This window comes from Larimichthys crocea, chromosome XIII (genome assembly GCF_000972845.2).
Source record: "Larimichthys crocea isolate SSNF chromosome XIII, L_crocea_2.0, whole genome shotgun sequence".
NCBI classification, from domain to species: Eukaryota; Metazoa; Chordata; class Actinopteri; family Sciaenidae; genus Larimichthys; species Larimichthys crocea.
Genome location: NC_040023.1, coordinates 43,434,110 through 43,722,467, shown reverse-complemented (window position 1 = coordinate 43,722,467; position 288,358 = coordinate 43,434,110). Strand labels below are relative to the sequence as shown.

General features: G+C 41.8%; 5 protein-coding genes across 9 annotated transcripts in view; all 5 read right to left on the bottom strand.

The window, feature by feature from the left end:
• The window catches only part of ext1b (exostosin glycosyltransferase 1b), a 117,489-nt gene extending 59,931 nt beyond the window's left edge, over positions 1-57,558 (bottom strand). The window contains exon 1 of the mRNA XM_019269624.2: positions 55,592-57,558. Coding sequence (XP_019125169.1) covers positions 55,592-56,535 — 944 coding nt within the window. The 5' untranslated portion in view covers positions 56,536-57,558. The remainder of the gene's footprint in view (positions 1-55,591) is intronic.
• A 40,671-nt stretch (positions 57,559-98,229) lies between these two features.
• Positions 98,230-200,840, bottom strand: samd12 (sterile alpha motif domain containing 12). Of its 3 annotated transcripts, none has more exons than XM_027287339.1 (5): positions 199,644-200,360; positions 179,999-180,207; positions 170,777-170,906; positions 156,100-156,240; positions 98,230-99,358 (listed from the first exon to the last, which is right to left on the bottom strand). In XM_027287339.1, exons 1-5 carry the CDS (start codon positions 199,702-199,704, stop codon positions 99,327-99,329), a joined length of 573 nt encoding a protein of 190 aa, XP_027143140.1. In that variant the 5' UTR covers positions 199,705-200,360; the 3' UTR covers positions 98,230-99,326. The 3 variants fall into 3 exon arrangements, with proteins under 3 accessions (XP_027143140.1, XP_027143138.1, XP_027143139.1); XM_027287337.1 differs by lacking the exon at positions 98,230-99,358 and adding an exon at positions 153,900-154,082 and having other exon boundaries at positions 199,644-200,365; XM_027287338.1 differs by lacking the exons at positions 98,230-99,358; positions 199,644-200,360 and adding exons at positions 153,943-154,082; positions 200,409-200,840.
• A 3,597-nt stretch (positions 200,841-204,437) lies between these two features.
• LOC104935128 (zymogen granule membrane protein 16) lies at positions 204,438-211,089 on the bottom strand. 3 transcript variants are annotated; one of them, XM_027287159.1, is made up of 5 exons: positions 210,830-211,089; positions 210,670-210,707; positions 210,487-210,539; positions 208,775-208,889; positions 204,438-205,159 (listed from the first exon to the last, which is right to left on the bottom strand). In XM_027287159.1, the coding sequence occupies exons 3-5, from the start codon at positions 210,536-210,538 to the stop codon at positions 204,835-204,837; spliced, it is 492 nt and encodes a 163-aa protein (XP_027142960.1). In that variant the 5' UTR covers position 210,539; positions 210,670-210,707; positions 210,830-211,089; the 3' UTR covers positions 204,438-204,834. The 3 variants fall into 3 exon arrangements, with proteins under 3 accessions (XP_027142960.1, XP_027142959.1, XP_027142958.1); XM_027287158.1 differs by lacking the exon at positions 208,775-208,889 and adding an exon at positions 205,256-205,370 and having other exon boundaries at positions 210,830-211,086; XM_027287157.1 differs by lacking the exon at positions 204,438-205,159 and adding an exon at positions 207,947-208,679.
• A 1,712-nt stretch (positions 211,090-212,801) lies between these two features.
• On the bottom strand, positions 212,802-219,391 carry abrab (actin binding Rho activating protein b). The gene is made up of 2 exons (XM_019269616.1): positions 218,460-219,391; positions 212,802-216,136 (listed from the first exon to the last, which is right to left on the bottom strand). Exons 1-2 carry the CDS (start codon positions 219,242-219,244, stop codon positions 215,653-215,655), a joined length of 1,269 nt encoding a protein of 422 aa, XP_019125161.1. The 5' UTR covers positions 219,245-219,391; the 3' UTR covers positions 212,802-215,652.
• Positions 219,392-228,529: 9,138 nt separating this feature from the next.
• angpt1 (angiopoietin 1) lies at positions 228,530-288,158 on the bottom strand. Its single transcript, XM_027286782.1, has 9 exons — positions 287,145-288,158; positions 263,252-263,407; positions 262,510-262,631; positions 261,036-261,268; positions 254,761-254,888; positions 250,852-250,953; positions 247,450-247,616; positions 234,616-234,746; positions 228,530-230,522 (listed from the first exon to the last, which is right to left on the bottom strand). Exons 1-9 carry the CDS (start codon positions 287,559-287,561, stop codon positions 230,359-230,361), a joined length of 1,620 nt encoding a protein of 539 aa, XP_027142583.1. The 5' UTR covers positions 287,562-288,158; the 3' UTR covers positions 228,530-230,358.
• Between the last annotated feature and the right edge of the window lie 200 nt (positions 288,159-288,358).

Below are 288,358 nucleotides of genomic sequence, written 5' to 3'. Positions count from 1 at the left end.
TTATTACAATGCACCGTGGCATAAAGAAATGTGAAATGAGATGCTTTTTTACAGACAGCCTGGAGTCTTCACGGAATATGATGAATAACAAACAGCTTTAAAAAATGCAGCAATAGCATAATGTAGTCTTATATTATTGGTTTTTAATAAAGTGCATCTACTGCCATTTAACGGAGGGAAGTAAGCAGCTAACATAGTGTAGCTGACATGAGGTAACAAAGTGACAGGGGACAGCATTATTGCATATTCCAGCGTAAAGAGATTACGTGGTAATTCTATTTGGAAATTAATTAACACACTAATCAACTTAAATTCAGCTTAAATGTAATGAGAAGACATCGGCAAACGCTGGGGGTTAAAAACTACAGCGATGGCGAAAGATCAACATTTTTATATTGCAGTTTATTCTGCAGAGTAAGAACACGAGCATGGAGCTCATTTATCAGTGTGTCCCTTTATCTCAAAGGTTTACAGCCACCTAATTCACCTACACTTTCCTTGGTTTTACAATTAGCTCATTTCTTATATTTCATTGAATGTATCAAACCAAGGTCGGCCTGGAATCACATCATAAAACTGCTGTGTGTGCACGTGTGTGTGTGTGTGTGTGTGTGTGTGTGTGTGTGTGTGTGCATTCACGTCCCATAACAAAGCTCCCAGTCAGCTTGTCCAGACTTCCTTTCAACATGACACGGCAGGTGTCGCATAACCTCGTGATTCACCGTGTTATAACAACAACACCGACTCACCGGGATGAACAATGACTTTGTGTGGACTTGGCAGATATCTGGAAAAAAAAACCTCAGGTTCTCCCTCAAACAGTACACACAGGATGAGATCATCTTTGAAGGAGGGTTTTTTTTTTCTTAAAGTGAGTAATGCCAGCCTCCTCAGCCCACGCTCATTACAGCCGAATTAGGCCCGTATCGCGGCGGTAAGCTCCAGTAATCAGACTACCTCGGCAGCCAGGCTTAATTGGCTCATCACTCTGCTGACGCTCACTCGACGCACATTAAAACAGAAGGCGCTCCTGTCATTCCTCTGGTGCTTGAAACAGCAAAAAGCAGCAGGGAAAGAGGTGTCGTTTCCTCGAGGTGGCTTTCATGATTTTTGACGAGGCAGTACAGTAAATCTGAGTCAAATGAAGCCAGAACAGAATAAGGATATTATAGTCATCAAAGAGATGTTACTATACTATATTGCTCATGTTTTAACCACAGCTCCAGCATGCTAAAGCCTCCCAAGTGAAAAATATTCCCCTCTGCTGTATTCAAGAAAAAACCTAACACACTCTAGAGTTCAAATAACCTTCAACTGTTTATGTGAAATGCAGTGAGCAGGCATTGCTCACGACAATTGAAATGAAAAACTCATTATTGAAAAGGGTGCTTTAATTCATTCTCCTCCTCTAACGCAACCTTGTAACCCACAACCTTCTGCAGCATCGCTCACACCGCCCGCGAGTGATGTGTGTAAAAGCGACGCCTGCACTCTCACAGAAATACGCAGGTTAAATCAGCGCCCTGTGTGGGAACAACAAGCCACGAGAAAGACCAAACAGGAAACAGATGAGCGAGAGCGATGGAATGAAACCGACTGAGAGCGGAAATGAATGAATAAGAGTGGGAGAGAGCGATAGAGGCCGGCAGTTTTTGTTGGCCGACTCGGGCCTCTCTGTGCCAGCCTCTCTGAGAAGCTCAGATATCCATCAGCTCTGCCTCTCTCTGTGTTTGACAGCAGGTCTACAGAGGGTCCTTTTCAAATCAGGCCTCTCCTACCGCTGGCACAGCTCCAGATAAAGGCCCACTCTGAAGGGGATTCCTCGGCACACAAACCTCCGCTGGGAAACGGCTGAGACGGACCAATGAACGCTTTTGTGGAGAGGAAGAGCAGGGCATGGCGGTCAAGGAGACAGACAGAGAGTGAGGAACTAAACAAGGAATAAAAAGAGGGGAAAGATGCATTAACGCACACACACATACGCACACAGTCTCAGGCGGCGAGACACAAGCTCAATAGGGGGTCCTGTGGGGACTTATTCGACATTTGTTCAATGCATCCTATAGACATTTGTGCCACGTATCTCAATGCAGTCCCTTTTCCTCCAGAGGGGCGGCAGGACTCACACTGGGAGCTGTGATGTGATTAAGAGCTGCAGCTATGCATTTGGTATTTGGTTAAAAAAAAAAAAAACACCTCAGGATCTGTGAGCTGCTTACGAATGAAGAAGAATGCAATCACCTGCAAACTGTATCCTGACGGTAAGGTCACTTTCACTCGGTCCCAAAGTGAGGAAAAGAAAACAACGCAGAGATGCTTTACTTTGTTTCCAAGTCTGAGACTCATTTATTGGACGACTCTGGTGACTCATCAATGCATGGACCAATTAAAACAGTTAATGCAGTGACTGACTGCACCTCACTGAGCTATATGCATTAAGTTTAAATAGGTGGTTGTTAACTGTGGATGCATCAATCCAATCGGCTGGATCAGCTCTGATATGTGACGTGACCCACTCACAAGAAATTCACTTTCTCTGTCGACATTGTTTGTTCTGCTACAAATGACAAAAATCCTGGATGACTGGCAGGTGACTCACTCTTCAGCACAGCGTCCCTGATGAATGATATTTCCATTTTATTCCGTGAAGTTTCACACAGAGAGGTATGCAGCTGTTTTAGCAGAGAGTACAATTTGTTCCCTTCTGTACTCTCTAGAAGCAAAAACCCAGTTTATTGCAAATGTAAGATGTCAGTACAGAATAACTGGACATTTGTTATTAATATTTTAACCAATTAAATATCTTGTATCATAATAATAACTGTCATGTGACTGCCATGAGGACATTGCATGTACCTGTTTGAACTCTCCTTTGGAGTTCAGGAGGTAAAGCAGGTCGTCCACTGATCAGATGATCGGTGGTTCGATCCCTGCCCCTGAAGGCTGTGCCATCTGTGTGTGAATGTGTGTGAGTGGTTAGCTCCTAAAACCGATGAGCAGTTGGCACCTTACATAACAGTGTATGAATGTGTGTGAAAGGCCCTATAAAAGTCAATTTACCACCAGAGGAAACACACACACACACACACACACACACACACACACACACACACACACACACACACACACACACACACTGTCTTAATTAGCAAATGATCTTGCATAATCAGTAGATCACCTATAGATCACTGAGGCGCTCCCTTCCTCCGCAGATCACTTCATGCATCGTGTACCTTTAATCATACTTTAGCTTTTGAAATCAGGTGTTCACAAATGTACCACAGTTTGCTTGGATGTGAACCAAAATGCGCCTTTGTCTTTGTGTGCTGGTTCAGCCTGAACAACAGACTTCACACCAGCATGAAGAAAACAAAGCAAACGGGCAAATACACCAGAGGTTCTTTGAACAGAAGCGAGCAGATTAGGTGTGAAAGCACAGCGTGACGCCGGACTCCAAACAGGAGACAGGCGCAGAATGAAAGTCAATGTGTTTTTTCTTATTTTGTGAACTTTGGTGATAAAACAGACATGCCACGCTTGGATTTCAGATTTTTTAAAAAAAGGCCCCCGATCAGAAGTGTGGCTGTCCATCACACGAAGCATGACGGGATTACAGCTATAACTCTGATTTGTGGAGTCATTCTGAGAGAAAACTAGCCCTCCGCTCAGATGAATGACACCTGTAAGACTGCTGTCAACAGCCGCTCTCTCCCGGCGCTGTACTTATCAAGCTTTTTGGAAGCAGCAGTGGAAAGCCAATCTGGCATCGCTCACCACCCTTCTCCCACTATCTCACTCACTGTGACTTGTCAGGCAGCCCTGATTCTTCGATGAGCCCTCCTAAGGGATGACAAACGGCACTTGTGTTGACTGAAGCACAACAAGCCTTCAGCTGTGCCGCACTTCCTAAACAGGATGCCCCTAATATCCATTCGCCACACTCAGCTATTTAACAGTCACCGCTCCAGGCTCCGGGATTGGTTCGGTTATCTGTTTACGTTGACCAGCTGACAGCCGGTTATGCCGGCGTTAACTTTGCAACACAATGGAGGGAATTATTTAGCGGCGTTCTCTCCATAAGCCCCCGGAGAGTGTTTACTTATCAGCGGGCACACACCCCTATCAACAGCCGTGCTCCAACGCACCGCGAGCTGAGGAGTGTCAGAGGAGAGAAAAGACAGGGAGGGAGAAGGAGGATGAGGCAGGAAGAGAGGCTCTCTGGAAGGCTTTGATATGTGCTCAAGAACATACATGGCTACTCCACCGGCAAATGCTGCACTCCTTGAACACATCTGTGTGTGGGACGGGGGGGAGAAAAGGAGGGGGGGGGGGGGGGCGCTTATGAGCATCGGGGAGTAAATTCCTCACTCTCTGCCGTCCCTTGAGACCCATTCTGCTGCCTGTAGATAAGTGTGGAATTCAGGCTTGGTGGCAGGCGTGCCGAGGTGAAACGGATGCCGTGGCTTCGGCTCAGGCGGACCTGCAGTGTTATAACCGGGCCAAGAGTGCCAAGAGTGAGGCCTGCCAGCCTGCGCAGACCGTAGAAGCTTCTAAAAAAACAATATTATAACATGCTTATGACAGAACAGGCAGAAAATCAGCCACCTATTGTGAAATACATGGGCCAAAAAGATATACACAGGCTCTAACAATGTAAGGATGATCCAGTAAGCCGTGTGGGCTTCATTACTTGAGTCGGCGCGGGTGGAGATATCCCCCAGCTACTGAACACAATGCACCGAGCGCTGCAGACTGCTGTCTCCTCTCTATACATCTCAAACCAAAGCACAGTCACTTCTAATTTAATTAATATAACAAGACAGGGTAGCTTGACAGTACAGTGTGTGTGTGTGTGTGTGGTACAGTGGGAAGGAGGAGAGATCAACACACAACTGAAAGGACCTGACAGGCCTTGTCCCACAGCGACAGAGTCCACTGAGGAAGTTCAGACACGCTGAGAAGAGGAAAAAAGGGGGACAGCCTTCCTTCCTATACAACAACAAGCCAGAAAAAGAAGCGCCACAAACTCTTCCTCACTTTCTATAACAGTCCCCCGCTGCAGGAAGCGGCGATGACGGTTTACATTACATCCCGGGGAAGTATTATTCCAGAAGCGGCAACAATTTAAGCATCGTTTGCTTATTTACACGGAGATACACAACATAAGCACGGAGGGGAACGCTGTGAATGTGAAGAAAAAGAAGCAAAACAAACACTGAAGGTGTTTTACAAAAAGCTGAATATGAAAAAAGGAACAAAGAAAAAAAAGGAGATGAGGAGAATAAAGGAGGCGAATGCAGAAGGAAAATGTCATGGAGGGAACACGAGCCCCGTCATATTCTCTAATTCATTTATGTTTCTCTGACAGCGTCAAGAAAAACTGAATAATTGAAGCCTGAAAAAAATATTGCAGGCGTTTTTCATTCAACATGCAGGTAATTCTGCTTTTGTGTCCACTCGTTCGCCATCGTCCTCTATTCATGGTCCTGCACATTATTCAGCAGGCTGCACGTGATAAAAAAAAGCACTGTAATTTAGTTTTATTAGTGGTCTTTTGGTCTATAAAATGCCCCTAACAGTGTCCAAGATCAGTCAACAGTCCAAAACCCAAAACGACTGACGTTACAATGACCGAGAACAGAGCCGAGCAGCACATGCTCACATTCGAGAAGCTGAAACTAGGCAATGTCTGGCTTTTTGCCTAAAAAATGACCTAAAAACACTTCATTAAAATGCTTTAAATCCTGCTGGAGTCTGCTTCTCTTGTGCCAAACAGTACTACGTCAATAAATGAAATGTCAAAATGTCTCCTGTACGTTTGTTACACTGTGCAGGACAACTGAAGTGACTCTGATTCGCGGAGTAAACGTGATCTTCCACGGCGGGGCAGACGGTGCTTCACGTCCAGCCTCCAGTCAAATCGGGAGAGGGGGGGAAAAAAACAAAAGCGAGAACGCCGCCGCCTAATGCTGATGAAAAACAAGGTGGTGTGGGAGAGCGAGCAGCCACTGGAGCAGGGTTAACATGGGCGAGAGCAGGGGAGGCGTGTAGGAGGAGAGTGTGTGGCAGTAAAGGCCCGCGAATGTCGCTGCTACCAACTCGACCACTTTGTCTGACTGATGAGTTCAAACAGGACATGGTAATAGCCTGTCTCCAACATTCTCCTAACCATAAATCTCTTGGCAAGAAAAATGGGAAAGCAATCAGGTGGGAAGAAGGTTTGGTCTGTGTGTGTGTGTGTGAGAGAGAGAGAGAAAAAGAAGTGAAGGCAGACAATAAGAGAGCATGTAAAACACAGCAGGAGAAGGAAAAGGAGCGCTTGTGTTTCTGTGTGAAATTACAGACGACACTCAGCCGGGGACGAGCATCTACTCTACGAGAGGACGCGAGAAGATGAGTGGGCACTCGAGCACTTGAGATATGAAGCTTGTTTTAGTGCGCATCAAAAAATGAAGCTGTCGTTCTTGCCCAGCACTTAATATGATTAAAGAGCGAGAGACAACAGAGAGCCTTGCCCTTTTCTTTAAGGTAGTTAAACCATTAAACGGGGCAAGAAGAGTTATTCTGTAGAGACTTTTGGCAGGCACAGCGGGTGGAGAGCGGCCAAAGATTTAAGGCTTTACAGTGAGAGCGGCGGAGAGTGAGAGGGGGGAGATGGAGATGGAGATGGAGAGAGATCCGCCTTGGCCAGTAAGGGATGTATTTCAGCGTAGCGGCAGACTATCGATCAGACCCTGACCCTTCCTGTTTATCATTCAACACATTATCACAACGGACATTAATAAAAATCTCCACGTCGCTGTGTCAGTCCCTGAAAGCCAAATGTGACTGCTAAGGTGCCGGAGTGTGCACAATACGGTGTGTTTGCATATGTGTGTGTGTCCACGCTGTGGGCACACGGGCATGCCCTCGCCATCAGCTACACACACACACACACACACACACAGTCGCACAACGCAGCTCTCGAGTGACTAAGATGTAGGGCCTCATCAAAAAGCACAATGCAGCCAGTGTGCTCGGTGCGCTGCATTCAACCGTCGGCGCTGTGCGACGGGGGCCGTCAGGTCTGCCAAACAGCCTGCTGCAACACTGTGGCAAATGAAGTCGGAGTTTATTGAACGGGGGGAGGGAGGAAAAGGGAGGGAAGGCAGGGAGGGAGAAAGAGTGTGAGGGGGAGATAAAGAATGAGGGGAAAGTTCATTATTCACTGTGATGAAAGAGCGAGGAGAAGGAGGTGGAGGAGGAGGAAGAAGTGGGGGAGCAGGTGAGGAAGGGGAGGCTGGACGTGCTTTCCTTCCTCTGTAAGTAAACGACCAGAATTAGCCCACTGAGGCATTTGGCCGTCTGTTGGTCATGTGACCCTCACCCTGCAGTTCACAGCAGCTCGTCTAGAGTCTCGCCGAGGTCAAATAAAAATGGTAATGACATTGGAATGATCCTTTGCAGCTTAAACAAACCAGAGAGAAAACACACACACACACACACACACACACACACACACACAGGGACGGGGTGAGGACGCCCTGCTCCAGTCAAAACAGCGGACGCCGTGACCACATCGTTTCCAGCAAAGCCGCGTGGGAGAGAAAGAGAGAGACAGAGAGAGAGTGAGGCGGCCTTCAAAGCTCTGTTTGTCTTTAAACAGTCCGCTGAGAGCAGACCAAACTGCATCCCCACCGGCTGCTACAAACAACCAACAGACCCCGTGCAGGAGACAGAGGGGAGAGAGAAGGGGGGAGAGAGGGGAGAGTGCAGGTAGCGTTTGGAGGACGGACATGATGGTGGATGAAAGGAGGGACGGGGAGAGTGTTTTGATCTTTTGGCCGGCTCTGCTGAAATATTTACTCCGGGCAGATTTAGTTTCTATGTAAATTTCATGTCTGAGTTGCTGCTCGCAAACAAGTGGGAGTGAGTATAATGTGAAATAACAGCGTATATTTTATTACCATTGTGTGGGCATGTAAGCAAATATGTATGTTAATTGAAGACCCTGTCATTCCCTCCGTGTGCTCCGAAGGTTGTTGATTTGCATGCAGCGTACAGTGCAGCATACAAATACACACAACGGCATCACCTACGTCCAGACACACACTCATCTGGTTTTCTCCAGAATTCACTCTGATTTGGGATTTCCTGGTAAATTTCAGGAGCATCGCTGCTCGTGTTTTCAGAAGCTATTAATTTGAAGCTCACAATAAAGAGCTCCAAAGAAAGAAAATAGCTTTAATATCACCTTGAATTATTAATTCACCACAGCACTAAAAAAAAAAAAAATGACCCAGTGAACCAGCAGCTGGCTCAGGCAGTCGGCTGTCAGCCACAGCGCGGTGAGGAGAATGACAGACGGACACCTGACTCACAGGAGAGAGGACAGGCTCTGTGTGAGGAGGCGTGATGACAGTTATGAGTTTGGGCAGGTTATACTGAAGATGCAACTGTGATATAATATATCTGTCACCTTTTCTGATTGAGCTGTGAGTCTGAAGGAAGAGAAGGAAGACAGCTGCAGTTATGACGTGCGGACATTTAAGTAGAACTTTTTGAAGACATCGCCACATTCTTGGTGTTTGTCTTTGCTCGTTAGGTCAAAATTGTAATTCCCAAAACACTTCCATCGCCGCGCAGGCTGTTAACAAGCTGGGCGCAGTAAATTGATAGCCGCTACTTCTTCTTTTTTGCCATTAGTCCCATCTGTGATTTGAGCCCGTACATAACTGCATGTCGTGAACAGAATCACAGAGTGACGTACTGAGGTCACACGACTGCTGTGAGCTTTCACAGTCTGCTCACGTAGGCTACAGTCACCACAACTGGACCCGTGAAGGAGTAGTAGTAGACAACACTGAATGTGTGGGAACCGTCAGTGATTAGCAGGTGTCATATTAACTAAAGTAATGTCTAGTGGGAACCAGTGATAGCTACTGTAGTGAGCTTGGGGGCGGCAGTAGCTCAGTCCATAGAGACTTGGCTTGGGAACAGGAGAGTGGCCGACTCAAGTCCAGCATGGACCGAAATTCTGGAAGGTGGACTGGTAGCTGGAGAGGTGCCAGTTCACCTCCTGGGCACTGCTGAGGTGCCCCTGAGCAAGGCACCGATCCCCCCAACTGCTCGAGGGCGCCGCTCTGGCTGGCTGCCCATCACTCCACCATCTCTCTCCACATCTGCATGTCTATGAGCCTTGTACTTGTACTGTGTGTGTGTTGGGGCATGTCAATACAGAAAGTAGAAGTTAGCACACCAGGCTAACTAGCTTTCACGCTTAAATTTTTGGGAAGGCCCCATTGTGCTGTCAGAGGGAACTTCTACTTCTACTTTCCTAACCTATCTAAACTTCCTAAACTAGCTTGGACTTTTTGAGTCAGCACAACTTTTACCCTACCCTGCTAGCTTCCTTTTTCTAAGTGTAATGAAAACTTAATATCACAGCAGTTCCTCCCAAGAGCTGTAAAGTAGGCGCTAGTTAAACTAGCTCCATAGCTTCAACTTGTAACACATACTTAACACCACAAGCCAGTTGTGTGTGGAAAACAAACTAGACAGAGCAGTGGGTCCTAAACGTTCTATGAATGTTGTAAAAGGTTTGTGTGAGTCTTAAATCACTTGCAGTAAATGATAACAGAAGGGGGGAAACCGTCTGTATCAGTGATTAGCTTTGACATGCTCCAGTCCATGGGACAGCTCTGAAATGTCAGTAAAACAAAAATTCACAAACATGTCTAAAAACTTTTTTTTTGAACATTTTAAAATATGCACAACAGCTGCAGTATAATTTCAGATTTGATTTCCATCCACAGTGCACTACTCAAATTCCCCTTAAAAGACACAATTTGCCTTCCATTCAGTCTCCCTTTGTCTCTAACAGTCCTCCTTCTCTGTTCACTCCGTTTTTACATTTCAGCAGATAATCTCTTTTTGGCAGAGGGTCTCTTTCTTCAGTCGGCTGAAAGAGGTCCATGAGAGGCAGAACGGTGGCCCTTTGACAGGAACTCTGCCTCTTATTTACACGTGTGTGCTGTATGTTTGGACGCTGCGTTCGGGCATCATTTATATGCCGAGCATGTTTCCCTCTGCTGCCCTTGCCAGTTCTCACGCCCCACCCAACCCTCCCACGCACATTTACGCACCACACTCTCACACGCAAGCTCACAATAAGAAGAAGAAAAAGGTTTCTTACCTAGATGGTGTTGATCAGTGTGGATGACGGGTGGTGCAGGGAGCCGGAGAGAAGGGCACAGAGAGGGAGAGAAAAACACAAGAAGAAAGCTTGATTAGTGTGTGAGTTCAGCACTTGTAACCTCTCCTACGGCGAGTTAAGCTGCTCTCTCTTGTTCGGCTCAAACAGGTTGATGCCAGGAGTATGCCTTAACAAATCCACCATGCACTCCTCTGGGTAAAATACCCTCTCCTTCACTTCCCCTCCTCTGCTCTTTCTCACTCAGAGAAGAGGCCAGCTCTTCCCTTTCGGTTCCTTCAACACTGCGCTTATCATTTTGTCATTCTCCCCTCTTCTTTCTTTCGCTCTTACCTTCTATTCCCCCTGCAGCCCATTTCATCCACTCATTCTCTCCTCTAATCTCCAACTGGACTTCTCCACTTTTAACCCCTCTTTCGCCTCATGCTCGCCAGCTGCCTATTTTTTGCTCCCTCACCACTTGTACCTAGACAGACAGAAGCCCTAACCCTGTGGGAAGCCAGGAGCTGGTAAAAAAACAACAAAAATCAGCAGGTGGGCCTTCATGCAACCGCTCCACATGACAGAGGTGACCCCCTGCATCTTGCATTTTTTTATTCCCTACCTTTCCTGTCTACAGCCTTTTCAAAGGTGCACATTTACTCCTCCTCTCACTGCTCCTTAGAGGGATATACATCAAAAACTTAGAGGCATGGGTCAATTACAAGGGTGGATTGGGAATGAGCGGGACGGGACGCTGAGCATGGGGCTGAACAGATAAGTTAAACTCCTGAGATGGTAACCACAGGAAATAAAACATGCTAAGTTTAGTCGTTTCTTTTAAAATTAAATCCACATTCCCCATAAAGCATAAAGTTCCTTCCTGTTGCAAAGCGGAACGTTGATACTTGCCCCAAGCATCACTCAATGCAGTTATATGCACTATAGCAATCTCATTATTCCCCAGCTTTCAGCAGTAACCCGATTTCGGGAACATGTAAGTAATGGAAGCCTGGTTTCCTTTTACAGGTTAAGGGATTAAGAAAATCCTTGTCAACACGGATAGATTTCCACCGGAGGAGCCTGATTACTCGGACACACGCTGTACACCTTAATCTACTTTCTTTAATGAAAAAAAAAAAACAGGAAAAGTCGTTTCTGTGGAAAAATAAGTGTTTGTATTGATCTGTGTGAATCCCTGAATTTAGGATTATATATTGTATATACATGAAAAAATGGCTTTGTGCTTGTAACATTTACGGTCACTCTGAGTGATTGTGTGACCGGCTCTTGTTCTCATCGTGAATGCAAAATGGATGTGACATTGAGTAATACGTGACACCACAGATGGAGAATAGTGGATAAAGGTGAGGCTGTCTGCTGCCTGCAACTGAATCACCTCAGTCACATGTTGGTCTGTAATGCATTTTATGATGAGTCTATGAGGGCTGACTTCAAATTAATCAAAACTCATTTCTTGTACGTTTTCATTCATTCAATCCGTTTTTGATAAAGCGCACAGGTGCGGCGATGCCTTCGACTGAATGTTAACATCAGCATGCTAACATGCTCACAGTGACAATACTAACGTGCTGATTCTCTGCAAGTAATATTTAACTGGGTCAGCACACTAACGTTTGCTAATTAGAACACAAGGTACAGCTGAGGCTGAGGCGTCCTCTGAGGCCGTCGAATAACAGCAACCTTCACAGCAATCCATTAAAAAGTTGTCAAGATATTTCAGTATCAACGACCACCAAAGTCATAAGTGAACCGACTGTTTTTGAGATGTTTCCATCTGTGGTGCACCAACTCATCCACGGAGTCATGTTGCTAGAGTTCAACCCGAAATCCTTCAACTAAACAAAATTGTGTAAAAAGAAAATTTGAAGTATTTGAAAAACCTCAGACAACACAAAAATATCTGTGGTTTGGTTGCAGCCAAACACTGATATGACTGATACTATTACTTACAACATTTTATTGAAAAATAACAAAATATGATAATAAGCGGTCTGAGAACAGAACACATGTCAGGGAAACAATCTGATTACTAACCGGCTTAATGTAAACTGTGGTTTCAGAGCAATCAGGCTCAATGAGCACAGGCCGATTATGAGATAAGAGATTATGACAGCTTTGATAACAGTGAACATACTTTATAACAATGTAAACAGAGAGGTGGATGGTGTAATACTTGAGTGTTACATACATCTAACACTGTAAAACTCTAATGCAATCTCACAGATTTCCTGTGAAACAGAATCTGATGACCGTCTCCTTTACAGCAATTATATATATATTAATAATAATTACAGTAATATTTTATACATTTGAAACACACAGCACCTTTAACACCAAAACCTGTTCAAGGACATATTAGGGCTCTGGCTCTTATTGTCTCTCACACACACACTCTCCCAAACTCCCAACAGTCTTTTTGGGCACCAATTGCTCCTTACTGTAAATATTCCTAAATGTCTTTTTGGGAGATGGCGTTGGCAGCGACAGCTTTTTCTGAAGAGCCCTAAGCCTACCAATTACTGTAAGTTGGGGACAGTTAGCAGCAGCCTAAGGTCTGAAAGTCCCTTTTAAGTCAGCCAGGCAGCCGTTCAGTCAGACATCCAGTCAGCCGTACAGAGAGCCTGCGGCGACGGGAAAATTTCCTGCGGTTAAAACAGGAAGACAGAAAGAGAGTCAGCTCGCCAAGGAGGCTAACGTGGCCTCATGTGGCTTACAGCGAACCCTTCAGATGACAGGGAACAGGCATGTCGAGAAGACGCAGCATTTTTGGTTTCTGTTACATGGCGGAAGTGTGTGTTTAGGCTGTGTGTGTGTGTGTGTTTGTGTGTGTGTGTGTGTGTGTGTGTGTGTGTGTGTTTGTGTGTGTGGGTCTGTATGTAAGAGCTGTGGGTGCTGTGTTGTGGTGAGGAGACAAACAGCACATCGAATGCTGCTGTCGCATTTTCATTTGCAGAGAGAAGAAACTGGGATTTGTCTGAAAGCTTGAAGAGAAACTGGGGCAACCACAGGAGATGCTGAGTGCTGCTGAAATGATTAGTCTCTTAACAGTTTGAATAATCAATGATTTAGTTTATCTCATTCATCAAGTAGAAATGTACTGATTTTCTCTGTTTAAAATAATAAATAAAGACAGTTTACTGACATTGCAAAGACTAAAAGGATTATTGACAGCTTAGTTCTGTGGCTTGTGATTATTATTTTTATTTTTTTCATTATATTGTTGGTGGTTTCATTTCTCACACTGCAGCAGTGATGTAAAAGTGTACTGTAGGGTGTGCCTGTACATTGTGACATCACTGGTAGGTGTGGTTTAAAACAGTACTGCGATTCATTTTTCTTTTCTTTTTTTAATTAATGAATCAAAAACGTGAATCTGCAGATTAATTTACAGTGTCAAGCTGAAACTAAATTATTTGTGTTTTATTATTATCTGACAGTCAGCAAATATGTTATTATATATAATATATTTAAATGGATGGACAAACAACTAAAAGGAGAAACTCTTTTAAGAAGCTGTAACCAGAAAAATTTTGTCCTGAAAAATCTCCTGTACATCATCAAAATGGTTGCCAATTCATTTTCTGTCACATAGCTAGTTGCCTAACTTTCAGTTCTACTATAATAAAAACTTATTTATTACCACCTTAATAATCATTCAAATAGTTAATTTCCGATTTATTTTTATCTTGTCATTTTTTGGACCAAACAAAGGATGCTGTCTGATAACAATAACTCATTTCCACTGGAACAGGAATCAGACAGAACAGTAGCAGCATCCTGGATCGGGCCTCACATTAATCTGCAGCAGCGAGCGTTTGAACGATGAGCAGCGCTCTCTCCTTCTCCCTGTAAGGCTTTGTTAAATGCCACGCCGCTGAGTCCAGAGCGCATTGTAGAAAATTCATGACCACTAAATATCAAGCTAGGTTCTGTCAATTAACATGCAGGGAATATATTAGACAGAACAAAGCCTAAAGGAGCCTTAACAGGAACCTTAATAGTCTTGCTCTTTTGAAATATGCGCACATCCTGTTTATTAGGCTCTTTGGTGGTAAGTAGTGCCGGATGGTGGCAAAGAGTCACACTATTCACCAGCCATCCACACAAAGTGTCACGAGTATGAACGTGTCCTGCCGAAATTCATGTTGGTGTAAAGCAAAACAGAAAAGAATATGATTGGAAAACAAATAAAGGGCAAAGTGCTTACTGAAAAGGTTACACAGTTATCACTGAGATTTCCAACCAGTTTTTGTCAGAGCGTGTGAGGCAGAGAAAGGTTGATAGTTGTCAGGTCCAGGCACAGCCCTTACCCCCCTCAGGTATTTTGACATTTTAAGTGAATTTAAGCGCGGCGGTCTTCTGCAGCAACCCCTACACCACAGCAGTCTCCATGCCGACAGCAGCAGCACCAGCAGTTGTCTCCCGGAACCAGCCCTGACATTTTGTCTTCTTCTCGGCATGAAGCGAGTGTGTGTGTGTGTGTGCCTGTTCGGGAGCTGATGCGCTGCACTGCTTCCTTCCACCCACCACTTTCTTTAGCTAATGTAACACATGAAACCTGCACAGGCTCAGGTGTCAACCTGCACAGGGAAGTCTGCGTGGGCTACGAAATGAGAACAAAAAAACTAGAGGAGAGATAGAGAGAGAAATCATCCTCAACCCACCAGCTATGTATTCCTGTAAATCTCAGACCAAAGAGCCGTGGCCTCTTAACCCGGGACAACAAACAAGAGGAGATGCTGGATTCTGCAGGGCAGGAATACACACCGTGTGTGTTTTCAATTAATTGCTGCACTAAAACACACAGCGCTATCAGATCAAACTAACATTCCCCTTTTGTTACTGAGATTCTACATAATTAGATTAGATTCAGATTAACTGGATTATTTTCAACTGGAGCAGCAGCAGCACATAGTGAAAGGATCATAACCACAGAATTTGAATGAACCAAAACCTGAAACCTGAAACCTGAAACCTGAAAGTGATGATTCAGTTTACCCATCGAGTCATCCTTTGACCCACATTGTGTCTGTTTGTTCACGTGTGGTGAAGCAGCTCTGTGCCCTGTCACCAGCAGGTTACTTTGCAGGTTTTTTACAGGTTTCCAATCAGACCAGACATTTAACAAACTTTCAGTAATTGACAGATTTTTCCTACAGACGCACCGAGGTGTGACAGTCAGCGCTGCAGAGCATCAAACATCTTTTTATGTTGCAGTGGAGAAAAACAACTGAAAATGTTACATCTTTCATCTAAGTAGGTCATTTCAACAGCGCTACAAAGCTAAATGTAATACAGCGTATAAATACAAGGACAGATGTAAGGACATAACCTAGTTAAGTCTGCAGGCTGGCTGTTATGATTGATGCAGCAACTGACCATGAAACATATTTGATGTCACTTACATACAGAAATATCAGTTCTGTGTACGGCGGTCAGACTCGATGCTGCTGACGCCTCAAATTTCCGTCTCCAAGCCATCAAAGAAATGTCACATAATGTGCATCCATTATTGCTTCCATTGCATTCTGGCCTTAAGGTTTCTACGAGCATCGGAGCGGCTTTCTGACGCTGCTGCCAGACAACAAATGATAATAGCCTGCTGTGGGGCGCAGATCAACATTTAGGGCGGTAATGTGGGGAGTTCAAGTTACTCTCTCCGGCTCCTGTTCTGAAACTATGATGCTTCACAACTTAAATGGTTTGTTAATGAGGCGCAGCCTTGTGTTTTGAGCTTTGTTGATTGTGTTGTTTGCTCGTACAAAGGCTCTGTGATATCTACAGAGATCTGCACCAGCGTGGATAACAAGGGTGCCAATTAACTAGACTTCCACTTCACCTCCCTGTTAGCGCTAAAGATTTTGGAGGAAGATTTACTTCCTATTATGTCCCATTACGGTGAGGTTAGGGTGAAATTACAGCATTGGAGGTTCAGCTGCTTTCCCCTGGTACTCTTATCTTGAAAAGCAGGCTCGTACACCAAAACACTTAATTGGTTCCAGAGATGTTGTACCACACGTCCAGCTCCTAGCCACCCGTGACCTGTGGCTTTTTTTTTTTACCGCATGTGATCTTTAAAACCATCAAAACACACCACGAGTCTGACTGTTCAGAGTTTGAAGAAACATAAGTTATCAGCTCTGACACCTGAATGCCACACGGCAAGCAAGCAGAGAAGTTGCAGCAGTTAGCTCGAAGTAAATGACGGTTAAAATTGCTCTAATAGGCTATGGTCGTACAACAGGCGAGGGAACATTTAGCACAGGGGATGGCGATGTGTGAGGGCCTGCATTTGTTGGCTTTCTCGCTCTGTGCTCCTTCTCCTCAATCAGCCTCTCCTCCAAACCAAAGCAAGCTTCTTGGTATCACTTTTTTGCAACTGGTGGCGTATCCTAGTCTGTGATGTTGGCCTGGATAGCACCCAGTTTCAGTGACATTTCAGGCTGACTGTGTTTGACTGCATCTTTCAAATGAATGGGAAGACTGGCTGCTTCTTCTTGTTGCATCTGACTTGATCTTAAGTACAACTACAGCACGCCACAGAAACAGATACAGTGCTTCACAGTTTACAAAAGATAAATGATAAAATCATTTGAATCGATCGAATCAATCCAAATGTTTAACAAGACCAAACCAGGTCAACAAAGCATCAATAAATAAATAATTAAATTAATAAATGGCCGTCTTCACTCCGAATGTAGTAGTACAATGCAAACTTAACCAAACCCAGAAACCCAAACAAATTAACTGTATGAAAAAGACATCGTAACCTTTATTTTTATACCACTAATAGTTAAATACCAGGCAGGGACCCCCCTGCCCCTCACTATTGATTGGCCCTCTGTGTGTTGACTCGTGTGTCTATCTATCTGTGCTGTGACGCCTTCAGGCATGGACGGCTGCTGGCCCTGAGAAAACCCTGACAAACTGAACTGAATCTTCAGTCCACGGAACAAAGAGCTGCTCCGATGGTCAATTAGCATCAGAAAAGAACACTGGCTGGAAGGAAAGAAAGCCGGCATCTAAAGTCTGCTTAAAATTTCAAATTGTGCCGAGGGCCTTTTGAATGCAGTATCAAGTCTGACACTTAATTATTGTGTACTTTACATCTATTTATTTGTGAGCAGGAGCTTGGCAGCGAGAGGCCGATCTTCATCTTGCCAGGTCTGGTACGTGGTGTGTGTAAGTGTTTGTGCTGCATGCGTACACGTCCCCAGCAGGCCTACAACACGGGAAGTTAAGCAGAGCACTTCCTGTGGTTTATCCAATCAGGCACTTCCTTTTCCTTTTCACTTTGTTGTGTGTGTTTGTTTGTGCCCCTGTGTGTGTGTGTGTGTGTGTGTGTGTGTGTGTGTGTGTGTGGCATCCTGAGGGGGTCACTTAGTGAGTTCCACAGGGAGAGTTGCTATAAAAACATCAAACAGCAGCGGCAGAGAAACAGTCGGCGACTTGGGAGAGAAGAACGCTTTCACTCTGACTAGACGAGAATCAGAGGAAATCAAAAGGTAGCCGGCTTCAGCAACACACTGCTGCTACCACCAGGAACACCTGACTGTGTGTGTGTGTGAATGTGATTGTGTGTGTGTGTTCACTGCTTAACTGTCAGTCTTCAGACGTGCAGAGAGGGAGAGGTTGTGTGATGTTTTCAAAGATGTGTGTGTTAAGCTGCTGGAGATGACCTGACCTGGATAAAGGCAGCGGCTGAATAAATAAGCCAACGAGACGCTCAGAGCCCTCACACCTCACTGTGTGTGTGTGTGTGTGTGTGTGTGTGTGTGTGTGTGTGTGTGTGTGTGTGTGTGTGTGCGCGCGCGCAAGATGATTATCAATGCAGACATTTTCTATGCATGAATGAGTGGGAGTACGCTTGTGAGGTCAAGATCGATGTGCATGTTAGGTACACAGCAGAGTGGTGTGAGGGTGTGAGTGTTCCCTTTTATTGTGTTGTAATGTTTCAGATAATGTGTCTATATGACTGTAGACTTCATGTTGTTGTCGGTGTGTGTGTGTGTGTGTGTGTGTGTGTGTGTGTGTGTGTGTAGTCCAGCTCCTTAAGGGGCTTCAAGGCTGATATTAATGAAGCATTTCTCTCTGTGGAGCTCCGTCAGTACAACAAGCCCCTGACGTGATTAATAACTGCCTCGCTTCCCGTGTGTGTGTGTGTGTGTGTATTTCTCAGTATATGTGCAGTATATGATGCAAGTGTGTGTGTGTGTCTGCGTGTTTTATGAAGCTTTATTAGACCTCGACCAATACTTCGGCTGTATTGATATAACAAGTCAATTTCACTGTACACACCAAACTATGTTTATTATTATACACTGTATATATTATTATATTTTATCAGACAGCTTTATGCCATGCATTTTATATATCAGTTTTATATATTCTTCTTTAGGGATGCACTGATCAGATCAGATCCTGACCTTTGTAATTTAAGATAAATTAAAATCTAGGGATGCTCTGATGGTATCGGTATCTGTCCCCATATTGAAGAAAATTCTAGATCGGGTATCTGTGACAATGGGCTGATCCATATCATCTATTCAGTCTAATTCTATGCTGTGCGCTGAGAGTGACGTTGCCCACGTTGTTTTAAAAATGGAGTGAGTGAAAGGATCGACTGTCTGGAACTTTTTCACACTACCTCAGCCAACAAATTCGACGGCTACTTGCAATACCTGCGTTTACCTGCGGTGGTAAAACTTCAAGTTATAACACAACCAACTTAATCAAACACCTACAGAAATGTCACGCCAGAAAGCACGCAGACATCCACATCAAAAACATGTATATACGCCAAGTGAAAAACTAAAAAATGATTTAGTCCATCATGACGACCCAAAGTGCTTAACTCCTATAGAGAAACTGCCACTTTAAAGAGTGCTAGAGATTGAATGGAGTTCATTGTAAATTGTATACGTTCTATATTAAACCTGTTGAAGGATTTTGATTTTGCTTACATGCATTTCAGCTTAGCAGTTTTCTGCAATACATCATTGATGATATGAATCAGAGCTACAGCCTTGACTAAAGGCGTCTTTACTTTGGACTGGAATATCGATTAATATTTTCAAAGAGTTTCTTCACCTGAATTCAAAGAACTTAAAAAAAAACTGTTCTATTCATCATTTACTGTGACTTTTTATAGGTCAGGTTTTTGTTGTGTGTGGAGTTTTCTGGGTCACTGGACACTGAAGATGAAGAGCTACACATGAATCCCAAAAACAGGGATTAAAATATTTAACATAACCAACACTCAAAAAATAAAATGTTGACTTTAATTTAATTTATTTTGTCAACAGGTTCCACATAATTGTGTTATTAAGTTATCTGAAAATAAATGTTAGGTTAGGGGTTCAATTACATAACATTTTAAGCTGAAATAACTTAATACTATTAATTATGTGGAACCTGTTGACAAAATAAATTTAATTACAGTTAACATTTCATTTTTTTTGTTAGGTCTTCCACCTGCTACATTCTATGTATGTATATATGAAGAACTTCACCTGTGTGTCTGTGTGATGGTGTTCATGTACACTGGCCTCCTAACCAAGCCTACTATTTTCTGATATTTATGGTTTAATTCATCTCACTTGTTGCATGTGCGCTAAAATCTACAATATATGATGTGGTATGATGATGGTAAAGCCTGAGTAAATGTTGATGAGAGGAGTGCATTACCTCTTCCTGTTTATGGCTCTGTACTTCATAAAGCACTCTGCTGCTGCCGCCTGTCTAATAAGCTTCATACCGGTGTTGTCTTTCTCTACAGGACGCCATGCGGCTCGAAGCTGCCGGATGTAATGAGCCAAATGGTTTAATGCAACCACGAAACAATGACACAAAGCCAAACACTGAAATCTATTTCACATGACAAGCGAGATAAAGCAGCGTGAGCTTTTGTAAAACGCGTCCGCGCCTCTCATAATGCGTGTAGACTAAAGAGGTGGCTCTAAACGTTGATGCTGGTGTGTATGTGTGTGTGCTCATATTATCTCCTAAGCTTCTCGCAGCCCTGCTTAGCAAGGTGCTCATCATCCATCTTCATTTCCCAAGGTGCCAAGCGCTCGCCTATGTGTGTGTTTGTGTGTGTTGAGGGAGAGATTGAGCGAGGAGGAGGAGGAGGAGGAGGAGGAGGTGGAGGTGCAATTGTTTGTGACTGTTCAAGGGGTCCATTACAGCCTGCGTGGTCTCACCTGAGAGGATGACCTTCACTCATTCTGTCTCAAAGTGCCTCTTTTCCCCTCCTCCTCTTCCTCCCGCTTTGAAAGTAGACGTTCTACACGCCTGGTTTGCAAGACGTTGTCCATCGCAATTTAATTCGCACCCCCACACCCCGTATTGCCTGTACATTAACTCCCCGCGACGTGAAACGCCTCACTTGGCCTGCAACAAATCAACCTCACAGACCACATGACGGTGATTCAGGCTCAGTGTTGGCCCAAATTCTGCACTGCCAACACGCTCCATCCACATAAAAATGAGAGAGAGAAAAACACAAGCTAATGCCTGCCAGCAGAAACAAAATCAAATGGACAGGAACCAAAGCAGAAACCAGAGATTTCTCTTTCTACTCTCTTCCAATGTCTGACTACGAATCGTCACTTCTCATCTGGATTCTCCGCTCTCATCAAACAGCATCCGTCTCATCAGCTGCCCGAGGCTGCAGAATTAATTGTCTCTAATCATGACGAGTTTCCACAATGTCTAACTGTTGAAAAGTGAAATATCAAGTTTCCTGCTGTAGGTCAAAATAATCATCCTCATATCTGATGCAAACGCGGAGTCATTCTTTTGAACTTAGATGAATTATTCTGATTGTTAATATTAATGCTGAGAAAATCTTCAATACAGAATGCTTTAGGAAACAATCCACAAATAAACACAAGCTGATGCTGATTCTTTGTTTTTTCATTAAGATATATACTTCTCTAGTGGGAACTGACGGAGAAGTGGAACTTCTTCAGGTACCAGAGAACTTTTTACTTTTATCTACTCAAATGTCTGTTATGTTTACAGGTTACAAAACAGACTCGAGGGAGAATCACGCTGTACTTTTTCCTTTGTCTACATTTCAATGCCTGTACTTTTTCACTTCCATCTCTTGAATTGACACACAGTGTCAGGAAATGTTTGCTAATAACCGTCAGTGTCACGCTGTATTAATCCACAGTACAATCCATCCACAGGAATTCCAAGGCTGCAGGACGAACATGACAAACCCAACCAACCATGTTTTGGCTGACTTCTCCATCAGCATTCATGTTAAAACCAGAAGATATTCTGTTTGCTCACATAAACAAACAAAATAAACCAAAAGCAACCAAAACTTGATAAACAGGAGTTGAAGAATGTTTGATATAACCCCATCTTGAAAAATAGTCGATGATTAATTTTCTGACAACTAACCAACTGATTAAAATAATACCTTACCTTGAGGAACATAAACAACATGTATTGGACACACATTGGTCTGGAGTTTTCAATCCAAGCTAAATTATGATAGAAATCTGTAACATCAACGTTCGGTACGACCAAATGTTGTCAGTAATAGGGACACGTTTCAGTTCAGAGCAAAGAAGTGACCACTGACAGCAGCACTGGAATCTTTTGGACGCGTGCTAAACATCGGATACAGAAACATTGTTTCTGTCGTTGAAGTCAGCAAGTCGACTGAAAGCTGATACAGAGGCCGAGATCGCTTTCATGTTACTTACATCTCTACAAGAGCTGATAGGAGCTGGACACTGGATATCACCCCCATGTCTGCATTTCATGATGATACACATTTTGTTTGCTGATCCTGCGTCAGCAAAAAAAAAAAAAGAGAAATTACGAGATCAAACAGTCTGAAGCCTCTGCGTGAGCCTTGAGGACCAGGCGACATTCTCCCGCACTGATGCAGCGCTGCGTTACCCCGGGCACAGCAAACCATCAATCTTTATAAATCATTCACTTCTCCTGCTCTGCCCTCCACATAAACACCAGAGGACACTCCAAAAGAACACACACCATGGTCCTTTTCTCCCACGGTGCTCCGGGATCGCTGGAGTTTTTACATGACTGTGCACACGAGAGAACGACTCAGCTGAAACGAAATCTAAAGTGTCTTTTTGTAGATGTGGAGCCTGAAATAACCTGTCCTGTGGAGTCTGCACAGCCAACATGACAGTCAGGAGATGAAAGAAGAGGAGCGACAGATGTTTAAAAGAAGTGATCCGTACACGTCTCTACATTTATTTGATAAAGAAGAGATCTCATCACAATAACTAGATCAACCTGCACCTGCTTTGTTAAAGCTGTTATGCTCTGCGTGACCATTGAATCTTGTAGAAGGAAGAAAAAGAAAAAGGCTTTGGTGCACATGAAGCGGTGCATTAAAGTTTCAGCAGCAGCTGCATTTTAAAAGCAGATGACAGAGAACAGAGGCAGCAGCAGGAACTTCCTCAGGTTAAAACTGAATCAGAGCACCACAATAACAATGACCACAAACGAGGAACCTGAACTGTAGCACGGCTGAACATGTGACACCTCAGATCAGTGCTGTCACTTACAGTGTGAATTACAAGCCTATGAGCTCCATGAAATCAGCGTTTCTACTGTCCCAGCTGGCTTTTTCCTTCCTGTACATCTTCAGTAATGTTTCTGAAACACAGCCACATGTGCAGCATGTGCTCTCTTTGCTGTATTACCGCCAGTCACACCTCAATTTTCTCATTCAACAAGGGTTTCCAGGGCACTAAACAAGACTCCAACAATGACGCAGGGTTAAAGGTTAACTCTGCTGTTAGTCTCCACAAAAGATACAAGAGAGTACGACTGCCTTTTTTTGGGGGGCTGATCGGGACTGTATGGGGAGACGAGCAGATCACAGTGAATAATTCATAAGCTCCCTTTTAAAGCTCAGCTGGGACTGATGGAAATTTAAAATATTCTGTGGGGCGAAAATTTCAAATCTCAGTATTTTGTGAGGACGTAAATCATTTAAGAACTCGTCAAGTCAAAGCCGAGAGCTGAGAGAGACTTCATGATGAGGCATGTCATCTGGGGCGAGATAAAGAAGAGGCTTTTTTTGTCTTCTGTCAGCAGCGCGGCTGTTGTGACACCCCCTCCTCCTCCTCCCGTGGTCACCTTGTATTTAAATAACATTGCGGCTCATTGATCTCCGGGGAGAGGCCATGTTGGCTCCGATTTAGACTGCAGAGGAATTCTGGAATGTCTCTGGCTCTGAGCCAGCAGCCTTTTCCTGGCCCGACCTTTAACCTCTGCCACTGCTAAAGGGGGGGCCGTATGCAGGACGGGGGGGCGGGGGGGAGCTGTACGAGGCCAAAGTAGGCGGCGACCACCTGCTCTCCCTCTGATCTAATGACCTCGCCTCACAGTCGCACACACAGACACACCTACCAACACAAAGTCGTTCCCTTTGAGCTCCTGCGTCCAACTCTGGGCCACAGACGCATGCGTGGCAGCCTGCAGACGAGTCATGCTCTGTGGTCGTGGGTAAACACACAAAGCTAAGGGCTGACTGCACATGTCAACACACACTGATCTGTTCCACACACACACACACACACACACACACATACTGGAGATGAAGAGCACCTGACCGACTCAAAGTGCATTCAGGGATAAAAGCACCATAAAGACAAGCACCATACCATACGTATACGAGTGCGTTACTCATGCGGCAGACATTTACGGCCTTCATCTGGTAGCTATACATAACATCATTACCCCATCGGCCAGCGTTAATGTGAAACTTGGAAGCGTGTCGGTGGCCTCTGCGCCGCGTTTCACCCGGTTTAGCCTGTTTCCATGTGACTGACTCGTGAGGCAGGAACGATGGAAAAATCAGCGTCATTACATCACTGGGGCCTGCACTAACCTCAGCCGACTGGTATGGGCGAGCACGGGAAGGGAACTTGGAAGCTTTCTTAAAAATAAACGTGGAGCAGTAAAACACTGAGTGACTAATCGGCATGGAGGGTGAAGCTAAGGAGGTGGAGGAGAAGGAGAAAGGAGGGGGAGGGGGGTGAAGAAATCAGACTGAAGAGGGCCTTTATGCCTGGTGTGCCAACTCTGTGGAGATATATATGCACAGAGGGATGACTGAAGGGAGGAATATGGGGTACGTACAGGAAAAGCAAAGAGGAAGGCCGCAAATATACGGGGGAAGGGAGGAAGGAAGGTAGGACAAATGAAAATAAGAAAGCGTACAAGGAAAGGATGCAGAGCACAGAGGGAGCTGAGGGGTAATTTGAGATGATGACAGTGCTTCCTTTCCTGACTCCAGTTCTGGCGTTTCCATTCGAGACGCGCAGATAGTGTAACGTTATACTCTGTAAGTATAGGAAACATTCGGAGTGAATGTGCGGCTGTATATGGCTGCATGTGTGGTGAGGCAGTGGAGTGAGGAGCCTTCACTCGTGAAGTCATGACAAACGTCCTGAAAAAGAAAGCAGAAAGTAAAAAGCATGGATTCAGCTCTCGAGGGGAAATACACACACACACACACACACACACACACACAAACAAACATAAATACAGCAGCACCATCTTTGTGAAAGCAGGGGATAAACACAGGGTATTCCCTCATCGCCCCTGGCTCCTGTTTCTGTCGACGGCATGGAAACAGAGAGGAAGTCTCAAAAAAGAGTGTGAGAGGGAGAAAATTATAGATCTCTCTGTCACTGTCTGCTTATGTCATGAAAACCGGCCGACCACATGGCATTAGCCGAGGTGGTTCAGCGCACTCAGACATTGAGACATGGCATTAGCAGCATGTGAAAGCATTCTGTGCAGCTATGTCACCGGACAGAAAAAGGGGGGAAAAAAACAAAAAAAACGGAAACAAACAAACCCCAAAAGGAGAAGGAAAAAAAGAGAAAGCTTGTTTTTACTACCCGGTGAATGAAAGCATGCAAGGATCGTCGGAAAGAGAGAAAACTAAAAACGAAGGAGGAGGAGGTGGAGGAGCGGGGGAAGACTTCCCAAAGATGACGGTGTGGTCTTTGAGTGTCTTAACCGTGCAGTCGCTCCCACCGCAGATCAAAGGCAGAGAAGTGGCTTGGCTCTCAGCGGCATTAAGTCACGTTAAGCCTAGACGGAGGCCATACACATGCTCCCACAAATAAAGCCGGCTGGGATTAGACTGACAATGGCCCACAGTGAGTCACAGGCTTTCAAACAAGGTCAGACCACAGTCGCACACAAGCAGAGGAACGCACGGGAAATAAAAGATGTACTCGAAAATGGGCTGAGCTGCTTTAAGGTGCGCTGGATTTCATTTACTCGTGTAATGAAAACCTTCCAGCCGTTCAGCTTCGTTTCAGACAAAATGTTTAACACCCAGGGGCCAACGCTCAGAGCCGACACAGGAAGCGGTACACCCCAGAGAGGAACGGCACCATCAAGATGGTGGATAGGAATGCGATCTGCATTAAATGTCCACATATCTATTTTTCCCAAGTGTTTCAGATGTCTAACACTTAAAGGTGTGGAGTGTAAAATTTGGGGCCTTTATTTTCAGAGTAAGGCGACATCGTAACTATGTTTTCATGCGCGTATAATCACCTCAAAATAAGGATATTTTTATTTTTGTTACTTAAAAATTCTCTTTTTATATCTACAGTGGGAGCAGGTCCTCTTTCATGGAGGCCGCCATGTTGAAACACCGTGTTTCTACAGTAGCCCAGAACAGACAAACTAAATACTGACTGTAGACAGGGACCTTAAAGTGTTGTTTCTCCTTTACACTAGGAATGTGAGAGTGATGTGAGGAGATTGCAATGCAGCGATTAGACCACTAGATGCACCTAAATTCTACACACCTTTAACATACTTTAAAGTACACCATTTTGCAACACAGTCTACAGTCTGACGCCTCTTCATCTATCAGCTCACTGTGGCTTCTTGTTCATTCATTTCTTGCAAAGATTAAGAGGTGATTCACTGACAGAACATAAATTTAATAGTTGAATTTTTTGATCAATGATAGAGAAAAATTAAATGTAAAATTAAAGTCACACCGTGTTATGCCATTAATGTGAACTCGTAGCAGTGAGAACAGTGTCAGGTTTGCATTAGCTATTCTATACAGTTACTGTCCATTAGGGCTGTCAAAATTGCTCTAAAATGACGTCTGAATATTCGCTCTAACAAACACACAGGTTCGAACCATTTGAATATCTAGATTTGCGCATTATGTCAATAACAGGAGGACAAACTAATACGTATTTGTATAGGTATTTTTGTTTTAGTTTTAACATGTCTTTGAAAAAATACCTACACATTACAAAATAAGTAAATGAACTAATGGCCTATACCGTAAAACTTTTAAGACCGTAGAACTCTCTCTCTCTCTTGCTCGCCCCACCCCCCCATGCGCAGTCAAGGCTTCGTATTTTTGCCGTCTACTGACCAAAGTCTGAAGTATTTCCAAACAGGGCTTTTTAGGTTGCTTGAAGTCCAAACCACTCTCTCTGCTGCCGAGTTGGGCTCTGAACTTTGTGCCATTTTGTTTTTCTCTCTGTCATCTGCATCTGCCACAGTTTTTGTCGCGGCGTGCGAGTGCAGCTCCTGTGACCTGTCCCTGACCCGTCTTGCAGTGCAGCCACTCACAAAGCAGCCGCTGATGTGTTTTTTTCCACAGTCGAATATTAATTTTCACAATCGAATCTCCGTTTTTTTAAAATATTCGAATATATATTCGAATTCGGAATATTCGTTGACAGCCCTACTGTCAATCACTCGTGCCAGAGAGATCTGAATCCAGTGAGGGAACGGCGGACTCCGCCACTGACAATGAAAACTATATAGGGAGGCAATTACTGAATGCAAATACACTGAATGGAAATTGTTGACTACAGTACACAATCCAGCCCATAAATCATATCAAAACCAGGGTCTGATTTCATGAAAATTAAATCAGAACTTTAAACCATAGCAACCGTTCAATTCATTTACAATTCCAAAGTTTGCAAAGATTGCATTTGAAAAAAAAAAAACAAAACCCCCAAAAATATTGTCCATAAAGGTGATATTTTATAAAATGTCAAATATCAACTTTTCATGTGGTGGTATGGCTGCACAAGACATCACGGCTGCGTCTGCATTCTGATTCTGTACACTGAGTTTATATTGAGTCTCTAAAAAGGTCTTCAGAGACGTGGCAGGTGAAATAAAAAGCAACAATCCACTTTAAGAGCACTTTATGAATGGCTGTGAAGGCAGACTGCGGGTCACAGAGGCACAGAACAAGAGAAAAAGCAAAAACAAAACACACACACACACACACAAAATGGTTCAAACTGAGTTTAAGTTAATAAAAAATCTTCAGAAAGAGTTGCCCGCGCACACACACACACACACACACACACACACACACACACACACACACACACACACACACACAAAAAGGTGCCCCGAGTGTCACTGGGCTGTCAGCCTCCGCATTAGACACCCGAGCATGGCAACACATTTGGACTTGCCAACACTACCTGTCAGCACCAATGTAGGCCTTAGCTCACACAGACACACACACACACACACAGACAATAATGCACACGCTGTTGTGCGCACACACCCTAACTTTATAAAAGCAGAGCGACAGCCAGCGGAGGGGAGCACGAACGCTGGCTTTAAATATCGATGTGATGAAAGGGCGAGGCTCCACGGATTCAAGGGAAAGAAAAGATGGAGGCAGACAGAAAGGGAGCGAGTTCAGAGGGGGAACACGGGGAGATCAAAGAGGTGTTTCAGAGTCAATCCCTTGTTGGACTGTTTGAGAGCTGGTGGCTGTCAACAGGCATGAGAACAAACACCGACAAATGTGACGCAGGGACTGGTTTACATGCAGAGCTTTGCCACTGTACACACACACACACACACACACACACACACACACACACACACACACACACACACACACACACACTCCTGAGCGTACACACAGAGAGGCAGACGTGGAAACACATCATTATCGCAGATGAAAATACAAAAATAAATGTAATCAACATGCTGGCTTCTGAGGAAATCTCTTGTTTTCTCTCTCATTTACATCCATCCATCTCCTGTAACTCTTCTACCTTTATTCCACATTACTGCTCACGGAGTCCCAAAAACCAAATTTAGGATGTGTTTTTTTCCAACGTGTCTGACAGTAACAGCACACTTTTCTCGTCTGGGTGGCCCCAGTGGGAATCACATACCCGCCTGTGGCAGCATTAGCACATTGTTTCTAAGTTACACTAAGGTTATACAGGGTGTGAGTGCTGGGTCACCTGCGTATGTCCTATTTTACTGTGGAAGTGTTTGAAATCTCATTTTGTGTGGACAGGGGACGTGAACACATGATAAAAATGAGTGGTTGTGAGCTTATTATTGTCAGATTTCCCACTGATAGACACATTATGATTATTTGAATAACATTCAAGGTGTCAGATAGCACCTGTCTCCCAAAAAACATGTTGAAATATAGATTTTGCATTAGCATTAGCATTCTGTGCAGCTACCTGAACTAGCAACCAATGAGCTACTTATACAGAATGGATTCAATGCTTCCTGCTAGCATCTTTCTTTTACTGGTAACTAGAGTATTATTAAATCTGTATTGATCGAGTGCAGAAGAATAAACTGTAAACACAACATTGACAGACTTATGAATGTTAGCGTTAGCATACAGTTGCACGTTTCCACATGCAGCAAACACGGAGCAACATTTGCTATCTGGGGTTGTTTCTGCTCAGCTAGCTAATGTTAGCCAAACGTTTCATGTCATTCTAACTCTGTGTCTCTCTTTCTAATAAATCCTGAGTGAAATATCAGTCAGTTATATCAGTCAGTCAGTTTTTATTTGTCAATTTCTTCACATGTACTTGACATACAAAGGAATCTAAATTACGTTTCTCACTTTCCTATGCGTTTACATAGACAACAACAACAGCAGTAAAGTGCAAGTGCACAGGACAAGACAAGACCTAAGCCAAGTTACTGTAAATAAATAAGTAAAGTGCAGTGGCTTAAGGCTACTGTTACCTAGTGTTGCTAAAACTAAACCAGGTATGACAAGACAAGATGACAAGACGAGATAAGACAAGACAACACTGAATGTGTGCATTTCAATGTGTGCATTTAAAGGTAGTTGTTGTAAAAGTGTTGGCTAGTGCAATAAAAAATTATAATATACAGCACATGTGAGTGCATTTTTTCATATGCAGAGTTCTCAGTTTAGGTAAGGTGGGGGTGGGGGTGGGGGTGTTGGGGGGGTGAGAGTCCAGTTTAGGTAGGTGGGGGGGGGGTGAAGAGTCCAATGTCCCTAGACTTCCATAGACTTCTGGCTGGGGCTGAGGGTGAGGGTCTCAGTTTAGGTAAAAGGGGGGGGAATGAGAGCCCAATGTCCCTACCTAGACTTCTCCTGCCAGCCTGGTGTTCCTTCTGGTGGGGCTGAGGGTGAGGGTGCGGAGGGGGGGGAGTTTCAAGCAGTCTCACGGGTGGGGAGGGGAGAGAGTTAAGCAGTCTCACGGCCTGGTGGACGAAGCTGTTCGTGAGTCTGGTGGTGCGGGAGCGGAGACTCCTGTACCTCTTCCTGGAGGGCAGGAGGCTGAACAGACTGTGTGCAGGGTGAATATCTGGCTCTGGTACAGGGAAGGCCGTGTACATTAGTTTTTTCTGAGTTCTTTTGCTGAAAATCTGGAAACCAAAGTGATAAAGATGGTGAGACTAAACTACAATGATGCAGCTGTGGCGGTAAAACAAAACAATATGCTGAAAGACGCTAAAACGCTCCAAAAACTTAGAGAAGCTGCAGAACTGAGGTGAAAATTCTCTGTGTGATCGAGCCCTTTCACGTCACATATATTCTTTGGATGTCTTGTTAATACTAAAGTACTGATCAGAGCAGCAGGCAGCTGAAAGCCTTCAGGTAAGGTTCAGGAAAGATATCGAAACAGTCAATACTGACTTAAAGACGATGTGGCAAATCATATTCATACAGAACAGATTGTGTAGGAGCCAGCACTGCAAAGTGCTGCTCGTATGAACAAAATTGTGTTTATTAATGTACGACTGGGTTTTTGAAAGAGGTCAATGTCACTGCGAAGAGGAATTGTTTTCATTCTTTAATTATTAAAGTGAAGTAAAAGCATCAAAATCACTCAGAGTCAAACAGAACGGACGTCTTTCTGTAACAAAAAAATACACTGTTGTTCTGCCCTGCATCCTCGCCTTCTCCTTTCTTTAACGCCCACACAGATAATCAATCTGAAACCTGACATTTCCAACCTCTCCTATAGGAAAACGGTTGCAGATTGAACCAAGTAATCCAACAAAGCACTTTGCCAGGTCCAGGAGAGCGGCTATCACCTGTTTTCATTCCTGCTTCTTTTAGCGCTCCCGTCTTTCCTCCTGGCAAAAACATCACCTATTGTTTTGGCGTGATTGTCTGTCTCACACCTTCCATTCACGTCTGCGTGAAAGGGTCTATTCAGCTGTGCTGTGCACAGAGAGGCCTGTTTTATTCTCATACTGTGCCAGTTTCATGTCTGCTGGACAAATTAGTGATCGTCCAGGTCGTTTATCTTACATACTCACAAATACAGTACGGAGGTGGGGGTTGAACAGCTGAACCAAGTGAACCATGACATTTTTCTTCCGATGAACGACCTACGTGAGTCTCTGCTTTCCTTTTCATTACCAGCCTGCAGAGAAAGAAATCCAGTACAGAGGAGAAGAGAGCAGGATGTGTCCTTCCAGGATACTGACCACATGTTTCCCCCCACTGTGCTTCGCTGGCCACTTTTCCTCTGGAGGATTAGTCCGTGTATACATGTGCATGTGTGTGTGTGTGTGTGTGTGTGTGTGTGAAGACGCTGGCATTGGTTGATAGGCTGCAAGGAAAAGGAGCTTCCACCCCCTCCACTGTGTAGAAGTGTGGTTGGTTTCTCTCTCTCACACACATAAAACAACTGTTTTCAGTCCACCGGGCCTTTAAAACCGACATATACAACCACACACACACACACAGCCAGCCAGATCTAAAGCAGTATAAAACACAGCACACATATAATGCATCTGGGGGCCTCTTGCTGTTCAGGTCTGGGAGAAATAGCAAACAGCAGCAGCAGTGGTGAAGCGGTGAATATTTCATAACATTCAAAGTGAAGGTTTCTCTGCTCAAACACACGATCACACACGTCCGCCTCCATACACAAAAGTCAAAGTGGATACTAAAGAATGCATACTGAGGACTCTGGATCTACTCAGAGCAGAATTACTATGAATTACCCCCAAATTCTAGCACATCGAGCACAAAAACAGCATAGAGAATCCTATGAATTTTCAAAATTAAATACCCCGTGCAAACTGCCGGTCATAAAAACAGACTAAAGAGAAACAAATTGAATATGTAACATATTGACACATGTAGAAGCATATTTAGAAGCTCACAAACCAGGAAAATGGCCAAATCTGAGCAAGTAAACAAAGTCTGGTAGGCTAAACGCTTCTGAAACACTCCTGGTGGGTTTGAAGTCGCGTGCAGGACGGACCAAAACAGGGGTAAAGAAAAAGCCTGAACATTAAACACGCTGAGAATATATTAGAACTTGTGTGTGTACTGCAACAATGCTAACAAAATCCCTCTATTTTTAATACTGTGTATAGACCAACACAATGTCTGTCTATATTTGTGCATTCACAAGTGGAATTTGGGCACTGCACAACCCTCAAAACTCTCCACAACGAACAAAGTCCATCACAGCTTTGCATTTTATATGTGCAAAATGTCCCTGTGATGAGTTTCTCAAACCTTTTTATACCGTGTACTACCTCAGAATATATCTGGCTCGCCACATACCAGCAGACATTAAAATACTCTATTCAGCAAGGTTTATTCTGAATAGGAATTATTTTTCTTAATTGACTATTGTTGAATCATGAAAAGAAACCAGTTCAAGAGCCAGAGCTACTCGAGTAGAAAAGATGTACTCCTGATCCGCACGTCTCTTTCTCATAGTTCCTGTTTGGAGTCATGGTTGCATGGTTCTCCTTTGAGCTTCGCAGACGAGGTTTAAAATGAACATTGGGGTGTCACATTGCCGTGACAGCAGATCTGAGTTGAGGAAGTCAGTTCATTAAAGATCCCCACAGAAGAGGACTTCCTGTTTGGTTATGTTATGTCATGTTTCCCTGAAATATGATGTGGGTCAAATCAAGCTTTACTTCCTGTTGGGAGATGTGTTTACAGCACCTACAGGGTGAACTCCATCCATCTCATGCAGTCCTTTTCACGTCCACGCAGGTGTTAACCAATTAAATTACAAATATGAAAAGCTGTGACCACTTCTACCTCCTCAAATGACTGAGACATCAGAGGATGAATCAGATGGCCCAGCTAAACCTGCATTTACTCAAAGAGAGCGTTGACCTTCCTCCTGACACGTGTGAGCTTGGAGAGCCTGAGGTCTGGTTACGCCAAATTAGCTGGAACTGAACCACCAACTGCAGCGACCAAAGAGCCCGGCTCTCTCTAATTATAACACCGAACCCGAAAAACATAATATCCACATAAACCGCATCGACCCCGGCATGATTTCTGCGCTAATCAACACCCAACTATGTGTGTCAGCAAACAGCAAGGGCCCTCACAAGGCACCACCATCTTCCTAACTACCTATCATTACCACCTCTCTCTCTCTCTCTCTCTCTCTCTCTCTCTCTCTCTCTCTCACCAGTAAGGCATCCACGAGTCCCCTGCATTTGATCTCTTCTTCCTGTTAAAGGAGTGCTGGCCTGCCGCTTGTAAGACACTGGGAGATGTAGCGGTGAACACAGGCATCAGGGAATATCCCACAGTGCCGAGACAAAGCCATCAAATCAAACAGTGTCAAAACAAAAGAAGGGGAGTGAGAAATATGAGGCGGGGAGAGGATGGAGAACGCTCATGGTTGACCAGGAAAAAAAAAAAAAAAAAAAAACATGGAAAGGAGGTAAAAGCCGGCAATTAATGGGGCGGGAGTGGAGTTAAAATGTAAGAAATGTAAAGTGGCAAAGGCCCAGCGGTGTGCTTTTACCATATTCCTCCTGTTACCCTCTCCTCCCTCTTGGCCAACAAAACCCAAACGCTCTTCAATGCAGCAGAAAGTAGCAGCGGATGCTCATCATTTGATTATCCCCAGAGATCCATTTTCCTCTGTCTCTGTTCTCTCACTGGCAGATACCTATACATCCTGTTCTAGCCCTCCTCCTCCTCCTCTACCATCACCACCTGCCTTCGTCGCCTCTTCCTCGCACCTCCTCCTCACTGCCAGAGTCCCTAATGAGGCTCCGTGGGAATGCTCTCTGGCTCCCTCCCTGAAGATAGACCTGCTCGCTTTTCTGTTGTTTCTAAAGGAGCTGCTGGAACGGATTGCCTGCCACACATACCATATGGCCCCGACGCCCCAGCACTCATGGAACACACACACACACACACACACACACACACACACACACACACCCTTGCATTTCTGACTCAGGTTCTTCAAGCTCGTATGGACACACATGCACACACACAATCTTTATGCATTAATTTACAAAGGATTAACATATGTGGGCACACAGTGACACACACACACACACACACACACACATTTTCATACGTATTTAAATAATGCTTCAGAGAATGGTCATATACACGAGGATCCACCAGTAAGGCTCAGTCTGTCACAGAAAAGTTTCTTCTTTGGAAATTTTCCGCAGAAATCAGCCGATTCAAGTCATGAAAGTGCTGAGTCGTATTTGTGAATAAAGGGCTGGCCTTCATTAACACAATCATCAGAAACTTTTAGCTACTGGTTGAAAAGCGGAAGACAAAAAATACAACATGGACCTGAATACTGCAGTGAAGCAGCTGTTACACACTGTCTGTGTGTTCTGCAGCCAAAATCCATTTTTTTAAATCATCGACACTTCCTGTTGGTTACTAACGTGGCCCTGCTCCTTACAAAAACGGATGCAAATCAAGTCGTTATCAGTGGATCCGTTTATTGAGGGGAACAGCTGTCATGATAAACTTTGGCCGACACACACACAAACTGTGTCGTTGGCTCTGATCTTTAAAAGGAACTGAGAGGACCGGAGAGTCCACAATGGAAGACACTACTAATATTACCTGTATCATTCAGTGTTTAAATAAATGAAACGCAGCTCTGCCAAATGAGACACAACAACAACAAAGCTCTTCATATCCATTCTGCTATAAACGTGTCACTACAGCCCGGAACTTCCAGCACCAGAGATTCTGTAAGAAGGTGCAAATGAATTCTCAGCGTGAGATTTTTTATTTGCGTATGTGCAGTCGTGATCACATTTCAGTGAAAAACAAAACACAGATGCTTCTTTTATTTAAATTAAGACGAGCGAGGCTGATTTGATCCACCAAGTAAAGCTGTTGCCACGACGCTTCATGACATCATCGGGCAGGGCGCTGCATCAAATACACGAAAACACACATTCCTGATGTATTTTGAGAAGACAACTGCGGTAAAATCCTGTCTCGTGGTGTTACAAAGCATCGCGCAGTGTTCAAACTCACGGCTCTGTTTCTTCAAATGGACTTCCTGGATTATATTTCGTCCCACCTACGCGTGCAGGCCCTACGCGTTCTTTTCTGTCTGAGCGTTTACTATTCTGGCTCTAAATCTGACACCTCAAGAATTTCGGAAAAAGGACATAAGGGATCAGTGAAATGTATGCTGACACCCGGCTGACTGCAGCATGATGTACGGTATCATCCACCACACTAGAATTCTAAAAGGTAAACCCAATGCGAGTTTGTGCATTCAGAAGAGAATCTGGCAGAGGACCACACACACCAACCCTGCAATGAGTCGCTGCTGCTGGCGAAGAGCTTAATGAGAAAATATTGGCTCAGCTGTTTCTGAATTGAACGGCAAAGATGTTTAGCTCTCTCTCTCTCTCTCTCTCTCCTCAACAATATGCCAGTAATTGGATAATAAAGTCCGCGTTGATGGAGAGTTGAGAATATTGAGGTTTTGCTTTTTTTAACGCAGTAAAGGTCTGAGTGTGATGGGCTTAACAGGCGCTCGTCTGGGATATCGAGTGCATCGTGATGGGTCAGATTGGTTCTGTTATTGCTCGCCATTCTCTTCCCTCCTCTCACGTTCCTCCTGCCATCTCCCTACATCCTTCCTGTCCATCCTCCTCCCTCTCTCCTGCCTCCCTTCAGTCTTCTCTTTTCCCTCTCTGAGTCATGCAGTTAGTGAGCAGACTGTTTTGTCCAGGTCTATTTCTGGATGTCATGCTGTGGAAGAGAAAAATAAGATTAAAAACAGAGAGAGAGAAAGAGAGATATTTCCCCACGGCTTAAGGATCTAGGAAACTTAAACCGTTTTTATTCAACAAAAAAAATGATACTCAGCAGAAAAGACAGTCTGTCACCAAGGCAGTAAACGCACACACACACATTAAAAAGAACTAAAATACCATAACCATCTCTCATCTTCTACGCCGGGCGTCAGGAAGCCACTGACTGCATTACAGTGAGCCCACAGCTGCTTGCAGTCGGATCAATAACTGAACCTGATAACCATTTAACAAATTGATTTTTTTAAATGGAGCTTTAAATGGATAAAGGCTGCAGCGTTGACGAGAGACCCTGAGAGTTTTATTTCTATGTTTCATACTCGTTGCAATTCAGCCGAGCTGTTTCTCTCCTTTTCTAATCACTTCTCTCTCTCTCTCCCTCTCTGATAATCCAAAACTTTTTAGGTACCCGTCCAATTATTACCGCTTTGTGATGCATGACGCTGAAAAGTTTTCTCAGTTACAAACACGAGAGAACCAGCGCCTGGAATGAGGGATGTGGAAGTATGTTCTGCGTCAGGGAGGTAAATTTATTCCTTTTATCCAGCCTGATGGAAATGCGCCTGATTTTCTTTTTTTTCTTTTTTTTTTTTGGTGCCATTTAAAAGTTTGCTGGAAAAACTGTTTTTTCCAGTTTGATAGAAACTCGGTGAGTCATCAGGGGAAGAAAAGGGAACAAAAAGTGCTGCAAATTTAGGCAATTTAGAAATAATCTTGTTCAAAGTTCATCGGTCAGAGTTTAAACAAAAATTCCCTGGAGCCTCGAAAACTGCTGAAGGCAGCTGAACACCTCAGCAGGATTCATCAGCGAGGCGGTAATATTGCAAAAAGCAGATGAGAGAAATCGTTGGATCTCTCACTTTCAACATGAATTCTACGTTTCTTCTCGTTCTTTGTTCCCGTTTCTAGTCTTTAACCTTGGAAACCCGGCTCGTGCTGTCCTCCCTTTGATAAATGTCATCTGCTTTGGACTTAACAGAGACCTTGGAACAAGAAAAGAGGAGTCATCCTCTCCCTCATGGATCATAACAAACGCTCTATATTCATCATTCCTCCCATTAGATCACTCCTGACCGAGATATTCCGCTTGTCTTTTTTTCCCCCTTTCTATAGCGCTTCATTTTACAGGCCACCAAATTCCCCTTCCTCTGTTGCCAAAAAGGTCAAGGTAAGTTCAGCTCATGCCTACCCTCCTCATGTGCGATCCTCCGGGGAGTAATCCCTCACTGGACTGACACACAAACAGTGCTCGCTGCATTTGCTTGAGAAACCACCGAGGTGTGTCCGCATGAGTCATGATATAGGGTGGAAACTTGAAGGGGGGAGTTAAAGGGGGAGGAAAAAAAAAGGCAAAGTGTAAGATGTGTTTCCTTCTGGACAAACAGCAGCAACAGCAGCATTTCTCTGCAGCTGTGTGGTGAAGGCAGGTCCCCCGTGGATCAGCCCAAAGCTCGAGAATGTGACTTCTCATACGACGGCCGGGCTGAGGTTTGAGCTTTGATCCCTCACTGAAGAGAAAGTCGGATTTTCCGGCACAGTGAGTGACAGGCCCAGCGAAAAGGGCTGGGAAGTGGCAAAAGCCGGGCCGTTACTAAGGCGAAAGGGATTGTGTGTGTGTGTGTGTGTGTGTGTGTGTGTGTGTGTGTGTGTGTGTGTGTGTGTGTGTGCAGGAGGTAGAAGGAGAACCTCACCCCCACCCTCCTCCACCCCTAAGTCATTTCTTTCTTGGCAACTGCCGGCTAAAAAGATTTTCTCAATGAGAGACAGAGGGGATGCGAAGGGCTAAGACTTGTCTGTAGTCTCTCCGGGGGCTTTTGCAGGAAGCACTGTACCAGAGAAGGAGGGAGATGGATTCCCGGACAAGCCGGGAACAATGGCGGTGACATGGCATAACTAATCGATATGAGAAAGCTCTGACTTGGGGACGGGGGTCAGGTCTCTTGATGAGGCAGGATCCGTCTTTCCTACGACTGTTTCACTCTTGCTCTCCAGTCTCGCCATCCCTCCACACACACACCCTTCATTTCCTTTCTCAGCGGACATCCTTTGAAATGCTAAACAATCAGGGCAAAGTCCTCACCTCGGCTTTCCCCTCGAGACACAGCTAATTTTTTCCCTGGCACCACTCGGTTCACCCAGACCCACCAAGCTCTTCCCTCCCCGAGCTGGTGTTGATGGAGGATAGGAGCTTGGAAAGCAGCAGATTAGGGCTGTGAAAAACTAAACGAGGACTTTGTTGTCCGTCTTTATTAAAAGCAGAAGAACAGCAGCTTGGCATAACTGAAACATTTGCTTTTATTTACCGAGGACTCATATATCTTCACCACCGTTAGATGATGGAATATGTTTGCATCTTGTGTCTGAATAAAAATTAGTTTTTCCCCTGAAGATGTTCTGTAATATCAAACTATTGACAGTCTAATCAGAGCCAAATGAAGTCTGTCTCCATGTTGCACCTTTTTGTTAAATGTTAATGTGTTTTATGCTGTGTTATCATGATGTCATGTGGACTTTCATGCACGTTTTCACTTAAAAACTTCACGTGACTGTTATATGTCATGAAGTTAGCTAAAGGAAGTTCTGGCTGTCACTGTGCAGACGGAAACGTGGTATTGATGTTTAATGTTGATATTTAGATGGCAGATATGCAACCGACTTCCTGACTAGCCTGCGAGAAGTGCGATAAAAGGAGGAAGAGTGGGTGAGATAAACAAAACTGAAACGTGATGTTATTTGCTAATTGCGTCGATGTGGTTCCATCCAAAAAAAAAAAGAAAGAAAGAAGGAAATCAAGCAGACAGAACAGTGTGAGAATCACAGAGAGGCAGACGTCTTGTCTCTATGACATTTTCAAACTCTCTTTCCACCTCTGCATGTCTGCTTCTTCAACACTGATTCAATTAAGGAGCTGGTCGTCTCCTGAAATGCAGAAGTAGGGAGTAATGAGTTTTTTAAAAATGCCATCGGGATCATCTCTGAAGTTCTCGAGATGCAGCTGAAATGTGTGAAGGTTCCTGAAAATATTTGGACCAAAAGATTCAATAATACATCTTGATGACTGATGATGATGCAGAGTTATCGTCCTAACAATCAGAGCCTACAGTTCTTGATCTGCTTCTGAAGGCAGCAGTGCTGTTCTTCATTACCTCACAATGCCGCTCATATATCACAGCCTTTACATCAACAGCACTCTTCTGAGAAATCCTTAATTAATACAGGCAGAGCAGAGGTGTCTGCTTCAAGTCAGAAAAACACCCCAGAGACTAAAAAACGGATGTTAAACAAGGTCTGGAGCGAGCAGAGGTTAGTGCTGACCGCGCTGGCTAGAGCAGCTGTTTGCCTGTGCTATGTTGTGGTTTTAAACAAACACGGTCACACACGTGTACATATACATACATATTTATCCCCCCACACACACACACACACACACACACACACACACACACACACAGAGAACCTCCCTGTTTCTGTGTTATGGTCAGGAGCAGACCGAGCCTCTGTGGTCTGTAGGGTTCACTAACACACATGCTCTCTGTTTATGTTGTGCTCAGAGGCCTCCTGTGGTCTGGCCTGACACAATCTGCCATTCCAGCACAGCACAGCACAGCACGGCACAGCAATGCTCTCCATCACCTACTTTTTTCCTCCGCTGTCTTTTTCCCCAATCACATTACTCCAAATACTTATTTAGCCGTCTCTCTTCCACTCACTCCATTCTCTCCGAGCTTCAATATATTGATTCTACTCAGAAAAATATGTTGTGTTTATGTTTGGCTTGCAGACACAGAGATAACCATGCCAGGTCAGTGGTTCATGGTGTGTGTGTGTGTGTGTGTGTGTGTGTGTGTGTGTGTGTGTGTGTGTGTGTGTGTGCGTGTGTGTGTGTGTGCAGTTCCGTCTTTCTTGCATCAATTTATTCTTTTTTTCTTGCCCCAACTCACTTTCTCACCACGTTAATCTTCCTCCTCTCCACAGTCTCGTCTCTCCCTCTCCCTCTGCCTCCAAACTCTGTCTGGTGCGTCTCATTTTGCAGTCTATTGTTGGGGCTCAGTGAGTTTACGGGGAGGTGGGGTCGGCCTGAAAACACAAGCGGGGGTCGGTGTGGTCGCAGCCGAGCATGACGGATACAATAACCCCTGTAGCGGAAGCACCCATGTGCTAAATTACTGCCACAAATGTTCTTCCATCAGGCCGCGGCAGGACCATAAGAGCCACTCAGCTATCGTAAGTCCTGACGTGCCTCTCTTTTCCTCGTTACATAATTGCACCCCTACCGACCGTCCAGCAGCAGGCCGAGCGATGCTTAAAGGTGGGACGAGGTTGATAGGAGGAGGATAGAGGAAGATTAAGGCCGGTGTTGTCCTCGCCAAGAAAACAAACGTGCTGTGTTTTGTAACTACGGGGCTGCAAGCAAATAATAGTAAAAGCACGATGCCCAGAGGCAAAAGGGAACAAGACATCCTGGACAAGTCGGCAGCTCATCAACAGGTGAATTAACCCAGTGTGGGATTAATAAAGTCTATCTCGTCTTGGTTTAAACGTACAAAATGTTCAACTGGTCAGCACGATTTCTCTGAACGCATGTAAAGAAACATGCCAAATTCCACCAGGCACTGATACGACTTGTTCCCTGTGTGCCCCGAGCTGGCAGGAAGTCAGACACAGAGAAACGGCATAGAGAATCTAGTCGATTTTCAAAATAAAACACTGACTTCCGATTGTAAAACAGTAGCTCAGTCCATAGGGACTTTGCTTTGGAAGCAGAGGGTGGCCGGTTCAAGTCCGGTATGGAAAGATAAAGACACATGACAGACTCTATGACCACTTGAACGGTTTATTTCCTCACGCAGCATTTGCGTGACAAAGTGCTCCAAACAGTGTCCAGAAGGAAAGAGAGTCAGCTCCTCTTTTTGGAGTTTCCACCTGCAATGGTGATTTAAACTCATTCACCTTCCTGCCAGCAGCCACAACACCTATTGTTTTGCAAGGGCAAGCCACTTCACACCTCCCATTCACATTTCTGCAAAGCCATCCTTTCAGCTGTGTGTGTGTGTGTGTGTGTGTGTGTGTGTGTGTGTGTGGGTGTGTGTGGAGGAACTTGAACCGCGCCCATATCACAGTGGCTGGAAAAGACACACGGCTTGCCAGCGTCACATATCTTGTGGACTCACACAAATTCAAATGATACGGTTTGTTCGGAAGCTGGCGTCTATTTTTAGACAGAATATTTGTGGTTTGAAACAAAGTGTAGCACGGAGAAGGTAAAATGTAACACCGCCATCAAAGCATGAAGAAACTGTGTCCGTGCTTTAAGTTTCAAAATGAAAAAGTTACAGCGTCCTTCCACAGCGTTATTAAGCTCCATCACACGCCAGAGGCTGTGTGTCTAATGAGTGAGGTGATTGTTTAAACAGTTATCAGGTGTCTATGCTGACAATGAGATGAGGTACGTCAGGATGTTTGATTCCATGCAGCAGGTAATTGTTGTATCACAATTCGCTCCGGAGAAATTCATCAGAGCAGCTGGTCACAACGTCAGGATGGGAAAAAGTTTATCATGAAAGTGTTTCCGAAACTCGCAAAGAGGAATGGCTCATTTATAAACTTCTATCATATCAGACAGGCTGATAAATGGCATCTAATAACATCTTACAAATGTTTTAAAGATATATTTTTTTATTGGATAATAGCAGCTGAAGAATGACAGGAAAGTGAAGAGAGAGATAAAGGGAGGGGTGACATGCAGCAAAGGGCCACAGATGGGATTTGAACCCTCAATGTTCAGTTCAAGAAAGGCAGGAGAGCTTCACACTGGAAAAGAAACCAGAGAGAGTTTGGAAAATGTACTTTTAATCCATTATCAAAGTCACTCCCAATATATTTTCAGTCTTTTGACTCACGAGTGAATCAACTCACGGTTTCAGCTCTAAAAGCAGAAGGAAGATGATTTTTTAACAGATTCGACAACTTCGTTGGGAAACAAGTCTCAGCAGCTCGGTGAGCATTAACACAGATCATTGCCCTCTCATGCTCTTAGTGACCACTGATGTACTTATTGCCATATTGATTCATAAATGGCCGATGTGCTCCTGCCTTCAATTGCCTATTAAATGATCCATTAACATAATGTATTCAGATCCCATTTTACTCTGCAGTGCTAACTTATGTGCCGGGATGAAACTTTGAATGCAGACAAACAAGAGAAGAGCGAGAACGGTGAAGACACAAAGTCCGGCATACAGTTAAGAGGATCGTTCACATGAACACGGTTCCGCAAGCGAGTGAACACAAACTCACAGATCCCTCCTGCACTTTGTAAAGAAAGACCTGCGTGGTAAACAATAGCACGAATTAGCATGTAGTAATGAGAAATGTCACTGCGACTGAAGAGGATGGACGATTCAGCCACTGAGGAGCTTTTAACACAACATGACACCTTGTAGCCCGTGTTACACAGCAAAAGCAGAATCCGACTGGGCTCGGAACAACGGACAGGCTCATTCACTTGCGGCCCAAATTTCCAGCCTCTCTCACTCTGTTTATTTTGTGTGTATGCACACGTGCATTCATGCGTGTAGTAACACACTGATAAGGAGTGACAGCCCAACACATATGGCCTTGATGAGGTTACGTCGGCTAATGTTATCTGACAATCAACACGCGACGTTTACTGCACAAGTCTGACCCGACGAGGACAACACACTTCAGGATGTGCACATATAGGCCATTTCTAAAAGAGGTCTATCTAACTGAAAGTGCAGCGTATAAAATATGCATCGCAATAAAAGTAATGCAGTGTACTGAGTGCACCTTGGGTTAACACTGCATAAGTCACTGAGGATGACAAGGTGATGTGGGTAGCTTTGAAGTGATTAGCCGATAATTGGACTGGCGGATGCTAATCTCGACTTTGCTTGGAAAGTGAAGATAATGCTAACTTAAATCTAAAATCTAAACGCTCTAATCTTCCTAAAATAGTATATGTTCTATCTGTAATGAAATTACAGGATGACAGTGATAAGGCCACATTTAAGCAATATTATACTCGAGGATGTGCTTTAACTGCATTATTCATACCAATGACACACCCTTGGGTGTAATATCGCAATTATATAACAATTACCAACTTAAAGAAAATATATAATTATAATATATTCATGTTTTAGGGCAATTTGCCATCAAAATAAACGTTTCTTTGCTTGCTGTTTCTGAGATGGCGGAGTAATATTTTTAGTGATGAGTCAGCACATTCTAAAACGTCTAGTTGACCAATCAGATTTCTCGGTTGGACCTACTTGTTGTATAATTAGGAATAAACAAGAGTAGCTAGTTAGCCACATAAATCTAATAGCAACTCTAAACTTTAATTGTGCTTTAATTGGTGCTAAGCTAACGTCTTGGTGTAGATATTAACTCTCTGCGCCAGTTATGTTCTTCACAATAAAAACAACAATGGGATACCTTTACTTAGCGAGTGTGCTAACGAAATTGGCTATGTGGCTAACGTAATGTGATTTTCATTGCAGTGTTAAAGACAGATAGCAGACAAAAGAAAGGACAGATGTTAGAACAAAAAGACGTTTCTATCCAAACACCATGGAGAGCGTTGTTTTAGTTTGCGAGTCAGAAGAAGCTGAAGACACAGTCACATGCTGGTGATGTGGTTTAATGAGAAGGTGCAGGAGCTTTTTACTGTGTGGGCGAGCCTCAAGCTTTGCAACATGCAATGAAGATGATTGCGGCCTTCTCTCTGTAACCGTTCTATGGACTTTCGGAAGGCAGCGTGCCCAGACCGTGGACTCTGATCACAGCAGCTCAGAGCTGTTTGTAAAGGTATCCGTACATAACACCAGTAATCCTACATGAAGAACCAGGAGTGTTACATGACATCAGTCAGCTGTGTCTGCCCTCAGGTCAGACAAACATGTACATGAAGCTCAGCAGAATGTGTTTGACACAGAGTGACTTTCACTTTTGACAGTCTACCTCAGTGAAATGAATCAGCAGTAGGAGCAGCTGATGCGGATGGATTCATCTTTATCACCAGCATCACCAAGAGGAAAGCTGATCAAACCTCTGAGAAATTCGAGATACTGTTGCAGATCAAGTTCATACAATAGACGTGATGAGAACAGATTATTCTGAAGAAGTTTCTGCTGCTGAAGATTTCCTTTAAGGTTTGTTTAACAGGGATTTAAAATGGGAAATGAGCAGCAGATCCGGCGCCAATGATGAAGCTACAGCAAACTTAGTAATGACAGAGCTCTTAGATCTACTTGCCTCGGCCATCCCCATAGATATGGCAGCTGGGAAATGCAAAGCAACACATCTATTTTTTGGAGATGTAGTCTGTCTGTTCCCGCTCCCCCCCAAAAAAAACTTCCCCTGTGTCGTCCTCACCAAAGCTTATCGGCATCCAGAGATGCCGCCGGCTTTGAGGCTCATTTGGTCTCGCTTCATACTTCACATTAAATGCAATTTATTGAATAATGAATCTCCTCTGCTCCTCAGACCGTGTGAACTCAGTAAATTCACTAAGCATTCCCCCCCCCCCAAAAGAAGAAGAAGAAAAAAACAGGCCTTTAAGGTCACTCTCTGATCCTGGATGAAATTCAAATGAAATGTTCTCCAACGTCAAAGAGAAGAGGACAGGAAGTCAGACGCCTCCGTGCTGCTCGCTGAACATACTGGTGAAATCCAGGGACGAGTCTGTATCCTTGCAAGGAGGATGAGGAGGCTGTGCTGTGCTGTGCGGCTGCACGGGTATGTGTGGACATGCTACTTAATATGAAGAGCTAAATAATAAAAAAAATGAAGAAAAACTCCTTTCGCTGATACATTATTCATATTTTGTAGCTTCTGGGGGTTCCACATGAGTGCCCACAGTTAGAGTCAGCGCCGGGTTTCGGCCAAACAAGATGCTGCTGAATATGCGTTAGGGAGGAGGGTGTGTGTGTGTGTGTGTGTTTGTGTGTGTGTGTGTGTGTGTGCGTGTTTGTGGACATAGAGGAAGAGGGTTGCCTGCAGGCTTTAAAAAAAAAAAAAAGAATATTCACTGAGGAAAGCAGGAAAAATGGAAGGACACACTACTGAATCAGCAGTACTTTACTGAAGGGAACACACGCAGGGCTGGCAGCTAGACAGCCATGCACATATGCATATAGGTGCACAATTACACACACTCTCACACACACACAGACACACTCACAGAGAGAGAGAGAGAGCTCAGACTGCAGTGTAAACGTAACACATACTTGTCTGGATTTCTGTCTGTCCCCTCGTCGGCTACAGAGCAAACACTTTGCAGATACCCAGACAGAGAAGCAATCCTCCACTGTCCAGCCCAAAGACAAAACACACATGCACGACTTAAACAGCCCGGCAAAGATTCAATAGCAAAGTATATTCAGACACATTCGCTCATGCTTTCCGTAAGCTCCTGAAAAAGTCAGCGATCCCCGTAGAATATATAAGTGTGCGTTTATAGATAGTAAGCTATGTAGCTGCGAGCAAATACTCTCCAGTCACCAGATACCCACAAACTCCAGACTGGGCCCTCTAGCAAATAGAAACGCTTCCTTTCACACACGCACACACACGCACACACACACTGTGTCTGGGGGGAACCTCAGAAGAATTTGACCTATCGCCTCAATATAGAAGCAATGCTACTGGAAACACTGAGAATATGGCACGGCCGCTCATTAAACGTGCACAAAAAAATTGTGACACCTACTGCAGATATCACACATGTAAGAGGGGTGTTTGAAATTCACACATGCACACACACACACACACATGCACAGACATGCAGATACATAATGAGGAAAACAGGCCTTTTGGACTCAAAGGAGATTTCAAATTAACTGAGCCGTCTTTTGTCTGATTTAAATTAGCATTTAGAAAGTGGCAGGGAGGAGACTGATAGTACGGCGCACACCCTGACAATCAATCCGAGCACTGGAAACTCTGTGTACATACATGTTAAAACACACTATATATATCCAGGACACTTGTCCACCTCTGAAAACTTCCAAGTGTCCAAGTAGTGAAACGCTTCAATAAACACGACGATTGTGTCTTCACAGCTTCACCATCTCTTCTTCTTGCAGCCTACAGATCTGACAGTGTACCTCAGCTCGATCTGATATGTGATGAATGAATATTGTTCATAAAATCAAGATTTAACTGCTCTGTGTTTCCAAAGAGCCGGCCCGATCATCAGTGTGTGTTTAGTGATGGACGTGACACATCCTCGCACAGGTATCCATTAAGGCGCTTCTCTCTCTATCTGCTCCACATCCTGCAAACGGCGGAGCGTCTCCACCTCGCTCCCCGCTCCGCTCACCTGTCTTCAGACTTCAGACAGCCGAGGAACGTCGTGTTCCAGCGAGCGAGCTGCAACACGACGCAGACGCTTTGAAAACAAAGTGCCGTCTTGTCACAACTTTCCTGGGAAATAAACACTTCAATTCACCCTCAGAGAAAAATAGACCCTGTCGAGCTGCTAAACAAAGCAGGCAGCTTTTCTGTCTTCTTTCTCCTCTGCTCCTCACTGCTTTAACAGGATCACTGGCTTTTCCCACTTGAGCTCTTTCTCCCCTGTGTTTTTTTTTTTTTTTTGCTGTTGTTTGCTTTGATGGCTGGGATGCGGCCGGATGGATAGACACCGCCAGCCAAGGATGCAGCAGGGTAAAAATGAAGCCACTGAAACAGGAAAAGAGTCGCACGGTGCCACAGACAGAAGCTAAATATCAGCTTACAAGAATATATATGTGACACGGGCTGGATGTGAGCCCAGAACCTGTGGAAAAATACCTTCAGACCACTAATTCTCTGTGGAAATGACTCATGCAACGAGAAGCGTCTTACTCCTCGAGTGTTTCCAGCGGTGATGTAATGAGACCATAAAGGAGACAGGCGAGCTTCTCACATGTACGCAGAATTGAACAGTTTGTGTACGCGGGGCTCCTGTGAAACTGAAGAAATGACGGCGTGAAAGAGGCGAGGAGGAATGGTAGAGAAGGAGAGTGGGTGTTCATTTTAAATACCCAGCATTACCACCAGCAGCTGCACTTTGTCCTACATCGCCTCCCCAAAAAAACAAGCATGCACTCCTTCTACTTTATCATGAAAAGGAGGCCCTGTGAAGCTCATGAATAAACACCGCACAACAGCACCACCAAACAAGCTGCCAGGGAGGCTGGGAAAAACAGCCAATAACCAAAATGTTTCTTTCCTTCCTCTCTCTGGTCAATCATACACCCACGCTCTGGGCACACTGAGACTCTCCTCGGTGAGACCAGATGCCTCCTTCCCTTGAAACCGTCTCCTCCTCCTCCTCGTCTTCCTCCACCTCCCCTCCCCTCCCCTCCCCAAGTTAGTTTTGGCTTCGCCACTGATCCGTGAAGTGTTGTGGAATCTGCCAAACCAGGGCATGGTTGTCCATGGCTGTAGCTGTGAGAGCGCCCATTGTTACCAGTTGTCGCCCTGGCTTCAGGAAGGAAAAAGACGAGGAGGAGAGGAGGCAGCAGTAGCAGTAGAGTCGGGGGTTGATGGAGAAGGGGTGAAACACGAGGGGAGTTAAAGGGGAGCATATGGAGAGGCTGCGGTGTCAACAAGGCACAAGCGTCCTCTCTGGAACAGAGAGCAAACTTTAGCACAATAGGACCCCTTTGGAGCGCCTGGGGGCAGCCCCAAACTTTTACATCCCGAGAGTGGGAGTCAAACTGAGGCATAAAGCATGATGAACCAGACAGGAAAAAGAGCCCTTCCATCAGCCTGCCAGGCAGCCAGATCTGCTCCAACAAAACCCTCATTCTCCCCTCCGAGCCTTGGCCTCTTAAACACTGAGCCATGAACGCATTCTTCAGTGACATAATGCTTTTTTAAGCTATTGCCCTCTTCAACCCCCCCGCCTCCACTCCACTCCACCACCTCCTCTCTGCCCTTACTCACATTTCCCCCATTTGCCAATTACTATTTGAATATGAATACCAGCAGAGGGGCTGAGTGTTTGTTTTCGCTCCTGCCGTGGTGAGAAGTGAAGGAGGGGAGGTCAGCATGCGAGCTGACGTCAACGATCCGCCGGCCCATTGATGTGCCGTCAGTAGGTGTTTGCTGAACGGCCTCACGGGGCCATAAAAAGCTGCCATAAAAACTAGCTACTACCCCCACCTTTCCCCCCACCTTTTCTCCCCCCCAGAGTGGAGCTGCTGCAACGCCCTGAGGGAGTCACAGAGCTCACACAGTAGGCAAGGTCTGCAACCACTGCTGACACAGCCGGGCGGTGCTCTGATCGCTTTGTGTTTTCTTATTTGGACAGAGATGATGGTGTTTTCCGCAGCAGATACAGGCTGCAGTTTCAGCCCACTGCCCCTCATTGATGAGATAACTCTGGTCAGGTGCTCCGCAGCCCGGGAGTCATTCAGGAAGAGGGACAAATCCCTGGGAGTGCTGGGACCGGCGGCAAACCCCCCCTCATCGCTGCCCCTTTATACACACACACACACACACACACACACACATTGACCTCTCGTGCACTAACACGCTCTACCCTCTGCAGTTTAACAGCGAAAAGATAACAGGCATATAACTACAGCCTAATTCAGTCACAGTGAAACCAGTTTCCACTTGACTAGTCACATGAGATGATGAAAGGGAGGACTGATGTGTTGTTAAATCACAAATTAGAGCCTCGCATGGAGTTGAAGGATTGATTCATTTCATTCGCGTCGTTTACCTCAAAGTTGACATTTCTCGGAAAAAACTGGGAACCTCCTCAACAGAAGCGACATTATTTTATGTGATTTGGTTCATGTAGTAACAACTGAGATAAAGTCTGAACCGGTGTGGACTCCATACTGGTCTGGACTTTACAGGATCTTAAACCTGCAATAACGTTCTTGCTTTTCGTCTAGCGCTCTGCTCTGCACACAGCGGGTCTATGTTTGACAGAACATAAAACACCCTGCAGACTCCAGAGCAGAAAAACAGACAAAAGGGAAACAGTTTAGCTACTTACTCATGGCAGAAGCACATCAACCAAGAAAAAATGACCAGATCTCAGCAAGTTAACAAAGTCTGGCACTCACATTTTATTGTAACGCTGGTTACTCTTACTCAAGTGAACACGTGAATACTTTAATGTCCACTTCAACTCTAGGACAATTTAACACTGACTAACAATATGACACATCCTATCAAGGTTTCACTTCATATCACACCACCAATATAAAAACAACCACTTATATCACAGGCAAGGTGTACCATGAAAATATAGTTCCTGTTCTGATATATTTATTAATATTTAAAATTAATTAAATGTTGCTAATTCTCTCATTAAACCTGAGCAAAAGAAGATAATCTATCAAACAAATCTTCACAAAAATAAATCTCATTTTACATGAGATGGGGAGAATGATTTTACATAAAGTAGCTTATTTATTAATTATTCATTTCTGGAGTCGTGTTTTTGGCAACTTTATGATGATGAAGTCCAGTATTACCCAACCTGCTCTGTAAGCTCTGTATCAGTATTGGGTAAATATGGGAGCTGGGCTGATTTATCTGGGTTTATCTGAGCGTTCACTGAAAGCTGCAGGCAGTAAAACACTTCATAGAGCTGAGAATAAAAAAACAATCATCTCTGGTTAATAATACTGATTAGAGCAGCTGAAAAAGGGTAACAACCTAACAACTACACGTTTCCTCAATAAGTTCAGTGTTAGCTTAGCATCAAACACCATTACAACACAAGTGCTTGCTGTTGAAGTTTGTGGATTTTGAACAGAAGACAAACAAGTGTCGGTTCTCAGACTCACTCGGCTCATTTTGGACAAAATCCAACAAAAAACAGGGAGCTGATGGCAAAACAGTGCAGCAGCTGAACGCGGGAATGTTGGAATGATGGAATGATGGAGTTGGGAATGTGTGCTCAGAGCAGTGTTGCCCCCTGTCTCAGCATGCCCCGTGCCACACAGAGACAGCAGAGATGTGAGAGATTTTGTTAAATACTTCGTCTCTCTGCCAACAAGACGAAGAAAAAAAAAACGGGACAGATGTCAGAACTCAGTGGGCTCGCCAAACCTGCAGACAGCAGCCATATCCCCCCTTCATCCCCCCTAGGCAGAGAATTTAATGAGAAGCCAATCACGCCTCCGTCCTGATCATCGCTTTTTGCCTCAGCCAGTCACATACCTGTCTGTTTTAATTGAGTTCACAAGGACCCAATGAGCTTCTCGCTCTCGTTCTTTCTGTTCTGTCGGAGGCTTCCACAGACCGAGCAGCCACTCACTTACCTGCTTTTTACATCACTGTATCAGCACTAGTTAAGGACGAGAGAGAGAGACAGAGAAGAGGAGGTTTACAACTTTGTGCCCGTGTCTCTTATTAATGAATTCCTCTGAAACATTTCCTGACAGCCCTGGAAGAGGAAGCATTTTGATGCCTTGTTATTCTTCGCTCTTTCAATTACCGTTACTGTGAGCACAACAAGCCTGTTTTTTTTTCCTCCAGAGTGGAAGTGAGCCGCTTTTAATAAAGGAAATGATTCCAGGGCCGGCCCTCTGCTGTGCTAATACCCTCATCGATTTTCATTTTGGGGGAACCCTCCCAGCTGATCAATCTCCTGCCACCAACTAGCCGGCAGCTGGCCTGCGAGGGGGCAGCAGGTCTGATCCGGTGTGTGTGTGTGTGTGTGTATGTGTGTGTGTGTGAGCAGAGTTCATGTCCACCCTTCTCTTGCCTCCGCTCCCTCCCTTGCACCACCACCGCCACCGCCACCACCTCAGAGGCCAGGGGCGGGCTTGGCTGGGCTGGTAATCCTTCAATGAATGTGGGTCAGTGAGCGGGGCTTTGCCTTCGTCACTCAGCAAGGGAACAGACAGCGGGGTCATGACCCCCAGCCCAACCACACACACACACACACACACACACACAAAAAGACATGGATGGATGAGCAGCCACACAAAACTCAGACAAAAACAAGCCACAACACACACTCACACACACACACACACACACACACACACACACACACACACTCAAATCCGGTTAGTCCAGCTGAACTGATTTGTAGAACCAAGATCAACTTGAACAGTTCTGATCAGTTAATCAAACGAGGTGTCTTCTGCTTTTCTTTTTCTTTGATTGAATATTTTTATGTTTTTTAAGACAACACATGACGTTTGAAGACGCCTCCTGATGGGCACCTTTCACTCTGCAAACACTTTATAGATTAAACGATTCATCGGGAAATGAATCAATATGATATATTGAAATATTTCTTATTCAAAAACATGGTCAACTGATAAACAGCTGAGATGAGCCTGTGACCTCAGACAGAAGATCTCCAGCTCAGAGCAGAAGACAGAAAACAGGAGAGATCTAACATGATTAGAAAGATCTAATAAATATGAAATATTAAAAGCTTCTTAAATGTGAGGATCTGCTGTTTTATTTCTGTGACTTGATTCAGCCTCGGCATCTGGGAACTTGATGTTTGACATTTTTTATTAGAAGGAATGAAGCTAAAGATGTTAAACAAAGACAGGACTTCTAATAACTTAACAATGGCATGAGGCCGAGTTGACTCCTCTCGTGTAACGGGACACAGTGACTCGCCCCAGATTACACCGACAAGGCTGAAGCAACACTGACGAGACGGAGAGAGTGAATGTCAGAGGGGGGCGAGAGACGGATCAACGGATCCACAGCCTGATAAGATAAAATAACAAACAAGAGGTTTAATCTAGTTAAAGGCTTACACACACACACACACACACACACACACACACACACACACAGCAAAGACATACCAAACATATTAAAGAGTCCTAATTAAGCTACACTGCATTCAAACTTATTATCCTCCTCATCATTAACATTCTCCATCACAAGCTTGGTACTTTATCTAAGAGAGAGCAGGCAATCATGAAATATTCATGATTTATTAATCTGACTACAGAAAAACAAACAATGCCAACCCGGGGAGTGTGACACCCTCTCCTGCCAAACAGCGAGGCAGCAACACGGCCGTGTTCAAACCTCCAAGAGGAGTCCATTATCAGTCAGCGCCGCCGCCGCCACGCCGGCATTCAGGTGTCTGCCCGGGTATTCCTACTCATCATAGTGTTTTAGCGAGATAAGAAGGGGAAAGTGTCGCCGGGTTTCTTTACTTGGCCCGGATCAGCTTCTGCTGCCTCTCGTTCCGTGGCGTTGTGTCAACAAAATGTCATCCGCCGCGTCGTCATTAAGAATAAAAAGAGAAGGGGAAATGGAAATGTGGCATGGAGCCACATCTCAAGCCAAATCACATCAGTCCATGTTGTTCTGATAGACGGGGGGTGAGAGGAAGGGAGGGAGGGGAGACAAACAGAGGAAAGACAAGAGGACAAGTGGCCGGCCCTCGTTCTCCCGCACGGCCGCCTCACGCCTTTCTGACAGAATTTTCTCGAGTGGGGGAAAAAATGATGACATGGTCGCGAAATGAAAACGCCGCAGCGCTCCGTTGATGTTTCTGTCATTGACTCCTAATGGGGAAAAAAAAAATTCATCCCAACTCACGCAGCACACTCCCACATCCACCGCACTATTATCACTCAATCTCACACCCACTTGCTCTTCTTCTTCCTCCACCAAACACTTTCAGGCAAACACACACACACACACAAGGTTTCTGGATCTCCTCTTGTCTTTCATTCTCTAAATCGCTCTCTCTCGCTCTCTCTCTCTCTCTCTGAGTTTTCTAGTCCCTCGGAGTGACCTTGAGCGGCAGCTGCCAGTGAAGTGGCTAAAGTGCAAAGTCAATACGAGCCAACAAAGCTGGTTAAGTATTAAATGGGGGATGATGACGCTGCGGTTAGTCAGAGAAAGGCTTAACAAAGAGAAAATGAAAGGAATATGTGAGCTCGGACTTTAATGGAACACTCGATAGTTGTAATGATTTACTCGGAGCGATCGACTCATGATATTAGAAGCCGTACTGGTGATTTTAGCAGGATAATCTGCCGGCAGCTGGGAACGGGAGCACTTATACTACTTACGTGCTAAGTTTAATGCCGGGCTACAGAATGTGCAAGCGTAGGGCAAATCTGTGACTTTTTTGGTCCTCTGTTGGAGAGAAAATACAACGGAATATCAACGCCCGAGGTGATTCACGACAGAAACAGGAAGTTAACGAGCAACAAACTTCCTATTTGAGAGAAATGAGAAGTCTGATTTCCAAATGGAAAGACAGAAAACAGAACAGATGTCGTAGGAGTGTGCGTGTGGAGGATGTTTAGTCACCATGAGGCAAAATCCCACCTAACGTGAAACTGTTCAATTGTCAAGGCTGTAATAGTCTTTCTCTGTCCTCTCCGAGGATCATTGTCAGGAAGCCCTGAAAACTCAGTGGATAACGTAGCACTGAATGGCCCCTTTCATCAGCGTTTGGCCATGAAAGTGGACCAGAGTGACTTCAATTGACAGCTGTTGCAGCTAAGGAAATCAATTGAATAAATGTGTGGAGCGTGCATGCTGTGTGGGAGCTGGTACCTATGTGCTGCCTCTCAGTCTGCCCTCCTGCCGCTGCATTCCTTTGTACAGAAGCATTCCACTGCATGGCAGGGGAGGGGAGGTCAAAGGTCAGAGACGAGGCCGGACATCTCTGCAGCACTCAGTGTGTGTGTTAATATGTGGGTGGGTGTGTTTGTGGCCTGTGGGTGGATGGATATTGATTGCAAACAACCGAGGAGTAACATAAGGCCATGGCTTAACGCATCCAGAGGTATGCGCCGGGCTCCATTCAGAGAGAGAGAGCATCCAGGTACATACAATACTGTGCTGCCCGTCGGCCTGCCTTGACAGCGCTCCCTCCTGAACCACTAACAGCTGCTCTGACACGTGTGTGCATTCCTGAGTCTGCATCACAGCATCCCCGCAAGGCACCGCCTGTCCGCCCTCAACCTATGGGAATGCAGCCGGCTGCATATAGATCCGTTTACCTGAGAGAGCTACGTCAGGGATTTTTTTTTTTTTTTTTTTGCAGAGCACAGGCCGACACCCAAAGGGGCTTAAATTAGATTAAAATGAAAAGGTATGGGTTTGATTCAATTTAAACAGGCTGATAAATCATAACAGCAGAAAAATGCTTCACATTTATTAACTTCACTGTGTCCCAAAGTAAGCCATTAATCTAAACACGGTAATAATAGCCAGATAAATGAAGAAAAGTCAACTCAAATGGTTCATGAAGATCACAGAGCAATGCACGCTCAGCGCTCAGTGCTGGATTTAGTGACTTTCAGCAGGGACACAAATCAAACGTAGTATCGATGCTGGAAATGAGATGACTAACAGGCGTGTGCGGCACTGATCAAATAAATCAAGCGTGAAACACGCAACGGTGCAAAGAGCGGCTTCCCTGAGCTCACCACAGCCGATTGTGCCACAGAGACTTTCCCCTGAGACAGAGGCACATCTGGGAGGCTGGGTGAGAGGCCACCAGAGGCCGCGTCCGCTGAGGGAAAAAAAAAGAGGTGGGCCATCCAGAGACGACTGGAATGTCAGGTAATGGATGACACATCTCTCTCCAGGTGACACACAGCCTGAGGCATCCGGGAAGACAGCGAGGGAGAGTGTGTGTGTGTGTGTGTGTGTTAGGATGACGAATGGATAGACAAGTGCATGCTTGTGAGGTTTTCTTAGAGCTCCCCTTTTCTGCATTATCAGTTTGTCTTCATGAGGAGCTGGTGGTTCACTTCAAGTTCAAGGAGAGTCACTTCCACCCTCAACCCGGCGCGTGTTTGGTTAACAGTCTTTCTTATCTCCCCCCACAGCTCCTCTCTCTGTCTCTCTGACTAATCGGATGGAAATATGTGTAGGTTAACTTTCCATATGTTCACCACCTGTGCCTGCCCTTAACCTTGACATGCACTCACACACACACACACTGGCAACAATGTCGACAAGTGCTGTTACCACACGCCCGAGTTTATCCAGGCTTTACAGAGGCATGGGTTGATGATGTTGATCAAACCGGTGTCACTCACAGAGGAGTGAACCTGTCAGCCGAGTTCAAGACATAATCGAGCTATGTAAACATGAAACACGCCTCCTGGATTAAAACAAACCAAGTGTGTGTGTGTGTGTGTGGGGGGGGGGTTGGGCATTAATTACCAACTTGACAAAACTGAGACCTCCAAAATTAGAGGTAATCAACTACCCCTGGGGGCTAAGTGGAAAAGATGGCACTAACGCCTGCAAATGAAGGTGATAATTAACCCATTATGACTGATTTATTCACAGTAAATCGCCTCATAATTCAACACAACTTGTTACACACCGCAGCAGACGTAAACTAAGGAAGCAGAGCTTTGTCATGACAAGGTCACCGAAACACCCAACACTAATTTCAGAGGAGAAAAAAAAAAAACTCCCACCATAGACTTTCACTTAATTCACACTAAGTGCAGGGTGCAGATCAAACGTGTCCGTGCGGATCCTGGTAAAAGGTTGCAGTGCTCCTATGGAAGAGGGGCTGGAAGGTGGTGGAGGAGAGGAGAGGAGGAGGGGGGGAATTCCTTCATAGGAAAAGGAAAGAAGGAGGGAAGGAGAGGGAGAGAGGGTGTCCGGGGAGCTGATAGACTGGCTGGAGATCTTTAACTTCATGCTTGAAAGGGAGCAAAGAGGTGGAGTGGAGGGTAGAGGGCAGCCATGTAGAGGGGACATAGGGCTGGTTAACTATGACCGGACTGAGGACACACTCAGAGTTCAGCTCTGACTTTAAAAGAGGAAGCTCATGTCAGTTCCAACACTCACTTAAGACGCACATAGGAAGTGATCTGCGCTCACATCGTGCGCCAAAGTGTGAGAAACACTGAAAGACGCACGCCTGCGCTGGTATGTGTGTGTATGTGTGTGTGTGTGTGTGTGTGTGTGTGTGTGTGTGTGTGTGTGTGTGTGTGTGGTGATAGCTCCATGCGTAAAAGTCCAACAGCATCAAAAAGGAACAACTTTTATCTCCCTCAGTGGCTGGGAACTTACTTGTCATACTCCGCGTTGTCCTTGTCACAGCGTGCGTCCTTGTGCTTCTGCCAGTCTTTGCCGTGCTTGCAGGTGGTGAGCAGCACCACGTCCTCCGCGTTGTGGACGTGGTGTAAGGCATTCCTGGTGTCCGAGCCGATACCTGTCAGGTAGCGCTTCCCTTTGAACACCAGCATGTACTTTCTAAAAGGCGGGATGGAGTTGTACTTGAGGTACCCCCTCTCTCCGCCGGTCCTCGGGTGCTCCTTGGAGAAGAGGGGGATGGACACGTCGAAGTTGGGCCTGAAGTTCTCGGTGCTGATGCTGGCTTTGGCCAACATGGCCTGACCGATGTCAAAGCCCAGGTCTTCCGTATAGTCCGGCCACGTCCCCGAGTACAAGTTAAATATGAGGTGGTTCCTGCCGTCGTTCCACAGAGGCAGGTTCTGGACCTTGGTCTTCAGGTTGTGGACATATTGCGGGGACAGCTGGTCCCGGTCCAGAGTGTCCAAACTCAGGACGAACAGACACGCCTGTCCGGGGTCTGATGTGTAAAACCTGGACCCCTCGATGGTGGATAAAATATTCTGGTAACTCTCTGAGATCTTCTCGCCCTTCTGCTGCGGGTAAACATAAACTTTGAATCCGTTCTTGTGGCACAGGGAGAAATCAAAGCAGGAGTCCATGCGGCACCGCTTGCCTTTGTAAACACTCGTGTTGATGTCCCTCTTCTGCCGCGGAGAAATGTGCAGGTTGTACTCCTCGGTATCGGTCTGATCCCACGGCAGAAAGAGGTGTAACGGGTCCGAGAAGTGAGGCCAGGGCTGGTCGGACCGGTACCCATTTCTGCTGCGGTCATGCCGGCTCCTGCTCGCCGCTGGAAGTTGAACTCCTCCGAGGTAGAAGAGAAGCACTAGACATGCACCGGCGGAGAGCAGGATCAGGTAGCGTTTTTTGGCCTGCATGTGTCCTGGGAACAGGGGCGAGTTGTTTAGGAATAAGAAATGTAAAGTGGCCCGAAGTGAGGCTCTCACCAACCCCGGCTACACCGCTCCATCCTCCGGCTACCTCCAAGGATCCCCAACCCCCCTTCTGAGTATTCGGTTCCCAAATCCAGCAATTGATCCAGTGCATGTGGGCGATTTTAAAAGTGTTGTCCCGTTCTCCCTCTTCTGTAGAGTTCCAGCATATCTCACAGCGCCTTCAGTGGGGGGCACCGAACACAGAGCCGAGCTGTACCGGACCGTGTCGGACACAAATCACACGCGGAGACTCTCTTCCCCTGCGCGCCTCCTCTCCCTCATTCAGCCTGATCCGTGTGGAGCTCCTCAGGCGGTCAAAGTGTCCGACAGCCGTCTGGGAACTCTCTCTCCCCCCGGCTGAACAGCGAGCAGGGGTCCCCGAGGCTCTCCCAGACGGAAAGGTATACCCCGGTGTGGATGTTAAACTCGGTAACTGACCAGGGAGTGTAAAAAAAAAAAAAAAGAAAGAAAGAAACGTCGGTGTGGCCGCCGCGTTCGGATCCAAATAGCTCGGGGTGAACTGGTCCCGTGTTGTATCACTCCATGGTCCCGTGTGAAGAGAAGCGGAAAAAAACCCGGAGGAGCGTCGCAGCGCAGGAGCAGCTCAGCGGTGCAACTGTAACCTGACGAATCCCTGCATTTCTCTGCTTATTTCTCACAGCCTCCCCTCATTCCCTCAGACGCGCCGATCTAGAATAAAAACCCGGTCGGCGGGGAGCCACGCAGCGGGCGAACTTCTCCGATCCACGCGAGGCCGGGCAGACGGCGGAGTAAATATGAGAGAAAGGGTTCAAAAAAGACGGGATTCCGCGAGCCTAGTGTCCAATTACCGAGTGCTCAGTTGTTCCGATTGTTAGACGGTAACATTCCAATCCCGACACGACGGCAGCTGACGCGACGTCCCATCGATGCGCACCGGCGCCTCTGATTGGTCCGTCTGTGTGAGCGGAAGAGGCGGGACTTCGGGGCATGCACCCATTCATAACCGGAGTCCTCCGCATGTGCAAATTATCTAATTGTGAACCTGTGGAAGTTCTTTAGAGAGAGAGAGAGAGAGAGTGACACAGAGTGCACACACCTCAGGCTCAGCTTGGACTGTCTCTGTCTTCATTCATCTACAAGTCAGTGACTTTGAATTGTTATGGTGCACACCTCATTGTGGAAAGTCAGAGTTCTAATAAAAGCCAACTTCAACACATATCTGTGTTTGTTGTCGGTCCAGTCTGTGGCTCTGTACTCTCATATCATAACAAAAGTTATGTCATGACACTTTTCATACAGAGCATACTAGACCGTACTTTATAATATTATCTACAGAGACCAACAGTTCCACCATGAGCACGCAGTTGGAGACGGTGGCGAGGAAAAACTTCCTTTCCATCCAAACAGTCCTCTGACAGTACAACATGAACTCAAACACAAGAGTGTATCTTCATACAGCGCTTCAGTTATTATGTAATGACTATGTATGTAATGTAATCTTTCTTTCGTTCGTTCGTTCTTTCTTTCTTTCTTTTACACATTAATGACACGGTATAATGATTCTTTTCTTTTCACATTCAGCTCACATCTAACACAGCAGCATGCAGTATTATATATTTCTTTATTTGTCTGAAATCTGATCTTTCTTTCTTTCTTTGACATGTCTCTGCTGTGATTTCTGCTGATTTCACAGAACGGACGTCGCATGCGTGGCGTCACCCTGCATTTTGAAGCTCAGAATCTGTGGCTCCGGCCTCCGCCATGTTGGCTGCCCTGCCTCTTCTGCCTCCCGGCTAACCTAAAAATCAGCAAATGCATGGATTATTGGCGGAGCTTAGGAGCCCGACACCTGGGTGCATCTGCAACAACACCCACCTGTCAATCCAAGTGTCCACGCTCTCATTTCTGCATAACTTTAAGCCTTAATATAATCTGAACAGGTGAGTTGTATATAAATTCACCCTTAGTACAGTTGTCATGAACGGGGAAATTAAACAGTTTTTTGTACCAGGCTGTAAACATGTTTATTTCTGCTGTTTAATTTTAACATGGAGTTTGAAACGTTGGTCACTCGAGGAATTACAGAATTTGACACTTCCGCATTGGCTTCATTTCACAGCCACAGAGCTTTGTTTTCACAGCTTTATTGTGTCACTAATAAACTAAGTATTTTTTTTCTTTTGGACAGCTGTGGAGACAGACAGGAAATGAGACACACAGAGAGAGGCACAGGTCCACAGCTGGAATCAAACCACAGACGCTGCAGTCCCACAGTAATTTACATTTTATCGGACAGTTTTTCTTTGGAAATCCAGATTCTCTCACACTCCCAGCAGCTCTAACACAACCTAAAGCCACAAAGCAAGATAAGCCATGTGCCACTCGTCTGTAACATGTTGTAACACTGACATCGCCTGCAGCGCATAGCAACGGCTCAAATTAATGATCTCATTGTTAATTTTGTACCCGAAGCAAACACAGTAAAACAGTAAAAGATATGGAGGGATTTAATGAGAATAAGTTGTTGGAAGTCAACCACGGACTAAAGTTTTCTCCGATGCACTAACAAACCAAAGTGACACAGCAGAGGCCACCAGCTTGACAAGGAAATTAATAGCAGAGGAGTGGTTCTCGCTGAGTGTCACCATGCCTCATAAGCCCGCATAATCCTCCCCACTGCCATTTGGTGGCACAACACTCGGGCTGGGTGAAGAGGCCATCCTCATTTTTTATCGGCCAATTAGCTCAGAAGAGAGGGACTAATTAGCAGGGCTGGCTGGGAGACAGGCCAGGATCCTGCGGTTGGCCAGCGCTCATCGTCAGAATATGCTGGTGATGAAGAGTTCCAGAGGGATGCTCCTGTCTGCGTGTTTATCATGCCTAATACACAGCTAAGCAGTGCATATAGCTCACATTCTGTTGACTCCAAGGGAAATGTGAATCCCAGATTTTTCTGTACCCCCCTCACAGGTTCTAGTAGCCTTATATTCTGTCCTTCTTCCTGCATGAATCCTAACTCTGCACTCTGATGGAAAAGTCGCACAATTGGCAATCTCACCGCCGCTGCATCTCTTTGGAGGATCTTGCTTTTGTTTATGCCTGGGGGACTTTGCTCTTAATTGCTTGCAACTCTAATGGGAATAATGTCTGGTTGCTAAATGACACTTGAAACCATGATTGTGTTAAGCAGAGAAGATGATGTAATTTGAACACGGCTGTTCTCTTGAAAAGTGCCTTTTTAGTGTCTTTTTAATGCATTGCAAAGGTTGTTCGCATCATTAAGCATTTGCCTTGATTGCAGGTGAGACACAGTCGAGCTTGAACAGACTGTTAGCTGCTGCATCATCAAAGGCGCCGTGTACCCAGAGTTTATCCCCTCGTATCCCGGCTGTTTTGGAACATTCTGGAGCTGTGTGGTCTTTGCATGACAGCGGTGAAGACTGGGAGTCTTTCCAGTGAGCTTCGCCTCACTCCACTCCTTCATCCTTCCTTGTGTACACTTCTGATATTTCCACCCTAGAAAAAAACTAAATTCCCCCTCTTCAATCACACTTTGGTCCTGCTCTTTCACAGGACTGTAGCAGGTCTGAGATGTGAGTGGATGAGAAATCCCGGCCAGCTGTATAAAAGCTGGACTCAAGCAAGATTGTTATGTAAAACAGCCCCCTCTTTAATCTGCCAGAATCAAACAGTTGGTTTGAGCTGCTGTCGATTCTCCCTTTCTGCACAAATGAAATCCTGGTGTCGGCGTGGGCATGAACAGGAAACTGTCCCACTTGTGGAGGGAGAAAAATACAGGAAGTGACTAATTTTCACATACTGGGAAAAAAGTACACATTCTGTCCAAACACAGAAACACACACTGCTGTTATAACATTCATTTTATTAGATATTATTAGTGATTACACACTAATAAATGTCTCAGTGTAACGTGTAAACTTCAGAGTAAAAATGAAACAAAGAACTTGTAGGTAACTTGAATGGATCTCTTTCTTTGGTACTGGCCCAGTTTGACTCACATAACTGAGCAGTGGAATTTCTGCAAAATAAATAGGTCTACTCAACAAGCCAGAAGGTCCTCTAACAATACTTACAACTGCAGTTGTAAGTATTGTTAGAGGACCTTCTGAGGACCATCTGAAGAGTCTTCAAAAACATGTTTTTGAAGACTCTTCAGACTAATAGGATGAAAAATATTAATAATGTTAAGCATTTTATTCTGTATAATGAAAATGTTTCCTGTGTTGGTTTTCTCTTCTGAAATAAAAAAAAGTCTATCATTATAGTTTTTTTTTCAGCCTTATAAGTTTTCATACAAAATAACAAGCTGATATTTTGCTTGTGTTTTATACAAAAACAGCACGTACTGGCGGCACGGTGGTGCAGTGGTTAGCACTGTTGCCTCACTAGGTTCAAACCTTGGCTGGGGTCTTTCTGTGTGGAGTCTGCATGTTCTCCCCATGTCTGTGTGGGTTCTCTCCGGGTACTCCGGCTTCCTCCCGACCTTAACAGGTTAATTGTTGACTCTAAATTGTCCGTAGCTGTGAATGTGAGTGTGAGTGGTTGTTTGTCTCTATGTGCCCTGTGATGAACTGGTGACTTGTCCAGGGCGTACCCCACCTCTCGCCCTGTGTCAGCTGGAATAAGCAGTTATGGAGTATGAATGAGTGATAATTCATTTCCAGCTTCCTAGATTAAGAAATAAAATTGTAACATGAGAAACGAGTAAATATTTTTTATCCAGATGGTCAGAGGATCTCTGGATTGAGCCTCAGAACAGGTATTTATTATTTGTAAAATCACAATTCTCCACTCTGTGACTAAAATGTAATGGTGATAAATGACACAGAGTCTTGCAGCAGTAGTAGGTTCTCTAGTATCATCATATTTGGAACACTAGTCTAAGGTTTTTAATTAGTTTCTATGAAGCAGAAAATCTAGTTTCTGACCCTCATGTGAACTCATGTGGGACAAACACATTCCCCCTTTTTCACAGTTTGGATCCTAATTTTCAGTGAAGACCTGGCCTGGTTTTATCTATCGTTATTATTGATAAGGTGCTTTCTGCAGATTGAGTCATCCACAGGTAAAACAGCTCTCAAAGATACTGCTGTGAGGCTGCTTTCTCCTAAATACATATAATAAAATGTCTATATGTTGACCGTGACACATATTTTCCACTTCAATTAAAAGATAAGGTCATAATCAGTGTCAGATAATGTAATATTTGTAATAGTTCTGTCCTGTGTGTGAGTGTGCAAACAAAATAGTTGGTCAAAGTAAAGACCTGGATTATCTGTGGACTTACTTTAGTTCTCCTGGCACTGATAAACTAAAGGACTTCCACTCAGTGACGGCAGGCAGCCATGATACAGACTTGCAAATTCAGTCCGTGGTAAACAAATACCCATGGCTGGAAGGTAATCTGTGGGTTCAGGGAGTTTCAGGCAAGAGCAAGACAAAACAGCCTTTGAGAGTCTTCAGGCTGCTGCTGATCAGTCTCTGATAAACTTCCCTCTGGATGATGTAACAAGCTGGGCTCCTGCAACGACAAAGGGCATGTGTGTGTGTGTGTGAAGGCACAAAAATACTGTACCTCAGGGATGCGGTGTGTGTTTGGGCCCATGCACCTGGCTTATAAGCACTCGAGACTATATTTTTTGGTGTGTGTGTGTGGATGTGAATACAGGTCACAAATCCAATTGAGTTTACTTTTTATAGGCTTGTGAAGTTCTTCCTAAAACCTGAGAATAGACTTTCACTGATGTAGTGTGTAATCTTGTCTGCATTGTCTCACAGGTTCCAATGCAACAGCACTGCTTTTATTTGGAAATGCAGAAAACAAGACAGACGTTTTCAAATATTCAGGTCCAGTTTTTTTCTCTTGTCGCCTGCGTTGCTGTTTCCTCGTGCTAATTCCTGCAAACTCTGAGAGGTTAGGAGTTGAGAGAGATAGAAATATGAACATATTGTAATGAAATGCTGGTAAAAACACTGGCCAGACTTCAACCTGAGGCGATGAATTAATACCACGTAGTTGTCTCTTCTCATAGCCGACAACAGCAAACAGTGCAGTGACAAACAGGCCAGAAGTTTAGCTAAAAGAGCAATGTGACTGATGTAGCCATGGCAAGTGAGTGGGAGTCAATCTGGACTTGGATTTTCTGTTCTCAGACTGCCAGCCTCATGGATTGCTTCAGGCTACTGAATGCTAAATGGTGTAGCCTTGGCTATCCTTTCAAAGTGCTGTTCACTCCGTGTGTGGGATGCCCAGTGATCTCCCCATTCTTTATTTATTTAATGTGACCTTTCCACTCCCGAGCCGAGATTGCTTTGGGCAAACTGAGCTGGGTTTAAATGTTCGGGGGTGTGGGAGGGAGGCCGTCGTTTGTTGCCAGGGCCCTGAGCGAACCGAGCTGAAACTCTACAATTTTAACCCCATGGAATTCTACTGGGAAGTGCCAACTGGCAGCCAGCAGCAAATGAACCGTTTCAGGTTAGATGTGGTGATAGGTTTTTGTCCTCATTAAAAAGAAATCCCTGCCACTGCCTCCTCGTTTGTAATCCACCGCAATTGGGATTTTGATTTGAGGGATTTGGATGGTGTAAGGCCACTGAAGCCAGCAGGAAAAAGGAATGCATCTTGTAGTTTCATCTTACGCAAAGCCTTGAAAGAGCGACTTTACATACACTTTATCCTCGCTTACTTTCCAACTTTGTGATTAAAGACAAAACCTCTGTCTTGGCTGAACAGAATACACCGATTCCTGCTTATGAAAGGGGGTACAGTGTAACCCATGAAACACCTATTGTTGAGCACACTTCTGGCTGAATGTGCCAATCACTTGAAGCATCGGCCCCACTTCAGGGAGCAGAAACATAATGAGTGTCAGTATCATTAAATCTACCGTGGTGATATTAAATCAGTATCATTCAAAGGAGCTCGTGCTGATATCATTGCTTGAGAAAGTGCTGATGCTGCTGTGGGACCTGCTGGATACACTACGATAGGATTTTGCATCCATTCAGAGATCCTCTAATTCCCTCAGGGACTATACCGCACAGTAATCCACTTAATTTACAATTACCCATGCAAGCCGCACTCATATGGAATGATAAATGGACTCATGTAATCCCACTGATAGAGCTGGTGAGTGTGGATATCAGAACATATACAATATATATGGTCTGATCTCTATCCTTCTACCATTTGTCTCCATATATACAGCATGCTGTCGTACATGAACTGAAGCACAAGCATGCACACACATTTCTAAATATATGCTGCATGTATCTCCCCTTCTGCATACTATATGAACCTCCTCCCTGGCTTTGAGGAGATGCAGGGGTAAAGCCTGGCTTGGCTGTGCGGGGTGAATGTTAATGTTTTAACTCCCCTGCCAAAGATCAGAGCAGTGCCCGCTCTCCTCAGCCCTTTGAACTCTAACCCACTTTTCACTGTATCAACCTCTGTCCTCACCATGTCTGTGCTGCTGCTGCCGCTGGCTGCTGGGTGTTTGGTATCGAGGGAGGGATTTCTTGGCATGAGGATTGTGAGATAGTCAGACACAAGCCATTCTGTTCTTGTACCTGTGGCTAGAATGTGTCTACAGGCATGCTTGTGGCTCTGTGAGGCTGCATTGGGGCAGCTTTTTCTGGCAAGAAAGAAATCCTCGTTTAAAATTCCATTGAAACTTCTAACAGTGCTGATGACTAAAATAACAGCAGAGCAGAGAGGAGCGAAGGCGGCGTCAGGTTTTTAGACAGCAGAGAATAAACAGAGAGCTGAACAACTGTAAAAATGATCAAGTCACCATGGTGCAAGTACCCGTGAAACTTATGGGAGGTGTAGTTTTTTGTGCTCATTAAGTTCCAAAGAGTTCCAAAGAGTTCCAAAGAGTTACAGAGGAACAGAGGCCTGCCCTGATTTGTGTCTCTGCTATCATGCTGATGTTTAGCAGGTATACAGTTTTACCATAGTTTAGGCTGTTAGCGTGCTATCATTTGCTTACGAGCGCTAAACACAGTACAGCTGAGGCTGATGAGAATGTCTTCAGTTAAAGGAGATGACGGCATGAGATGAAAAGTCAATCCATCCAACCATGCATGTTGCTGTTTTTATGGGCCGAATCAGGTTTGAAAGATGTGGTGTTATGAACAATGTGGATTTGATTCAGTTCATCTGATCCTACTTCAGCCCAAATGAATTACATTACATCAAAGTCTGATTATATGAAAACTGCTTCAATGTGTTAACTATGTCTAAATGCAGGGCTAATGTCTTATATATGTAAATACATGTAAGCACTATATGTAATAATAGTGCTTGCAACTATAGTAATAATATATAAAGTTATATAAATACACGAGACTCAGGGATTATCAACAATTTATCACGGGGAGACATTTCACTCAAAACCACTTATGTGGATTACCTGATGGTGGCGCTAGAGGAAAATTCCAGCAGTCACCAAAGTCAGAGGGCTTCATCCTCTGTGGACCATGACTCTTTGCACAGAAGTACCCGGCAGTCCATGAAACAGCTATTTCAGTTTGGACCATAGTGGTGAACAGACCGACCGACTGACAGACAGGGCTCGCTCCGTTAGTGTGGCTAAAAGCAGTTTTAATTTCATCCTTTTTTTCTCAACTCTTCTTTTCTTGTTTTTCCATATTGCAGTATTCCATATTGTTCTTCATTTTTCCGTTGAAATCAATCTTTAAATCACATCTCATCTCATTCTCTCCATCATTCTATGTGTCTCTGGATCTATATGGCTCCTGTGTCTTTTGCTCTGGCACTTCTCTCACTTTACTCTGTCTCACACATTTGATTGGCCTCTTTTTTTTCAGTTTCCACTCAGAGATAGGCAAATCAATCTGTCTCTTTCACTTTTTAATCACTGTCTCATGCCCCTTTTCTTGTTCCTCTTTTCTCTCTGACTTAGCCTCTTTGACCCTTTGACTCAGTCAATTGCACTCCCCGTTGATTCGCACATTTTAATTGCCTGTTTCCCTCATCTCCGGAATTCATGAAATCTGCATTCATACAAAGATTTATTAAGATTTAGAGAGACGAGGGAGGAATGCAGAGAAGCAGAAAAGGAAACAACATACTTTGTTTTCTGCTGAGAACAACAGATGTTGATAGCAATGATTACCCTGTGGGCAAATAGCTCAATCACTCCTTACTAACAGGGAATAAATCACAGAAATCACTCTCAACAAAAGCAAATGAGAAACACATTTTTCTTCCTCTGTTCTCAGTATCATTTGCTGTCCAAAGCCTTTGAGAGAGAGAGACGCTGTGAAGGAACCACAGCAGATCAAAGCCTTTCCCTCGCCCTCTCTCACAGCAGTCCTTATGCAGGAAATGACAGATCTGGGTGATGAGTTGATGGCGGAGAAAACGATGCAGGGAAAAAGGTTAGAATGACATGTGAGGACATGTTATGACTCAACACTAAGTCGCAGCGACGACGACTGAGGCTCAGCTGCCTTCTGGCTATGTGTGTTAGGTCCTCTTATGTTTTATTGCTGCTGGAGGTTGCATTGGAGTGGTTGGAGCTCCACTTAAGATTTAAAACGAGCTTTCAGAACATGAGAAGTTACAACTGCTTCAGCCGATGTTTTATGGCTGGCCCATTTTAACCCTGGGTTATTAGTAAAATACATCCTCTGAGGGCTGTGGAGCCGATGTGGCGAGCAGACTGAGGAGCAGAGGAACCAGAGTCTGACAGAGAAACAGCAAAATCCTTTCTTTGCTAGTTATATGACAGACATCTTCTCATGGTATTTTCTTTTCGAGGGTAAGACGAGAAGATCAGCATCAACATAATGTTAGCATCTTCATCCCTAGCTTAGCATGAAGACTGGAATTGACTCTAAACACCTTAAACTATCTTGTTTGTTGAGTGTGAGACTAAGCAGAAGTATGACAACAGTTTGTCATTTTTCAGGCAGTTATTTGTTATAAGGCAGTTATAAGTTATTTCTTGACAAACAACAGTTCATTTCTCTACCCAACACTTCAGTTCAGCATCTCTGGCAAGCACATGGGCTGTCAAACATGGTTAATGAACACAGGTTTTTGTTTCAGGCACAACAGTACCAAACCTGGGAACATTGCTGTAAAGATAAGCACAAAACCCATCTGAACATCGTTAACAGTTTTTTCTTTTTTCTTTTTTTTTACGTCAATTCATGTGCAGATAAAACAGTTAAGCCCACCAGACTTTGTTTACTTGCTCAGATTTGGTCATTTTCCTGGTTTATGTGCTTATAAATATGCTTCTACATGTGTAAATATGATTCTACATGTGTAAATATGCAACGTGGTCAATTTGTTTTGCTTTTGTCTGTTTTTACAACCAGCAGTTTGCACAGGGTGTTTTATTCTGAAAATCCACTGGCTCTGTGTCTGGCTTCCTGTCAGCTTGAGGTGTTCTGTGTAAACTGACATGTGCTGCTCATGGCGTCTGTCAAAAATAGAACAGCTGCGTATTTCACCTGGAGATGAGCGGAGGCCCGCTTCTGGGACGCTTCTGAACCGGACCACAGCAGAGCTGGTGGGGTTGGATACATTGACTAGAATGGCTGCGTACCGCTGCTGCAACCGTGGCGCACACACAATGTGGCGGGTCTGCGCCCGGCGGAATTTGGGGGTTACAGTTTTCATAGATGTATTTTTGAACTTGAGGATAGTAGTTTCCCTGCACTTAAGATAGGCTAACATCTTTCCTCTGTAGAGACCAAATCAAAACTTGTTCTCATTGATTGTATCTATGGACATGCCCTATAACCAGAGCTGCAGCACAGACTTGGTGGGCAGGCTCATCAAGAAATTGCTCCAACAGATAACTCCCTCTAAAATCACAAAGTGTTGCTTTGACAGTTTGGCTTTGTCACTACGGGTTAATCAGACAAGATGCATGTTCAGCTTTAGATATATTTCATGTCCTTTAAATTTTTGACAGTACCAGGCTCGTTCCAGTCTTACATAATAGGACTTTGTTCATAGTGTTGTTATCTTGCATGCATCAGCTGCCTGCCTATAAACTAAATTCTTGAGAAAATAACAGGGGGAATCAGAAAAGACATTAATATTGGACATTGGACTCATGAGTTCAGGGATCAGGATCAATGAGAAGCCTTTTGATATTTTCTCTCCCTTTTTTTAATCCACTCCCTGCTGTGGTAACCTTTGTGAGGCAGATAGATTCACCAGATCACAAAAGAATCCATCCTGCCGGGCTTCAAACTATGGGCTCATGTCTGAACCACAGTGGTTTGGTCCAAAAAATATCCCATAAGGGAAATACTGGAAGCTACAGGTTTGGTTGAATGCCAGGTGTAACTCAAAAAGAAGTGACAATGGCAGCAACTAAAGAGGTTAGTGTAGATGATCGGGTGTCCATAATCAGAACTAGAGAAAGCAAAGAATGGCACTGAAGTCTTTTCTCGAAAGAAAAAATATTTTCACTCTTCTACTACATCACGTGACTTGTTGAAGTTAGCATGTGATAGATGGTGATAGACAGATGGTTCATCCAATCACCTGCCAAGTATTTTTTTAAAGAGCCTCCAAGGATGACCTCCTAGATGGTTCTGTATCCAAAAACCAGTCTGGTGGTTACCGCTTTGTTTATGTGTGTATGTATGCATACTATATTGTGTGTGAAGTCAACCCATATGAGATTTTAAAACTTGGTCAAAGAAAAAGTAATTTCCGTTGTGTCCTTTATCTCATTCCACTCTGCTTTTCATTTCACTGCTACATGTTCAATCAATCAAGGATGCCAAGCTGACATTGCTGGCACACAAGCTGAGTTGCATTGATTTTTTTTGAAGGATGTCAGGCCTGTGTGGCTGGTAAATGTGCCTCTGAAGGATCTGTTGTGTTCTCACATCATTGTTGAAGCACTCGCAGATTCATACACATTTGATTGCCCAGATGCCATAATTAGCTTGGTCAGGCAAACAAGCACTCTGAAATGGTTCTGCCTGAGTGTATCTATTTAAGTGAGCCTGTTTTTTCAGGGAGGTATAGATTGGAATAAAGTGATGTCAGCATGAAACAAAAGGCCTGAAACATTTAGTCGATTTACTGTCCTGACCTGGCAAAGAGAAAGTTGCTCAAGCCAGAAAAGTACTGGATTTGTCTCCATTGCCTTGAGTCTGGGAAGTAATTTGCCTGCTGTGTCTATGTTTGGGGATATGGGGGGTAGTTTTTGCTTTGTCATGGGGAATGCGATGATTCATGCTAAAAGAAGCCTAACATCTGGCCTCATTAATCATTTCTTTTCATGTCTGAGTTTTCGGGGGGAATACTTTTCATCACATTCTCTCTCTCTCTCTCTCTCTCTCTCTCTCTCTCTCTCTCTCTTTCTCCTTCCTTTCCTCTCCCTCCCTCCCCCTCTCCCCCCATCTGTATTGCTTGTCATCTGTTGACATTCTGGCATGCCTCATCATCCATATCACTCCTCCCTCCTCATTTGCTCCGTAATTTGTTTAGATGGCAGAAGAAAGAAAGGGATGGGAATTAAAGCGAATAAGGTGTGGCAGAGGGGGAGAAGAAGGGAAGGAGAGTGTGGGAAGAGAAGAGAGAGTGAGAGAAAAAAAAAAGAAGAGTTGTAAATCAAGTCTGATGAAATCCGTTTGCATGCCGTTTAACAGTTAGGGAGTTCCTCATTAGTCACTGAGCTGTGAGTGAATGCAGTGACACATCCACATTAATGCCACATGCTGCATTGCCTGCGGCACACCAACACAGCGATAAGAACTACATTTTCCATTCGCTGTGATGACAAAGCCCCCACACGCCACCCGTCAAACATTTACAGGGTTAGGAAATTGCTGCTTTCTTACAAAGTTCCCATGACCGCTGCTGTGTCAACTGACATGTTTATTAGTCTTTATTACATTTTATGGCTCAACAGGCAATCCTAAGGGATGCGCTTGTTCATAATGTTGACAGAAAGAGATTTACTGTGTATAACATTAGCATTATTAAAAGACAAAACTGTGGATCGTGTTCAAGAAATAAAGCAAGATGAAAAACAGATCATATCTGCACATTTTGATCAACTCAAACTATGAAAAACTTCTAAACACATGACAAAGCATTTTTAACTCATGTGAAAGTTCATTCTTGACCTCAGAAACAGCAACTTCAGGAAAAATCTTTAAAGTGCCCTGTGATGAACTGGCATCTTGTCCAGGGTGTACAGTCAGCTGGGATGGGCCCACCCTGACCCTGATGAGGATAAGCGGTTACAGGTAATGGATGTCTTCATCGAGGGATGGAGTTTGCTCAGTTGTCTTGTCACAGAGATACAGTAGAGCTACGTCCACAGCAACTGAGCAAACTCCATCAACTAAGTGAGACCATAAGCTGTGGTTGAAAGCTAGAAAGCAGACCTTCAGTTACAGAAATTTGAGTCTTTAGGTTGAATGTGAATTAATATAAAAAAAAGAAAGTCTGCCTTTCATAGTTTTATTATGTGAGTAGCCAGTCACCATGAAGCAAATAAACCAGTTCCAAAGAGGCACAGTGCCAAAGAAAGAAAAAGTTTTTCAGTGTGGTATTATTTGGCAATTTTCTCTGGCAGAGAAGAACAGCAGCTGCAAGTAAAAGCTCACCGACACTTATGAAGACACATATGCTAAAGTGGAGACTTGCAGTGCCAGCAGAATATCATCATGATGCAGCCTGAGCACAGAGAAATGTACAAATCTGGTAATTATAACCGAGCTGTCGTTCCAAACACCAGTTCATAAAGATACCCAAAGGCACATCAAAGCTGTACATGTAAACAAGTGATAAAGTCATAAATTCTGATAAGATAGTTTCAACACTCCTTCCTGCAGCCAGATTATGGCTGGAAAAAGCCAAATGGTGCTCTCAAACCACAGTCTTCTTCCAGATGTTTGCCAGATGGTAGCATGGTGGAGCATCCATCTACAGGGAGTCATAGATCTGAAGATGACTTTGTGTTCTTGTACAAGAGCCAGAGAATATGCATGAGGATATTACAGAGAACCAGAAGATGCACCTCATGGTGCAAATAATACAATGTTTGTCCTTTGTGTTCAAGCCAACGTCCTTCTAATAATAATATGTCCACCCATGGTGCATCCATATGTTAATCATCTCTATAAAGGTGCTTCCTGTCCATTCAGGAGCTGTTGTGGAGTTTTCGATCACTTTACATGATTTTCATCTCCAGACTGAGTTGCTGTGGAATATTTTCCAAGCCCACTGTCCAACAAGGATGGTTTGTCTTAAAGCTCAGGTTCAAAGTTCATTCTTGACATTTCAAACATTTGATGAACTCCAGCACAGTCACTGTAATGAATGGACATGGCAGCGAGGTCAAGAATGATCTTTGCACCTCTACTTGGCAAAGCTTTTATTGAACGCCGCCTCAATCACCAGCTCTCAGATCTAATATCAATAAATCCATCTCTATGGAAAGCTCAGCAGTCAAAGATGAAAATCTTACGTAATCTTCAAAGAGATGGACAATTTCCTTTTTGAAGAACTGTCTATTATCCACTGGACACAGCTGAATACTTTAATAACAGCAATTCACAGTGGACTGCAAATGTTCCCAGGGGAAAACACAGCTGATTGGACACTTTATATCCAGATATTGTAAAATATTACCATCGTTTGTTTCCACATATGACTGAACCGAGTCTTTCACAGAAGCTGCCTGGAAGCTAAAGAAGAACAGTGCTCAGGTTATTTTCAGACATATTGTGAAGATGATACAGTCTGTCTGCCTTGTGATGTGGGGCAAACTGTTTCTGTTTTCAACCCTATGACAAAGTCAGACATATTCGTTTTCTTTTGGTTACACAAGTTTGAAACCTTCAGAGACGGTTCGAAACTCTCAATACCATGAGCATTGAACTGGATATTTGTTTTATATATTAGACATGAGCATAATATTAATAATGGACTCTGTGTCTGTGCAGTCCATTACACTGAGATGAAATGAAACCAAAGCAGAGAGGCAGCCGCAAATATGCGAACACTTACACACATGCGAGGACAACGAGTCATCCAATTAAGTGTATTTAATGCAGTGTGCTGAACAATAGCCTGCATCATAGACAGAGGGCACACACTGAAGCCATTAGCACTTACATAACTGTGGTGTGTGTGCCAAGTTAAAACAAACCCCAGTTTGATGCTGCACTGCAGTGCATCAACCTCTGCACTTTAGTTGATAAATTACGGGTTTGCACACTTAGATCTGTAGATTGCATCATTGATCAAAACAGCAATTCAAAATAGATTTACAGCCATATTAAAGTTATGGTGGGCTGAGTTTGGCAGTGACTGAAGATTAGGCCTTGACATGTCACAGTGTGTTGAAAGACAGTCAAAATGTTTGTTTTTAGTTTACTGTAAATGGTTCATTAGCAGCTTAGAATATGAACTGACCATGTGCTAACTCAGCCATCAACAAATCACAACTTAGCAACCGTAACTAAGCACATCTATCAGTCCACATGTTGTAACTGTTGGCATGTGGCTGTGAGTAAGAGATACTTACTCCCACAGGAATAATCTCTATAAACATTTATATGCATTCATCAGAATCTATAGACAAAGGACTGATAGTTTGGCACTGGATACTTTCTGGTCTCTGTTTCTAGTCACAGTAGTATTGAGTCACTTTGAAGCTAGCTTTAGTTGCAACACTCCACATAAAAAACAAAAGAATTGGCAAAGATATGTCTGACGACCATTTAGCTTTTTAATAGCTTTTAAAAATGTATCACAGGCAGAGCGGGTCGTCCACTAATCAGATGATCAGCGGTTCGATCCCCCGGCTCCCCGGTCTGCATGCCGAAGTGTCCTTGGGCAAGATACTGAACCCTAAGTTGCTCCCGAAGGCTGTGCCATCGGTGTATGAATGCGTATGAATGCTTAAATCCTTAAACTGATGAGCAGTTGGCACCTTGCACGGTAGCCAATGCCATCAGTGTATGAATGTGTGTGAATGGGGTGAATGAGATATGTAGTGTAGAGCGCTTTGAGTGGTCGGAAGACTAGAAAGGCGCTATATAAGTACAGTCCATTTACCATTTACCATATACAGATATCTGTTTATAGAGATCAGCAGAAATGTGTCTTTCTTGTCATATGTGTGTCTTTCAAGTTGCTAAACGGATTGCAGAGAAAAACTTGGTATCAGCGTCTCACAATGGGGTACGCTCTTCTGTGGCGTAGTCCCTCAGAAGCCTAATGACATTACGCCAGCCCAATTGGCTGGCAGTCGTGATGACTGTATTGTGAGGAGGGACATCCTCCCCCCTACAAAAGGGGGTGATGCAGCGTCACTAGCTCATTCAAACACCTCTTCTCGCTTCACTCAGAAAGCTACTCATTTCTCGCCACGACTGCTAACAGGACAATTAGCTTAACTGTCCACAGATTGAGCTAACAACTCGATTGCTGGGCGCAAATTTTCCGAGTCTCTTCATGAAGACCGGAAACTCCATCCAAAGGTGATCAGTCAGATTTGGGCACGCTACGGTCACCCCAGTGTGGATCTGGACACCTCAAGGGAGAACGTTCAGTGTCCCATGTTCTTTTCCCTGAGGGACCAGGATGCAGCGATGGGGAACAGACACGCTGGTGCACGAGTGGCCACAGGATCACTCATCTTGATAGCCCCTCATTGGCTGGGCAAGCATTGATTGGCGGATGTCATCCAGCTCCTTTACGGCCAACCATGGCCTTTCCTCTTATGCGGAGACCTGCTATCGCAGGCGCAGGAGGAGATATTTCACCCTCACCCAAAGCGGCTAGTGCTCTGGGCTTGGCCCGTGAAAGGCTAAACCTGAATGCAATTGGATTTCCACAGAATGTCATTACAACTATTCAGAATGCTAGAGCCTCATCCACTAGGTCGCTATATGATTGTAAATGTGCGTGTTTGAGGACTGGTGTTCAAGGTTACAGGAAGTGTCTTTCCAGTGTTCGGTGCCTGTAATTCTCAGCTTTCTGCAAGATTTGCTGGACAAGGGCAAAGCCTTCTCCACCGTCAAGGTATACTTGGCTGCTATTGCAGCATGCCATGTAGGTTTGATAGTAAGGCTGTTGGGCAACATCCCCTTGTTAGCAGTTTTATGAAAGGGGTGTGTCATCTGCGACCGGTGTCGAAACAGCTTGCTCCATCATGGGATTTGTCAGCTATTTTGGATCCACTGCCTCACCCACCGTTTGAGCCTCTAGATCAGATAGATTTCAAGGTGCTCTCTTTTAAGACAGCTCTTTTGTTGGCGCTGGCTTCTGCTAAGCAGGTCAGTGACATTCATGCATTTTCAGTGCACCCTAACTGTCTTCAGTATGGCATGGGAGACACACAAGTAGTGCTATGGCCTAATCTGGCCTTTGAGAACCATACTTTGGTGTGTCTTCCCCTTGACATGTCGGCTTTTTACCCACCTCCTTTCTCCTCCTCGGAGCAGGAGCAGCTGCATGCCTTATGCCCAGTGCATGCATTACACATCTATGTGGACAGGACACAGGGGTTTTGTAAAACAAACCAGTTGTTTGTGTCATGGGCGTCCCATCATAAAACAGTGGCTTTCTCATTGGATAGTTGCGGCCATTTCTATGGCCTACAGCAGCAAGGGCCTTCATGCCCCAGCTGATCTACGTGCTCACTCTACCAGGGGGATGGCGACATCCTGGGCCCTGTTTAGTGCTGTGTCTATCCAAGGTATATGCTCGGCGGCCAGTTCTCCTCATACATTTGCAAGGTTCTATGCGCTAGACGTCACAGCACCTCCTTTAGTGCATAGCGTGCTGAGTGTTGGCTCTTCTATAGATTGCGATGTGTCAGCCTCATAAGTGGCACTCGGTCTTCAAGATGGGTATATCCCCACAGTGAGATACTCAGCAAATGTTTGAAAGAGAACTTTAGGTTACAAAGGTAACCCCGGTGAGGTATCTCACCAGGCCACCCTCCTTGCGTTTGAATGAGCTAGTGATGCTGCATCACCCCCTTTTGTAGGGGGGAGGATGTCCCTCCTCACGATGCAGTCATCACGACTGCCAGCCAATTGGGCTGGCGTAATGTCATTAGGCTTCTGAGGACTACGCCACAGAAGAGCGTACCCCATTGTAAGATACCGAGCGAATGTTATCAGAGAACCGGGGTTACCTTTGTAACCTAAAGTTTCTCCAAGAGTTAAATTGTCATCAGACAAGAACATATGGTTCAGAGATTACAGCCACAGTAGGAACTTTGTGTTACTTCATCGACAAAGAATCACATAATTTCCTTGATGAAAACCCTGCTTGCAACTAGCACATCTACTGTGTTGTATTGTCCCCTGATGTGGAAGTTGGTCCTGGAGGCTATCAAAGTTTCAGCTCATGTTGGGAGAGGGACATCTGAGCTGACCCAAGCAGGTAACATTGTCAGTCAGACTCAGCAGCTCAGGGTTGAGGCATCTGTCCAGTGTGTCAAGTGAATAAATTAATCTCTGGTATGTTTTTTTAAAGCTTTTTAATCTCCATCAACACTTTTAAAGACTTTTTATTAATCTGTGTAATTTTTGTACTACAGGCAGCCTGCTGAGCACACTGTATTTATAGCTATGAGTCATGGTTTACTGAATATAGAACTCCAAAGACAGCTCTTTAACACTTAACACATTTTATATATGTATAGGTAGCTGTTGCCTTAAATGTGCAGTCTGACATAGCACTGTGTGGAGAGGGTTGCCATATCCTGCTCAAATACTACAACTCAGTTGTGTGAGATAATGACCTGAATTGCGAGCCTGTTTGGAAAGTTTTGTACTATCTATGCTAACTGGACTTTCATTTGTTATTTAGGATTTCCATTGCTGTTTTGCCTGTTCTGTCCTTGATGTTGTATTTTTATTAGACCCAGTTAAGATGTGGATGTCTTGGAATGTGGGTTAGGTCCCCATCACTGCATGTATGGTGCACCATTTTAACTGTTTTACTCTGGCCATGGTTTTGCTGTGCTTTTATAGTGTTTAGGTGACGCCTGTATGTGGTGGTGTTTGGATCCTTACAACCCTCAGGTAAGCCCCCCTTCAGATCTGGTGCCTATATTAATCTGAGGTGGTTTTTATATTGCAGATTTTTAGCATACTTGGCAGTGTTTTTTGACTATCCTTTTAGTGTTTTTATAATAAATTCTGTTTCAAATCAGTGTATAATAAACTTCCCATTCATTGTGGGGGACCTTTTATAATCCAGCTTTGAGGCCGACCAGTCTCACTATCTGGCCCTGGTCACATTAGCATATCTGCTCTTTATAAGATTTTATCTCCTTTATCAAATATGGAGAGGCTGCATTGATCTAGCAGCCAGTCAGTGAGCTTCTTCTTTTTCTCTGCCTCCTCCATCAATTCAACATCCGGACACCACAAAAGTACACAAGAAGCTCAATGACAGCCCGTCGGCTCCCAAACTGTTTGCTTGGTTTATCAGCACCCAGCCACACACACAGATCAAACCACCCAGTATGCTCTCTTCTAAAGACAGAAGTTTACTGATATTCAACCTCCAGCTGTTTCTTCTCTTCTCTGGCAGAACAAACGAGGGTCATCCCACTGTAAATCACCTGGCCTTGGTCTGCCATAAACCTCTGTAAAATTGGGACTCATCCAAACTCAAACATTTGGTGTTGCCTTTTATCAAAATGCCAGATGAAGATGGGAGAGAGGAGGGGGTGAAAAAAACCAACAGATAAATAAAGATGAAAGAGGAGAGAGGAGACGGAGTGAAGAGGAGCAGCAGTGCTGGGATCAGTGTACACATATGACACCGACGAGGTGAGAGACACATTATTGCAATTATCACGTCAAATATGAGACCATTTTTTTCATAAAAATATTGCTGTTGATTTTACTTTTAATGCTCAGTATGCTGGATGTGATGGCAGAGATTTCAGATTTAAAGGGGTGCGTCATCTTACCACAGTATTAAAAATGTAGCCCTGCACTCAAAAACATACATAAGTGAAAGTAAAATAAAAGTAGTCATGCAGAAAAATCTTGCAATCTTGGTGGGTTTATTGTATGATGAAGTTATTGTAGAAACAATATTTCTGTTTTTAATTGAAACGGACTTATTTAAAACTTTTGTTTTTGTAGAAATGTGTGTTTATAATGTGTTTATATTTATTTTGACATACTACTCGAAGACATTGATGACAAAGAGCAGTTTTTGTCATTTTTATAAACTAATCACGTGTTTTGAATGTAAAATCTGTATCTGCAAACGAACTTCACATATTAAATAAATAAAATAGGAGGAAAGATTGAAGTAAAAATATTGTACTTAAAGGTCCAGTGTGTCACTTTTAGGGGCTGTCCCTAAATGTGACACACTGGACCATTAAGTACAATACTTTTCAATTTATACAATATGGCAGAAATAGAATAATAACAATTTCAATACAAACTGTCATTAAAGCAGAACATTTAGTGGTCCATTCATGGATCAGACACTTGATTTGACTGGTTTAGAGAACAGCATGTTATGCAATAAGTACTGAAACAATGAACAGTTGGACATGTGCATTCAAAAGTTTAGAGAAGGTCAAAGTTCACCTGCATTTTAGGTGCACTCTGAAATTTCATCCGAAAGCCCACATTTTGTGAGTATAGTATATATCTACAAGTTCCTCTTCCACAGTCTGCCATATTGAACCACTGTGTCTACAGTAGCCCAGGACAGACAAACTAAACACTAGGTCTAAATATGACTTTGAAACTGAAGTAAGGTTTGAAGGTCTCTCCTCTTGGTTCTTTCCTCCAAAACCTCCTCTAATGAATCTGGAACAGGAGCAACACTTTTATTAAAAACGACTGGGCCTATAACAGCTCCGACTCCAGTCATTGCCAGTAATAATGTTACCCCAACAGACACAGGTCAGAACATCGTATGTTTGTGAGTAAGGAGATTTTAGGAGTTTAGTTTGAAGGCAGGTCCTGGGTTTAGTTTTCAGGATGTAGAGCACAAAGATTATGACAATAGTCAATGTTTGCCTGAGTGACAGACAAAGAAGATGAGTCAGGGTGAGAAAAAACAAGAGCCAGAGAGCACTTTGAGGACAGGTGTAAACAGGTAACGTATGCGAACACCTTGTAAGTGTCAGGTGTCTTTTCTTAGAAAGATGCTCTGTGCTTTCCCTGTATACCTTTCATATCAGACATGTAACTTCATATACAATACATTTGTCAGTACAAGTCTACAGAAATGTCTTCGTCTCAGTCTCTTTCTGTCTCCTCTGACTGACCTCTCACTCCTCGCCTCGCTCTGAGTTCAAGCTTGCCTGCTTGGATACAGCTTGGCAGGTATCGCTGTGATACATTCCATCTACCAACAGGTCTGCAAACTCACATTTCAATGATTTCAAAACTGATTCATCCCTGGCAAATTGTCAAATTTGATGTACTTTAATGCAGCCATGGCTCTAACCCAAATCTCTTCAATTCATGCTTCAAATCAAGATTATTTTACATCTTTTAGTGATGTTAGTGCCATGTATGGACATTGAGGTGTGACGTAATTTTACCTCCACTGAGAGTAAAAAGGAGGAAAAGGGTGTTTAAAGTTTAATATCTGCAGGTGAAGGAGGAAAGAATGCTGCTTTTTATGAATCCATGTGTGACCAGAGGTGGTACAGGAAGAGAGGGAGTAAACACAAGGTAACAGATGAAGAACTGTATCATTGTTTGAAAGTTCATGGTGTGTGAGTGTGTGTGCACCTAAGGCAGGACTGGGGGAAATGATTGTGAGAGTGTGCTCGCACTCAATAAGAAAAAAACAAACACACACAAACACATTAAAACTGACTGACAGAGGACTAATAAAGTGCAGAGCTGCACTGGAAGAGATGAGACTTAAACAACTCCTTGAGTCCTTGTAGTAGTTTAATGGCCCTGTAGTCTAAATTACATTTAGTGTCATCCACAGAAAGACAAGCAAAGAGCTCATTAAGGTAAAATTGTGAAAATTAAATGTAAACTGAACTTAAATGATCCAGTAATGGGGTCAGTTGTCTGGTATTATAAAAAAAACAAAGCTGATTTACATAACGTGGGTTTCACTATAAAAACAGCAGGCCTGTGCACTCATCATCATGCCATTATTTCTGCCAAAGCCAAATTCCACTTCACCAGCTGGGACATTTAAAGTCCAAAAGAGAGACGATAAGGCGTTTTTCATGAAGCTTTTACGCAGCAGATAATGGACTTTTTAACTGACACATTTTATAGAGCTTTTTTACATCTGACATTGCTTAATCTGAACCAAAGCAACTCTAATAAAGAGAGAGGGGGATTCCAGAGAAATGCATGTCAGAGCTATGAATGTTAATGCCCTAGTAACAAGCTGCCATTTTATGTGTCAGCTAATAAAGGTAAAACAGGACTAGTAGCATATCTTGAAGCTCTTGTGCTAAATGCAACATTAGTTACAATGTTCACCATCTTAGTTTAGCGTATTACCATGCCAACATAATTAGCTAATTAGCAGAAAACACAAATGCTGTGTCTCAATTTGGATTCTTCTGCTAGCACTCTTCTATATGCTACACTGTGTACACTATTCTTGGTGTAGCGCTCTAATTTCAGCACCGTAGTGTTGTCTCAATTCAAGTACACTTAACAGAAAAGACAACCATAACATTTTACTACAACATTTGACTGCCAAAATCAAATTTAAAACTTATGTACAACTTGCAACTTGTTCCAAGGCAGGTCACCCACCTCTCACCTGAGCTGGGATCCCACCATGACCCTGATAAACACAAGTTGAATCACTGCAACCACTTCAGCTCCAACAGCTTCCTCACCCATCATTTTTCACAATATTGGTGGTCCCTCCACCTCTGCTACGTAGCAGAAGTTGAGTTGAGTGTGGAACACATGCTCAACTGTGAGTGCACCATCCAGTCACTCACAGTACACTGCATTTTAACAAAACTAACAGTGTGAAGACACTTTTGGACCCAAAATAAATATACCATGAGGAACACAAATGTCTGAACTACATTTCATGGCAAATTATCCAATAGTCAATGAATTGCTGAAGTGTGGAGTGAAGGAGTGAATCTGGAACATTTTTTAATCATCCACTTTTAATCATCCACTGTGAAGATGATATTTCACACGATAAATACAACTTTGAACCACCAAAGTCATTAGGATTCACCCCACAAGCCTCATTGACATCTGTCCGAAATTTCAATGCATCCAATAAATGATTTTTTACAGCTCAACAAACAAAATGTCATACTTATTGTGATGCTTAAGGAAAAGTCATGGGATCACCAAAGTCATTAGGATTCTTAGGATCCTCTATGGACATTGAATGTCTGTACAAAGTTAAATGGTCATCCATCCAATTGCAATGGGAGGTTACTCAGTTACTCATTATACACTGCATCATTCTACTAACTACTTCAATTAACAGCTAAACAAATCATCCTAGCTCAGTCCGAAGTGCCTTTAAAGTACCCCAAATCCTCCACAACACATGTTGCATCTTTTGTATTCAGCAAGTGGAGAAATACAAAACAAGGCACTGTGGATTAGCAATCAGACAGCCCTACTGTTTGGAAGGACTTATTGACCATGTAGCAGTTAACTTAGCCTGTCTGTGACTGTACACAGCTGTCCATTAGTCCAGACCTCGGCTTCAGGGTTCATACACCCTCCAACTTTACACAAAACAAGTTAACTCCTGAAAGCAAACTCACCTGTGGCATTAGGAACCCAACAAAGAACACACAACATGTACAGGAGTCATCTTTGGAGTTGCAGAGTCCCACTTCTCAGGACTTGTCCTGGACCAGCCTTTCCACCATACTGACATTAGGAAAAGACTAAACATTGACTGGGCAGCAGTGCCCACAGTGGTTTACATCTTTCCTGATGAAAAAGAAAAAAGACACATTTCTGCATTTCTGGAGCAAGTAAATATTTTTGGACCTGGTCAGGTGCCAGGTGCAACATCACCCTGCTGTGTCTCACAGTAAGTAAACTAAAAGTAAACTTCTACATATTTCGGGCACATCAAGGTTTTGCCACCTAATGGTTAAGCAGGTACAACCTGACCTACATGCAGTAAATAGAGCGGTTCTTTGTATCAGCAATTAATCAAAGTGAGTCCTAACAAAGTGCTGCTGTCCCGGGTACTCAGATAAGGGAAGGCAGAAGCAATTATGATAGGTTGTATGCATCATGCCAGCCTTATATTCCCACTGAGGATTTTTGTGTTTGTGAGTGTGTGTAAGGTGGTTTCACCTTTCTCTGTGCATTACTGCTCAATGGGAAGATAAAGGGATGCGTTCATAAATAATGCTTCATCTCTTCGTATCTTCCTGCCCGTCTGTCTTGATACTGTATCTGTGAGCTAGTCTATCAATCCACCACACCTTTCCGTCACCCAGCCTTCCCACCTGCTTTCCTGGCTCAGTTTCAACATAAGTTACCGTTTTCAGCATCTGAAATGAATTCATTTCACCCATACTGCTCTTATGTCACTGCACGTTTCTTCTCGCATGGGCTGTTATTGTTTCACTATGCTGTTTTTTTTTTTTTAGGCTTGATATGCAACGGTGCATTTGCAAGTGTTGTCACAATGCGCGAGGGTCACTCAAAGTGAACGTGTGGGTGGGTGTGTGAAAAATGAATGCCTTTTTGAATGCATGAGTGCCGTTGTGTGCGAGCATGTATCGTCAAGAGGAGAAGGCCTGAAATGTTGATCTAACCTCGTGCCCCAGCTGTTTCCATTCCGTATTCAGTAGAGTTTAATATTGAGGGACTCTGAGCTGTCAAAACATATCAGAATGATAACGAATATTCTGGTACAATGTGCTCGACTGCCTGGTGTGGCACATTTTTCCATGTTGAGAGATGTTGCTGGTATTATCTCTCACACCAGATGGATGGGTGGAAAGATTAGAGGTCTGTTCCTATCTAACATGCTCACGTTTTGTTTTATCCTCTTGCTTCGGTTGTTCCTTCCTCTTGCTCTTGTTATTCAAACACAGCTTCTCAATTATTACTTGGTATAGACACTGAGAGGCATTTTGCTTCATTGCTAAACTTAAAAGAGTACTTCAACAACTTGACATCCAACTAGTACACCATTGTTGAACTCCTGATTGACAAAGTATTCAGATCTTTGTCTTTTTAATTCCATGACCTTTTCTCCATTGTAAAAGGGATCACGGTCAGAGATTCAATTGGGTTATCGTAATTGCAAACAATGTAACCCTGAGCCGTTAGTGTCAAGCAGAGATGAGAAGCAGCTACAGAGAATCTAATTTTTGTTTCATGTTAAAGCCCATGCATGTCTCCAGGTGTCATGCCCCCAAAGCATGAAAGGGGTTCATTTGACCCCCACAAAATGACCATAATCATCATAAGTTTAACAGAAGTGTATATTAACTGCTTATTAAAGTTCATTATTTAAAAGTTTGTCTGGGACAAGAAAAAAAAAGTTTATAGAAGTTTTCTCCACCTGTCATCCTGTGGTGTCTGTCTCTGTCTGGATCACTGCTTTGCTTAATAACCGGTATCATGACGTTGGTTCTCATCTACCTCTGGTTTTTCCAGTTACTAGCGGGAAGAGGTGGAATCTGTCACAGTGCCAGAACCATACATGTAGAGAGATGTGATAAAATGCTTGCCTGAGTCCCAACGGACACTGACTCAAGTCACTTGAGGCAATTTTTAAAATTTTGCGCAGCTTCCTCCAGACTAACTCCAATTCAGGAAAAAAAGCTTTAAGCCCAAACAGTAGAGTCAATCAGAACCTGAGTTTCTTTCTATTTCTATTTTGAACCGTTGCTTGGTAGTCAGCCGTTACAGAGCACACTGACAAATGAGGCGAGTCGGACAGTCAGCATAAAAAAAACCAAAGGTTCCACCTCACCTCCGCTGTTCCCTGATTTACTCCCATTAACCTCCCTCCCTCCCTCAGCGGCTTGCGGCAGTCTTCGACCTCCATGACTTCAGCCTCCTGCTTTCCAAAAACCATGTCCTCATTTTGGGCTCCCTGATGCCTGGAACCACAACCTGTGAAACTGGTAGCTAGGAGGGCCTCTGTTTCCTCTGTGAGTTGGCAACTTGCACTACATTTATTTATTTATTTATTTATTTACATTTTTTAAATTAAGAGGAAAGTGTGGTCATCATATGAACTTTGGATTTTGAGAAAGCTATTTATCAGGAAAAAACAAGATGAATTAATCCGTGGTAGTTAATGAAGTGAAAATATAAAGCCTTGCATGCCTAGCCATGGTTAGGCATGCAAAGACATCACATTAAAGATTAATCCGTGTCTTTTCTATTTAAGCATATTTAATGCTAAATGCTTTTCCTACCCTTATAATAAGATGAAATAGTTTTTTTTGTTGGGTTTTTTTTTCAGTGAATTGAAGTTAATTGCTTCTCTCATGAGTGTACTTACTCACCAGCCACTGACACCAAAGAGGAGAGCTGGTTAAACACTGGGATGAAAATGTAATAATACTAGCGGATTATGAATTTGGACATAAGATGTATGATAATTGTTGACAAGAAACACATGTATTTAAACTTTTTTAACATTCAATACCAATATTTTCTTCTTCTTTTTTTTTATTTCCAGCTTTCAACGATACCTGTATAATACTTGTATAAGGCATTATGATATGGTTAAAGTTAAGAAAAGATTGTGTTCATGGTTAAACCTGCAGTGCAACAGCAAAGTTGTGGGCCACAAAACCAAAATAGATCAGAACAAAGAAATCAGAGCAGATCACCTCAGTTCTCACGTCTTTACATTGTCTCCCAGTCAGCTACAGAATAGATTTAGTAGATAAAGTTCTGCTATTGGTTTACAAATCACTGAATGGTTTAGGTCCAGAATGCATAAATGACATGTTAGCAGAGTATAAACCCAGTAGAGCTCTGAGAGCTACTGACTCAGGTCAGATAGTGGAGCACAGAGTTCAAACCAGACACGGTGAAGCAGCATTTAGCAGTCATGCTGCTCACAACTGGAACAAACTACCAGCAGGACTGAAATCAGCCCCAACTCTTAGCACTTTTAAATCCAGGTTAAAAACTTTTCTCTTTTCATGTGCTTATGGCTAAGTTCTTTTAAATCATTTTAAATCGTAATCTTGGATTTGCACTGTAAGTCCTCTTAATCGTTTTATATATATTTATATCTTTAGGTAAAGCACATCATCATGTGGTGATTTCGGCCTTATCCTTTTGATTATTTTATTACAATCCAAACACAGAAACATCTGTTTATTTTGAGTTCATAACGCTGAATAAAATTTACTGTGTTACCCACACAAATAAACACAAATGATTGGGAGGTGAAAATTCATTTTGCATTTGGTAGGAACAATAACACCATATTAGTGATGGCAGTTTTGGGTGGAATGTGTGTTATGAAGGAGAATACGTTGAATATGTCTGGTTTTTGAGAAACTTCTTCATGAACAAATGTGTTTGCTACTACCAATCTGATGTGTGAAGAGTAATTTGGGTGAAGTGACCCTTTAAAAAGTTGCTGCTGTGGCTACTTCCAAACTAAATTAAAACTGCACAAACATACTCAGCTTACACCCTGTGACCGCCTTTCTGAAACAACATCTCATCTTTTGCCTCCCATCCAATCCTGCCTGTCCTCGTGCTGTGTGCGTGTGTGTGTGTGTCTTCATAAGTTGTGTCTTGGTTGGCACCCATGGCCCAGCTGTCGCAGCAGAGAGAATTTGCGCCAAGCCGGATACCCACGGGGCACACTGGAGCCAGAGGCTGCCAGCTGGCCCACCACTCTTTCCCCCACCCCCTCGATGACACACTCACAGAGACACACACACACACACACACACACACACACACACACACACACAATCCGATCTCACACCCCAAAAAACTCCTCCATTGACCTCTCAAACACCCCCTCCCCTCCTCAATACACACATTTAGACACACTCAGGTTGGGCACACACCCAAGTCTTGGCATGTCGGAGCTGTAAAGGCGACAGAAGTGTCAACAACATCACACTGCTGCTACATAATCCTCCTCATCCCTGTGAGCACACCAGGGCAGACACACAGCCTCAATCAATAAATCAGGCTGCACTCTCAACACGTCTTTGGAAAAAAGCAGGCGGGTTGGAGTGTTCAAGTAATTGCTGCTTGGACACAAAGTGATGTCATCTTTCATTTTGCTGGACTATTTATTATGGTAATAGCAGATCTGAGATAAAGAGGTCGATTTGGAGATAAATGTGAGAGTGTAATGTTCGAGAGAGAGAATGTAGGCCAACAAGACAATCAAGACATTTAGACATGGCTTAGAGCTCAGAGTGACTTTTGTTCCTCCATTTGTTGTTTATTTGCTGTTTTGTTGCCATAGATCTTAAACTGGCCATTCGTATTGAAGCAGTTATTGTTCGGCGTTATTTCAGCCCACGCATTATGCAAATCCCATCCAAGCCAATCAGCTGCAAATGCTCCACAGTGCTGGCTCTAAGAAACAGAAGAATACTTGTCATCCCGGGTTATTGTGCTGGATGGTGCTGAGAAAACTCGATGTGTCTTGCTGCGTTGTGTTTGGTGTGAGTTCATCCACGGAGGTGTGGACGGGATGTCATTTCCTTTGTTGCTTTGACTGTGAGGAACTGATTGTGTGTGTGTGTGTGTGTGTGTGTGTGTGTATGGCTGGAAATGCTCACACGGCCGTACTGACACACACAATCGTGCGCATCTTGCACCTACTTGTTCACACACATACAATCTCAAGTATGCATGCCTGATAGAAAGACAGATTTTCTTGACTCACCCACTCACCTGTTTAAAGGGCACACAGATATACTGATGTCTGTTGGAAAACACTCCGCTCACGTCAAGCTCAAACGGCAACATCACGCTGGGATCTATTGACTTCAAAATATGGATGAATAAATCCGTTTCTATGGACAATACAGGTATTATGTAGACAAAATTACAAACCAACATGGTCATGTTCCAACTGTTTCAGGCTAAAAAGCAAAACATAGGAGTTGTCTTTGCACCAATAAACACTAAATTAATATCATCTGAGTTATACTGTATGACAGTGCCAGACGAGTGTGTTGTCCAGGTTATAATACAGTCTAGTTCAACACATGAGCTGCATGATGAACCATTTAAATGCAATCCTCATCCTTCAGCACACTGGTTTTGTACACTTTCATACGTTTCCAGCTGTGAGAGCTCAGTCTTAACACACATTGTTCAGTGAGTTACGTGATACAAAAATAAGTTTTGGGCATGAAATTTTCCATTTTATTCTGTTCAGTGCATCGTGGAGGATGACTGATAGAGTGACTAGGCTGCTAACAAACTCCCAATGCAAAATCTCCCATTGATTTATTATCTCCAACAGGTCCTCCAACCTTCCCTTCCCTGTAAGCTGCTCTGGATAAAAGTGTCAACTAAATGACCTTCCAGAATGATTCATGTGAGTGAAGGACCGAGAGCATACAACAGTTAGCACTAAAACTTAAGTATATATCTGATAGGAATGTCATCAGCTTTACAGATATTTGGTATAAATCAGTCTTGGAATAGAAATGTTCACTTTACGATGGCACAACGGAAAAGGTAGATTCATTTAATTGGCTAGATTTGGTACTATAACACTACTTTCTGTGTCTTCCTTCTGAGAGAGAACAATTATCATTTGCAGGAAGTTAAAGCACAACAGGCAGAAGAAATAAATTAGTGTGCTGCTGACTGAGGTCTGAATCCAGAGGAATATAACGTGATTGTTTACGTGTTTTGTACGTTTGAAAGTTGTATCATATTGTTCGTATCGTATCATGTTTGTGCATCAGGCAGACGTACAAATAGCTGATTCTGTAGGCTTTCTGGTGAAGATCTCACCATTTTTTGTGTGTGAATGTGCTGTGAGACTCATCAACGAGAGACCAGCATACCCTTCAGTGAACACGACAAACAGGAAGATGGCCCTCCTGCTATGATCTGTTGGGGTCCAGCAGTGTTTGATGGGAAAGTTGCAGCAGGATTTCAAGGCAACATGATCTCCTAACTCGACAGACTGACCATCTTATTTTCTACATATAAATATCGTGCGGTATGATCCTGACATCAGAGATCTACAACTTGTTAAAACAAATAGAAAATGAAACAAATGCCTTATGGGTAATCAGATTTGTTGTTTGGAAACGGCAAAAGAATTTTGAGATTTTTATCAGGAGATCTACCAGATCTTAACCAGAACCCACATACAAGGTTGCACAACAAGGTAAGAGGAATGTTCCAACCACCCATTTATTACCTGCAGCTGTCATGAATTCTGCATATAAATATTGTGAATTCCAATCCAATTTTCTCAGAGAATAAAACGCTGTTGTGCAATGGAGAACAGAAGGCACTAAAACAGAACAAATGTCCCAGATTAAAAATTTCCCTCACGCACTGGTCCGTTTGGATTAAGGTCACTGACCATAAATGTCCTCTTTCTATTGATCATCAACTTGTAAGACAAATTTGACCTGTGGCAAACAAACAGCTTCTGACTCAATAACAATTCGATTCAGGACACTGATGTTAATCATTTACCGGGGCAGTGGAAATACCCTGACATCAAATATCTCCTGTCCAGGTGGGGAAAATGGAGAATGAAAAGCCTCTAAATGAATAGTGACTCCTACACACTGCGGATGAAAGTGAGGAGCCCATCAAACAGGCCCGTATTTTAACCCCTGAGGATACTAGCACCACCACACGATTTACTGTCCCACTTCTGTGCAACAGCGAAAAACAAGAATAGAAGATTTCTCACCAAAGGCAGCGTGTTACATCATTTCTTCTGTTTTTGTTCTTTTTTTTTGTTTTTCTTTCCTTTTTTTTCCCTACTCGGTATTATTCCACAGTGAAGCCATCAAGCCAGTCACTCACAAACCAGACAGATCAAGGCCCAGCAGTGTGAAATGTGTCGGCCATTTTGGCTCTGTCAGAGCCGGTGGCACGCAGAGCAACTGCTCATTAGAAGGCAAGTGTGACAGAGCCTCGCTCCTCTCCACCAGACGGGTTCGACTTCCTCACCCAAACAGAGTACAAGGGGAGAGGCAGGGGAGGGAGGAGAGAGGCAGATGGCGGCGGCGAATGAAAGAGGCGAGAGAAAGCAGGAGCGGGAGGAAGGCTGGAGGGAGAGTGAAAGTGAAAAGAGAGATGGGAGTGAGGGAGCGGTACAGCACGAGAGAGGGCAAGGGAGCGAGGGCTGGAGAGAGGAAACGTGCCGGCGGATATCATTAGGGTCGGGCGCAGGACTGTTTAACGAGCAAGTTCACAGCACCCCTCCATCCTCAGTGGCGCCTGCTGGCTGGAGGCCCCCGGGTTCTGGCTCCGCAGTAGGGGCTCCTGCCTGTTCCATCAGCGGTGAACATAGGGGGGAGTTGAGGATGGACATTTATTTTCTCTCACTACCTGTGGAGCAACCAGCACATTTGCACAGACACATACAACAACCCAGGAAACATTCACTCAGGATCTCACACACATGCACACACACAGCCTTGGGCGAAGAGAGAGGTTTACAACATGCACTCTCTCTCTTTTTTTCCCCCTTTTTCTCCCATCAGAGGTATAATTGAGTCTGCCTAACACATAAACATAGTGGTAATAAACCTGGCTTCCCCTTGATGTCGAGTGGTGAAGCACATAGCTGTGAGAGGTGATGGGAAAAGTCACAGACGCAACGGGTGCCTGCTAGCTTGTAGCATCCTTACAGACACGTGTTCACCTTCACTTCTATGGGAGCCTAACCAGACAACAATTCCCCATAGAGCGAGGAGACATGGGAAGAAGAGGCATTTTTTGATTTGAATACAATCAGTGAAAGACTGAAATACCAAGGCTGAGATGTTTCCTGAGCAACACAAAAGGAAAAAGCCAGGAGAGCAGAAGCTGTTCAGATGAATACAAAGTTTCATTATATATCATCTCTTAGCAATGCACCACAGAAAAGACAAATAGATATCAGGCTTTAAAAAAATGTGACACCTACTTTAATTGGTTGCCCTGATGAGAATAACACTGTATATTATCTCAACATTGAGCTGCTTCTTATTTGTCATTGCGATGAAATCCAACTGCTCTGTGCGATTATATAAAATGATCTTAAAGGTCTTATTCTAGTTATCAAGATGTCACATAAATGAACAAAACCAACCCTGAATTGATTCCACTTCGAGTCTGTGTATCCAACCCTTGATATACAGTATCTTATTGCTCTGTGCCACTGTGAGCTCCACTGGAGAACAAAAATGAATAAAATCACATTAATGATGCTCACACTGGCTGACCTGTTGCACCAAATTCACAAATTGCCTCCAACAAATGAATAATTTACTCCTGTTGGAGTTACATTTGCTAAAAGCGTACAGTTCCCAGCTTTTTTAGGAAATGACTGAACTATTTTTAAAAATTGAACTATTTATTTTGTGACTCTTTCTGTAGTAAGAACCAAGAACAGGATGGGAAAGTCAGAAAGCATTGTGTGTTGGACTGAAATAATGTTGGTTTTGATCTTTTCATGGTGGTAGTCTCTAGAAAATTCAGCCAAATGCAGTTCAAAGTGCTCTGCACTCTCGGTGAAGCCCGTATTTACTGGCAAATAATAAAACAGCTTCCAGAGTTCAGTTTGGAAAGACACATGTTCAGACAAACTTCACAAGTGGCTGCTCTGTGAAAAATGAGTTGAAAAGTCTTTTGTATGGAGTCCGTCTTTTCCTGATAGAATTTAAATCTATGAATAGTAACAAAATGGATTTGATATAAAAGTTCTCATGAATTAACAACTTTTATTTTATGTTTTGATTACTTGTCTTTTTTCAGTCATGTGGGTGCAACGCAACAGGCTGCCAACTCAACATGAATTTCATATCACCTAAAGGCTGATATGGAAGCACCACTGCTCCATGTGCACCTTGGCCATTGAAGCCATTTGTGGCTGTTCTAGTCAATGTTTCAAATCCCGCCTGAATCACCATGGTCCATTACAGAAGCATCCTGGAAGTGCGATTCCACTCGTCTCCGTCGAGAATATGTGGCTGTTCTATTTTTGACGGATGTCGTGAGCGGCCCACATCATCTGCAAAGAGCAGCTTAAGTTGGCCGGAACTCAAAAATGAGACTCCAGTTGATTTTCAAAATAAAACACCCTGTGCAAAGTTCTGACAGTACAGCCAAAAGGTAAACAGATTAACGACCTAGCATATTTACATATTTAGAAGTACATACATGAAGGAAAATGACAGACACACAGCTTCTGAAATGCTCCCAGTGCAGGTTGAAGTTGTGTGGAGAACCTGACAGAGACGTGCCCCGTGGAGTTTTGGCTTAAGGCCTGGCAAACACTTTGGCGAACAGCCGCCTATTTTCAAATCAGTGGACATGGTGCAACATTTTCATTCAATAGTTTTGATTCTGAGGAAGTGAATGCGAGTACAATATTCACTCTGGTTTTTGGTCTCCACCTACTGCTGGTAGCAAACAGCTGATTAATCTGAACATCTTGGCTGAAAAAAAGTTGCCTGTTTTGGTTAGGTTGATGAGTGAGAACCAAAACAATGAACTGAAAGACAATAAAATGGGGGAAACTGCTAGCTTTTAATGCTCTTAGTTTTGTCAGTACAAGCCAATCCTTACATTGGATTGGAGTCATATGACCCCTTGTTTATATAAAAATATTGATTCATGCAGCTTTAAGAGACGAGTGTTACTTTAGGAGAAAGCTGAAGTAAAGGTTTTTAGATGAAACTCTCCACTTTTCCAACCCATTATCTCCCACTGTACACTGCAGTCGTCCAGTTGAATAGATTTTGCAGCCTTCTTGTTTGACCTGAAAAAGACCCCTTAAACTTTGAAAGGTTGCCACTATAAATCAGTGTAACGGAATTGCGCATTATCCTCTGCAGTGCTGACACTGGTTGTGGCAAAGCTGGCAAGATAAAACCCCATAAAAAGCGTCTGTTGGAGATGAGTGCATCGCCTGGCACAAGAGAGCGGCGGGACTGGGAGTTCACGACCGGATGGATGTCAGCTTGATCTGTACTGAATCAAACACACAGTGAAGGTTGATAAGGAGGCTTAACCGGCTCGGCTGGTGAAGAGACTCTCCTGGTGCCCACTTCCATGTGTGCACAGTCTTTCCAAAGATACGGTATGTACATAACGCACACTTTGGCCGTTTGTGCTTGCAGATACCGATGCATGTAGAGATAGCACACAGACACGCAGCACAGTTATATCAGAGATGATCCGTGCCAAAATAAGCAACATCAATCGCTTTGAAAGGTTTTCATATCAGTCATTTTGACAGGATCAGTGAGAACAAGATGAAGTGGGGGAGAGAGAGAGAGAGAGAGAGAGATGTGGGGGAGGAGGAGGTGGGCTGCAGATGAAAGCCAACAGAAGGACAAAAAGCATAGACATCAAAAACAAAAGAAGAAAAAACAAAAGTTGAACTAAAGTTTAAAAATGAAAGCGAGAGAATAAAATTGGGGGAAAAGGCGAGCGGGGTAAAGCAAAAAAACAAAACAAATCTGACACAAACCACTAGTTGAAAACAACACGTACAGAGAAATCAAACAAGATAAGAAAAGGGGAGAGATAAGACACAGGCGGAGACGAGGAAAGCATGAGAACGAGCGCGAGAAAAGAGAAGACGACAGAGAGAAACTTTTCTTTGTCAAAGTGCTAAAGCTTTAGCACCAAAGAAGGCTCCTTCACTCCTACGACAGTAAAACATGAAGGCAAACAGATGTGATAACCCTCGCTGCTCAATGTGATACAGTGTCAAGTACCAATAACACACACACACACACACACACACACACACACACACTCTGGCAAACACTCACGGTGTGTGGCCAGAGCACCCTATCTGAGCACCAGTGCTCATCCTGACACTCCAAAGGGGCTCAGCATGTGCACTGTCTGAGATGTTTAATTCATACGGCCGCCTGCTTGTGCTCAACATGAAAGTGTGACGGAGGAGGATGGGAGTGCCGAGTGTTATGCGCAGCACCCGGGTGATGCAGAGACACGGGAGAGAGGGAGGCTACGTAAATAGAGAAAGAGAGAGAGATAATGCCAATGAATGAAGAAGAAGAAGAAGGGAGAAATAAATGTGAGTGATGCAGGAGTATCCACGGTGACAAAAAAAATGAGGCTATAGAAAGAGAAAACTGGGAAGCAATAAAATTACACCAGTGAGAGAGAGAGAGAGAGAGAGAGAGAGAGAGAGAGAGAGAGGAGATGAGAGAGTTTGGGATACACAGAATGAGTGATGGATAGAATTAGAGCAGCAAATATGAACGAGAGGAAAGAGACGACGGGAAAAAGTGAGGTGGAGGGAAAATTCAGAGACACACACAAAGAGAAACAACAGATCTCATCCAGGCAGGCGGTGAGAGCCCGGAGTGCTGAGGGTGTGTTGCAGGTCTCAGGAGAGCCAGGCAGGGGACTGAGTGCTAGCGATTTTCTGTCATATCTCTCTTTCTCTTCATCCCTCACGGCTGTTATCCTCCTCCTGCCTTACCCCACCCTTTCCACTGCAGCATATGTAAAGCAAACACATGTGTAGATTTCAATTTACCCAAAGATCGATTTCATTGTGAGATTAGTCTCGCTGCCTTCGTATAATTTGTTTTCTCTAACTGAGGTTCCTCCTGTTCCTCTAGGTGTAAAACTCACGTACTGTTGAGTACATTGAGTCAAACTATCTAAAAGATTTAAAAGTTTTATCTAACAGCTTTATTAATTGTGAGAAATGTGTGAGAAACTTTGGCGTAGCATGAATTTTTAACTCTCTTTTGTCTTTTCTAGTTAGCTTAGCATAAAGACAGGAGACAGGGGGGAACAGCTAGCCTGGCTCCTCTAAAGCTCACTGACATCTTGTTAGGTGTCACTGCTCCCGGCTAAGAAATGTCCTGCTCTTAACCTCCCAGTAAAAATGCAACAGGTCATTTTCTAACTTCCATGGTTATTTTCTATGCTAAGCTAAGCTAAGCTAGCCATCTCCTGGCTCTGGATTTATTGAGCACACAGATATGAGAGTGGAGTTATCTTCTTGTCTAATTCTTAGCAAGAAAGAAAATAAGAGTATTTGCAAAAAATATTAGTCGTAAGGTATGTTTGCCTGACAGCATGTTACTGTTTTGAGTTTGTTTTCTGTGTTTCCTGTTGTATTGTCTTTTTCTACTTCCTGTCGTTTCCTTCCCCCTGATTGGTTTCTCTTGTGTCTGATTAGTTCTGTGTTTCCTTTGTCTCCTTGTCTGTCCGTTCTTGGTTTCTTGCGTTCTGTGTTTTGGGATGTTTCTCTGTGTTCTCTATGTGTTCTCTCAGTGTTCATCTGCCTATGTTCATCCCTGTGTTCCAGTTCATGGTCTTTGTCAGGGGTCCCCAAACTTTTTTCGGTGCGGGCCACATCAACTTGCTCCTGTGATGGGGGGCCGGGGTCAGTCTATAACTGGAAATGATATCAGTCACACCAGGATTTCACAGGCCTTTTTTTAAATAGTTGCGGCCTAAAATGCCTGATGTTGCATGAGGTTTTCCAAAAAATTGCGGTGAAAGTTGCGGTGCTTTTTACATTTTTCTTTTTGTGATTTTGTTGCAGGAGGAAGTGAAAGTTGTGATAAATTGCGATTCGACAGTCGCGGAGAGGGCGCAGCGAGTACTAAGTCCACGGCCCCGGGAAGCGGCGAGGTTCGGGCAGGAGGGCGCTGTAAAGCTCGTGACGCCGTGAGCCACCTTCGCCCCCGAGCTTTTCCAAACCGACCCAGAGCCGGTCGCGGCGCACCGCCGCGGAGGAAATGCGCCCGCGGAGGCCAGCCAGCGCTGGGGAGAGGTCCCACGAGGGGATCCTCCCGCACCGTGTGGCCGTCCCTGACCCGCCGAGTTGAATCCCCCGGGCAGACTGCGCGGAAGTTGATCATGAGCAAAGTCACGTCGGAATATACCATTGTGTGAGGGGATGAAAATTAGCTAGTACTGTAAATAGTTCGTAAATAAGGTAGATTTGAATTAGAATGCCAAGCTTAATCATTAAGTGTGGATATTTTATAATAGGAAAATGTTTAGATTTGGCCATGTTTAGAGGGATTGTTTGGGATCGTTAAGTGGGCCGCTCCAATTGTTTAGGCGGGCTGGATGTGACCCACGGGCCGTAGTTTGGAGACCCCTGGTTTTCTGGATTATCTTTTTATTAGCTTTTTGGTAAGTGTTTTTGCCTGGTTTCCAGACGCTTTTTTGGTTTATCTGTTTTTTGTCTTTTGTTTTTTGTTTTTTGGAATCCTGCTCCCGTGTTTCTTTGTGTTTCTTTTACTTTTTGGTTAAATTAAAGTGAGCTACTTACCTGCCAGCATTTAGGTCCTGCCTTGAAACCCCCCAACTTCCACGTAACACAGCAGCCATCATCTTATAATTTGAGGCAGCTTAAACGGGGGGTTCAAATGTTTAGGTATCTTTGTCCTGGCAGTCGTCTGCACGTTTATTTCTTGTGTTTTGTATCAGGATGTATCCACCACAGTAAAAGAAAGAGACCTGGCAAAGAAAAAGGAGTAATTTATCCTCCAATATGGCTTGTGTACTATGAACAAAAAAATCTCAAGGGTAAAAACTTTAATTTAAAGATCATTTTTTTTGGCTTGTTCACAGCTGAAGAGTGACAGGAATGTGGGAGAGAGAGAGAGATGGGGAATGACATGCAGGAAATAGCCACAGGTCGGATTTGAAGCCTGGGCTTCCACAGCAAGGACTGAGCCTTCACACATGGAGTGGCTGCTCTACCAACTGAGCTAAACACCGCCCATGAAAGTCTTAATTTAAAGGGTCATTTGACTCTTGCTTTGGATTATTATTTATTTAACCATAAGTAATTAATTTACCATTAATAATGTTATTTACAACTTTATAATCTACGCCTCATTAAAAAGTTGTACCTACCTGTAACTTAGTTCAGTGCAAAGTCAGGCTAGTTAGTCCAACATTCACAAAAATTGAATGACAGGGCTGAGGTGAAGAATGACAGGTAACAACCAATCAGAGAGCAGTATTGTCTGTGTCCAGAGGAGAAGACTTTGACAAGAGTTTGCACACTCAGCTGCTTTTGCTGCCTCTGCTGCCTGTGAGGAAGTGGAAAATGAACAGTGACATTACAACCTGCTCAAATGCTCACTATGCATTTGTCAGGTCACCGTGGATACACATAATGTGTGTGTGTGTGTGTGTGTGTGTGCGTGCATCAGAAGCACAGTGTACTCCTGCAGGGTCCAGAGACCTGATGAAGGCTGCTGTGTGCTAACCAGAGGGGAGACCCCCCCCCCCCCCCCCCCCACCAAAAAAAACTACACCGTCACACCTTTCCAGCCACAACATCTGTCACATCTGTCAGGTAAACTCAGTCTACATCTGCTACATGCACACACACACACACACACACACATCCCAGTTGTCCAGTCACACAGAGGAATAAACAGAGGACATTGCACATGAAGATTAATCTGTTTATTATATATATTCATCATGATATCAATATCATCATTAGGCACCTTTATATGTAGATAGATTGGGAGTTGGTCTGCATGCCTGTCGGTTACAAAAACACTGAAATGAAAACATGCTGTCAACAGAAACAAAGCCTTCTGTTTGGAGTGTGTGTGAAGCGTTGCTTACGTGTTTGCCTCTACACTTGTTTATGCATATGTGAAACCTGTGAGAGGGGTTGTGACTGTATACTGCTAATTTGTTGAGAAATATGTGTGTATATAGTGCAATTACATGTGTGTGTGTTTTAAAAGGGTTTGTGTGTGTTTTTTTTACGTGCGTGCCAGCATGTGTGAAAGTTCTTGTGCAATAACGTTGTCGTGTTGGTTTAGTCTGCCATTGTGTAACAGTGCACTGTGTATCAGTGTCTATGAGTGTGTGCCAAACCTCTTACAGGTACTCAGAGACTATGGGCTGGGCCAGTTCAGACAAGTCCTCGGACACCTTGGCACAGTCGCCAGATCTTGAGCTGGTTAAACCTGGATATCAGAGCCAGAAAAATACAGTGGAAAGTTTCCCCTCATGCCTCTGGATGAAAATCTATTCCCCTCCCCCTAACACTCTGGAGAGTAACAATAAAGAATCAATATTTTACTGCCTACACCCGGGGTTATTACAGTGCTGCAGCCGGGGATATGGATCACTAAAACACACTGCTACATGTAGCGGAGAGCCTGCAAGCAAATTTTTAGGTCTTGACCCTGAAGTTTAGACTGTCTGCATGAAATTTGTGAAAATTAATTTCAAAGACACTTTGAGAGAAAAGAAATACAACACTTTCAATAATCCTTTACAGCCACACTGAAGTGCCAAATTGCAATTGAGTTTGAATACAGACACACTACTTTCTTTAGAGAGGCCACAATCAAAAATATGATGAAATTCTATGCAAGTGGTTCATATTCTGTGAGATCACAAGAAGTCAGAAGTGTTCTTTTCCCTCCAGATTTTAGGAATGCATGGACCTCGGCTTTGTCAGCCTCTTTTTTGTGCAAATTTGAATTCTCCAGACCAACTTTAGAATTGAACTAAAACTAAAAGAAATAGTTGAACACTTTGGGAAATACACTTATTTTCTCTCTTGACACATCTGTCTGCTGAATTTAAAAACTACAGTCAGGAGGCAGTTAGTTTAGCCCAGCATAAAGACTGGAAACAGCAGGAGCAGTATAAAAACAAAATCCAACTTCCAGAATCTCTGAAACTCAAGACATTAGATCTCATTTATTTGCAATTATTGTAGCAGTGTAGAGGTGCTCGTAGGCACATTCTGTTAGCTTTGGACAGAGCCAGTCTGTTTAGGCTGAATGTGGCTTTATATTTATTCACATGGATTCTGGTGCATGGTAGATCTTGTTAGTGGCTGAGAGCAGGACTGGTAGATGGAATTGTCGTCCAAAGTACATAGATAGATGGATAAATATATTTGAACTTTTTACCATCCAACACGACCGTGATAACTCACACAAGGAGACAAGAAGAAGCTAATTCATTCATTAATTACATCAAATCATTTACACAAAATCATTTTATTTAATAGATTTTATTCCATTATAATATCATTTGAATATATGATATTACAATAACAGTATAATATGTATTATTTATGATATCCATTATTTGTAAACAATACAAAATCACCATAGCAACATAATGTCATGTCTACCTGCCATTTTGTCCGTCTGTTTGTTTGTTTTTCCGTGTCCGTCTAACGTCTGTCTTCCCACTGTTCCGTTCTGAAGCTAAGCTAAGCTAAACTAAGCTAAAATAAGCTCATCTACTGGGCTTAATAGAAGATTTGGATCAATTTTCAAATATGTGTATTCCCCAAAATGTCAAACTCAATATCCTCATCAATCGACCAATCGATCAATCATCGTATTGATGAAACAACACAAGTCATTTCTCCCGGTTCACGTCCTGACACTTTTCCAGTATGAAATCGAGGTGTGAAGAAATTCCAAACTTAACAGAAGCTTCAGCCGCCCCCTTCCTGATCCTCCTGTGGCCCTGACAGACATGGACACGGCATCTCCACCCGACCGTGAAATAGCCACTTGTGTTTTAGCCCGAACAACTCCATTCCTATGTGACTGTCAAACACACACACACACACAAACACACACGCACACACTTCTTGAGGGTTTTGTAATCCTGGAGGACCGACTGTATGTCCTGAAGAACTGATCAATACTATTCAATCTGCTCACAGGTCTTTGCAGCATTAGGCTACAGCTGCTATCCAAACAATGAATGTCTGGACACAGAGGGACTGTGTACAAATGGAATCCCATTAAAACGCAATGGGCAACGATGACCCCCACTTTTTTTTCTTTTTTTTTCTAAACCCCGCAGCAGATATTTTACGCTCCTCTGATTGACAGCTCCCATCCAGGAGAGGAAAGATGTTGTTACCATGACAACAGCTCATGCTACACCAGTGTGGATACAAGCTTTTGATAAATATCACTCCAGAAATCAGCGGCTGATATTAAGAGGTCGTTATACTGGCTACAGGATTTTATAATGTATTTACACTCATAGACATGGTGGAAAGGAGGACAGTGGTCCGAGTAACAGCTGTTTTGTTTCATGACAGACACGTGTGCTTTTAAGTGCAGTTAAAATACTAGATATCAACAGTGAGTGGCCATTTTTCACACTGACAGAGAGTTTTTCATCAGAGATAAATAGAACACAGCGTCTCTTCCTAATAGGCTGACAGACAACATTTCCATGATGAGCTATTGCGCACAGCACATCTCCATCTGCACACTATTTTCAATATATCCCATCTAAAAATAGTTTCAAGCGGTGAGATGGAAAGCAGACAGAGCAATAAAGAGTCGGCAATACAGAGGGAGGAAATGAAAGAGCCTCTTCTTTTGTTATCCATGACGTCTTTTCTTCTTTTTCTCTCCTCATTAGCGCTGAAGAATTCCAAGTCAAAGTATTGCTCCCTTCACAAAGGCCTTTTGCTTTTCTTGCTCCTCTTTTTTCTCTCTCTCACTCTCTCTCTCTCTCTCTCTCTCTCTCTCTCTCTCTCTCTCAGCCACTCCCTTTCTCTTTGTTTCAGTTTACCTACTGGCACAGTCCCTTTTTGGACGCCAAGGGAATTTCCTCGTAACGGTTCTTTTTTTCTTTCGGGTTCTGCTTCATCTCCTTCAGATTGCTTTTTTCGCAACAATGTCGTTCACGACGTGGGAACCAACTTAACCGTACCTAATGTGACGCCAGGCTCTGGGTTAATTCCCAGACTAACTGTTGGTTATCACAGTGAAGTTCTCTCAGGCTTAATAAGGAGAGGGCAGAAAAGGATATGGACACTCGAGGGTTTTACAGGATCTATGCACAGAATGACCGTCGTGTTAGATGTCTCAAACATTTTGCAGTTCAGGGTGTTCGGGGTTCAGGTGTAGAGTAGTAGTCTTGTGGGCAGTCATTATGTCTCCACTACTGAAAGTCTCAGGCTCAGCAGTGCACCACAAAAGTACTCATGGGAGAACACACACATTAAAGTGCTACGATGAAGGAGCTAACATGCCACACACAGAGCAAGAGACTGCATTTGAATGAATGAGTGGATTATAGGTGTCAGTCTTTAGTGTAAAGGCAGGCGAGTTCCCTAAAAGCAAAATCAGCACACACAAACTACCGTCCAATCACAAGGCAACGCTGCAGAGATTATCTTAAATGCTTTTAGGAAACCCAGCCAAGCAAGTGTTGAATTCTGGGTAGATGATGACTAGGGGGGGCTTGGCTGTCGGCTGTGGTTCTTGAGGGAGTGAAGCGGCGTCTGGGAGGAGTGTAGGAGTTATAGCGTGAGAGATCTGGTAAAGGTTTGGCTGCAAAGGTCAGAGATGACGAGGAGATGGGATGCCTGCAATGGAAACTATTGGTCAGATTCCAGGAAGCTGTGAGGAATTGTTTGGACTGCGAGGAACCGGCAAGTCAGAACTCGTGGGAGCTTCTCAGGAGAGGCTGGGAAGAATTTTTTTTCCAGATCTGTCTTTGAAGAAGACAAGGAACGGAGAAGTCTGTGGATCACATGTTGGGTGGATCTTTACAAGGCCGTGGACGTTACCAGTTAGTCCCGCTCTGCCAGGCTATGGTGAAGACGGAGTGCACTCCAGAGAGGCTGCAGACACACAAAAAACAGAAGATTGGAAAAAGTTAATGGGAGAAAATGACAGAAAAGAGAGCTGGGGCAGAGGTGTGTGAAACAGAGAGAGATGACAGACATGACAGGAAAGTGAAAAATAAGGCGAAACAATGATGACCGTCACAGGACGAGTGGGGAGGGGGCTGCAAAGCGAAACTGAGCGTGACGTAGATGAGAGAGGAAATTAAGAAGTTGAGATCAAACAAGAAGAAAAAAATCAAGAAAGGCCCAAGATAACAAGCACGGGCACAGTGAGGCATAAAAATGGATCGGGGGGATGGAATTAGAAAAATAGAAGAGAGCGAGAGGGGGGGAGATAAGAGAGACAGGATAAAAGAGAGAGAGAGAGGGGGAGAGAGAGGGAGGAGGTCGAATGAAAAGAGAGGAGACATAATTATAAAATGGCACGAGAAAATCAATGCAGTGAGCGTCATTGTGCTCGCAGGCGCTGCACAAAGGGAGGTGGAGAGCAGCAGCGTGTCCATCAAACACATACACGCCACATGTCAGTGTCACACACACGCACGCACACACACACACAGAAGCATTTCAAATGCAGAATGAAGACAAGGAGGATGAGTCAGGCAGATGAAGTGGACAGAGACAAGTGACATTTAGAGCTCAGCCGGAGCATGTGATGACAAGGCACAAAGATACATGCCAGCCCCGACTCTGACAACAGCTTGTGTGTGTGTGTGTGTGTGTGGATGCAGAGCACAGTGGAGGAAACTTTTTTATATGTTTTCGGCTGCAGCTTATGATTCAGATTAATAATTTGAAACTTGGGGCTGTACTATAAAAGTGCAGTCAGTCTGCAGATACAGCCTGTGGAGCTGTGGAAGGTACTTTATTAAAGGTAAACAAAAGAATGGAAGTATTATTAGAAAAGTGTACTAAAATATTTAAAAGTAAAAGAAACATGCCTCCTGTGATTGATGTATTATTACATAGGACATGATTAGATTGCTTGTACGTAGCATGTTGCTGTTGTACGTAGTTTGGACTTACAGCATGAACAGTAAAGTCGGTGAGAGTCTTGAGCGGTCAGAAGACTAGAGAGTCGCTATATAAGCACAGTCCATCAACTTTGATGAAGTCATGGAAAACTTGGTGGTTTTGGTCAAAATGAAAACTTCACTGACGGTTGGAGTCCACTGTTCTTTTATTTTTCATTATTTTTTGGGCATTTATGCCTTTATTAGATAGGACAACTGAAGACAGACAGGAAAGCAGGGAGACAGACAGGGCACAACACCCAGGAAAGGAAGACAGGCTGGAATCAAACCCAGATTGCTCGGGCACACACCCCACCACACGAGCTACCAGGGCACCCCATGTCTGATGCTTTGTTGACCCATTCAGCCAACCTGACCTCATCTGTACGTTCAGTTTATCCCTCTACAAGACCATCAGCTCATTTGCTTCAGTTATAATTAATAAGATCACCTGAGGTCTGTACCACTTGAACATAAACACATGTTGTTTTAGGGCATTGTACAGTGTAGTAACTGTAACTGTCAGATATGTTTTTCATTTACAATAAAGTGGAATTGAAGTATAACGTAGATTATAATGGGAATAATGAAGTGTACTGAAGTATGTCACATAAATAAATTCTTCACATTCCACACTGACACATTCACAGCCACTACAACTCAACCACCTAACATTTGTTATCATTATTGGCAAACACTGGAAAGCATCAAGCTCATTCTGCATGTAAACACTATGTCAGCCCACACACACACACACACACACACACACACACACACACACATACAGACTCCTTGTTAACTGTATTAATGCCAAGGCTTATCAGTGCAGCGGGACCACACACCACAAAGAGCTGAAATTCATTACAGTCGTAGGAGGGCCTTGACAAGCTGTCAGCATGTTCGAAGGATTCCTCAAATCCCCCTCCCCTCTCTGCCATCGGACAATGGTGGGAATACTCAGAGCCCGGATATCTGTTTCTACACACACACACGCGCGCGCATGCACACCTACACATACACACGGGAACGTCTCTGCTCTGGTTGACATCTTAATTTCAAGGATAGTTTGCACACGCAGACACACACAACTACATTTACACCATCACACAAACACATTAAAGTCTGTTCTGAGTCTTAATTTCATGGGTAGTTGACATCGACTCTCTCCATCACACACACACACATGCACACATATGTACACATTATTCTGAGGTAGTGCTGGGTGGAGAATAAGGCCCTGAGGTGCAGTTCAATGACATATTCTGTATATCCAATTTATGTCTGCGTCACTATATGCTTCTCTTGGCTGCCACTGTACACACACACACACACACACACACACACACACACACACACACACACTGCATCTTAATATTGAGGACAGCAGTTATGCTTTTGCTGTTATGGCTTCTTACATCAATAGAAAAAACATTTTTGGATGATCAAAAAGATTACTGTTGCCATAAAACTGTGCAGAACAATAAAAGCATATTATAAACATATTTTCCAATCTGGTTGTATGGTTAAGTCGCACAGTAAAAATGAAAGAAAGAAAGAAAGAAAGAAAGAAAGAAAGAAAGAAAGAAAGAAAGAAAGAAAGAAAGAAAGAGTACGATCAGCCTTCAGCCAGCGCTGTTTCAGTCTTCAAGGACAGAAAGGGCAAATTACTCCTGAAAATCTTTTCTTTAACATAATTACTATAATCTGTCAAACCTAAATTAAACATACCATTGTGCTAATGCCTCCTTGACATAAATCTGGACTCTGTGTGTGTGTGTCTGTGTGTGTGTGTGTGTGTGTGCCAGCATCTGACAGAGAATTACAATTTCGACATGTTTCTGTGGTGTGTAATTGCGTGTGTGAATTAAAGGCAGAGAGCACTCGGTCTGTCTTCAGTTTTTAAACTAAACAATTACAAGGCCCACTCATCACGTTTACGTCCCAAACAAAGGGAGACTTGATCTATTATTAATGTACTGTTCCGCAGTGTAATTCACACATGGATTTGGTCCCATACATTCACACATGAGTGCTTGCACATCACACCCACACCCACACCCACACCCACAAATAATGCTTCTGCAGCCTGCAGTAGCTCAGTCTCTTGTGCCACTGGGTACGACTGATGAATGTGATTTGCTAGTATTAACAGATGAGCAGTTTTTCAGAGACAGGTAGTAAAACGTCTGGATCATCATCTCTCTCTCTCTCTGTCTCTGTCTCTCCCTGTCATGCCTCACTCCTGTCCTCATATCTCTTTCTCTCGCTCTTTCTTCCCGTGGCTCTCACACATGCATTCGTAATCAGACCTGTCTTTCTTGTTTAATCTGAGCACATCTCAGCGTGCAGCCGCATCTGCCTCCTCTCTGCTGCGTGCCGTGCCTAGTAGTGAAAAAAACGTGCATGGGGGCGTGTGTTTGCGCTGATTCTGTCCATCCTGCTTTGAAGTGTCTATTCTATAGGCCCGATCCGGGCTTTACCTGGCGGGGTTTCCCTGACAGATAGGCTGCTGAGATGTGATTTTTAAGGATGGAAAGCTGGCAGTATTTTCTCACTGTCAACAAATGGCATGAAAACCCCCCAAATCAACATGCTAGTGGCAGTACTGCTTATTTTGCCAAAGCCTCAGACGTGTCTCAATTTGCATCCTTCCATACTCACACTTACTATTTGAGTACATAAGTGCGTTCACACTGTCAGTTATGGAAAAAGTCAGTGTACTGTGAGTGTGGATTGCTGGACACTTCTCGTCCTCGGCTGAGGAAGCCCCTGGAGCTGAAGCGGTTGAGGTGAATGTCATATATTGGTGCTACAGTAATACTGGTGCTAATTGCCCAGTTGCAATCAGACAAAGAAGAAGAAGAAGAAGCAGTAAAATGATTGATTTGTCATATTTATCTCCGGGAGTCACTGGATGAAGATCATGATGGTCACTGAAGGTAAAAGGTGCATTTAGACATGATCCAGCTGGGTGGCGAAAGCGCTGGTTTTTCATTCATTTCAGTAGGGTAGTCTGTTTTGGCTGCAGCGACCTGCGATGGAGGTTGTGCCAGATCCAGTGAGCTTTGGTCGAGAGACATAGACAGTGAATTAGACTTGTGAGTGAGTGCTGGCCTCCATAATCAGCCAATTAAAAAGTAATTTCCTGTTTGTTTCACAGTGGTTACGTTAAACACACATAGACACAGCCCCCCCACCCTCACTCCCCTAACCCCTACACGCTGCCGGACAACCCTGCTGTGATTTGCTGCAGCCCTGATTCTTTCACTTTTTTATAAATACCAACACTGCTGTAGTCTGGACTATGATGACTTACCAACAGACCATAATGAAGAACACCACTCCACACTAATAAGGATGCTTGTTATTCATTTACATATTGATTTATGCTAAGTTTACTGTCCATCCAGCAGAAGGTTTATTTGCTGAAACTGAAGGTCACTGAGTCGGGTCATGTTACATCTGCTACAGACTTAGATTGATTTATATGCAAGAGAAAGTTCAGATAGGTTTGGAGAGGTCATGAGTTGCATAGGAAGGCTTTCCTTGCCTTGAACTTGCTCATGGTTGGGATTGTTGGGTAAATATAAAGAGTACAGTCTAGACCTGACAGTATGGAAAGTGTCATAACTTCTGTACTTCTTCTATATAAATAAAATTGAATCGATACATATATGCAGACATGCGCATTCGTTCCGATATATATTTATACAAAAGGAGTTTGGAGCCTCTGTGGCGCTCAGATAAGGTTTAAAGAGCCTCGTCTCCCAGCGTGTGTTCAAAATAGGTCATCTTACTCTGCGACTACAAGCGAGCACGCCTGCTTCTTTCCCTGCCCTGATTTCCACAACATAAACAACTGACGGGAAGTTTTACCCCCCTCTCCCCCTCTCTCTCCATCTATCTCTTTAAAGCAGGGCTGCTCATCAGCGTAACCCAGTGAGGTTAAGTAAATAAGTCTATTTTATGCAGAGACAGAGACAGAGGAACGGTGTTTCTCAAAGAGCTTGTATTTCCGTATTCTAACTTGTGTCAGGTTGGATTTGTTTGTTACTGTGCCTTTTCCAGTGCCACCTTCCACCGCTACCTTCCACCGCCACCACATATACACTGACACACATCTTCCACACGCACACATACACACACACACACACACACAGACTTTGCCTCCATGCTTCAGCTTCCTTTAGTTGCTCAGTGGGGGACTGTCAAACTGAGCTCAGTACCATTTCTTTAGTGTGCTGCTCTATCATGCAGGATATCTCTCCTGACACAGAGCTGTCATGGCCTTCAGGGCTTAAAGATGGCAATGCAAAGGAGCAAAAAAGTGGAACAGTAAAAAACAAGGCCCTCATTTATTGTAGCACATGTATGCTGATGTCTGCATGCATCTATATTTGTGTGCACGTCTTTGTGGTCGGATGTGTGGAGATGTTTGTAGATGTGGCCTTTGGATGATTCATGATGGAGCATGAACAAAGCACAATAGCACAGTACCCTACCCGATTCATCCAAGGCTTTAGCAACAATTAGATTACTGGTTTTTGGTTAGAGTAAGTTCTATATGATCATGAGGAATAGCTGTGAGACTATTCTTAGAGCTTTAAAACAGTTTCTGTTGATTGAATACAGCAACACTGAACAATCTCTTACATGTTGCAGAAATACTAATCTGCAACCTTAAACGAGTTCTGAAAATAGGTCAACATTTTGGTAAAAGTGCAGCACATAAAAAAACACAAATGTTTTGGGGTTTTGTAGCGATTAACACATGAGATATTATGTGTTAAAAGTGAATTATGTTACAGTATCTTTGGACAGAGCCAGGGTAGCTGTTTCCCTCTGTTTACAGTCTTTGTGCTAATGTAGCTGTGTCAATATATTTTTTTGTTTTTTTATCTTTATTTCTATTGAATGATGATGTACATCGTTCTGGGTTACCTGTTGTAGCAGAGGGGAATCTTAATTTGTGACACAAAGAGATGAATGTGGTCAAAACTTTGTGTTGGTAAGATGTGTAGTGATGCTCTCCATCTCTTGGTTAAGATAGCACATTTATTCTGTCATAGACTTCATGTAAATGTAATGTCAGATCGTTATTAATGTTACGTTTGTTTTAGTCGACAAAACAAAACAGCTGGTTTTATCTGTTAAATTTGACAGAGCTTTGCATATTTTATATATTTTCGGACCCACTGGAGGGTGTGTGTGTGTGTGTGTGTGTGTGTGTGTGTGTGTGTGTGCTTACTGTGCCTCTCACTGCTTCATAGGTGTGTAACAGTGTTAAAATATTAAATGATATTGTTATTTTCTTATTTAGCTTTTATAATTTTATAATAATATTTGCATTGAAGTAGCAGCTCCTTCCCGGTCAGAAAGACTTGTGGTGATTCTGAGTGATATTCTGTCACATCGTAGCAACCATTCTGCAGCCGTTACACTAGCTAAGCTAACAGGCGGCTCACTGTGGGTTTGCTACACAGATATTAAAGTGTGGTATTGATCCTCTCATCTAATTCTTGTGAAGAAACCAAATAAAGAAAATGAACTTTTCATTTAAGTGATTCCATCACAGATTTGCCCTACTACCAATTCTTCAGTATCCATCCGTTCGTATGTGCAGTTATATTAAGGCATTGCAGGCTTTGATGCAGTAAAGTAAAACTTCTACTACTGACTGCTACTAAACCATCTCAGTGACAGCAGACTGCATTCACTGTTTAAGGTTTTTCAACAGTGTATGCTCCTGAGTCTGACACACTGGACCTGTAAAGTCAGTTTTCAGTCCAGGATTTTGTGGGTGGTCTTAAAGGGTGGCTCGATGACACGCTGAGGCCACCCTGAGATGACAGAGATGAATTCATCTCGCTCAGAGTGTTTCAAAGTTAGTCATGTCATTTTCTGAATGTTTCAGTCGCTTCAAAATGGCTACGTGACTCCTCCCATGAGTGGGTGTGGCTTCAGCACATTCGGAGGACACGCCCCCACAGTCCTGGGGCTGAGAATTCATTTTTACCTGATTTTGAGACCTAATTTCATAAACGCGTTGATATTTTTAATCATCCAGATTTGGCTGGGTGGTTAATAACACTTTCTTCTTTGGTCTGAAAAACTCAGAACACATATTTACTCTTACTTACTGACTTTAATGTGAAAACTAAACTCTTGTATTGGATAATTAATGAATCAAGAATCGAATCAGCAGATTAACCGATAATGATAATTACTAGTTGCAGCTGTAGATAGGATTACATAAATCATGATGTTTGAGCTTTTAGGTTTCACCATTGAGTTCTGGTTTGTTTTAGTTTTTTTCAAGTGTACTGCACATTAGAGCCATTGTGTGGAGGACAGAGGTAACGACATGTGGACACAGTAAGTGAGAGAACTATGAACACCCTATAGCTCTCAGGTTCCTGCTGACACTGATAAATACCTGAGGAATGGGACACACTCGAGAGCCCGGCTACGCCGTCATTAACCTTGTGAAACCTCAGCCTGCGCTGGTGATTAACGACATCCCATTATGTGCTATTAAACAGCAGCAGAGGAGGGTCTCCTCTCCCATACCAAAACAGCACAACACGGCCAAGGAACTACGGCTTCTTCTTTGAGAAACTTTCTCTGGGCCTGACAACAATCTCCCTCAGGGAGCAGGGTAAAAATCAGCCCTTAACATTAAACATCCACTAAGAAAGATTTGTTTGTGAGTTTAAGAATGGTCCACTGTGGCCTAATATCCTCTGACTGCTGCTTCTTTGCGTGCCACTTACATGATTCCCCTCCCTGTCTTGTTCAAAGGTCTGTTATTGTTTATTACAATAGAACTTGGTGGAGTCCCCATAGAGGGCTCAGCGATAAGCAAAATACCCCGACACAGAAAGGAGGCTTTTACCATATGAAAGGCAAGGGGGAGAAAAGAAAGAGAAAAACCAAGAGGAGAACGGGAAATGGGATAAAGCAAGAAAATATAGAGGTTCTGGGACTGGGTGGAGATGTAGGGAGTGGAGGACATGTGTGTGTGTGTGTGTGTGAAAAGAGAGAGAGAGAGAGAGAGAGAGAGAGAGAGAGAGAGAGAGAGAGAGACAGACAGAGAGAGAGGGACTAGGGTGGACGGGAGGGGAAGATAAAGGCAGAGCTGTATTCCCTGATGTGGCTGCTGTGTGTCGGCTCTTCGCAGCTCCTGCTCCGAGGATTACTGCATTTACACTTCAGCTTAAAAATAGTCCCCGTGATAATTTATTTAGCTGGAGCACGCCATCCGGCATTGTGTTCTCAGAGAATAGTTTTTTTTTTTTTTTTCTGTCTAAGTTGGTATGAGATTCTTCCTCTCTCTCACTTTTCCTCTTCATATCTCTTTCTCTTAATCTTAATCTCTCTCAAAAGACTCACAAATACACAAGTGGCCGTGTTTACCTGCTGCTTTCATTCATGTCATGATCTTATGTGTGCTGCTAAATTGGTTACATGAACCTCTGATGCCCTTTGACTCCGCCCAATGGTTCTTCAGTTCTTCTAAAGATGTTCTGTACTCTAAAGTTGTTCATATTTTCTTTAAGGATTAAGTATAAGTCCTACAGAGACTGCAAAAAACAAAAAAGAGCAAGATGTCGACATGATCTTCTTACATGCCAGATGCATAAAACTCTGTATGTTCTCAGCTAAAAACACAAATGTGCATCCATTTATGAATCTGTTTGTATTCAATGCCTCTTGAAGGTTGCTTGAATGAAACTTCGCTCTTCCATAACTGTCGATGGTATGAACAGATCACTTTTCTTGAACCATTTCAAGCCACAGATGTGAAAATGATCCTAATAATCTGTTTGCTTATCAACACCTCCCTCTGCTCCACCACTTTAGACTTGTCAATAGAAAGAAAGGTGAAGATGAAGCACACGTTCACAGATCAAACAGCTGTCATTACACATCACTGCGGTTATTTTAGCTCCTGTATTAGCCTGACTTCATTGCACGTACCTGTAAACCACATGAACCACATCACACTCATCATCGTCGTCAGCTGCCAGAATAGTTTGTAGCACAAAATAGACTTGAAGTGTTTTATGGCTAGAGATAATGAAATATCATAAGCACAAAGTAATAAACTGATGTTTCCATTGTAAATACATAGAATATATTAAACTGATTCCTAAATGCACTCTCGATCGGCAAATTACAGAATGCCATGTAGAAAATGAAAGTAGTATCTCATCTCGACTAGTTCGTCAGCTGCCATCATTCAAAGTATTTTTATTACTCTTTATTCTGTTTGTTATTTTATTTAGATTTCGCTTCTGTGCCTGTTATTATATATAACTTCCAACGCTGCATGCACTGTAAGGACCATGGAAATTAATATTTAATATACAAATACTGTATAATGTATGTGAAACATAAATTCATTTCTTTTTAATGGTGACATATAATCATACACAATCATTCATACAAACTTTTACAATATGTTTAATTAAAAATCATATGAATGGTATTAAGAATAGAAAACTATAATGTAATAATAATAATAATATAAAATAATAATGCTTATTATGGAAATAATGTCATCTAGATGTGTTAGTGAGTTATACAATACTTGCTGCTTGCTGTAGAAGATCTCTGTTTATGTGTGGATAATGAGGTATGCATGGTGTTTGTGCAGTTCAACATTTATACATTTGGTTCCTGGTGTCTCAGTATCACAGTTTATATTTAACCTGCTTATTCCAACCATGTTATCACGTTTAGATGTGTAGTAACTTGGAGATTCTCCACGCAGTAAAGCCCCCCAACACGAGTAAAATTAGCATCTCCACAATACTCCTGATGGACGAGCTCCTAAGCCAATGATATAGTGCTCGAGTGAAGAAAGCAAGTCTATTACCACAGTGTTATTCAATTGGCCCTTGCAAAATGCTTGTTGAGTGTACTTTGAGCATACTTGAAGGAAACGATCCCCCTCAGCTCGCTCAGATGATACGGCGGCCTATCAAGACTGGAACAGGGGCATGTTCAAAGTCAACAGCACTTAAACATAAGATATGGAAGGCCTTCAAAGAGCAGAGACAAAAAGGCCCGGATGCTATTTTGGAACTGAGTGCTTCAGTAGCTGAGGTTAAAGGGGACCATCAGTCTTCGTGGCACAGCGAATCTCATTTTCCGTAGAAATGTGATGACTCGACAGCGGGGAGGACAGCAGTGATGTAGACGGCGGGTACTGGGGTGTGGGGCTCACAATAAAGAAGGGATGGCGATGTATTCCACTCAGCGTTTTTCCCCTTTTCTGTCTCACTTTCTGTGTCTCTCGCAACTGCAACCCTGAGAGCCGTTACTGAATAATGATGACCTCACATGGCGCCATGGCTCACAAACACTGACAACTCTTATTTCCCTTTGTGAGTGTAGTAATGGGATCTTATTTCTCTCTATCAGGTTTCTGCTCTCCTGCCAGCTGTGAGCAGGTCTGTGTTGAGAGGACGGCACTGCATGTTGCCTTCTGTCCAAACTCTAAATTCATTCATCAAAAAGTTCAAGTGCAGTGAGAAACAGAGGAGAGCCACTGTGTCATTTGTTAGGCCGAACAAAGTTATGAATTATTTGAATATAAATCTAAAATTGACTGTTTGCTAAGCACTGGCTCCTCCTTAGTTACTGTTGCTAAGCTTTCCATGGCACAGTTTCAGTGATATCTGTAGCAGATTAAACACCTGAAATTCAGGCTTCTCATTTCTGGCCAGCAGCATCGATTTTGCCAGAAACCACAACAGTCACTGATTCATCGATGTAGCTATCTGGCTTATCAAGTTATCATCAGCGCCATTAGTTGGTTGATTTGTGTCCGACTTTAAAGCCTCCAGAAGTGCACATGATGGATACGGAGGCTAAAGTTTGTCATGTCCAGTCAGATCCTCATCCATGAAGAAGACATGTAGCCTAATAGTTGTAGTTAATTTGTTTCTCTTTTTCTGTTTTTACAACCGGCAGTTTGCACGGTGTATTTTATTTTGAAAATCCACCAGATACTCTTTTTTTCTGCATCTGGCTTTCCATCCGCACGAGGTTGTCTGTGTAAACTGACGCGGGCTTCTCACGGCACTACACTATGATCATAGCTATGCTATGAGAGGTCAGATCACTTGTACTAGCCACTGAGGACGATATTTTAAAACAAACTTACTTAACAAACTTAACAAAGATTTAAAAGTTGGAGAACAAGGGTTTCATTGCCTTGACAAATGAATGACTCATTTTAAACTATTGATACTTTTTAAAATCATTATGCTGATGGGTACTGAAAACAGACTTCTCTGTGTTGTTCTGCAGTGACAGCAAAAAGAACTGGCTGGAAAACTTACTCACTTACTGCAAACTGAAAATGTATTTTGTACTGTAACCATCTTTATTTAATGTGATTGCAAACCTTTACAGTGGCAAGCGGCTGTGTCGCTTTTATAAAACAATGAAATGAAATTATCATAAGCAAACTGCTGAGAAAGAAAACCCAAGACATTTTCTTTGTGTTTTCCTCAATTTCAATTTAATCTGACTCACGCATCCGTTCTGTCCCTGAAGGCACCATTGCCACTGATGGCATCATTATCCTCTTTCACATGGAGGCAAGTTGTATGCATTTGTATGCAGTTGCCAAAAGTGAGGTACTGAAAATTTATATCCTCTTCTCAATCTAACCTGTGCTAGAGATGCATTAAAGAGGTGATGAAGCCCTCAGAGTTCTCTTTGGGGAGACACTGTGTATACTCACATGATAAACTCGGGTGGAAGTGCAAAGCCTTCCTCTCAGCGACATAACCAATCACCATGAAATGAAAATCTCATTTTCCTCTACTGAAAACTTTTGGAAACACTTTAATTCCCCTTGAGTGGCTCTGGGATTTCAAGTTTAAACTAATTTGCTTGTCTGGTAATTAAATAAGAAGTCAGTTCAACAAACAATTGGTTTTGCTGGTGCATTCAAGCTTGTAGCACTTGTTCAAGTGGCTGTGAGTGTGATTGTGTGTGTGTGTGTGTGTGTGTGTGTGTGTGTGTGTGTGTGGAAGTGCTCCTGTGTATGCATACAGTATGTGTATGCGTTCGGGCACATTTCTTTGTGTGTTTGTGGCGTGGGTGTTGTGAGAAGGATCGGCTTCTTCGAGACTGATTGCAAATGTTTTCTTCTTTTGTGGGAATCAAAAAAAAGCTGAAATGTAGGCACACTTTGTAGTCCATTATCACATGACCACGAGACATCTCTTACATAAAGTAGGAATAATGCAGAAACATGTTCATAATTCTGACTAGGGCAGTACTGTTTCTTAGGTGTACTCATTCTGTCTGCTCCTTTCTATGTATTTATGGAAGGCTTTTAATACCCTGCAGCGTTGCAGCACTACAGCACTTTTAATTGTATTTATTTGTTATGTATCTGTTATGTAGTGTTTTATGGCTTTGTTGTAAAGCAATAATAATTAACTAATAATTATAAAAGTGAAACTTTGAGCTCCTGAAGACGTGCCTAAATCTGCCACTCAGTTTGGAAATTCACATTATTTACAAGCAAGTCACACACGTCTTACAAAGCACAGGATCTGAATCTGCAGTGTCATCATGCAGACAGTCTTCTAAGTTTGTGAATATATTAAAGTTGCAGGAAGGAAATTCACTTTTTTTTCTTGACATGCAGGTACATTTGATAATATGAAACAGATAAAGCTCAATGGATGTCAAATCTCAAAATATTTGGAGTTTATGGAACGTTCCCTGCCTTGGATAGAATTACCGTCTGTGGTGTTTAATGCTTTCTGTGTGTTTTTCTGTGAAACTATTGTGGAAAAGTACATTTTAGCGCTGCCACCCTCAAACCGCCTTATCTACCTCTGCTTGGGCTTTTTCATAGATTCCCCACAATGCATTTGAACAAGCCCCCAGAGGAACAGGAGCGGACTTGTTGCATTCAATTTGTGTGGGAGGAGAGTGCAATACAGATAATGATAGCAACAGCATAGTAACTACAATGGAGTGAGTATCTCCAGGCAAAAAGAGGGGAGCATTATTTCCCTTACTCAGACATGATGTGTGGCTGCAGTGCCACAAGACATCATGTCTGTTGTCGGTGGGGAAATTACTTATCTGTTCTCTCATGTAGAGTTTCCTGTGTACGACTGTGTACGATCGCACAAAACGCTGAGTCTACAAAAATGTTTTTGCCCTTCAAGCTGCACTAATCAATAATATGAGCAATGAAAAATGACTGTGTGCAGTGTGAAAGGGGCCGTTTGCAGTGACAAACTGGCAGACTTTGCAGTTACCTTCAACTTGGAGGAGCGTTTTAGAGTCTTTCAGCTTCACCATTTTTGGTTCATTCTCACTGCTGCTCATCAGTGTCAAACCAGACAAGGTAGCAAAAAAAAATAAAAAATCCCACTGTAGACTTCCTGTCTAGTATCAAAGGTAGATAAATGTTTACAGAGGAAGAAGGAAGTACTGCATGGCTCTGATGACTGACAGGAGCTCTTCACTTAGGCAGTGGAGTGGTGCAGATAACCACGGAGAAAATGAAGGCATATGTGGCTTATATTAGGTATGCCTTAACGGCATCCTGAGTGATGAGATAGCTTTTCTGCCATTTCCTAAAAATCCTTACAAGAATTTACAAGAATACATATTTTTTGATCTGGTAAAAATAGTTGTAATGTTAAAGTAATGTTCAAACTGAGATTTATATTTGTGCGTCAAGTACTGATTGTGTTGTTTTATTGTTTTTGAAAATATCTTTACTTGGTTTTCTTTCTTTCTTTTTTTTTCATAGAAATGAATGGAATTATCAAAAATATGTAAAGTTGGTTTCTTACATTCTGCAGCATGAACATCTGTCCTTATTTCTGAGTATGATTTGATTATTGGCATTTATTTTCTTAATTTTTTTGATATTTCCTCCCACTTAATATGAATCATTCATTGTCATTATGACTGGTTGTGGAAGTACAATTCTGTGAAATATATATGCTTGTATTTGTTATTATTGTTGCACCTTGTATGCATCATATTATATATAGACCTCGTGTTCTGTGTAGAAGGCCACTGAAGGTATAGGCTGCTATATAATCCAGATTGATTATGTGTTGGTCGCCTCGTTGAAGACCTAAAATCGATATGCGTTGGTTTGTTTTATTGCCTATGCTCGAAGAACTAATTTATTATATCACTGCATCTGTAATCTGCACCACATTGATTTCCAGGATTTCTGTTCTTAGCAGGCAGGCAAAGCGACTGACTGGTGAACATAGAATACATGATACTAGCTAAAGAGTCAGATATGCTTGTCAGGAGTTGGTAGAGACCAAAATCAGAGCTAAAGGGAGAGTCATTCATGATCCAGAAACACGGCTCACATTGAACATTGATGTTGCTTTGGTTGCTTGATGTGTGAAAAGACAGCTGTTTCATATTCATCATTGTTATGTTTTTTTTTATTATGAACCTAAATGACCAAAAAATGAATTAAACCAGACATCAAAAACAGACATTCATAGGCTAGATATTTATTTCTTATTCTTTTCTAAATTATCCAAATTACTCATTAAAAGAAACTGTAATTTCAACTTAATTAGTCATTAAAGTTTTAGTTTTATGTCATAAAAAACATGAGGTTTGGTTACTATCTGCCATATTGTAACATATTGATATGAGCAAGCCACTCTTATTTAGAATTTCAACTTAATGACCCTGTGCTACAGTAACACATATTTCTTCTAAATATTAATCTGAAGCCTGACTGGACTGTGTGAGACCATTAAATCAGGAAAAAAAAATGGTGGCAAACAATTCAAGCCTTCAGCAAATGTTCTATCTTTTAATATTTTATTTCTGTAATAGCTGGCAAAAAAAATCTACTGCAAAATCCTATTCTAACTCTCCGGTCCTCACTGGAGTACAGACTTAGCTTTCATACAGTGTGAGGCAGCGTTCAGGCTTCATGTGCTGACACTGAAAATCTTCCCACCAGTCCCTCAGACCCTCGACGCTTCAAATGAAATCACCTGGAGTGATCATGTATTCTGTGCGCCATCGCCTGCCCCTGCTGACTCTGTAGCATTAAACGTGTATTTACCAGCTGGGGGTCTGAATACATGACGAGGCTCCTGGATTCCCAGCAGGACCGTACCTGCCACTGCTGCACCACATCGCCCTTGAGCTAGACACCTTAACCTTAGCACAGCACACAGTTGACTACCCATCACATCAAGCCGCCTGTGTGTGAATGGATATAATGTTAGCGTCAGGGTCCCAGTGGATACAAAGGGGGCATCTGCAGAAAATGGATGAGCCATATGATGAATATTAAACATCATACATGCTGTCGATCTGTGGAGAGACTCTGGAGATTGTAGTCAAGTATTACCTAGGGGGAATCTACTATATACATTCATTATCTATCTATCCACTGCACCAGGCGCCATGTCCCAGCATGCCCTCCAGTGAGAACGCAGTAGTTGGAGCTTTATGTGCATGTGCTTGTGTGTTCAAATTATACGCACATTACACTACATGTGACAACAGTGGTCCTACTGTGCAACAGGATAGCAGTGTTCTATGGCGTGTGTCTTTACTCATCTCCTGTTAACACACTCTCCGGTGCCTACCTGTAGGTTTATAATACGTCTGGGTCAACAGACATTGGGAACACAGAGGGAGGTTAATGTGGAGTAGATAGTGTGTCTGCCTCACTGCTGGCGAGCATCAGTATTGTTTGCCAGATGCATTAGGCCCGGCGCTATCTGCAGAAACATATCCATTTGGAGATTGTTTTCAGACATCTGACACACTCGAGATGTGATCTGTTTGGATTGCCTGATACGTGAAGAATCTCGATAAGAGAGTGCCTCTTTTAATCAAGCACTCTTTATCAGTTAAAATCTCCATGAAGTCAAATTTGATGTTTAAATGTCTTTGTCCCATCTGTCCTCTGTCTTCCAGTGTCTGTCCAACACTGACACAAAGTCATGTTTTCAGTATGTTCAGGTATTCTTCATGGTATGTTAGAGTTTGTCATTTCCTGATAAACCATAAAAGGTTGTTGATGATGTCATACTGCGACTGGGGGCGTGTACTAATTTTACATCCAATGAAACGCTTTCTCTCTCCTGAGTGCTTCCTGTTTGATCCAGTCTATGAGTGAGTGTGAGGGCTGCTACAGTCATCTCTGTCCGGGCCTCACTGATTACTGTACAAAAGCACAACTTCAGAACTTTATTCAAACTGGATCAGATTTTATTCACTATATATCTGCTGCTAAGCTTCATAGCTTCAAGCTTCATCAGAGTTTTCTGATGGACTTTAGCTCAACCGGTCCAATTCTGCTGCTGAGCCAAGTTCTGTTGCCCTGCCAACGGCGGATTCTGTTAGCAGCAGATAATTAGTGCTTAGCCTAACTACTTGCTAAAGTAGTAGCAACTGAATCTGCTGTCAGCTGCTGGACCATTTTCAAACACAGCCCCTGAGACCAACCGGCAATATTGTTACACTGTTCCGGTGATTTACAGATTTACTCAACAACCACTTCACTGGCCACCACTTTTTTGGTCCTGGATTCAGCTGTGACACTGACACTAGATCAAAGCTTTACCAATAAATCAATTATAAAAATAATTATATTTTATTTCAATCAACCAATCATAATTTTAGTATATTAGTCCAACTAATATCACCCTGTGTCAGAGATGCAGACTACAGACGTTTATCATTGGGGCTAATAACCGCAGTGTCAGTATACCCTCAAGTGCACAAGCAATATAATTAGCTGTGTATGCGTTGCTAGAGGAGCAGTTCCGTTAAATGGGTTTCGTAGCCTCAGTAAAGATATGCACATGCACACACGTCCTGCATGGAGGGATGCTCTGAAAACACACATTTGACCTATTAAATGTACACACACTCCCTTTAAATGGGGTTAGTGGATGACTGCGGATGCGGTCCTCTACAGGCAGAGCAGGGCTGTAGTAGGACAGATTACTGTGGGGAGTGTTACACCGCACACACACACTGAGGAGCTGCATTTGCATTGAAGATTCAGACGCCTGCACCTGCACTCCACGCCACAGGCGTTTATAGGCTTTATAGATCGAACTGAGGAGTGCTCGAGCTTTGGTGCTCGAGCTCTGTGGCACAGTCTCCCGGTGTAGGAGTAAAAATGGCCGCTTTTGCCAAAGAACTTGAATGCAATGTGTGGCAACATTTTTTTTTATTTTAAACCGAGACCGGTCTCTCTGGGAAGCGAAAGTGAAGAGAGGAACATTTGCACAAATGATGACTAATCGTCAAAGCCTTGGTCGCGCACGCCCCGCAAATAAACGTGTCACCTGTTTTCACCGCCTACTTGACACTGAGTAATCACACAGTGAGAGACATCTGCCATGTTACTGGATGGCAGCGATGCCTCCTACATTCATCCCAACCAATTGGGAGGTAGGAACCGCCACAGGAAGTAGTGCAGGATTAAGACTGACCCGTTTAACACCACAGGAAGCATCAGATGTTGCAGAAAATTTTCGTCCAGACCATTGAACAATTATGTAATGTATCTTAGCAGCTCATTCCTGAGACACAAATGACCCATTCTTCTTTATTTTACTGCCTTAAGAGGCGAGGTAAGCAACACTACCCAAAATAGCACTCCTCGCCTCGGCTGTGAATGTTATTGTAGTAAAATGTCAGGTATAAGCCCTTGCAGTCATTCAGGAGAACACCTGCTGTGGGCACAAGTAATGTACTAACTGTTTGCCAAGTAGACAGAGAGGGAGGGGAAAAAGAGAGAGGAGGCTTTGGAGAGAAAAACAACATCAGGACAAAGAGAACAGTGCAAAACAGACAGACAGATGGAAGCAAGGGAGGAGGAAAGGACCTGGAGACATCGGGAGGGTGAAAGAAAATATGGATGGAGCAAAGTATTAAAGGGCCGAGATAAAGTGAGAGGCATACAAAGCATTAGAACAAGAGAGCAGACTCAGTATACCATTTGAAAATTAGTTGAGCTAATATGTGTGCCAGATGGTTCGGGTAAAATTAAACAACAAACAGAACCAGAAGTAAAGAGAATCAAAGGAAAGTGTTCCAGCATCTATTTAGTGCATATTTCTGTCTCGTTGCAGTAAAACCCCACCCATCTCCTGCTCTATGTAGGTTAAAATAAACACTGAATAATTTACAAGTGCTATTTGACCCAGGTTTGCAAGCTGCATCAAGTGGATCGGATGAAATTCAGGTACGCTGGATATGAGCCAGTAATCTAATGAAGGGCTATTAAATATCCTTCTGTTAACAACCCCGGCTTTTCTGCTTCTCCAAGTGTAAGGGCGAGTGTGAGGAAAGCCGACTGAAGTAGTGACAGAAATGCAAATTTAATTTTTTCTTCAAGTACCCAGTATGATAATCACTCTCTCCAGAAGAAATGAGGTGATTTCGGAAAATCTGAGGATGCTTAATTGCTAAGCTGAGGAGGAAGATAACTAGCTTATGGTGACCAGGAGCACATGACTGTGAAGAGATAGAAATGAAACAGGTGGCAGAAGAATCGGTTACTGTTTTATTCATGTTTCCTATAAAGCAATAGTAAAGTGTTAACAAACTGTTGCCTATTGCTGTGTTTCTGTCCAATATTTACTGTCCTTTTAGCTCTGTTTTGGAAAATATCGGCCCTATTTCCACAAGTTGGTTGCTCACTTTGTGTGCTCTTTATCATTCTTAAAGTTGCAGGTCATAAGAGCAAAACCATGAGCTGAAAGACGCTAAAATGCTCTAGCTGTTGCTAAAAGAAACAGTGTCATGTGATCATTCTCTGTGGCTTTGTCACTACAAACAAACTCACCATTTGGCGCATTGCTAAGAAAAATATATTAAACAGCGCAGCTTTGATCTATATTTTTTCTTCCATTTAATATTCAGATGTGTTTCAGCATTTGAAAATATCTTAATAAACATAACACACACAAAAAAATATGCAAACTACTCCCTCTAAATTCTGCTAAGGTGAAAGAGAATGTGTGTAAACAGAAAAAAAAATAATTTGTGCGTTGAGGATTTATTATTGAATTCAAAAAGCATAAACAAGCAAATCTAATTTGAATGTTATAAGGTGCTTTAATACTGTGGTGGTATATAATTAGAATTTGCAATGGTAATTACCAGGAAGAGAAAAGTTTTGCATTATGCATATACATGCATGCAACTCTCTGTGCGCTACTGAGTTAAAATGTTTGTGTTAATAAATGCATATGAGTGTGTGTGTGTGTGTGTGTGTGTGTGTGTGTGTGTGTGTGAGACTGAGATCCATGAGGCAGTGTATGAAAGGCAGCAAGCTAACAACATATGCTTGAATGCCTCTTTAAATGAATCATCTGTCTCTGTGAAAGGGCACTTAGGCAAAACCTTCTTGGCCTCCTCTAGGCAGAGACACAAGTAAAAGACAATTGCGTGCTAAACCCACCGCCGTTAAACAAAAAGGATTTCATTCTTCATTACCAGCGGAGGAGAAAATGAGTTTGTCTTCATGGATCAGTGGTCGCAAGGCGAGCAGGTAGTGCACAAAAAAACAACCTTGCTCCTCACACTGACAACCAAATAACCAGAACAGCTTCAGAAATCAAACTGACTAACACAAAGATCCTCCACAATGCAGGACCATCACATTGTGGAGGATCTTTGTGTTATTAACTGTGAAACAGCCCGTTAGTCAGTTAGAGGAAGTTGATGGACAAATAAGCATTACAACCCTCGCCTCTTTATCTCCATGTTCTGTTTAAGACTGCACTCCTGTGATTGATGGCTGAACGCAGGCCTTGATTTGTAGGTGGTGGAAAAAAGAAGAGAGTCACAATGCCTGACAAAACAGGAACAAAAAAAGAGGAGATGTAGTTAGAAGGGAGGAGGAAGAAGGAGATCCATTATTAATCCACGGCAGAGATGGGCTAACATTTGTTGGTGCAGCAGTCAGGAATTAACACTGATGCCTGCTTAAATACACTACATATATGGTCTTTGTACAGATTACTGAGTGGCAATCTTCCAATGCAATGCTGCTTTTTTTTTTTGTTTTAACCATTTTACAGTCTGTCAAGAGCAGCTGATATTTAAAACCAATACACTTAGAAGTGACCCCAAAACATCCAAAGTCTTAACATTGCTATGCAGATGAAACCCAGGTTTACGTCCCTCTCAATTCCCAATTTCGGACTGACGTTTCTCGTTTACAAAAGTGTCTTCAAGGTAACACTGGAAGGCTTAAATTTCCTTCAGTTAAATGCAGACAAGACTGAGATACATTCACCCATCTAACCAATGTCACAACCTCAAACACTGGGTGTCATATTGGACAGCAGCCTGAGTTTTAACAGGCAGGTAAATTCTACAGGGGCCAACTTCTTCCAAATCAGAACCATCTCCAAAATCAGACACTTCCTGTCTCCCACTGATCTTGAAATAGTCATTCATGCACAATATCATGACCTGATTACTGTAACTCACCACACCAGGATCATCACCTGTATTCTGGTATCCCTACACTGTCCTCCCACCCTATGCCCCAACATACAGTATATCTCAAAACTTCCATCAGACCCCATCAGATCGTTCCACTGCGGCATGAAACAACAGACCGGCATGAGACGGGACGTTTTCAGTAGTGGCTCCTGTGGAATAGCCTCCTGGAAGCCATCAGAGAGGCACCTAAAATCCCACTTTGATTTTTTTTATTTTAACTGGGTTTAAACTGTATTTTTTATTTTCTTATTTTTATTCTGTGTGTCTGTTTGCTTTGAAAAGTTCTGTATAAATGAAACAAATTTAAAACTTTATTCATTGCCATGTACCAACATCTGCATTGCATACTCTTCTCTTATTGTTCCTGATTGTGTCTGGGCTGCTACACTTTGTGCCTTTAGCGATTTGCATTCAGGTCTGCAGATATGTTGACTAGGCCTTGGTTGGTGAGCTGATATGGAAGTTCATGCACACACGTGTATTTGCAGAATGGGAATAGGAGAGGAATCATTTGTATTTGCAGGAGCCATAAAGTTTTGTACACTCCCTATTTCCTTTTGGGGCTTCTCTCTGCCACAGATGAAACAAGTGTTACTGCTATAGGAGATAAAAGTGAAAAAAAAAAAACCTAAAATGGAGAAATGAACTTGTCAGAGGAGACTGCTGGTTTGGCTTATAACTCCCTGTTCAATGTCATCAGTTGCCATCTTCACTAGTCCTCTTCCTCCATCCCTTAAAACTCTTTTCACTTCCTCTTGTTTTCCTTCACTAAACACTCCAATTTTCTCCTTTTTTACTTTTACCCCTGGATTTTGTTCTTACCCACACTCCAACTGCTATGTCATCATCTTATTTCATCCTAAAGCCCCCCCCCCTTCCCTGGGCTCTGCAGTGTGTTAAAGCCGAGTAGCTGGCAGGTAATTACCGTCACAGCCTAAAGATCTTAATCAAGGTGTAGATGTGATAGAGTTACATGCCTTAGGTGACCGTTTAAGGATCATTTATGGTCACAGCTCTCGCTGCACCACGGCAGAATCAACTGTGAACACTTGTAAGATTATGTACACAAATTTGTGTGGGTTCTTTTTTTTGTACAGACAAGCACAGTCTTTAACACACAGACAAAAAATAACACGCACTCTGCTCCAACCCGCAATTACAGAAGCAACCACTTCAGGCAATTTGGAGGCAGCCGCGATAAACGGAGGTGTTTACATCATCAAAACGCCGCTGCACTCGCGGGAGAAAAGAAGAGAGGAAATTAGTGTCGTTCCTCACATGTCAAGATTAAGGAGCTCTGACTTGAGTAAACTCTGCCGTTTCATGTGATACCGATGGAGCCCTTCTTCTGGTTTGCTCACAGTACGTTATCGCGTGTAAACAAAGTGAAGTGGGGGAATACTCAGTCGCTGTATGCCGAAGAACAAGCAATGGGGTTTGGTTTGTTTTACATCTGAGCTCAGCAAAGAGAGAAAAGAGGGGAAAGCGAGTGAACGGCTCCTTCTCTGTGCAGCAGCGTGGAAAACTAGACGAGACAAAACTGTGGATTATTGTACATTCAGCTGTGGATCACCTGAGAGTCACTACAAACACTGCCAAAGATATCAAGGATGTAAAATGTCTTCTGCTTGGTTGCAAAATATGAGGCCATTAAACTGCACTTGATTGAACAATGCTTGGAGTATTTCTCCTGCCTTTCATCCCTCAGAGTGAATTGTTCCACTGGAATACTGCACTGAGACCACGCCTGTTTACAACTGCAGTATACCTGCACTATACTATGAAACTATGCTTTCAATTCTGTGAAGGTTCTCGGTCATCCAGGTCATCTTTCTTCAAAAAGGTTAAGTCAGGGGGAAACTGGACTGTTTGTAGATCCGTCTAGACGTTTGGCCCAATGTCAGAACTGAAGAAGCTTCTTGGATGAGAGGTGAAACGTCTTCACGGATCTACAAACAAGGCCCAGACTTAACCTTTTTGAAGTATGCTTTTAATTACATCACATGGTCTTCATCAGCCAGTGCTAGAACTGTAGATATTTAAATATGCATTTTTTCCAGTTTTCATTTTTGCACATTTTAGCAGTGTGTGGGATTTAGTGCCATCTAACCATGTAGTTTCAAAATGCAACCTTGCTTCACCTTCTCCTGATTAGCGTGAGGAAGAAACTACGGTGGCTGCGACAAACACAAAAAGTCCACTATTTAGTTTGATCATTCCGAGCTACTGTAGAGACATGGCAGTTCATGTAGGTTGATCTGTAACAGTCTCACTCTAAAGTAACAAAAACACAGCTGTTATGCTTTATTTTCAGCTGATTATACACTAATGAAAACATTGCTATGTATATTATGTTCAATTTCTGCCATATTCTGCTCCCCATAAATTTGACATACTTTAACTATTTTTTTGAACTATTGAACTATTTTCTATATTTTTGTCTCTAATAACTTTTGAGACATTTCTGCTTTCATTTGACAGGAAAGGAGGATGACATACAGCAAAGCACCACGGGCTAGAATGGACAGATAGGAACTTCTTAAGATGATATCAGCACACAGTTTGCATTACACTGATTTATTTTATATAAGCATTGATCTGTTGAGTTTTCCGGCCACTCTTCATTCAGCTCTGTTATTTTTTCACCATCATCCCCATCGTAGCGTACGATGGAGTTTCTTTAGAACTTTGTCACTGAGAATAGCTGCCTGCTGCGGCTGAAGATGACTCTGATGAAAAGTGGTGAGACGGAGCCAAAACATTAAAGTTGCAAGCTGGAAAAAAAACAATGAGCTGAGACTCACTACAGAGCTCCATCGAGCTCTGAGTGTGTTCAGCACTATGAGCGACCTCTGTCACATTATACGTTATCATCTGATCCATCATTATTATAAATATATTGATTATAGCTGCTTTAATATTATGCAAAGATGCATGGCTTTGTGCTGTCATTCTTGTGTTATGTTGACATTTATTAGAAGTGAATATAAAGCAGTTAGCCTGTCTCTGTTTTGTTTAGTAAATTCAGACACAGAGATACATATGTAAATAATATCATCATTTTAATAAACCATAACAGAAGCTGATCATATTCCCTTTACAGAAAATCCTCTAACCCCAGGTCAAACCCTGCAGCCAGCTGAGACTTATTCCACTTATGTCTCTGTGCACAGCTGTAAACATTTATATTTAGTTTCTGACCTCAGGAGGGGAACAGACTCACTGCTGCTGCCATGTAAGAGTCATACAAGCTCTTAGCCTAAGTACATTTATTCCCCAGGAGGTGGTGAGCTGATGTCGCACGACAGCGACATTCTGTACGCTCTGGGCGGAATAAGCCAAGTAAAAATGAGATGCCACTATGATTAATAACCATAAAAATATATGCACACACTCGACTCAAGGTGGCAACAATATGGACGCCGTGAAGCGAACAATGACGAAGTTTAACAATTTCTGTTCTGAAGGTGCAGCAATGTGCATATTGACATGGCCATTTTCTTAAAAATGTAGGAGCATACAGTATATCCTGAAATCCTGGCTATCATGCAGAGATTCTTTAAAACACTCCTATCAGAAATGTGCATACACAAGTTAGTGTGTGCATCTGTTTGCAGGCCTAAGAATGTGTGTGTGTGTGTGTGTGTGTGTGTGTGTGTGTGTGTGTGGAGCCTGCCCGCCTCTTTCACTATTTTCCATCAGGCGGTGTGCTGTCAAGCGGTGTTGTATAGCATGGAACCATTCGATCAGTCACAGGGAATAGAGTGTGTGTCTGCAGCATGGCGGATGGCCACCACTCCTCTCTCCCAGGAGCCAGTTCACTTTAATTGAAGCTCCACTGAAACACAAGCCCGGGTAGTACAGTCGCTCACACACAACACTGCTATCTCCAGCATCTCTGTCTCCCAAAGAAATGGAATTAGACTGACAGCCACTGGCCTGCAGAGCCGCAGTGTGACAAACACACACACAAGGAAATAGATGCACACACACACAAACTTATAATACAAATAACTCTCCAAACAAATAAATACACAGACAAAACAGCGTATACACAGCAGCAGAGACAGGAGTCACGACACACACACACACACACACACACACACACACACACACACACACACACACACACACACACACACACACAAAGACAGTGTGATAGAGTGTTTGTGGCTCTCCATCAACTATAAAATCTCATATTGGTCTGCTTTATATTGGCCCGAGCTACTGCGAAGGAGAGGATGACAGAGCGGGTGTGAGAGGGGGAGACGATGGAAAATGGGAGGATCAATGGAGGGAGAGTGAGTGATGTGAACGGGACAGGAGAGCAGAAACGGAGGAGAGGAAGCAAGGAGAGGCACGTCAAGGAAGGTGGAGATGAAGAGAACAGAGCAGGGGCGGGTCTGTGGACAGAAAATTAATAGTTACCCTCTGTGGTTTTCACTCTACCTTCATGTTCAAACTGGGTTAAGGCTGAAGGTTAAGAACTAATCATTGTTTAAGTCTGTTAACCATGAAAGCATGGCATGATGATTTCATACACAGTATCAATTATTAAATAAATAAACCTGCCTACTCTCAGGAAGGAGCTTAAACCAGATCTGTGATTTCCTGTCTTGGCAGGACTTCTCCACCATACGTTGGAAGTCTATTTTCTCACCTCTCCCTCGTCTTTCTTAATCAGCTTCTTACAATGAATCTTCTGTCCTAAACATAGCATATGTGTAGGTGCAACTATGCAGCAAATAGTGATAGTGATTCTAAATGACAACTAAATCAGATACCATAAACAAGAGTTAAGCTAAAGGTATTTAAAAAAAATAATACACAGTCCCCAGACAGTCGACAGGCTAATTTTAACAATCTTCCCAGTAAATGATCAACATTAGGCCTCACGGTAATTAAGCTACTAAACACATGTACGGACATTACACTGAATCAGCATAGCTAGCTTGGAAGAACACATTAAGAACACATGAACACAGAAAATACTCCAAAGACATTTGGGGGAGTACAAAAAAGATGCTAGTCTATATTTGCATGAGAGATCTTACAAAATGATGGATGAACAATGTCGGTCGAACTGAATGAAAAAGAGTTTTTCAAATGTACTCCTCCCAAACAATGTCCTCTAGCTGCTCAGCTTCAACTGTATGTGATTACAGAGTTTCCTGATGGACAGATAGCTTTAAGATAAGATGAGATAGACTTTAATAATCCCACACTGGGGTAATTCACTTGTTACAGCAGCTCGTATACAAGGTGGATAAGAAATGACTTGTGAATAAGAAATAAAAAGTCACTCAGTCATGTTGGTGTTACAGAGTCTGACAGCTGTTGGAATGAAGGACCTGTGTAGCGCTCCTTCTTACATGGTGGGAGTAGCAGTCTGTTACTGTCTGCACCTTAGCTGACCAAACTGACTTATCTTTGGGTTGCCAGGAGTCGAACCTGGCAAAAAAAAACACCGTGGCAGCCAGGCTGGCCACTGCTGCTTTTCGGAGGTTGTACTCAGAGTCTGACCTTGTACAGTGAAAGGTATATGCTAACACCAGCACACACACTCAGCCCTCGTGGCCACTGCAAATGCTTCATTAGAAGAAAACAGATTGAATGTCAGTTAAGAAGACCTCGACACCTTCAACATGTCAACTGTTTTTAACTAAATGCCAAACTGTGTAAACACTACGAGTTTTCAAGGTGCTTCAATGTGGTAAATGTAGCAGAATCCTTGATAGATGGAGATAGTATCATTGAGACATGTGTTTGATCGTATTAATAATAAATGTTGATTAAAGGAACATTCATTCTGAGTGTTTTTGATAACTGACTAATTAAAGTCATTTATCAAGCAAAAATGCCAAACGTTCTCTGGCTACAGCTTCTCAAACAGTATGACAGGCTGCTCTTTATCTCTTCTATATGACTGTAATGTGAACATTTTTGGAATATGAAGCGTTGTGGAGTGTTGCCAAACAAAACGAAACAAAACAAAACATTTGGATTGACAAAGATTTGAAACTGTGATAACTATCCGTAATAATAAAGCTGACATCTAGACTAAATGAATAATCAATCAATAAAAAGGGAAACGATTATTTTACGATCATTAGATTTAGATCAATTCGAAGATAATGTGGATGGAAGATGGTTTTGATTTACAGGAAACAAACACTTCATTGTTATCTACTGGTAACAATACATTTCAAATATCTCTGAAGGTTTCACAGTGTGGGCAGTTTTTGGCTGATCGTAGACCAGCTCCAGCTGATTTGTAATGCCTTTTGAATTCACACTACCAAATGCAATACAAAGAAGCATTGAATTATTAATTATTAATTCGCCTTCAAAACCCTCTGGCATTTCCCTTGTTGCACACCATGATCTGAGCTTCTTCAAGCCAAGGTCACATGGTACCAAGTGGTTGTAACATTTTGATAGTGTTTCATCACCCTCCCCCTAATTTAAAAATTCAACATCGTTCACTAATGTATTCCCACCATTAAAGCCTGCATAATGAGCAGCAGGACACTGTTTAGCATGCAATAAACACCTGCTTGGCCCCAAAACATATTTCAGTCTTTTACGTTGTCAGCAACTCTTACACTGGATGGTATAGGAGTTGCGGTGTAGAGGACATGGGGAGCGAGAGGGGCTATTGGTATTCTGCTAATCCCCCGGTACAGTGCTGCAGAAGGTAATGGGGGTTAACAGGACTTTCACTTAAATACACGCTGAGCTCCCAGCTCTCAGTGAGTTCCTCAGAGGCCAGAGGAAGGCAAACCTCCAAGTACAAACCCCTCCATCGACCTGATCACCAGAGAATGCCTCAGCTTTCTGATGGGGTTATGCAGGTGAGGTAGGTGGGTTGAAGAAGATGGTGAGTGAAGTTGCAGTGGTGGGGAAAGGGCACATGTGGTCATGGCAAGCTGTACAATCGTGTTATTACTGTGTGCTTGATACTTTTGTAAAAGACACTAGAGGATGTACACAGGCATGCAAGAAGTAAATAGACACCTTTAATTTGAATTTGAATGAAGGTGTCTATTTGCTTCTAGTGACTGAAAGAACTATGAATATGATTATGGTCAACAAATGACAGACTTTGACACTGGAGACCGATGTTGGTTTCTTTTAACCACAACCTCCATCTTTCCCCGAGTTGTTTTTGTGCTGAATCCTATCTGGACAACAACAATAGTGTGGTCAAATCAGATCGTGGTTATGTGTGTTCTAATGGAGAACTTTTACAAACATGCTTTTTGCCTTTTAATTTGGAGGACTTGCTACTCCTTTATTTCTGTGTAAAGGCAATTCTGAGATTTCATTGAATATGTTGGAATATAGTTGCTGAAAACACGTGAAAAGACTTCGAACAATATATTACTGAAATGTGGAGTTAGAGGTTTAAACAGTTTTTCACCGGTTTTCAGTCCAGGATTTTGTGGGCGGTCCTTAAAGGGTGGCTCGATGACACGCTGAGGCCACCCTGAGCATACCCCTTCACCCCTATCAGAGAGACAGAGATGACAGAGATGAATTCATCTCGCTCAGAGTGTTTTAAAGTTAGTCATGTCATTTTCTGAATGTTTCAGTCGCTTCAAAATGGCTACTTGATTGCTCCTGTGAGTGGGCGTGGCTTCAGCACATTCAGAGGACACGCTTCCACAGTCCTGGGGTGGAGAATTCATTTTTACCTGATTTTGAGACCTAATTTTTCTAAACTTGTTCATATTTTTATATTTTATTCAAATTGTCTTCTTTGGTCTGACAAACTCAGAAGACATATTTATTCTGACTTTACACACATTTTAAACTCAGTACTTTCCACCTACAACAGCTACAAAAAGGTAAGCAGGTATTTTGTTTTTGAATGCTACACTACTGAACTTGTATGTGATGTGCTGCACTATTTTCTCTAATATTCAGTAATATGTAAAATGTAATGCAAACATTACTTCACTACAGACTAAAAAAACATGTTTAAGTGAAGGACTACATTTGTAAATTATTGATTCTGAATGTATATAGAACATCCTCTCTCTAAATCATGTATTAGTCTTACATGTGCACATTCCATTTACTGATCATGCAGTGGCTTTTCATTATGAATTCATTCAGTGGGAAAAGATTTGACCTGAGGCTTACAGTGCAGCCATAAGGCCCATAAAGAGAACATGAACTCCCAGCGCTATGTCTGATGCCATCGTGCTAAAGTTCTATATTATTTTTACAGACAGTGTGCTGTAGTGGAGATAGTGTCTTTAAGGTGATTATAATGGGGGAGGGGGGCTGTAAAATATCATGATAATATCCATGTTAAGAAGTGGCTCAGCTCCAATTTTATTGCACTATTAAAAGTAAGGCAAGATAACAGCAATTACATTTTTTTTTCTACTGTCTGGCTCTTACTCAAAATATTTCCTACCAAAATACTTTTTAAAGGTTATTAGGCAACATGTTAACACTTTTACACCTTAGGTCTAGACAGATTTATGCGTCTTGGAGATTAGATGTCAAACAGCAGCCTTTGTAGTTTTATGAAAATTATTCTGATAGATTTCTTCTCTTGTATGACATTATTTTGAGGGTCCTCCTGCTTTTATTTATAGTACTGTAAGCAGTCGATGGGATCAAGAAGGAGGAGAATCACTTTTGAATCCATATTGATCAGTGATGAGGGAATGATGACACGGTGAACACGATTCCGCTCTTCAATAGAGGATCAACGGTCAGGACTCAAGCATCCACTACTACTTGAGTGTGCTCGAGCAAAACAGTGAATCTGTGTGAGCCTGTACTCAAGGGGCACTTCTTTTCCATGTGAACATATTTCTGCCATTTTGTTGCCTTTAGCAGTAAATATGAATTAACCATGTCTGCTGACTGCATTAAACCAAACCAAACATTTCTGATGTTAATGTTTGGTTTGTTCTGGTTTGTTCTTGTTTCATGCACGCTTTGATGAAGTGCATTTTATTTATTAGTTTCCTCTGATTTTGGCTGACTTTTCAAATCTAATGGAAAATTAATTAAGTAATAATAGTATTAATAAATCGCAAATGACTATACCTTAACCCAGAGTGATGGTTAAATCACAACTGTAACCTGGAATGGTAAACGTTCTTAACATGCTTCACATGTTTTTTTTAATCTTTTCCAAAACCAAATATGCAAGATGGAAAGGCTAATGGATAATTAGCTTACTATGCTCATTATAGTAATTGAGGAAGAGCTAGCTAACTACATACATTTGTAGGGTTACAGGTTATGTTTTTGTTTAAACCTCACCAAATGCTACCTGAGATAGCTTTACATTTACCTAACATGGTTCTATTGTATCATGAGAAAGGAAAGCTAAAAACTAATTCTACACTGCAGTTCAAGAACAATGCAGTCTTTATTTAGCCCTCCATGTCTACTATGGAACAGCTGGTTTATGCTGACTTTTCCATCTGGGACATGCAGCCGTGAAGTGCATATTTCAGACTTTTTCCAGTAAATCTGGCTAACAGGTCAGCTGGAAACAACAAAACATTTTCAACCAATGCATGGAGCTAACATTAGCATGTTTAGTCAGTTAGCTACAGTTGATAGCAACAGGAGTCATTACATTATTTACTGTCGCTGTCTGGAAATAAAAAGTGTGCTTTTGTTTACTTCTGTTTAAAATCATGGACCCATTGTTTGAAAAATTACTGACAATTTGGAATCTGCCTCCATTACCACTGTGAACTTGACAGGCTTAGCAACAGTAACTAAGGGGGTTTGGAAGAGTAATTGGCATGAGGCACAGGTAGACTGAGTGAGTGAAAGGAAAGACAGCGACAGATGTTGAATATATAAATATACATTTGGTAGTGTCTATGTATGCCTTACACTTTGCCATATGAGGGGTTTTTATGTGTGTAGTAACATGTTCCAGCTTATGCCCGCTGGTGCATGATTTCTGAAAGTGGATAAGGTAAAATGAGGACGATATTAGACTACACATCCTCAAGGAGCCCTCAGGAGAATATGAGAGAATAGTAAGACTATTAAATATAACATGGACTGTGGACATTTATTAAACTGAGAGCAATGTCAAAAGAACAAGCTAAGTGATATGACTCATTGTCAGAAAAGGTTGTTTTCAAAGCACCAGGATGTCTTCAAAGAGAGATATATTTAAAAAGGGTTCATTGAAAAGGTATGATTAACAAAATATTTGGAAAAAAGCTAATATACTATAAGGAAAGACTGCTCCACATGTCAAGTCCAAAAATGGATCCCTCTCCTCCCTCCCAGAATGAAGAAGAGCTAAAGTATTTCCATTATAACCATACAGAGCACTATAAAAGACAGGAACAAGCACCTCAGATGAATGGCATGATATTTCAAAAAGACTGAACTCCCTATATGGAGCATTTTATTCTTACTTTCTGCCACCAAGACTGCTGACACCATGATTCTGCAGGTATTCTCCCTAGTGCTTCATGAGCCTGATTCATCTTCTTCACTACCTCCTTCTATCTGTGTTCTGGTGAAACCCTTAAGAATAAGTACTTGTACGTCTTGTTATTTCCCAAAAGAGTTGGTGAAACGACGCACAGATACTGAATCTGCAAGAACTTTATGATGATATTGCAGCTTTGCATTGAACGTATACTTTTTAAAATTTTGACCACGTCTTATTGGTTTAATGAGATGTTGAAAAGGAAATTGAACCTCCTCCAGATTGACATGTTTAATCAATGGCACAAAACTGATGTAAGGTTGAAGGTGAGTCACCACAGGCAGATTTTATCTACGTATTTATTGTAATTTTTCATCTATGTGTGATTAGTTTGGATTACATATCTTATCTTTGGTCTAAAAGGATTTGCAGTTCACTGCTTTCTGTTTTCATTTAAGTTTTACACAGCATGCCAACTTTTGTTGGAATCAAAGTTGTATTTGGACAAAAAATATCTGCATCTCATTGTCTTCCCTAGTAGAACAAGTTGTTTGTCATTTTGTTGGACCAATAAAAGTTTCTCATAAAACTGATTTTCAATCAAGACAGGATTTATTATGCAATTAAAGAGTCGGTATATCAACAGACAACAACAGTGTCTCTCTGCTCGGCTCGTGTATAAACGAAGAAAGACATTTTCCTTCAGCTCATCAGACTTTAGTAGTTAACCTGAACCTCTCCTGTTTCTCACTGCAAAACACACAAAATCATTGTCAGTGTCTTTTCCTCATCCAGGCCTCATTCACGAGTGTCGTTCTTTCCGCCTCTCAGACTCAACCCTGTATAAGGTCACAATGAGATTTTCAAAAGGTGGTGTGGAGGTAAAGGTCAGCTTTTCATATAGACACCCTCCAACCCAGACAAGAAGATGAGCGCTTCAGCCATGTGCTGTGTTGCCTCTCCTGGACGTCGGAGAGTCAACATATTCTCAGTGTTTGCTTCGCTCTGCCCGGCTCCATGGCCTCTCTTTTCAATAAGTCAGTAATGCCATTTTTGGTACTTTTATATAAAATCAGGTTCTAGCTGGGTACACGCATCCACAGAAATAGCAAGGGATCTGTGCTCAATATCTTTGTCAGATAGTATTGTAATTGTGTGGGGCTAAGGTGGCAGGAACAGAGCGCCTTGGTTTGGATATTGCCTCCTTAGATTTCCCCTGAGCCTGATGCAGTGTAAGTAGTCTCTCTAGGTCTCTCTCTCACATCTGTCTGCCCCCTCATTGCTCTTCACCTGTCTCTCTGACTCTGTCCTATTGTCTCACCTCCACTTTAAAGAAGAGTGAGGAAACAGAGAAAAAGGGAAAGAGAGAGGAAACACATTTACTAATTTGTACTCACACACACACACACACACACACACACACACACACACACACACACACACACACATGTCCTCATTACACAACAACAAAAGGAGCTCTTTGCCTTCCAAAAGACGCCTATGTGCCATTACAAAAAGCTAACCATCTGCTGGCTGTAGTTTCATAAATGAGCATATTTAAAATCAAATGAAAAAATATTGTAGTCTTTGATAAAAACAAACCAATGTTGACTGCTGGTGGGAGACGGATCAGACTCTGGACACCCAGACGTTCACTCCATCTCCTCCCCAAGGGGGTTTTGTAGCATTATAACAACATTGCCCTGCTTTCACCTTTGTAAGAACAGTCATTATTCACACGACCATGTCAGAAAAAATTTGACCAAATGACTTGCCGTGTCTTTTTTCCCTGATGAGAAGAGTCTTGCATCAGATAAATCTCGCCCTTATTACAGGCTTGTAATGACATGTCACACTGAACAAATGAATTAGACCCCATGGCAACATGAAATAGCAAGAGGAGGGGAGAGAGGAGAGAGAGGAGACAGTGGCAGAGATCGGCAAAGGACACATTCAAAAGAAGAAAAGGGTGAAATGTTCCATGTGTGAAGGTTATGAAGCAGGTAGTGGTAACCTGGTTCAGGAACGATAATGCCAGCACCGCAACTACTTTGATCATTCCCTTCTCACACCTTCCTTTCTCACTTTCTTTGTCCGTAGGTTGTCCCTTCCTGCTTCTCTCCTCTCTCCCTCTGCCTGTCTGTTCATTTACACTTGGCTGGAAACCTGAACGGCTGGGCCTTAATTCTCCCGCCGCAGCCCTGGACGAGTTGGCTGGAGACGCAGGGCCATTTTAGGAAATAGGATTAAGGAGAGAAAAGTTCAAAAGTACAAGAAAGAAGGAAGAAGACGACGAGTGACAGCGAGAGGGAGAAAGCACAGAATGAGGGATTATGAAAACGAGATGGAATGTGTGGGAAGCAGTCGACACGTCATCTCATGTTCTTCTGCAGGAGGTGAAAAATGTTGAGCAAAGATGGGAGAGGCAGACAGATTGGCTTAAAGTGCCTTCTCTGTATACGTCTGGGCTGTAAATATGGAGGTGATGAATAAGTCAGTGCTGTTGGCTGCTCATCAGAATTAAAGTATGCAGCTGCATACTTCCATTTTGACAGAGGCCGGATATTTGAAAAGGTCACTTGTTGATAGACCTTGGGTTTCGACTGACAAAGGGCTAATTTACGAAGGGCTGCCAGAAAGAAAAATCTAGCTAATGCCTCCATACGGCACGCATAAAAGGTTGTGGATGATGGTAGTTTGAGGTCCTCGCGCACAGCGCAGAGTGTGTACGTGCACATATAAATGACGACCTCCTGTCATAAAATGCTCCATTGTGATGAACTTTGAAGCATCTGTCTGACATTTGCCCACTGCTCCCATGTGATGGTAAACAAGGATGGATAGCATCCGGAGAGCTGAACATAATAACAGCTGATGAGTATCATCTTTCTTGGTGTTGTGTGAAAAATGTGTCCTCCTGTTGTTTAATTTGTCACACTATTGTGTTCCCTTTCCGAGGAAAGGGCACTGAAAGGAGTTCAGTGTGACACATCAATAATGAGAAAAGTCTGTAAATTGTCTTCAGCTGATATTATATCAAAATTGAAACTGAGGCGATATCATTAAACGCAGACAGCTTCATTAAAAATATTCATTCGAGTATAGGAACAATCAAGATGACAACTAAAGATGCAATCAAAACAACAATGTTGTTTTCTTTAGTTAACAGAGCAGACACTGACTCGCACAGATGAAAGCCGAATAAGAAACAAGACTGTGAGAACATCTGGACTTCAATGATTAGCATCTTCAGTCTGTCGCCAAGCATTAGACATACTATAACGTCGAATATTAATGAGGGTTTTCTTCTACTCGCCCTCATCGCTTCATGCAATCAATATGTTGGTGGGATGTAACTCCCTCCTTCACTGTTACCTTCTTTCCTCCTCCCTTGTGTCCTTCCTTCCAGGATTATCATATATCATATACATTTTAAAGATCTGATAATAAGCTTACGGTCATTTTGATAGATATAGTGTGACATATGGAAATATTAAAGATTTCAATAAATATGTTGGAAAATAGTTGCTAAAAACATGTGAAAAGACTTTCAGAGGTTCAAACTGTTTTTCCACCAGTTTTCAGTCCAGGATTTTGTGGGTGGTCCTTAAAGGGTGCCTCGATGACACGCTGAGGCCACCCTGAGCATACCCTCGCACCCCTAGCAGAGAGACAGAGATGAATTCATCTCACTCAGAGTGTTTTAAAGTTAGTCATGTCATTTTATGAATGTTTCAGTCTCTTCAAAATGGCTGCTTGACTGCTCCCACAAGTGGGTGTGGCTTGGGCGCCTTCAGTGATACACCCCCACAGTCCTGGAGCTGAGAATTCATTTTTACCCGATATTGACACCTAATTTCATATTTTTAATCATTAAAATTCGTCTGGCTGGACAAACTCAGAACACATTTATTCTTACTTTACACTGACTTTAAGTTGAACTTGTTATTACTCTTTCTAAATGATCCCAAACCTAGTTTTACTGAAATCTCTTGTTACTTGAATAAACCTGGATAAACAGAACTACATACAACTTATTTTTAGCTCTGATCAACACATGAGACTTTATGTGACCTCCAGAAAATCAGCCTGAAGAAAAGACTGAAGTGTGTTGACCAAAACAGTTACTCAAACAACCACTACTACAAAACAGTAAAAGCCTTTTAGGATATTTTTTTCATAACATTAAAATGTGACTCTGCTGAAGTAGACTGGTTAGCTAACTGGTTCCAAGAACAGATAACTATTGATCTGACTAAGCTGCTGATCATTATCGGCTAATATTCAGTAAAAATATGAGGTTGGGAAGTCGGGATTAAAGCTTAAAGCGAACAAGACAATGTAGCACCCTTTAGCCTAACTGCAAGAACACACTATAGACACTTACAAAACAAATACAGCTCTTTAATATATATATATAATATATATATATATAATATATAATTGTATAAAATAAAATAAAATAGAAAAGTTCAAATAAAAGTGTCCCTTCTTCTTATCAGAAGTCAAAAGTTCAGTAAGTTCTGTGGTGTATGTATATAATGTTCTGTAGATTTTTGTGTTCTTTTCTTATCTGTATCTGAGATAGTGAGTGAGGTGAGATGTCTGGATTCTCCAGAATGGATACCACGGCTGGCCACGCCGTGCTCCATTCTGTCCAAATTGCTTGTCCTCCTGGCTCGCCACCGAACCTCCACGGATTCGGAACCCAATCGGAGCATCTTAAAAAAGGGCTCACGCAGTGAAGCGGCTACTCTTATCCCACACACGCACAATACTCCCGTGAATTCACTCACTAATGGGGAAGTCAACGTTTCAGGTCAAAGTGCGCTTGTGCGCTTGACCCTGAAAATGAGTAAAGGCTGATGCCCCACCTTGTGGTGCGGCGTGGTAAACACCCTTAAATGAGATAAATGGGTTTAGTACCCATGTGGGTTACACCAAGGAGAAACCAGAATTGATGGGATGGGACAAATGAGATCATTGCAAAGATACTGAATCCAGGAGGATTACCAGGAGATACTCAAAGACAAGCATTTATAATAATCTATGTAAAATGTAAATTTATTTGCTTTAGGACAAATGAGTGCTGCTTGCCTCAATGCACATATACCAGACTGAATTTCAATGGAGGCGAGTGCATGGTTGACCCAAAGTCAGAACAGCCCCAATTATGAGAATAACACCCAAACCTTCCTTAAACATCAACAAATCATTTTCTTATGCACCTTCATCAGCTGCAGTGTTTTAATAGAATAGCTAGTGTGTACAGCACAGCAATAATAATATCTCATGCAGCTACCGTCATTAGATAAGCACTGACACTGCACATTTTAATTTTGAATAACAATAAACCTGCCTGCAAGTCCTATGACCTATGACAGAGAGAATCATAACCAGCTCCTCAGTCCAACAGCTTAATTACGCCAGCCCTGCTTTTCCATCTTCTGTTAGAAACTCCCAGAGGATGCACATGAGAGGCAAAATGAAGCCCCTGACTAGAAGGGACTCGTCGGTGAGGTATCTAAGAATAGCAGCAGTGATGCAAAATATGGTGGATGTTAAGGGCCTGTGTTTATCAAACGTGGATATCATTAAATTGAAGTATTCCTATACAGAAATTTTCTAACTGGCAGGAACATAAAATGTATGAAGAAGATGCAGAACCAACCAACCATCACAAACCAGAGGCAATGTGCACGAGAACAGAGATCCAAGTATACTCTCATAGTTTCTCTATCTTTTTTGTTCATGGAGCTCAGACAGTGTGTTTTCAGAGATTATTGAAAAAGGACTGATTCAAAGAGTTTCTATTTGGAATCAATACCGCCTTCAATCCAAGATGACTATTACAACAAACTGTCCCAGCTGCAGCAGGCAGCACCTGCTCAGCACCGAACAACAGACAGTTAGTGAGGAGTTGGTGAACGTACTGTATACTGAGTATTCAGCAGCTAGAGAGCCACAGAGCTAAAAGAAGTGTGTGAACATTGGATGTATGTTTACCAGGTAGCTGGAAACATGAATCCATACGAATGCTAATGTTACCCCATTGAAGAGTCTGGATTTCCTTAAACGCAGTGTTGGGTATAGTTACTTTGGAAAGTAGTTAATTAGGTTACAACGTTACCATCAATTAAAAGTAATCTGTTACGTTACAGCGTCACCTATGAATAAAAGTAATGCGTTAGAGTACTCATGCGTTACCAAAAATTAAAAGCCGTTTGCAGAGACTCACACATGCTGCAACTTAACTGACACAGACACACAGCCTTTAACGTCAGTCATCCAACCAAATGAACTCTGCAGGACAATAACAGAAAAGAAAGTCAGCACTGGATATAAGATGTTTTTTGAAATTGGAAGTGGAATTTTTTGCGGTCGACAGAAGCTTTTTCACCAACGCAGAATGTGATTTTACTGTTATGTTCTTGTCCTTTTCGCTGCCGAATTGAAAATAATGTGCATACTTCCACGATTCAAAAGCTGTCCTCTCCGCCATCTTGAGGAGCTCAATGAGCAGTGGGGTGACATGTGACCTTTTGGGTTGGTTCCAGACCAGGTGAACTGCCGGGTTCTGGATCATCTGAAGAGGTTTCACTGTGGAGGCTGGGAGGCCCGTCAGGAGGACGGTAATCTAGTCTGGAGATGAACACAGCTTGTGTCAGGAGTTGAGTAGCATGTCAAGTTAAGTAGGTTCTGATTTTCCCAATGTTGTAAAGTGCAAGGCGGCCTGACCTGACAACTGAGGCAACATGATTGGAGAAGGTTAGTCAGTCATCAATCTTAACCCCTAAGTTTCTCACCCTGGTGAGGGCGAGACATAGGGAGTCAGTTTTGATGTTGATGTCATGGTGTATAGTAGGTTTGGCTGGGAGGAGCAGCAGTTAAGTTTTTAACACTTAGATCTGCAGTACAGTTTATAAAACATATGTGCATGACTTTAATGTACTAGATTAAATTAAGAAGCACACAGAATGGTCATGGGTGTTGGATCTAGCTGTAATTTATTTAGTCAAGAACACTTAAGGGACCTTTACATGTTGTCTAGATCTAAATTTAGACAACATGTAAATTGCTATTCCTCCTCTGAGGGGCTTCATATCACCATGTGAATAAGATGCTGAAGAAACCAGGCCAACAATCCAAGATTAACATTCTTATTCTGGGAGAGTGAATGCATCGTCCTGTGGGTCCACAGTCCAAATGAGTATGCACGGATCAACAATGTGCTCCGCGGAGCAAAACACTGACTCACTCACACCTACTTGTCAGTTACCTTCGCTCCGACACATTTATGCACTTCATGTGTGACGGTGAAGCAAGGAACTGTTGCTGCACAACAACCTTCAGCTCCAAGAAGGTTACAGCAAGTGTGATGTAGGCGTAAAATAAATGAGGTGCGGCGCTGAAGCTTGTGCAGAACATTTATCTCATCTCATATCACTATTGATATATAAAGCTTGCACAGGTCAAACTGTTGTCAGGAGATATTTATAAAATCAGATCAGCAGATCAGCCGTGTTGTTCTGGCAGCTCTTGTGGGAACCAGGAAGATAGCGTGTGATGTGGCAACCACTGAATAAAAGCCACGAGATCCTTCTGGCTCTTCTTTACTGTGATTATGTGTACTTTGATAATGCGGCCGTTGTTCCTGTTCCTATTGCCCTCTCAGGTATTACCGCTGTAGTCAAACATAAGGAACCAGAACGTGCCATAAAAGATCACACGGCGGCTATATCCTCAAAAGTGTGCCCCACTCTCCACCGGGAACTGGTTAAGTAGCAATCTGTGCCGTGTCTGTCAGAGTCAGACAGACAGCGTTAGAGTTAAAGGCACTCAAAAGTGAACTACTTCCAAGTCACTGTGGTAATGGGCAAATAAAACTCTAAAGCAAAAACAGGAGTTCTCGCGAATGTTTTCAGGCTCTAGGGTGGAATCACACAGATGAAAAAAAAAAAAGAGCAAGCGCTCGCCTAATATTTCAACTGATGATTTAATGTGTGCATAATGAAAAATAATATGTCTCTCATAAATATCTGCCGGCTAGATTTGGTGTCATGTGCCCCAAGTGTGCACTGTATCATGATATTGCAGTGCCAGGGGTAGTAAATGGCTGGCATAGCAGAGCATGGCCTGCCTGTCTGCCTCATTCTCCTTCTTATGGTTTCCCTGCGCCCATTTTATAGTGGCAGCACTTAAAATACTGACGTGCCATAATTCTGCACTTTCTGCAGCCAAAAGCTGTAATGTTGATAGTGGAGAAAAGGTGGAGGTGGAGATGGAACTGAGGAAAGTGTAAGTGTAAAAATGTGTAAAGAATCAGGGCGGTGACAAAGGATGTGTGTGTGTGTGTGTGTGTGTGTGTGGTGTGTGTGTGTGTGTGTGTGTGTGTGTGTGTGTGTGTGTGTGTGTGTGAGGGTACACGTGTGTCATACATTTGTTTTACAACCAAATGCCTTTGTTATGAGTCACTGCCCGAGGCGGAACAAATTACTGTAAATGGAACTATTAGTGAAACATGGAGGGTGAAAGGAGGAATTCAAATTAAAGTGTTGCTCACTAGCCACTTACTTTCTCTCCATCTGCATAATTACAGTTAGGACACCGAGCAGTTTGTGTGCACGCGTGTGTGTCTACATCCGACCCAATATCAGAGGTCACAGTGCTATGCTTTGATATGCCAAGAGTATACACACCCTCCGTGTTTCCCACCATAATCAGCGCACACACACACACACACGCGTGCACAATGAACTGTTTTAATTACAAAGAGCTTGTGTACATGACAGATGAGCAAAGGAGGGGTGCACAGCCAGTCTGTACTGTTTAGTGCATTGTTCACACACACACACACACACACACACACACACACACACACACACACACACACACACACACACACACACACATTCAGAGCCACCAGACTAAAAGCAGTGACCGCGTTTAAGTTGGAAATTACAACTGTGCTAAATCTGTCACAGGTGGCGGTATCATTAGAAAGTAGCTCATTAAAGAGTCACTGCGTGGATGTGTGTCTATGTTACTGTGTGTGTGTGTGTGTGTGTGTGTATGTGTGTGTATGGATGTGATGATTCCACTCAAAGCCCCAAAGTCTCTTTCTTGTTTCTCCACTCAAACTGACCTCTCACGTATCTTTTTTTAAAAGGCTAATGCAGGCTTTGATGTTCAAGATACCGCCTTCCATTAATGTGTGATATTGTGAAGGCAAATATGCAAAAGCACACATATGTTGGATGGAACAGCATCTATAGCCTTGGAGAGATGCATACATCTGTTTTCTGTAGGGAATGTGAAGAATAATGCAAACATGTGTTCGACTGTGAAGCACGTTGGGGAGGTGCAGTCAACCTTTTCTGATGAAATAAAGGTTAAAAATATGCACACATATGGAGTTTGCCATGGCTGCACCTACATATACACCCTCCTATATTCAAGAAAGCAAACTTGCACAGACAGATTCAGTCAAAGCTGCAGTGTATGCTGCACAAGCTCATTGAATAGAAAGAACTGAAGTCGGGAGGGAATAGAGGATACGCTGTGTATCAGTATGACATTGGTAGGAGCATAAATTTTTTCCTTGCATCCGCTGCACTGACAGCTTTATGGTCCACTGGTCTGACAACTAAAGCCAATCATTCCAATACGAAATGTTTTGATTGACAGCGGTGGATTAGTGCATCTAGTGGCTGACTGAGGGATGACTAATGGTTTGTCCAAACTTGTGAAGTGAGCATCAGAATTAGAGCTGAGGCTCTGATTAACAGGATCAACAGGAAATGAATTGATGATCATTTTGATAATACATTTTTTTAATATGGAAGAAATACAATAGATTTTCATATTTGACTATTTGCTCCCTTTCTCTGTTTCATATAATTTCATTTCATATTTTCACATCAACCAGGTCACCAACAGCAGACACAGCAGCAGCTAACTAATATCACTGACTAGTCCAGCAGCAGTCAGCCCAGCTCGGCGTCTGTCTTTCAGCCTTTTATTTCACCAAGCTCTCACCAACCACTAAAAGTCAGTCCCACATTTACTCTGGTCCGGCGGCTTCTTGCTCGCTCACTCTCTGCTTTTCTCTTCTTAGCTTCATCCGTTGACGTCCTCTTCACTCTCTTGTCCTCTGCCATCATGTCCATAGAGGCTGCTGAGCCGGGTTACATTGCCTGCTAAACCCAGCTCTGGTTCTAGCACGACACCGACTCCACTCCCCGTCAGCATTCCCCCCGCCCTGAAAACCTCTTCTTTCCGGTGGTCCAACACACCTGTGCTACAAACACTAACATGCCGGGCAGCCCGGCTAACAAACTGAGCTAACATTAGCTAACGACAGCTATAGCTCACAGCTGTTTACTTTATGTCGCTATGGCAACATTATCCAAGACAGGGAAACAAGGGAGAACTTAAAAATTTCCACAGGTGTGGGAGAGATCTCACCATCAATACTCTAAGAAGTGACAGAATCTGATGCAGAAGCTCTCTTATTGACAGTCCTTAAGTAAGGAGACAGTAAATGTAGGGTATTTATGCCTCTCTCTACTTACTACAGTCCTCTGCAGTGTGTGTTACCATCTGTGCACCTCATCATTAAGCTTAACTCTGATGTACGGTATCTATGTTTGCATTTTTATTTCCAGAGTGTGCTATATGTCACGTTTTAATGTCACGTCAAAGAGTTATGTAGTGTGATGTTGCATGTGAGACTGCCGTGAAACCAATTTCCACATGACTGATTATACACCTACCACTACATCACAAGATATGCGCCGTTATTTAGCAAAGGCACGCTTGTCTGCAAAAGACCACAGGATAGGTACATCAGTCGTAGAGTAAACTTCATTATTTACTGTTTCCTAATATACAGGAATGTAGCCGCAGGTATGAACCGAGTGAAACAATAAATCAAGGAGTCAGCCAGCAGTGAGAAACACTAGGCGGCCCTCATTAGCTGCAGCAGTAGTAGCGGCTGGCAGACTGGTGCTGCATCAGGGCCAGGCCATCCTGGGGTCAGTCTGGAGGATAATCAAAAGCTGTAATTATATCAGGAATGTCCCTCAAGCACAGCGACTGGCAGGGGCAAAGGATCGCTGACCAGCATCAAGCTACAGAACATCAGCTGACTCACAGACAGAGACAATGAGACAGAGAAGAAGGAAATGTAGAAAAAAATAGAATAAAGTAAACATGAAAGAGAAAAATAAAATGCCTCAAGAAAAGCACAGATCCTCGAGCTGCTGCTGGAGAAAAAGAATTGCTTTTGTAATAATGAAACAGCAATGTGGGAGGAATAGAAGGACAAAAGTGGAGAGACGCTGACATGTAAATAGATAAAACAGACACAAACTAGCTGTGGACATAAAAGCAAGAGAGGGAGACAAGGAGATCAACTTGGCATTCGTAGCTGGTGTATGAAAGACGGGTGGGGGTGGGAGGTGGTGAAGGAAGATCAATCATGTGGAATAGCAAAAAGACCTTTCAACAAACTGGCTTTAATCTTCTGACAATGCAACAAACTGGTCCTGATGTGAAACTTCTTCTTGAGGAACATGGGCCCCTGCCTCTAATAACTCCCCTCTGTGAACAAACTAAATCTTTAATGGAGGGCAACCCAAAACGTCTCCTGTAAGCACGCACACAACATGCTGGAGGCATGTGAAAGTTAAAAGAAAAGCCTACCTGAGGAGATTCCACATATCATTCTCTACACTTACCTATACACCCAGACACTCACAAGTGTCATCACCACAGAGAAAAAATGGATATGTGCAGAGAATTATATCATGAGCTATTTACAAAAAATGCCTCATTTATATGTCATCCCTCTGGCAACCCTTGCCTCTAAATATTTATTAAGTAATTAAGATAGAAGTTAAAAAGCCTCTGAAGCTGGAGGTCTTGTGCTGGTGCTGTGGATAAAAAGCACAGTTCACTTACAATTAATTCTGTTTAAAACCTGAAGCTGTCTCAAAAACATTCTGGGAGCAGCAGAGTTCTTCTAAAAATCAGCTAACCATCATGGGGTCAATGAATGCTTTACTAGCTGCTAATGCTGCTGCTAGGGGGAACCTTGCACTCATAAATAACCTATAAAATCATATCCTGTAAAGGAAAAAACAAATGCAACGCCCATGTATTTATTTATGGATGCCAAGCACCTGCCAGTCAGAGGACCTTTGAAGACAATTATTTTAGAGAGTCTGGAAATCAAAAACCGTACAAAACCTGCAGTTCCTTAAACGTCCACTTCAGACTGGCTAGAGAACATTTCAGTCTCCATAAGTCCCCATGTTCAAATGTCCAACTTCACAGCAGAAATAAACATGTGTACAGCCTGGTACAAAAAACAGTTTTGGTCTCTTTTGCTAATTTCCCCGTTCATGACAACTGTAGGGTGAATTTTTATGTGTTCATCTCACCTGTTCACATTATATTAAGGCTGAAAGTTATGCAGAATTAAGAGCGTGGCCACATTGACAGGTGGCTGCCATTATAGATGGCTCGCTTGAACCCCCAGGTAACATTCGGCCTGCCTCAGGTCTGCCGATGATCCACATCTTTGCACATTTTTATATTAGCCATGAGGCGGAAGGAGCAGGACTTGCCAACATGGTGGCAGTCAGAGCCACAGATTCTCTTCAGACATACGCTGGGTGACGTCAGGCGTACACTGTCCAAATAAATAGCAGATAGTCTGTTTTAAAGATCTAAGAAAAAGATTTAGGAAAAATTGCTAATGTCAGTTAGCTAGGATGCTTAGGATAATATCCTTATTTTATTATTTGTTTCTGCTCGTGTCGAGTATATCGTTGTATACTTTCTTTGTTTTGCTCAATGATTATGTCCTTGATGACTCATCATCAAGGACATAATGTTGTTTCTCTGTCATGTTTAATAGCTTTCATCATGACCCGGCACACAGCAGGCACAGTACTGTGCAATGTGCATGAATGAGTACCTGCGCTTGAGGGTGCTGCACGACAACAAGCACAGCTTCTGGAACTTTCACCGTGAGTCAAAAACACACAAAATAACAATTTTCCTGTTTGAAGTTTGTATGTTTCTAAGTCACTCATTTTGCATCGAGACAAGCAGACAATCATTTTTAATTGCTGACAGTTCAGGGGAGAAAAGACTAAAAGAAAAATGCGACAGGAGGGAAACAGATAGGCTGACATTTTGGCAGGCAATCAAGCATAAAAAGACTAATGGCACCAATTACAAGTGATGTAGGTTGGGTTGATCTGTGTTTCTTATGCAAGGCTTGCTTTTCATTTTTTTTTTAAATTGTGTTTTACAGTGAGTCACTGCCATGTATGCCTTTTCAGTGATTGTGAGAGGGGAGCTATTAGAGTGCACAAGAGCACAATCACATTAATTAGAATAGAAGTACTCCATGGGCGCAACAACAATGGGCAGCTTTGCCCATATAGAATCAGATTAAGGCTCTGAGTACTTAAAAGCTTTTGCCCAAAAAATGTACTGCACCCTGTGGAAAGTCTCAAAGCAAATGTGAGCTGAACACAATCGTGCATATTTGGGTGGAAAATGTAGAAGACACAAAAGGGAAAGCTCAAGCTGCACACAAAATACAAGTTTCCTATTTGCTTACATGTTTCTGTTCCAGTTATGAAATGCTTCATCATTTGCCATCTTCGCTTGATACAAATTTAACAATAATTAGTTGACAAATGATCAGATTCTTTTCAGCCCAATTGCAAACACCACCTTTTTAAATAGTGTGCGTCACAATTTCAACCCAAAGTCATTAACAGCTCGCCATCAATCATGTCTGCCCCCAAAGTGAGAGATACTACAATAATAATGGATGATCAGGTGTGGTGTGGCGCTGTTGCTACGTACACCGCCATAAATCCTCGATACACAAACCATGATCCCGGACTAGTGTAATATACATCATTTCCTTTTATGTACCTGTTCGTTGCACCCCATTTCCCTCAAAATGTCCTTGGTATGGTATCCCTCTTTCCCTTTTTTACCAAGAGATGCCATCTCTCTCTCTCTCTCTCTCTCTCTCTCTCTCTTTCTGAGGTGATTCAGTGGATAAATATGCTTTTTATGTCTGTATGTGTGTGTGTTAATTGTTGAGCACTAGAATGCTGATACATTGTGAACATACCTGTAGACTAAATATTTCCAGTGTAAAGACGAGGTCTTGTCTGCCACAAGTGTAGCATGAAAAAATGTCATATTAGACCAGAAAATTAAAGTTGACATACTGTATGCATTAACACCAGAAACAGAAGGTCTTAGCGAGTCGTAGACTGTTTAACAGCTAGTACTTTAAACAAACTATAAAGTTATTGTTCTCTACATGTAAGATACACATAAGTTCAAATGCATGAAATGTCAAAGGGGGCAGTACAGAAAACAGGACTGATGGTGAAGTTCATGTATCTTGCTGGTTCCTTAGCTTCATGAATGTTATACTTGTGTTAACTATACAGGCTAATTCATTTATCTTCTGTGGTTCTGCTTCTCCACAAAAGTCTTATATTAAATTCATAAAGACAAAAATGTAAAATAAAAGTCCTTACTTATCCATTGGAATATTAAACATTATGAACACATATTTAAAAAGTAAATAAAATACATTTCTACATCTCACAACATATATTTAATATTTGTTTAATTCTGTGGTCTTGTATAGCTACTTGGAGTGAACGCATATTCTGTTTTCAAAGTGTGTGAACACCCATGTGCAAAATCCCCAAATCTAATGTACTTTTAAGTAATTGTGGTCGAAGTACAAAGGAGGATGAAAACGATGACATTATCTTCTTATCATCTCAGGTACAAGTACAAGCGAAGGGTCCCATATTAACACATTAAGGTGTCTGCTCTGATGATGCATTAACTGATAAGCTCATAGTGGTCGCCCTGGCAACAAATAGCGGGCAGAACAACTTCCCCAGTGCCATTTTTCTCTTCTCCATTACACGTACGTACAGTAAGTCTGGAGCCAGTGCTCAGGCATGTTTATGGGGTAATGGCTAGTCTTGGAGTACAGTAAGTGTCCTATGGCTATTGATCCAGGTTGGTAAGATCATGAGTGAGTGCTGGGAAGCTGAAGGCGGGTCCTCAGGAGTCTAGGTCTGACCGTGCCGTCTGGGCTCCTGGATGTCCGGAGGTGGTCAGGGAGGCTGGAGACGGCAGCAGACTGAGTGGAACCAGCCGTGCTGCCAGGCGACCGATACAATGACTTTTTAATGGCTTCTCATTTCACTATAAACCAATGAATGTGGCTCTGTGCAGTGAAACCTTAGCCGCCACTTCTGGTTTAAAAAGGCATAAAAGAGCAAACTATTGAGCGTTTGGGTTTCATCGACCAGCAGGGTTGCTTTTGTTACATAGAGTTCAGGTTGTGATTTCACACCAACACACCATTTACAGAGTTCACTTCTGCAAGATGCATGAACTTCATTAAGTTTACATGACTGACGGGATCCAGACTCTGCCGAGACTTGCCCTTTGTGGCGCAAGATCACATCTATACAAATAGTATATTGACGGCAAAGCTCTCAGCAAATTTCCTTTTATGGCACTCACATTACGGGGCACAGGCTACAGTAATGCCTCAAACTCTGCTGTACATCTGGCAGCCGAGGGCTCTCCAGAGATTCTGGCAAAAGAGCAGAATATCTCATGCAATGTCAGTGGACCTGTCAAAGCAATCTGTTTTCCTCTGCCATGGGTCAGAGGCCAGATCACTGAGTGTACACACACAACATATCACACGTCTAGAGTGCCGGTCCTATATGCCTCGAGCTATTCCACCTGTGTACATTCTTCTTCCTCTGTCTCTCTGCTTATCTTTCTTGATTATCTCTTTTTTTTCCATCCCATTTTCCTTCCTTTCTTCCCGTTCCCTCATGTTGCTCTGAATTCCGGCGGTGCCCTCGTTCCTTTGGCTTCATTAAGAGATCTGCACAGGTTGTTCCTGCTCTAGTGTCCTTCAGAGGCAGATTTAGAGGTAAGAGTGGGTTTTGTTGTATTCATGCATCCTTTGCTTCTCCCTGGGTGAAACTAGATGAAATGTGCCTCGCCTAACCTTGACGATTGCTCAACTCCCTCTCTGCTGTTTTTTCCTCACAGAAAAAAAGAAAATGGCCGACTGGCGGTCCAGTCTGGAAGTGTGTGGAGCGAAGCAAAAGTCTGTAATTGGAGGCCCTGAGCGGGGAGTCTTCACTGCATGTCAAGGAGAATTATAACTCGAGGTTATATAAGAAAAAAATTGTGTTTTTTGGGGAGGGGGAATCTTTTCAATAGCTCATTTTCTTTTCCCTTTCTTCACGGACTCCATTCACTGATTGAACGAACGCCATACCAGCTATGGGGTGTCTGCTCCACCTTCATTACCAAGACCAGTTTCAATTCATGCCTTAATGAAAGGAGCATTTGCTTTCACAACAGGGGGTGTAATTACTCTCTGTATTTCATAACAGTATTACCATCTGAGGTGTGCAGCTATATTGTGGATGTCTGCATATAAGCTTCAAGAGACCCTCAGAGACCCACACCGTTAATAAGTAAGGTTAGGGCACACTATGTCGTCTGAGCAGTGAAGCCATTTGCTCCTAAATGACATTTCCTTTGTGAGAATGAGCCCATATTAGCTCCTAATGCAGAGAGTCACCCAAGGCACCCGCATTGTATTCATATTAAAAGAAGAGTAAAAGTGCAGGAGACTTTATTAAATGTGATATTACCATACACTTTATATATCTATATGGATAAAGGAAAAAAACACATTATTCACTTTGTCAGACAGGTATTCACTTTGTCTTCACCTTAATCACATCTCTCAGGCACTGAGCCATAGATGGAGTCTCCGAGGGAGAAATCTCGCTGACAGGAAATTATGAAAAAGAATTAATTTGACCTTCGCTTGCAGCAAGGAAAAGAGAGAGAGAGAGATCGGGGGAGAGAGATAGGAGATGGGGAGGGTGGATAGATGGAGTCAAGGGAGGTTTAAGGAGGAAGTGCCCCCACAGAGGCCAGGATCCTGAGGAGAGAAGTCGGATAATGAGAGCTCTGAGCTCCTCGCACACTGGAGCAAGACATTTGATTCAGTTAAAAGCCCAAAGGAAGGACAGTACTCACCCTGAGCTGTCTTCAGAGTGAATGGTTTCAATAAAGACTTTGCAGGAAAGATACTTGATTCATTCATGATGGCCAGGACAGGAAGCACTTTGGTTAGTTTGCTCTCAAAATGTTGGCCTTCCTTCACTGAAGACCCTGGCTATGTTAACATTGCATGGTCAAAGAGACTGAATGCAGATCAGTTGTTTCATAGAGCAACAGATCAGATACAGCATGTATTATAAAAACAGTTTATCAAATCACTGTTTTGTGAGGCTTGCTCATGAACTAATATGCTTGTCTCGCTATCAGTCAGCATATTCATAGTCCTGGTCCTTACCAGCAAAATGAATCATTGTTCTTGATTATAACACCTCCTTATATGTTGTTATGGTGGCAGAAACCAAAGCGTGGTTTCATTCTTCTTAATGGGGCAAAAGGCTGTGAATTATTCTCTGATTGCATGATTGCCTCTGTTATTTATTCGCTATGATTCCTTTAAAAAAGTATTTACATTCTTGGTTTCAACGTTGAGGGTTAGCTAAATGCAAGTTTTGTGGCCAGTGACAGTAACAGTTAAAAGAAAACAGGATCTGATGGGGTATATTTTCACATCTATTCTGGCTACTTTCAGATGCTCAAATCAATTCAATTGGAACCAGGTATCTACCAATTCACCTGCCAACCATCAAGCCCAAATCTTGGTGTCCGAGCCCCTCTCACAACACAACATTTAGATACACATTATCTTTAAAGAGTAACTTTCATTTTAAAGCACACTAAATGACTTGCTGACCTCTACGCTTTGAAGTCTGCATACTGGAGTGATGTAGAAGTGTACTGTGACATCACCTTTGGGTGGAGGTTTAACAGACTCGAAAATGTAACATTATTTGCCTGGTTTGTAAATGAACCTTATGAGGAGAAGACCCCATCTTGCCAGCTTTCAAGTTATGCACTTATGTCTGAATACAGCGATTACGGATCAGTCAACGTCCTACGAGGAACTACTACTACGAGTTTAATGCATGGTGTGTCTGACAACGTGTGTGAGAAGTGCTCAAAAACAACAATGACATCTGCTAAAGAAGTTAGCAACGATGCTGCATCAGTCAAATTAAAACTAAAGAGTATTTCTTCATCAAAACAAAAGCAAAGAATGGAACTGAAGAAGTTTGACAACATTACATGGTTCATCCAATCACTAACCAAGTATTTCCAATACTTTTACTTTTCTGTGTGACCAGCTGCAGTCAGGTTTCATGCAAATGGGCAGACAAGGAAAAAATGAAGAAATGGAACCACAGTGTTGCAAAGTAAATATGTGGACTAATTAAGTTTGAGTTTGGGAGTAAAAAAAAAAAAAAGTAAAAAAAGGATCTTTGAGCAGACATAGTGAGGTCCTGCACAGGTCTTCAAAGGGCTGCCTTACTACTCCTCAGGCAAGCTAACAACGTTCTCTGTTCAGGCCTGTTAAAAGTTATTGATTTGGCTGCTCGTTATCCCACAATCACCAGACTGTAAAATGAAGTGTTAATCTACTAGCTAGGGAAAATGTGGAACCCACCAGTGGGCAATTCCTGCCTTTATTTGTGCTTAGCTCAGGAAAGTCTCTCGTCACTCAAGATCTTCATGTCAGCAAACCTTACATGCTGAACTAGTTAAAAAATGTGGAAAAAGACAGAGGAGGACATCCTGTTCAGTGAAGCTCTCTGACTGAAGAGATTTCCTTTATATGAAGCCATGAAGCGGAGAGAGGATAATTCATTAAGGTGCCTGGAGCAAAGGAACCGAGGTCTCCGAAAGCACAACAGGAAAGCTTCCTTCATTTACTGCCCTGGAGCCACAAAAGCTGTTCTGAACTTTTTCACCCTGGGACCTGATCAAGGAATTTAGACTACTGTGTCTGAGATTCAGGCTTAGAAAAGTGGTTTCAGATCTTGTTATCTGGAAGCATATTTTAAAAAGAACAACACCTACACTTTGTCAAAAAAAAAAAAACTAGGAGCTCTGAGAAGGCTAAGAAGGAAGTAGTATATCCTCAGTTGAATGGATGCTTTTCTGTTTTCTGTAAATGATTGGCAACAACCCTGCATTCACAAGAGAAGCACCTCTTTAATACTATAAGAGGTGCTTCTCTTTTCTGAGTGCTAGAAAATGTAAATCACGGATTGAAGCAAACAAACTTCTCACCAACTCGTAACAAATGTTACAATTCTGTTGGACAATAACAGCACAAAATGACGGAATGTGAAACTGTAAAGCATCGATGTCTAATTTCTTTCAAACTTGTCTCCGTCTTCTTTTTAAATGAGACTCTGTTACAGTAAATGAAGCATAAACAGCGAGCCTGTGTCTACATTCACAGATTAGCACTATGTACTCGGAAAACCACTTTCATACAGCTCCGTCAGCTGTGTAATTCAAGTTTCTTTTAAGAGTGATGATTTCACAAGCCAGTAATAGCATATTTACTGGCATAGGGCTGTTATTGAAAACTCTGAAATGGTTATAAGCATGAAATTGAATACAGAAGAAGAGCAAAATGAGATTTTTTTTTTAGGAGGGGGAGAAACGCGGCGGCTTAACGGCTTCCAATCTTTGTATTAGAGTTAATTCAGAAAGATTCAGTGCAGGCACTAGAGGGTTTTACACACAACCATTTAAACGGCTAAATGCTATTATCAAGAAAACAACCTAATTAATCATAACATTCTCATTCCCCTTTTGCATTGTCTCAGAGACTGACTTTTGAAGCTGTCAGAGGGGTTAATATGCAGCCATAATTCACTGAAGTTTGCCAGAAGAGAGACAGACATTTGGGTTTAACACCTGCCCTCTACAGTTTGTCTCAGGTGCACAAAGAGCCTGGTTTGTTTCTATGGATACACATATTACAGCTAAATATAAAAGCATGTCTGTCTCAGAAAAACACTTGTCTTGACTAGACGGGAGCTATTGGGCCATCTGAACCTGTATCATGTTTGAAATCACCTCATAAAACTCAGCTTTATTGGTTTTCTTCCATGTATTGATCTTTTATTAAATGTCCTTCCTTTTCATATTTGACTTGTTTTCTCATACGTGTTGACATTTTATAAACACTTCTTCTGTTGATTTTATCTTTTGTTTTCATTTCCCCCCTTTCCAAGCACAGTTTTTTGAAGAGTTCTTCAATAAAAAGTATCTATCTATCTATCTATCTATCTATCTATCTATCTATCTATCTATCTATCTATCTATCTATCTATCTATCTATCTATCTATCTATCTATCTTCAGAAGGACATTTTAAGACGGAGACAAAGTTTGATTTATGAATTTGTGTAAACCTTTACTGACACTGGGGAAGTTTGTACAAGTTAAGCAGAAAAAGTTAAGCAGACTGTTGCCATGAATTACAAAAAAACAACAACTTAGCTCTGGTCTCAGGTCTGTTCATAGACTCTGGCCAGCCTCAGCTAATGCAAAAAAAAAAAAATCTAAATTTCTCTCCGTCTAAGCAGGAACATGTATATATTATATGTACATGTATATATGTTATATTAAATATTATATTATTTATCATAATATTATTTTGCTGGCTGGTTATTCATTACCCCTTGCATATCATTCCATTTGTGGGCTACAGTAAATATCTTTTGTAACAAGCATGCACACTTTGAGTAAGATTTGATGCACTGGCGTGGTTGTGAGGGGAACAGTGGGACTAAGTGCCCTTTGCTGTGCCACCATACACCGACACTGAGGCTGCTGTTGTTGTTTGGGTATCACTTTCTATTTGGAGTGCCTCGCTCTGTCTCCGCTGACTGTACGCAATAAGTGATGAGCCTCCACTCTCTGCCGTCCCACTGGCAAAGAGAGAGAGGGAGAGAGGGGAAATCTAATTATTTCCCTCCCATGGCCCAGCAAGCCTTAAAGGTTAATCACTGTCCGTCTAGCTAATTCCGTCTGGGTACACTGCAGTAATTACAACACCTCTCTCTCTCTCTCTCTCTCTCTCTTTTTCTTTCCACTGTGTACTTTACTCGCTCCACCGCTCTCTTCTGCAGCCTCTGTCTTTATAGATAGTGGATGTCTTGCTCTCTCTCGGCCTCTCATGCTCCACCATGTTTGTCGTTCTATATATACGCTGCACCTCTTTCTTCTCCCTGCATACTGTACATTTACATTGGATCGTATTTTACTAATGCATCTCTCTGTTTTCTGACCTCCTGCTGTGTTCATTTGCAGTTGATGCTTTTTGGTGTTAATGAATGGTCTGAACTGCCACTTTGTATTCATTCAGCCTGACAGGGTTTTCATATTAGCAGCTTTCTTTCAGGAAGGTTGGGGTCATTTTGCTCAAACCAAACAGTAGAAAATGATGCATGTCACTTAAAGCAGTTCATTTTCACAAAGACTGAGGAAATGTTCTGTGAGTTGACTTCCAAAAACCTGTACAGCTGTGTTGATCTACGCTCATTTACGCATTTTTTAATGAATGTATCTAGGTGGCTAACTAGCTCTAGAAAGTTAGTGTTGTTTGTGATTGTTTCTTGTGGAAAAAATATGTCAATGAGCTCAACATTATACCTGCACAGCTCAGAGATGTGTGAGTCTCTTGATAAATTTAGGATGATCGCCACTTCCACAATACGAATTCCAACAACAGTCCAGTCATATTATATTATGACTTCCTCTTTTGAACAGATACTATTCTAACTCAGTCTGTCACTGATACATTGCCATTTTTCTGTGATGAGCTAAATAAACACTTGCTCGGATGTTTCACACTTGAAGCCTTTCAGCAGCTCAAATAGTCTTTTAATGTGAAACATTGTCAGGAAGTGTTGCATTTAATTGAAAAGGTCAATGGTGAGGTCAGGAGTTCAGAAAGTGTTCAGGGGCCTCTGATGCCTTATGCTGTATTATTTATTGACGCTTGGCCAAGGAGAATTAGAGACACTCTCAAAGTTCATCAGAAGTGCCTGAGTCGGTCTCACATTCTGCCCAACTCATCCTGGTGGATAGACTTTAAACCCAAAGATAACACCACAAATACTATACACCCCAGAACTAGCCAAGGAGAATGTCTTTACCTATGGAGGTGTTATTGTCAGCATATTCTAGTCTGGAGACACAGATGTCTGTTGACGCAGATTGGAACGTCAACAGCAAGCTATCTATTATGTCTATGAAGGCAGCAACAGGTCTCTGTGACCCTGGCCACCACAGTGTTGAGATAGACTGGGACCTAGTGTTCTTAACCAATGCCAAACAACTAATACTGCCGAGGACCACAAGGCCCACACGTGACCTTGTGTAACCTAAGGATAGAAAATTCCATAACAAGCGATGATGAAGTGATTGGGAAAGACAATGAATAAACAGCATATTGTTGAGCTTGGCTCATTAAGTTACACTGACAGAATTCTTTTTTTTATTAATGAAAGTATTATTTAATAATCATTCTCTGAGTCCTGGATTTGCAGATATAAAAATGATGATTTATATAGAGATATATAGATATTTTATATGTCTTTGCCTTCCATCACACCTGAGAGGGAGGAGGGTTTCCTTTTCTCACCTCCTCTCTTCCTCTCACACTCTTTTCTCTCCATCTTCTCACCTCCTCTCTCTTCTTCCTCATCCTACCTTCTTGTCACCTATACTGCCCCCCCCCTCTTCACACCATTCCTCCCCCTTCTTTCTTCCTCTTCATCATCTCATCACCACTTCCCGCCGACTTCTTCACTTCATTACTCTCTCTCTGGCTCGGTTTCTTACTGGTTACAGCTGTATTTCCCACCAGCAACAGCTCGAGGAAGTGCGCCTTGGGCCTCGAAAAATACTCCACCATCTCTTCCCCTTCCAATTTCTCCCTCTCTGCCAAAAGCATCTCCAGAAGCGACAGCTTAGGAGACTTAAAAATACTTCTGTTTTCTTCTCCTCCTTTTCTCACTGTTTCAACTTTCCTCTCCATTTCTCACATGCAGTCATTTCCGTGATACAGCTGCTAAATACAGGGAGCTATAAACACTAGTTAAAAACAGCCAACAATCTCAAACTAATCTATTCGTTTATGCTTATTATTCCTTAGACCCTATACCCACTTATAACAATTTGTCCACATCCTCTCTTCTCCATTTCCACATTCCCTACATCCATCAAGTTTCCAGTATTTTCTGTTCCTCAGTACTTTCTCCCCGAGGCTTAGACCAGGCCAGTAGCTGCTGAGGCTGGTGGGTTGTCGCTTCGTATATCATCAATACAGAGGGGAGGAGAGGAGAGGAAGAGTGGTGAGGACGAGGCATAAAGGACGAGGAGGAAAGGCACGGGAGGCTGAGAGTAGCCCTTAGCAAAGTGTCATCACTCAGCTAAACTCTCTCCCTTGAACTCTCTTTCTCTTTTCCACTTGCTAGGGGACCAAAACAGCAGTGGGGGATAGAAGCTGCTTTATTACACTCCAAATGTTTTCCAAGAATTTTTGTGGAGTGACAAAGATCCCTAGAATTTGTTTCTCTGCCCCTGCGGCAAAGCCCTGTTTGAGAGTCTGTGGGCAGACGGGGGCTGATGGAAGAAGTGGTGCTGCTGCTGGTAGTGGTGATGAAGGAGGGCAGCTGCTAGAATTGCTGAGGAAGACACAAGGGAAGCTGAGAATCACAAAGTGAGAAGGAGAGGATGGACAACGACAGCGCCTGGCTGTTGTTATGAAACATGCTACAGAGGATGCACGGTGCAAGGTGAGAAGTGAATTGTGTAGAAAGAAAATAAGAGAAATAAGGTGAGAAACACAAGCCACAGTGGAGGAGATGATGATAAAAGGATGATGGTGGACTCGTAAAGATAATGTCTGTTACATGTTAAAGGTCAAATTCAGTGAAGTGTTGTATCTAAGCACAGTTTATCACTAACACTTTGTACTTCTACTATGCTTATATACGCTGAACTGTGTTAGAGATAGAGAGAACAGGTAGGTTTATAATATTTATTGTATTTTTACACAGTGGATACTTTTACTTAAAAAATAGTGTTTTCTTCTGTCAAATATGAATGACTACCTCTCTGCAGTACAGAGGGGTTCAGCTACCGACACGTAAACTTCAGATCTTTCTCAAAAATAAGTCCGCTTCTTCTTCATCTCTCCGTGTTTGGGAAGTTTAAATAGTTGTTCATCCAGGGAAAATGCATCTGCAGCACTTCTAAGGCAGAGCTAGCTAGCAACTGGGTGTACACGAGAATAATAACCGGCATACGGAGAAGCACAGATGCTAACCTGCTGAAGTCTGAAGGGATTATGCTCAGGGTGGCCTCAACGCATCATCGAGTCACCTTTTAGAACCGCCCACAAAATCCTGAACTGGTGAAAAACAGTTTGAACCTCTAACTCCACATTTCAGTAATATATCGTTCAAAGTCTTTTCACATGTTTTCAGCAACTATTTTCCAACGTATTAAATGTATTTAGAAAGAAATCTCTGAATTGCCTTTAGGTAATGAGTACATTTATTTATTGTTTGATTAAATTGGAAATTATAAACATATAAATTATATTTTAATTATTTGGTATTACTTTCGTTATTAATTATTCATATTCAAAATATTAATTACATGCATATTAATAGTGAATATTAGAAGATTTGTTTATTTTTCTTATAATCTAATTCTTATCTTATAATATTCTATCACTAGTTACAAATCCTCATTATCTGACTATGACTATGTCTTGAGGAAACTGAATCCACTGAATTATGAATGTATTTAGTATTAATTATAAAATCTCGTCTGTCAGTTGACAACAAATATGACAAACTGTTCATCTCTGCTTCTAATTGAACTGACTGATTCTTTGAGTATTAATCGTCAAAACATTGCTTACAAAGCAGTGAAGGTATTTGTTCTTCTGTCAGCGTGCCAGCACTGATTATCCTCATGCTCGCGTTGGAGTGAAATAGCACCTACACATATTGTTCAGATGAGAGTCTTGCACAGTCTCTAGACTCTACAGTTATCCTGAAATGTGAAACAGCTTTAGAAATGATCATCCTAAGGTATCACTCCCCAAACCGCAGAGAAGTCAAATCTTAAAGGTGCCATGTGAAGTTTTTGATAGCAGAGCTATGTGTGCAGTGTTTTGTATGGCATGGATCTGGTTTCACACTGTTTCACAGATGTGCCCTGAATTGTTGCAACAAGCCAACAAAGATGAAAAAAAGATGTAAATAATGTGTGTGTCTAAAGCTTGGTGACACAGTGGGCTACCTTTTCTAACCAGGCTAGCACTCATTAGTTACAATAGTAACTCTGTTTTCCCTTGATTGCTCTGTCTGTGCCTGACTCTTCTGGTTGCATAATCATTTTTGATTCATCACTTCCTGCCAGCTTTAAAACATGCAGTGATTGCCATGACTACAGATGGCATGCACATAAATGGTGCACAGTAAATGATTTGAACATTTATCAGTGTGCGATGTCGGCCTCCTCATGAATAATCTTCATGCAGGAGAGAAACAGATCAGGCATGTGCTCTAAACACCTGTAATGTTTTCAAGCTTGTATCAGCAAATGATATGCTGAATGAGATTAAGGGTATGATACTGAAATGTGTGCAGTGTTGTTTTAGATATTTTGTGGTGCTGAGAAATCTACCTTGTGTGAGGAGTTGAAGTGTCCTGACTTCCTCCCGGACGCGGAGCTGCAGGACCTGCTGCAGGATGTGCTGCCTCTGGGCTTCCTGCATGATACCCATTCTTTCCAGCTTTCTGTCTGTCAATCTCATCAGAGCCCGCCCTGATAACCAGAAAAAAAAAGAAAAAAAAAAGAATCAACACCGAATGTTAAGAACCAGAAAGCCAGTAGTTTTCAAGAGCTTGTGTTTATTATGTGAATATCAAATCAAATTTTATTTGTAGAGCCCAAAGTCACAAAGTACATTTGCCTCAGAGGGCTTTACAACCTGTACAGGGAGTGACACCCTCTGTCCTTAGACCCTCGGTTCGAGTGAGGAAAAACTTGCCCACAAAAAACCTTTAACAAGGAAAAAAGGTGGAAGAAACCTCAGGAAGAGCCACAGAGGAGGGATCCCTCTCCCAGGACGGACAGACGTGCAATAGATGTCACGTGTACAGGACAAATCAACACAAACATATTGTACAATTTTACAATGAATGATAAAATGACAATGAATTACAATGAATGATAAAATGATTACAGTAGCAGTGGAACCTGTGATAGAGATAGAGAGACACAGATGCACAGCAGCAGCAAATCATCAACTAACTATAAACTGTAATGGAGATATGGTAGCAATAATGACAGTAATAATATGTGTAGTGGACGTCATGCAGGACCACAGCAGCAGCCACGATCCACGAGAACCTGCTGGACAAGAGAGCACAGAAACTCCAGGGAAGAAGTTTAGTTAGTATAAATGAGACATGTATCCCCTGTGAAGCATATTCCACTGCACACATTTTGCAGAAAAACTGTGCATACCATGAGCAAGAATCCATCACAGCTCCTTCCTTAATTGCAAACCCTTGTATAAAATCCATAATTTAATCATCCAATCCAGTTTGAATGAGGGGATTAGGGTTGCTGGTAAATGTGAGCAGAGTATGGTGCAATAATTAATGCTTGTTATAAGTGCCTTTGTAACACGTTGTTAAAATATATCAGACCCCAGAGAGGTAAGATCAGCTCTGATAGGCTCATGAAAGTTAGTCCATCACACTCTTTCATCCTTCTGTCAGATCATTAAAATAAACAAATATGAAGCTTAATTCATTACTGCAGCAAGATTGAAATTGAATTTCGAATGATTGCTTTCAATCGATGCCCCCTTTTAAAAAAACAACAACAGAGAGAAAGGCAGACTATATAATTTCATATCTCTCGACTTGTTTGGACGATCTATTGTGAATCATTAGGGCACGCCGAGCCCCACGCTACCACTTTGCTACCACAGCACAGAAGGGAGTAGTTGGAAAAGCTAAGTACCCTTAAGTGTTAGTGGTGCAACATTGACTCTGTTAGGCCAATTTTCTCCTGTCTTAACAAAAGAAGCTCTTTGCTCACCGTGACGGCCAGATGGGGGTAAAATGCCAAACAGACTAAAGATGCTTCATCGCAAAATGGCACTGAAAGTACCCATTGCATTAACACTGGGGAGCTAAGTAGAGTCATAAAGGATCAGGAGTGAGAGGAGCATATTAAATAGGAAGATGAAAAAGACAAAGATTACTGAGGTGGAAAGAGAAAGAGGACTGATGAATCAAAGGGGGGGCGAAGGGCAGAAAGTTGGAAAGAAGAGGGAGACGTACAAATTGACAGAAGAAAACCGACATGCACATAAAGCATGCTGTTATGAGTCTATAAATATTGACCAACCATCACTTGGCACCTCATCCTATAACCAAAGATAGATCGGCATGGCAACAGAGGTTCACTTTCTCTGCTTCGGTAATGTCTGTCTTAAATAATGGCATATACAAGACATGCAATACAGCTCCCTGATATAAAGATAAACAGATGATTCACACAGCATCTCTGCTAATCTTTGTACTACTAAGATTATTTATTGAGGCATCTACATGTCGACATGGAGAGGGTGTTTCCTTTTCCTCTTGTGTTTTGTTGGCATAGCTTTATTTCCTCATTGTTATTATAATAAAATCCTCAAACGTAATATAATTGTATCATGAAAACAGATACCTTTTCCCTTTGTTGAGCTGATGAATTATTGCCTCATAAATAATGATGAATTTGAATTTGACAAAAGACAGAAATATATTACATATTAACGTCATCATCTATGCGGTCAATTAGACCTCAGAGAAGTATAACTCCCTGTTAGACCTTGTAGGAATAAACTGTTATGTAACTCAAACAAGGAAAATGTTAAATACAGAGGATAGTGTTGTGTGAATAGTTCTGTCAACATCAATCACAGATGCTATAAAAACCGATTTTATCTAATTGAGAAGTTGGAAATTTAGGGAAATGCTCATTTGCTGTATAAGAGTTAGTGCCCCATTGTGTAACTTTTCTACCGTAACAGCACTACCACCAATTATTTGACTGATTTTGGTGAAACTGGATCATATTTTATGGAGAAATGTTTTCTGGTTTTCCCTCTGATGTCCTCCTGCTGCTCCACCTCACCTCTCTCAACACTCTGATTTACAGAGTTTCCTGATGGACAGTGAAGTAAACTGTTGCCAACTGTAGCTGCTGTTAGCTAATGTAATGTTGCAATAGCTTGGTGAAATAAAAGGCTGAAAGACAGACACCGAGCTGGGCTGACTGCTGTTGGACTAGTCAGTAATATTAGCTGCTGCTGTGTCTGCTGTTGGTGACCTGGTTGATGTTTGGCTGTTAGCAAAGTTGTCGATTCGCTAGTTTTTGATCAGAAGTAATGTAATCAGAACAAATACTCGAGTACAGCTGAACATATTTACCACAGTGGGATTACAACCTGAAACTCAGGGCACTGTATCACAAAAATACTAATTTCTGTGCAATGTTGCTTTAACTGAAAATACTGATATAGCTCTAATGCCTGTAGGTTAAATATGGAGCTATTTCCAGCAGCCGGCTAGCTTAGCTTAGCATAAAGACTGTAAATAGGGAAAAAATGCTAGCCTGGTTGTGTCCAAAAGTAACAAAATCCTCCTACCAACACCAGTAAAGCTCACTAATTAACTTGGACCAGTTGCCAGGCAACCAGCCAAGTGGTCCGGTACATTATCTCCTGTAAAATGGCACAAATTAAATCAAATTAGCAGGCTACTGGCAGTACCTGCATATATAGTGGGCTTCTGAAACAGATGATTAAAAATCTAAATGTATTTAAGTCATGAAGTAGACAATAACAAATGTAAACAATGTGTAGTCTGTTATTTAGGTATTAAAGAAGGACTGGGCCTCCATGACCACAAACACAACATTAGGGATAACTAGAAAAATTTCAAACGAAATTTTGAGTGTGCCTGACTCTGGCCCCGTCTGTTTGCATATTAAAGTTCCACTCTATGTGTTAAGCACTAGTCGCTCTGATACATTAGTTTTGTTGATGCTAAAATTACATTTCTGTTATTTAAATGAATTCATCTGTGGCCTCTGATCAATATACACCCTATTGTGTTTTAATCAGGCAATATGGTGATCAAGACTTATTATTATTATTATTATTATTATTATTATTTTGAGGGTTGTCTGGTAGATTGGTGACATGTAACTCTAGCTGCTACATCTACAGCAGGAAACAGTTACGGCTATGTGAACGTGTATTCTGAAAATCTGTTTCCATTATTGCCTCTATGTCAGGTTCTCCTTTTTCATTTCATGTACAAATTGATAAATAAAACATATGGGTGTATAACTACTGACCTGCATGCTTTCTGCACATAACAAAACACTGCAGCCTTTTCTGAGGGCTTCCCAGCTTCCCTCTTCCTCTCCACTTACTTATTCAAATAGCTTCTTGACTACCATACTGTTCTGCCTCCCTGGAATGAGGTAAATCATTTCTTCCTGTTTTTCTATAAGGAGGTTAGTGGATCTAAACTCCTGGGAAGCTGCTACTGCATCCATGAACTCTCAATATTTTTCTCCTTACCTGTAGCATGTCTCTCTCTGATTCATACCCAAGAATTTGTGTTTTATTAGATGAGAGCTGTATTGCAACTACACTGAAAAATGCATGACCAGTATATTGCACTGAATGTATTTTTACCCACAAACCAAATATGGGCGCACATGTATACACAGCCGAGACACACACTGATGTGAGTACACACACAAACACATTGTCCCTGGGAATTAGATTAATGAGTGGTGGGTGAGCAGCAGTGTTGGGCTGAAGCAGATTAATCTACAGCTATAGCCTGGCACGTCAACAACGGCTTTGATGAATGGGAGCTTAAAGTGCATCTGTACACACTCAGACACACACACACACAAAAAGCATGTGCAAACAAGGAAGTATTAGCCAACCACTCACATACATACACACACACACACACACACACACACACACACACACACACATGCATATCCATAAGCACACTCTGATCCTTCAGGAGTCCACTTCATTTTAAGCTAAAATGCCAGGCTACAGTAGTTGTGGCTGTGAGTGGGACAGCGATGGATGAGGACAGGAGCACAAAGGCAACAAAAATGAACACTTCGCTCCCTCCATCTTCCAAAAAATAAAAAATCTCACTTTTCAGCTCCAACATGTTTTGGCAGCTGTGTGATATGGTGCAAGAGTGTATTCTATGACTACGTCTCCTCAGGTAAATCTTCCACACCAGTCACACATATTTCTCAAATCTCCCGCGCAGCTGTGCACCCATATGTGTGTCCTCTGGGGATGAATGTCACTGAGCTGCATCTGGCGAACTGCACTCCAAACCTGTACTACACTCTGTCAAGCACAGAATAACCAGTGATGTGTGTGTTCAGCGCTGGGTAGTAAGTATACTTTTTTTGCTGCCAGATGCGATAGGATCCCCCTCAAGAATAAAAGTGGCATAACAGGTTTTGGATTCAACTAGCTGATGATGACAAAACATAGACTGTAACAGCACTGGTGTTCACTGTGAAGCAAAATTATGTAGAAATTAGTATTTTTGTGATTTAGCACTCCCAGTTTTAGCATGTGGACTGTGGTAAATATGTTCAGCTGTACTCGAGTATTTGTTCTGATTACATTACTTATGATCAAAAACAGCCAAACATCAACCAGGTCACCAACAGCAGACACAGCAGCAGCTAATACTACTGACTAGTCCAGCAGCAGTCAGCCCAGCTCGGCGTCTGTCTTTCAGCTTTTTATTTCACCAAGCTCTCACCAACCACTAAAAGTCAGTCCCACATTTACTATGGTCCAGCGGCTTCTTGCACGCTCACTCCTTTTCTTTTCTTAGCTTCCTCCATGAACGTCCTCTCCTCTACCATCATGTCTATAGAAGTTGCTGAACACAGTTATGCTGCCTACTCTCCCAACTCCGGTTCTGGCACAACACCCGGTTTGGCTCCCTGTAAGCAGTCCCTCTGCAGTGACTTAGGAACTGGTGGGTGGCCGGTTCAAGTCCAGCATGGAGCAAAGTATAGAGGGTGGACTGGTAGCTGGAGAGGTGCCAGTTCACCTCCTTGAACCCCTAACTGTCTGTGTGGCTACCCATCACTCCACCATCTATGAGCCCTTTATGTATGTGTGTTTGTATTTTGGGTAAAATGCATGTAAAAAAAAAAAAATAGAAAAAAGGTTTTTTATCTTTACTATTCCATTCTATTCCTCCCACCCAGAGCCCGAAAACCTCCTGTTCTTCTTCCCGGTGGTCCAAAATGCCCCAGGTGCTCTGAGCTCATAGTCCGGGTAGCTCGACTAATAACCTGAACTAACAGCAGCTACAGTTAGTAGCAGTTTACTTCACTGTCAATCAGAAAACTCAGCAGGAGGAAAATCTTACGTACTTCTCCCAAAGTTACATAGTGTGAGAACAGATGTATGAATGACAGAGACACCATTCACCTGATTACAAGTCAGTGTAGCATCAACAGGGTTTAAAGTTACTCAGTGTTGCTTTAAAGTGAATGCTCATTTCTCAGGCTTGCTTGTAGCCCTGCAGCCACTGAGCACCTGTGATCTGATGCTAATGCTATTCCTGACTGTACAAGAGGAGGCCAGTTATGTTCCTGGAGAGAGCAGGGCTCAGTCTATGTAATGAAACTAGTCAGAGAGAGAGTCACACACACACAAAAATACACACCCACACACAGATAATAAGCCGCCTCGATCCTCCACTTGTCACAGCAGCAGTAGCCACATGCTGATTTCACCACTACTGATCTATTTCAGTTTCCTGATCATTATACCACACCTCTGTTGGTTAGCCACAGCTAACAACCTGTAGACAGCTCACTGGGACTCTTACCGCTGTGGAGTCTGTGTAAATTACTGAAATCACTGTAAGGAGCTAACTAACTGTCCTGAGTTTAACAGACCACTCGGATCTTCTGTGGTCATTACGGAGGGACTGCTGGCTGTGATTTGACAGAGGTAACATCCTGTCATAGGTGAAGGGGATCACAAAGAATTAACGCGCATTGATGACTCGGGCTGTCATTGGAGCAAGCCGCCGTGAGCCTGTCATGCAAGCCTCCAGTCGTGTTTGCTGTCGGCTGACACAACGCATCACATGGCTCTCACTGGAGAAATAACAAGTATGGCTGGAAGATTATTCAATGTTATCTTTTATCGACTTTCAGCAGAATTATGACGGGATGATGTGATCATATCATGTTAAACTCCTACTGTCCTACCTGTGCCTTTGATTGATGGGATTCTCAACTGGACTTTTATTGCCTTTAGGGCTGCAACTATTTTCTAGATTAATGGATTCATCGTTTGGTCAATAAAATGTCAGAAAATAGTGAAAAATGTCCAATGCACTTTCTTTAAGTATGGGGTGATGTCTTGTTTTGATAGTTCCAAACCAAATATATGAAGTTTAATAAAAAGAAAAGCAAGAAAAGTTCACATCTGAGAGGCTGAAAGCATTTTCTTTTTTTCCATCTTTAAATTTTGCATGAAAAATTACTCAGTTCTCAGAATAGTTGCAGATTATTTTAATAATCGAATTGTCAATTAATCAGTGCAGCTTTAATTACCATTATTGAATTTTGAGGGCCTCTTGTCATTTTATTGTGTTTTAATTGGTTTTTAAATGTCCTGCCTCAAAGTTTGAAGGTCCACAAATAATCTTGGTTGCTTTATATATATATATTTTTTTTTTTTTAAAGTATATCTTTATTAATAATTATGCTTCACATCTTATTCACATATACAGCATTTTCCGTTTTTGTAAACACATTTCTCCCCCCTTTAAAAGAACGCCCTCCCCCCACCCAAAGTTGAACCTTCAGCGCAGTATTCAGTCAGTCACAAGCATTGGTAGCAACAATAATTAATAACCGAAAATAGAAAGCAAGTAAACATTGCAATAATTATAAAATATATATATATCTCTATATATATATTTATATATATATATATATCTATATATATATATATATATAAAATAAATAAAAAAGGCACAGAAAACAAAAAAAAATTATAGAAATGAAAATAGCAAAACAGACAGCAACAACACCTCTCCTTCAACATTCAGCTATTATTCCTCGGTCTGGGAAGGACCTTCCAGATATGTTGATATTCTAGGTCCCAATAATTGATAATGGGGTCCAAATATGATAAAATACACCAAATCTTCCTCTGGACCAGTATGTCAAATATTCCATGGGTAAGAGGTCAAATATTACCTTTGCCATCCAGAACTGTAGGCGGCTTATCTGAAATCCATTTTAGCAGTATAGTTTTACGTGCGGCCTATGTTAGAACATTCCACAATTTTTGACCATGAGATCTTTTATTGTGGGTGTGGTAATCCCAACAGCAGGCCACACTGGGTCCAGGTCTAATTCCTTATAAAAACCAAGTCTAATTTCAAAGCCACAGCCACCAAAAGTTCCCAGATCCGCCACACATGTCCACACAGTATGTATAAAGCTACCAACTTCCGTCCTACACTTCAAACACAGAGCTGATTTTCTTGGGTCCATCTTATGTCTGAGTTCAGATGATATCTGAAGCCGATGTAGTAATTTAAACTGTGATTCCTTTGCTCTATTACATATGGATATGTTGTTAGCATGTTCCCATATGTCTGCCTCCATAGCATCATCTATTACCACCCCAAGATCTTGAGCCCATTTTCGCATAATTGTATTATTAGTCTTATTGGACTTATAAAAGGCCTCGTAGCATCTTCTTACTATAGCCTTATTGTTTTGCATTTTGTATAATAGTTGTTCAATTGGTGACATTTCCAGAGTAAATTTATGCCGAGTTGGATTCTGTATAAAGCTTCTGACTTGTAGGAACCTAAAAAAATGTGAGTGTGATAGCATATATTTCAGTCTTAATTGGTCAAATGACATCATCCTGTCCCCTTCAAATAAGTCGTTCAGGGTCATGATACCCGCTCTTTCCCATAGAGCAAACCCATTATCTGTCATACCTGGCAGAAAATCCGTATTTTTCCGTATAGGAGTGCTTTATATATTTTTTAAGCAAGTTGTAACTAAAAACAGTTTTTTTTTTTTAATTGAATATCAGGTTTCTATTTGTTCACATACAGAGACATCTCATGTAATAGATAAGCAAACATCATCTTGACTTCATGATTGTGTACACTTGTCATTTCATGAGCTATATTAAACATAACCTTGAGCACTGCACTTGGACTTGTAAAAGACAAAAAAAAACAAAAGAGCAGAATTATCATGCAGGTAGTTATGACGTATGTGAAAGATACACGAGCTTCGTTTACAGTGTCTGCATGAGAACAAGCACAGAGTAAAGTGCTAATGTGTCTTCAGGCTCCACACTAGCTGCTTTTAGTCTTTTCTTAGCCGGTGCCTGCTGAATCTTACTGGCTAGTGGGACGCACTCAGCACTGTGAGAAGATTACTATGATTGAGACTGTAATCACATGACAACATAGTGGTGATGAGATGGGTTGTCTTTGACGAAATCTGTAATTTTCTTGCTATGATCATTATAACAGGGCATAAGAGCTGTAATGACTTCAATATCAGGAGTCCATTTTCTCTTTTTCTGGGAGGTCAAGGCTTTTCTTCTTTCTTTATGTGACTACAAAGGTGGAAAAATAAAGTATATTATATTATCTTTGTTGTTGTATAATGAGCCGAACTATACTTGTTTTATGTAACTGCCTCTGAGGATTAATATCCTAAGTCTCCATATGGAAGAGCAAGGACGACATTTCCAAAACATGCAATTGGCAGAACACTAATTAATTTTATATTACACATTGCTATATAATCATCTTGCCAATAGCATCATTAACCACAATTCCTCTTGTCTGTGGATCAAATTGTCCCCCAAACACCTCATCAGCAGCGAGCTGTTCCAATTTCCCGTTTGGAAATTACACAAAACAACGGCCACCAGCGGAGCTGTTTTATGGCTGCGACTTGACACGCAGCCATGTCAGTGTCTTTGACTTGTTCACTACATGCCTGTTCCTCTATTACACAGCAGCACATTTCAGACAGCAGTGTGTGGCTCCTGCAGAAATAATTTTCTCGTTGCTCAAGTGCTGTTTAGGCCCGTCACTGGATGTCCTCGACTGTTTTTTAAAATAGCGTTTGTCACCTTAGACCCTGTTTTTTTTTTCGGCGGCTCATCAAATATACATTTGGTACACAGCAGGAGACCTTCCAGTGGACAAGGAGATCACGGCCGGAGCGACACAAGCTGCTGTTATTTTCGAACCAGAGAGATGATGGATCCACTAAAGCACAGGGGTTGCTGAACACAGAGCTTAAAGAGAACTGGAGTAGTACAGCGTGAGCTGCTGGATACAGGCCACCCTTCATTAAACTACTAATATTACACGCTATTAATTATTCAGAGTAAGGTCTTATGACACCATACATCAATGGATATTATGAAGCTTGTTATTCACGTATGTGGAGTGCTCCTGTGTGAGGGAAAACAGTCTAACTGTTGGATTTTAGGAGGGCTATCTTCTAGATCACAATCTACACTGTACTGCTGTCTTTTTCTCAAGCCTACAGAATTTAAACATGTTTTTGTGTCTCTTCCAGTCTTGATGCCTTGCTCACATGTAGGAGGGGTGGTGGTGGTGGTGGTGGTGGTGATGGGGCCTCAGTGACCAGGGACCTGTTGTTTCCAAATCTGTCCGTGGCTGGGGGCTATTTGGAACTAGAAACAGCAGCTATTGATATGACATCACATTAAAGTTGTGAATTTGGCATTCATCTATGACACTGAATAATGAAACAGCAATGTAACTATTAATAATGGAAAAGTTGTTGTTGCCTAGACCTTCACCATGAGCTCTAAATGTGAGGTTTTTTTACCCATTCAGAAGTTTCTGCAGCCTCTACAGCTGCATCTAATTCTGTCTTTGTCCGCCTCTAGAGAGCCTCTGAATTTCCACAATGTGACGTAATGATCTTCTATAAAAATATAACTTAATAGTGACTCACCCCTTTTACTCTCTCCCCCTCTTCCTCCCTCTCGCTCTTGATTACCTATGTCATCACACCTTTTGCGCTGATTACATCTAAAAAGGTATCGGAAATTGTGTGTTTAACTAATTTATCGTGCCAAGCTACTCTCTCGCTAAAAGAGCTTCGTCCTTGTAATTACAACGGATTAGGGACTAATATCTAATTATGCTGTAATATGCTTTAATGCATTTTTAATGGCAGCTGGGTGTTAAAGTCAAATTCTGCGCTGTCTCTGTTGGGGGTGGGAGGTGAAGATTGAGGGAGGGAAAGGGTTTCTTGGCAGTACGGGCTGCAGGGAGGATGGGAAACATTGATTTCTTTGGCTGAGGTTACAGGAGCCTAGCAGGGAGGCAGCTGCTGCATACTGAAGTCATTGGACGTTAAAAATGTTGCACCAGCCCCTAGTATGCAGTAAAATGCATTTCCCCCGTCGCTGTTTTATGTCAAAAGGAGGGAGAACACAAATGCCTGTTTGAATTATGATCTGGAATAGAGACCGTTTATTGATTTGCTACTTTATGAAGGGATGACTACATTGGCAAGACAAGTGAGATTGAGTACCACTGGCAGCCGAAATGAGGGCTGAGTGTTGTGTTATGGATGGATTGGACAGAAAATACACTAAGGACACGCTACGGTCTGGAGAATTCAATGTTCCAAAAACCAAAAATCAAGTCTATTCATGCGGACACACACACACATACAAACACACACACAGACACACAGTCCCAATCTTCAAGGGTCAGAGTGTGTGACTAGCACACTGAACAAATGGATATTCTCAGATGCACGCCTGCATGCACTTAGAAACGTATTCATACTCACTGTTTGTTTGTCTACGCATGATTGTTTTCCACAACAATATTCCATTCATCATTTGTTTCCCTCTTGTTTATTCTAATAGGATGTAGAAACAGAAAAAAAAAATATCTGCATAATATTTCAAAGATTGATTGGGATGCAAATTGCCTTGCGAGCCCAATTGGTGTGGCTCGGCCTGTTTTAATTGGGTTCTGTTAATTAATGCTCGATGTGAAGACAAACTGAATTACTTGCAGGTTTTGTGCATGTCATTATCTCCTAATTGTGCCAGTAGGAGTGTGTGTGTGTGTGTGTGTGTGTGTGTGTGTGTGCTCACTATATGTGCATGCATCTGTGGTTAACCATTTCCTCTCTCGTATGATCCTGTAAAAATCATCGCAGCCTAATAACAAACGCAGGTCGTTAAGTTAATACACCATTAGGAAGCTAAGACCTAATGTTTTAATCAATGAAAGACTAATAGGAGAAAAGATTATTTATTTACAGGCCGTGACTGAATGCTTTTACAGGCTTGTCAGGAACACCAAGGTGTTTCATCTTAAAGTTAGATTCATTTTTCTTAATTAGATATGGACCTCATGAGAACTTTATACCAGTTGAATGACTGGATGACTGCACTTGACATGATTTCTCTATTATGTTACAACAAACACTGCGTGGATGTGATAAGAGAAGAGTTTGTGGTCTGAAAGTCTGAGAGTGAGTGTATTTAATGTGAATTATTACTGCCATAAAGGCCCAAATTAATAAACTGTAAAAAACATCTTGTGTCTCATGAATGATTAGTCATCACGGCAGTGCTCATCCGGTAACGAATAAAAATGAAAAAAGAGGAAAACTCTCCAGAATGTTTCCACTTGAAGGTGGATCCAAAATGGAGCGGCGGTTCAGCGAGCATTCAATGAACTGTGGGTTATCTCCTGGACCTCTGTGCTGCTGCTGATGAGATATATGTGCAACTCCAAACCCAAAGCAGCGAGATTCATATTTTCAGACCATTAAACAGAGGATGCTAAATCTCAAAACCCTCCATGCAAACATATAACAGTCAGAATGCATCAAAGGCTAACGCGGGAGCGTGAGTCATTACGCCACTCATCACGACCACTGAGTGATTTTTCCTGCCAGACAGTCACTGAGTCGAGGAGGTCCTTGACGGCAACAAATAAACATATTAATGTGATCAGTCGTGCTCTGAGAGCTAGAGAGCACGGCAATTAACAGTCGTCTGTTACTATGCGGACTGGAGTGTCGTTAGCGCCGAGGTGACCTTGAGGAGCCTCGTTAGGGAAATGATTGACGTGGCAACTGTTGTCCGTGGCAACGCTTGACAGTGGGAAGGGATGGACAGACGGGTAGGCCGGGTGGCAGGGCTGCAGGTGGCAGACAGCGAGTGCAGAGCGCACCTGGGATGTTCTGAATGAGAGCCGGTTTCATCAAGATGAGGAATGACAAATGCAGCAGAGTTGTAAGGGAGACATTTTCACAGTAGACTTGACGTCTTGATCGTTCACCTTCAGGATCGACTGCTTCTGTGTTCGTGTTGTTGATATTTCTGTAGCGATTTGAATTCTTCTGCACTGACAAAACAAACACTCGACTAAGTAAATGACTGCGCCCGATAAATGGAATGATTTTGACCTTCACTTTCAGTAATCATAATTGGTTGTGGATTGGCTCGTCAGGTAATTTCCAACAACGTAAATTCAAGTATGAGCACTAATCATCCAGCAACAGTTATGGCACAGATCCAGAGCTAAACCGCAGAATGAATAGATGTCAGATGACCATCCTTTATGACAGCAACAGTCAGGGATGGGAAGTGATGAGATTCTATTGATCCCAATTCTGTTATTGATTCCGCTTAAGTGTCTGATTCTTTATCAATTCCCTTATTGATTCATGATTCGGCCTTCACAGGTTTTTAGCATCGATGCAACTCTTTTATTGTACAGTATCTGAGAGCAAACACTGTAGACACACAGGAGAAAGAAAGGGGAGCTGATGGGTGAGTTGAGCTGGCACACAGTCGGTTTGTTTGTCATCATGTAAACTGGATGAAATGAAAATATCTGTGCACTGTTTGTTTTCATTTGGGTTTTCTTAGTCAAAGAAAGAATCCTCAAACATGGGTTTTGGTTTTTGGTCGATGCTCCACCCAGCCCACCATGAGCGTTTCAGTTGCAGAACGTTTTGCCCTCCAGACTTGAACTCGGATTTGGTTTGCCCTAGACTGTTGAGCTACCGCCAGTGAGTTGTCTACGTAGTTTAAAAGTTTCATTTTTGCAATGAGTCTGCACCACAGACTGTATAAAACATCGACAAAGTCTCTGTGACGTCGCCCACAGATTTCTGAAGAGCCGTTGTGAAGCTCAGTGCGGTGGCTCTGGCTGTCGCTGTCTTGGCAGTCCTGCCTCCACCGGCTCCAAGCTGATCCAAAAATGGGCAAAGACGTGGAGCGTGGGTGGAGCTGGATGAATCCTGGGTACTGAAACAAACCACCTCCTAACTCGACATAACTTTAAGCCTCAATATAATGTGAACAGGTGAGTTGTATATAAATTCACCCTCAGTACAGTTGTCATGAACGGGGAAATTAGCTACAGAGACCAAAACTGTTTTTTGTACCAGGCTGTAAACATGTTTATTTCTGCTGTGAAGTTGTGAAGACATTTTAACATGGGGCCTTATGGAGACTACCAGCCTCAAGTGGACATTTGAGTGCTCACTTCAGGTCACGGCCATGGAGTTTGCACAGGAAGTTTTATTTTGAAAATGTTTTGGATCTTGATCTGCTCTGTCCTCGATGCACTTGGTCACAGCTTCGGTCAAAAATAGAACAGCCACTTATTCTCCATGGAGCAGAGCAGAAAGCTGCTTCTGGGACACTTCCGGAATTCATCACAGTCATGCCCGGTGGAATCATACAGTAAGCCTGCCTACGTGGTGCTAATATTATTAGTACAATATATTTTCCCTCAGTAACGGATTTGCTGCTCAGTTGGGAAGCAGTGGCAGTGTGTCAAGTGTCTCTGCATTCCTGGAAAGACAATGTTGAGTAGAAAGATGTGTCATAACATCACTCCCCTTTCCACCTTTGTGACTTGAAATCTCTGATCATTTCCACAGCCATTTATTAGCACTGTTGTCATGTCCTTCATGCTGCGGACTGCTTCTCTCTTCCTTCTTGTTCCAAGTTTTCCAGCAGCGTCATTGTTTTGCAATGTGCAGCTGTCAGAAAAACACGCCAGCATTGATAAGGAATTGATAAGCTCAGAGGCAAACAACTCTGATGGATCGGACCATTTCGAACTGGGTCTTGATTTTCATCCCTAGCCACCGTACGTAAGTCAAATCAAGTGTGGAACAGTACCTGTGATGTCGTGCTGTTTGAAGGAGTCGCTGTAGATCTGGTGCTGATTGGGACAATGTTTCTTCAGCCATTTGCACACGTCCTGTTGGGTCCACAGGGCCACCGGCTTGGACAGCTTCACATATCCTGGCTGAGACAAAGCAAAAATGTCAAATTTAGAACCACTTGAATCTGTTACAATATTTTAATTTTAGGATCAACACACTTTGACATGAACTGAAGCAGTCCCATTTCTTTTACAAGCTTTCTGCACTGTGGCCCTGTTGTTGTTCTGGTTCAGAGGTCCTTCATGTATGTACATGTATTATTAATGCTGGGTGCATTTCTGGTGAACTACCAGTTTCACACTTTGGTTAAAGCACATGGTGTCAGGAGTGCACACCATGGCTGTTCTCCACTGATGGGCCATAGTGCAGTCATGTGACATGTTTATATGGCTTGACATTCCACTTGACTGATTTTGTCATATAATATTTACTGAATGCTGGGTGACATTTTCCCCTCAAGGATCAATTAACTATGACTCTTTTGAAGGAAGAAGTCAATAATAAGACATTTATAAAATCTTAAGCCACTGCACACTTTTATTCATCTTGTTGTTGTGTCACACTTTACAGTTTGATCGAACATGGTTCCTCTTTCTGAATGTAAACACAGAACACAGGTATCCTGGGTAGGATTTACCCATTTTTCAGTGAAATGAAGAAATAATCCGGGGTTAGGGTTAGCAAGGGTTAGGGTTGGGGTTAGGGGGTTAGGGTTAGGGTTAACAAGATTATTCACACAGTGTGTGCCCAGCATTACGGTATCATTTTGAAGCTTTATATGTTTTTTGTTTACATTCACTTTTTCACCCTGCATGGCGTTGTTTCCTGACAAGCACGTCGAATGAATTTTCCTTTTCTCAGAAAAAAAGTCTTCTTCCCAATGTTGTGAGACCTGCATTATTTATAGCTGCTATTATTGACAGACTGCTACCTTCAACAGTGCAGCACCACCACCAAATGTCTTTTTTTTTTTAAACTGGAGCAAAACAACACACCATGAAAATGAATCTGAAAAGAAATATATCTAATACAGAGGAGGCTCCATCCTGTAGGCTGGCTTGCATTCTGTGTGATTTGTTTTCTGGTTTGGTTTGGTTCTGGTTTGGTTTGTTTTTTTTTTCCCTGCCAAATCTTTTAGTCTCCAAAATCAGAAAAATGGCGCTACAGAGCACGAGGTGACACCTTCAAATATCTTATGGTGGACCAACAGTCCAAAAAACAATGAGCGGGAAGCGAGAAGCAGAGGATGTTTAGTTTTGGTAGACTTATCGATTAAACAACACAGGAAAGAGAGGAAAAAATAAAGCACCTTGCTCATCCACACTGTGTCCTTATGAATTTCCTGCAAGAGCTGGACGACATGTGGGCGAGCTCTACAGCACCACTAGTGGACAGAAACTACTGGTTTTAACGATCGCGGTGAAGCCTTCATCCAACTGACACAAAGGCATGATGTTTAGTGTAAGTTATATTAGATTGCATGTAATAGTACACACATATGTGTCTGTACTGCACCGTATTCCGGGTTGCAAGATGCCACTCGAGTTTAAATAGTTCAGTAGCCTGCCAAAGGATCGCTCTTGAAAGTGCTGGCAATGCTTTTGATTTTGATTGAGGGGCTACTAAAATTACAAACAGAGAGAGGTGATTAAAATTTCACATCCACTCCCCTCCACTTCAGCCTGCTCTCTGGCTGCCGTGTGGTGTGGCATAGCAATGGAAGCCCATCTCTTCCCCACCCAGAGAAAGCAGAATAACAGGTACTGGCAGCGTTTCCTCTGCTTTGCCTCCTCGCTCCCCCCACACACAACCCCATCTCTCATCTCTCCCCCGTATTCAATCTCACTCGGTCCCTGTCAGATCTATCACATTGTCTTTCTCACTTCCCTCTCCCCACGTACTGGAGCTCTCATCTTTCCCCATCTCCCTCTCCTTTTCACCTGTTTCTTATTATATGGTACTACCTCACTCTCTCCACAGCTCCTTCCCACTCACTCTATATCTAGCATCCACGAGAGAAAGAGAAATTGCGGGAGATGTACATGGTGGTTTTGGCATGTGGTCTATGTCCCCTGCAGGTAGGCGAAGTGACAGCAGGTAGGCAGGTAGGCGAGGCCACCGCTCTTAATGCGAATGTTTGGCAGGCTGTGTGGATGGATGCTGAATCTGCTGCAGGGACGGGGAGGGAATGGTATCGCAGGAAGAAAACTACATTAACCATTAAACACAGCTCGAGTCAATGCTAATTAACCCTGACTATGAGCCCGAGGCGACAAAAGAGAGAGGAACGGAGAAAGAGTGAGGGACAGAGTGCAAGGAAAAGAGAGAGGAGTGGCTATTGAAAGCATGTGAGGTTTCTGGAGAGTGGAACTAGAAGGAGAGAGAGGAGGAGGAGGAGGAGGTGTGGAGGACGACTGGACTGACAGATGAGGCAGAGGAATAAAGAGGGAGAGCAGCAGAAAAAAAAAAAAAAAAAAAAAAAAAAGCTAGTGCTCCAGAGTGGACTCTGCAGAATTTGACACAGGAGACTTTCTCATTTTCCATGAACCCATTTGTGAGTCAATGGCCATCTGTGTTTTACATTCTGCACTGATTTAGCCCATAGCTGTGGTACAATAGGTGAGCCGGTGCCTTCCTGCCTGCCAGGCAGCCAACACAGCCAAAGGGCGGAGAGAAAACAGCAGTGAGAAGAAAACAGGAGTACAATCATGCTCAAAGAGCTGTGTTCAAGAGACTCTGGGCCAATTAGAGATTTGAGTGACAGCACAGGGGTGAGAGGAGAAGCCTGCTTTTTATTTCTAACTGCAATACGTATGGGAACACGAGCACACACACACACACACACACACACACACACACACACACATATCCACATGTGCAGCCCAGGCAACACCCACACTGAGAAAAAAAACATGAATGCAGTGTATTCACACGAATCATCCAATTGTCATGTGTGCCAACATGTATTCGTTGTGTTGCTGTCCTTGGATTTAATTGATAACTGAAAGCCTGGTGCCGCTCCCAGTATTCTTCACGTTACCTTAGCAACAGAGCAAGGACAACCTCAAAAATTAAAAGACGAGATATGAAGCCTTTGGGGGAAAGCGCACAACGCGAACATGAAACACCATCAGTGTGGAATAAACATCCACACATTAACGACCACAGTGGAAAACTATTACTTACATAATGAAGCATGTAAATGCGCCAACTCTGATAAGCATTTAAAGATCCAATGTGAATCAGTTGAATTAATCAAGAGGCAATCACATGGCCCACCCTCCTTCAGTGGAGACAGATTTGGAATACAAAAAGAGAGAGCTGTGAATTAAAAGTATTCCAGAGACACACACCGCGTGACTGGCTGAGTGGATTTGGCGGTCATGTTGTGTACAGCGGCAGCTGATTTTCATTTTTGGCTCCGAAGATTGTCAGACTGAACGCAGGGTCAAACGGCTTCACACTCAATTAAAAATGTTGGCTACAGCAGCAATTAGCACATATGATGACATTGTTTTGTCGATAATTTCCTGTATTTAGTATTAAACTGACCACAAAGACCTTCTAATGTCAAATCGATTTTTGGAGTTTTGTTTACTTCACAACTCTGCATAATTCCCTGGACAAAAGAAGTGGGCAGAGTTCATTTATGGAGCAAACCGCGTACGACAGCCAAACAACAAAAATTCAATAGCGGTTTGACAGCACAAGCTGTTACTTTTGTTCAGAAGCATTAGCAGCCTTCGTTATGAGAATGAATTGTTTCAAACAGAGACACGTTTAATCCAACAAACAACAAAATGACATGTCGGACTACATATTTTGAATTTTGAAAGTTGCACACAAAAGAGGTGAGCATCACGAGGCGTAAAGTATTTCAATTTTAAAAAGATGGTTTAGTCATTACACAGACTTCATTCTGCACTTTTTATTTCACAGGTAAATATGAACGACAAATCAACACTTTTCATTAGACGTGCTCCTTTGAGCGGTTTCATACATTATTTTCTGTTGTTGTTCTTACAAAGTTTTATCTTAAATACAAGCTGGGAGAGGAGAAGGTTTCCAGACTGAATCAAAGGAAAAGTGAAAATGCAGGAAAATGGAAATAAAGTAATAAAAGGAAAAAACAAATCACCATGATTCAGATCCAGAGTGATATGCACACAGAGGTTCATTTTAACACACCAACTGTACCATTATTATCATTCAGAATATGAACACATACTGTAATGTAGATTGTTTCTACCACATTATAGTATAGTTATGAGCAGATAAGTGTTTCCAGCTGTCATTCCTTCATTTCCTGCATCTCTACACGAGGTTGACAAATACGTTAATAAACACATATACATGCCTACAATCACATTACAGTGTGGTATTCATTATTTATTAGATGTTTATATTCTGCTTATGAATTATAAATGTGTTACAATACAGTGCATGCTACACTGCGCATGCTTTATGCCTTCTAACTTGTCACTATGTAAATGTAAAGTAATGTACTTTTTGATCATTTTTTAAGACTACCAAAGAAACTGCAAGGTTGCTTTACACTCTTATATCCATCCATATATACTGAACCTGCTCACACTACAGCAGTCAGATCCACTGTTACACACTCCCCTCTAGTGTCAGAAGTAAGCACTGCAGCCACTGCTTTCTTTCTTTCTTTCTTTCTTTTTTTTGGGGGAGTGTGACTGGACAGAAAAGCACTGAGGAGGAGGAGGACTGCTGCCATTAGTGTCATGTTGACTGAGTGAATGGCTGTTTGAGACACGGAGCCCTGTGTGTCGTCTGCCCTATCTCCACTGCACAGCTAATTAACAGCTCTGGCATGCTCTCTCTCACTCTCCTTTCTCTCTGCCTCGCTCTGTTTCTCTCGGCCAGAGCTGGCAGGAGATGAAAATTCCCTGTATTAATTAATCTGTTACATACAGGAATGGGGATGAAACCAAGATATGTGGTGTGTGTGTGTGTGTATGTGTGTGTGTGTGAATAACACACTATGCTAGATAAATTAATAAGCCTTCATAAGGAGCCTTGGTTAACAGGCGGTGCCAACTTTACTCAGGCACATCAAAGAAAGTACACAAGGCCCCTTCACAGTGCTCGACCTTGGGATTCGGCAGAGTCCATAAAGCATAGCAGGGTGTGTTAACACTAAACAAGATATATTCACCTTGGGCTTGATATTGATCATGGCTGAGATGAGCTGATTTGCTATGGATGTTACAGCCATCCACCGAGTCTAAATGGCTGTTTTACGCCTCGTGTTTAATCTATGGCTAAGCCTTGGCTCAATTACAAATCCAGCCGTGCGCAGGATTCAGCTTCAATCTATTATTTAAAAATGAACACAGCTGATGAACTCAAATAACCTACAGTGTGCTAAGGTTTGGATTTATTACGTCTTCCTCTCTGCTAATTGAACTGTGATTAACTTGGTACTCTTGTTCTACATGAAAACCAGATGAATTAGCTTTAATGTAACATCACAAAACAATCCTCGGCATATTTTTTGACATAAGCCTCCTCACCGCAGTATCTGTGAAGATTAGGCAAATTGGCCATCAGACGTGTTAGTAACAGAAGTGCAATAATTAGTCAAAAAAAACTATTAAATGGATCGCCAACAGTTGGTGATTAATGATTTTGAGTAATTTAAGTTAAAAAATTCTCAAATGTTCAGTCCTCTATGACCAAACAGAAAATCACATCACCATCACCTTTGGGCTTTGAGAAACAATGATCAACATTTGCCATCATTTTATGGTCCACACACTTTATTTTTTTCACAGTGATTGATTGAAAAAGTGATAGACAGATTAATCGATAATGACAATAATGTCAAAATCTGTTTAGAGCTGCAAACCCAACCTCCAAACTGTCTGTGCTTTTGGAAAGTACTCCCCTCTGATCAGGGACCCTGCGGTGGAAACGCACTGAGTTCCTCCAAAGGTTCCCGGTCCCTGGGGGAAGTTCTTGTGGTGGAAACGCGGCTAGTAACAAGAGTACCTTCATCTTAGTCAAACAGTTCTGACAAGATGTTGACTTTCCCACCACCCAAGGAAACTTTCTGAATTATATATAGGGCCGGGTATCAAACCTGAATGCTGCTTTGGTCTTGACCTAAATGTGTGCATAGCAGCGAGTATTGAAAAATTTCAAGCACTGAAAGCTGGCATCAAATGTCTTTTTCAAGGCTAGCTATCTTCTTGTTATTGTTTGAGCACATAGTTCATGCTTCAAGGGGTGGATTTCTGTAGAACTTCACCTTCTTTCAAGGTGCGTGCAGAGAGTATCAAGTCTGAAAAGGTCAAAACTTGGGCAACAACACTATTACTGCTACTGTGTTTGCCACAGTAGCCCTGAGCTCCACACTTTACTGAAACTGTTGGTAGCTGAAATACTGGAAGTGGCATCACTGTACACATTGCATATATTGTCTATTTCTGTATGTTGCTGCGTTGCACTGGATGTAAAAGCAAAACTTCCTCTGGGACGATAATGTAAATACAAATTTAAAGAACAAGTCTATTGTGAGACCAGTGCATTTCAGCTTGTTGCCTTCACCATTTTTTTTATGTTACAGTCACACACACTAATACACCATTTCTGCCATATTCTGTAAATGACACACTGGACCTTTAATATGCCCCAAACCTCACATCTAGCTCTTAATTAAGCTCAAATGCTATAAGTTATAATAAATACTGCTGCATCTGGCTCGTGGCTGTGTTGCATGACAGAACAGATTGCCAATCTATGTAATTATAGTCTTTATGGACTTGACCTATTGAAACTCTTTTTTAGCTGCATACCAGAGACAGAACACTGAGACTGAAAGCTTAGTCAGTGAAATCATTTGAGCTAACAGAACGTCCTCCAGGTCTCTGCTGCAGTTCACACTGCTGCTGCTGCTGCTGCTTCAAACAGAATGATGATGATGTCTAATTACATGATGATGCCTCAAAAAACAGACAGTATGCTGTGTTTTTACCACATATTAACTTCCACTTCCACAAGTGTGTGTGTGTGTGTGTGTGCGTGCGTGTGTGTGTGTCTGTGTGTGTGTGTGTGTGTGTGTGTTTGCACTAATTGAACCCAGACCCGACTGTCTGTCTGGCATTTCCAAAGCTCATCCAGGGTTTACACAGAGGACTGAAAAGTACTTTCACTTTCTTTGATTGACAGCTGATTGCCACAGATTTTACAGAGAAAAGAGAATATAAGAGTGTGTATGTGCGTCAGAAGCAATCACTCAGGTCTCCTCCCACTGTCCCAACCGTGGTCTATTTCTGGAGAGGAAGTGAGGAATTCATTCCGCATAGCTGATGATGGATTATTTGATCTATTATCAGAAACAGTGAGGAAGAAACAGCCTGAAACAGCGGTTTGTCTTTCCTCGTTTATTCCCTGCTAAACTCTCTGTTTGGAACTGAAGAGGTGGACACGTGGATGGGAGATTATTTTAGTGAAGTGGGTGGTTGATATGTTTTGAGTGTGGCAAACAGTCAAATTACAGTACAGGGACGTTGTTTTGTGCACATAACTAAAAATTCAGAGTAGTGCAAACAGGCCAATGACATGAGTGTGACTGACACGGAAACGTGACTCACTGTCTAAGCCATTGTTACGACGGCCCATTTTTTAAAACGTCTAATAGCCCAAAGAAAGTCCCATTGGTTCAAAGTCCCATTTATCATATAGACAGTATCACCAACTTTGTAACTCAAATCATGATCTTTTCCAGAACTAATCAAGTCAGTTTGGTGCTTAAACATAACCAAACTGAGCTCACTGTACTGTGAGTCCAGGAAGAAAGTGCATTTTCAGAAAAATGAGCCTTAATTTTGTTTTCAGGATAACGGGCTGTCAGAGAGATGGGCTTCTGGTCCAATGTGACATTTTTTAAAAAACTATAATGGTTTCAGAGTAATGGGGCATTAGAACAGAAAATGCTAACATGCTAACATTTGTTTACAATTACTCTACTACATATAGTATTACTGTCATTATTGCTACCATATCTCCATTACAGTTTATAGTCAGTTGATTATTTGCTGCTGCTGTGCATCTGTGTATCTCAGAGTGTAAAGCCCTCCGAGGCAAAATGTGTTTTGTGAATTTGGGCTATACAAATAAAATTTGATTTGATTTGGTTTGATTTGCTAACCATCACTAAACACAGCACAACAGATTATTAGACAGTATTAAACACTTTGAGACACTTGTTTTGGTTTCACAGCCAAAAACTTCACTGTTTTGGTTCAGTCTTAATACTCAAGTACAAAACCCTTTGCTTGCTACCTAACTAACACTAAACCAACAACCAGGCAACGTTTGAGAGCAGCTGGTGAACAGGTGGAGCATTTAGTGACTGAAAGGCCAGATGTTGACCCTCAGGTGTTGTTGGAGACTAAAACAGAATATTGGTTTCTAAGACACAAAGCCAACAGAACACCGCTTTAATCAGACTAAAGAATTCTGTTATTTTAACTGAAGATGAACTGGAACATCCTGGAACACGGATGACCTGCGGCAAAACATCATTGAGAAACTATTCATGTCATAAGCCCTCATGTCTCAAACAGTGGTGGGTTTTTTGAACAGTGTATAAATAAGCTCTGCATTAAACATTTCACTTTACTATAAGTAAGATGTACTCAAAATATCAAAAGTAAAATTATTACACACAATGACTCACTTTAATAATAAAGTGAGTTATTTTTGTACTTTAATAATTTAATGATAATTAAATGGCTTGTTGCCATGCAAGGGCCAGGGCCTATTATTATATACAATTGGATTTCACTTGGTTGGTTAAAGTTGGACTAATTCTAACTACTTTAATGCTGCTGGCTCAGTCTGTAATAATACATCTGAAATGATTTCCAGATTATATTTTGTGTTAATAATATGAATCTATAAAGTAATTTGTAAATACAGCTGTCAAATAAAGGGGAAGAAAAGCAATTGTATTTTCCACTTGTAAATGCAATAAGTTATTTTCCACAACTCAGAGGATACCGGTGTAACATTAACCAATAGATTCAATTGCTACAAATCTCTTCCCTGATACACACAGTCTCAAAGTGTGGATTGCACTGGTATAAGTGGATTTCCATGCTCTTTTGGATGTAACACTGTGTGCGTTCAGACCAGCTCTTACCCGTGTCAGTTCAGACTCAGAGACGGAGCGGTGTGGCGGCGATCGGCGCTGGTACATGGGAGGGCTGATGTCCTGGTAGCTCGGACTGTCGTCGTCCAGCAGCACAGCCCCAGCGTCCACCGACTCCTCCTCTTCCTCCAGCTGTGATGTCACGTCCTCTGGGCACATCTGGTGGTCGATGCCATTCTGGCTCAGGTTGCAATGAACAGCTGTGTGTGGCAAAAGAAATGAGGAGATTAGCGATGGATGAGGCTGAAAAGTAGATGAGTATATTTCCTGTAGTACAATTACAAGTTAGTATTCGTAGGTATAACATTTTTGTACCAAAATATGCTTTTAAGGAATTTAAGGTTATTTCCAAATGCTTTATAATGTTATGTTACTGGGTCTATCAATGATATTTTCATCTGTGAGCATGATGAATCACCCCATGCCCCCACATTGAATGCTACACTGCAAAGATCCCACTAGATGGCAGCAGATAGTGACACATGGTAAGCTCAATACACCAGAACATATTAATACCGTACCGTCTGCAACATAATATACCGTTTCCTGCAAGTAATAATAATAAGACACAAGTTGTGTGCTGAGAGATAAACATATTTTAAACTGGGACTACTGTCAATTTTAAATTTAGAAACTTGAAGCAAAACTATACAACATCTGATATTATTCTTACAGGTTTAATTCACAAGCAATAAAAACAAACTTGTTTCCTGTTGCTTTAGCCTCTACTGGTCTACTATGACCAGAAGCTGTTAGTCCATGCTCAAGCAAACTTTAACAAGTGTTAACAAGTTTGACTTAATTACATTACTCTGCTGCATTTACCATTAATCCTGTCATTACTGCTGCTCTTCAGCAAAAGTAACATCGTGTCTCTTGAACTCTCTTGAACCTAAATGATTTTTTCCCCAAAAAACATTCTGTGATATTCAGCTATAGCTCCACCAACATCACACAAATCAAATTTAGCATGCATACTATCATCTTTGAGTATGTAGTCACTTTTTCAGTGTCAACACACGTTTAGTCAAACCCCAGAATTAGCATTCAGTGTGCATTTTCACACAGCTTGACTTTACACCAGACATGCATCAAATCCAGAACGCACGAACACAAATTAAATCCAGTATGTTTGCAGAGATTCTGCTGATGTTTGACTTGTATAATGGAGTTCTCGACCTTGTGCAGTCGTAACTCAAGATAGATAACTGAGCCCTACAACGTCAGGTTTCATCTCCAGCCAGAAAGAAGCTTGTATTCAGTGCAGTGTATTGTTAGAATGGGAAAACACAGAGCTGTGAGATGAGACATTTTACAGCCATGAATCCAAGTCAGTCTCTTACTTGTTAGGACAAATTGTCGGTCAAGTTCAAATCTTGAGCAGTCAACATGAAAAATAAAAAGATGTTAAGGCTTTAAAGCCACTAATTCAATTCTTGTAAGAGTGCTCATATTTCAGTGGCTGTATAAGACAGACTGAAGGTTTCAGGAGATGTAGGACAAATGTCACACATCAGCAGCAGTTCCTTCTTATAAACCTGTGTTGTACTATTTTTGCCATTTTCTACATGAAGTAATTATTTTTAGTATTGTTTTTCAGAGGAGGTGTCAGGCTCGGGCTCTATTTTCATCTCATCAGTCGGTGATGCAGGCACAGAAGCGACGGCTTAGCGCTGAGTTGTGAGATGTCACTGAAATAGGACATTTGTCATCATGCAATCTGCCCACTTGTTCTAAAAAACACCGGTGGCTCATTTACGCGGAATGGGAGCCCAAGACCATTTTCATTATACCTGAAGGTTGCTTCGGCTTTCTGCTGCAGCTTCAGAACTTTTAAGGTCAAAGCAACGTTTTTCAAGGGTTGCACATTATGCTTTACCTAAACGGTCAAAAGAGAGCGAGGATGAATATGAAAACAGAATAGAAGATCTATTCGATGCACATACTAATGCCACTAAGACAAACTAACGCTCAAACAAAACACTTTGTGACAATGAACATGTTAGAGTCACAGGCAATTACTGGCAATGAATTCTGGACATGGCTACGATAAACAAATGTTTGAAAGGACAAATCGGTGCTGGCTGAGATGAAGATGACAGCCATACATTGGCCAAACAGAAATGTTCAGTTTGCTGGCAGGCTTAGCAAGTCCAGGAAAACAGCCAATTAGGGACTTATGTCAGGCCACTGTCATCAAGCAATTACAGCAACTCTGGCACAGTTTGAGAATGACGGGAACAAGACAATAACAGCAGCAACATCTGTGCCGTCACTCCATATGACAGGAGCAGCAGTGTCCTGTCCTCTGACGATAATGACAACATGCTGCACGGTAAATAAATGCACTGCATTTATTCAAAGCTCTCAGAGAGACGTCCTTCCCCCCACATGACCTTAAATCACGCCGTCCTCTCACAATTGTATAGAAAATGTTTCAGGAGCAATTTTAAAAATCACTTCTCTGCACTTTCATTGATAATTCTGGGGATGCAGGAGTGTTATACATACTGTCAGACAGCGCAGTTTTTTTTCCTGGAAGAGCCAAATTTGAGATGTCAGAATTTATGCTTGTGAATTCACAGAGAGCTGCACGCTGTCAGAATGCCAAACAAAAAGTGAAACACAAATACAATGGTGGAAAGTTAACAGCAGGCTATTGTACTTTTCTTTGTTTCTTAGCCGTTTTTTTTTTTTTTTTTTTTTTTTTGTACTTTAACAGGGTGGCACAGTGGAGCAGTGGTTAGCACTGTCGCCTCACAGCAAGAAGGTTCCTGGTTTGAACCTCAGCTGAAGCCTTCCTGTGTGGCGTTTGCATGTTCTCTCTCCGTGTCTGAGTGGGTTCTCTCTGGGTACTCCGGCTTCCTCCCACAGTCCAAAGACATGACCTTAACAGTGACTGTAATTGATTGGGAATGGTTGTTTGTCTCTAAGTGCCATGCGATAAACTGGCGACTTGTCCAGGGTGTACCCCGCCTCTCAACTATAGTATATATCCCCACAACCCTAGTGAGGATAAGAGGTTGTATGTACATTTCACTATATTTATTTGAAAAATTGTTTATGAAATATAACAGATCAGGGGTCTTCAACCAGGGGTCAATGAACCCTAGGGGGCCCGCAGAGGTACTGCAGGGTGTCCACCAATTTTGGTCATTATAATTGAAAATTTTCACCAAAATAATGGTGAATGTGAGGGTGCAGATAATTGAGAAACTACAAACAGTGGAGGCATTTGCACTCCAATTGGATGAATCAGTGGACCTGTCCAAAGATGTGCAGCGCTTAGCATTTAATAAACAATAATAATTATGCATGAACTTTTTTATCAATCATAAACACATACAGGGTAATAACCCAGAATATATTTCTGGTAAAATTCTGGTACATTTATATTTAAATTTATTAAAAATGATTATATGCTTGGCTAAAAATGTGAAACATATGAAAAAATGAATCACATGTGGGGGTCCCTGTTCTGTTTGTCTCTTGTCCAAGAAGTCCTTGGGCTGAAAAATGTTGAAGACCCTGTAATAGAAACCGGTGGTTTACCTTCTTTTTGGTTTGTGAACTACTGACACTGTCTGACTGGGACTTGTTTCAGATGTGTATGACTGGTTAGCAGTTACGCCACAGAAAGATTTGTGACCCACTGGAGGGAACCTGACTCTTAGGGTGGATATAATGTCATTTTGGTAAAGAGACTTGTATTTACACAGTGCTTTTCTGGACTACCGACCACTCAGAGCACTTTTACAACACTTCTCACATTCACCCGTTCACACACACATTCACACATTGATGGCAGAGGGTGTAAGGCGCCAGCTGCTCATCAGGCGTGGTACAGCGCTTCCTATCCAAAGCACTCTCACACCAACGTCACAGCCATCACCAGCAATTTACGAGCTCTTCCGCTGAGCCACAGCCGCCCCTGCAGCCGCCTGTTCTGCAGAACACGTACTTTTACTTTGATACATTAAGTACATTTTGCTGAGTACACCTCCTTGTAATGGAGTGTTTTACTGGTAAAAAAATCTAAATATGTCTCCCACAGCTCTACAAATGCACTTTTCACTGTGAGGTGCAGGATTAATGAAAACAACATGCCCTAAGGTTTCTTTTTTTCTGTTTAGCAGAATATTTAATGGTTGATAATAAATGAATGGTACACACACAGCACACTATAATAAAGTAATATCACAAACGTGGCACAGCTGCAGACCACCTCTGCTCTGATCCCTGATAAGAAACAGAGGCCTTCACACGCCCTGTTTTAAACACAGAGAGAATATACATGAGCGTGCCATGTTTTAAACAAAGCCAACTTGAGATGCGTGGCACGAAGCATTGCTCCCTCTCACTGCCTCTTTATTCTTCTCTCCTCCTCGCCTCCCAGCTCACTCTTTCCCCCTCTATTCCTCGCCCTGACTCAATTTATGACTGTGCAACAACTCTGGAGGAGAAATGAATTATACATCCTCTGCTAAAAGCATCTAAACAATGGTACAAGCAGACTAAAGGCATAGATGGATGACAAGATGATGAGAGGGGTTAGGGAAGCGGATGAACACAGCACAGAGAGGGAGGATAGTTGCATTTCTCTCAATCCTTTTAAAGGAGGATGGGTGGGTGGATAGGGGACTATGAGATACAGAAATGCTTTTTTTTAACGGCAACAGTTACTATAAATAGCACCATTACATTCTTCCCTCTCTTCTCCCTGACATGCGCTCTGCAAGCGAGGGAAGAGAGATGGATGGATGAGGAGGATGTCTGCCTCCTTTCTCTCTCTCCTTTTTTTCCCCTTTCAATGAGATCAGTGAAACAAGGGGAGGAAATGAATGGAGCGCACAAGTGTTAGCTCCATCCCTGCACAACCAAATGTGTTCTGATCATTGAGAGGAAGATTAAGAAAGAATTGGATTAGTCTTACATAACCCTGTCTCTCTTAATTACCGAACATGGTTTCGAACAAGGAGCCATTACCAACCAGTCGCATTTGAAAAATACCAGCAACAAGAACACTGGGTGTATGTCTGTGTGTGGTGGAGCACGTAATCAGGATATATTGCTTAATCATTTTTATCTTGAGATTCTGCAGCAGCTGAGTGCTGCTGAAAAAATACAGATTTCTATATCCAGAGACAATCTGAACCTTCAATGACAGAGGACGCATCTTAACCAGACTTTAAGCTACCTCAGCTCTCACCACAAGAAGACTAGGAAAGCTTTATTTATGCAGGGACGCTTTGTTGAGATGTTCAGGTCTCTTTTTGTATCCCGCCAGTTCACTTTGAATTGTCCAATGTCCACCTCTTTTACCAATGTGACCACTGCCCAGCTATCAGGGCTTTGGCTACATCAGCTCTCACCCAGAGAACAGTCAATATGGAGATTCATTAGACCATCAACTGGATTATAATGTTCCTAATAAGAATCCTAATAATAAATATGACTCTACATTATTACAGTACTCCATATTATCTATTTTAGTCTGCATGCTGCCATTCTTAGATTTCATTTTCCAGTGTGTGCATGGATAGACGAGGTGGGAATTTCTGTAGAGCAGGAAGTTGGGACTTGGTACCACAAACAGTGATAGTTATTTTATTTTATAAAAAGTGATCAAAAGCCAAAAACTTTGACTCTTTAAGCATTTATGCATTGTAGGTGTACCAAAAATAACTAGTTAATTCTACATAATGTCAGTACTATAAAACTGAAATACTCATGTAAAGTACAGTACTGAATAAAAGTACTTTCTACCAGCAAATCAGCTGTCTGTTGAATTATTGATTGAACATAAATCGGATGAAATGTCATCATAGGTTCACATTTTAGTTATTAATGATTTAAGATCTAATATGACTCAGCTGAAACTGAAGACATTAAAAGGAGTGGCAGACGTCCTGCTCTCTGTATCAGCTGATATTTAAGTTCGCTCTGCTACTTAGAAAATGTCAGCGATAATCTGTGAGGTTTCAGGAAGTCAGAAGACTGACCAGACTGTCTGTGTGACTTCTTTTAAGTGAACACTTTAATATTAGAGATAATAACTATAACTATAAGCTGCGATAGAGATATGGTAGCCATAATGATGATAATAATAATAATAATAGAAGAAAAAAAAGGAAAGAAATCATTCATAAGGCATTATTTGTGCTGACCATGGCAGAAAACAGGCTGAAATAAAAAGCTTGTTTCAAATGCCAAACAGCGTTTTCCTGTGCGGACCCCGGAGCCTGTTTCACAGCCTGAGCTGGTTCAAAGTGAAACCAGTAGTGGGTCCATAATCAAAAGTGAAGTTTGCTCTGTGTGGGCGCTCAGGCTTATAGTTATCTCTTTCTCTTTGGCTGACTCTCAAAGTGGAGCAGAATGAATTGTTTGTGAACAGAATCAACTGGATGACCCAGAAACAAAGCCTGAAGACAGAGGCCAGGGTAAGCCAGGCCAGATGACTGTGGAGATCGTGCACCAGCCCTGCTCTGCAGCTACGAGACCTTTTGTTCTTTTGCCTGCTTCCAGGACGTTTACAAAAAGGTGAAGCTAATCACGATCCGCTAATAGGCATGTGCACAGGACAGAGAGGACATGGGTGCCATTATTCCCAAACCAACTGCGCCAACAGACACTCTTGGGAATTCGAAGAGGTGGTCTGGCACCAAAACAAGCAGGATCAATGACATTTCAGTCACCCACACAGCTGTTACTCTTTTTTTCTATGTTGACAGAAGCTTGGAGCTGAATCACAAATCAGTCCCAACAGTGAAAATAATGAAGCAGTTCACATATTTTTCACAGAGCTGGTCAGCTTCTTCCATCTGTCATCTCTCCCTCCAATCAGCTCACACACACACACACACACACACACACACACACACACACACGCACACACTTATGCATGCAGAGCCATATGCACAAATTTGCATGTATTCACTCTGATTTACATGCACTTGTACACATCCCCGCGTGTAAAGATGCACGCCAAACAGTGAAAAAGCCTTCCCAACGCTGCATGAATTGCTGATTCTCGTCCAGATTGATCTGGGAAAGTGAGCAAATCTCGCAAATCTTCACGGGGTGTCGACTGAGTCCATGCTCTGCTTTCCAAATGAGAAAAAATGGGAGTTGTGTGAAAGTGTGAGGAGAGAGCGCCTGAGGACTCTGGAAAGAGTATCTCCATCAGTGGGGGACAGAAGACACAGTCAGTTGCTTGTTACACGCTTACAGAAGGACTAATTAGAATATCTCTGAAGGGTAGAAAGAGACAGGGAGAGAAGCTCATCGCCTGCAGTACAGGATGTTTTTGGACAGGAGCCTGCAGGAAGAGCACGCTGCTCAGTGAGATTAAATTCAAGAGGAGATGTGTAGGGATGATTTCATCTTTCTTGTTTATTCTTGTTCAAAGCACTTTACAACAAAAAGTCTTTCATGGAGTCTTAGTTTAAGCCTAATGTTTAAAGATTAACTGACTAAGTACTATATTCTGAACACACATCATTAAGGCTCGGTATCAAATCCTGATGCTTCAGCAGTGATCAAAATATCTTCATAGCAGTGAGTAAAAACTGTGTGCCAAAGGCTTCTCGTTTGGATTATTGTGCTAACTATAAAAAGTGGAATTTGGTTTGGATTTTTGATTAGGTTATTAAAATAAAACTAAATTAAAAACACATTCAAAAACATTAATAATAACAACTTTTTGTGTCCGCTTAGTTTGTTCAGCTTTCACCCAAATTCAGACGGTGGCATCACTTCATGACATTTTCACATTTAAATTATCTGACTGGAACTGGAAAATATAAATAATTTAGTTGCATCCATTTATATGGGTTTCAATAGATTGTTTAATTAATAATTAAAATAGCATTGCTGTCATATTTTGCACTTTGCAATACTTGAATTAGAAACAGGCGCTGCTGTTGTGAAGGACACTCACATGATTTCATTGAGCCTCTGCTTAAAGCCTTAAGGTTGTTGCTTTAGTCTTGGATTTAGTTTTTTGGTAACACTCTATAGTGAGGGTGCATGAATTATCACTAATTCATGTATGACTTTAGCATAATGGTGAAGAACTTATGAAGAAGAGAATCATGATTACAATTCAACAGAACTGTTTTACAACCTGACCCTTCAACTGCAGACGTACCTACGAAGAAGACAGGAACCTCATTAATAATTCAGGAACCGTGATGAATGAAATACTGAACTTGTTATAGTAGGTTCAACACAGGTGTTACCAATGATAATATTTAAGGTTCTGTTCCATTCAGGTCAGACAGAGTCAGGGTGCTGCTGTGGTGTGTTTTGGTTCACTGGAAAGTCTCTGCTGCACTAAATGGAATGGAATCACCTGTGCTGACCCGACTATTTCATGTCAAAATGTCTGCCGTGAAAAAGGTCTATTAACATAATGTTCTTGTATTAAGTCATGCCTGAAATACTGTTATACTATTAACTAGTAACCCTCCTCCCCTCCAGGAGGTGCTACAGGTCCCTCTTTTCCAGAACCAGCTGGTTCAGGAGCAGCTTCTTTTCTTCAGTCGTCACCTTGCTAAACTCTGTACAGATATGACCCCCACCTACCCCGGACTGACTTGACCCCCTGCCCCCGTTCACTCCCATATTTATAATTATTTACGGCCCCACACACCAATAATTATTTATTCTTATTTACTGTATATATCATGTATACATAGTGTATTCTATGCCACTATAATTACTCAGATTACTCAGATCTAGCTGTTTATTTTGTTTATAATGCTGACCACATGCACTATTGCTGTTACGCATAATACACCTAATATGCCCATGATGCTTATACTGTATTCAACATATTCATATCCTGTATATATCCTATAGAATATTCATGTTTATACCTGCACTATATTTATATATCCTGTTCATTTGTACATACTCTGCACTCCTGGTTAGATGCTAAATGGCATTTCATTGTCCAAGTACTTGTTACTTCACTGAGAATAAAGTTGAATCTAATCTAACTCTTGTGCATGAATTCTTGCTTTTTCTTTATGCATGATTGAATCGCACAGCTCAGTGACATCAGCAGAGAAAAGCTCTTGGGCTGAGGTGAAGCTGCAGACTGTCATGTTCTGCTCAGAGAGAGAGTCTGTGTAAAAAGCAAAAGTGTTTCCAGCTCTGCAACAAAACTCAAGTGTCATTCCTTCAGCATGTTTCTGTTGTTTACTCTGAGCTGATCTGGGTGCTACTGCTTCCACTGGAATGAGAGCGCATGATTACGTAAGCCAACTAGGTAATCTACTTCAAGCCTCACATGGTTCAGGTGTTTCAGTTTCAAACAGTGAAATAAGTAGGGCATCAGCGTGTTACCCTGACGGATCAAGCTTCATTAACAGAGCAGCCATTTACAGCTTTTCCTGTAACATTAAAATTCATGGCTCTCTGCAATCTGATTCACGAGGCTCAGGCTCAGGTGATCTCAGGTAACGTTCACTGAACACAACATTCAGTGGGTCAACTCTGTTCTCTGGATTCAAAAACAGAAATGTGTTGTTACTATACACTTCATTAGTGGGATAAAGGTTCAAACAGCCCTGACTGTGTTTTATTAAACTGTTTGTTCTGTCTTGGTGCAACAGGGGTTAAATTAAAGACTGTTGTATAAGCAGAGCTTGGTAATGTACACATAATGACCCATTACTAATAAGACATGGCATCTGAAGGGATTCTTTAAAGGCCCCTTTAGGCTTACTGGTTTAGTGCATTCATTAATGCCTGCAAAGCCTACACAGGAATGGCACAAAACATTGTCGTGTGGTGAGAATAGAGATTCAGGAAAAACCTGCACAAAGATGACCAGAATACAATTAAACAGAGGGGCAACACATAATTAACTTAAGAAACAAAGTGTTCACTTAAAAGATGCCTTTTGGCATCGTTATCTGTTAATTAGTTGGCCTGTATGTGTTCATATGTCAGCTGCTGAGGCAATGAGGATTGACTGCATGACTAACTATCAAAGTGAAGTCATGTTACGAGTTATCCAGCCAGCTCGACTCTCTCTGTGGGGCTCTTAATTCACCCTGACATCCTATCAAAAGTTAACTGTGCTCAAACTTCACAGACTGCCCTCTCCAACCCTGCGGCTAGATCGCCTATGATTGGTTGGTCCCGTGTCAAGCAGGCGCAGATGTGCTCGGCTTTGAACATTTCTCAGCTGTGGAGAGCGAGGGAGGGATTATTAAAAAACAAAAAAAAAAGAAAGAGGAAGAGAGAGAGATGAAATGAGAGAGCAGGAAAGGGAAAAAAAGTTGTAGGGAGAGATGGAGAAAGTGAGAAAGAGAAAGACAAAAGGAGTCAGAGAGATGGAGCCAGAGAGAAAAGGACGAGTGAAATGACCCACTTTACAGCACAAACACACATGGGCTAAATATAACTGCGGTTCACTTCAGCTCACGGCGGAGTGCGGATCTCAGATATTAGCTGGTAACGTGCTTCAAAGGCAGACAGCAAGAGGACGACAGAAATAGAGTGTTTGAAATTAGAGTAACATTTATAAATATGTATTCTTTAATCAGCGACCACAACAGGAAGTAACTGCAGATGGAGTGGAAAGTTTAGTATTTCTCTGGCTGTAAGACAATGCAAGACTGCATGTGATGTGCTTTAAACCTTTCACCTGTTTCCTGCTGCACAGTTTGCATTACCAACTTTAACAGCAACTACAACTGCAGACTCCAGGTCAATAAATCTGATCTCTTTTTCAGTGTCAGCACTGATGAAAAAGAATTACAGCATCAGCATAAAGTCAGAGCAGAAATATCGTTCCAAAATAAAAATGTCCCGGTGTGAAACTTGTGGGAGGATAAAACAATATCATATGTCACAGTGACAGCCAGTTCTTAATTTTTCTGCGTCTTCGACCTCTGTTATTTATCTGTAAGCCGCCAACTCTGCCATCAGTCCCCAGGCTGCCCTGCAGTGGCCCTCAGCCATCTTCACCACTCAGTCCACCTGCATACCTGCTCCCAACCGCCCCCTCTACTAATCTGGCTGAAATGTAGCCGTCCACACACACGTTTGCAGACTGAATCCCTGCAGACTTCTCTCAAATGCAAAACTGCATGTTTCCATCAAACAATGTCACATCGTGGATGAATAAAAAGCAACTTTCCAGGTGCGAAATGTGAATGGTTCAGCAGATGCATTTAGCTTTGAAACTAAATATGATTATTATTTACAAATTATCATTATTATTTTTATTACCATTCATTCTTTTGTGCATTGTACATACGCAGTGCTGTGAATTCTGGGTAATCTTCCAAGTAAACTTTGCACCTTAAGCACACTCTGTGGAAGTGTGCAAACTCCAGGCCTCCTATAGACTGAACTGAGGACTTTTTCAGCCAAAGGCACTCATGAACTCTGTTGAGTCCTCGAGTGTGCAAGTACAGAAATTTGGATTCAGCTTTTATTTACCTGCTCCTTTCCCTGCCAGATTGGCTCTAATGCTACAGCTTCAGCGGTCCAGTCGTCTTGTTCCTGCTTGCTCTGACTTGTCGTGACCTTTGGCGTGTCTTTGTGGACTTTTTACTCGCCTGCTTTGCCCTTTTTGTTCCGGTCGTCTGTGCTGACTGCCTGTCTGCCTCTGAACACTGGTTTGTTTTGACCATCCACACAGTTAGCTCTGCTTTTCTTGAACTTTTTGTCTTTGAGCCATTACAAGTTTGCAGTATTACAGATAATATACACAATACCCGAGTAATACGAAGACACTAGAGTGATTACTGCACCCATCTTGTATGCAAACATTACAATTGCACTCTGATGTCACTGCATCCCTTCATAAAGTGCCACATTAAATTAGTGGTGTTTTAGTTCATCTCTAAACAGATATCTGCATATGAATCTGCAGTCAAGAGAACAATTCACAAGACTATGGAGTCCAAGTAAATATGACTGTTCACCTTTGAGCAGGCTTTGGTTGCATGCAGGTAAGCGAGGCACAACACATGGGCCGAAATGCGATCTTGTAACCCAACGGCTATCATCTGATGACAATTTAGCTTCTTTTTAGCTTTTATTAGCGTTTATATGCATTCATATGAAGAATCTAAAAGTAAAAATTGTTGTCAGATAATAGCCAATGTGTTGTGAAAGTGTGTTTTAATTAGGTTTGATCTGCTGTCACAACCCCTCAGACACATGTTTTGTAAGGCTTACAGTGAGCTGTTCTTGGTTTACAGCTTGAACTATTCCAGACTGCCGTCCAGCTGTTTTTGTACCGATGAGCAGTGCTGCGGTACAGCCAGGGGTGGATGACATTTCAGACTGCTGCATCCCAACATGACATAAAACTTCTTAGAGTAAATTACCTGCTTCAGTGGCCTTTCTTCTGCTCCTCATAGGACCAATATACTGGGTGTATATAAGCAATACTGCTGATACTGTATGTGTTCCATCTTAAAAGATGTCAAAAGAATAAGCCCTGGAGCACTGCTTCACCATGCCACATAATGACCGTCTTCACCTGACACTGACTCCCTCCGTCTGTGCCCGCTCAGTGACACACAAACCGTCTCAGATCTGCAGCTTCAATCAGTCAGCAGAACAGAGCCCGGAGAACTTCACGGTCATCAGGGAGCGGAAGCTGACACGCCGCCAAGTTTCTGCGCTCGACACAACAGGATGCCAAAAGATGCCGAATATTCACAAAAAACACAAAGGTTGTTGTTTGTGAGGCAGCACGAAAGGCTGGACGTGCTCTACAACAGTGACATGACTGATGAATGACTGGAGTGATATTTATCTCTTCCCTTGAGTTTAATGCTCATACTTCATGAAGGTCGATGTGTGTACAGTAGTTTTTGTTCTGCCCTGTTTGGTGACACAGGCGAGGACCCACACTGTCAGCCAGGTTAACGCTGCAGTGCATTAAAAAAGTCCCAGATAAAGGTTGCATGCTGCGGAGAATTTGCATAAAACAAAGACAAACGAATCTAAACTCCTCTTACCATTTAGCTGCTGCTCATCTGCATATTCATCAGATCTAAAAGTAGAAAAACGCACCCTTCCTCTCTTTCATCATTTTGCTTCAGTATGTGCAAGTTTGTCAAGTGGCTTGACGAGTTCATTGTGCTGTGACACAAAGCCTCCCGAGGCCACAGGTGACACTGTCACACTGTAAGTGAGAAGTGACATGAATATAGAAATAACTACAATTCCCAACATCAGAACTGCACTCAGTATTCTGGGCTGAGGTTTCCAGATCAAGTACCGATTACTTGAGAGTTATATGAGAGTGGAATATGGAATGGAAAATGACTAATGGTTAGCTCCAAAAATATCAAACTATTCCATCAAAGGCATCAGGTCTAATGTGTATCTATATCCTCAGTGTTGTTACAATATCTTGCTATTTTGTTTCTGCAGTTTGGCTGCGGCTGATTTCTTTCTCCATCAAGCATCACATCATTTAGTCTATAAAATGTTGAAAATGCCGAAAGAAAATATTAAAATCTCGCAGAAACCAATATGACAAGGGTTGCAAAATTCTGGGATTTTTCAAAATTGGAAACTTTCCATGGGAATTAACGGAAATCTATGGGAATAAACAGGAATTCATGGAAATAAACTGGGAAATGAAATACAAGAATTACAAAATTAAAGATTGGCCTTTAACAGTAATCTTAAATATAGTTGTGTATTGAATATATTTTAGCATAATCTTGACTAAAACAACCAGATTTCATTTGAATATCTGCTATTCCTCAATCACATGCACATAGCACACTGCAGGGCTACTGAGGCCATGCCGTACCTCCACAGGTGATTTCTTTTTTTGGGGGGGCCTTTTCAAGCTTTATTTTGATAGAGACAGCTAAAGAGTGACAGGAAGTGCGGAGAGAGAGAGATGGGGAATGACATGCGGAAAAGAGCAACAGGTCAGATTCGAACCCTGGGCTGCTGCGGCAAGGACTGAGCCTTTGTACATGGGGCTGCTGCTCTACCAACTGAGCTAAACGCCACCCCAGCACAGGTGATTTCTGTACCTGGACCACACTTTAGAGCCCAGAGCACACAGAGACTATTGAAGACACACATTTGAGCTTGTGGACTACATGATATTGTTCAATAAAATAATTCAAACTTCATAAAGTTCTACTAACAAATAAATCTGTAGAAATGTGTTTTAATTGTTTTATTTTACATGTCTGCTTATGACAAAACAAAATGTTTAGATTTATGTTTGGATATGATACAGTTTGTTTAAATTACCCACAATTTACAGTTAATTACCATACATTTCCATAATTCCCATGGAGTTTCCAATTTAGAATATTTCCCAAATCAAATTCCCCAACTTTACTTTTCATATATAAAGTTTCCGGAACTCTACCAGAAAGTTTCCGCCCTTTTAGAACCCTAAATATGATGTCTTAACCTGTCTTCATTTACCCGCTAACAGTCCAAATCAAACGATCTTCAGTTTACAATCCAAGAAAAAGAAGTGGAAGTCCAATATTGACATACAAGCTTGAAGTCAGAGAATATTTTGCTTAAACGATTTGAAGTTACTCATTTCATCAAAACATTTTCACTTTACAGTCTGCCATTAAAAAGGCCCTTTGTTTCCAGTCGACTCCTTTGACACGTAGCACGGCAAACAGGAAAACACACATAACAGGAGTGACCAAAGTTTACTCGTGCATTAGCCTCAACTTTGGATTTATTGCTCTGTGGTTTTTATTTGCTGACTTGGCGTCACCTTCCTCTGTATTTTACTTGTGCAAGTGGAACTGTATGAGTCCATTCACACACATTCTGCTCTGCTCTGCATACCCTGGGATTGTTTTCTCTCATGCTGACATTCAGACAGTGATCCAAGCAGAGCCAGCTGAAGATCTCATGCTGCAGACACATCTGATATAATTGTAATTAACTGCATAATTGTCCTAACATTCAGACAGATTCTCTCTCAGGTACGAGGTAGGAGATTTAATGAGAGTCTAATATTGTGAATGCGGTCGTTGCTGGAGGACAACTTTGTGCCCACTACTACTTTCTATTTTTATTTCCTATTTTTATTTTCTGCTTAGTTTTCATCCTAAATTCCATGCAGCAGCACTTTAGTTTGGTGCATCAAAGATGGCTGTTGGTGCACCTAAGGGATGATTACATAACACAACACAACTGCTCTCATGACATTCCCGCGTCTTCTGTCATCTTAATCTCATTTCCTGCTGAGGGAGGTTAGGAAGATGCTCCTTCACTGTAGCAACTCCTGATTAACTCGACTAAAGATGTAATCCTATTCCACCGACTCAAATAAACATGTTTATTCTACTAATTCTATTCCTGGGCCAGATCCCGGGGTTGGATTTGAAATGAGTTTTCTGAATGGGTGCACAGGCGGGCAGTGCAGGGCACAGCGTATTAGGAAGGAGTGAAATGAACAACCTCAGCCACAGGGGTAAACACTGCTGTGGTCGGACACGAGGTCCACTTCTTGACTTTTCTGTGTGCATGTTTTTACTTTATTATACACAAGCTGTGTATGTTTGCATATATGAAGCTTGCTCTGTGGTCATGTGACCTGAGATGACAGTGTGCTGGTGACCTGCTGGTGAAAACAGACATCATTTAACCAGAACATTCCAGGTCAAACACTCTATGTCTGGCGGAGATCGTAACCCCCCCACCCCCCGACCCTCCTCTTTGGTTCTGAACTCCTCCTTATGTTTGAGGTTTTAAGGTTGGCAGGTGTACTGAGGAAACTCCGGAAAGTTATTATCAGGAATAATTTGTCCTGACGTTTTCAAAGCAAACAGTAGAATTAACATCAGGCTACAATATTCATGCTGCCATGTAGGTTTATTTGATTGGCCCACCATGTGCATTCATTGCCAGAGGACTCTGGATTGTTGGAAAACACTTCTGATCACCCTGCTTTCCGCTGGGCCTGCTGTGCTAACATGGTGGGGCTGCATTTTTGACATAATGCTACTGTTTTGTAAGACAACTTTACAAAAACCTACCTCAAGCCCTCATTGGCCAGATTGGGAGGTAGGAGCAGGAGTTTAAACTTCTCTCTCCAGCTTTTTTGTTTCTTTTCTAACAACAGTGTTATTATCTCCATATTTAAACAATATATCTATGGCAGCCGGTTTTTCACTCTACCTTCGGGTGTGGTTGTTTAGAACATCTATAAGCCCTTTGACCAAAAACAACCAGTTCTTTTCTAGCATTTTGTACAAGCAATTGTACTAATTAGCCACAGCAGTCGCACTCCACATATAACCAACAAAGGCCGACGGTGACGAAGCTTTAGGTCATTCTACCTCAAGTCCTCAGCACAGTCTCAAGTGTTCTTGTAATTAGCACTAACAAAGTTGATTCACGGCCGGGGTGATTTGTACAAGCTCAAGCACATGACCTGATGATGTAATCTGTCTCAAAGAGGGAATTAGATTTCATGTCCAGCATGACGTAACTAAGACTTGTGTCAAAGAAAGCCAGAGGTTTTCTGACATCACCGTACATCATCTTCTTCAAGCATACGCGAGGTATTCACTTTTACTAGAATCATAGAATTTGTACTAAAAACAGCTGTTATTGAATTCCACGTTCCTCTATATAAACAGAATCAGATTCAATCGTTCTCCAGAGTGTAAATCAAATCACTTATCAGCTTCAAGTATTATCAGCACAGAACTTTCCTCCAGAATTTTTTTTTTTTTTCACCATCTTCCACAGACTAAATTTGCAAACTTGGTTAAGTGTTAAGTTAAGTCAAATGTTGGGAGGAACTCTCCAAAGTGGCACTTTGGCTTTTCAAAAAGCTTATTGTTTTCTTATGTGTTATAAATGATTAAAAACTTGACCTATTTTCTCTGTTTTCAAGGGGGTTTGTTGGAGCACTGGAACAGAAAACAGTGACTCTGCAAAGTTGTTGTGATTTCTCTCAAACGTCACAGCTTAAATTAAAGTGATGTTGCTGCAGTGAGCTTTGTCCGGTGCACAGGGACAGCTTCTCTTCTACCCCAGAGAAATAAACAAAACCAGGTTTAATTAGATCGAGGACTTAAAGCTAACTGTGGCTACTTGAGAAATGGACATCAGTGCAATCTAATCAGGAAATATCATCTTAGAGGGAAGAGGACAGAAACAACTAAAACAGGATGATATGGCGTAGACCTCCTACATAAAGTGCATGAAATGGTAAATGGACTGTACTTATATACTGTAGCACCTTTCTAGTATTCTGACCACTCAAGGAGTTACATACCACCATACCAACTACATATCTCATTCACCCATTCACACATATTCATACACGGATGGCACGGGCTGCCATGCAAGACACTCAAGGTGCCATGTAACTGCTCATCATTTTTTGGAGCTAACCATTCATACGTGAAGACGCAGGGTTCAGTATCTTGCTCAAGGACACTTTGACATGCAGTCTCGAAGAGCCGGGAATCAAACCTTTGATCATCTGAATAGTGAAATAAAAACATTTCATTGTCTATCAAACTTATAAATGCAAAGACTGGCCGTGTCATTAGGTACACTTGTACATTCCAATCCTGTCAGTGTTGAGAGAAGAGAAGTAAAAATACAAATATATATACACAAGGAAAATATGTAGCAAATCTTACTACAGTTAAAGTAAAGAACTCTTAGCAGCAAACTTTTCATTGAAATATTATCAGATATTACATTATGGGGTTAATACTGATGCATTGCAGAACCTCTTGACTCATGGGGTCAGGCCCCCTCGAAGGGTCACAAGACACATTTGAGGTCTTGTGAGATGATTCATGGGTAAAGAGAAAAACAACACAAATTTAGACTTTGGACTGAAGTGTTGCTTTTTAATCAAATATTGGATCAAATTATCTGGATGTCCTGTACATATGTCAGTGCTGACAATAAAGTTGACTTGACTTGAAATGTTGGATCATTTGACCTCTTTGAACCTTTGAACAAATGAAACTGTCTGATAAAGTTTTCTGGTTTCTCTGGTGAAACAAATCAGACGTGTAATGTGACAAGAGGTTTTGTTAATGTTGAGTATTTTATAAACTCATTGTATGAAAGTAAGTATATACATTAGAATTGTATGTATAAAACTTGTATTACAGTATGGTCCTTGAGGAAAGTGACTTCCTAACACTGAATCTGGCCATAATTCTACTTCTTCTCTGTGAGGCAGAACAGAGTCACTGCTCTTCAAGGAGAAACTATTTCAATGTATTGTATTTCAGTATTTCACAGTACAGGGCTGTATGGGATGTTTTAGCTGCTCCAGCAAAATCTGATCTGACCTTGAGTGTTTTGAAGTGCAGGTTTCTCCTTAATTCTGTCAGACATTAGTTATAGTGGATAGCGACACGACTCATAATTCATTTCTCTCAATGACACAAGTCAGTGAATCACGACTGAGTGCACCAAGTTGTCCTAAAGCTGCTCAAGTCACAAATTGTATTGATGCTGCATTTCACACTTTGCATTTCTGCAGCACCGACAAAAGACACATAAAGCTTTGAAAAACTGCATTCTGCTACTAAAATGGTTTAAGCACATGACATTAGTGCTGGTATCTTACCGTAATGGTCGTAAGAGGTGATAAAACTGTGAGATTTGAATATGAATATAGATGAAAATGAAAAAGTAGGACCTTAGATTTTGGAATTTGATGCTTGTGGAGAGCATAAAGTACATTTCTCCATAAGTATTATATCCAACGAAGAGAAACTGTTGAAATATTCATCTGAAAAGACGGGAAAAGCATAAAGAAATGGGTAAAAGTGAATAAACCATTCAGCTCTGGAACAAAGTGTGCATCTGTAGACAGCCTCAACAGCCACCTTCCTCTTTACTGCTTTGAAAGACACATCTCAAGAGATGCATGAATGAAACGTTACAGACAGGCACGATGGATGGATGACAGGTTATAGCTGCTGCTGCTATATCATTAAAACATTATATTTCAGGTTGTGAAGCAGGTGGCAGTGTCTTTACACCTGTGGTCATCTGTCAGCACCATAAAGACGCTGCAACATCAGAGCAAGAAGGCCAGAATGTTGTTTAGGAGGAGGCTAGAGGCCTCCAAGGAAGCCCTCAGGTGCACCTCGAGTGCAATATTTCTTATTTTTCTTGACTATGAGTTATAGCCAGGTGAGAGAAGACCGACTGCCTCGATCCACAGTACAAATGTTCTATTAAATCTGAAAACTATCAGGAGAAAAGGGAAGGGAGGGAAAAACAGGAGATTGCTGCTTCGCATCTGTCTATTTTTGGGTCCTTAACATGGGAAAATATCAGAAGTAGTGCTGCAGAACAACAACACCGCTGTGCATGCAGCTCTTGCTGTGTTTAATCTGTGCAAATATTAGCACGACATGACATGACACATAAAGTCCACTTTTATAAATCACAGAAGAGGAACAGGATAGACGGGTTCAGGTCAAACAGGCAACAACGTGTGGACAATGTATGGAGATGGATAAGCTGAGATATGCAGGAGTGCCACAGGTTCATACCAATCATACCAGCAAACACACACACACAGGAAAATCCTCTGAGGGAGAGAGCCAGTCCCTCTGCATGCATGTGACACCTCCTCCCATCTTCCTTCCCTCCAACATACCTCTCATTGGATTCTGGATCCACAAGATGCCTCCGATCAGGTGAGGAGATTGGCCGAGCATCCCGTGTCACCGTCACCTTTCCCCCTCACCTCTAACGTCCGGAGCGCTTTAACTGACTGACAGTCACGCAGGAGGAGCCGGTGACTTCACCCGCGTCCACATGTCACACCACCTGCTGCCAGATGAGCAGCCACAAGCCAGACTCCGCTTCTTGTGGAACAGGCTGAGCGCACACACGGCGCTCTGTTGCGCCACAAAACACAACAACCTGGAGGAGATTGTCTAACAGACTTAATTTATTTCTGAGGGAAAAAAAACAGTCCCTGATGTAAAATCAGCGCGAGGGGCACCGGGATCCTCCAGAGGACGCAGAGTGCGCGGCACACGGAGATTATGCAAAAGAAGTGGACGCTCCTCGGTCGCAGACCTGTTAACCGGTCTCCAATCACAGAGCTTATACGACCAAGCACACACACACACACGCGCGCGCACACACACGGAATCGGCAATATAGAACGAGGCTGCGCTAGGCTTTATGGTGCGTGATCATGTACCAAGCGCGTGAAAAAAGCTGCGGCTTGCACGGACATGAGAGGATGACCAGGACAATGCGGAGAGAGCACAGGCTGCAACATCACCCAATCACAGTCTCTCACAGTTGACCCGACCGCACAGCTGCTACCATCATGGTAACTACAACTCCACTGTCTGGAGACAAACAGACGGAGACGTCATGGTGGACCGGCAGAGGTGATGCGTCTTACCTTCGACAGCCATCGTGTCACTCCGCAGATCTGGGCATCACTCGGGAGAGAGCAGGCGGAATGGAAAAGTCAACGCTCTCTCATTGTACCTTGTTTGGCGTGTTATCATCACTTTGCTGCGGGCGAGCCGGAGGAGCGCACAGCTGCTGCCGCGCCTCAAAGGATGCTGGGAAGTGTAGGCTCAGCGCTTTCTGGAATATGAGGGAAGGGGGCAGGTTTTTATCCGTTTTGCAGAGAAGGCAGTTTGTCCCACACACTCTCCCTCTGTGTGTGTGTGTGTGGTGCCCTAATGGAAAATCACCATAATAAAAGCCCATAAATATTTCTATAGGGCAGGCGAGGTATGATCATTCTGTTTAGACCGCACATTTCACTGCAATTAAACTAAAGATGCTTTGGATTAAAATACATACATTGACAATCAGTGTGCAGAGACCACACACACACACACACACACACACACACACACACACACACAGTGAAAATAAAAGTTTCATTTTACTTTTGCGCGCGGACACGGATGCACAGATCTGATCCTGAAAAAGTGTTCTGGAGGAAACAGGGTCAAAGTAGCCAAAAGCACCCTGAACAGAGCTTCATACTGTGGGTAAAGTTAGAAAATTCTTAGTCTGGAGCCAGCAGCTGATTAGCTTAGCTTAGCACGACTGGAAACAGGCTGTGTTTGAAGGTTTGACCTATAGCAGCTCCTCCAAAGCTCACTAATGAAGACTTTTCGTCTCATTTGTTTAATCGTTGAAGTGTAAAAAAAACCCCAAAACGACAAGATGGGCTGATGTACTGGACAATTTCTAGGCCCAGAGCAGTAACTTCCTGGAGTTTGTCACCATGAGGTTGCCAGGCAACCAGCACAGACAGGAGAGAACAGACATTACATCATCTAACTTTTCCAAAATGTCCAAATATTCCTTTAAAACATATACAGCAACGAGTAATGACAAGAAACTTCAGCCAAGACTAACGCACAGACACTGACAGCAAGTCAGTCCAGGGTCATCGAGGGATCATAACCTCAGTCCACTTATTACATCACCACGAGCACACATGAGTTATATCATCTGTATGATCAGAGGCAGAGAGTCAAACTTTTTCTCTATTGTGTGTTTCTTTCTGCTAACATCCATGCAGGTGCTGCACAATGTGGTTATCACATTGTGCTATTCTGTGTAATAAATCATTTATTTCTGCTTTGAGTCGTGCTTTAAAGATTTATGTATTATTTACTTATTTATTAGCTGAGCATGCATGCTCCTTTACAGCAACATCCTGTTAACATTGCATAGCTGGTCAGCTACATCAGTTTGCCACCTTAAATTATAGCCCTCCATCTCTTATATCAGAGAGATGAACTGAACGTTGTCCATGAATCCCCTCCATGTAAGAGACAACAATTCAAAGCATTTGGAACAGAAGCAGCACGCTGTACTGTGAGTGGAAAGTGTGATTTTATATAAACTGCTCCCCTCGCCACCCCCCCGCCTGCCTTGTCCATTCGATGCACATTAAAGCCATCAAATCAACGGCTGCAGCTAACTAGTCAAAGAGCCACTCATCTTCCCGGATCTGATGCAGCATAGAGAGCCGGCTTTCTAGTTCCGCAATGTTTTGTGAAAGCCTGACACAGCCGGAGCACGTTTGGAAAGAGATGGGGGTAAACTGCTTTGCTAAAGTAAGTCTGGGGCTGACTGCTGGCCAGCTGGCAGTGCTTTGATAATGTAGAAAGATACTTGTTCTTCACTGGCTTAAGGTTTAAATCTAGGTGAATGGGACGCTGGCTGCTTCTTGTGTCCACAGGGGTCAACGTAAAGCCAGAAAGTCTGAAACACATCCATACATTGAGCTTTGTGGATGTTTGCTCTGTTTGCCCTCGACTGGTTCAACAATAAACATGAGATAAAACAGCTTATTTTTAGAAAGCCTGAGTCTAAATGTGCACACCACAATTATCAGGTCTTCAAACTGACAGCTACAGTAAAGACTTGTAAATTTTCTTTGGTATGCTAATTAGACAGAGCAGAGAACATGACACACCTACTCCCAGAAGAAAGGAGGCCTACAGTGTGTCATTACTCACTCAGTGTGTTAATTGAACATCCAACATTCCTCTCTGTCTGTAAATATCACATGTGAACATAAAAAAAAACAAAAAGAACTACTTACCCCAGTTATGAGGAAGCATAATGAAGCATCCGCAAGTTAGATAATGATAATCTCCAAAAGGAAGACATGCAGTACACGTATTGCAAGTAGTCACGCGAGGGCCAGCCTACTTATCAGTGTGCCTGTCTGCGTGGTATGTGTCATTTTCATTACAGATGTCCTGGAGAGATAAATCATGTGTGTGACAGTATGAGGAAGTCTGTCTGTTGTCAGCCTGCTCAGGTGTGGCTGTCGGTATGCATATTGTTGTTTCTTCCTGGTTTCTTCTTTTGTTTGTGTTGTTTTTCATCTTCCTTCTTGTCCTGAGTAGTTTTTGGAGAGGGGAACATTCTGAGTCATAAATTCCAGCTACAGATTCGTAAGAAAACCGATCAGAAAAAATGGCAGTTGTAAAAAGTATATTTACACTGTGCAATTTGTGTAAAGTGCAGCATGATACATAAATAACTATGATATCGCAGTCTTGGCTCAGATAATATGGTTGTTATGATGAGAAATGGTTATTATTAAAGCATTTTCACTCTGTTTCAAGTGTGCTGTGTGCATTAAGTCAAGCACAGATGTTGCACAGCTATCTGCATCAAGAGGAAAACTGTATTAACACAAAACAAGCATTGGTGTTTTAATGCTCTGCAAATTCTCCATTAATGTAGACATCCATTTTCAGATCTAACATCACAGCTGCATTAAAAGATGTTCTCTTCTAGACTGTAGCTACACAATTCCTCACAGCTGCGTAGGCTTTTGTGTGTTCAGTACAACAACGGACATCTGAAGAAAGAGTGAGCTCTGCAGGTCATCCCTGTGACAAACCCATAAACTAATACCACAGTCACATTGAAACATTGATCAAAATAATGAAACGTTTCTATTACTGGAAGAATTGCAGACAGAGTTAGCAGCCTCCATGATAAAGACTGCAGCCAGAAGAATTATCCTACCTAAACCCTGACAGCCTGGTTCTGTCTAAAGTAACACACAGGCCCCTCTACATCTCATTTATTAATGTGCTATGTCTTGTTTGTTTCACTCGTCCACACACAGATGTGTAAAAACTACAAATTGCAGTTTTACAAGGAGTAACATGCTTTAACTGTTTCTTAGCTGGCTGTCTCCAGTCTTCATGCTACAAGCTCAGCTTTTATTCTTAATGGACAGACACACGAGCAGTTTTCATCTAACCCTACCAAAGACAAATGAATACATTTATTTCCTAAAAGGTAAAAATGAGTTCTCAAACTGTGGTACAAGTACCGCTGGAGGTATGTGACATTCCTGTAGTGGTACTTGGAGGATGGAAGGAAGAAAGATATTTCTTTTAAATGTTATATAAAAGTAACTGTTTTAAAGTTTCCTAAAATATTTTTCTTCATTATTAGCCTGATATATTGACACATACATTTACATAATGTGTGTATAATCAAATGTTTTTTCAAAAACATTTCAAAAACTGCAATCACGGCTCACAAACAGGAAATATTAAGAAGAGAAGTGCACCTCAGGTCTAACACTTTTCTACCAAATGAGCTCTGACTCTTGAACTGCTTCTGTTCAGAACTCAACAATAGTGAACAAGAATATATCTTCTTAATGGGAATAAACCTGCCTCCTGCGCTGCACAGGGTCAGCCTACACTGCTGGATTTGAATGTCTGTCAAAATACTCGAAGAGGCAAATATTTTCTGAGGCGGTACGCGGTATTAAAAGTTTGAAAACTTAGATTTAAACAGTGCAGACGATTCCAGTTAAAACCTCTGAGAGATACCAGTATTTTAGGCGGTGTGTTTCCTGGTATGATGCAATCATACCAAGCATTATAAAACAGCAGTTTAGATGCAAAATCTGTTTTTATTGAACATTTTATCTCACATCATATAAACAAGGACAGGAGCACATACTTCAGATCAGAGTTATATATCATTAACTGATTATACAGTGCATGAGTTTGTCAAAGCATTTTCTTCTGTATGCTATAAAAAGCAAAGAGACAAGAGTAAGGTCAGCTAATGTTTTAATCCAGTAAAGTAATTACATAATGCCCTCTGTTATGACAGATACATGGTGTAAAACGTCACCATAGAAGAAAGGGTAAGAATCAAGCCAAGTTCTCTCAACAGATTTCAACAAAGAAGAAAGAATTTAAGGAAAAAGAGTTTTCAGTAAAGTGCATTTGAAGTCAGCAGCTCAGCAGGGAGAAGTTGTGACATTAAAATGTTAAAAAATTTGCAGATGCGCCACAGAACTGAACTTAGTGCTCAGAGTCAGAGGTCCTGTTACTTGCAACAATACCCCAGTGCCCTGCGATGGCGGTGATGGCTCCATGAACTCGGCCGCTGATTAAGAGGAGCTCAGCCTCTGGGTGGGACGCATACATGTTGAAGGCATTGCTACTCCATCGGCCTACACTCAGTGTGCGTCCTCTGTTAGTGGTGAATACCACTAACTCCACGTAGTGACCAGCGGTCCCAGAAATCTGGATGATGGCTTCACCATCAAACAATTCAATCTCCTGGACTGTACCTTGTCTGAAACCAGCAAGTTGGGACCAGATGAAGCCGTAGCGGAACTGGAAGCTGGTGAGGAGACAGACAAGTGCATTAGGAGGGACCATCAGGGTGCTACAATACTTCCCTTTTCCTTCCCACCAAATGAATGCATGGGATATTTACCCCCGGACAATGTGGTCACCCCATACTCGTACAGCTGTGATCCTTCCTGTACCAGTGAGACTGTACGAAGAGCCACTTCCTGACCCCACTGGTGGGGAGTAGGAGAAGGACTGAGCTAAAGGACGAAGAGACACAAACATTTTAAGAACTTGTTGCACATTCGTCTTCAACATTCTGCTGCAGAAACAATAAACACTGCCTATAGGAGCAGAGTGTGCAATATGGTATTATAATAGACTCTTCATGCTTTAACTCATACAAACGACATTTGTCAAAACGACAAATAGCCACTAGTGGAAGAAGTAGCACCTGTAGTAACTACAGCTAAAATGACTGGTTCAAGTAAAAGTCTGGTATTCAAAATCTTTCTGTAAAAGAGTCAAAAAAAAAAATTGTATTAAAATATATTTAATGTACCAAAATTACTCACTATGCAGAACAGCCTTTCCTTTTCAGAAAAATATAGTAATATAATAATACTATATCACTGGATTATATTTACTTTAATCCTCACTAATAGCAGCTGGTAGACATGGAGCTAATTTATTTTGTTACTTTAGCCAGGGTGGCTATAATATAATATAATAATAATAATAATAATAAAATAAAATAATAATAATAATAATAATAATAATAAAATAATAATAATACATCTTCATTCATTATTTGATTCTATTTTGTGGTAATAGTCCAAATCTGCAAAGAAACTAAAAATGAAGTTATCAAAATGTTGTAGTGGAGTAAAAAGTAAGTGAGTAGTAAGTATGGAGAATGTATTAAATGTATTAGCACATTAGATAAAGTGTCTTAAAGTTGCAGGTTCACAGTCGTTCATCTGTTTCATGAGAGATAATGACATAAAATTACACACTACGACACTTACAGTCAGCTACAGCAGAGGCTGCAGGAGAGCAAAGACGGCAACAAAAGCATTCTGGGAAAAGAGAGAAGAGTTCTTTTAATCTTTATCTCATATTGAGAATAAATAATATAATAATAATAATAATAATAATAATAATAATTATTATTATTATAATTAATAATAATAATGGATGAATCAAAATTGGGTCTCACCTGTCTGATTAGTTGTTTTCACTGTGATCAAAAGAAACCTTTAGCAGATGAGACAGAAAACGTTTTAATAATTATGATGTTTGAAATAAAGGTTTCACTGTCATATCTATAAAGATCTTGTTTAGTAACAAATCAGTGGAAAGCACAGAATTATACTTACAGTTCAGGTGTGCAGTGGAGTTACTGAAGCATCAGTGTGTGCAGCTACACTCTCTCAAGTCCACCTGTGCAGGATTCAGTTCATTTATAGTGGAGTTGACTCTTGTTCAGGTAAAGTACTTTTTATTAGTCCTTCCTTTAAGTGGATGTTGCCGGTTAATGAGCTATCAGGAAGGAGGAGGAGGAGGGAGATGGTTCCATCATCTGACAGTATGTCAGGTATTTCAGCCATTCTTCTTCATAATCTGTAGATCAGCGATACTTGATACAACCAGTTTGCCCTGTGTTGTGTACGTGAGGCTGACATTTTTTTATAGGCTAAAAATAACAGGGCACACGTTAAATGAAAAACAAAACTTATCATTTCCTTGTTTCTTTTTCAGTGTATACAAATTTGAAAAATGACGTGATGTGTAACAACCCTGATGGAAAACTGTACTGAATTTAACTTGTGGTGTTTTCTGTTTCTCTCCAACACCATTACATAGAAAATATACATTTTCTTCTTGCAATATGTACGGAAGAGGATTAGGGCCACATTAGAGACACCACTAACAGAGGCCGCACACTATTAGAGACAAAATCCATCACCTCTTGCCCTCAGCAGGCACTGATCTGCATTCTAATACAGCAAGTTTTTCTCCCAACGACCTTCATCAAATAACTTCATTAATTTCTTCATCTAAGCCGTCAACCTGTCTCTTAGACCCCATCCCAACCAGGCTGCTCAAGGATGTTTTACCTCTAGTTAGTCATTCTTTAATGGATATGATTAATCTGTCTTTATTATCGGGATATGTACCACAGTCCTTTAAGGTAGCTGTAATTAAACCTCTTCTTAAAGAGCCCACTCTAGACCCAGAGGTCTTAGCCAACTACAGACCGATATCAAACCTTCCCTTTCTCTCTAAGATACTTGAGAAAGCTGTAGCTAATCAGCTATGTGACTTTCTTCATAAGAACAGTTTATTTGAGGATTTTCAGTCAGGATTTAGAGTGCATCATAGCACAGAGACCACATTAGTCAAAATTACAAATGACCTCCTAATGGCATCAGACAAAGGACTCATCTCTGTACTTGTCCTGTTAGATCTTAGTACTGCATTTGACACCATTGAACATCAAATTCTTTTACAGAGACTGGAACATCAAATTGGCATCAAAGGAACCGCCCTAAGCTGGTTTAAGTCGTATTTCTTAGATCGATCTCAGTTTGTTCACGTCAATGATGAATCCTCCATGCATACCAAAGTTTGCCATGGAGTCCCACAAGGTTCTGTACTAGGACCACTTCTATTCAGTTTATATATGCTTCCTCTAGGGAACATTATTAGGAATCACTCTATCAATTTTCATTGTTATGCTGACGACACCCAATTATATTTATTGATCAAGCCTGATGAAACCAATCAGTTAACTAAACTCCAAGGAAAAGAGAAACTTTGATTTAAGCAGTGCAAAATCTGTTTTTATTGAACATCTTATCTCACATCATATAAACAAAGACAGGAGCACATACTTCAGATCAGAGTTATATATCATTAACTGATTATACAGTGCATGAGTTTGAGTTTTCTTCTGTATGCTATAAAAAGCAAAGAGACAAGAGTAAGGTCAGCTAATGTTTTAATACAGTAAAATAATTACATAATGCCCTCTGTTATGACAGATACATGGTGTAAAACGTCACCATAGAAGAAAGGGTAAGAATCAAGTCAAGTTCTCTCAACAGATTTCAACAAAGAAGAAAGAATTTAAGGAAAAAGAGTTTTCAGTAAAGTGCATTTGAAGTCAGCAGCTCAGCAGGAAGAAATTGTGACATTAAAATGTTAAAAAATTTGCAGATGCGCCACAGAACTGAACTTAGTGCTCAGAGTCAGAGGTCCTGTTACTTGCAACAATACCCCAGTGCCCTGCGATGGCGGTGATGCCCCAATGAATTCGCCTGCCGCTGATGAAGAGCAGCTCAGCCTCTGGGTGGGACGCATACATGTTAAAGGCATTGCTACTCCATCGGCCTACACTCAGTGTGCGTCCTCTGTTAGTGGTGAATACCACTAATTCCACGTAGTGACCAGCGGTCCCAGAAATCTGGATGATGGATTCACCATCAAACAATTCAATCTCCTGGGCTGTACCAATTTTCAAACCAACAAAGTGGGACCAGATGAAGCCGTAGCGGAACTGGAGGCTGTGAGGAGACATACAACTGCATTAGGAGGGACCATCAGGGTGCTACAATACTTCCCTTTTCCTTCCCAACAAATGAATGCATGGGATATTTACCCCCGGACAATGTGGTCACCCCATACTCGTACAGCTGTGATCCTTCCTGTACCAGTGAGACTGTACGAAGAGCCACTTCCTGACCCCACTGGTGGGGAGTAGGAGTAGGACTGAGCTAAAGGACGAAGAGACACAAACATTTTAAGAACTTGTTGCACATTCGTCTTCAACATTCTGCTGCAGAAACAATAAACACTGCCTATAGGAGCAGAGTGTGCAATATGGTATTATAATAGACTCTTCATGCTTTAACTCATACAAACGACATTTGTCAAAACGACAAATAGCCACTAGTGGAAGAAGTAGCACCTGTAGTAACTACAGCTAAAATGACTGGTTCAAGTAAAAGTCTGGCATTCAAAATCTTTCTGTAAAAGAGTCAAAAAAAAAAAATTGTATTAAAATATATTTAATGTACCAAAATTACTCACTATGCAGAACAGCCTTTCCTTTTCAGAAAAATATAGTAATATAATAATACTATATCACTGGATTATATTTACTTTAATCCTCACTAATAGCAGCTGGTAGACATGGAGCTAATTTATTTTGTTACTTTAGCCAGCGTGGCTTTAATCAAGACGATAATTAAAATACGAATAATAATAATAATAATAATAATAATAATAATAATCATAACAATAATAATCATAATCATAATCATAATAATACATCTTCATTCATTCACTGGGTACACAATTTTTATTGAGTTAGCTCTGACAGCTGTTTTAACTCATTTTTGTGTGCAGAATCCAGAACTGATCTCAGTTTTTCTCTATCACATCAAGTTTTTGAACTATAGGATCTCAGTTTTTCTCTATCACATCAAGTTTTTGAACTATAGGACCTGCGTTTTTTTAAAAAATATGAAAAATAGTATACTTAACAGATATGTGCTTGTTTTCACTAAACAAAAGTAACTCTCTCGCCAGACTATGGGGATACCAAATCCCAACTTTTCATGTGTTCCTTTGGTCCACATCCGTAAACTCTGGACACACTGCTTGCACACTTTGTAAGGAGCCCATGGCTTGTCTTGATAACCGAGTTTTACTTTAAAATATGCAAAATATGACAAATGCACTGATGTTTGCCCTCTGACTTGGAATGGTGAAACTACCACAAATATAGCAGGGAAATATATACCTATGTAAATAACAAAAACAGCATCAAACCAAATAGAACTTACAAGGTATGCCCATGGTTACAAGGTTAAGAGGAAAGCCAGCACAAATCCTCTTCATTCTACTATGCTAGCCTTCTGTTTGCAGATATTGATAGTACTGACCTATTGGGAGCTGCACACACCTCTCACCGCACTGACTCAATCCAAGTCCAATCGTAATCAGCTTACAAGTGTTACTACAGCTAATCAGTGGAACTTTGCTTATCTGGAGGGTAAACTGAGGAGAAAAAACTTGACGTGCTGGAAAAGAACTGACTTAAATTTTGGAATCAGCATGCCACTTTTAGTTTTAATCAGCATAAAAATCTAATTCAACAGAATTTTTTGTTCCCCAAAGAAACTAAAAATGAAGTTATCAAAATGTTGTAGTGGAGTAAAAAGTAAACAGTAACATGAGTAGTAAGTATGGAGAATGTATTAAATGTATTAGCACATTAGATAAAGTGTCTTAAAGTTGCAGGTTCACAGTCTGTTCATCTGTTTCATGAGAGATAATGACATAATAATTACACACTACGACACTTACAGTCAGCTACAGCAGAGGCTGCTAGGAGAGCAAAGACGGCAACAAAAAGCATTCTGGGAAAAGAGAGAAGAGTTCTTTTAATCTTTATCTCATTATTGAGAATTAAATAATAATAATAATAATAATAATATTATTATTATTAATAATAATAATAATAATGGATGAATCAAAATTGGGTCTCACCTGTCTGATTAGTTGTTTTCACTGTGATCAAAAGAAACCTTTAGCAGATGAGACAGAAAACGTTTTAATAATTATGATGTTTAAAATAAAAGTTTCACTGTCATATCTATAAAGATCTTGTTTAGTAACAAATCAGTGGAAAGCACAGAATTATACTTACAGTTCAGGTGTGCAGTGGAGTTACTGAAGCATCAGTGTGTGCAGCTACACTCTCTCAAGTCCACCTGTGCAGGATTCAGTTCATTTATAGTGGAGTTGACTCTTGTTCAGGGAAAGTACTCTTTAATAATCCTTCCTTTAAGTGGATGTTGCCGGTTAATGAGCTATCAGGAAGGAGGAGGAGGAGGGAGATGGTTCCATCATCTGACAGTATGTCAGATATTTTAGCCATTCTTCTTCATAATCTGTAGATCAGCGATACTTGATACAACCACCATTCTTCTTCATAATCTGTAGATCAGCGATACTTGATACAACCAGCTTTCCCTTGTGTTGTGTACGTGAGGCTGTGGCTCATGAGAATTCCTAAAAATAACAGGGCACATGGTAGATGAAAAACTGCACTGTGGACTTCTGGTCTTTTCCGTTTCTCTCCAAGACCAGTATATATATAAATCCATTTTGTTCTTGCATTTATATATCGCCAAATCATAACAAAAGTTATCTCATGACACTTTTCATGCAGAGCAGATCTAGACCGAACTCTTAATAATATTTACAGAGACCCAAACCTTATATTTACTCTTGAAAGTGTTGATCGTGTCTGCCTCCAGAATCCAAAATAGTTAGTCGTAGTTTGTTCCACAGAAGAGGAGCTTGATAGCTGAAAGCTCTGGCTCCCAATCTACTTTTGGAAACTATAGGAACCACAAGGAACCCAGCAACCTGAGAATGCAGTGTTCTAGAGGGATAGTAAGGTATTATGATTGATTATGATGATTAAGATATGATGGTGCCTGACCATGAAGAGCTTTGTATGTAAGGAGAATTATTTTAATTTCTATTCTAGATCCAATCCATTTTTTTTATCCTTAAGGCAGGTTTGAAGTTTAGTTAACTGATTGGTTTCATCAGGCTTGATCGATAAATATAATTGGGTGTCATCGACATAACAATGAAAATTAATGGAGTGATTCCTAATAATGTTCCCCAGAGGAAGCATATAAACTGAATAGAAGAGGTTCTAGTACAGAACCTTGTGGGACTCCATGACAAACTTTGATATGACCTACTGAGTACTGCCAAGGTGCCCTTGAGCCATCACACCGAACCCCAAACCGCTCTCAGGGCAAGTGCTACGTGGCAACCCATCACACAACCATCTTTTGTGTGTGTGTAAGGGGGGCTAACATGTAAAATGCAGACTGTTGAGCTTTGATGGGAAATTAAAAGTTAACTGTAGCCAATTTTCCTCTTGAGGGAACATTCCAAACATTAGTTTGATGTGGGAGTGTCTACTGTGGGCCATTCCTCAGATTCAGCTGCAGACAATGAGACCAGATTTGACAAGATCACAAAGGAAGCAAATGAACCATCACTTCTTGTGCTCGGTAGTCTTGCAGGAATTGTAACTCAGAGTCTAGCACGCAACACAGATGATCATTGCATACCTCATCTGAATTTTCTGCACAGATGAATGAGTCTGTGAGAACTTCTCAGGAAACAAGTTGGGGGGATTTATCAAATGCATTTTGAACTGTTTTTCATAATTAAATTCTGACATCAGACAGCATAGAGTTCCATTTAACTGCCTATTCTGATTGATTTTGCAGAGGCCATGTAATGCTGTTAAATTGTCGTGTAGCACAAATAGAGCCTTTTTTGAATAATAGAGAAATTATTAAAAAACAGTTGTTTTGATGATCCAGAAATATTCATTCTGTGTATTATAACAAATAACCCTGTATTCCCAACCCTTATTATTCAGTGTATTTCTAAATAAAAGTTCAAATTGAAATATAGATATTATAGAGATATATATAATATATATAATAATATATATATATAATATATATATATATATATATATTTTTTTTTTTTTTTTTTTTTTTTTTTTTGCCCAAGGACATATCGGCATGCAGACTGGAGGGGATCAGACCACCGATCATCTGATTAGTGGACGACCTGCTCTACCTCCAAGTCACAGCTGTCCCAAAGAAGCAGGAGACGACCACAGCCGCCACACAAAGCTTCACATTGGCTCTGCAGAACCCTGTGGGTAACGTCACAAAGACTGCGTCCAGGTTTTGCCTGTACAGTTCACTGTCATGGGTGAAAAACAAAGATAAAAGAGATTAAGAGATTTTCTTTTTGGCCTTTTTGAGCTTTATTTGATAGAGACAGCTTAAGAGTGCCAGGAATGCGTGGAGACAGAGATGGGGAATGACATGTGGGAAAGAGCCACAGGTCAGATTCGAACCCTGGGTTGCCGAGGTAAACGGCACGCTACCAACTGAGCTAAACAGTGCCCTAAACTTGTTTATCCAGTCACCATGCCAGCAGATCATCAGCATCAAATGCGATGACAGATGTATGAGTCCGAGTGGGTGTCGTCATGGAAGTACCGCTGAGGTGATTCTGGGAACTTTGGCAAGTGTTTTATATCCTCAAACTAAATTTCCCACACAAGCTGCAGTCCTGAAATGATTATTATTGTTAACACACGCCTATTTCTCTTTTTTGGTGTACTGTAGGTATCTGTTAATCACAAGAAATTAATCAGACATGAACAGAGTGTTTTATCTTGTCTTCTTTGCTCTGCTCACAGCCTCTACTCTGGCTGAAGTGTCCATGTCACATTTACATAATATCTCATCAGCCAAAATTTAAATTTCAGTGATGGGATTTAAATAAGAACAGTTTCAAAGCATACTGTACATCACACATTACAGAGGGGCTGTAGATCTACTTGCTTCATGTCGGCACCTCTGATACATACAGTAATAATCAGTAACATGTCCTATTAAGAGGAGCCAAGCACCTCCTGGCTCACTGTAGTTCACAATGTGGAAATACTGCCTGGCTGACAACACCGGCAGCTTCACTAATTTTTGTTCTTCTATGTAGACCAGCCTGAGGACCACAGAAGGGGGGTCAGAAAGAAGATATAGTTATTACAGAACAAATCTGTAATGTAAATTTGATCTGTAGTGTATGTTATTAATCATTCTCAGAGAAAACATTTATTTAAATATATATGTAAGATCCTGTCTAGAAAAATAAAATGATTTTTTTTTTTTTTTTTTTGGTAGAAAAATATGTCCTTATACAGTTGTTAAATTACAGTATTTCTTTGAAGACCAATGTGAAGACCTCGGACAGAAGGTCATTATGATGATCATAAACAAACATGTACAGGTACTGGCTGCTGGTTGCAGATCACTGTGGATGGAGAGATCCGAACTGGCAGTTATACAGAGTTTCATGTCTGTCTTTAATTGTGATGTAATGAGTAATAATTAAAACAAACTACTGATGCTTTGTAACACTCTCACCTTCTATCAACCCGGTAAAAAAATCATAGTTACAGTTCATGTTTAAAACAGCTATTATTGATATTTTTTATATCAAAGTACCAAATGCTGATATGAGACAGGGGTCAGTCATAGTGATGGATCAGAGAACTATCGCCTGCAGATCTCCTCAGCTCAGTGTTTATCTCTTTGAGTTCACTCTTACTGCTCTCATGACTTTTTGTGGCTGTAGCAGGAAACGGTGACCAGTGGATCATTCAGCAGCTAAAGAGCCTGATATTCCCCTCTAGAGTTGGTGGTAACTAAGAACAAGGCAAAATGTGGATGACTTGTTGAACACTGGACCATCTGTATTTATAATTTACTGAATAATGAAATATAGCTTCTGAAACACAGAATGCAACAAATCATTGCATGACTAAGCCAACTGGTATCCTTTATACAATCACAGACACTCCATGTTGGTTTGATGAATGATATTCTGGATTATAGGTGGTGACATCCATATAAGGTTGTTCTCAAACTTTTGCAATCTCTCACTGTGTTGTGTTGAGTCTCAGCTCATCTGTCAGCCCTAATCATGATACAATCACCTTTTTCCAATGAACCTGTTTACCTATGGAATGTTCCAGACAGGTTTCTCTCTCTTGTTTTTTTAAAGCTTACACAACTTTTACTTTTGTTTCTCCTGTCCAAACTTTTGTGTAACGTGTTACAGGCATCAAATTCAGAATGAGTGTATATTTCAGGATAATAAAGAATGACATTACATGTCTGTCTTTGTACTGAATTCACTTGAATGTACATAAAAAAGATTTGCAAATCATTTAATTCTAATTTTAAGTTGAAAGGGTGTCAGAGAATTAATACAAACAGCGTATTCAATTTGCCTCATTTATCTAAAAATAACAGCTATCATTTGTTCCTCTGTGTGATTCGACAACAACAGCTCCGACAACTTCTTCTAACTCTCAATAACTGGTGTTCAGGAGATGAAACCCAATCCATGTTTGAAATCCTATGCCATACGCCACACTGCAAGGCTGCCGGTGATTTGGTACATTAACACATAATCAAGTATCTCATTTATATAAGCCATAAAGAAGGTGCAAAAGAGACACATATGAGGATCTACAAGCAACTGACTAGAAATGTAAGCAGTCATAAGTTAAAATGTGACCTCTCCAGAGATCCTGCATGAAAACTTTAAAGTCTTTTTAAAATGTGTGCATGACAGCTACAACTCAAACATCCACAACGCTGACAGAAAGAGACAAATTAAAAAAAAATATCCCTCGGAAAATCCACACGACTCATCCGAGAAGTTTTGTCGCCTCCACATTCTTTTGATATTGTACTGCAAGTGTCCAGTAAAGAGACCCAGGTCAAATTGCATTTTAAATCCTCCTCTTAACCCTGTTTAATAATGACTGAGGTTATTTCAAGTTCCACCGAGCGAGCCAAGAAGCTGTGAGAGGATTCTAGCATAACTTTGACCCAGGTGTTAACATCACACCAGCAAAGTGATGATCACTCCATCATCCTGGCCTTGCCACAGCATCTCCCCTTCAAATGCCACCTTCCCATGTTTCCTGGCTCTCATCAAAATCCCTACCACCTTATCGGAGATCCGAACATATCTGTCAAAGAGTTGTCCGAACGTGATGCGGGTCTTCCCATCCAGGTCCGGATCAGCCATAGTCCTGATCACATAACACATGTCATCTATCTCGCGGTGGATGTGTTGCTCAGCGCGCTTGGCTCTCTCCGCCGTTTGGGTACCCTCCTTGGGGCGTCCGTAGCCCTCTTGGCCCTTTTGGAGGCGTAGCGACATGGAGTAATCATAGTCAAAATATTCACTGAAGGGGTTTAGTTTCTGGTTCACGGTGTGTTCTGAGGCCCAGTTCTGCCAGCGGCTCTTGAGGTTTCCCACAGCGCTGTATTTATTGGAGAGGGCGTTGATCTTGTTGGCATCGTCAGCTTCCTTTTTGTACCTGGGAGGGAATGTCACATTATATTACAATAAAATACATAACACACAAAGTATCTGCTTATATCCTGCCAGGGACAGGGGAGATGCACATAGTTTAGTTGGTCTTAAGGGTAAATGCAGAGCTAAGAGATGGATTTCTGTGAAGTGATCATGACATGTGTTTGTAGAAAACAAACCAGAATGATTGAGAGCTCATTATTAACGTGAAAAGTTGTTTTTGTGCCTTAAACCACACGAATCACAGAAGTAATTGGTTGAAAAGTCTTGTTATCCCAAGAAGGAAACTCAAAGTGCAAAATCTGTTAGCATCTAGTGTTCTAATGAGATGGTGGAAAGTTTTGCACAGAAACTGTCAAGGAGGAAAGAAGAGACGCCTTCTGTAAGGTAAGATGTTAGCTAACTCTCTGTGTGTTTATGGCTGTTTAATTAATTAAATTCAGTTTTATTTATATAGTGCCAATTGATAACAGAAGTTTCCATATAGAGCAGGTCTAGACCATATGCCTTATAATGTTATCTACAGAGACACGACAATTCCACCAGGAGCAAGCAAATTAAGATATTGAAAAGTTTATGCAGCTCTAGCATCAATGCTATATATAGTCACTGTGTAACTGCGTGTGGTTCAATCTAATGTTATAAAGACTTCTGGTATAAATCTAGTGTCAAACGAAGCTTTTTATGCTGATGTTTGTAATATAACTTCCAGAATGAGGGAGGTACCGTGATTTTCACTTATGCAGCAAACAGTGTTGAACTTTACTTGTGTTATTTGGGTTCATCAAGAGCTTGGGTCCTTTTAGCCTGTGCTGTCTGTTGGTATGAACTGTTGGCAGCGCCGGTCCTGGCCACATTTGCGCCCTGGGCGAACACCCCCCCCCCCCCCCCCCCCCCCCCCCCCCGCGGCCGAACATTTTCTCGTGCGCCCTAACGGCCGCCCGTGCACCCCTGGATGCGCCGTGCGCCCCGGGATGCGTGCGCCCCCATCGGTCTGTCCAACGCCCCTCTCTGCCTTGTCAACACCCCGCTCCCGGAGCGCCCGCTCCGCTGACTTAATGAGCGGTATCGAAAATTACCGAGGTTTTTTGCTTTTTCGGGCATTCGTGCGCCCCACACGGAGAATGCGCCCTGGGCGGCCGCCCACATTGCCCATAGCTAGGACCGGCCCTGCTCCTCGTGACAAGTGAAATGACTTTGACATGGAAAATGAGTGTTCCTTTGACATGTAACAACCTGAATATCAGAATAACAAAAATGAGAATAAGACCCTGAGAAAAGACAAGATGATTTATTTAAATGGTGACACTGGCCACATTTGCGCCCTGGGCGAACCCCCCCCCCGGAGGTGAACATTTTCTCGTGCGCCCTATCGGCAGCCCATGCGCCCCGGGATGCGTGCGCCCCCATCGGTCTGTCCGACGCCCCCCTCTGCCTTGTCAACACCCCGCTCCCGGGGCGCCTGCTCCGCTAAGTTAATGAGCGGTATCGAAAATTACCGAGGTTTTTTGCTTTTTCGGGCGTTCGTGCGCCCCCCACGGAGAATGCGCCCTGGGCGGCCGCCCACATTGCCCATAGCTAGGACCGGCCCTGACTGTTGGTATCAACTCTGAAGCTCTGCGGTGCCTTCTTTGAAGATAATATTGAATTTATGAGCAAATGTTGGAGGAGTCAGGACTTAGTCTCTGACTTAAGATCAAGACTTCTGACACAACAGGACACATCCTGTTGGTTCTCTCTACTGTAGAGCTAGATTTCACTCTAAACTGAAATCATAATCATTCACTATTTCTGCTAATCTATACTACACACTCCACAGTTTACTCTTCATACTTTAGGTAGGTAGGTAGGGTAAGGATTATCATTCTCATCATCACTGTACTACTGTAAGTTTTTACATCTAGAAAACACATTGTGGTAGTATTAGCAGAGGCAGACACCCTCTGGACTTTTAAGAGTAGGCTATGACTCCTTTTTGATAGAGCTTACAGTCAGGGCTGCCTCAGGTGAGTCCTGAACTATCCCTTAATTATGCTAGTCCAAAAAATCAAAATACTGTAAGGGAACCTTTGAATTATTAGACTGCTGTAATGAAATAGACACTTGATCTAAGTTGGAACTGTTACTTTCTGGAAAACCTCCCAACTTTATCTGTAAACCTCATGGTGCACAACTGGCTCTTATTAAGTTTAGGTGCAAATTCAAACAATCGTGGCTTTCTGCCCATCCTGTCAAATAAAGGGGACTTTTCTTTTCACAGCTATCATTTAAAATTGATCCCTGACTATAGAATGTCTTGTTTTTGTTTAAACTCTGGTCATACTCACATTGTGACTGTGGATCTTTTAATCTTAAGTGCTGACTCTGATTCTCCTTCAGAGTCATCTTTCAAAGAACTTGTCTTCTGTGTTTGAACATCCTTTATGTCCAGTCTCTCCCTCTCTACCTCAGGGTGTCCACTGTCCACTTTGCTACCAGCACAGGTGAGTCCCTCTCCTGGTCCTCCTCCCACCTTCTGCTCTTTCTCCACCTGTTTCCAGCTTTTGGTCAGAGATGACACCATGTTAGAGCATTTCCTACGGCGTGTAGGCGAGCTTTTCTTCTTCAGAAGTCTGTCAATCTCCTCACTTGATGGCAGAGAGTCCTTCTTGATCTTCTCGGTCAGGAGCCCAATGCCAGCACCTTTCTCCTGAACCCCAGCGGTCACCGTCTTCACCACTTGCTTTACCTTGATGCCCGATGCCACCAGTGGCTCAGCTGAGGTGTTCACCTCCCCAGTCTTGGATGCATCATGGGTCTCCTTGTGAGGAGTTGAGGTCTTTTTAGCTTCTCCAGAGTGGATAATATCATTTTGAGGAGCTTCTCTTGGCTTAGTTTGAGCAGGAGGAAGCTTCTTTGGGACCCAAGTCTTTCTGGTTTCCACTGTTGGTCCTCCCAGTGAAGATGGAGCCCAGCCACTGGGTTCACTGGCCTGCTTCTTCTCGTTCTCTGTCACCCACTGCTGCCAGCCGCTCGTCAGGTTGCACACCATGCTGATGGTGCGCTGCTTCTTGATGTTCTTGTTGGTGGATGGTTTCCTTTGGGAAGATTGCCCGGCCTGTTTGTCAGACATGATAATGAGTATCAATGTGTCACTTCAGGCACAATTAATCCTGTGAAGCGCTCCTCCTCAACAGCTGTCAAATCTAATGAATTAATCTCTTCTTCCCTCAAATCTTTGTTTTCAACTTTTTCTCCCTCTGTTGCTTCCTACTCTCCACTCGCAGCTACAGCTCTAAAATGGGGGAGAGCAAACCCTAACATGACGGTGGAAAGTATTCGAGTCATCCCAGACTACCAACCTGATCGTCTTTCCCTGACACTAGTCACCCCTGCGGTCTCATGTTTCATCACAGATTGTGGAGCTTGTAACTAGAAGTAAACAGGGCAATGGACCAGGAGGTGATGACCTTAATCAGCAAGTGCACCAACAGAAAGACTATCAAAGACATATCACAGGTACTAACACTGTACTGTCTAGCTTCAACAGATAAAAGCAAAAGTAAATATATGTTAAAAAATTAGACAACCTCTTAGTAATCCCAGGACATTTACTGCCAGTTACTCAGGTTCTTCTTATTTTTGGGGTTATCCATATAAAATATCATCATCTTAATATAGATAACAGCACCTAACAGTACTAAAATTGGCTGTGATATGTAATATTCTTTTATTACGACCATAGTTTCATTCTTCAGTACATCTTGGTGCTACTTTTGTATTTTGACATAAATACATATATTGAGAGTAGGACTAGGAGTAGTTTTTTAATTTTATTTTTACAGATAAGAGATATTTTCATCCATCTCCATACTGTACTTAACCTTAAAGGTCCAGTGTGTAGGATTTAGTTGTATCTAATGGTGCAATCGCTGCATTGCAATCCCCTCACCTCACACACACACTCACACACACACACACACACACACACACACACACACACACACACACACACACACACACACACACACATATATAACTTTTTTACTGTCAAAGCTAACAACAGGAATAACCAGTGGGGGAATGTGACTTAAAGGTCCAGTGTGTAAGATCTGGGGACTTTATTTTCAGAATAAGGCAGACATAACTGTTTTCCTGCCTGTAGATTCACCCTGCATATATATAATATCTCACCTGACTCTATAATATATATATATATATTATATATATATATATATATTCAGGTGATCATACATGCATGAAAACAGTTATGTCTGCCTTATTCTGAAAATAAAGTCCCCAGATCTTACACACTGGACCTTTAAGTCACATTCCCCCATTGGTTATTCCTGTTGTTAGCTTTGACAGTAAAAAAGTTATTTTTGGCATGGAGGAAGGAGGAAGTAAATGACAAGATAACAAACAAAAATATTTACCGAGAGACATGACGGGATACAACAAACAGCAAAATAAAAAAATAAAAACAGGTTTTGCTCGTGTAGCGTCTGAAAGATACAGCTTTAAAATCTTTTCCAGGGCCTTTACATACTGAAATATTTTCACAATATACACTTAAATCAGAAAATAAACGATCAATGTATTTAAGTGTATCTGCTGCTGTCACATCCAAACTGACAGAAAGACACAGTTACACCTCACACCTTACAGTTTGCTGTAAAGCCCGAAGGAGACGAGGCCAAGACTTAAAGAGAGAATATCGCAGATACGAGGAGACACTTAATCTGAGGTGTGAAAAGACAGGGAGCTTCTGACAAGGGAAGAATCTGATACCTGGAGGAGACGAGGAGCTCCTGCTTACGCATGAAGGGTTTAATCTTGCAAAGCAGCTGGTAGTGAGATCACAATTCACCCATTCACGTAAGAGAGCAGCATGCATCCTGACATTAATAACATCAAGACTTAATGCTTTGCAAACCCGAGCCCTGACAGAACAGTGCTGTTTTAAGAGCTTTATGTGAAGATACATGGTGTAGTTTTATGTGTGTTGGTTTTTCACATTAGTGTTTGCGGAGAAGGGTTATTTATAAATAGAACTTGGCACACACACACACACACACACACATGCAGAAAGACACGAGGTTGCAGCTGTTGGCAGTCTGTCATGGAGAGTGGAAGTGACTCATCGGGTATCAGCACAGGACGTCTTCTCTAACCAAGTCAGTGTGATAATGCATACAGTTTCACATGCAGGTCTGAGAGGAGGGTTAGTGCTCCACCACAGGGACAAACAGGCACATTACACCGTCAGGTCCAGCATGAGGACAGATAGATGAAACTGGTACTGACACTCACATCAGCCTCACGTCATCTTCTTTCTGTTGTATTTAGTTACAGTTTCTGATATTCTTATATAAAAGTCACATTGAGGACACACAGTCCATCTGTCACATCCAAGAAAACCCTCAGACCCTGTCTCTTTGTAGAGCAACTCCTGGAGCTTTTCCTAAATTCGCCTTTTTCTGAGCATGGCTGGATATTTCCTCTGAGGCTGCTTTTATTTCCATGTGACAGCAGATCTGCAGGGACCTGGAGCTATTTTGATGGCAGTGGAAGCACTAAATCTGTGCCATCGCTTCTTAAGACTAAAAGGAGGATCGTTCATCTTTTCTTCACACAGTAATATCACAGCTAGAGAGTTTTTGTTCATCAGGAAGAAAAAAACAGTCACAGTAGATTCTTCTTTGAGTGATATACATTTTTAAATGGAGGTACAGTTTAAAAGGAAAAAGTCTGTTTAAACAGTTCAGGGTAAACATCAGGGAGGCAGTCCACCAGTAGAGGTTGCTATGATCTCACTGTTGAAGCATGGTAACCCTGCATGAGGACACACGCAGGTCTCGTCAGCTCGATATTTCACTCAATAATCTCAGAATGAATGTAAACCTTTCCATTAATGAATCAGCAACCAGTCACGCTGTATATTGAATTAAACTGAATAACAGTTTTTTGCCCTGTTAATCCATTTTTGATTAAACTGCACCTCGTGGAGTGAAACATGGTGGGATTATTACGGAGCTCTGAGATGCATTTTCTACACAGTATAAAAAAGCAGAACAAAATATCAAACACTCGTCAGAAATAAACACTTAAAACTGAATCAATGGATGCTCAAACAGATCATTATATCCATGCTGTTAACCATCTGTGAAGCAATGTCTTCAGATTGTTTTCATTCTGCCTCTAAATGGATTCATATGCTGCAGGTGGGAAAGCAGTGATTTTCCTAAATGAAAGGCTACTATGGTAAATTGGGCCAAATGGAGCGGGTGGTCGACCCCACTTTAATGCAGAGGAGGTCCAAATGTGGAGAGAATGCACCTGTGTCCTGGTGCTTATCACCATCTGTTCTTTGCTGCTTTGTTTAGCTCTCGCTGCTTGTTCTGAGGTTGTTTTGTTTGGCAGTTCTTCTTCTTGTGCATTAATTGTGCAGGAATGCATCTTCGAGGATCTCTTGAGCCGCTCTCTGACCCGTGTATACATGATGCTGCTTTGTGTTATGCTATGCTAAATAATTGGAATCCTGTTGTTGCTTTGATCAGATCAACATCCCAGCATATAAGATCTGTGTAAAAGCATCATTATGACTGCAGCAGTAGCTTAAATGGAATCATTTCATTGTATTTGCAGGAGCATTAAAATAACTAAAAGCAAACAGCTGTAACAGCATTCAGAGGATGTTTTTCCTCTTATTTCCATCCTAATTAACAATAACATCTGTACATGTCAAACATGCATGTGGCTTTTGACAAATCATCTGAAACAATGACACTAAACTCCAGTTTTGGATCCAGCTGCAGAGGCTTCTTTCCTTTCCACAATCCTGACCTCAACAAAGAAGCCAGCCGCACAAATCTGTCCTGGCCCAGGAAAAGTAAACCACGATGTAATCCACTAATACTTCCTTCCGAAGAGGCTGTATGTTATTGTTTGGCTGTACCACTTGGCCCTGATAAATAAAGATGGGAAAGACAGTAAATTAAAGCTAGCTCAATACAGGGGTCAGTCAGGGCCAGCCAGGAGGCTGAGAGGAAGCGTCATCCCCTGCAGAGGGACTGACATCATGACAGAGAGGGGGCCAGAGGAGGAATGAAGGTCCCAGTGTTGGATTTATGTTACATGTTTCATGACACTGTTTTCCACGACGAAGAGGATGGAAGCAGAAGATTAAGAAATATGATAAAAGATAAAACATGGGCTCGTTGAAGTGACGAGTGTTTATAGTTGTAGAGACATTAAAAGTCACTGCTTAATGTTAGAGATGTTTTCTGTGTCACTGATAACTGCTAATGGCTTTAAATAACATTACAAGTCTACAGCCATGCCATCACACACTGATGGCATTGGCTGCCATGCAAGATGCAAACTGCTCATCAGTTTGAGGAGCTAACCATTCATACACATTCACACACTGATGACACAGCCTTCATGAGCAATTTGGGGTTCAGTATCTTGCCCAAGGACACTTCGACATGCAGACTGGAGGAGCCGGGGATCGAACCACGAGAGTTTAGCGTCCTATGCTCATCAGTGGGTGAATGATGATGTAATTTGCTAGTGTAGAACGTAGATTGTTCACCTGTGTGGATATAATACTCAAAGCAGTTTACAGTGCTATCTTAGTCATAACCCAAAATATTGGTAAAAATGTGTTAAAAATGTGCTAAATTGTTTTTATAGTGTCCTATGGGTGCCCACTGTAAGCTGCTAACGTGGCTATAAAGTAGGCTAAGTACAGTAGACTACAGTATGAGTTAAAAATCAATTTTTAAACTCTTTTACACTAATTTTGAATTTGAATTTTTGAATTTGGGGTGTGTTAAAACCCCCTCAGTGTTTGTTTTTTGCGTGAGCTGCTGCAGCCACACTCTCTTGTAGCTTGTCTTTGACATGCTGTCCAGATTTTCAACCCCTAGTGACATCACTAACAGGCTTATGAACATATTCCAGAACCAGAACCAGTGCTGAGCTCCCCTGTTGTCACTGAAACCTGCCCTCTGAGTGTACAGGGGTACAGAGAGAGCTGCAATTCATAAAAAATTTGTGTAAAGAAAAAATAAATATATCACTCTGCGGTTATTGCTCCATTGCAGTGTTTTGATGAAGCAAAGCAGGGGGTTACATGGACTGACATTAGATAACACACATGAAAATGATGATTGAAATAAAGTAATGGAGCTGTTGTGTTAAGGGCAGAGCTAGCTAGCAAAGGCTGTACGTACAAGTGTTGCAATTCAGAAATGGGGGGGGGGCTTTTATACTGTTGCGCTAGGGGTTGGGGTATGCTCACTGTGATGGACCGCCCAAAAATCCTGAACTGAAAACTGTTTGAACCTCTAACTCCACAGTTCAGTAATATATTGTTCAAAATCTTTTCGCGTGTTCTCAGCAACTATTTTCCAACATATTTAATGTATTTTGAAAGAAAACATGGAATTGCCTTTACACAGACTGTAAGTCATTAAGACACATGAGAATTGTGTGAACTTGTGGAAAAGGAAAATATAATATGACTCCTCTAAATATTTCAGTGTGAATTGATGATATTTAAATTAGTTTTCTTTCTGGTTCTGTAAAAAAAAAAAACTGTAAGTGTGCCTCTGTTCATTCAATAAATATGAATATGAATATGAATGTGCTTTTAAAGATAGGCTATTACTTGACTATCGTCTGAGGGGTTAGTTAGGGTCTCACCTTAAATAAAATGCTTTTTGTGGCAGGCAACAAGACAGACATTCAGTTTTTTAAATAAACTTTTCACTTTCACAATGACAAGAAATATTTAAAGGAGATATGGAACTATAGGGGAATATAACACAATAAGTAGAACACAAACAGAACAGAGATCAGAGAGAATATGAAACATTCTTTCAACCGAAGAATGAAAATGAGGTTCCTGTGTATCTGCATGATATTGAACATGTTAGTAAAACGTGTGCGATTTGTTTTGAGCTCTTGTTACCAGAGATCTTATGAAAACATGTTGGTTTTGGCTTGCATCACGTCAGTCAGAACTCACACCTCATTACTCCTGACCGCTGCAACCTCTGGAGCAATAATTGGCCACACACTTCTCACTTGTTACATCAACTTTTAGAACGTTATAGACACTGAGCTCTGAAATCAACAGTCGAAAATAGGACCAGCGTTTTTCATTCTTACACTGTTTCTTTGTCCAGTTTACTGTTTTCTGAGCAGACAAATAAAATTACACTTAAACAAGCAAGCAAATGTTCTTTAGCTTGAACCTCCCAGGATGTCTTAACACAATGTGCGTCTGGCTTTAATAACTTATGACGAACTTTTCAGCTCTTTTCATCCGGCTAAGAAGCCTCCATGCTATTATCAGTTTGACTGACGAGGCCTGCAGCCCGTCTTTGCTTCACACCCTCTGTGTACACCAAGTGTCATTCTCACTCCCACACACCATCAATCATATCAACCTCCTTTTCCCTTTTCCAAGATGACGGAGTCCCTCACCTCAACACACGTTTACATTTTTATTCCTCTCCATTTATTTTCCTAAACCACAGGACTTTATAGTCTAAACCAGCACACACAAGGCCAGATCACTTTATAATTACTGACATAATCATCTTCTGGCTTTTCTCCCTTCAACTGGACAGAATTTCACTTTGAACAACAAACGCGTGCAAATGGCAACCATATTCATTATAAGTCAAGCTGATAAAAGCTGGCCCTAAGAGATCAGATAACTTGTGGCAGTAGAAATAAGTTGCTGCAGTTGAAATAATCGGTACTGGATATTGTCTTCATTTGATACAAAACTCTGCACACTCAAAGAAAAACAATAATTCTTTCAGTGTACAACATCACATCAAATTTCATTTTTCTGCAGGGACCACACATGGTTCAGGATCATAGTGTATACTGCAGTGAAAAAGAGAACAACTTGGAGTTGCACGCATTGATGTCAGCATTTACTGTAATGATTTCAGGTTGACTTACATCTGATGAATTTATGAGTTCATTCCCCGGTGTCCCTTTAGCACCACACTTTTTAAGATGTTTGCTTTATTGGCTGTTGTTTCTGTGCCGGTCCTGTGGCTGAACAGATGATGGTGATCGGCCCTCAACATAAAAACAACACACAAAGACCCAGTCATTAATTTAAACACAGGCGAAATGATGTCACTGTCACAGAAAGCCAAAACACAAAGCTTTCTTCTTCCCTCACAATGGGGAAGCTACAGTATGCAACGAGCTACACTTCTAAAAAAGGCTGCAGATGTGAATGCATAGAGGAGAGCTGGATGTGGGTCTGTCTTCCGTCCTAAAGAAGTTTCTCAGTGGCGCATGAAGCCAAAAAAGATACTTTCCACTGTAAAGGAATTACCTGGATGAATGCAGCCTAGAGCTCCAGAGACTCCTGCTTCCGCCAACCGGGCCAGTTAACCTCAAGTTCAGCCCTCCACTGGGGATAAAATTATTTAATCATGCGGCTCTTCAAAACTTCTTTTAAAATGTAATCAGACCGAATGAATCTGCGAGGGTTGTGATGCTCAAAACCAGCACTTTGTAGCGAAGTCTTTACAATGTACGGAAATCTAATCTAAACATTCAGTATTGGGCAGCTGTGTAATTACATGTTTTAGCCACTGTGTTGAAAAGCTAATGTCAAATTAGTTTAAATTGAGTTTTTCCTGGAGAAACTCACCCAGCTTATAAAGGCAGGATGCAAATACATCGTATATATTCACATAATGTTTTGAGGACAACCTTCTGTACTTTCTGTACTGTAGGTCGAGGCCTTTAAAACCTGAGAGTCCAATCCTGGATCCTGTCATGTGACAGCATGATGTCTGTAGTGTTGATGGGAATCCATTTTTAGTCATACAGAGTAAATTTCAGTAGCTGACATCACTGACTGAGTATACAAGAACAGATACAGATACAGCAGTGTACCTGTGTCTGGTGGTGACTGAACAGTTTTTTTTTCACACTGTCCTTATAGAGAATGTAATTACCATACCTTACCACAAAAAAACATTGATGAACTGTTTATGTTATTCACTGCCTGACCACTGATAAACAAAGAAAAATGAAGAAACACTAAACTCTAAAGGCGTATCCTGTATTTTTTTTAAATACATTATCTCCAGGGTTACTCTGTGAAAGAGGATTAAATCATTAGCTGAAGTTTCCTCCATCACTCTTGCTGCTTGTATGTGACTCTGTCTCTTCATCTTGGGATGAAGGATCTCCCGTGGTGGATCCTTTTCCTCTGACTTACCTTAAGACCAGTAATCTCACTTGTAATATAATAATGGTTGGTGCTGGTGCAGATGTCTTTGTACTGGAATTAGAAGCACACTGTAAAGTCGTTTTATGATCAAATTTGATACGAAGGCAAGGATCAAAGGCTATAGATAGATGTTCTATTTTTACTTTCACTTCCTTTCCTTATGTGTTCTCAATGTCTTTATTCACTTCCATGTGAGCAGGTGGTCTCTTTAGGGGATTCAATGGCCCTGAGTGTTCATACTGCATGTACTGTACTCTAATATCTGATTTGGTTGTGGTCCAAGATTGACCGTCTGCATGCAGCTCGGACCCTCACCACCCCCAGGGAGTCCCACCGCCTCCCCAGCCCTCAGCTCCTCTTCAGTTAACAGGAAAGGATCCATTTACAGCCGAGCTACCCAACTTTAGATGAAGTTGGAGTTGGTGTGCGTACGTGGGTATGTGGACAAGTGAAACGCTGCTTTGCTTGACATCCTGAATGCCCACCGGAGACAAAACTTCCTCCAGTTTGAAAGTGCTTCTCGGCACCTCCTGTCCTCACACCAACAAAGGACAACACTTAAGACCCACATAGGTGTTTGCCAGCTTGTGCGGACTCTCTATAGAACACATTCCAGCGAGGGTGTCGGGTCAGTGCAGGCGCTGAAGGACACATGGTGGTTTGCAGGCTGCAGTAATTTGTTTAACCTCTGATCAGGCCCAGGAATGTCAACTATGAAGAGACACTACAGGTCCCGACAGCATCGTTTGACACTTTGGCAATCTGTCATTGCCACTAGCAAGCAAGCAAGCGAGTCGCCACTCGAGACAATAGCCACTCTGCTGCCTGAGCAGAGAGGGAGTTTTAATGTTTGCACCATCTGGTTTGGAACAGAAAGAGGTGGAAGAAAGCATGTCTGTCTATCTACGGGATTTATCATGGTGTCTTTCTATGCAGTCAGCTTCCTTTGCATGACACAACGTATAGCATTTGTATCAGAAGATTGAAACTGATTGTGAGATATTATCATGAAAGGAAGTTAAAGCACGTTCGCTTAAAGAAAGACATAATGAGGGACAAACTTTGGAACCATGACTTTAACCCTACATCTATCATCGAATCAATTTGGCACAAAGAGCGCAGCCTAAATGCAGATTGAAAACATTAGTGCATCACATGCTCTTTTATTTAATCTAGCAACACAACACTGACCACATGTTACAAAAGATGTTTAAATAAATCTGTAAATCTGGAATTTAATGAGGTAAAAGCAGAGTTATCAAAGGCACATTTCTTCAGGGTTATTATCTTAACTTCCATGTTTTATGCTCAACTTCAAAACACCATTGTACTTCTGGCAGAGTAAAAAGAAAAAAAAGAAGAGCTTTCCTCAGGAAAGCTGCTTTACATACACACACGTTAAATTATACAATTTTAGTATGCTAATAAACATGTCAATTGTAGTTTTACAAGTTCCAGATACACTTTATCTTCCCGCCACATGTACCTTTAGTAAATACTCCACAGTAGATTCTGTTTTTGCTGGAAGTTATGAAATATGTGTTCACACGGATCACTTGGTGGAATCATTAATTTCATGCTTCATATCCAACTCCAGCTCCTTTTTTTTTTTCTTCTTCTTCTTCTTCTTCTTCTCAAAGCTGCATTGATGAGAAACAGAACTGGGCTGGATTCTGCGGTTGTGTCATGTTGATGTCTGTGAAAAATATTTTGGATCTAACTTGTCTACATGATCTGCTCTTTGTCTTACGGTAAGAGGTCAAAATATGATAAAACTGACAGGAGCAGTCTCGAGGTTTCATAATGTAACAATTCAGTCAATTTAACCTTAGCCTCATTCTCTGTGTGACAGCAGCTTAATATAAGCATTTACATCTTTGTGAAGATGGAAGGATCATTACTTTATTATATCTGTGTGTATTTTTGAAAATACACATTACTTGTACTGTATATGCAAATCTAGATTTTCTTTCACCGCACAGCTGTAATTATTATTTATCACTAATTAAATGCATCTGAATTAATGTCTTTGTTTTTCATATTGAGCAGAGGTAAGGTGATCGCTCACAATCTGAACCTTGGCAGGTATTAGCCGTTTCTCAGCCAATAACAAAGGCAAATAGATCTTAGTCCAGAATCTAATCCAATAATAACCTCACATCTTGAACTCTAAAAATAATCACACTCTCTTGCCTGGTGTGAAATTGCCAGCAAATACTGCAAGTGACCCCTATAACTCTAAGCAATCACTCGCAAGGTCACCTTAGCGTGTATGTTTTATACATAATGCAGATTCAGTATACACTGTACAGTACAAAAGACAATTTCAACTCACTTTGGATATAGTATACAGTTGGGATAACAAAAAAATACTAAAAACACAATATATAATACAATAGTAATATTTATGGGCTGCGTTCTGTGAGCAACATCCTAATAAAAAAAAAGCCACATCTCTTATTCGTCTCCTCAGAGCGTCCCAAATGAGTTCTGTCCTGCAGTTTAAGAGTCAGTGCTGCTTCGTGATAGCTGCTTTCCATTCAGAAGAGTTCAAGTCCATTATAACAACACAACAGGTCCCCAGGACATTTGCGGTTTGACATCATGCTTGAATACACATACAAGCTGAAAATGTTCACAAATTCCTGGGGTGAGATGAAGCACCTGAACGCAATTGTCCTTAAATAAAGGTTCAAAAAAGTTTGTGAATCTGCTCCGGAACAGAAATCAGTTCGGGTGAATCATGTCTTGCTCTGGCTTCCTCCCCATGGCTGCTTTTCAGTTCATTGAGGGGAAAAGGTTATGAGGCAACAGCAGTTGCTCTGGGGAAGAACCATGTTGAATAAAAAATGTATTGGGATGACTCCCATGAGCTGCGAAATGAGATGAGACAAGAGGATAAAATAGAAAGCATCCCTCTAATGTGCTACAAAGCCATTTGGAAAGTTTGCGAGCTCAGAGTTCTAGGAGAAGTCCAACGGGCGGATCATCATGGCAGTGGCTCGTAGCGAGTAGCTGGGGCCCTTGAAGTAGTGCCACTTGATACCATTCAACTTCCCTATGTGTTGTCCTTGAGTGAAGTACATGCCGTTCAGATTTGAGGGGCCGCAGGCATCAAACCACCAACCTGAAGACAAGGAAACATATATTATTAATTCGTACATAAAACGCTTGGTTTAGATTATGTCCTTAGTATAGTTTTGTCCTTGGTGAAGGTTGAAAGTTTCCCATGGCCTCTCTCCCACAGGGCCATGGCAGTGGTTCAGACACCATTTCACTGCTATCTGCTCAACGTGTTACTGTCACTGGGTTCACTGGCATGCCAGTACCTGTTGCTGAACACGTTCGATACCTCTTTCTATTTAAAGCAAAGAGTGAATGTGCATGACATCCAAGAGCTGTGAATGGCATGGGAAACTTTTATTCTACTGCCACGATGACACATTTCATAATTTTCCTGAAGTCTATCTGGTATTTAGAGAAAAGGTAGATGTGCTCGGACATAGAGGTTCATTTAAGCCACACATTTGTCTTCTGTGTTTTAGAACCAAATTATTTTCTCTACACTCCTACATGCTGCTCTGAGGACTACAGCATTTAACGGCAGTTTAGACACAAGAATGGACAGACAGCCTCTCTTATTATAGACCAGCACTGCAGAACAGCCTGCCTATTAGCTGGCATAGACTTTTTAATTTTGCTTTCAAGCAGTCTGCATTCTTACTTTTGGTAAATCTTACTGACTCTTACCATTTCTATTGAATCTCATTTTACATTTGATTCCTACTATCCCATTTTGTTTTCATGTATTTTAATGCTTTTTAATGTATTAAATTGAATGTAAAGCAGTTTAAGCTATACAGTGTATAGTTTATATGGAAGGTACACATAAAGTGTTTCTATGGTTACTTATTATTATCAGATATTTGCTGAATATAACTGTTAAATATAATATATATATATCTGTTTGATCCGGGTAATCTGTCCGGTCTAATATCTGATCTGGTAAACACAGCGTCACAGATACAGTCAGATATAGAACATATGCAAGGAATGGCATGTGTCAGTCACACAGTGACAAATGGCAGCGCTTCTCCTCTCTCCTGTCAGATGTGAATACCACTGTGGCCTACAGTATGACATTTCATAAGACCTGTCAGTAATCAGGAGCAATGTTCTGCCCTTGTTGCTGGCATGCATTGCACATATGAATTTCACATTGATTGCTTCATCAGAACACACGTACACAACGTAGCTTGGAAACTGGTGGACACCTTACATTTGCACAGCTGCATATAATTCCAGGATGCTGGCCCGCTGGGAATCGAATATGAAATTTCACTTGCTTCGCTTTAATTTTTTCATGAAATTCAATGAGGAATGGTCTTCAAGCTGAGGAGCTCTTCTGGAGGAGGCACTACACCTGACATCTTTGTAGATGGACCCAACAATTGTGAAAGATTAAGCTACTATAGTCAATTTTTCTAAATTTACAATGGATTGAATGATTATGTGCTGATGAATCCGTTATGAATCTCTACGGGAGATTCTAGCATCTTTTAGCTGTTTGTTTTGGTTTTAGGGACAAACTTTACTGTTTTGGTTCACTCCCACTGCTTTGACCAGTTTCAGCCAAAGCCGTGGGCTATTTTCAGCACGTAAACTCCTCACTGCACACTACACCTACCCAGCACCTCACAACAGACAGACAAAGTCAGCAACTAGCTAGTCAATACCTTGGAGCATTTGACAGCTAAAAAGCCACATATTTCCCTGAGGAGTTGGTGGAGACCAAATCTGAGTTAAAAGGACTTGTTGGTGGTTATCTGCTGGATATTTATTAAGCCAAATCAACTTCAAATGTAATAGTATGTCAATACTATGTTTCCAGCTTGTTTCTGCTGCCCCCAAGTGGCCAACAAACATTAATGGAGCTTTATAAAGATTTAAATGTCTGTAAGCCAAAAAAAAAAAAACGATGCAGAGGTTCACTCTACATTATCAGGAAATAGTTTATGACACCGTATTGACAGTATTACAATGAAAAGCCAGTAGAAAAGTGGATAGTAATGTCATGTAGGGTAATCGCATGTCACAAAGAGTGTGTTGTTCCACCATGCTGTTTTATTTTATTGAGAGTTTAACCACGAAGCAGAACACAGAGAATGTGTCCTACATGCCATCCCTCATTTGTTGATAAACCATAGACCACTGCCGTCACACGCATAAACATTAGCGTGCACAGCAGCAATCCTTTGAGATTTATGATCAGTATACTCTCCGTTTCCAGGCCAGAGATTTTTACTGACTTGTAAAAACAGTGGAGATGTTCTTAAAAAAATAAAAAATTCTCAGCTTGTGCAGTTTGTTCTCATGATAGAGGGATCCCCCCTACCTCCTACTGTCAGTGCCTTATCCTGACTGTATGTACTGGTGCTGGGTAATATATACATTACAGTATGTGTGTGTCCACATTATATCCTCCTCCATATTCTTGACACGGCATGCTGCAATTGTCCTCATAAATGTGGCAGAGAAGTATTTTCCTCTTGTATATTCCAGACACTTACATCATTTGATGTCAGCCGTGCTCTTGTAAACGCAGGGAATAAATCAAATGATATACTGTATATACTACAGCGAGCACAGCGCTGGGTTTGGACCAGCCTTGAATCAGGCTACATGTTGTCATGCCTCTCCTTTGTGGCTGCATAGGCAGGCTATGAATCAAGCAGAGTAGGGGTGTTGATCAGTGATCAGATGCCAGTTCACTTTAACCCGATGCATTCACAGTGACCTAAGAGGTAATGCTGATCTTAAATCTGTAGTTAGAAATGCTTGATTAGTACCAGGTCAGGACTCCACAGCAACAGAGCTGCCATGAGGTGACAGCGAGGGTCACTGGGCTCCACTTACACAGCAGGAGAAGCAGAGTCATTTTAAATCTCTCTGACACTTGGTGCCGCGCCCAGGGATTTTTATAATGTGCTCATTTCCAACCACAGTGCAACTGGGATAAGATGCAGAATATAGCCTAATAGGTGCAGATAGATGTGTAAGCGGTCCTGTTACCCTGTTGCATGTCTTACAAGAGCAGGTTGTGATCATAATGACCTGAACTAATGACTGGGCAATGAACATTGTGGGGCTGGTCATGAAGCCAATCAGAGAAAAATAGCTTTTGGAATGGCAACAACATGCCGTTGTTTCCTCATAAAAGCAACTCTGTATTGTTTCGCTGGTGCCACATAGAGACAAATGCTTAAAGGATCATTCCAATTTATTACATCTTGGGCCCTTTGTTGTAGCTTTATGATTTTTATTGGTAATAATCGCAGTGTACTCCCAAAGTTAACGGCTGACAGACATTGCTGAGAAGAAATCTGATGGGGGCAAGAAACACAAGAACTTCAGGCTAGTTCAACTTATTTGGAATAGTAAAACAAAGGTTAAACAATGACCTGCTGCTCTAAGGAATCTTTTATGTGACCAGAGTTCACTTGTTTGGGCTGCACCAGAGTTCAGATGAGCTGTCACACCTGCCCAAACAAACCGGATTATCCAAGGAAACAAACTCTGGTTTGTTTAAAGCGGACCAAACGGTGCTAGTGTAAAAGCGCCCTTATATTAACAGTGGATCAGATGATTATATATAATGCTACAGCTGTCCTTTGGTCTGTGTGTGTGTGACCCCCTCAGCTCTGTCTCACATTTTTAGCATCTTTTAGCTTATTGTTTTGGTTTTACAGCCTGTGGCTTTACTGTTTTCTCATCACTGTTGTTTCCAGCAGCAGTAGGCAGCTGGAATATCGCATAAATTGACCATATGTGACCTAGCCAGCACCAAATAACAGTTAGCGACAGGCCAGTGGAGCACTTAGCAGCTAAAGAGTCAGATAGTTCCCTCAGGATTTGGTGGAGTTCAAAAACAGAGCTAAAAGTGGAGTCAATATTGGACTTAAATTCATCGGGTGGCCAGAGACATAACTCCGAAGTTTATTGCCTTTCTGTTTCTGCTTGATGTAATAATATTGATAACATGCAACTTCATAAATTGATAATATATCATTGTTGTGTTGAAAAATGAACCCTGCAATTATTTAGAGGTGTAGAGTGTTATCAAAACTGATATTATTACATTATTACAGCAGCAGCTAATGGTGGTATAGAGCTCCTGTTTTGCCATGATTTTGTGAATATCCTCGCTGTAATGGACTTACCACCAGTGAGCATGAGGGCGCACTTGCACATGCAGTTGTCATTGTCCATGTCCTTGGTGCTGAAATCTGCTCCGTGGATTACTAGACTGCTCTGTCTGCCTGCAGTCCCACTGTGGCTTTTCAGGAACAGCCTGAAAGACATCAGGAGGAGGGAGGGAGGGAGTCAGGACACAAAAACAAATCAGAGAGAGGAAAGGAGGGTGGGGAGGTATGGTATGGTGAGCAGTATAAGCAATAAAGACAGCAAGAAGACATAACATGCTGCAAGAAACGTCTCCTGAGAGATATATATTTTTTGTTGTGATTGAGTACATGTAGAACACATGGAACAACATTAACAGGGTGAGGGGAATATAAAATAACGAAGGGATAGGGGAGAGAAAGCGTATGAAAGAAATACAGATGGTGAGAGAAAGAGAGAGAGAGAGAGAGAGAGAGAGAGAGAGAGAGAGAGGGAGAGGGATAGGAAAGAACATGTAGTGTAAGGAATATCTGGAAATCATATTTCCATGTTCAGGACCACAGTACGTTAATTTACATCACAACAACAGACAGCTTACACACTTAAAGACCAATAAGCAACCTGATTAACCCAGCATCTATTACATGCTGGGCAGGTAGGCATACGTTCAGGTATTTGATATTTATGGACACAATTCCTACTGTTCTCACTCTTTAAAAGCATGAGCGAGCTGCAGGCATGCAATAACTGTAGAGTACATACTGCAGAATATACAATATATGAGTCTTCTTAGAAGATGTTGAATGTATAACAATATCCATTGGTAGGAGAGATAGGGGGATCAACATGCAGGATACGGCTCACTTTAATATTGTGGAGGGGAGCTAGATGCCGAAGGGTGATGTTGTCATGTACTGGAATTATGTGTTTTCTTTTATCTGTAATAATTTGCATATTGCAAACATTGCAGTGGTGTTATTGCATTTCTTGTAAGGCGAACGTGAGAGGAGTATTTCTCAGGAGAGAGAAATAATTAAGATTCAGGTTCCAAGTTATTCCTGAACACTAAACTACTGATACTGAAGCTGGCTAATAGCTAATCGCTGCTTCCTTATTGTTATTTATGTCTTCTAGGCTAACTTTATATTCATTACTGAATTAAATTGGTACATCATTGTAGCAAACTGAAACATACCACCTTTTCTGATGTTTCAGTCAATATTAAAAGTAATGGAGGGCTTATCGAGGGCTTTGTGTGTGAGGAGGGGGATTTTGAACTGTATTTTTAAACCTGGTTGCACAGTTCTTCTTCTACAAAGTGCATCATTTTCTGTGCATATTCTCTATTTACAATACAAAGTAACAAAGTTTTACTTTAATTTTTTCATAGATTAAATGCACTACACTATCATGAATGCAAAGTGGATGCATGAATGGAGTAACAGTACAATCAAACAGCTGCTCAATCACATGGTAATTACCCATCAGCTGTAAGACACGATGAGATAGTCAGTATTAAAATTTCCTTTCCTGTCTCAGAAAGTCTGTGGGACTGATAAGTCATCATTCCCAAGCTGAATTCCTTCACACACTCAACACACAAACTGAAAACTAATACGCAACTTGGAAACATTTCTTCAGGGTGTGTCTCACTGTGAACTCACTCGTGGTGTGAATGGGAATTGCTGCATGCAGATCTGACAGTTCCTACACCCCAATGATAGCTTAACCACCAGAACACACCTTCCACTTTTTCTCTTAGTGTCTTTGTTTCTCTCACGTTCTTCCAGGTTCACTTTCTCCCAACAGAAGAGACTGCTCATCCACAGAGCAGGACTGCAGCACCATGCCAATGAGGTCTCTGTTATTAAGTATGGTTCACTCTCACTGAAAGCAATTTCCTGAGTTCCTTTCTAGACAACAGGGGACCATGGGTGTGTAGTGAACCTTGCACCCAGTTCGGATTTTCCGATGAGAAAGAGTAACAAATACCAAAACAATATTTTATGTTTTCAGGAGATGTTGAACACTCTGTATGCACCTCCAGCCTGAGTGAAGCTCGTAGCTTTGAGGCTGAATCAGGTTGAATACCTCAAAGAAAGAGACTGGTAGACTCCCCAGGAAAGAAAGTCATTTAACGTGAAATACTTCTGTATTTGGACAGCTGTGTAAATGGCTGCAGTGTGAGTGCAGGTCACAAAGGGGAATTCACAAAGCCACTAAACCAATACGTGTAATCCTACAGTGTAACGGTGAGTCATGTGTCTAATCAGTGGCACCAAATGCCACCGGACATGGCAAATTTGGAAAAGAGAAAATTTTAAGCACTTGCGTGGGCGAGACATTTGCAGGCCTTTTATGAACAGTATGTCATCTATGACACACTGAAGTATCAACCACCATTTACAAGGAAACAGATGTCTTTAGAGATATTTCCAAGTTAACACTATGTCTCAAAGTATTGCCTCACTTACTGTAAGAGTAGCATGACTTCTATCAACTAATTCCCAATTCTGAGCAATAAAACATGCAGTGTCCAGGATGAGGTCTGCTGCTGCTCTGATAAAGATAAGACTGTGCTGCATCCATGCTCCATTTTCCCCCCAAAAAAGCTCTTACAATCTCTGTTGCGCTGACGAATCCACAAGGCACATCATCAAGAGGGATTTTCAGCGTGACACTTTGACAGGCTGCTTTAAATAGTCTGCGGCTGTGTTTACTGGATTCACTGCATATTTACCAGACCAACAATCCCCAACTCAACTGACATCTGCAGTTTTTCCTGTCAGGATCCATTATGCACTCAGATGATAAGTGGGGGGTAATCCAAAGATTGGCCACGGAATGCAATTGAAAAGGAAGATATGCTTTTCCTGTGGACTGTTTCTAAGAACGAGAGAGTAAAATACATAACGATTGACAGAGTAATTCATGTTAATGACTTGTTTCAGGGGACAGACATCTGCTCAGTCTGATCAGGAAATTAACAGGCAACACATGCTAATCTGATTGTTCCTGTCTAAGTCACTTAGAAATGCGATCAGTCAAGGCTCATTAGTAATGAAAACGTTGAGCCGGGAGGGGAATCACTGGGTTTGACTCTCTGCCTCTGAGGAGGGAGGTTGGTATCCTGCCATCTAATTCCTCTGATATCCACTGGGGATGCCGACTTGTTTGTGACCCTTCAAGATATTTAGAAAGTCAAAGTAGCAACAGTGCATGTCATCATGAAGGAGTCATTTCACTCAAATTACAAAAGATATATTTTCCCATTTTCCCCTGGTGGTATCTTGTCGTGCAGGTGGTTTGTGGTTTTATTTCCAAAGTTTTTGAGACATTTGAGCCAAGACTTCTGCTGAGCTGATCACTAATACCACCCACGTCAACTTCACTTGAGTTATAAAAGAAGACCAGCCAACACTAGCTCGCCCGTCCTCCTTTGTGTAATGTAGGATGAACACAACATCCTGACAGTGGCACTCAGTATGTGATGATATAATGTGAGTGAGAAGTACCGTCTAGTATGATTCAGTTCTAACAGTGACAGTAAAAAGAATGGACAGTGCATGAGTGACATCACCAGGAGGTTTCCGTAGGTTCAGCTGTGAAGTTGGACATTTAAATAAACATTTTACAGCCACAGAGGTTGCCGCTTGGTTATAACGGGAGCTAGGCTTACTAACTTCAATTCTATGTGGTAAAAGGAGTCTACAAGGACACAATGTGCTCCAGTAAGTAATGCACCACAGACATTGTCAACCTCCAAACAATGCCAGGTGTCAGTCAACCAGAATGCCTCTGGTGCCAGAATCTTGGTCTGTCGCCTATAGAGATTAGATAAATGGAAACATATGGCTTGTGGCTGCAGTATCAGTTTAGTTTTTTTATTTCCTTTCACAAGAAATGAGTAAAATTCTAATTTCAGTTTGAGTTTAATGGAGTGAAGACATGTTTTTTATTTTTTTTAAAACAGTGTACATGTCAACTAGAATAATACACAGAACTTGCTAGAAAATACCAATTAAGGGCGTATATGTGGCCAAGACCGGCGCTGGATTTGGGTGAAGCAACGCCTTAACGCTTTGATGATTCAAATTCACTTTCAGTCATAACGAGTCTCTGCTCTGGAGCATTACCGCTGCACACTGTGTACGTGGGAAATGAGTTGCTGCAGGGTCAGGTGAGGAATCAGATGTCTGTGATATGTTTATCTGAGAGCACTTCCAAGTAAAACTAGGTTACAATGATTGGCCTTTTATCAGACTGTATCTTAAAAACATAGTTATCAAACATTATTAAAACATGTACACTGTTCCTACAAGGGCAGTTAAAGCTTCACACTTTATAAATACCTTGTCTTCTTTTATATACCATATAAATTACAAAAATAAACTTTGGAGTTGAAATATGTAAAAAGATAAGAGTTTCATTAGGCCTGCCACATCATACTCAGCATGTTAGAGCTGTTCTCCCTATATAACACCTTAGAAACCTGAGCAAACGTACACCATATCAGCCTTCATTTTTGTAGACATGCACTTAATTTAAAGCAGAGACTTGATCATAGAGGACTCCTTAGAAGTGTTCCTCCCCAAAATGTGTCTCTTTCTCCCCACACACGGGGGAAGATGTGTTGGATTACAGCTAAGCAGGCTGGGACTGGCGTGGGGCCTCAAATCTGCTAACATGTCGCCTATTTGCAGTCATACTTTTATCTGACACTTCCCATTTCACAACGCACCGTGTTACTCTGAGCAGAGGATATTGCTGTCACACGGCAACGATATGAAAGAATCTCTCTGGAGAGGTGAGGGAAAGGCCATAAAACAATGTGTCTAAAAGAATCTCTGTTAGTCCATACAAAGTTCAAAGGATACGGCACAAATCGATCACCACAATGTGCACAAAGTCTTGAAAGAGAGATCGCAGCACTTAAAAAAAAAAAAAAAAAAAATTATGTCACTTCTCATCTTTTGGCCGACACAGCCCAGCTTGACCTGCTATTGTCTTTCATCTCCAGACATGAAGGTGACAACCCAGTCAGCTGAGGGTGCAGCACATGCTGTTACACACCTGGCAGTCATTAGCCCCTTGAACTGCAGTCTGATTGGCCCTTTGCAGAGGTTAATCACCCTGACCAATGGTTTGCTTCCTACTGCACGGTTACAGAGATATGGCTCACTGAGAATCACTCGTAGCTCTCTTGCCACTGGGCGTCATATAGAGACACAAGAACACTTAGCTATAGTATATAAAAAATATTATAAATAATGAATTATGTTGGGTTGTTAGGTATGTTAATAAAGTTTCCATATGCAGTGAAGAGCAGTCATCTTTTTTATGTTTTTATGTCCATCAAACGGACAATATACTGGCAGAAAAAGAGCTGATTCAGTAGTTGCTATGATTGCATCCATATCAACTAACAACTGAGCAAACTCCATGCACCGCTCAGGACCATGTGGTGTGATTGAAATCTCAAGTTTTCTTTTCTTCTTTTTTGATTGTCATTCTGTGATAGAGAGCCTTCAGGTAACTTAAGTTACCGACAATCGGAAAAAAATATCATATTTCAAGTTTTAGTACAGATGAACCTTAAATACACAACAGATCATGATCATCATGTTCATTTCTAACAAGTCCTGCTGCGGATCCCTTTATTCTCTCCTAGACAAGTGTTCTTGTATAATTGAAAACCGTGGAACCTGACGCTTTCAGGGATGCGGTTCAAGTAGACATAACTTAAGATATTCAAGATTATCTCAGTGTGAGTCTTGGAAAATAGAGGAGTCACCATGTTTTGGAAGTTAAATCTCTGCCAATTTCTTTCCTAAATCCTCACATGAAAAACATCTAAACGAGATCTATCTGATTCCATGGGGTAATCGGGCTATTACCATATGGAGAGTTCACTGGATTTAAGAACTTGGCTTTCCCAACAAGGAAGGATATTGAATAAAGATGTAATGGCTCATTTAAAAAATAAACATATAAGTCTTTTCTTCCAGCAGGGAGCTTTTGGAAATACATAGAAAACATTTTTTGCCTGGTAAACCTCAACTTGTGTCTGTGCATATATTTAAGTGTGAATGTATGCTATACCTCAGACTGTTGGAAATAACGGTTCTGTCTGGTACCCAGGGTATTTCACTCCATCTTCACATGCACAATGGTTAAGGTGCAATAAACATACTCAGACATTAACTGACCTACATTCCTCTGAAAGTGGTTGCATGAAACTTTTTTGTTGGATATGTTACCCAACATATCCAAATTTTAATCCTAGAAAAAACATACATTGTAAGGCTTTGGGTATCTGTAGTGAGCAAAGGATATTTGGAAACAATATCTTAAGAAAAAGTTTTTGATTTTTTGGTTCATCACCTATGGTCATGAGCATTGGGCAGTAACCGAAACAATGAAATTGTGGATACAAGCAGCTGAAATGAGTTTCCTCCAAAGGGGTCCGGGCTTATCCTTAGAGATAAGATGAGGAGCATAGGCATCCAGAGGGAAGTAGGAGTAGAACCTCTACTCCTTTGTGTCCAAAGGAGCCAGCTGAGGTAGTTTGGGCTGCTGATTAGGATGCCTCCTGGGCGTCTTCCTTTGGAGGTGTTCCAGGCAATGTACTCCAGGACAGACTCAGAACTCGCTGTAGGGACTATATACAATATATAGGAATATTTCTCTAGGGCTCCTGGCTTAGACAAATAAATACATTTGAATGTATTCAATAAAAATTTCTAAAAGTTAAAAGTGCATGAGCCAGCCTTTATTATTGATGCCTAATTCATGACAGTCAACGTGCCCCAACTATAACATGTATAATTACATTTGGAATTATCCAGTAATGCCTTCAGCAAATAATCTTACATGAAACTTTATTTTTTTCTCTTTCACAAAACATAAACTCTGTGGGTTTTATGATACCAATACTTTAACAACACTAATGTTTTATTTCAGGCAAACTCCAATTTCGCATTCTTTAAGAGAACAACTATACTGCATGCCATTTCATTTTTCCAGACTACTATTAAAACATGATTATGCACATTTATTTTACAGCTCTTAAGTGGGCCTCCATTCCAGTTACAATAAGTAACCTATTGGAGGGCTTGCCAACATCCAGCAAGGTTAAATGAAGCTCAACATAAGTTCAAATTAGGAAGACTATCTTTATGCCTCATTTTCAACCCTCTCTCTGTCTACTTATTGATCAGCTGACTCTGGACATTTAGTTCAGTTAAACCAACCAGATTTTGCCATGACTTCATCATGTTGTCGTCATGTTCGTCATGTTGCTGGTGAACTTTGAATCTCTACTTCTCTCTGCTGCTTTCAGCTGTCATTTCAGCCCTTTCACCTCCATCATATTGAGCTCATCTAAAGTCTTCATCACATCCAGATCTTCAGCCTTCTATTCATCCCTTTATCACGACAAGTGACTTGACGACATCTGAGGGATTCGCAGTACTAATCACGGCTTAACCAACCCTTCTAAATATGAGGATGTCACAATGGGGTCTAATCGCCAAAGACTCTACACATTTCTCATCTTTGTTGTCCAGTCAGTAAACATGTTTGTTCAAAATGAATCCTCTCCTTTGACTATTCTGGTTATTTTTAACATTTGGTGTAATAAATAAATAAATAAATAAATAATGATATGCAGCAATGATTATCTTTTTCATCAAATACATCTTTATGCAGACAAAACTGTTTTATACTTGATAATTATGTTCAATTAGCCAAAAAGAAAATACACCTCTTCCTTTCATGCACAGCAAGAGGCAGTTTACACCACTACACGGAATAAGTTCAGCTGGTCTTTCTTTGCTGGGAGACATAATAATCCTGGGTATTTATTTACCTACAAAGCCTTGGAATCATGGAAGAATCTACAAAGCCAATGATGAATCGAAACACTCCTTCAAGTAATGTCAATACCATTCAGAATCACTGTTTATCTCCATGAAACTGTTTATCTAAGTTGGCATTGTGTATCATTCATTCCAGTTTGTGGCTCTGTCTTTTCTTGTTACATAATCTAGTTTTGTGTAACGTGCACTTCTCTGTGCCATCATTTTCCCTCAGACTGAGGACTATTTGACTTCTTTTACATTCCATCTGGATTTTCTTATATTAACCTCTTAGCCATTTTTGTGTCTCTTTGCTATTTTGCTTTCTGTGTCGCATAGGTTGACTTTTACTTTACCCCTTTTGATTATCTAGCACAAGGCCCATTTTTTGTCAGCAAAGAAGCTTTGATGAATGAGGGTGATTAACTGGATGTGTTGACCTGATGGCTATCGTTACAACAATATTTGAAGGTCATCAAATTATATTTGATTTTATTATTTTCCTTTCTCCAACCCATGTTGTATCACAGAAACTAAATTATGATGATAGGGGACATTTTTTCTGTTGTTTATAAAGACAGTAACCTCTGCAATTATGGTGACCCCACTCACAATGAAGAAAAAATCTAAAAGACCTCATTTCATAATATTATGAGTTTGTGGTTCAGTGGGAACTTTGTTGTTCTGGTCAAACCAAATTTACCCTTCAAAGTGTTGTCCATAAGATTTGTTCATTCAACATTAAAACAACATTGCTGATGTCAGCTTACACTGTACAGATGTTGCCAGTGATTTGACTTCTTTTATTTGGCTGCATTTGCATTGATGTAGCTGTCTTTATCTGCGCTGCTCTAATACTTTACTTATTTTACTTTTCTTAATTTCTGCAAGTCCAATGCATGTCGATATTGTGCAGTTACTGAATCATTTTCCGTTCTTCAAACTACACTTTATAAAAAGGTCTTGGAGTCAGAGCTGCATAAAATGGTTTTGGCTCATAGTAAAGCCAAACATTTTATGCATGCATTTTATATTCTTTCTATTTATCAGTCATCTGTTTGGGCTATATAATGTCCTATGAGTCAAAAATAGCCATCAGAACTTTACAAAGACCATGTTAAGATATATTCTTGTTTTACCAAACGGTTAGTGTTATGGTTACTAAAAATATTCAAGTAAAGGAAACATCAGAATCAACATTCAGAAAAGAAGCTGGAAGCACTTTAATAAAACAAGCCGGTGCTAAATCCCCTAAATCTGACACAATGAAGCTTTAACAGTGTTGGACTGCATGATCTCAGTTGTTAACAAGTTGTAATCATTTGTCACCTTATCAGTTATGATTCATGGAGCAAACTCTGAAAGCAGGATTTCCTTCTTAAAAAACAAGCAAAAACTCTTATAGTCTGATGAAACTGACTGAGATAAATGATGATTTTCCCCAGTTAAGTTGTCCCTAGGACAATAATCACACATACCTCTCATGACCATTAAAATATCTGTGTTGTATTTTTGAGATATACCCGTGCAATTCTCTCTCCTTAACTTCCACTATAGCACTGTCAGACACTGACAGCACCGAGGTATAAAACGTCTCCAAGAATTCCAACATCAACCAACTGAAACCTAAGAACCAAAATTAAATCTTATTCTGAAAATATTATTCAAATGATTTCAATCATCCGATTGTTAATGATGTACTGATATAAGAGTTGTATTATGCTGGACAAAGCCAACAAGAATGACTGAATAAAGATGAAAGACAGGTCCAAACTTTTAGAGTGCCGGAGAAGGATATATATATATATATATATATATGTGTGTGTGTGTTTTATACATTCAAGAAACTGGCAGCAAGACAAACATTTCCTGGCTGGTAATGCTCAATATTGTTTATGATAAGTGGTGAGTTGTGTGCATTGTTGGATATGTTACCCAACATATCCAATTATTCTACCTGGTTTCCAAGTGCTTTTTTGTTCATGGCCTTGTTTATATGCTTTTGTTCTTACAGTGTGTGTGTGTGTGTGTGTGTATATGTGTGTGCATGAGGCAGAGAGGAAGAGCGCAAGACAGACTGGACCATATGAGGTCTCTATAAATGTTTGTCTGACTCGTACTGACGCAGACATATTCCAGTAAACCATCACAGATGACAGAGAATAATCCAAAACCAACTAAAAGACAGGCCATATCACTCGCAGCTATCGCATATATTTCAGAGCAATAAATGCAGTTCCAGTGTTCCAGAGCTTGTCGCGGATTGTTTTACATCTAAAAGCCGAGAGATACCGAAGCAGAAAGAACCGAGAATGTGGCAGCGTCGGTTTTGTTTGGGGCCAAGCCATCTGGCTTGTTTTGGCCCGTGTTTCAGAGGAGCAATGTGTGATTATCATAGCACAACTATTTTTCAAGAACAAATCTATTTATAGAGATCAGCGTGTCGATCGGACTCCTAAACAGTATGAGCCTGCATCCAAAACAGGCTAGAATGGCCGGGGATGTCCTTTGACTGTTTTAGCGGGATAAAAATAATTACTGTTTCTTTAATTCAGAAGAACAAAAGGTCAAGTGTTAAATGTTAAAATGTGTGTGAAGCACAGGAAATGATCATATAAGAGCAAATATAAATGTGTGTGTGTGTGTTACAGAAGGAGCTGGATGATGTTGCATAGCTGGAGGCAAAATTTGCATTACATTATCCTTTCTCTTAGATCCAGTACATATTGTGGTTTGATACCAAACCCTACAAATACTCTGGCCGGTATTTCATATATCTGTGTGCCAGTTTAACAAGCATGAAGTTAGTGCCTGTGCATTCAATCCAGGACTATAAATAAGGAACTGGTGGTAACCAGAGGTGGAGTTTCTTTCGATCCTCATGTTGCGGTTACATAAAACCTCAATTCTGTGTTAAATTCAAAACAAAGAAACAACTTGATCTCTTCTGCTTGATTGAAATCCATTTCTCCAGTCCTCAGAGAAAACCACAGAGGCCACTCCAGGTACAAGCTCCTCAAGATGGAGCCCTGGTAAAGTGAAACTCCTGTCATCGCAAGACAATTCTGAAGATTAGATATGGCAACAAGCCTAACGGCCCCCTGCTGTAGGGGAAACACTTGTAATCTTTTCCGGAGCTTGGGTGCAAGGAATGGAAGGGCTGAGGTAAAGGCTTTTAAGCCAGAGAATCCCGTTCCTTATTTCATCATTCAAAGCTGATCACAAGACATTTCGCAACTAAAGGGACCTCTTATCAGAGAGAACCAGCCATCTAGTGAAAACTGCAGAATTGGAAAAGTCAGACCTTCTCCTCTGAAGCCAGCAATTGCTTGGAACTTGGTGGAATTTGCAGTAGTTTTCCACATCTGTGAGCGCCAAGCATCTGCCATAGTTTGAGGCCTGTTATCATTAACCCCCTAAAAAGAAAACAGAAACCTTCGCCCCCGCAACACAAGGACAAAGCATCAGTCAAAGAGAAGTTTGCACCGAGGGACGATGACAAGCGATACATTTGGTTTGGAAGGAATTCACCACGAAAAAACGTTGCCGCAGACTTCCATAACAGGATCGACATGATGGAAGTGTCTGGAAAGCTCACGGTTACTGGACATGATTAGAATCTTGACGCCTTTGAACATTTTGTCTTCAGGTTGAAATATAATTTCCTTAAATAATTATATAGAATTACTCTCCTAGTGTCACATGTTAAAGCCACAGTTTACAATCTTCTGATTTGAAGTGATCAATGCAAAAAAACCACTAAAATCTTCACAGTCATTTCATTTTTTCAGTCGTAAACTCAAACATGTCAAGTACACTGTAATTACACTTCAATTTTAATCACTACAGCTGTCTACACACACTTGTTGTGGCGACTTGGAGTTTATTTTTATACTACAAATCTATTCTCTTCTGTTTTACGTGGAACAGTGATTGTATGGTATGAGTGCTGCCAATCATGACCTACCATGTCTGAACTCAACCTGTGAAGCCTCTGCTACTTAGATTCGGGGTGTGTGATACTAGAATTTGGTATCGATCCAACACCAAGTAAATACAGGGCCAGTATTGCAGCTACTGATACTTTTTACTTAAAAAAAACTGCTTATTTCGTGTAGGGGAGAGCAATGTGTCATAATTTATGAAGTGAATGCATTATCTATATGCAAATTTGGAATGCAAATATAGGAATACTAATGTTCCTTTGACGGTTATTATTTAAAAGGGTTATCACATAACCTGGTTTAGGGGATCCCCCACCTCCTCCTAGTACTTTGCAGTTCAGAGTTCTCTTTTGAGTGTGTTTTTATGCGTAGATAGATTTAAGAGGAGCAGTGTGTTACCACATGCACAAAACCACTGTGCTGTAAGGCGAGTTCTGTACTACACGTAGAGAAGAGAAAGTGAAACTTAAGTATCGATCTCATCACACAAGTATTATCTATCCTAGCAGCACTGTGATCACACTAACATGGACACAGTGATGCCAGTAGCATGATGTTTGAAGTGGACGCTTTAGCGTATTAGCATGCTAACATTGGCTAATTAGCACTAAACCTAAAGTTCTGCTGAGGCTGGTATTTGGACATAAGTAGAACATTTGTGATAAATGAAATGTTACTAGATGACCAAAGTTATTATAATTCATTCTGAGGAAGACACTGAATGTCTGTACTAAATTTCACTGGACATTCATCCAATAGTCCAATAGATGTTTCAGTCTGGGCCATAGTGTTGCAAAGGCCGACTGACACCGCCATCAACACAGCCACGCTACTACTAGCATGGCTAAAAATAATCTTCAGATTCATTCATTTATTCAGATTTCAGCCTCAATCACTTTAACATGTGGTGTAAGTATGTGACTGCGGTTCAAACCGCCATTGAATTCTGCGAAACCCATCCAGTCCCGAGGATGTTTACCAGCCACTGTGAAAAGCTGTCTGTGTGTTCCTCGGCCTGAAATAACAGTTACCCCTGTCTCTGTCTGCTGGGTGATGTGAGCAGCGTTACCTGTAGTTCTGTTTCTCACTGCCGATTTGGAAGCGGTCATAAAGTGAGAAAGCCTGGTGTCCGTCCCAGTCTGTCAGTTCCACACGGAGGGCGTACTGCCTCTGGCTGGTCAGCTGGTAAACATATTCGTTCCCCAACCAGTGCTCTGCGGACATGCTCCCAAAGCCCTGCAACAAAACAAGAGAAACACAATAATCAGGGTGGAAATTAGACTGGAAATCCTTTTTATAAATCATAGACCAAAAACTGATTCATTGCTATCTCCTTCCTGTTCCCAGAATGATAAAATCTTAACACCAGAGGATTGTGGAATGATGGGAAGAAATTTTCACATTTATTTATTGATTTATTTTTTGTTAGTCAGAAATGAAATGAGAACAAATGGCTCCTCATGATAAATAATGTGTTTTTATCCACCAATAGAAGCAGTAGTTGTTTTTTAATTCATACCATCTTAGTGTACTTTCTCATTTCTCCAGCCTTCAGTAAAAACAAAAAACGTAACAAATGACTCCCATTGGAAACGATGTATTTTATGCAGGTTTAGCTTGATCTTGCACACGCACAGACTTACTATACCTATCTATAAAAGTGCCTAAATTGGTACCAGCTGAAATGAACACACACCTTTTTCCATTTCTGTCCACCGCTGAAGTCACACATGTTAAACTCATTACTACTTAAAGACTTCTCTCTCCCAAAATATATACTGCACGCACAGACACTCCTTCAAACAACTGCAGGAGTTTGTATTTGATCAGAGTGGCTCAGTCACAGACAGAGTGCTTCTGACAGCAGCAAGCGCAGATTGCAGAGCAGAATATCACAAAGCGGGATGACATTACAGCTCTGACAGGATTGTCTGGACTGCTCCATTAAAGATTAGAAGGAGGGGTTTGGGGGGGGGGTTAGGGAGGTAACGTCTGTTTGTGCTAAGCGTGTGTGGTGATGAGAAATGGGAAGGAGGGAAAGTAAATACGGGGCATTCCTCGGGCCTTAGGCATGTCCTGCCGAGTGGGTGGAAGAGAAAGTGACTGGGGCCCATTACCGCTTTCTCTCTTTTTTTTCTTTCTCTCTCACTCTCTCTTTCTCTTTCTCTACATTTGATCTTACTCCTGGTGTTCCCTTCTGACTGGCTTTCAGCTTGATCCAATGCCTCCTACTGTGACCACGGTTTATCTAAAAAACCCTGGCTTGGAGTCGAACTCTGTTAACAGTTTCCCTTTGTATAGTTCCGGTGCTTCCCAATCCTTCACACGCAAACCTGATCCACATCACTCAGCTCAGAGAAGATGAGGAGATGGTTAGTCATATTGTTGGACTGGGCACTTGGTTTGAATTTCAGATACACTTGCTAAAATCATTTTCTCTGGGAAAAAAGTAATAGTAAACGCTGAGGACATAAATCTCAGGAGCTGTTGCAGATTAGAAAGATAAGTCAGAATTACAGTGAGTGGTCAGTCCGAAACTTCTTTTGTCTCACATACTCCCATAGCTGTATCAGATCAGCATTCATGTTCTGGTTTGTAAACTCAGTGTTATTTTGATATATTAATTCTATAACAGTGGATACAGTTTCAATTATTGTTTCATACAGGTGGTAAAGGGGTACAGGTCTACATTTATACTACTTGGAGTGAAAACTGAATGTTCAGCCATTTATCTTCCATCCATCCATCCATTTTCTTCTGCTTATCTGGGGTCGGATCACGGTGGCAGCAGGTTCAGCCAAAGCTCATGACCATAGGTGAGCCAGTGGGGTTTGAAACATTGACTAGTACGGCTGCGTATCGCTGCAGCGACCACGGTGTACATGCAACGTGCCACATCCATGCCTTGTGAAATTTGGGGGTTATCCTTTTGAGGTAAGTATTTACTTTGAGCTAGTTTGACTATTTATTGATGGTTTTAGCTAAAACACCAGCTATTTGACCATTAGGCCTACTTTAACTAACTATGTAACTTAATATTCATGCTGACTCAATGTCAGCGGGGAAGTGGTTGGGAAACATTGCTTTATTTTCACATGCTGATAAGATGAAAGGGTCATGATCATTAATTCATTTGCAAGGTATCCTGTGATGCATGGTCTCCCAGCCATGTAATTACAGACATTTAATGGTCTTGATCATGTTTTAATATGTGGACCACATCTTTGCTGCCAAAAAAATACTCTCCATGTCCTTGCAGAAACAGCTTCTCAGTTTTGCCTGAAAGATTTAAAAATCCTCCAAGAATATTAAATCTGTGAACACGAGCCTCTGGAGACCACAAATGAGAAAATGAATAACACAATAAAACACCATTGATCACCTCCAGTCTTCTCAAGGAGACCAACACTGATACTAAGCTCTTGGATCAGTACTGAAAATGTCTGCCAAGGTCCAGAGTGTACCCTCATGTACTGTATGTACTCCATGCTCTTTATAACACCTGTTCAGTGCTGGAGGGTCTCCATGACTGTCTTACTGTCTGTCTGTCTTACTTTTTAGGTCTCACATCTTCGTCTTCTATTTTGTCCTTTTAGCGCTTTTATTCTCACTCTGTGTCTTGTTTCCTATTCAAACCTTTCACCAGTGTTCAGTCTGATCTAACGTGGGAGTTCTCTGGTTGAAGTCTTTGAAATCTTTTCCTATTGACTGCAATTGTATATCAAGAGCATTGCACAAAGGGGAAGTAATTAAAGCGGAAACACAAAGCAGATCACAGTGAACAGAATGAACACAGTCCATTTGACAATAAACTGACAGCTAGTGGAAGGTACACACAGGTGACTTACACAGCAAACACAAGCGCTGCAACTGCCAGCAATAATAAATCCAATTTACAGTCTAAACAGAGCTTAGGTTGAAAATGTTAACACTCCCAATGCAAATATGCATAGATCCCTCCTTGATGACAAACAGATGAAACAGCTGGCGCAGAGCTATAGAGACTAAACAAATGTGTTGTTTTTACATTTAGGCAATAATTTCCTGTTGGAGAAGTGGAAAACATAACAGCATGTCACCGAAGCCTCGGCCTGAGGAGCGGAGTAAGTCTCAGACACCCGAGACAATATTGCTAATACACAAACGAAGGAGGAGCTTTTGCTGAAGAGGAATGATTTCTGGCTGAAACATTCCAAATGGTCTTGGATCCGGAGATCCTGCCTCTTAGTTTTCACCATGTTCAATCGAGGCCAAAAAGCACAGTCTATTTGTCATAATCTCTCTGCGGAAGTGTGTTTTTGAAACAGGATGTTTTGCTCATCGCACTGTTTCGTAATACATGCCTAATGGAAATGGATGAGTGTATTCTCCCTTTCTGTCTGTGTGTTGACTGACTGTCTTATCTTCAAAAAGGATATGGATGAGTGTCTGCACGTCGCTTAAGTGTCTACGTGCACACATCTCGTCTCACCATCTTGTACTCCTTCCACGTCCTCTGGAAGTCTACACTGCCGTCCTCTCTGCGCTGGATGACCGTCCATCCACCGCCGGCTGTTTCCATGTTGCAATACACCTTGAAAAGAGAGAGAGAATGAGGCTGGAAAAACATATGTATGAGGGAAATGGAACAATGATAGCACCCAAAGGTCTACAGACATTTTTGAGAATTCAGAAGATGTAATTTAACGAGCAAGGTAAGGAGTCCAACATTCAGCGTGACTCTCAGCAGCATTAACAAACAATGAAAGGTCATTTGGACAATTATTTGGTTCCAGACACTACTTTTCCCAGCTTTCATGATGAATCATCTTTGGGAATGTGATGTACTGTGTCCTCCTCAAACTTAATCAGTGTCTCCTTATCCCTCACCAACTCCCTGGAGATGTTCCTCGTCAGACGGCCTCGATTCTGCCGGATCAAAGCGGAGGTCCTGGGTGTAATGTGGCCCTTAACCTTGGGACCTCAGTGTGTGTAAGCTGATAATGCAAGACTGGTGCACTATCTGCAGTGTTGCTCTTTGTTTTGAGGAGGAGACCCCGAGGGGTGGAGTGGAGAAGGTCTCTCACCTCAGCCAGCCCACACAGCTGAACACACATGAACACAGCCTGGGTATAATTAAGGCAGCACCCTCGACAGAATCATTTTCACTCAAGACCAGCTCATCATTCACAAAACAAGCACAAACACAGACACATGTGGACACTACTGACCTTTAAAGTTAATCTGAATATATTCTCTATCCTTCATTGAAGGATATAATCATATAATCAAAACAGACAATTTGCAGTGGCCATACACAAGTATATTCTGACAGTCGTGAATGTCATTTCTGGCATTTTTATTGGTATTGGTATTTTGACTCTAATATCACAGGGAGTTAACAAGCTGAGGGGATGACATGGTTGGCCCGCCTTCTGATACAAGCACTACCTACACTCCTTATTACTCTATGTCAGTGTTGTCCAAACTTCTATTAAAGAGGGACAGATTTGACAATGTGAAGATGCCTGGGGAAAATGCAAAAATAAATGAAATAATAAAAGTTTCATATAAATGCACTGTTCTGTAACAATTTTCTTTTCTTTGCCACAATTATATTTTTTTTAATGGCAATGTCACAAAATCTAAGCCAATCAGGCATGAACAAATCTAAAAACCAGTTCTTCTTTTCTTTCACATCTGGAATGAGATGACAAAGAATAAATTGTATGGAAAACGTTAAACTTGAATGAAGTTGATACAAATCTTAACCTCATGTTCATTTTAAACATGACTCATTATGAGCAATGCAAAGTCTGTTAACATTTAAGTGTAAAACATGTCAATCTTTGTCTGGTCCCCAAGGATCAACACAGATTGGTTTGAGTCCTTTTTTTTGTTTTGTTTTGTTTTTTTAAACCGATGTATATTTGTTTTTTATTGATGTTCTGTCTTCCTGTCTGATACATGAGTGTTTAAGTGAATATGTCTGTGGGGGTGCCACCTGGATGGGGTGGGGGGCAGAGGTTCACAACTTTAGTAAGAAATGCTTAACCAATGATGTCAATGTTTTCAATATGGAAAAAATGATAAATAAAGTTGTAAAAAACAAACAAACAAAAAAATGTCACTCTTGCTCTTGCTCCTCCAGAAAGTAATTTGTGTGTCACATCTACAGATATACAACAGCAGCAGTTATGTCCTTAAAGGTTCAAATGCTTCATTATGTCAACCAAAAAAGCCAAATCTTCCAGCCATACAGTATCTGACAATGTTAGAAGGCCTTAAATAATATATTGAAAAAACAAAGCTGTGGGCCGCATGACATCTGACTGCAGGCTGTGATTGTCCCCCGGGCCAGACTTTGGACGTACCTGCTCTATGTGTAACCATGGGTAAATGGTAAATGGACTGTACTTATATAGCATCTTTCTAGTCTTCCGACCACTCAAAGCGCTTTACACTACATATCTCATTCACCTATTCACACACATTCACACACTGATGGCATTGGCTACCATGCAAGGTGCCAACTGCTCAACAGTTTCAGGAACTAACCATTCACACACATTCACACACCATGCACACGCAGCCTTTGGGAGCAATTTAGGGTTCAGTATCTTGCCCAAGGACACTTCGACATGCAGACTAAGGGGGATCGAACCGCCGATCTACCTTTAAGGTAGAGCAGGTCCAAGCCACAGCAGGATATGTAATTACATTGTTACCATTTTGTCTGTTTTTACTATCAGGAGCTTGTGAAAGGTGTTTTGTTTTGAAAATTGAATTGATTCTCTGTGTTTTCCCGACTCCCGGACAGCTCAATCTGCTCTGTGGTGGCATCCATCAAAAACAGAACAGAAATACGCAATCACTGTCTAGAATGGGCCGAAAAGCATCACAGCCGTGTCCACAGAGTGCTGAGAGATTGACCCATGAATGAAAGACAACTAACACTACAGTATATAGACCCCCTTCTTTGTGATACTAGTGACTCAGCAGGTGTTATAAATAACATTTGCAAAAAGTTCTCATGTGCTGACGTTAGTAAGACTAACTAGCCTCCACTCAAAAAGTGAAACCCAGTTAAACCTAGTTAACTAAGCTTGCTAACTTCTGAGTTTCCTCTAGCGCAGTGGTCCCCAACCCCCGGGCCGCGGACCGGTACCGGTCCGTGGATCAATCAGTACCGGGCCGCACAAGAATTAATTAGTTATTTCTGTTTTATTTAATACGGTCATTTCGGAATGACCCCCCCCCCGAGGCGAACTTTATTCTCGTGCGCCATGGATGCGCCGTGCGCCCTACCCTTACCAGCCGCCGTCCCGCTCCTGCGCGGCCCACATTGCCCATCGCTAAGCCCAAGAGTGTGTTCGGGGTGTGTGATCTACTCGTTAAATATATATATCGGGACTTGTCGCCCTAAATACCACGTCGGCCCACCGGGCAAATGCACGGTATGCCAGATTGCCAGTCCGTCCCTGACTGGGACTATAATAAAGGGGGACTTACTACTTCATCCACAGTTGGTAGGAGAAGAAGAAAATATTAAGTATAAATGCAAATTACAAAAGATAATTAATTGTGCGAGGTAGTTGTTAATTATTTTTGGGTTGATAATTTTTAATTGACTCATCGGATTTCACGGGCAACAAGCTACAATGCCTACTACATGTTCTCCGCGCTCTTTTGTTATTTGCATTCATACTTAATATTTTCTTCTTCTCCTACCAACTGTAGATAGAGTAGTAAGTCCCCCTCTATTATAGTCCCAGTCTAAGTCGAGCGGTCTTTTATTTTGAAACGTTTTTTTATTTCGAAATGACGTATCCCCCCCCCCGCATTAAAATTGTCAAGCGTTGACCGGTCCGCAGTTAGGAAAAGGTTGGGGACCACTGCTCTAGCGCACTACCAAGCATCAAACACACACACACACACACACACACACACACACACACACACACACACACACACACACCTTCTGTGAACCACATAACTTTTAAAATCATCACTCCCATCAATCAAGAGTATGTAAGCATAGTGTAAAGGTTAGGAACACACACACAACCCCACACACAGTTACACAATTGTCACCATCCTGATCAGCACAGTGTCCTGTTTCACGTCCCTGTTTCACACCTCAGCCCCTCTGCCAAACTCCCGCACTCACTAAGCTGCCAAGTGTATTTTCAGCTCACAATATTCCTGCAGCAGCTCGCACCCATCATTCACACTCATCAGTCCAGCTGTGGCTCAGGATCTTTTTTAGCTCACGTGGAGAGAGTGAGAGAAAACAAGTGAAAGCCTGTGAACCCGTTCTGAAAGAGCACAGAAGTGATGAACAGGGAAATATTTTCACATTACAGCAGACTGCTGGCTGTGAGATGTTGTGGCTTCACACCTTTTTGGTCTCCTGAGGGTTGATCTGGATGGTGTAGAGTCCGTTCTTATGGATGCCAGCCTGGTAGAGGTCGGCACAGTCGCGGAACTTCTTCTCTTCTTCCGCGACCTTTGTGCTATTTGGCACAACTGTGGGGACGAAAGAAAATATGAAAACAATGTTACACCATTTTAGAATAACCTCACTAATAATGCCATTAATTAATAATCACACCAAGAGAATCTGTCGCTGTTACCTCAAAGGAATAGTTTGACATTTGAGATTAAAATGAGAATATTGATACTTCTGTCATGTCATGCAGACAGACAGACAGACAGACAGACAGACAGACAGACAGACAGACAGAAAGACAGACAGACAGACAGGAGGCCAATGCTACAACATTTTGGGATAAAAGAATACCTGATCCACCAGATACAGACACAAGAATAGCACTGTAAAAACTCCCGTGCTATTAAAAACAGTTACCCTTCATAAGACCTCTTGTGTCAGACGATATAGAAATCATCAGTTCTGTAATATTTTATGAAACCACGGATTGCAAACAAACCCATAACATCTCAATTTATCGTATTTAAGATCAGCACATCTCAGAGGGGAAAATATAAAAGGAGTCTGAGGCAGAAGCTGATCGGTGAGGTCTCGCTGTGAGTATCTTATAACAGCCAGATAAAATCTGAGGGCCACTAACGTATTAGCAAGAGAAAAGAAGTTCATCGCTGGATGATCTCCCACTTCGAGAGAAGGCCTCAGACTTTGACAGAGCAGCTGCATCCATTTCCATCTGCAGATAATTATGGCGGCACTATTTTGAAACCAAGCAAGGGGCTAAGGACAAAATACTACAAGCTATAAATTTCAAGTTCCTGTTATAACAAGTGGTTTATATTTACCTTGCAAGCCCTTGTTATACTGATGGAATTCCTTCCAGTTTTTCCTTTTTTTCCCTCTCTCCTCTTTCTTCCTCCCTTTCTCCTCCCATATGAGGGGTTCATCTCAGTTTTCACACCGCTGTTTTTATTGTTGGAATTGTTGAGTCAAAGAAGATGTCAGGGAAAAGTGAAATGTGTCAGTGATCCTTAGCCTTCGCTTTGATCCCCCCTCCTGAGCGCCCGGCTTCCCGGTGGAAGCAGGCCGCTTATTTGGGTGTACTATCTGAGCATTTTGACAAAGTATTGGGTGTCTGTGACAAGGATCTCCTGCTGTGACAGGTTGACAGAGCGAGCCCTCACGCTCCAGACTCTAATACAACAAAGAGCAGCGCTGTCAGGCGGTAATTTACCCCAAGCCGTCAGACAGTGGGGAACATTTTAGAGGCCACGGAGATCATTGTCAGAGGGGAACTTTCTGGTATTCGATCTGTAACCGTGTGGACGATTATTTCATAATCGCCTCTGAGATCTCCCTCGGTGGAAGAAGACTGTCTGCCGAGGGACATGATGCTCCAGTGTAGGAGCGGCTCTCTTGAACAGCTTGCTGCCCAGCTCTCCAAATATTATTTATGTCCTGATATTTATTTACAGAAAAATATTTTGTGGTTCAGCAGGGACTCATATTCAGTAGGGGGTTATGTGAAAGGATCAGCAGGGCTTGGGTGTTTGCATAAATCAGTACTCTTGCCAAATGAGCCCAAATAGTAGAACTAAAGAGAGTGAGTAATGGAGCTAAATGGACTGTCATGGACATCACAGCTCCCATGTGACTATAATCAGCCTCTAAATGCCGCTGAGAGTTTAAGTGATTCCATACAATTCCAATGAATTTCTCTGGTGGATTCATCTATGAAAGATGCATGGCTCTATAAAATAATAGCAGTCATTCCCACAGTACACTTTACAACAGTGATGTGTCCTCGCTTAAGATGTGAAGAGGATTATGGCTGTGTGAAAACTTCTGGATAGAGATAGAAATCTTATCAACATACTGAAAACATATGCATGTGAGATGTATATACGTATGGATCTGTAAAACACAGACTGTCAGTGATTAATTGTTTTCCATACAGGAACTGCACCTCAGTTATTTTTTGTATTCTTATTATTTTTTATGAACTTAGGAGGAAAACAGAGTGTACCAACGAAACGGTGCAGTGCTCAAGAGGCCAGAGGCGTATGAATCATAAACAGCTGTAAACTAACGTGTTCGGAGCAGAACTTTGGAATTTTCTTTTGTTTATTGATAGAAAATAACAGGTAGTTTAAAAGCAGTATTACTGTGGAAAACAGGTTTAAATAAGTTAAATAAGTGATTTTTTTATGTTTATATTTAGGCAACTCAGTGCTCTCCATTAAAGTTAGGGATTAAAGATTAAAAAAAAAAATCAACACTGAGCTGAAGCACAAGAGAATGAGTGAATTTACTTTTTCAATATTCAGCAAAGCACCACAACCTTTAACCACGTGTTTAACTCTTTCTAGGACACTCATTGAAGTACTTAGAAATTTAAAATTTTAACCCTGAAGTGTTATCGGTGGATATAAGACAACATTTTTTCTTTTTTGACTTTTTAAAAAAGTTTCAGTTTTAGGCTACCGTATATGGTCACTCGCCACACCTAGGGTAAAAAAAAAATTCCAAAAAATCTGTGGAACGTTTTTTTTCCAAATTAACAATCAGATATATGTCTGTACGGAACTTATGACACTTATTTCAAAATATCACGCACATGATACAGTGCAAAAAACATTAGGGTTAGGATTAGAGTAGGATCCATTAAAGGCCATAGCAATGACATTTGATTGGCTAAGAGATGTGGGGCATCATTTTAAAAGCCTGTGGAAGTGACCATATATGGTTCCTTGCCCGATAAAGGGTTAAGTAGCCTAAATCAGCCCAGCCAAATATCCCAACGTTACTCATATCACATCTGTGCTGTAAAAGAATGCTACGCACTAAGAACATCGCCAGTGAGCAAAATGTTGGGATGTTTCATAACAGAACTCGCAAAGCAAGTTAGAGGGTTAGACACATTTTGTGGAGGTTTTTCACTTGATCACAGATTGATTTGGACCTGACAGTCTTGACGAATGCTGGACTGGAGTTGGTGTCTACTGCCTTATTAAATGTATCTAAAACATATTGCTCCATTTAACAGACGTGTGCAGACGCTGCATGTCGTAAAATAGTCTAATTCCCTCTGTGAAAATGAATGCAAGGCACCCGTACTTTCAGGAAGGTCGCTGAGGTGGCTCACACGCTTTTCAGGGTTTTTGCAACAATAGGTGTCAACTCGTTCTGCTGGTCAGTGAAGCGTAAAAATAATCATGTGCGGCACTTAAAAATTTACTCTGGATCCTGGAGTGATGTCTAATGAAGTGGTTTACCATACTCAAGTTCGGGGCTGGAGTTTTGAGGCTTTGCATGGAACCTTAAAAATAATTCCGCTCTCTCAGACTCTGAGTAAGCAGCTGTAAAAATGATGAATGTCATGCATTTTGTGGGATAATAGAACACTGTAAAGCAAAATCATATTTGGCAAAGATTTTTTTACAAACTGTTCCAAATCTGAGGTCAATTACTGTTAATAACAGTGTGTGGCTCATTGCACCCTAATGAGGTTTGGGTAATGATTACAACCTAAACAAGAGTTCCACTGCGTGCATCTGGCCACATCAAAAATACCTCAACTAGTGCACTGCAATGGTTGAAAACATGTTGGAAACCATTGGATAGGCCGCACATAGACAAACAGGAGAATGTACATTAACAGAGATTTAGTGTTAAAACTCCTTTACTACATATTTATCATCCTCCCCAAAGCAAAGCCAAAAGTGATTTATGTCCATGCTTTAAAGGAAATGCTCAGTTTTCAGAACAGCGTCTAATGCAAGCAGACTCCGTGGCATGAAATGCTAACCCTCCCCTTAAATGAAAACACTAATCAGTTTCTTTCCACTGCTCCTGTGTTTTTAAATGCTATAAAAAAAACAGGGGCAGTGCATCAGATGATCAGTGAGATCTACCTACTCCTTCACCTCCTTCAGACGGGGCTTCCCTCAGGACCTATTACAGTTTGACTTATTCGGGCCGGGGTGAAAAAAGAGGAGACCCCTGACCTGCACGCCTGCCTCAACCTTCAACACCACCGGGGAAGAGGAAAGGACCAACCACAGAGCAACAACGGCCACGTTCCATTTCTTTTCCCTCTCATTAAGTTGGCCACCAATCACAGACGGGAGAAGGGGACATGGTAGCCTGCTCTACTGACCTTACTGACTCTGAAAATAGCAGACTTGGTGGCAAAATAAAGGAAATTATAATGGCAGATTACAGGGCCAGTGAAGAGAGCCAAAAGTATTGCATCAGGACACACTTGAATCTCAACAATGCAGAGATGATACTTAAAGACCAGTCAGCCAACACGGTCTCAAAAGACTTTTGGTAATTAAATGTAACATCCACACATCCAGACTAAACAGACGGAGCACGAGCAGAGGTCGCCCGTGACATTTGTTGCATGGAACATTAAAACTACAAGAGGGAGCAGCATGATAAACATGTGTTAATCATGTGCAGTGGTATTTCCCTGCATACTGCTTGTTGTTTCCTGTCTGATGGGAAACCTCAGGGAAGCACTGTGGGGTCCACGCAGGAAATCCGCAAATGGAAATGAGCTTGCAACCAATCCACCAACAGACATTCACGTCAAATCTCCTGTGACAAAAAGGATTTTAGGATCAAGTGGGTTTGGTGTTTAAATGGGTTTGGTGTTTAAATGGCGGAGGAAGGGGTAAATGAGTTCACTGCGTTTGACCAAACAAGAAAGGTTGAGGCGCTGTCGGGTTGAACGTGGGGCCAAAAGGGAAATCCCTGGTGTTGAATTAACAGAAGGGAGAGGCTCTGAGGAATAAAAGGAGCGTATTACTTAATAACGAGAGTCATGTTTGACGTTCCAGTGAAGACTTTATAATGTTAAAGCGTGAAAAGTGATTGTTGCAAAGGAAAAAAAAGAGAGGGCACCATGCTGGTTTATGAGAGGCACCAAACGTCTTTAACAGGAGCACACCGGGTTACAATAAGAACCATGTTTCTTTCTTCATGCTGCTCTCAGTGATGTAGAATTTAATAGTCAGTACATCCCTGTGTCTCTCAGTATGGGGTGAGGTTTATAGAAGTGGTGTCATCATAATTTCATGTGGATCGTAAAATCAAAAATGTTGTAGCTGTTACATCTGACCAGAGGAAGTAGGTAATTCAAAACAAGTTGAGTGCTGCCTCACAGTTCAAGCGTCACGCAGCCAATCCACAAACTCTATTTTGCACATTGTGGTTTGGCAAGAGTCAGTAGGCATTTTCTTGGGTTAGGGTCATCGCTGGTGGGGGTGGACAATATTTGGACCAGTCTATAACCGACCGAAAGATGACTGACAAGTGTTCTCCTCCAGTGAAACATAAACATAAACCTTTCTTTGCCTGGTTGATCCAAGCCAGTGTACAGTGGATTTTCTTGACTTTGCTTCAGGGTTTCAAAGTACATCAACACTAAACGTCTACAGCCAAGCTAGTGGCTCTGTCAGCAGTTCACTGAGCTAAATGCTAAGGTTTCTTTCTCAGCACTTACCACAAAGTACAGCTGAGGCCAGTGGGGATTTGGTCAAAAAGAATTGGATAAATTAAATAAGTGAAACATCAGTACATCAGGAATGTTATTAAAAGTCATCCTTGAGGGAGACATAATTATGTGTACAAAGATTTCATATGGCAAACCATCTGTTGACTTTTGTGGTAATGCCTTAACAACTATTGTTAAGGCATTACCACAAAAGTCAACGTTGTGGCACAGGAGAAAGGGTCATCAGAACCAGGAGGCTTCATTCTCTGGGGACCACAAGTGTCTGTGCAGAGTTACATGGCAGTCCATCCAATTGCTATTCCTAGAGCCATGCAGCTAGCATAACCCAGCGATAGACCCAGCATTTTTCTGGTATTGTCATATTACATCTTAACTATACTTACATCTAAGGCCTTGCCGTGGGTAAGTCATTCTGTCTTATTATCCATGATTTCTTGGCACTTTGTACAACTTCAAAACACAGCCTCACTTTTTTGTTAAAACATTCCTGGTATTTCACTGATTGTTCCAGCTTTGAACTGCTAAGCTCAATCAATTCTCAGTGGCTTTGTTAGGCGATCAGACTTGGTTAAACATTTGCTTACACTTTTCAGCACCATATACTGTAACTGCCAGAATGGACTCTTACGCGATAACGATTATGGAAATACAAAAAAAGTTCCAAACCTCTCAGCATATAAATCTTCGATTCTAGTGAGCTTACCTCCATCTTTGGAGCAGAGGTTGAGCAGGTTATGGACGGTATCCATCATCTCTTGCTGCTGTCTCTGCAGGGCCGTGCTGTTTCCTGTGGCACGGCTCAGCTGGGCTTCTAGCTCCCTGATAACTCCGCTCTGGCTCCCCACCAGGACCTGGAGACTGCCCTTCTCCTGCTTCAGCGTCTCCAGCTCTTCACGGTGACGCATCTCCATTTCTAACATCTTCTGCTCCAGGAGGCTGAGGGAAAGGAAAAAGAGGTCAAGACAAGTTTGTTATGGAAGAGAAGAAGTTGTTAATTACTGTCATCCTTCAAGGGCATCCAAGTCCGCTGGCCTGACTTTTGTTTTCACAGATTTTAATGGATTGAATATTGTTTTGAAATTTGTGTTATGATGTTACCAATGATTTACTGGTTATGAAATGTCTCTTTTTATTTTTTATATGCATCACAAATATGGGTCATTAAATCTAATTTTTTAAAACTCGAACTTTCCACTTTGGACATTTTTACTGCCTGCTGTTACTTTGTGATGGACACTGCAGTAATCACAATCTAAATATGGTGATATGCTCCTTTCACTTCACAACTATTTCCCAATGAGCAATATGAGAACACAAATATGAGAAGTTCCCACAAGACCAAAGTACAAATGATGATGTCTGTAGGTTTGGTTGCTATGTGTTCCCCACACAACATATACTTCACCATGCACATTGCAGACTTATCTGAGGTAAGTTACTAAGGCTTTTCAGTATATAAACATCATGCCTGAAAGATGATATAAGCTGACATCAAATTCATTAACTTATCATGTTTTCCTCATTATGGAAAACAGAAGAGACATGTACAAGATGGAATAATGTCAAAATTGCTAAAGCTTAGGGAAATTGCTCTCAGAAATGTATCTCCATAAGCCTCAACAAGAACTTAAAAGTCAGAATCACCAGAGACTTCGTTTTTAAATGGTGTTCATTTTTTTCAAAGTGATTGCAGGGAGTCTCTATGGATACTGCAATGAGAGATGTGGACCAAACCCTTTTAAACACTACATCATCGAAGACAATCCCACAGGACCAATCACCATAAAGAACAAGATTTGGAGACATGAAAATGTATCCAAAAGCCACATTTTAATTGCCTGATTTTGCAACAAATGCTCAGTGGTCCAACGTGGAAAGCGTAACCTCATGCATTTGAGACTGATTTACTGAACATCACAGAAATTACAAGCTTCCTTTTATGCTGTTGTATATATGACTGAATATTGCTTTGGAAAATGGTCAATGGGAGTTGGTAGCAAGCTTTTGTTTACACAATCCTGCTGAGAACAGCAGTACTTAAGAGTGAAAACCATTTTTTGCACAGACTTGGATCAACTGTATTTCCTTTTAGTCCTTTATCCTTTAGGCTATCTTTGTCCAGTTTTCTGCAGTATGGATGTTATCCAGTGTGTTTTGTTTGCTTGAAGTCTGTTTACCTGTTCTTGTCATGCAGCTTGCTGATCTCATTAGTCTGGACCATTAACTCTTTCTCCAGCTTGTTAGTGGAAAGAGAATTTTCCAGCAACTGGATCTCAAGCCTGGATGTCTGATTCAGAACCTGCCGGGAAAAGACAAACACAGAATCCAGAATATAAAAGTAGTAGGATGATATTATGCCTCTTTATAAATATAGCTGCAGTGAAACTAGCTAATATTGTGCACATGTGCACCAAACCCTGAAGACAAACCTCTCTGGTCAGGGCTGTATTTGGAGCTTTCTAGACACTGGGGGAACAAACAGGGGCACATATAAACCATCATCTTTGTTTTCATTTTGTCAAGTGTTCACCCCACACATGGTAACATTTAAGAGATATTTATCTCTGTTATTATTATTTTTTTAACTCTGCAAACAGTTATGTTTTTTTTAGTGCTTTACCAAAAATTACCCTCCGTTAGCTTTACAACTTTCCACCAACTCCTCCTCAAACTCCTCCATATAAACACTAAAAGGCTGAAAGGGACAGGCATTTATATAGCATCACTATTGTCTTTGGCCAGTCCTCTGTAACCTTTTTGGAGCAGCTGAATGTGGAATAGTCGGTTAATGGACCGATGGATCCTCATGGTCTTTGTGTGTGTGTGTGTGTGTGTGTGTGTGTGTGTGTGTGTGTGTGTGCATGAGAAAGAGATAGAGAACGTTTTATGGGACACATCCACATTTTGTTTTAGCGTTACCTGTGTCTCAACATCAGTTAACTTGCGTGTCTGTTCGGCTGTCTGAGAAAGAAGGTTGGTGCCCATTTCCAACATAGCCGCTGTGTGGTTGTGGACGGCGCTCTGCTGCAGTTGAGCCATCTCTGTCTTCATGCTCTCTTTGATGTAGTTCTCAATCTGAAGCAAAAAAATAAAGTTTCCAAAAGATGAATCAGACAGAAGAAAAAAGGGCATTTTTTTTAACGGTGCAGGATCGATAGATAGGGTAGTTAACATTGAGTGATATTATTTCCATGTAGGCACACAGCACATGCTCTGCAGTTTACTCATAGGTTTGCTGCATTCATGATCTTTTTATAAAATACACAGATCCCCTTAAAATTAAAACTCAAAGAAATATGTAGGCTGCGTGCATACTCATATCGTCATTTTGCATACATTGCTTTGTCAGATTTAAAGAATACTATATAATGTACCTTAATCAAGATACTATAAAAAAAAAAATCAAAATTCTAGGTTTCTTCATGCACATCTGATGAAATGCACAAACAAACATACTTTTTTCATCATTTAAGTGGAACTCAAGTGAGGAATTGGTTTAGCCAACACAGGCAGAGCCAGATGTAGGTGGTTAACTTTGGCTGGAAGAGGCAGAGATGAACAGATATTCACTGAAGCTTGTCTGGAAAGAACTCTTTCATCCTTATCTCCAAACAATGGCAAGAGGGAGATCAAGGCTTATGTTTGATAAGATTTCTCTTATGGATTAACTATATGGACCATCTGTGTATTGTGCTTTGATTCTTTACTTCATGTTCCCCCCAGTGAAATGTTCATTTAGGAGGGTTTTTCCTTCCCTTACTGTGGCTCAGGTAGGGCAGTTGAGCTATCACTGTTAGGACTTATTATACTGTATTTAGTCTCCTTGTGTCTCATTTGTATAATGTTTCACATTATTTTATATTAGATTAGTTTATTAGATATGGAAGGCTGTGTCTGTGCATGGACATGCTTTTGTTTTACAAATAAATCTGACTTGATTGGATTTTAAGTATCCAGTTGTTCATCTGGTCGCTCTCAGTCTGAACACACACTAAGATGATTCAATAATCGGCCAGTGGGGACATTTTTATTCACTTGATCTTTAAAAGATGTTGTCTGACTTTTGCTTTGGCTCATCAATGGCCTGTAACAGCCATTTGTCAGGGACGCATCAGCCAAGACAAATGAGTGTCAGACATTGCATGTGTTGGTGTTCTTAGTAACAGTTCCCGTCCGGCGCTGTAACTGTGAGCCGAACTAAACTGCTCACACACTGAGAAACTAGTCTGTGGGGGGAAAATGCTTTGTTTTGAGTTACAAGACACTTCCAGAGAAAGCAGATGGTGACAGCACAAGTCTAAATTCATTTTTCCAACCCTCAGTAGGTACACATTGTTGCCATTATCGTGTTAGTCCTCATGTCTGGTGATTACCTCCACCGGCAGTCCAGTCAAAGGGACCTGAGCACATTTGATTGAATTCGCATGGAAGGCCACATGCCTTGACACAACAAACATGCATTTAAACAGACAAACTAATTCCCACTAGCCAGAAGACCAGCTTGACTGTTATGCTTGCCACACTTTGGGGTGAATTGACACAAGTCAGTAAAAGGTTCGTAAGAGTTCTGGAATTTCAGGGCTTTCATTTTGGCCCAATTTTGACAATTGTACATTGGAGTGTGTCCAATTTATATTTGATTGAACAAGCAATTAGTTGAGTGAATAAATAGGTTGACAAAATGCCACAGCATGAAAAAGGACAATTTATATATTATCCTGGGTACACGAATACATGTAAAATACATACTGATTATGTTGGTTTTGGACCCATGTTAGCATTCATACATTTTTCAAACTGAAAGAAAAACACAGTATCTGTATCTGTTTGTAGTTTCAGGAAAATAATTTGCTGCTATTGTAAAGAATAGATGAATTGCAACATTTCAGTCAATTCCAGGTTGCTAGATAATGAAACAATCAAAACAGAGATTAATCACTTTGCTCTTCAATAGAAACAGTCAGTTTTCATTCATTTACGCAGGTCTGCCAAGTTGAATTAGCTTTTCAATGTAATATTCTTTCTTGGCAATGGTAAAGTGAAATGTAACATTTTTTCAGGCCGGATTTCAGGCATAATACAACTTCCCCTAACTGTGAAAAACATAAGGCTGATATAAGTGTCACTTTCCACATAACCTCCAATGTCTGGCCCAAGGAATTGGAAAGAAAACAGTGAGCCTGGAATTCACATAGCTCAAGTAATGATGGATTACTCGGCCTGATAATGAACCATAGAATATGACTGTGTTTGGTAATGGTTTTCAGTCAATCTAGAAATGTACAATCTCTGAACTACAGGGATGGTGGAGGTTTTTCGATACCCTTTCAGGTTGAAAATTTCAATTTCAACGATATTACTGTGTCCACCTTCTGAGGATGGTGATAAGCTTTGGAGAGTATAAGTCACCTTGAGAGAAAAGGTATCGAGGGGAGAGATGGCGGAAACTTAAGCTTAGCGTTCACTTCATGGCTTGTCTCTTAGGGAATGTGGCTGACTCATGGCTGAATCTAGTGGGGGTCATAAATGGAAAGTACCAAGGAGAAACAAGATTACACAAACACACCCAATCATGTAAAATCACCACTCGGGAAGCTGTAAAATAGGTCTACGTGGGTGTTGTGTTATTTAGATGGTTTCTAACCTCGACTCCAGTTAAATACTATGCTTTCCCAATCAGTGACTACCAATCGCAACTATTGTCAGCAATGAAAGCAAATACTGTTTTTTTTTTGCCAGAACTGAAATGCAAATTTGTGTCAGTTGGGAAAGGGATTGAGATGGTGAAATAAATATGAGTGCATAATGAGGATGCAGGTTATGGTGTTTTATTTTTCACTAAAACATGAGGTTCTTATGCCAATGACTGATTTCCTCCATTGTAACTTACCCATTTTTAGTCGACCTGAAACTGGAACCAATTTATTTATATTTTTTATGTGTTTTCATCAGAAGATAGCGACAAAAAGCCAATGAAATGACAAAACCAAGTGGTAACTTTGTCTGATACTCATAAATTCCTCTCACGAATGGGAATCTGATAAGGAAAAAGTTCCAGACCTGTAAACTTATGGTTTGGCAAGCTTCTGCGTCAGGGATACTCAACTTGCTTTTGCCACTTTTGCAAAATTACAACAGGCCAGTTCATAAACAAAGTTGTAATATTCTCTTTTCTTGCAGTGCTGCCAAGCAGGAATGCTGCACTTGAAGATTTAATGTTTTGACTCATGATGGGAAATTTTTCTGTCCATTGTTCAGAGATTTACCTCATGGTCAACCTCTTGATGTTTTCATTGTGAAAGACAGTCAGTCATGTGAAAAACAGTCAGCGGGCCATGTGGCAGCCAATTGTGGGCCAAAGACTGAGCAATTTTATCGATCCTGCGGTATATATCGATATTTTGTTTCCCCGCCGCGAGTATCGATACATTAAGTCCCATTCAAATCCCATGTGTTATGCCTGGCACTCTGCTCGCTGCCCATTTCCCCCCGTTGGCTTTGCAGGTAGATCGATAAGGTCAGCCAGCCGCTAGTCTCACTGTAGAGCATTTCTAGCACAGACGCCGACGTCTTCCTCTTCCTGTTAACGCAGTCAGAGTGAGGAGATTCAAGAGAATGGCGGCAAACATAAACCCAGCACCTTCATGCTTGAAAAGAAGAAGTGCTCCCACCACTTCAGTTTAACCCTCTGGGGACGGATTGGGTGGATCCACCCAAAAAGTCTAATGATTGACATATCTGTGAATATCTCTGAAACGGTTTATGATGGAGAGATGTGGTTTGTTTCACTGTTTTCCTGAGATTCCACGTGTCTGTCCAACACTTCTGTTCCACCGCGTAAAAGACCAATCGAAAAATAGATGTTCGGCAGACTCCATACGCAGTCCACAAAAGGACAAACGTTACTAGGCAGACTAGTTTCTTTTTCAACCAATCAGTGGATGTATCTATGACGTACTGGGGTCTCGTGGGGGAGGGACAACAGAGAGAGAGAGCTGTTTGTGTAGAACAGAGTGCAGGGGGCACCAGAGCAGAGTGACAGAATAACTTCATAAATACTATTTCTATTGAATGACAGGTTTCCCTCAACTTTCTGGAGGCTTTGCTAAGCGGCATGCCTCAGGAAAATGATGCAAAAATGTATGCAGCGTTTTTTTATTGAAAGGGCATTATTGTATTGTTCTTCACATATTTGGTTGAAAAACTGAATATGTACGTCAGGCAAAGGGACTGAAAAATAAAACTCTTTAATAGTATTATATGAGGTGAGATATGACAAAAATCTGATTAATTTTGTCCGGCATTTGCAAGCTGTAGACTCTCTGTCCAGTCAGAGCCATATATTGTGTAATTGATGCTTTCAGTTTTCAGTTTAGTTAATTCAATCCAAGTCAATGGAATACTTACAAGATGTCAGCAAAATCACACTGTCCCTTTAAAATCTTTCAGGAAATGATGTAATCGTATCAAATCATATCGAATTGTATCGTTTGCTGAATATCGTGTATTGTATCATGAGATTAGTGTATCGCTACAGCCCTACCAAGAACCCAAGAAGTCAAGGTTAAACTTAATGAAATGGTGGTCACTCATGACTGTACAGTCAGGTGTAACCATTAAAGTATGAGGGATGTTGTAAGACTTGTACTTAACAATAGCACAAGGAGAGAAGAGTCATGAAGTCAGGAGTGTCTATTATGCAGCAATACTTACTTAAAATGTGCTAACATTAGCCACTATAAGCCTCTGGTCAAACCAGACCAAATAAGGCTGTGGCTGCAAAGCCCTTAAGTGTATTGAAGAGAGGAATGGTGTGTTTTATGGCTTCTAAATTCAACTTTTACTCTTCTTTAACCATTTGTTAAAGATGAAATGTGATACGCAATGTGTTATTTCTTCTTTTAAAAGTCTCATTTTCAAATTTCAGGTTGAAAACTTTTGTCAGCTGCCCTCTGTGTGCGAACATTTCACACTTTAAAGAGACAGGAATTCAAATGAAAGAAAATAAAAACAAATCTGTTTTTTAGATACATTCCTGAGGGTGCAATAATACCAGGCTGCTTTTAGAAACTCGCCTCCAGCCTCACAAAACCACTGTTTGGTAAGTGAGAGTCACATAAACACAGGTTTATGTTTCCCTAAGTGCTACTTTACACCGAGGCATAAAGGTTTTAAGGTGGTGTGTTTGGCACAGTCTGGCTTCATGTGTTCATAAGGATTGCCTGTGACTTTAGTAATGATGCTACCATTAGTACTTTAACTGCACCGTCACAATGTGGCGTACTGCGTGTGCAGACTGGCCCGTTTAGACAGTTTATGAGCTACAATCGGCTGTTAATCATTAAACAAGCTGCTTTAGGCTGTCTCGAACATAAATGACAAGCTGTAGAACATAAAGCAGGATGTAGATTTTAAGAGCAAAGGGACTGTTCATCATACAGAGCGACAAGTGTTTAGGTTACTTGCTGAACTGCGCTCCGTGTGCACATTTTCAAGGAAAGCATCGCAGGCAGACAGCCACAAACTCCATCAGCTATGATCCCCAACATACATATCCTGTGCAATTTCATGGTGGAGCTGCTAAATTGCCATCGCTTGAGAGCCAAGAACAGGATAATCCCTCAAGATGATACTCCCTGCTATCATTGTTACAGATTACTACAAAATGTTTACCACTTTTCTGACATTTCCCATTTAGCCGTTCCAAAAGGGGGTCTTGATCTTTCTCTAAACAGCAGCAGTGCTGGTGCTGAGAGACACTGTGAGAGTTGAACACGGTGGGCCTGGACTGTATAAAACACTTACTGCTCTGTCACATCTCTGCTTATCTCTGGCTCTGTGTGTGTGTGGAGGTGATGGTGATGGTGTTACTGGGGCGGTCTGGCTTCTGGGATGCATCCCTTACGCTCAGACCTGAATCCATTTCAGACCACTTTAATGGACTAGAGCATTGGGGGCTGTTACCCACCCTTAAAATCAGCACCTCCTGATGGATAACAAGCCAGTAAATACTCTTAGGACTTCTTATCATCCACCAACAAAGAAGGCTGAATCTGACACTCCTCTTTTCAACCTGGGCCTATATTTCACTCAAGCTGAGCTTTAGAAGGTTTTAACCTGACTCACTGCCCCATGTCTCCAGAATTACGTCCGACCTCTGTACGTATTTTAGAAAGCCGTCAGTCACCGGCTTGTTTGTTTTAAAATCCACCTTAAAACTGTTTTAAGGCTCTCTGTCTTAAACTCTGTCAAGATTAGGTGAGTAACAACTTCTGTGACCTCTTTGACCTTCGCCAACATCCAGCCGTTTTCTCAATTGCTGCCACATTTTTTTTTCTTCACAGGAGTGACAACAATAGAGAGAGAGAGAGAGAGAGAGAGAGAGAGTGGTCAACGGTCAGATGAAAATATGACAAAATAGCAGCTTAGATTTGACATTGAAATATGAGTTTGATCAATTGACCATGAACACCTCCCCAAAACAGCAATTTTCCAATCATAGTTTGGCTATTGTAACATGCACTGAACACATACACCCACATACTGAGAAATGTTGGATTTCTCAACATGTTGAAGCGTTGTGACACTATCTCCGCGTTAAACAAGTCTGGCGGGCGGTGCCTTTTAGTTTAGCCTTTCCAAAACCAAAAACACATGAGCAGCGTTGCCAACTTGGCGGCATTCTTGACAGATTTAGCCGCTTTTCAGACGGTCACAGCAACTTTCTTTCTAAAAAGCAACTAGTGACAAATTTAGTGTCTTATTCAGATCATGGAAAAGGTGAAATGTAGTGTAAATAATTTCCATGCCTGCTGCACGGCCTACAGTAAGTGAAGTATGTGGGGCAGACACTCTCTCTTTGGATTTCTGGATTTTATGTGATAATTAAACTGAACTAAATATGCGTATAGTAGTAGGGTTAGCTTAGCGAAAAGTCAAATAGCATCATAGTGTAGAAAAGGGGTTTACAGTGAGGTGGGTGGTCCTCTGTCGCTCTGTCCGAAGAAAGTTGTTGATCTCAGGACTTTCCTCAGCCAGAAAGACTGACTGCCATCTGAAAAACAAACCAGCTACTGCCAGCACACTCCGCTCTAAGACTCTCTTTCTCTCCGCCTTTGCATTTTTCTTTCTTCTTTTTCTCTTTTGTATATCTGTCAAGATGCTGTTTTGTCGATGTTGATGCGTTTCATTCATGGATTTCCGAAGACATAATGAGGCCTGTGTACACAACCTGAAAACAAATCAACCGTTCATCTGTATAAATCATTGTGCTCACTCGGAGGTGCCCAAAATCCTTTTGGCAGGTTCCGAGGCACACCATTTTCCACCCTTCAAAGGGTTTCTGTCACAATGGTTTGTCAACAGGGCAGACGATAAAAGATTGCGAGGATATGGAGCCAGTAGTTAAGATTCAAGCTTGTTTGATTCGTTGCTTGTTTCTATGGAAAAACAAATGAGGTCTTCTAACCTGAGGGCAAAAGTTTGAAGCCAAATTGATTTTCCATATTCATTTTGTCTAATATGTGTGACCTGTATGGCCTTGTAAATCATTATGCAGCATTAAGATTTTAAAACAGACCACAAATAGTAAAAGACAAAGTGGAAAAAGAGATGTTAAATTCTGATGTGTTGAATTCTTCACATGATTAATGGTCTTCGTTAACGGCTGATTTACTTTAAGTTACAACAATAGAAAACCACAATAAAATAACAAGGCATGCGTTCAAGAAAAATCTGAGTAAATGTGAAAAATGTCTGAGACACAAACTGGCAGAAGTGTGACTAATTTAAGATTCAGTGTAGTTCATGAGGATGAGGTCAAACATCCAAAAGAATAAAAGCTCTGAGACATAAAAGAGAGACTGCATGTAAGTTTCCTTTGGGAAGAAAAATAACATATTTGAAAACATTAATTGGCCGATTTGCTTTTATTACTTATTCTCGGACACAAATTTCACATTTCTGATCTGCGTTTAGCTTTCTTCTGTATAAAAACTAACAGAGGAGAAAGTGCCTGGAGCTCTTTTTAAATGGAAAACTGAAGTGTTGTGTCTACAGGACATACCTTCAGTGATTAACTATGAGCCTTGGGGCTAAACGAATCAGAGAAGGTCGTCTGTAAGATGCAAGATAAAAGCCGGTTTCATCTGAAAAGTCAGATGAGGTATACAAATTAGGTTTTGACATTGTGTTATGAAAAGGATGAAGCATTGAAAAAGAGAAGTGGACACCGTGTTTTGCCTTGAACTTGAGTTCTCCAGCACTCTGGGGACGGTGTGAGGACATCCAACAGAAATGTTTGTTTTTCTTCTATTGTTATTGGTATGGTTGGTGTGGACACTTTTTATCTTTTATTTTTTTTATCTTCTGACCAGATTCCAGTAGCACCAGTATAACTCAAATCATTGACTGCATGTATTATTATGTGGAGGGTTCTTTTAAACCTCAACCTGGTACATTTCATTAATATTGAAATCACCTTCATATGAATGTCCAGATATTCAGAGCTGCAGCAGATTACTGTCAGCTAATACAGAATTAGCTCAGCAGATATAGGTGAGACCAAAGTATAATCCTACTGTAACGTCACCCATTAGTTTGTGGACTGTTTCAAAGCCTTGGGTTGGACATTATGGACGTTGTCGCCTTAGTTTTTCAGAGCCAGAAATGATATTATATTTTGGCAAAAACGTGGAGTTGGTGGATGATGTCCTGCGAACTGGCCTGCAGACTTTGTTTTCAAGGAGGAAAAAAATTGGTGTCTGGTTATAAAAATTCTCATATTACAACTAAACAGTTCACTAAAATATGTTTCTGAAATAGGCAAAGCAGTAACAAAATCTTGATACGTATTTGATCAGCACGGCCTAGTTTGACAGTTTGATCAGAGTTTCGTGAGTCTCTGTTTCCATGTTGTAAAGAGTGGCGGTGTGCCTGGTCACAAACGTTCTCGTATTACAGCTAAACAGTTCTAAAAAAGATGTTTCTGAAAACATTTGAGGCGAGAATTAGGCAACGCAGAACAGAGTCTTGATTCATATTTGATCAGCACTGCCTAGTTTGACTGTTTGATCTGAGCTTCGTGTGAGCCTGCTGTGTTGAATCTAGCGACCATGTGACAATAAACTCAAGAAGCAACTGTTTACTGAGGACGTGCAATTGTCGAGGCCAATGGCATTGCTAAATGGGGCCATTAGACAGAATGCAGGTTTAAGACACTTCCACGTTGCCTTTACATCACAGACGAGGCAGTTCAGTCCACTAATCATGCTGTCAAAAGGAGCTAATTCACCAAGATAGATGTGAAAATATTGGAAGAGCGAGAGGCAGACTGGGCATCAAAAAGGCAGCAGGGAGGAGCAGTGTGTAGAGCCACAAAATTTCATCACATCAAACTCTGAATTACGGAGTTGGTAATTGTTGGGAGTGTCTTAAGTGTTACAATGTAAAGAGGTAAAGTCTTGTGGCTTTGAACACTGAATGCTGTTTCTGGTTAAACAAAAATGATCTTACCCTTCAATCTCCGTAGGAATCCGTTCCATAACGTTGTCAGACACTTACTCACTCATAACAATCTGAGCCTGTGACTGGCAAACACCCTTTAAAACTCTTTAATAGGTGTAATTTGGCAGTGCTCAATAGCCAGTTTCTCTTCTGCCATCTGCAGCACTCTTTCTCAATACTGGATCAGTGACAAATTTTTTTTTGTCATTTTTAGTGACCCTCAAATTTCCATTCCCTTAGTGTAATCAAAAACAAAATTAATTATAGACCCATGTCTGATATACAGATCATTTGTAGCACCATAATGCTTGTTGTCTCCTTTGGATGGAGCAGTACCCCCTAAAAAAAGTACTAAAGAACGAATCTGACTCCATCTAAGACAATCCTGCCTCAAACGCTGTACTAAGTTCTATTATATAACTAAGTTATATTTCTTTCATGTTTGCTTCATATCTCAAATAGACAACAATGTTTTCGAGATAATCTCGATTTTAAATGAAAATAAAAACAGTGCAACGTAAGCATGTACATTTTCAAAAATCCTCAGTTACAGTCCTGCTCTCTAATGTCAAAAGGGGCCCAAAAATTACTCCAATTAATTATGCGGATCTGGCCGTATGGGAGAGGAAGTACTTGCATTCACCCAAGACATGGGAATGCGTAACGAAAACCAAACAATCAAACAAACTTGGACCTGCTCATTCATCCAGAGGTCTTAAACAGTGAACGCAAGCAGAGAAGCAGTGTATACTTATTGTGACGCGAGTTGTCCAACATGGGAATGTGTCCTCAGGGACGCATCCGTACAGGAATGCCCCTGCCTTTTGGTGTCAGTGCTACCAGGCCATGTCAGTCTGCCCCTTTTTACTGAAATACTACAACCCCATCATCCCACAGAGGGGGCATTTAACATTCAAATATTTGAGATAGCATTCCAGCGTACCCTCTAAACATCACAGCAGGGGATTCCTCTGCCAAAAAGCTGCAGGAATAGATGCAAAAGGACATGTGTTATTTTAAGCTCAGCCATGACAGAAACATATGCATACTGTTGTGTGTTAAACCTCCTAGCCGGGCAAAACTTTGGGGGAAAAATGGTTCCAGTGTTCCAGTTTGTGTGCCAGCACTACTATCTATCAAGCTGGATGTCTCTTCTAATCAAAACGAATGGGTATTTAATGACAGGGGCTGTTTCCTTCAACGTCAAATCCCTGTTTATCTTTCATCCTAACATCCCATTAAGCGAGGTCTGCAGAGTTTAGAAGCCATCCCTGTAGTTGTCCAGGGTTACAATCACCACACAGACTTATAGTTCTTCTCACTTGCTCTCTCTGCCGCTCTCTATATCTCTCTACCTCTCTGTGTTTTGCTCTCCCTCCTTCTTTCTTACAACCTCTGCTTTGCTTCGCTTCTATCACCAAAGACGGACTGACACTATCTCATCAGGTCCAGATTAAGTTACTTACGAGTCATTTTCTACTCTACCATTGTTGCTTTTGCAAGTGCTGAACACACTCTGCACTATATATCATAGCAGTGGCTGCATGAGGCTCTTTTAAGTATGAAGATACATTAAGGCAGTATACTGTAGAGTGTGAGTGTGTGCGTGTTTCCATGTGGGCCCAATTTCCCCTGAGCGATGTTGAACCGACACACAATCCAACCAAAGGAGATGAGCAGGAAGACGGTGCGCAGTAGCCTGACTAAGATCTCCACATTGAACTGCTTCAGTCTGACCTGTGGTTCATCACGGCTGCTTGTGAGCAGGAAAATAGAAGTTGGTGTTAATGTGCAGCTCGTAGCTACAATTGAATCACTGCCATAGTGCAACATTAGAAAGATTTTCTGCTGTGTGACCCTCCAGCCGATGATGGATGGAAAGGCTGATAACATGCATGCATGGTTGCATGTCTTTGTGTGTTGCTCTTTCTAGAAAAGCTGCAGGATAAATACGTGAGTCATGCATCGAAAATTAGCTGAAATGAGCATGGACCATCTGACTGTACGATTTGTCACTGACAATCATGTTTGAATCGTTTACAGCAGATTTCTGCCAGGCCAAGATTCTGAATAAGACAGCAAAAAAGAAAAGGAAGATTTCGACATAGATGACACAAAATGTAATGTATGTATAATCCCTGGCCTTTCATGTGTCCAGGTTTATGTTTATTTTTGCATTTTTTAGCCTGGAGTGCGCAAGATGTGTGTATAAACACAGACGAAAGCAATGGATGGATCAAATTCTCAAAACCAGTGCAACTAAACCAAGATCATTTTGTTCAGACTTCAAAGCAGAACAACCTTGCGCATCACACAGGAATTCCCACAGACCTCCACAACATCAACCATACTTAAGAACAAAGACATATCTCTGCCAAACACACTCTTACCATCTCATCCATGTGCCCCAGGAGGGAGAATATGCTGCAAGTAGCATGAGATTATTAGAAATATGTACTCATTGTTTTGTGCTTTGGTGATCAACAGTTTTCCAATCTCACCTCCAGGTCAGTTCAGTGGAGCTTTTGATCATATCACATGCTCACCATCAATTGCCATGGAATTATGGGTGTTCAGATTTCATCTTTCCATTTTTATGAGGAATTTAAGGACTTCCTGATCATGTTGGCTAAAATGTACTTAATAGACCTTTGAGTAAGATTTTTTTCCCTGCTGTTCCAGAGATTAATAAGGAACTTTGAAACTGAACTTGAACATGAATGTGAGGTCCTCTTCAGTGCTCTAATAACTAGAAATGTGAACATCTAAACGTCATGATCATGTGATACTAGCCAAGTCAGAAACAGCTACTCATAAGCGGACCTTGAGATTGTTGAAATATTTAACAGTTCTCCATACTCCCAACATGCAACATACTGCAGGTTGGTATCCCTGTAGCAATTTCTTGACTGTCTAGTAAGACAGGCGGTGATAAATCAGGTGACTTTTTAAGAACAAGAAAGTCTGCAGGAGGAGGCAGGTTGGATACATCAAACACTCTTTAGCCAGTTTAACCGCTGTTTGTGTTGTTGCTGTGGTAACCAAAGTAAATACTTCTTTCATGAACTCCTGTACCGTTATGTCAGGTAAGTAACATGATGATCTTTTCCTAAAACTAAGGAAGTTGTCCATCTATCCATTTTCCATAACCACTTATCCTTATCAGGGTCGTGGGAGGCTGGAGCCGGGCTACACCCTGGACACAGTCAGCAGTTCTTCACAGGGCTAACACTTACAAATAACCTCTTTAAGGAACGCCTAAATCTCTATTTTCTATAGCTTTATTTTGAAAGTCTAACTGGACGTGGCATGTTTATTTATTTCATTATGAATTACTATATTAAAGCAAAAATTGTTTGGTTTGACCAACTATTAATGATGTGTCTTATACTGCTCTCAACACCATGCATCACTAAGATGTATATATCTATGTTCATAACAGGAGTGCTGTTTGACAGTGGCTGAGTAAATGTGACAGCCTCTCTTCTGTCTGGACTTCACCTCATGAATGTATCCGGTCCAGAGAAGTAACATCTCATCTGATCCTTTACAGGCCATCAGTTAAGCTGAAGGTCCTTTCACCCAAACACAGACTCACGTGTACTTCAAACAATGTCATGCACTAACACATGTGCAGAAATGGACATTAGTGTGACAAAGATTTGTCTGTATACACATTCAGAAATACACACACACACACACACACACACACAGGCCTCTGGAGGATTAGCCCATCCATCTCAGAACCACTGCAAACATGTCAATTTAAATAAACATCAGGAACCATTTGTAAGCGTTTGTATTTTGGTTGTAAACCCAGACCAAAAAGCACATCCATCTGTTCAATCCACAACAGATTTATGAGCCAGTTCCTGTTAAGCTGCACACTGTCAGCTACTGCAATACAGATGTACTTCAGGGAAGAGTTAACTGCAAGAATACAATACTTTGAATATTTATTTACTAAACAAGTTAAAATCAATTATGAACAATGTAATAAGATAACAAAACAACCACATTTGACAGCCACCTCCTGAGCCTACAGTAAATATTCACTCACCTCAGATAAAACTTAAAAGTTTGAATAGAGAATTGTTGTCATGATGTCTTGGATGGTGCAAACAGATGACTCTCAGAATCATGAAATAAATGCTTGCACACAACTGAAACACATGTCATGACACCATTTGACTGATTATATAATCTTTACTGGCCATGTTTATCTGGTTCTGTCATCCATAGTGTGCAGCGTGCCCCTGTAGACAACAGCTTGATGCAACAGCCATGAATGAACATGACAATACACATATTGCTATAAAAGCTTTGACTATCTAACTGGATGGTGAAATTAAGTATTAAAAACACAAAATCAAGGAAAATAAGGACCATTCAATTTTTATGCTCATTTTCATTTATGTTTCTTGGAATTAGTAATAGTCCGATATACTGGATCAGCACTGGTAAAGCACCAAAACTGACCTCAAAGCTGCTCTTTTTATATTGACAGTGGATCAATGATCAGATGTCTGTGAAAGGGGTTGCTCTTAGTGACTTCCACTTTCCAGTTTTGTGGGTGTCAGCACCCACCAGTCTTTTTTTTTTTTTTTTTTTCAGCAAAGACTCTGATAGACCTACTGTCAAAGCTATCTGTTCAGCACCAAGCAGACCAGACTGACAATCTTAGTAACTAGCATGCAATCATAGTAGAGAATTTAGTGGAGCAGCTAAAGAGTATGATTTTTTTTGCTCAGGAGCTGGTTGAGACCAAAGCAGAGCTAAAAGGAGAGTAAATATTGAATTAAATGTTAAAGTGTGCACACGAGTCCAAATTAATGTCAATGCTGTGGTGTGTCTGCTGGATTTTTACACTAAAATCTGCCTAAAAATAATATGTGTTACATATTATACATATGATGTGTTACAGCCTCATGTTATTTTACTAATTCACGGATAATCTAAATCCACTTTCCACGTTCACAAATCCACAAGTAAATACATTGTCTGTAGTGAATACCATGGGTTTATGAATCAGAAACATGCATCCTCAGTCTGAATCATAGCATGCGATACAAACAGCGTACAGCAGGTGTTTTCCATCAGCTAGTCACCTGCCATGACATCAGCCAATGGGATGTCACCGAAAGTGCAACACACTGAAAAGATAAAAGAAATGTGGTGAATGGTCAAAAACATTTTTATTTTATGAGGACTTTTGACTCGTGCTGGACTATGTTTTAAGCGTGTTATTTTCAGACAGTGGCAGTCTCTTTGCCAGCTCCAGCTCTGGTATTGTATGGAATGTGAGAAGCCTGGCTCTGGTCCCAGACAAGCCAAACACAGCTCTGGACATGGTTAGGAGTGTGTTTTCAAAACAGATTTGACGGTGTGCGTGCATGTGTGTCTATATCTTTTTTTGTCTTCGTACGTGTATGTGCATGTGTGAGCAGGACGAACGAGGTGTCTCACCAATCAAAGCACTTAACCGATAAACCGAGATCCGACACGCTCGATTTGTCAGAGCCGCCCACAGAAAACAGAGACGCTATAAGCTATAATCAGCCTACCATTCTGCATAGTTCCAGACTGTCTACCTTCAAGATGTGTGTCTCAAATCATAAGTTAATAAATCACACAATATACACCCACACCAAACGACAAAAGAAGATTAAATAAATAAGTGAGGTCATTCCTGGATGTGACTCGGAGGTTTAAAGAGCAAGTGGCTCCTATCCCGCCACCACAAAAACAAAATAAAAACAATGGAGCCAACCATTAGTCATTTCAAGATCTATTTGGCCCACTCTGTGAGGGGGTGAAAATGTTTCTTCCAGTATCTTACACTCTGTCCCCATCGCCTTCTCTCTCTCTCTTCACCTTTATTTGTTCCTGTCACCAGTTTTCCAACCCTCTGACTGCTTTTACAGCCCATTTCTTCTTCTTTTATCTCTTTAAACCATCTGACTGCGATTCTTTTTGTTTCTTCAATTCGAAACCATGGCAACGCTCGATCCACAGGGCTGAACTCCAAAAAAAAAAAGGTGAAACTGCTCTGTCCCCCTGGAACCTCTGGAAGGCTCCCAGCGTTAACAGACAAAGACATCCTCTCAAAAAGCAACATCTGTTGGGGAGAGTCAAAGAGACGCTGCGGGGAGAGACGGCCTCAGAGGCAGCATGTGGGGAAGCTTCAGGAATTTTTCTCCCCCACTTCACAGACTTTACAGAATGAACTTTGGGATTGATAATTGACAGATACAAGGGGATCAAACAACTGCACTTGAAAATTGGATGAAAATGAAGCATGTAGGGCAGCACAACTCAACCACAGTGTATTCTGATTTTTCATTCCCTTGCTTCGTGCCAGAACCAGCAACACAAGACATGCATGTTTTCTCACTGTTATCTTTTCCTGGAAGTAAAGCACACTGACACATTATTGTAAATCCACGCTACGTAGACGTCCTGCGGTATCCACTGTGCGGAGCTCAAATTCTCCAACACAGTTTTGTTTTTCAGGGCCGTTTCAGTTCCCCTGACCTTCATCATACCTTGATTTACAGCACACGACCAAACCGAACCTGAAGTCTGCAGGAAAATAAATAGCAGCAGATACGGGTGAGTAATATTATCATCTACTCTGTTTATCAAGAGTCATTATAAAACCAAAATACAACAAAGATAACAGCCAGCTCTGCCACTGAAATAAGTTCAAACACAGTTGTGATTTGCTGCACAGGCTATGATAACACCACATCACTTCCCTGTTAACCGCATGCACAGACTGGCTATAATGGCTAATGTTTCTCTCTATCTCAGCTATTGCTATCTCATATTTGGCTCATAATCATTCAACCTCAGTAGTGGCAGAGATACAGCCATGAACCTTGTCCTTTTGGCAACTCTTCTGACCAAAACTTACACTCTCAGTACTAATGACGTCCACTTCCCTGCCCAAAAAAATATTATTTATTCTCATTCTTTTGCTCTCATTTCAACCATTTTATAATAACATACTGAAATACCACAGTAGAATTAAATATCTAAACATCACTTGCATACCTTAGCAACACACTGCAGAGTGCTCACATTCATAATAAAGCAAGGCTGCTATAATCAACATTTTTATATCAACATGGATTCATATAATAGCTTGTGCTGACAAACCCACAGATAATTATCAGCTAACTCTGCAGCTACCCACAGCTCTACTGAATGCTTTAGCATCTTTTCGATGATTATTTTGGATTAATCTCCCACAACTTTCATTTTTTGGTTCTCACTGTGCCATCAGTGGCTGTTTTCTGCCTGTCCAATCAGGGGTGTAGCACTAAATTCTCCCTGGCTATTTCTTCTCATATATTTATGATCCCACCTCACATGAGAGCTGTGAATGTCCCCTTTTCCTTACGTTGGGCTATTTGTCTCTAGGATATTTGCTGTTTGTTCTGGCGTTTTTATTAAAATATCTATCTGTCATCAACATAAGCTTTCAGAAGAGGGGTTAGTGTTTATTGCAATAGGAGGCACGCTGGTTTCACTTTTTGGCACGTTAAAATCAGAAGCTGAATTGAATTGATTCAATGTTGAAATTCCATCAGAATCATCATTGGTTGAGGTTGAATAATTACTGATAAAGTAAACAGTGATTTAATGTTGATTCAGTGTTGATTCAGTGTCTGTCTGCTTTCTGGGAATTGGTTGAATTAATGTTATTACAATGTGGGTTCAATGATAAAACAGTGATTAATTTTAAGTTGAACTAACATTTATGTCTGTCTAGATCTATTTTTCATCATTAAAATAACATTATTTCAGGGTGAAAACCTGATAAAAAAAATCAAAGTTTTATTTCAATGTTGAGCAACATTGATTCAATTCAACAGTTTCGTTGATGCATCAGCACTGTTTCAATGTTGATTCAATGTTGGCCTGCTATCTGGGTGGTTAGTGGTTAGATAATGTGTCAATTTTGGTTTCATAGCTTGTTTGGCTGCCTCCAAATGGGCTAAAAAAAAATCAATTAACGCAGGCAAACAGATCACTTTCATACCTGAGTGACATGCTGCAGAGCACTCACATTCACAAAACCTCCAGCAACCAAACGAAGAAAAATTGGTGCCATTAAGGGGAGTGAATATACTCGAGGGCACATAGAAACACAAACCTATCAGAGGAAGCTCTCAGTTTATCCCACAGACGCATCAGTGGGTGCCAAGCTACAAGGCTAGCTACAGTGTTTTCAGAAGGGATACATAAATCTTGGTTACCCAAATGTATAACCTTGTAATTAAAACAAAATAAATCCCCATAAAGTACTCACCAGAGAGTGATTCACTCAGATGAATGATGGAAAAAGAGCCACATGCTTGCGTTATAGGTGTAGTAAGTTAAACTAGACAAATTCAAGACACAGTTAATTTAACCAAGAAATTTTCTTCTTCATTTATTGAGCTGTAAAGAGAAATATGTGTCTGCCCAATATCAAACCTACCAGCATGTTTGAGGCCACCGGCTGCACTGAAATATGATTTCTGGAAAAAAGGGGGTCTCAAAACAAAGTGGCTTGCCATATTGAGCATGACAAAACTACTAAATGCCCCTTTTCCTGAGGAACATTAAGAACACTGGGCTCCATTTTCACATCCATGTGGAAATACTGTGGCACAGCCGTAATGCTTTCCCTTATTCCCATGACATGCTAAGCAGAAAGCTCAGTTTCCTTTTCACGTTCATTCACAGTGAAAGTACGTCCAAGACAACTTCTCTGGAAGCTGTTATTCTAGTGTCCTTCAGCAATCTCCATGGTTTCCTTTTTATAAGTTTCGGGGTCAGGAAGGAAGAGCTTTTTATTCCTCTGAGCATTTCCTAGCCTTCTGCATCATCCGATTGTTAGTTTTGGCCCACATTATCAGTGAAAATAAACTCTCAAAGAGGCAGTCACCCCTAAAATAGATAGGTTTCTCTTTGGATCTCCAGACATTCTGTGTGGCCCTCTGATAGCATTAAGTAGAGAAACATATTCACCCTTTCTCGTATGAACTCTCAGTATGTAAGGGAAACAAGCTGCTGCCCACATGGCGCTGTATCCTTTTTAAACCAGTTTATGTAGAACAGCCATGTTCGTCGAGATGCAGAATGATGGGAATTTCACAGGGATAAGACACAGCCGATAGTTTCCCCCCCTCCTTTGGTTCAACAGCTTAGTTTGGCACAAGCCATCCCTCTCCAGAAACTCTCAACCACTTTTTACTGTCTCCACCAGGAGGGAAATGTGAAGATCTATTACTTTCACTCCCAATTGCAGAAACAGAATTTGGCTTTCAAAACTTCGATCTGTGCCAAATTTTCATTGTCCTTGAAAATAATAGTTAAGCGGATATTCTCAGATGTGCTTCATCTACTTTTTATTTAGTCCAACCTTTTCTTTTATCCCAGATAAGCAATCCGTTCTCATGTTTCCAACAAGAGACTGATCCTCGTTGCCCTTGAGTTCACCAAAACACTAACTGGCACTAAAATCTGATATATTATACCAATCTGTTATTAGCCTTCTTTCTACCTGTGAGTAGAACTCTGTTTCATACTTCAATACTTATTTGGTACTGATGAAAACAAAAGCTAGTATCTGACTTTTAACTGCCTCAAATTGTTGGACAATTATGTCTAATTTAGAAATGTAAGGAGAACTCCTGTGATTATATAGAATGAAACTGATGAATGACAATATGTGTTGGAAGTGTAAAACAGAGGTAGGAACTTCTCTGCACTGTGTATGGGAATGTGCATTAGTGACCCCATTCTGGGGTCACTAATTCTTGTGGACTTCTTGAGTAACTGGTCAGGCTCAGCAATCCCCCTGACTCCTGCTATATGTTTACTAGGGGACAGATTGCAAAAGAACTCTTTCTGTCATCATGGTGGGCTTGTTCACAGCTTCCAGAGTTATTTTCAGACATTGGAAGACTGCTGTATCTCCTAATCTGAAAAACTACACTAATGCAATGGTGGAGACCACATCTTAGGAGTCTATGCTTTACAAACTGTCAGCTAACAAGGAGGATGGGATGACCTCTTGGGATCTTTTTTGGACCAGGACAAGGAGTAATGAAAACTCAGCCTTAGGAATCAGAGACTAAATACAGCACAGCTCTTTTATTTCTTTTGTGGACTGGATTCCCCCATATTTATTTGTTTTTCTTTCATACTGCATTTTCTTATTTTATTTTTATCTGACATGTCTTAATATGTTTATGCCAGACTCCAAAATGTATTATTAATCCTGTACTTATACACTCTAATGTAAGGAGAGTCACAGTATCACTGCCTGTATTTAGTAAAACATATCAGTATATATATATATATTAAAGGTGGACATTGGTGTCCCAGCACTGCTGACAAAAATCTAGTAATAACCATCCTTAACAGTAAGTTTCAGAATCCATTTTAAGATTGTATTCAATGTTTTCCATGGAATAGGTCAACAGTTTGGGAAATATGCTTACTTTATTGTTGAGAGAATATTAATTGCACTAATGTCTGCTCCCATCAAAATTCTTGAGATGAAACTGTTCTGCTTGTTCTAACGTCTAAAAGGCCAAATAGAGCATTTTGTTGCTGTGAAAGCCTGCACACCTTGGAACAACCTTTGGACTAGGTGCTAATAGCTATCTTTCAAGTTCACTCCTTGTCACACTGGTGAGATGGGTTTAATAGAGCTGTGTTTGCAATCTGTCAGCCAATATCTATTTTGAGAGATGGTGCAATGAACGCCTGCTGAATGGTGGCACTGTACATATAGAAAGAAAACAAATGCAAGCACAGATTCACATTATACATCTGCTCCATCCTTATGTTTAGAAAGGTAATAAAATATTTGGCAAAGTTTGGCCATGAGGCTGACATTTCTTATCTCTTTTAAAAAAATTAAGGAGGAAGTGACTGTGGAGATATTTTTTCTAGCATCATGCTAGCTCACCAGTGTATTCTGTGTCATTGGTTGTAGTCCCATTGTGGATGGTTGGTCCAAAATTTTATGTCAGAATTGTGTTGTTTGGTCCACGAAGTATTCTCCGAGTAATGATTATTTTTCTGCTGCTTGTTTTACTCTTAAACCTTAATTTTCAAAGCATCATGGAAATTCTGTTAATAAAGGTGCTGAACAACTAAAGGTTAATGGTTAGTATTGTTTTAAGTAGCTTGTTTCCTGCTGCATTTTCTCTCTGACATCAGAGCCAAGCTTGTCTGAGGCACCTTGCCTTGCAGACAGACCTGGGAAGTAATCCTTGGACAAACACAGGCCACCTTTGACTGGTCAGGAATGTTATCAGGGTCCATATACTCTATCCTGGGTTGAGGAGGGAAAGATCGCAGACTTAAAACACTTCCCCAACAGCTGTTTGCTGCATCACTCTCTCCATCTACCCCCCACACTTGGACTGATCACCCAGGCATGAGGAGGTTCTATCTGCAATAGTCTCCTCCGTCCTTTCGTCTCTTTCATCAGGGCTGGCTGGAGCAACATCAGGGTGAGCTCTCGTTTAGACAAGCAGTAAAAATGCTGGAGTGATTAAGATAGATAGACTGGCCAGGACACTTAATCTTCTGGCCAATGAAAAATGTTAACTGCATCCTGATGTCCCAACCCCCCCATGCTGCGTAATTAGGCTGAATTACCACTGTGTGTTTAAGTGTCCCCTCTGAAATGCCGACTCCAATTCCTCTCTTGTGCTAATCTTTTACTTGTTACTCGTGTTTGTCTGGAGTCTGGATGTATGTTTTTGTAATAACATGCATTGAAAAACAATATCAGTGAATGAAATGTACTCCAACAATGACTACATGATATAATCTTGTCTGTGTTGGATTATTTAAAAATAAAGTCCTATTTGAATTAAAAATATCTGCGTTCCTGCAAAACTCCAAGGTGTCACGAAAGAAGCATGATAACATCAGTGGTGATGGCAGACAGTTTTCATAGGCTCCCCCCTTTTTCTTTTTTACATCGGAGGAGAAAGTTGCTCAAGAGGTCTCATTAGTCAAACCTTCAGTCCACCATCGCTGCCGTTCTGTTTTCATAGTATCACTTGTACTATCACAGACAGATGAGGTCCACTGAGCAAAGATAAAGCCGGTGTTATTTCACCCCTGGCCTTTCTTGACACATGGATAGCTTTTGGGAGCTGTACAGGTTTTTAGACTTCAGACTCAAATACTGAAGTGCTGTAGAGAGTCATTAATAAAAGGTGCGGTATATTTCTTGAATGAGATAAGCGCGTGTTGGTGCTCAGCCCTCTGAGGTCAGTTTTTAACAGCACATTTGTTTGTGTATCTTGTTTGTTTTTATCATTTTCGGCATAAAAAAGTAAATGTACGCCCACAACTACGTCAGAATTGCATTAAACCTTGGCACACACCATTTACAGCAAATTCCTCCTGTGAACTGAGATAAAGTCAGTGATATGCAGTCCACTGATAAGCTGATATTCCACAGATTCTAACCTGTAAACTCAAAATCCTTCTTATACAATATTTCATTTGCATTGGTTTAGTAAGATAAAGGTGGAGCATAGCCTCCAACACTAAACCTCCCTAATTACAAATTCAGTCAACGTCTTGCTGTAACATAGTGTGACCAGCGCCTGGTTAATTGATGAAGAACGATCATTTCCTCCAACCCGAGGAGTGAAAAGTTGACTTTAAGAGTAAATGAAAAGCAGGCACACAGCAGAGTAGCCCAGACGTTTTGGGGAGGACACGCCAACTGCTAATGAATAGTATATTGATGAAGTTCAGGTTAATTTCTCTCAGTTCCATCAGGTGTTATCTGTGTGCACATTTCGTTTCGTGCTGCACCGAGTTGTTTTGCAGGCAAAAATAAACCAGCTTTGAGCAATTAATCACAGACTGAACCTGCTAATCTTATTTGAGAACGTCAATATTGTGGAAAGTGGAGGGGGCGAGTGGAGCCGGTTCTGCCGAATTTAGAAGTTTGTTTATTTGATTCATGTGTTCATTTCAGAGAGATAGTCTCGCTCTCTGTGGAGACACAAAGTCTCAAATCTAAGAAAAGCAGAGTGCTTGCCAAGTTATATCGCTGTATCAGTGATGGCCTCACAGTTTGCAGCTCATTAACATCACAGTAGAACCATATTTGAACATAAACACCTCAGAGACTATAAATAAATTGTAATTTGGTTGTTTGAGGGTAATTAAAGAAGAAGTGAATCAGCATGATTGTTTTATTCTATAGAATAATCAGACAGGTTACAAAGTTTTTTCTTTCATGTGAGTCTGGATTTTCAAGTCATACTCACACGTCCTTGACTTGAATAAATAAAGGGAGCATTCTCTTTCTCTGTCTTTCCTCCTCTGAGTGTCTCTAGGGGCTCTCTCTGACTTCCTGCCATTAAAGAGACAGCCCACTGGAGAACAGGGGGTGACTGACATATAACTACCTCTGCTCTATGACCGAAGCTCTGCACAACTCAACTGGACATCTGTGGAATTTACTCAAAGGGTAGTTTACTCAGAGAAAAACAGAAAGTAAGAAAGAAGTAAGAAAGTAACATGTTTATTGGACGGACGCAGAGCAACACACTCAACCGTCCCAGATGTCTGTGGAGGCTGTGAAATCAGACAGCTGTGTGACATCCAGAACAAAAAGTTCATTTCAGATAATGTACACAGTTACATAACAGCAGAGCAGAGTTGATACAAATTGTGCTCCTAGATTATTAAAGACACATTTTGTTGACCACAATGTATATTCCAGTTTATCCATTAATTTGAGACGTTTACATGAGACTGAGGATGCTGAACATTTTCCCCCTCTTTGGCGCATGTTCTTCATTTTTCGCTTCGTCTGTGTGACAGTCTCAAACTGGTCACACAGAAACAATTGTCAACTTCTAAAGCACATAACCTCTCCTACTGACAAACACTCTGACAAACAATGTGTCGGCCATGAGAAAACAGCAAACACAAGCCCACTTTTGGTCTGAGAGCCTCGACCCGAAACTAAAATAAGTTATCTTGTGAAGCCACAAACAGACACTCTGCGGAGACCACACACCCATCGGAAACACAAATATCTCAACAAACACACCACAGTGTGACCGCTTCAAAAGACACGCATCCAGCCTCATGCAGCCATGTTGTAGATGTGATTCAACACGCAAACCTTTAAACATGCATCTGATTAAAAACTGCATTCCTGGTTCCATCTACCTTAAAGAACATGATATGAACAGCAAACCACTTTGTTAGTCAACTTTGTTAGTGCTGCACTGAAACTGCACACCACCCTGCTTACCTTCTGTAGCCACTGCGTGTAATTCTCCATAATGTGCTCGAGCTGCTGGATCTTCTGGCTGGGAAAGTCTGGCTCAGGTGGCGGAGCATCTCTCTGGAGAGAGTTGGTGTTGGGCTGGGGGCTGCCGGCTTTCGCCTCCCTGCAGGAGCCTCCTCTGCCTCCATCTCCCTCAGGTAGGATGAACGTATAGGTGCACTGGCCATGTTGGATCTTATGAAAGCGCCTGTTGCTGTAATTATTACTACCACTTCCTCCACTACTACTGCTGCTACTGCTACTGCTGCCGCCACCTGTGCTGCTGCTGCTGGTGCTGCTGCTATCCGTCCCTCTCCTCTGCTCCCCACCTCCGCAGTTCACAATCACCAGAAGTGCTGCCAGAGAGACCAAGTGGTGGCCAAAGTTGTACCACAGCATCATATCAGCCTGTGGTAAAGGTTGCAGGTGAGTTGAGTTCTTGTATCTTGAGCTGCTCCTTCTTCACTTTGCTGGATGTTCCCTTCAAAGCTGGATCAATCAACAGTGAAGAACACCGTCAGCCTGGAACATGCGCCATCCATCTTCACATTGGACCTCCGACATCAAAAGCTACTGCTACTACTGAACACTAACACATGCTATGTGTCCAAAAGCTCCTTTAACTTTTGGTTCTGGCAGCAAAAGTTGCACACATCTCCCGCAGAGTGACAGTTTGGTTACAAACCTCAACGTTCGTCCAGTAAATCACAGCCAGACGCAGACTGTGCGCTTGCATTTATCAAAGTGTGCATTTAAAATAGGTGCCGGGTGAGCTGGGATGGTGTCGTCAGACCTCCCCTGGTCTCTCTGCCTTCCCTTCCTCCTCTGCTCTCTGAGTTAACGACTGGGGAGAGTGAGAGTGAGAGAGACTCTGAAGAACATTTCCAAGCTTGCAGCACACTCTGCGCCTGCCCCTCACAGAGCCTGCACAGGAATGTGAGTATGTGTGCACGACCAAGTGTGTGTGTGTGTGTTCTGTGTGTGTGTGTGAGCCTGGCAGAAAAGGGACCCCAGCACAGAGGATGTGCTTAGACTATGAGGATCGGTTTACAGACTCTCTGACTGCAGGCTCGTGTAGTTGACCTGCCTTTTTGTCTGTGTTGACACACACAAAAAAAACTTCTTCACGTGTAAACGTGTGCGTTCAATTTATCCACCCCTGAGATATGAGTCCACTCCTTTCTATACTGGATCATGGC

What these genes read in the sequence shown, in the direction of transcription:
- angpt1 (XM_027286782.1), bottom strand. Translation starts at nt 287,561, where the DNA reads ATGATGCTGTGGTACAACTTTGGCCACCACTTGGTCTCTCTGGCAGCA. An exon ending in TAACTGATGTTGAGACACAG is followed by an intron (nt 262,632 to 263,251) that starts GTAACGCTAAAA and finishes TTTTCCCGGCAG; the next exon opens with GTTCTGAATCAGACATCCAG. An exon ending in CGCCCTCATGCTCACTGGTG is followed by an intron (nt 230,523 to 234,615) that starts GTAAGTCCATTA and finishes CCTTGTCTTCAG; the next exon opens with GTTGGTGGTTTGATGCCTGC.
- abrab (XM_019269616.1), bottom strand. Translation starts at nt 219,244, where the DNA reads ATGTCTGACAAACAGGCCGGGCAATCTTCCCAAAGGAAACCATCCACC. An exon ending in AAAAGATCCACAGTCACAAT is followed by an intron (nt 216,137 to 218,459) that starts GTGAGTATGACC and finishes ATTCCCTCCCAG; the next exon opens with GTACAAAAAGGAAGCTGACG.
- samd12 (XM_027287337.1), bottom strand. Translation starts at nt 199,704, where the DNA reads ATGCTCGGCCAATCTCCTCACCTGATCGGAGGCATCTTGTGGATCCAG. An exon ending in GATCCAGAATCCAATGAGAG is followed by an intron (nt 180,208 to 199,643) that starts GTATGTTGGAGG and finishes TGCCACACACAG; the next exon opens with CTGTTCATTGCAACCTGAGC. An exon ending in CAAACAGCACGACATCACAG is followed by an intron (nt 156,241 to 170,776) that starts GTACTGTTCCAC and finishes TCTGGTTATCAG; the next exon opens with GGCGGGCTCTGATGAGATTG.
- LOC104935128 (XM_027287157.1), bottom strand. Translation starts at nt 210,538, where the DNA reads ATGCTTTTTGTTGCCGTCTTTGCTCTCCTAGCAGCCTCTGCTGTAGCT. An exon ending in AGCCTCTGCTGTAGCTGACT is followed by an intron (nt 208,890 to 210,486) that starts GTAAGTGTCGTA and finishes TTCGTCCTTTAG; the next exon opens with CTCAGTCCTACTCCTACTCC. An exon ending in GGTGACCACATTGTCCGGGG is followed by an intron (nt 208,680 to 208,774) that starts GTAAATATCCCA and finishes GTCTCCTCACAG; the next exon opens with CCTCCAGTTCCGCTACGGCT.